Here is a 284993-nt window from a genome sequence, read left to right as displayed (position 1 = left end):
CACAGATCAGAGAGGGCCAGCTGCAGCTGAGAGGCTGCAAAACCAGGCAACCAGAGGCCAGGGCAGATTGATCCCCACTGGTCCCCAAGGTGGAAGGTCTGATTAGGGACCCATTGGGAGGTGTCTGCGGAACCCCTCCCTCCCCAGCTAGAGTCACTGAAATTCCCTCCTCCCCCTTCAGCTCCTGACAATCCTCCCCACCATTGCCATGAGGAGCAAGGCAGGTAAGAGGCTCCACCACAAGGGAAACTGAGTCAGGGGAGCTCTTTGCAGGACTACCTCTCACCTCACCTCTCACACTTAAAAATGTTTTATTTTATTTTGTTTTATTTATTTGAAAGACAGCATGAGCAGGGGGGAGAGGGAGAAGCAGACTCCCCGCTGAGCAGGGAGCCCAGGGATCATGACCTGAGCCAAAGGCAGACACTTAACCTACTGAGCTACCCAGGTGCTCCTAAAAACACTATTATTAGGAACTATTATAGGGGCACCTCACTGGCTCAGTCGGTGTGACTCTTGATCTTGGGGGTTGTGAATTGGAGCCCCACATCAGGTGTAAAGATTACTTAAAAATAAACTGGCTAGGGCAGCCCAGGTGGCTCAGCAGTTTAGCACTGCCTCCAGCCCAGGGCCTGATCCTGGAAACTTGGGATCGAGTCCCATGTTGGGCTCCCTGCATGGAGCCTGCTTCTCCCTCTACCTGTCTCTCTCTCTCTCTCTCTCTCTCTCTGTGTGTGTGTGTGAATAAATAAATAAAATCTTTAAAAATAAATAATCTTTTAAAAAATTAAAAATTAAAAAAATAAATTCTTAAAAGAGAAAGGTTAAAAAAAAAAAAGGAACTGTTTTATATTACAACCAACAGGGACACAGCAGGAGCCTGGCAGCCTCTGCCCAGCCTAGGAAGTCACTGCCACTTTTGAAGGCCTCCCGGGGCCCCTCCTGGTCACATGCCCCAGCCCACCTGACCCCACAATTCCGAATGTTGCATTAATTACTCCCAAGCCATCAGCGTACTGTATTTTCCCCTTATAATAGGCTGCTTGATATTCATGCCTTTGAACGTGATTTAAACTGTATCATGCTTCCTGTGTTCTTTGGCAATATGCTTCTCCCTCGTTACTTCCCTGATACACGGAAGCTGTAGTTGGCTCACTTGCTTGGCTGGGTAGCAAGCTTTCTCACCCACCGCAACGTTGACTTCTTGGACCTTATGTCTTTGTTGTGGGGGCAGAGAAATGCTGTCTTGTGCATCGTAAGACGCTTACCAGCATCCCTGGCCTCTGTCCATTGGATGGAAGTAGCACCCCCACCCCTAGCTGTGAAAGCCAAAAGTATCTCCAGACCTTGCCAAATGGCTCCTGGGGGCAAAATCACCCCCAGTTGAGGATCTCTTCTAATATCCGTTGCATGAATATGTCACTTTTACTTTTCTCTTGAAGCACATTTGTTTCTTTTTTCTTTTTTTTCCTATAATAACCAGCAACCCTGCCGTAGACAATCTGGTACGTGTGTCCTGATACACACGAGCTTGAACTTTGTCTGGGTCTATACCAAAACACAGAATGGCTGGTCCTACAGCACACATGGCTTCTGTTTGACTGGATGATGCCAAACAGCTTACTTTCCTTTTTTTTTTTTTTTTTAAGATTTTATTTATTTATTCATGAGAGACAGAAAGAGAGAGGCAGAGACATAGGCAGAGAGAGGAGCAGGCTCCATGCAGGGAGCCCAATGTGGGACTTGATCCTGGAACTCTAGGATCATCAACCCCTGAACCACCCTGGCATCCCTCCAAATGGCTATCCAAAGAGGCAGTGCTAACTCACCATCCAGCCAGCAGAGCATTGGGGTGGGGGTGGGGGGGAAGGTCCATACTGGGCAATCCTTATAAAATTTCAGAACACAAGGAAGCCTGGGTGGCTCAGTGGTTGAGCACCTGCCTTTGGCTCAGGGATGTGATCCAGGGATCCTGGGATTGAGTCTCACATCAGGCTCCCAGTGGGGAGCCTGCTTCTCCCTCTGCCTATGTCTCTGCTTCTCTCTGTGTGTCTCTCATGAATAAATAAATAAAATATTTTTTTAAAAAATCTCAGAACACAAAGATTGAGGAGATCCTAAAAGCATCCAGAGAGACACAGAGAGAGGAGGCCACATACAAAAGATCAGAAATCATAGCATTGACATTCTCAAGGCAGCTCCAGGAGCTGGAATACCATGGTGCGATCCTTCAAGGTTCTGAAAGAAAATACTTCCATACCTAAGCCATCAAGCGTAAGGGTAGGGTAAGACATTTTCATATTTAAAAAGAAAAGGAAAAAAAAAACCAAAAAAAAAGAAAAGGCCAAATTTCCCAGACAACCTTTCTCTAAAATTAGGAATGAAACCAAGAAATAAGAACATTTGAAGACATGAAATTCAGGAAACGAGGAATCCCAAAGCGATGGTGCAAAAGCTGGAGGGTGAGGGCATGGGAGCCAGGAGCAATCAGTGCAGAGTGGGACAGGGGGAGGACTCCAGGAGGAGGTGGTCAGGTCAAGCAAGGGAGTGGAAATCATGGATCCCCCGCCGGAGGCTTGGTTGTCCTATGAGGAATAATAGAGCTCAGTCAGAGTTTGGTGGTTGTATTAGTGACAAGCACAAAAGAAAACCAAGCAAGTCAAACGAGGAGGCAATTATGAATCCCCAGGGAAACCCAAAAGTCCTGCAAGCAAGGAAACGCAGTCATAGGACATATGGTGGTTCCATTGGCCATAATGTTTATACACGTAGTATATTATATAGTTAATACTGATTTTTTTAAAGATTTTATTTATTTATTTATTTATGATAGACATAGGGAGAGAGAGAAAGAGAGGCAGAGACACAGGAGGAGGGAGAAGTAGGCTCCCTGCCGGGAGCTTTATGTGGGACTCGATCCCGGGATCCCAGGATCACGCCCTGGGCCAAAGGCAGGCGCTAAACCGCTAAGCCACCCAGGGATCCCCCTGGTTAATATTGATTAACCAAAAACTGTGATATAGCCATCCTGGGAAGACAGGGAAGGGGACGGCAAGTGCACACATTGACTAAACCTTCCTGGTCCCTGAAAGAAAGGCCCGATAACACCTCTACTGGAGAGCCATTGAAGAACAGTGTGTGTTGTTAGCAAATATGCAGATAAGTCACAGAAGAACCTAGCTGGCTCTGGAAAGCACAAATCAGGGGTGGAAACATGAGGCAGGGGACTAGGTTATTTGGGGCTTTTTTCCTTTAAAGCCTTATGATTTTATTTTATTTTTGAAACTCTGTGCATATGTTTTTAAATTAATAAAATATTTAAAGAGCCCGGCATTGGACTTCTCATTAGAAACCCTGAAAACTAGAAAGCCCCAGAGCAATCAGTTGCCTTAAAAGTCTGAGGGAAAAGGATTTCCTGCCTGGATTTTATGCCCATGGAGAGAATCAGCCAAGTATGAGACTGGAATATAAACTTTTTCAGAAAAGCAAGGTCGCAAAAAAAAAAAAAAAAAAAAAAATTTAACTGCTGTGCCCTTTCCAGGAAGCTTTTGGAGCACGTGCCCTCCTAGGCCCTGAGAACAGACCCTGGAAACTATCTTAGCTTCTCCAGGAGGGAGGATCCTGCCCAAGGCCGGCCCCCCACTCTCAGAGGTCCCAGAGCAGAGAAAGGAGCACTCTGCCTGGAAGAGCCCCTGGCGAAGTCTAGATAAGATAGCCACATGCCTAAGCGTTTGACACCACTGTCTCTAGGAGCAGGGTGGATCGGCTAGAAAAATTAAGAAGACACATTTAAATATCTTGCAAGTTTGTTTTTTTTTTTAATGCATTAACTCTAGGGCACAAACCAACAAAACCATAAGAAAAGGAACTGTCGGGCGTCTGGGTGGTTCAATCGGTTGAGCGGCTGCCTTTGGCTTGGGTCATGATCCACAGGTCCTGGGATCAAGCCCAGCATCACAACTCTGGGCTCCTTGCTCGGTGGGGAGTCTGCTTCTCCCTCTCTGCCTGCCACTCCCCCTGCTTGTGTTCTTTCCCTCTTTCTTTCTCTTTCTCTCTCACTCTCTCCCAAATACAATCTTAAAAAAGAAAAGAAAAGAAACTGTCATTGACCACTTGGTGACTTTCCCAGAGTAACATTTACATAATCCCAATAAAACCCTTGACCGTGGTTAAGGAAGAAGTGGATAGAGCACTCCAGGGGATGCGAGGGAGGGGAGGAGGATGAGGCTGAAGAGAGCTAAGCCTCATGTGTCCTGACCAGAAGACGTCAGAAGTGTCTAGAATTGAAAAATCAAGAAGCAGCCACGGAAGCATCTTATTGAGAAATGTGGAGGCCAAACCCAGAAGGAACAAGTGCATGTGGAAATTGTTGTTCCCGGGAGAAAGAAAGAAGATGCGGGGGGCACCCGGGTGCCAGTTGAGTGTTGGACTCTTGGTTACAGCTCAGGTCTGATCTCAGGGTTGTGGGATTGAGTCTCCAACCCACACCCCATGCCGGGTCAGGCTCTGTGCTGGGGATGGAGCTTTCTTAGAATTCTCTCTCTCCCTCTCCCTCCACCCCTGTCCCTGCTCACTCTCTCTCTCTCAAATAAATCCCCCCCCCTTTTTTTTAAAGGAAATTTAAAAAAGAGAGAGAGAGAGAGGAAAGGCTAGGGAGACATTTCATTTCCTTCTGAACATTTGGTGTTATTCAATTTATTTTTTAACCTAAGTGCATGTATTATTTTATTTACAGTATAAACATAATTTACCTAAATAATCATAAAAACATACTGTGGGGCAGTGGCATGTGAAACAAGAGAGGGGGAGCAAGCGGCAGGAGTGCTCCCTGATTGAAGCCCCCAGAACTGACCCTCCTCAGCAGCCCCCAGGCCACAGGGCCTCACCTGCCGGAGAGCCCCAGCCCAGCCCCAGGGCCTGCCCAGCTCACAAAGCACTCTCTGGCCCGTTCTCTCCTCCTGTCCTCCTGGCAAGCCTGCTAGGCAGGCAGGAGTCATCATGCCCATCTGATCAACAGAAGCTGAGGTGCAGGCATGTATATGGGGGTCCATGGTGGGTCTCTCCCATGGCAGGGGCACCCTCCTGTGAAGGCAGGTGGAGAACCTACCCAAGAGCCAGGGAGAGGCAGCACACAAGGAATTTCAGAGACGGAGTCGGCCCTCCTGGTCCAGGGCCTCTCAGCCAGGGGGAACGTGCTGGAGACCCTACAGAAACATTCCCACAGCTCGGGGGCACTGGATGTCCTCAAACCAGCCTGTGTGGCCTGGGAGGAGGGTGCAGGTGTAAATTCCTTGGCGGTCATAGGACAGGGAGAGGGGGAGGTGTGGTCCCAGGAAAGGGAGGAGAGTGGGAGACACAGGCTGTGTAAGTGGTGGCGGCAGCTCCCAGAGCCCGGCCCCACTGGGGCCATCACTAACCCTGTCACCACCCCAGGGGCAGGCCGTGGAGCTCAGCACATTTTGCAGATGCAACATCCAAGACTTAACAAGGTGAAAACGAAGGCCTCACTGATAGCGATCTTACCCGGGAGCAGGGGTTGTCACGCCTACCTGGTGTGAGATTCCTTTTCTGGAGATTCTGATCCACCACCTCTGGGTAAATCCTGGAATTAGTCTCTTTAAGGGGTGCCGGGGTAGGGGTGGGGGCTTCAGGAATCACAGGGGGACTGACCCAGGACCTGCAGGCTTCCCACCTCACCCCACCCCCGTCCCCACCCCGTTCGCCCCATCTCCTAACCGTGCGATATTTAACTAGCAGAGGTGCTTGGTGCTCCCCCACTGCTGGACACGGGGGTTATTTCCGGGGCTGTACCATTATAAATAACTCCAGTGCGGGACATGTTTGTGCACAGCGTGGTTTTCCTGTTGGATTGTTTCCTTGGGATAAGTTCCCAGAAGTGGGATTCCTGAGTGGAAGCATGGCTGTTTTCCCACTCCTAATCCCTAAAGCTAACCTAGCCTGGCCCCGGGATGAGGATCCGGCCTTTCATTGGTTTGGAGAAGGGGCAGCCTGCGAGTCCCACCTGGCATTTGCAGATGAAAATGATCCATCTGACCCTTTCCTGTACGAGCTAATAACCGCCCTGAGCGTGCTCACGGGTGTCAGAGCCACGAGGGCCCAGGTGACTCGGTGCCATCTGTGTGGGGCCCGCCCAGGCTGCTCCTCCGGCCGGATGGGTCCTCCCTGTGGAGGTCACAGGGAGGGAGGAAAGGGTGCCTCACTCCCTGGGGAAGTGAGTCTGTCTCAGCAGTTTTGGGAAAGGCCGGAAAGGAGGTCTGGAAACTAGGGTGGGGGGCAGATCATGTTTAGTGCTTTCCAACAACAAAGGGCTTCTGGCCCCTGGCCCCTCTGACCTGCCTGACAGGAATAGCCTGCTGTTCCCAGAGGAGGAGGCGCCCTGTCCCATCCTGGCAGAGGGTTGAAGAGGCCCCTGCAGGGACCTGGCCTCCATCACCTCCCCTTCCAGGCTAGCGCAGCCTCCGTTTGGGGGCAGGGCTCCAGCTCCTTCCCAAGGCAGCCCCTGACTGCTGTTCTGAAACACACCTTCAGATGGTCACCACTGGGGAGAGGGGTCCCCAGAGTCCCCTCTCTCCTGAGAGAGCGCCAAGTGAAGGTGAGGTGAGGTGAGCTGTGGCACAGTCACACTGGGGGGCACGGGCCTTCCAGGTCCCCGCAGGAGGGCGGGGGTTCCGGCACTTGCAGGCTCTGGGCCATTGCCTGAGCACCGACGGTCACCCTTCCCTGCAGAAAACCAGTGAGCCAAGCCTCTGGGCTGGGCCTGGGGTGGGGGTCCCTCCTCCAGGGCCCATCTATGGAAGACTGGCCCTTGTACTGGGAACACCCTCCAACAGGACCAGGGAGTCAGCTCTGTGAGGTCAGGCTGCTGGCGTCCAAGGAGTCCCATGGAGCCTGGCCCCCGTGTGCTTCCCCCTGAGACTGAATGCTCTGAGGACAGGACCAGTGTCTGCTGTGTTTCAGACTCAAGGTGGTGAGCTCTCCGTCCCCGGTGGTAAAACAGCTAAGGCAGTGTGGACATGTCTCAGAGGTATAGACGGAGTCACTTGCTGGCGGGGCTGAGTGCCCCCACCCTATGCCACCGTTTGGGGAATACTTATGCCCACTTTACAGCTGAGCAAACAGGCGCAGAAGCTAAAAGGGCCTGGAGATCTAAAGATAGGAGGCTTCATGAATCATCAACTATTTATTGAGCACCTGCTGTGTGCCAGGCCTCCTTGCTTCCCGCGTCTCTCCTTGAGCAGTCCGCCCAGCCATGGTTCATACTGAATCACAGGCCACAGCGGCTGCCCTCCCTGCCGCCCCACCCGCAAGCTGCTGCTCCCCTGGCCGAGGCCCTGTCGGGTCTCAGGGCAGCTAGATTACCTTCCTGGGGTGGACCGGGGGCTTCTATGTGGGCTGGGCCAGCCCCTGCCATTGTGAAGAGCAGGGGAGCCTCACCGGCACCGTGGCGCTGGGCCCATCCTGGTGCCAGGGTGCTGGCCACCTCCTCTGAAGGACTTGCCCAAGGCCAGGATGCCCACCGGTGCACAGCATGACCTGCCATTGAGTGCAGAATGCTCATAGAGGACCTTCTGTGCCCAGGGCCCGGAAACATCTCAGTCTCAGGAGATGCACTTTTTAAAGACAACGGGGGACAGGAAGAAACTTGGCCAATAACCCGTCAACCTGTGCAATTGACCTTTTGCTCCCAAATGCAGGTTATTCTGGTTTTCCCTATTCACCTCCATTCTGTCGGTCTCAGTCCCTTGTTCCACCTGCAGAGGCTCCTGGAAACGCCATGTTTTCATGAGGTGTGGCCTGGCACATCCACCAAGCAAGCCTCCCACGAGCCCGTCCGGATGCTTGATTGAAGCAGGCAGGGCTGAAGGCAGAGACCTGTGGCCCACCGTTCACGACTGTCTCGCCTCGGCTGGCACTGGTTTCCAAAGTCTCACCCCTGGGCGGTTCTGTCCAGAGAGCTGACCTCCCCCTAGCTGTCCTGATCTCCAGCCCACATTCTCCGCTCTGCCAAAAGGACAGCATGAAGAGCTTAGTCCTCAGACACCCGGTTATGTGTCACACCTCCCTGCCTTCGCCCACAGTGCTCACTTGGTCCTGGACATCCTGTCCCTCTTCTTCACCTGGCTGGCTCCCACACCAGGACAAAGGTTTGTGAAGCTCTTCTCCGTGGCGCCACCCACACCCCCTGCCCCCTCTCTGCAGCCTGGGGTCCCGGGGTCTCCCCAAGATCTTCACCCAGGGCCAGGCTCCTCTAGGGACAGCACTGTGCTCTTCAAAGGACCTGGGATCGGGACCAGCCTGGCTTGGGTAAATGACCCTCAGTTTCTTCACTGGTCACACGAGGATCCTTGCCATGTGAAGGGTCATGGGAAGGACCACAGAGCAGGGGTATGAAGTGCTCAGCACACAACCTTGGTGTTCACTGGTGAATGAACAGCAGGGAGCGGCTGGGATTGGAGGAGGAGGCAGCGAGACGTGTCCTGCCCGAGACCTGTGTCCTCTGGGACCCGCCCAGAGGGCGCGGTGATTCTGACAGGGGGCTGCGAGGGCTTCACTCCTCCCCAGGGAGAGAGAACCGTGGCTAAGCCTGAAAAGGGGCTCCTCTGTTCCATAGGCCACAGCGTTGGGGGAAAAGATCCAAGGAAGAGATCCTTCTTTGGGAGCGTGCTGTTTCCTACACACCCACCAGTGCTGGCTTTTATCATTTTATTTTTTATTTTTTTAAAGATTTTATTTACTTATTCATGAAAGACACAGAGAGGGAGAGAGGCAGAGGCACAGGCAGAGGGAGAAGCAGGCTCCCCGTGCGGGAGCCTGATGCTGAACTCGATCCCAGGACCCAGAACCCCAGGATCATGACCCGAGCCAAAAGATGCTCAACCACTGAGCCACCCAGGTGCCCTGGATTTTATCATTTTAATGATGTGTGTGTGCGTCTGACTTCAGAGGGGTGTCAGGGTGTTGGAACACCTTACTGCGTTTCTTTGAGTGCCTGTTCCCCTGAAGCCTGACTCTGAGAACCACAATTCCTTAACATATGAGTGAAGAGAAATCCTTCTCCATTAGCTCAAAATTGTGAAATGAGCTCAGCACAGGAGAATTGGGGTGATTTGGGGGAAGTGGTGCTTTTGAGAGGAGACGGTCACACTTGATTGGGGGAGGAGGGCAGAGGACCCTGGTGTGGCTCCCTGGGGCTGCCGATCTTGTGACTTTAGGAGCGAGGAGAGCTTTGCCCAGCGCCGGCTAGCCAGACAGACACGCCGCCCCAAATTCCACCAGCACTCATGCCCCTTCTTAAGACAGGCACTTTTATTAAAATGTAAATATTTTGTCTGGGAGAGGGAACAGTTTGCTTTACTGTTGACTTTTGACTATTTACTGTCCATCTTTACTAAAGAGTCAAAAGAGGAATGGGGGGATCCCTGGGTGGCTCAGCGGTTTAGCGCCTGCCTTTGGCCCAGGGCACGATCCTGGAGTCCCGGGATTGAGTCCCACGTCAGGCTCCTGGCATGGAGCCTGCTTCTCCCTCCTCCTGTGTCTCTGCCTCTCTCTCTCTCTCTCTCATAAATAAATAAATCTTTAAAAAAAATCTTTAAAAAAACAAAAGAGGAATGGGGTCCCCTCATCATTGTGGTTGAGTCCACAGGGCAACCTGGTGAAGGCAGGGGAGGGGTTACCCACCCTTGCAGGTGGGAGAACGGGACTCAGAAGGGCCAGGATGCTGCCAAGTGCTTGCCAGAGACGGAGTTGAGGCTCACCACCTCATGACCTCCAGCCACTCCTCCGTCTTCTTGGCATGCAGCTCCCTGCATTCTGAGCCGAGACAGTGCAAGGGCTCTGGGAGCGCCCAGCCCTGGGTCCCTGTGCAGTGCTGCCTCCCACCAGCTGTGTGCCCGGGCAAGCCCTCACCTCCTGGAGTTCCCCCCACCTGTGGATGTCGTAGCCAGAGCACCTACACTGCGCCCCAGGGCTGTTGTTGAGACAGAAGGAGGTGTGCAGAGTTGGCGACACCGTGTCTGGGCCAGGGCCCAGTAAAGGTCAGTCTGCATGTTCTTATCAACTCACATGGGGTTAAGGAATGTAGCGCCCCAGCTCCCGACCCAGGGATACCCCTGCCCCTTCTCTGACTCAGGCAGCAGCAGGAATGGGAGCCAGCTCCTTGTCCCCTGTGTCCCCATCCTGGGATCTGTGGAGAGAAAGCAGGTGGTGATGGGAGCTTGTTCGTGGGATAGGTGGCGCCTGGAAGCTACCTGCCCCTTTATAGCCACCCGTGATCACATGGGCAAGCACTCTCTGTGTCCCATTCTCTTTCTCTGGGAGCCTAAATGGGGAGCTACGTAGAGGAGGCCAAGCTCGGAATCCTTACTTGAACCCTAACCTTTTGCCCCTAAGGCCAGAAGCAAGGCACTGGCCTCCTGCGTGCCTCAGTCACCCTATCTCTAACATGGGCAACCCATCCACTTCCCATCTTCTTGAAGGAGAGGAATCTGGAGAAATCACTAGTCCTGAACTAGTATGAGTTGCACGGGGCCTTGAGGACGAAGTGTGGAAGCCATCAGCACGAGGGCTGTCATCTCAGGGCCTGAAATGGCTCATCAGGTGATGACAGGCAGGCGAGGAGACTGTGGGAACACTGAAGTTGCAGTTTCTGTGGGATGCTGGTGGGCTCAGTCTAAAAGCAAAAGTGGTAGGCGTGCTGGGTGGCTCAGTCGGTGAAGCCTCTGCCTTCGGCTTGATCCCAGGATCGAGTCCCACATCGGGCTCTCTGCTCCACAGGGAGCCTGCTTCTCCCTCTCCCTCTGCCTGCTGCTCCCTCTGTTCCCTCTCTCTCTCTCTCTCTGTCAAATAAATGAAATCTATTAAAAAATTATTTGAATAATAAAAGCAAAGGCGGTGGTGAGGTGGTGAGAGGGCCTTCCTTGCTGTGTCAGCAGCTCAGGCCCTGTCCTCGACAGGCTGGCCAGGACCCCCGGGGAAGCCCGCAGAAACTGACGCCTCTTGGCAACTTCATCCCACTTTTCAGAGGAAGAAACTGAGGCACAGGGAGGTCCAATCACTAGCCTATGATCCTGCAGCCAAAGGTGTGCCAGGTCTGCCTGACACAGAGTCTGGTCTCCCGACCACGACGCCAAACTGCCTCCGTGGTTACTGCCATCATCACAATAGAATGTTAATAGTAGTCATAATTAGTATCATTATCGAGGGCAGTGCCCCAGGCAGGCAAATCTGGGTGACTGCATCACCGGGGCTGAGTAAGTAACCCGTGCCTGGAATTTGGCAGCATCCTGTCCCAGGACGATGCTGAAGATCAGAGGCCCCGGCATGGGGTTCTCTCCACCCTCCATCAGGTAGATCCTGGACCTGGGCAGCCACTCCTACCCATCTGCCCCTGGGTGCATCTGGTGATGGACCCAGGGGAGATTCTGGAGTGGGCCGGCTGAAAATTCAAGCAGAGGCAAACGCTGGTTTTTTTTTGTGTGTGTGTGTGTGTTTTTAAGATTTTATTTATTTATTCTTGAGAGACACAGAGAGAGAGAGAGAGAGAGGCAGAGACACAGGCAGAGGGAGAAGCAGGCTCCATGCGGGGAGCCCGATGTGGGACTCGATCCCAGGACTCCAGGATCACTCCCCGGGCTGAAGGCCACACTAAACCACTGAGCCACCCGGGCTGCCCGGCAAACGCTGTTCTTATAAAGCACAGCCCCTCCCTGCGCCGCAAGGCCGTGCACCCTGCTGGTTGAGAGCACGGACCAGGGCCTGGTCAGCCTGGCTCAGATCCTGGGGCTTCTGCTCACCCCCAGTGTTACCCTGGACAAGTGATGCCCTTTGCTCCCTCTCGCCACCTGCACGACTGTGCACCCCCCAAGGCCACTGGAGGACCGAGTGAGCTAGAACTGTGCCTGCCCCACCTGGGCGGGGCCCAGTAAGTGTCCCCATCTTGGCCCGTCCAGGTGGGTACAGCCGAAGGAGCCACCCGGCCTGCTCCTGGAGGAAAAGGGGACTCCCCGAGACGTGGCCGTAAGTCGACTTCACGGCTGAGCCTGACTCTGGAATGGCTGGCTCCAGGTGTGTTAACTGTGTTTTTGATGTGGCTGGGTCAGTCCTGGGGCCCCAGCAAGTGTTGCTTCTAGGTGAAGCCAGTGGGCTTGCAGGCCCGGGGATCCAGGCCTATGCTTTTGCAATCCCCGGAGGCCATAGGGGAGCCCGAGAAACAGGTTCCTGGCTTCCCGGCTCCAGTCAGGGTTCCAGCTTGATCTTGTTCTGGTCTGTCCAGCTGGGAGTAAGGGAAAGAGATGCAAAGAGCTCACGATCCAATCCTGGCCTCTGGGACCCGGCCTGCCCAGCCACCTCAGCCCTGGGCTTGGAGGCTGAGTCTGCAGCCTAAGAAGGGGGGGCATCTGGTGCCTGTGGCACAGCCTAACAGCCTGGTGCCTGGCCTGCAGGTGCCCCAGAGGGATGGCTCTGCGGACCTGGGGCTGGGAAGGACAGGGGTGCCCCGGACAGAGGCACCAGGCCAAGCACATGCAGGAGAGGTAGACTTACAGGGAGCCTTCGGAAGCAGGCAAATGCACAGAGCCGAGGCGATGAGGTCCCCCAGGGAGTGTTGCCACGGCTGGGGCCTGGCGTCCAGGTGTCGCAGAGGGGATGGGACAGGGCAGGGCAGTGGCTCTGGCTGCGTGTGTAAGACAACCTCTGCCTCTTTGTCTCCTCTGAATGAAAGCAACAACAAAAACGACTGCTTGAAAACTTTTCTCCTTTTCTTTTCAGAAATGAGTGGGGTCACCAGGGACCTCAGCTTGGTGTCCCCATATTCCTGCATGAGGAAGATGGCCAGAGGATAGGGGAGGAGGACAAGGCAATGCTTCTGGAAATTTAAGACGCCAAGTCCCAGCCCCGGTGCCTCCCTCTCCTGTTGTCCTGGTCACCTCTGGAGGCGGGGTGGCCACCGGCGGGACCGGGCAGCTCCGAGGAGCCCCCTGGTGGCCCAAGCAGTTGCTACGGCCACACAGGCCAAGGCGCGCTCTCTCCTGGGCATCCACAGACATAGGACTTTTCTCAGGGCCCCAGACCTTGTGCCAGGCACTTCGCTGGGTGCCACCAGGGAAACATCATCTTCCAACAGCCCTGTGAGGTGGGCGTTACCCCGATTTATAGATGTGAACGCCTGGAGGGGCCTGTCCTGTATCATCAGGCTGCTGCTGAAAATCCACTGTTGGGGAAAGAAGCCAGAGGCAGAGCATGAACAATGACATGAAGGCGTATTTATTTTTCAAATAATGATCGAGCACGCTGGTGCATGCATAAACTCTGGAAGACCATGCAAGTACCTGGCATGGCCAGGGGCTTCTGGAAGGAGAGCTGGGGGGCTGGGGTATAGAGTGGGAACAAACCATTTTCACTGGGTTTAGTTTTGTGCTTTTTGATTTTTGAACTATATAGAAGTATTGCCTATACTTAAAAATTCATGAAAGACGTAAACATTTGTGGATATTGAATGACAGGAAGAAACTTGGAAGTGACTGACTCTTCCCCCAGGTCCAGCAGCATGGACAGGAAGCTGCTCAGCAACTACTTGCATGCCTCCAGTGATGGGCTGCTTACCCCTTACTTGGCCAACTCCCAGTCTGGAAAGACCCTCTCTCTGTGGGCTGAAACTTATCTTCCTGGTCAAAACTCCCTCTTCTGGGATGACTTTTGGGTATCTATAAGATGCCTGGTATTAGCTGAGCACCCTCTGGTTTGTTCCCACTCTATACCCCACCAGGGGCCATGGTTTCAGCCCTTAATAACCTCAGAGCCCAGTTTCTGGAATTTTTAGGAAGAGGCGGGACTCTGGGGCCAGTGGGTGCAGGCCCACCGCCAAAGCAGGACTCGCCCTGCACACACTGGGTGGGCAGCTGTTTGTAACAATGGAGAGGAAGCCTTGTGGCCCAAAGCCTCTGTCCTATCATTTCATGGTGTCACATCTCCTCACCTCACTCCCTGCTGGCTCTACAGAAATGCGGTGGCTATGGGGAGCTCGAGCTCTTGCATTGAGATGTTCTGACCTGATGCACCTGACTGGTCATCCAGGCTCAACAGCCCTGAGCTCAGTTTCCTCATCTGTAAAGCGAGGTTAATAATCACACTCACTCTACAGGGTTGCTGTGAGCATCACAGGAAATGGCTGTGACGTGTGCCATGGGACACGAGAGGGGCCAGGGAGGTGATGGGGTGAAGGGCTGTGCCAGCAGGTGCAGGGAAGGAGTCCCCCCTACCCCCCGTGGCTTGAGACCTGCAGCGTTGGGAGGGAGCCAGATCTGAGTCCAACCAGGGGCTCTCTGAAGCCAGGATGCGGGTGCCAACCGCATTTGGGGAGCTCCATGGGCCACTGGGGAAGGTTTCTGGGCAGAGGAGTGATGATTTTGTGAGACCCTCAGAAGTGTCATAAAATAGGTGTTCCTGCCCTGCTTACTGAATCCAGGGTCATCGGGGGAGGGGTACTGTCTCCACGGACTCAGGGCCCTGCCTTTCTCTTAGGGGCTCCTGTCCTGGTGGGAGACGGAGAAGGCAGAGGAGGAGAACAGGCCACTCTAGCTTTCCTCTTTCTATCCTGCTTGCTTTTTTTTTTTTTTTTTAAGAGTTTTTATTTATTTATTCATGAGAGACAGAGAGAGAGAGAGGCAGAGGGAGAAGCAGGCTCCATGCAGGGAGCCTGACATGGGACTCGATCCTGAGTCTCCAGGATCAGGCCCTGGGCTGAAGGCTGCGTTAAATCACTAAGCCACCTGGGCCGCTCCTCTATCCTGCCTGCTTTTTATTTTTATTTTTTAAGATTTTATTTATTTATTCATGAGAGACACAGAGAGAGAAAGAGGCAGAGACACAGGCAGAGGGAGATGCAGGCTCCATGCAGGAAGCCGGACATGGGACTCGATCCCAGATCTCCAGGATCAGGCCCTGGGCTGAAGGCGGTGCTAAACCGCTGAGCCACCCGGGCTGCCCTCCTGCCTGCTTATTAAAATATTTTATTTCTTTATTTAAGAGAGAGAGAGAGAGAGAGAGAGAGAGGGTGAGCATGGGTGGGGGGAGGGGCAGAGGGAGAAGTAGACTCCCCACTGAGCAGGGAGCCCGACACAGGCCTCGATCCCAGGACCTGGAGCCACCCAGACACCCTGCTTTCCCATCTTTAAAATGATAGCCCAGGGGCGCCTGGGTGGCGCAGTCAGTTAAGCATCCTGCTCTTGGTTTCGGCTCAGGTCATGATCTCATGGTCGTGAGATCGAGCCCCGCGGGCTCTGCGTTCAGTCTGCTTGAAACTGCCTCTGCTCTTCCCCCATGCTCTCTCTCTCTCTCTCTCTCTCCCTCTCTCAAATAAATAAATAAATATTTTATAACAGCAGTTTAAAATGATAGCCTGTTTTCTAGCTCTGACATCCATGGATTTTCCCTGGAACTTTGGTTCTGAAACAAGTGCTCTGATATTTTTTGGTTGGGACTCCCCCTCCCCTGCGTGCCCAGGACAGATTGAGCAGCCCATGCTCAATGGCATGTGAGAAGAGCACTGGGCATGAAGATAGGCCAAGGCTGCAGCTCCCACATAGGGGACCCTGGCAGGACGGGAGCAAAGCTGGTGTTTATTCCTCCCGGGACCTGAGGATAAGGATGGGGAGGCCACACTAGGCTTCCCAGGAGGGAGGAGCTTTCACAGTGGGCTCCAGAAAAATCTCCCAGCCCCAGCCCCATTGGGGTAGCAGGGGCAGGGTGTGCAGTTAGGTCCTGGGGCTTCTGAGGGGGAGGGAAGGTAAGCCTCTGTCTGGGGTGGAGGGTAGGTGCCTCTGCTCTCAAGATGCGGGGGGCAGGGGCACCTGGATGGCTCGGTCGGCTAAGCGGCTAAGCAGCTGCCTTTCGCTCAGATCATGATCTCAGGATCCTGGGGTCAAGCCCCATGTCAGGATCCCTGCTCAGCGGGGAGTCTGCTTCTCCCCCTCCTTCTGTCCTCCCCCCAACTCATGTTCTCTTTCTCTCAAATAAATAATTTTTATTTTATTTATTTTAAGATTTTATTTATTTATTTATTAATATTTTTATTTATTTATTCATGAGAGACACAGAATGAGAGAGAGAGGCAGAGAGGAGGAGGGAGGGAGAAGCAGGCTCCATACAGGGAGCCCGATGTGGGACTCGATCTAGGGACTCCAGGATTACGCCCTGGGCCAAAGGCAGGCATCAAACCACTGAGCCACCCAGGGATCCCCAGATTTTATTTATTTTAGAGACAGAGAGAGAGAGAGAGAAGAGCATGAGCACAGTGGAGGGACAGAGGGAGAAGCAGACTCTCCATTGAGCAGGGAGCCAGATGCAGGGCTCCAGGTGCCCCTCTCTCAAATAAATAAATAAAATCTTTAAAAAAAAGATGCCAGGGGCAGGCAGTGCCACTCAGCCCCCTCTGGGGCCCCTCCCATGGCATCTTCCACCTGCCTCTTCTCGGCCCCTGCCAGGCGAGGGTGCCATTCATTTTTACAGACGAGGAAACAACTATGAGGGTTCTGACTTAGATGTGTATTCAGTCAATGGCTGGGAATGGTGCTAATAGGTGTGCTGGGAAGCAGATGTCTTACTTGAATGAATAAAAGAACCAGACTTAGACTGCAGGACTTTTCAGAGCCATTAGCATGCAGCGGTACAGCTCGAATCTCTAAGAGGGGCTTGGAATGTGGTGTTTCCAAACTCACCTGACTGTGGCACCCTCTGCAGCCCCAGCCCCTGATAAGAACACCCAGAACACATGGTCTGCAGAACAGGGCAGGGGAAGTGTCAAAAGACAACATTTGAAATCCGAATTGCCCAGAACAGCTGGGCCATCTGGTTGTGGCACAAATGTGGAAACTGAGGTTCCCACCCTTGGAGGGTGGGACTCCTCCAAGGTCAAGGTAAAGGCAGTACAGATTTAAGCTCAGGGCTGCCTGGTGTCCAGGCCACTTTCCGGAGGACTGAGGTGTGAGGGCTGAGACATGTGCCGGACAGCGCAGTCCTGCGCACAATCGTGCTGGCACGAGGCTGGCAGGAGGTGGCACCGGCAAACCCCCTGGCTCAAGAGCAGTCTGCAGGAAACACCAGCTCTGTCTTCTGCTTTTATTTTTTCTTTTCTTTTCCCAAGTTTAAAATTAAAAATAGATGTTTTGAGGGGATCCCTGGGTGGCTCAGTGGTTTGGCGCCTGCCTTTGGCCCAGGGCGTGATCCCGGAGTCCTGGGATCCGGTCCCGCATCGGGCTCCCCTGCATGGAGCCTGCTTCTCCCTCTGCCTGTGTCTCTGCCTCTCTCTCTCTCTCTCTCTGTCTATCATAAATAAATAAATAAATAAATAAATCTATCTTAAAAAATAATAAATAAAAAATAAATTAAAAAAATAGATGTTTTGAGAGCCCAGAGGCTTGGCAGGCAGGTCAGTCTTTAGGGACAGTCTGAGCTGCCTTTTGGTGATTTATGACATCTGCAGAAGGTGGCACTGTGCGCGCAGTGGCATTCTAGACGGCAGTTAGAATGCCCTGGTTAGTGTGGACAGATCCCAAACACTGGGTTGACAGGAAAGAAGCAAGTCACAGAAGGAAAAGTATAGCAAGAGATCATTTATACAGAATTTAAGAACGTGGCAGGTGACCTTCTTCGTCCTTAGCGGTACCTGTGGTCCCGACCTTCAGGAGAAAGGGAAAGACCTCGTGGGCGTAGGGACAGGCCATGAGGCTGGTGTGAGGGCACAGGGCACAGGGTCTGTCATCGCTCCCACTTACTGAGCACATACTCCATGCCAGGCTCTCTTCTGAAAGCCTCACCCATCATCCCCCATTTAAGAGATGAGTAAACCGAGGCACAGAGAGGTTAAGTGGCCTATCCGAGGTCGCAGTTAGCAAGTCGCCGAGCCAGGGCTCGAGCCCAGGGCTCTGGGTTACTAATCCACACGGCCTCTCGCCTGTGGCTCACAGTTTCTCTTGCCTTAAAATGATTGAAGGCCTCTGGAGCACACGTGGTCAAATATTCACATGGGCAAAGTCCAGTGTTCTGGGGTGTTCTTTCCTCTCTATAGTTTCCTGTAGGTGTGAAATGTCTGCAAAAGCCCTCGGGCTCTGGTCTGAGGCCTCAGCTGGCCCCAGGCCTTGTCCAGCCATCATCTACATCGCACAGGATAGTCCAGCTGCCAGGGTGGCAATGACAGTCCTCATGAGACCACTCCTAGCACATTCTTCTGCTGCAGCTGACGGCTGCGGGAGGTCTGGGACCTGGGAGAAAGGACTGGCCAACACCTTGGCTTGAGACAGGGAGGACAGCTAGCCCATTGGGGAAACAGGCTGCCCATGGCCTTCCCGTCATTCTGGAGAAGGAACCTATGACCATGTCATTAGTGGATGTCTGGTCTCCAGGAGCCAATGGCCTGGCTGCCCGCACTGACTCAGTCTGGGCAGACGTGGGTGTTCTGCTGGCCTGTATGTCCTGCTCTGGGCAGCAGACAGTGTCCGCTGGGCTCCCGGAAATGTGGGCAATGCTCCTGGGACTCAGAATGACTCACAGTGGCCTGGTCTCACTTCGTCCCCACCCCCACTCAAGAGGTAGGGGAACTAAGGCTGAGGGCAGGGGGGCCAGTCCTCATGGAGGGACGGGGGAGTCCACGGTAGGGCTGAATGTCCCCCTCCTGCAGGCTGGGCCTGGACGGGCAACAAGGAGGCCTGATCACCTGTTGACAGCACAAAGCCTATGTCTGGGGAAGAAAATCCAGAGGTTTTCTCAGCCACAGGGCTGGCTGCTGTGGCTGTTTCCATGGTGGGAGAGGGGGCTTGACATCACACAGGCTCAAGGGACCAGCTTTGTCCCTGCTCCCAGGCAGTGTTCTCTCCCTGTGTCCCCACAAACATCCTGGACTCCAGAAAGCATCTGGTGGAATTGTCCAGCCTCTCTGACCCGAGGCTGTGGCAGGAGCTCAAGCCTCATGGGAGCAGCAAAGTCTGAGCCTTCCTTCCTTCCTTCACTTACTCACTCACTCCTTCACTCTTCCCTCTGTCCATTTAGGTGCTGACCAGTTCTTGCAAACAGTAGAATGCCCAGCATGTGTCAGACGCTGTACCCCGGGGTTCAACAGCCTGGACCCCTGCCCTCAGAGGTGAGTCTATTAGGGACTAGAGAACGAAACTTCTATTATTGATGCTTGCTGTGTGTGAAACTAACATAGCTACTTGGGTTTCTTTGGATTTTTTTTTTTTTAAGATTTTATTTATTCGTTCTTGAGAGACAGAGAGAGAGAGGCAGAGACATAGGCAGAGGGAGAAGCAGGCTCCATGCAGGGGAGCCCGATGTGGAACTCGATCCTGGGACTCTGGGATCATGCCCTGGGCTGAAGGCAGGCATCAAACCACTGAGCCACCCAGGCATCCCCAGGTTTCTTTGGATTAATGATAGTGTGTAGTATCTTTTTCCACCCCTTTATTTACAATCTTTTTTTTTTTAAGATTTTATTTATTTATTCATGAGAGACACACACAGAGGCAGAGACACAGGCAGAGGGAGAAGCAGGCTCCATGCCAGGAGCCCGACGTGGGACTCGATCCAGGGACTCCAGGATCACGCCCTGGGCTGAAGGCAGTCGCTAAACCACTGAGCCATTCAGGCGTCCCCTTTATTTGCAATCTGAGTTTCTGCATTTACATTGGGTTTCTTGTACATAACCTATAGCTGGGCCTTGTTTTTTATCCACTCTGACAAATGATTTTTTTTTGTTTATTTCCATCATTCACATTTAAAGTGGTCACTATCTTAAAACTTGGTATCTACCATTCAGAACTGCTTTCTATTGATTACACCTGTTCTTGGTTTCCCCCCTTTTCTCTGCCTTCTCTGATTTTAATTGAGCAGCTATTAGCATGATTTCATTTTACTTCCTTTCGAAGAATATAAGTCACACTTCTTTTTAAAATGACTTTAGGGGCAGCCTGGGTGGCTCAGCGGTTTGGCGCCTGCCTTCAGCCCAGGGCCTGATCCTGGAGACCCGGGATTGAGTCCCGCGTCGGGCTCCATGCAGGGAGCCTGCTCCTCCCTCTCCCTCTGCCTGTATCTCTGTCTCTGTCTCTCTGTCTCTTAATAATAAATAAATAAAATACTAAAAAAAATAAAAATAAAAAAATAAAATGACTTTAGTGGGACAGCCCCGGTGGCCCAGTAGTTTAGCACCACCTTCGGCCGGGGTCATGATCCTGGGGACCTAGGAGTGAGTCCCACATCAGGCTCCCTGCGTAGAGCCTGCTTCTCCCTCAGCCAGTGTCTCTGCCTCTCTCTCTCTCTCTCTCTGTGTCTCTATGAATAAATAAATAAAATCTTTAAAAAAATGACTTTAGTGGTTGCCCTAATGTATGCAACATATATTTTATTTATGATTTTATTTTAGAACAATTTTAGATTTACAGAAAAATTCGAGCAGATAGTACAGAGGAAATATACATTTTTTAAAAATACTTTCTTTTTTTTTTTATTATAGTCACACAGAAAGAGAGAGAGAGGCAGAGACACAGGCAGAGGGAGAAGCAGGCTCCATGCACTGGGAGCCCGACGTGGGATTCGATCCCGGGTCTCCAGGATCGGGCCCTGGGTCAAAGGCAGGTGCTAAACCGCTGCGCCACCCAGGGATCCCGAAATATACATTTTTTAAAAAAGATTTTACTTACTGATTTGAAAGAATGCAAAAGCCAGAGAGATCACAGAGGGAGAGGAAGAGGGAGAAGCAGACTCACCACTGAGCAGGGACCCCGAGACGGGGTTCCATCCTGGGACCCTGAGACCATGACCCAAGCCGAAGGCAGACACCCACTTGGGCACCCTGGAAAGATACATTTTTAACTAATGTAAATCCACCTTCAATTGATACTACTCTGTTCCCCATGAGGTCCAAGTACCTCGTAACAGAGTACTCCCCCTTCCTCTCGCCTTACGGCGCTGCTGTCATGCGTTCACCCATCCACATGCTATCATCATCTGATACACTGAGTTTCTGACCTTTGTCATCTTCCTTCTCCACGAAGAACTTCTCTTATTTTTTTGTAGGGCAGGTCTGCTGGTGATGAATTTCCTCAGTTTTTGTTTTTTCTAAGAAGGTATTTTTCCTTCACATTGAAGGATGGTCTTGCTGAGTATAGAATTCTAGGTGGATGGTTTTTTCCTGTAGCTTCCGTAAGCCTCCGCTCTACGCTCGTCTTGCTTGCCCGAGCCTTGTGCTGTGGTTCTATGCTCCTCTGTAGGGAAGGTGTTTTTCCCCTCTGGCTTCTTTCAAGCTTTTCTTGTCATTGGTTCTGAACATGATATGTCCAGGTGTAGATTTTTGTTTGCTTTTTCTTTTTTTATTTTATTTATTTTATTTTATTTTATTTTATTTTATTTTATTTTATTTTATTTTATTTTATTTTATTTTATTCTTTTATTGGAGTTCAATTTGCCACCAGGTGTCGATTTGTTCAGTGTTCATCCTGCCTTCTATTTTCTTAGCTCCCCAGATCAGTTGTTTTGGTATTAGGCATGAACTTTAGAAAAATTTCAGCCCTTGTTACTTCAAATTTTTCTTCTGCTGCATTGTCTCTTTCTTCACCTTCTGGTTTTCCAATCACGCATGTGTCGCACCTTTTGAAATTGTCCCACAGATCTTGGCTGTTCTGTTTGTCTTTTTAACATTTTTTCCCCCTCTTTGTATGTGAGTTTGGGAAGTCCCTACTGACATATCTTCAAGCACACTGATTCTTCCCTTGGCAGTGTCCAGCCTCCTGATGAGCTCATCAAAGGCGTTCTTCATTTCTGTTACAGTGTTTTTGATTCCGACCATTTCTTTTAAATTGTTTTCCTAAAGTTTTCATCTCTGTGCTTACATTGCCCATCTGTTCCTACATGCTGTCAACTTTTTCCATTAGAGCCATAATGTATGAATCATACTTATTTTAAATTCTCTGTCCGATGACTCCAAATTCTGTGTCTTACCTGAGTCTGGTCCTAATCCTTTTTTTTCTCTTCAGACTGTCTTTTCTTGTCATTTACCACACTGTATAATTTTCTTTTGAAAGCCAGACACGTTGTACTGGGTAACAGGAACTGAGGCAAACGGGGCTTTTAGTGTGAGGATTTATGTTGATCTGGCTGGGGTGGCACTGGGGGCTCATGTTTGCCGTCGCTGTGGGAGCTCTGGGCTTCAAATTCCTCTGCTGGCCTGATTTATGTCTCCCCTGTTGTCTTTGAGATTCCCTAAGATCCTCAGATCCTAAGATTCCGTCAGATGGAGTGTGTTACCACCATTATTACACCAAAGCCTGTTGCGGTGGGTGTAAGGAGTCAGGGAGGAGAAATGTTCTATAATCTTATGTCCTTGGGCTTGGACTGCGACATTTTTCTTTCTTTCTTTCTTTCTTTCTTTCTTTCTTTCTTTCTTTCTTTCTTTCTTTCTTTCTTTCTTTCATTTTTTAAAAGATTTTATTTATTTATTCATGAGAGACCCACACAGAGAGGCAGACACACAGGCAGAGGGAGAAGCAGGCTCCCTATGGGGAGCTGGATGCAGACTCGATCCCAGGACACCAGAAGGCAGACAGACACTCAACCACTGAGTCACCCAGGCGTCCCTCACCAATGTTCCTTAGTAACCTCAAAGTTTAGAAGGGGTTGGAGTTGGGGAAATGCACCCCCCCCCCCCCAGGAGTGGAGAAAGCTCCAGTGCAGCCTTTTCCCCTGGAGAGCAGGCCTTTGTGATGGAGAGCACTGTGGGTATGTTGCAGAAAGTCAGCTCTTCCTCTGGGGAGATTTCTGAAGGTAAAATCACACACCTGTGGCCTCCTCCTTTTGACTGTGGCTGCCCCACCCCCTCCAGGGGCTTATGGGCCTGGCGCTAGTCCTGGCACTAGTTGACACTCAGCCCCCAGCAGTTCCCTAAAATGACCATTTGAGCCATCTACCAGTTTATGGCTCCAAGGGCTTCTGCTCCAGGTGAGCAGGTCTCAGCGGGAGACTCTGGATTTGCTTGTCTCTCCAGGTTGGGGGACAGCACGTGGCCCTGAGACCTCAGTTCTCTGATGGACCTGAGAGAAGTCATCGATTTTCAGTTCGTTCAACTTTTTTTGTTGTTATTGTTATGGGCAAGCCAGGAGCCACAGCTTTCAGGCTCCTCGGTGCGTCCGAGCAGAGACAAGGGGCCTTGGGTTCTCAGGCACCAGCTTGCAGGGCGAGGCTGGGTGAGCCCTCCCCTCTCTGGGGGGTGTGTCCCCTCCTCTGTGCATCGGGACCCAAGACCCAGGCGGGTGATGGGGGCAGAAGCAGGAGCAGGGACTGCAGGTTGGAAAGCAGGATGCCCACCCTGGAGGAGGCCCAGCAGGCCGGGCTGTAGGGGAATCTGCGTCCCAAGAAAGGGAAGAAGCAGCCCAGGGGCGGGGGGCTGGGTGGCCTCCCGAGGCTGCTGCATCCTCCCTCCTCAGCCCGGGCCCAGGTTTCACTTCTGCTTAGGAGCCCCGGGCAGCCCCGTTGCTAAGGGACTGCATGGGACTTGCCGGTGGTGTCCCTCCCCGGCGCGCCCCCTGGGCTAACGGCTCGGGGCGGGGGGTGGGGCACCGGGGAGCCCAGTGGGCCGCGGGGCCCCCGGAGGCCAGGCCACCCCCCGGGCGTTGAGAAGGCGTCGGGTCCTCCCGGTCCGGGGGGAAGGGCCCAGGGACAGCGGAGCAGCCGGTGCCGAGCGCCGCGCCCCTGCGCGCTCAGCCCCGCCGGGCGTCCCCGACGGGGGGGGGGGGGGGGCTCCCCGCGGCGCAGGGCGGGCCCCAGCCTCGAGGCCGCTCCGGGGCGCTCCGGGGCGGGCATGGCGGGCGGCGGGGCCGGGCCGGGGGCGCTGCTGGCGGTGCTGGCGCTGCGGGCGCTCGGGGCGGCGGCGCACCCGCAGTGCCTGGACTTCAGGCCGCCCTTCCGGCCGCCGCAGCCGCTGCGCCTCTGCGCGCAGTACTCGGCCTTCGGCTGCTGCACCCCGGAGCGGGACGCCGAGCTGGCGCGCCGCTTCGGAGCCCTGGCGGCCCGCGTGGACGCCGCCGAGTGGGCCGCGTGCGCCGGCTACGCGCTCGACCTGCTGTGCCAGGTGAGGGGCGCGCGCCGGGGCGCCGGGGCGCGGGGGCCGGGCGGGGGGACGGGCCTCGCCATTCCGTGGCCTCGGCGCTGGGCCTGCCCCGGGCCTCAGTTTCCCCTCGGGAAGCAAGAGGGGCGCACACACGGGGGTCATCAGCCCCTTGGAGTTTGGGGACCCCCTGTGCCTCGGGGAGCCCCGCCCTTACGGGGGCACCGGGATGCAAAGCCTGTGTGGGCCCAGGGCCTCCCGCGCCGCCCCAGGGGAGCGGGGAGCCGGGAGCAGCCTGGACCTGCAGGGAGCGCGGCGGGTGCGCTGGACCCGGACACCGCGCCCAGGGACGGCCCCTCCCCCGCCCCCTCCCTGGACCTGAGGAGCGACGGGGTGCCCGGCCCCCGGGTGGGGTGGGCCCCGCCTGCGATGGCCCTGGCGCGGCCGCCCCCGCTAGCTTCCTGCGGTGCCCCCTCCCTGGGAGCGCCCCCACCAGGCGGAGGGGCTCTCACCTTCTCAGGCCCCCCGAGGGGCACCCCTTTGGCGGAACCTCTCCACCCTCTGCCAGCGCCGATTGTGCCCTAGCTGTTCTTTGCCTCCTGCATGGGGGTCTGATTCCCGAGGGCCTGACCAGAAAGCCTGGGGAAAGGGAGTCACGGCCAGAAGCCCCTAGGCTGACCCCGGGCCCACCATCCAGGCAGTTGGGTGGTTAGGGTCCTGCAGGGCAGCATAGCTGACACCCTTCAGCCAGCCAGGAGAGGTGCAGGAGGGCTGGCTTGGAGTCAGACTTACTGGGTTGATCGCAGCCCTGCTACTTCCCGGCTATGTGACCCTGGGCAGGTCACCACTGCACTTCATTGCATCATCTTTATTTATTTATTTGTATTTTTTAAAGATTTTTAAAATCCATTTATTCATGAGAGACACACAGAGAGAGGCAGAGACATAGACAGAGGGAGAAGCAGGCTCCATGCAGGGAGCCCGATGCAGGACTCGACCCCAGGACCCTAGGATCACGCCCTGAGCCAAAGGCAGATGCTCAACCACTGAGCCACCCAGGCGCCCCTCATTGCATCATCTTTAAAATGGGAGCAATCTTAGTTGTCCTCGGAGTTGCCACACAGCCTAAAGGGCACATACTTAGGGCTCTGTGGATGATTCTGGTTGGATTTCTCTAGGCAGGGATGGAGGAGGGCCCAGAGGCCGATTCAGGAAAAGCCCAGAGAAGTAGGGACTGGCTCAGTGGTCACACAGCTTAGTTATGTCCTTGGTGGGCACTCGAGCCACATCAGTGCCACTGTGAGTGGGCCATCTGGGGCAGAGATAAGAGGGGCTGGGAGTGGATGAGGAAGGGGGCCCTGGGGCGCCTGGGTGGCTCAGTTGGTTAAGCATCTACTTTTGGTTCAGGTCATGATCCCAGGGTCCTGGGATTGAGCCCCGCATTGGGTTCCCTGCTCAACGGGAAGCCCGTTTCTTCCTCTCCCTCTGCCTGCCATTCTGCCTACTTCTGCTCTCTTCTCTCTCAAATAAGTAAACAAAAATCTTTAAAAAACAGAAAAAAAAAAAAAAAAGGAAGGAGTCCCTAAGGAGTGCCAGAATGCAAAGGAGGAGGGGATCTCTGCTCAGCCCCCATTATGTGCATCAACAGGAGCCAGAATGATCTGGTCAAGCATCTGCCTCCCTCACCAGACTGGAGGCTCCTTGGAACCAGGCCTTTCCCACCCTTGGTCACATAGCTGGGCTCATGTATCCACTCCACATTTCTTTATTGAGCACCTACTATGTGCCAGGCTCAAGAGGGCAAATAAGGTGGGTGGGTCCTAGGAGGAAGAAAGGAAGGGTCAGTCTTGCTACCCCTCCCTGGCAGAAGGCTCCCTTCTTTCCTTGTGAATCTTCCCAGCATGACTTGGTCTTGAGCAACCAGGGGTGGAATGGCCACTAGCTCTTTACCCCAGGCGTCTCTGAGAGTGACCTCATGTCTGGAGTGAACTTGGACAGGCAGTGGAGGTTGGATCACAGTTTCTCTGGCAGGGCCTCAAGGGAGGGCAGGAGAGTGCTGGATGGAGGGCCATGCTGTCTGTGAGCCAAGGCCGTGTCTGGACTCAGCACCTCCGGATTTCCACCCCTGGAGGTGGCCACGGTGCCTTATTTATAAGTTTCACTCAATGACAGCATTCAAGCATTCACATCTGTCTCAGGGAGATGGACTCCAGGCCGGAGGGAGACCATGCAAGCATGCTCGCTCCCACAGTCCCCTCCAGAACCTGTCCCATCTGGCACCCACAACTCCTCCAGATGCTCAGGATGGCTCCTTAGCTGGAGGGTGATGGTCCCTCCTGGCCCCTTTGGACTCTCTTCTCAGGCTTCACCTTCATGCAACTGATGCCTGTGTCATCAAGAGGAGAAAAGGCAGCTAGTGACACATGGCATCCAGGTTCCTACTGTCCACATCACAAACTTCTTGCATAACTGAGGTTTGCCTCTCTGCGTAACCTGAAGTCATCAAAGCCTGGTTTCTGATGGAAATCTACGTTGAGCATGCTCTGCAGATACATGTCCTGGACAGACATTTCCCCAGAGCCTGTTAGGAGCTGGCCCTGTGCTGGCTCCTAGGCCCAGAGGCAGTTGGCAAATCACAGGCCCAGCCTCAAAAGTCCCCTTGTTCAAGTCAGGAGACAGACACACCAGAATACACAAAAGGCTTCCCAGGGGTGACTGTACACTATGGGGCACAGGGACAAAGACCGTACTTTCCCTTCAAAAGTCAGGGAAGGCTTCTTGGAAGAGGAAACTTTGCATCTGGACAGGCCATATTGTTTGAGCATTTACTGAGCAACACGTGCATCATCTCATTTATTCCTCCCAACAACTGGAGGTTGGAATTCCTTTCCCCTTTTACAGACGAAGACACAGACACAGAGAGGTTAAGGGACTTGCCCAAGGTCATACACCGAATGGTAGACTCAGTCTTCAGCGCAATCTGACTCCAAAGCCCTCCTCTTAAGGACTTTGCCATATTGCCTGTTTTCTTAAAGTGCTGGGCCCTGGAGCCCCTGCCCTGGAGGGTCGCACAGTCTGTGGGTAGACAGACAAGTCCTAGCCAGGCAGAGCCAGCTGAGCCATCTCTGGCAATGGGGGGGTGGGGGGAGGGTGACAGCACAAGTGGAGAGCTCACCCCACAAGCTACAGAGTTACATTTTGATGATGTTATGTCTGAGATACTGACAGATACCGTCTGTGGGAGCATCCACAAGGGCCGGAGGGGGCATCAGAGCCCTGGGAGGATGGAGGAGTCAGAGAAGACTTTTCAGCTAGGCCTGGAGTCATGAATAGGAGTTTGCCAGATGTGGAAATGGGAGAGGAGGAAATACCCTCCCAAGAGAACACTGTGTACAAAGACTCAGCCTTCCTAGGGAAGAGGTGGTGGACGTAAGAAACCTTTGGGGCTCAGGACCATGAGTCATGAATGTCAGCAGCTCCACAGTGGCAATTTCAGGGCAGCAGGCGGTTTGCTCCTGTGCTGAATGGCCCAGACAGCTGAGCAGTGTGATACTAGGTTGGTTTTTCTTGGGTTCTCTCCTGCCCCCTCCACTGACCACTGTGAGGCCAGTTCCTGATCATCCCTGCCTGCAGCAATCATTACACTCCCTTGTCATGTCCTGCTTTTGGATTACTCAGGTCTGAGCACCAGGTTTGCAGTGTGTGTAAGTAAGAGTACACAGGCCGTGAGTAAGGGCTTGCCAGGCCCAGTGTTCGCTGCACGGATGCTAAAATTCCAGCGAGACACCATGGAGGCCCTCTTTGCTGCCTCTGTAGCTCTGGACTGGGCTTTGATGAGTGGAGGGCACTCAGATTGGCTTCCAGAAGTCCGTTCTGTCCCCCATTGTGTCTCTGGAGCTGAGGACGGTGCCTGGCACATAGTTAGTGTCTGGTAAACACTTGCTGAATGAAACATTGCTGACTAATCTGGGAAGAGCATCAGTCTGGGCATCATGAGGGCTGGGTCTGAGCCCTGAGGTGACCACTTCTTGACACGTAGCCTTCCTAGAGCCTCAGTTCGTCGTCTATCTAATGGGAGTCACAGTGACCCTGCCTTGCAAAAATTAAGTGAGGCGTGTGTGCACACAGACCCTTCCTGGCCCCCCTACAGCTGCTAGCTGGACTCTTAGGAGGTTCCAGGGGAACCATGGGCACATGGGCATGAGGGCACAGAGCCCTCACTGGCAAAGCGGGACATGTGAAACGGGGTCTCTTCATCTAGGCCTGGGACAGGGACTGACCAGAGACTGACCACACACCACCAAGTGGCCTTCAGCCTCACAGTAGCAATAGAGGTACCAGGAGGACAAGGCCGTGGTGTGACCACAATTGTTTACACGGAGGGAGTTGCCCCTGGCCCAGAGCCTGAACACACATCCAAGAGGGCAGTCTGCCACCTGCTGCCCCTTGAGGCCTCCTGCTGGAACCCAGCCTGGCCCTGCCAGCGAGGAGGGGAGTGTGGGTCTGTCAGTGACTCCCCTGCCGCGGGAGGAGCATCCTCTGAGCCCTCTCGGGATCCAGAGATGAGTCAGTCCAGACCTTGGCCTGCTGAGCTCATGGTGGGGCAGGGGCCAGAGGGTGCCAGGCACAGACGTAAATAATGACCTCCGCTCAGATCAGGGGCTCTAACTGAAGGAGGTTGTTTTTTCTTTTTTTAAAAATACTTTATTTATTTATTTGAGACAGAGACAGAGTATGAGAGGTGGAGGGAGGGGCAGAGGGAGAGGGAGAAGCAGGCTTCCCGCTGAACAGGGAGCCTGATGTGGGACTTGATCCCAGGACCCTGAGATCATGACCTGAGTCCAAGGCAGATGCCCAACTGACTGAGCCATCCAGCCCCCCTTAGGGAGGTTCTTATGGAGCCTGTGGAGCTGAGGCCTCTGCTCTGGGTAGGGGTGGGGTACACCTAAGTAGGCTTTGGGGGTGGTGGTTAGGAGCCAGCCAATGGACCAGGGAAATGCCTGGCTTCTCCCTTTCTCCCACCCTCCAACCCCAGGCTAGTCCAGTCTGGCCTGTGCCTTGGTTAGGGGCTTCCTTCTCAGCCTCTTCTTCCCGTCTGTATGACGGGAATGAGAACATACCTCCTGGCGCCAGTCGGGTGCCTTGAGGGGGAAATGATGTGGGTTCACTGGAGCACCCAGCATGGCCCTGGCCCACAATCTGCCCAGATGCCCAGAGCTGCTATTATTGTTAGCACTATTTCTCCAGTGGCCGTGGTTATTACTCAAGGATGAATAGAATGCTGTGTTGGAGGGAAGGGCGTGCCTACGAGGGGAACAGTGTGTGCTGAGGCTCAGAGGTGAAACTGGCCGGATGTGTCAGGAAACGAGGTGAGCAGGAGGCAGGAGCTGATCGATGGCAGAGCTGTGGGCAGAGCTGGATCAGCGAGTGCTGGTGCCTCTGTGTTGGCTCTCAGGCTGGGGCCGGGGAGACAGTGACACGGGGGCCCCTCTCAGCTCTCAGGGGGTGGGTACGGGAGGCTGGAGGCTGGGGTGAGGTCTGGTCAGGTTTGTCACCTCCGCCTGGGCTCCCAGAAAGTGGAACCAGGGGCAGAGCTCGTCGGTTATTTCCTTCTTGGGGTAAGAGGACCCAGAAGCACGAGCAATGGGGGCAGAGCCGAGCCAGGGATGCGGCTCTGGGCTCGGCTGTGCTCAGAGTGACTTGATCTTGAACTGGCGGGAGTGTGGTTCCAAGAAGCCACCCAAACTATGAATCAGGACTGTCTGCTGGGCTGGGAGGAGGACAGAACACTTTACCCATCAGCTCCCTCCTTCCGGGGCTCAAAGTTTTGCTGCAGGAGGCATTAAGTGCTCTGCATTACAGATCGTGCCCATATGGGTGCTGGGTGGGCTCCCCGGTGTCTCATTAGTGGGGGAGCCCTCCGTGGGAGGTCAGGGAGGCTGAGGGTGGCTGCTCTATCTGACCCAGAGGACAGCCCAGGACCCTGGCTGAGGTGCCTGAGTGGTGGAGGAAGGGGGGTCTGGGGCCAGGGCAATGTGTGGACATGGGTGTTATCAACTTATACAGGTACATGTGCCAGCCCATGGCACATGGGTGCTGGGGAGAGTGGGGTCGCCCCCCCCCCACCAAACCCAGACTCCTCCATGCTGACCGAATGGCACTGAATGACACTGGTATGTGGGAGGAGTTGTGCCTCAGTCTCCCCATCTGTAACTCTCTCCCCTTCATGGGTTCTTGTGAAGATTGATTCCTGGAGGTAGGAGCACCCATTCACCATTAAGGGCGGGGGGGGGTCAGTTGACATCCAGCACATCCCTAAGTGTTCACCACGGGCCTACTGTGTGCTAGACATTGTCCTATGTTCTGGAACACACAGTGGCCAGACAGGCAAAACTCCTGCCCTCGTGGCATTTAAGTTCCAAGGAAGACAGACAGTAAACAAGCAAGCATGTTGGTTTTTTTTTTTTTTTTAATTATAATAACCAGGTAATGGTAAGGTTTTTGGTTTGGCCGTTTTTTGGGGGGTTGTTTTTATAGGCAGAGTCAGAGGCTAGGAAGTAGTGGAGTGGTGGATGCGTGGTCAGGGAAGACCTCTCTGAGGAGGTGTCCCCTGAGTAGGGATCTAAAGAAAGCAAAGGAACGAGTCATGCAGATACGGGGCAGAGGCATCGTATGAAAAGAGGAAGTAAAAAACTGCCGCAGCCTCTCTGGCACACAGTAGGTGCTCAAGGGCAGCTGCTGCTAGGAGTAGCAGTGATAGTTGTGGTTATTTGTGCTAATAATGAAGCATTAAAGCAAGAGAGGGGCACCTGGGTGGCTCAGCGGTTGAGCCTTTGGCCCAGGGCGTGATCTCGGGGTCCTGGAATCGAGTCCCACATCAGCTCCCTGCATGGAGCCTGCTTCTCCCTCTGCCTGTGTCTCTGCCTCTCTCTCTGTGCCTCTCACGAATAAATAAAACAAAATCTTAAAAAAAAAAAAAAAAAAAGCAGCAGCATTAGGCAGGAGGAAGGAGGTGAGGAGATAGGAGGCCGAGGGTTGCTGTCCTCAGTGAGACTTGCCGTGTCTCCAGACAGATGGCGTTGTCCCCATTTTACAGGCCAGCTGCCCGAGGCTCTGGGAGGGGGTGCCCGGCCAGCGGTCACACAGCGGGTCGGCACCTGCCCTGGGCACGCCGGGGCCGCCCTGTCTCTGCAGGAATGCTCGCCGTACGCGGCCCACCTCTACGACGCCGAGGACCCGTCCACGCCCCTGAGGACGGTGCCCGGGCTCTGCGAGGACTACTGCCTGGACATGTGGCAGACGTGTCGCGGCCTGTTCCGCCACCTGTCGCCCGACCGAGAGCTCTGGGCCCTGGAGGGCAACCGTGCCAAGTTCTGCCGCTACCTGTCGCTGGACGACGCCGACTACTGCTTCCCCCGCCTGCTGGTCAACAAGAACCTCAACTCCAACCTGGGCCGCGTGGTGGCCGACGCCAAGGGCTGCCTCCAGCTGTGCCTGGAGGAGGTGGCCAACGGGCTGCGCAACCCGGTGGCCATGGTGCACGCCCGGGACGGCACCCACCGCTTCTTCGTGGCCGAGCAGGTGGGGCTGGTGTGGGCCTACCTGCCCGACCGCTCGCGGCTGGACAAGCCCTTCCTGAACGTCAGCCGGGCGGTGCTCACCTCGCCCTGGGAGGGCGACGAGCGGGGCTTCCTGGGCCTAGCCTTCCACCCCGGCTTCCGGCACAACGGCAAGCTCTACGTCTACTACTCAGTGGGGTCCGGCTTCGACGAGTGGATCCGCATCAGCGAGTTCAGGGTGTCCGCTGACGACATGAACACCGTGGACCACGGCTCTGAGAGGTGGTTTCCCCGGGGAGGGGGGGCCCGGCTCGGGGGGGAGCAGGGCTGAGCTTGGGCTGGCCGGTGCAGGAATGTGACCGCCCAATCCATGCTGTGTGCCTGCACTGGTCACCCCCAGGGAGGGGGCTGGGCTCAGGGAAGGACAGTCACAGAAGAGCCTCCCAGGATCGTGTCCAGGCTCCTGGATCAGCCACTGTGGGTGGTTCATTTCGTTCCATTCTCCTGACACCCAACAGGGGAAGTAGTATTTTCCCCACTTCACAGGTGAGGAAGTGGAGGCTCGGAGAGGTAAAATGAGCTGCTAGGCCACACAGCTGGGAAGCATCACAGCTGGAATCTGGGTGCATCTGTCTCCTGAGCCCCACCTCCCGCTTCTCCTCCCTGGACCCTCTGCCCATCCCTGCCCCCAGCAGGTTTAGCTACTCCTCTCAACACGAGCCTGCTTTCTGTATTATCTGTGCCCCCCCACCCCGATCCCCCACTGCTTTGACCTAGCCTGGCATGAAGGGCATATGGATCAGTCTTGACCCAACAGGAAAATAAACCCCGTACTAGGCAGTTCAACAGGCAGGATTTGATACTGGGAATTAGCTACTCAGGTGATAGGAATGAAAGAACAACCTGAGGTGGAAGTAAGGTAACCCTGAATTTCCCAATGGGAGGAAGCTGCCTCCACGTCCAGGGCTGAAAGGACCAAGTGGGAAGGTGGGGTTACTAGAGCCCTGGAGCTGGGGCCGCTTGGTGGCAGCTGGAACCACAGTGGGCCTGGGCAAGGGAGCTGGGGCCACGGGGGAGGAGCAGCGCCTGCCAAGACACTGCTGGAGGAGAGAGACAGAGAGGGCTGGGGAGAAAGACCCTGGCTTCTCCCTTCCTCCAGTGCCTTCCATCAGCTGACCTTAGCTGGAGGCCAGCCAGCAAAGGAGCATGGGAAATGTAGTTTGCAGGATCTGAGTCTCTGAAATGGAGAGCAGGTAAGGGCAGAACCAGGACCAATCTGAGGCAAATAAGCAAATACTGGCACATCGTACACTTAATAAAACTGTAAAATTGTGACACTGAAAGTGTAAAAAGGAGAAGGAATCAAATATGCTGGCTAACGTGAAGGCTAATGTAGGTCTTGTCATGCAGTATTAATTTTGACCATGAGAATCCTGGCGGCCAGAGCAAAGGGAGAAAGCGTAATTCTCATTATCTGACACAAGTTTGTACAAACCAGCTGTGCAAGAGACACCAAGTTTATCACATGGCTCTCTCAAAGTAGAGACAAAGGGACAGAATGAATGTACTCCATTGGTGACTTTTATTTTTTTATTTTTATTTTTTTTAAAGATTTTATTTATTTATTCATGAGAGACACATGCACACAGAGAGGCAGAGACACAGGCAGAGGGAGAAGCAGGCTCCACACGGGAAGCCCGATGTGGGACTCCATCCCGGGTCTCCAGGATCACTCCCTGGGCCGAAGGCGACACTAAACCGCTGAGCCACCTGGGCTGCCCTCATCGGTGACTTTTAAAAAGCAATTTCTGGGGCAGCTGGGTGGCTCAGTCAGTTAAGCATCTGCCTTGGGCTCAGGTCATGATCCCAGGGTCCTGGGATCAAGTGTCAGTCTGGTTCCCTGCTCAGTGGGGAGCCTGCTACTCCCTCCCCCTCTGTCCCCAGCCCTGCTCATTCTCTCTCTCGCTCTGCTCTGTTCAAGCTCGCTCTCAAATAAATAAATATAATCTTCAAAAAATAAATAAAATAAATCAAAAGTGATTCCTCATAAAAACTGCAGGTGGGACACACAATATCCAGATGAACGTATTTCATAATGAGTGTCGGTGAGGGTCCTATGGTCCCTGCCAAGCACAAGCCTAGAACTCACATAGAAGGAGAAGTGGGCACGGCTGGTTCTGGGCAGGACCGAGTGGTCATTTTTTGCCTGAGTCAACTGTCAGTTCCTGTTCCCAGGGCTGGGATCCCCAGGGGAGGTGGACACCTGCCCATCTGAGCTGTCCTGTCCGGGGAGGACTTGGAATTTGGGGCTCTGTGTCACCCCCCCACATCATGTGTGTTGGCCTCAGTGGAAAGGCTTCCTGTCTTGGCTCTGGAGCCCTGAAGTCCTGGGTTCAAGTTACTTGACCTTTCTGTGCCTTGGTTTTTCTTAACTGTATTCATAAGGGATTAGTAAGTTGGTGACCAGGTCCTGGAAAACCTAAGCAAACAGGGAGTTGGCTACAGAGGCATTGGAAGGATCTGGAGAAGGACAGGAGGAAGGTCAAAGTTATCCGAAGATCAGTAATTGCAAGAAGCCAGGGGAACAGAAGGGAAAAGGTCTTTGAGTTGCTAGTTTGTTGCTCCTGGTACCAAGATGTTTGGGTGGAAACCCAAGAGTCCACCTTCCAGAGCCACTGTTCCCATTTGTGCAACTACCACTTCGGGAGGCAGCTCCAGGAGCCAGGGAAGCGTGGCTTCTCCCTTCCTCTTGCTTTCTACCCTTCACTGGCAAACCCCAACCGGAATCCAGCTGGCCGGCCGTGGAGCAGAAGGCTTTCTGCCCTGGCAGTAAAGGAGATCGCTGAGGGGCTGGGTAGCTGAGCACAACCCACACCGTGCACCCCATCTCCTTAGAAGTCACGGTACCTAACAAATGAAGGGGATGTGTAGACAGTGCTCGGCTTAAGTGGCTGGTATGCAGGTAGCTACGATTACGAAGAAACCAGTTGGGCCGGTGACAAGGTCCACAGTTTTACATGATCATAACTTGGGGAGCTAGTGGTGGGGAGTGGTAGGAAGACCTGAGTTCTAGTCCCAGCTCTGCTACCTATGGGCTGTGTGACCTTGGGCAAGTTGCTCAACCTCTCTGAGACTCCAGTTCCTCATTAGCACCGTGGAGCGAATTATCCCTGCCCTGCCTACTAGAGTCTCATAAAAATCACCTGCTATGAAAGATATGAAAAGTCTTTTCAACTGTGAAATGGCATCCAAAAGAGGAGGTTTTCTTGCTGTGATCTTGTTTTAGGTTTTTGGTTGAGGTTGGTGTTTTGTTTATTTGTTTGTTTGGTGGGGGTGGCTTATCTTCTTTTAGGATAATCCTGGAGATCGAAGAACCAGCCTCAAACCACAACGGGGGCCAGCTGCTGTTCGGGGACGATGGGTATCTCTACATCTTTACTGGTGATGGCGGGATGGCCGGAGACCCCTTTGGAAAGTTTGGAAATGCCCAAAACAAGTATGTTCTGCTTCTGACTGGGCGGTGGGTTGGTTTACATGCTCTTCTGGAGGGGGAGTTACTTCCTCAGCCACACAGTGCAGGGCGGTAGAAAGGGCTTCGGGCCCCAGCCCAGTCTGCAGCTAGCCAGCGGGGGACCCCAGTCAAGCCACTTCCACTCACCAGTTGGAGGGAAGAATAGTAATCTCCAGGGGAGGCTTGTCGTGAGGAGCAAAGGTGATCGTGTTTGTGGAGGGCTGGCACAGAACCCACTCGTCCCGGGTACCTGATAAGCGACAGCAGAGAGCCTCCGGGAAGCTGGGCTTCTATCAGAAGTCAGCCCAGCCCTGCTTGACCCAGAGGAAGAAAAGGGAGCCTTCCCAGACCAAAGGGGGAGCGTGAGCTGTTGGAGCAGGGCCGTACGGGCTGGAGGGTTTTCTGCCCCAAGGGTCACCCACAGTGGCCCAGAAACTGAGGCATAGTCTTGCTGTTGTTATTTACTTCTTGGCTTGAGCAGATGGCCTGCCATTATTCTACTACACACACACACACACACACACACACACACACACACACAGTGTCGATGAAGATATCTAGGGCAGCCTCCTCCATTCTCTTAGCTAAAATGACAAAACCTTCCTTAGCCCAGAAAGTAAAAATAGAAGGATGATGTTGATTACAGTAATTAACGTGTTCACAATTTGTGACTTGTGCTTTCATATATGACAGTGTAAGAATCACTGCAGCTTTCTCATGTTTGGGATGTGTTTAGCGATGGAGTTGGGAAAATAGAAATTAAGGATTTGTGGATAATTGGACAGAACTTAAAACATTATTTTGCTGCTATGAGTTTTGCCCACTTCTGTAGTGAAGCTGGCGGCACAGTGTATGGGCGCAGGGGTGTCATCTGGGGTTTGGTGCTGAGCAGGCTGGAGCGTGTGCGGGGGACTCCTTGGGGTGAGACCATGATAGGGGATTAACTGTGGGGCATCTTTGGGTGGGAGCCTCTTGCACGGTTAAAGAAGACACCTGTGAGATGTCTGATGGTGAGGTGGAGGCTTGGGTGTGGACTCCATGCCAGAATGAGGGTACACGGCTGATCAAATGTGCACACCACACAGTCCCGCCTGGAAAGGCAGCTGGGGGTGAGGGGGTGAGGAGGGGAGTGCTCCAGAATGCTAACAGTGAGAAGAGCGAGGTGGTAGGGAGGTGCATCAGAAAACAGATGCCTAAGGTGTGTTCCCCTCAAAGCGTCTTCAGGCACATTGCAGATTTGTGCCAGCGCGTGTCATTTTTGTCATGGGATGAATAGAACCCATAAGCTACTCACCGTGGAAGTGATGTGGAGATAGGGCCCCACTCCTGTCCTCCGTGGCTCTGGAGCACGAGTCCTGAGGTCTCCTCCATCCAGAAGCCACTGTTGCCTGGTGCCATGGGAGTGGCCTAGGTTCAAGTCCAGAGCTGCTTGGGGGGAGCTGGCAAATTGTCCCCCTCTGCAACCTGGGTGGCCTCATCTTGAGGTAGGCGTGGTAGGTGTGCAGCGTGAGGTGAAGGGCCGCCGAGGCCTGTCTGGCTCTCTGACATATGGTGGTTCTGCCCCAGTGCCCTCGATGGCGAGAGAGAAAGCAAGAACCTCAGCCTCCCAGTTCCCCCTGAGATCTGCCCTGTTTCCTTACCCTCCCCCCCGCCGCTTCCCTGAGCCCCAACCTCTACTCATATATGGTGCACTAGACTTTGCAGCCATTCCCTCACCAAACACTGAATGAGCACCTATTCCACGCCGATCACCGTCTTGGGTGTTGGGAGAAAACTGCAAATATGAGTCATTTTTAGGACTGTTTTCACTCCCTGGGACAACCCGGTAAGGAGGCAGGAAGGAGAGGGAGCACCCTAACAATTACAGCGGGGAGACAGGCGTTGGGAAAGTTGGAAAGAGTGTTGGGGCCAGGAGCTTGGGTTTCTGTGGTCCCACTGCCTGGGCTGGATCCCAGCCCCCTCCCTTTACTAGCAGTGTGACAACTGGGCACGTTAGGTGACCTTCCTGAGCTCCGCTGCCCCAGCTGTAACAGAGCATCACAGTAGCACCCACTAGACCTAAAAGGTTGGTGGCGAGGATGAGGTGGGGCCATAGAAGGTGTGTATGTCCAATGCCTCTGCAGCCTGGTGCATAAGGAGGTGCCTGGTAAATGCTGAATGAATGAATGAATGAATGAATGAATGCATGAATGGGGGTACCCAGCTGGTGAGCAGCTAGGGAGGACTTGAACCAGGGTGTGACCCAGCCGGGCACCTGCTGCGGCGCCGCCAGCCCCCCCTGCCCCCCCTGCCCCCCGCCCGCAGGTCGGCGCTGCTGGGCAAGGTGCTGCGCATCGACGTGGACCACAACGAGCGCGGCCCGCTCTACCGCATCCCGCGCGACAACCCGTTCGTGGGCGACCCCGCCGCGCGGCCCGAGGTCTACGCCCTGGGCGTGCGCAACATGTGGCGCTGCTCCTTCGACCGCGGGGACCCGGCGACGGGCGCGGGCCGCGGGCGCCTCTTCTGCGGAGACGTGGGCCAGAACAAGTTCGAGGAGGTGGACCTGGTGGAGCGCGGCCGCAACTACGGCTGGCGCGCGCGCGAAGGCTACGAGTGCTACGACCGCAAGCTGTGCGCCAACGCCTCCCTCGGTGAGCCCCACCCCGACCCCACCCTCGGATCTGCACACCGCACCCCCCCCCCCCCTGCGCCTCCCTCGTGCCGTCCACGTCCCCCGTCGCCTCGAGACCTCCCCGCGCCCCTGGAGACTCTCCCATCCCGGATCCGTCCTCCACCCCATGCGGTGTGCGCCCCCGGCGCGTCTCCATGGGACCATCCTGGATGCCCCTGCCTCCTGCTTCCCCAGTGCCCGCTGGGCTTGCTCCTGGCTCTCTTCCCCACCCACCCCATCCCTGCAAACCCGTGCTCTCCTCCCTGCTTTACCCAAGCCCTAAGCACCGGCGTGACTCTCTGGGGTCCCCCGCCTCGGCCCTCCCGGGGACCTCACCTCCCTTTGCCCCTCCAGACTCAGACCTACCCAGCTCCTTGGGGAGGAGGGGCTGACCTGCCAGCTCATCCCAGCTTCTCCCCCACTCTGCAGATGACGTGCTGCCCATTTTCGCCTACCCGCACAAGCTGGGCAAGTCGGTCACGGGGGGCTATGTGTACCGGGGCTGTGAGTACCCCAACCTGAACGGCCTCTACATTTTCGGCGACTTTATGAGTGGGTAAGTGGCCCATGGGCTCCTGTGCCAAAGCAGGCTCAGTGGATGCTGCCACTGGCTTCTTGTAAAACAAAACAGTATAGGTGTCCTGCGTATGTGCACAGGTGCACACTGAACCGAGCTGCTTGCTGATGGGGACCTTCTTCCTCTGGGAAGAAGTCTGGAGTCATATCTCAGGAAACACCCTAACCCACCCCCTTTTCTCCTGATACCCTTCTTGAGCCTCACTGGCTGCCTCAAGCACCGCCGTGAAGGCACAGCTCTTGACTAGAGAGACTAGAGACCAGACGCTTGTTTAATTGCGAATCCGTTCATCTTCCCCACCCACCGAGATGCATGGACTCCAGGCCTGCTGGCAGTCCTGAGAGTACAAGGCGGGAGGGCAGAGGTGGAAGGTGGGGGTCAGGGGAACATGAACAACTTCCTTGACAGACTCTGGGCCACCTGGCTTCTGGGGAAACCAGGACCTCTGGCTGGAGTAACTGACTGGGGTTCCAGGGAGCATTGGTCTAGAAGAGGCCAGAGAGGTCCTTCTGGTGGGGAGGGGGGCTGGGGCTCCCACCAGGGTCTGACCATGGGGGCCCCTGGAACCTTGCTGCCCAGTCCCCACACTATATGGCAGTGCCGCCCTACCCACTGAGAATCTAAAGGTGTGTGTGTGTGTGTGTGTGTGTGTGTGTGTGTATTTGCATGGGGTGGGGGTTGGGATGCATCACACCCCCAAACAGGTTCTGGACGGAGAAAAGAGAACATACCTCCTAAGCTGTGGGTTGGACTCTTTCCCCGAGGAGAGCTGTGAAGCCTCATGATCCCCTCATTCTCCCATTGTACAGAGCAGAAAACGGAGGAATATAGAGGCCCTAGGAAGACATATACCTGACACAAGGCTTTAAAAGTGTTGCAGAGGGGCACCTGGCTGGCTCATTTGGTAGAGCATGCAGCTCTTGATCTTGTGGTTGTGAGTTCAAGCCCCATATTGGGTGTAGAAATTGCTTTAAAAAAAGTCAAGATTTAAAAAAAAATGTTTTTCTCTTTTCCTTTCTTCATTTTTTATTTTATTTTATCTCATTTTAAAGTAATTTCTACCCTCAACATGGGGTTTGAACTTACAACCCTGAGAACGAGTCACACACTTCACCTCTGAGCCAGCCAGGCATCCCAAGTAAAGATTAAAAAAAAAAAAAAGTTCAGGGGGTGCCTGGCTGGCTCAGTTGGTGGTGTGTGGGACTCTTGTTCTCAGGGTCGTAAATTCAAACCCCACGTGAGGATAGAAATTACTTAAAAATAAAATCTTTAAAAAAAGTGCAGCTGAGATCGCCAGGGTCTGATTCCCGCCCACTTATTAGCTGTGTGACCTCGAGTTAGTTACATCACCTCTCTGTGCTTCAGTCTCCTTGTCTGTAAAAGGGAGATGATAATAGTACTTGCTTACTAGAGTTTGAGGACTGAGTCAGTTAATACACATACAGCACTCGGGATCTAGTAATCTCTTCATCTCAGGGGTGTGAGTTCAAGCCCCACATTGGGTGTGGAACCTACTTAAAGAAAAAACAAAAACAAACAAACAAAAAATCATTCCCACCCTAGCCTCTCCACATGAGGACAGCTGAACAGGCTTCCCCAGGAGTGGAAATAAGGAAATAAAGTGGCTCGAGGCTGGTCAGAGAATTGTCATGTCTTGCAGGCTGCTGGCGCAGGGTTGGTTTGTGGCTGGCACATCTGCAGCTGGAGCTGAGGGCCAATGCTGAACTAGGCCTCTGGATGTTGGGGCCTCTCCAGTTCCACCCTTCCCCGAGAGTCCGCTTCTGCCACTCAGCTTTCCCTTCTAGAAATGGGTCTAGATGAAGCCTCTGTTTTTTTGTGTTTTGTTGTTTTTTTTTAAGATTTTATTTTCCTAAAGTGATCTCTATACCCAGCGTGGGGCTTGAACTCACAACCCCGAGATCAAGAGTCACGTGCTCCACCGACTGAGCCAACCAGGTGGCCCCAAAGCCTCTGTTTCTGTGTCTGATCCTCCTTTCCCCCTTCGCCTGTCCCTTAGGAGTGCTGAAGTCATCCCACCACAGAGATACAACTAATTTTGCTAGCTTTTCCCAAGCCGTTCTGCTGGGTCAGGCTTTGTGCCAGGGTGAGGGCAGCAGAGCTGAAAGCACTTCACAGCAGAGTCAGGGAGACAGACCCATGCTTGGTCCACTCCGGTCCAGCCTCAGAGAGCCTGTGCACAGTGCTGGAGGAGCCAGCGCCGGGGGCAGTCAGGAGGGCTTCTCAGAGGAGGGTACATCCAAGCAGGGCCCGGCGATTGATGGGAACAGAGGGAGAGATCATATTCTGAAGGTGCCCGAGCTCTACCGCATGCTCCAGAGTGGAGGCTGCTCCAGGGTATATACAAACTTCTGGTCACCAGCCTTGGAGGATTTTGAAGCTCCTGGCTACCTCCTGCCGGTCAGTAGGTGGGGCTGAGCTCAGGGGGCAGGGGACTGGCTTGTCTCTTTCCCCTGCCTTTTTCTGGTGCATAGGAGGTACTCAGGGAAGACTGCACGCTGGGCCAGCTTTATGAGAGCACCAGCTCCTTCCTAACCACTAGACTACCAGGGAGTATTGGGGGCCAGCCTTATGGACGTGCAGCCTGTGCGGATGCACAGACCCCATGCTCAGAAGGGCCCACGCTTGGTTTAATGTTCTGCTATCACTGCCCTGAAATACTTGGCACTTTTTGAACAAGGGCCCTGCTGCTTATTTTACATTGGGTCCTGCAGACAATGTATGATCCTGGTTGCATGAATAATATATGAGTGGATGGATGGATAGATTGTGGGTGGGGTTCCCCTGGGCACCATGCCAGGCATGACCCCACAGCTCATGCTCCTTTGCAGGCGTCTGATGTCCCTCCGCGAGAACCTGGAGACAGGCCAGTGGCGATACAGCGAGATCTGCATGGGTCGAGGCCAGACCTGTGCGTTCCCGGGCCTCATTAACAACTACTACCCTCATATCATCTCCTTTGCTGAGGATGAGGCCGGTGAGCACTCCTGAGGCCCTGGGGCCTTGTGCTTGGGACTGATGCCCCCACCCCATAGGTCCTTTGGCCTGGGATCCCAGGGATGGAGTCTCAGGCCTGAAATCCCCTTAAGGCTGGGGAGCAAGTGTGCAGTGGCCTGAGACCTTGCTTGGGCATCAGTCCTCACCAGCCTGGGCTTCTGTCTCCCCATCTTCTAGATGGGAACAGTTTCCCCCCTACACCTGCAGGGCTGCTTCTAGGCTTCAAATGATGCCATGGAGTGAGCGGACCAGGAAGGGCTTTGTGATGGTGGAAATGCAGGCAGGTGGGGGAAGAGTGTATCCCAGACCTCTACCACCCTGGGTTCCTGATGGTCAAGAAGTCTGGCCTATAAGATTAAGCCACATTGTCTTTAGAAAGTAGGTAGATGCCGCCTTCTCCAACACCCTCTGTTGACCCACGTGTCAGTGGGTTCCCATTCCGACTCTTGTATTTTCAATGCAAGAAACAGGGAAGGGGGGAGGCTGAGGGGCCTTGGAGGCTGGATCCTGCTCCAGCCTCCTGCTTTTGTCCTTGGCCCCAATTGTCCCTGGACAAAAGCTGAGGGGCCCCCAGTGGGGCCTGGGGGGATGCTTGGCAGGGTTGCTAGGCAACGCCCACCCAGGGGCCTTTGGAGGGGTATCTCCTGCAGGGCCCAGTGCCCAGAGCCCCCAGGCCTAAGTCTGGGAAACCTTTGTTGGATGACACCCGTCACAATCTAAATTTTCAAAAAGGCAGCCCCAGCCCCCACTGCCCTCCCAAGCCCACTGGGTCTTGAAAGCCTTTTCTTTTGGTCAGTAGGGGGTTAATGTGTTTTGGAAGGAGGGGTGCTCCCCCCCCACCCCCAGGAGCAGGGCCTGGAAGGTGCAGTTCCCAAGGGGCCCTTGTCCAGCCCTCTGAGTGACATCAAGTAACGGATAAGGAGAGCCAGGAGGAGCCTCCTCTAAGTCACTCTGCCCAGGGACAGCCCACTAGCGAGCCTGGGCAGGCGGCCCCTGGAAGGCACAGAGCCCGGCAACCGGCTCCAGCTCCAGGATCAGGCTCCCACCTCTCTAGTTGTTCCGACACTTGCAAATTGCAAAACAAGGGTCTCTGGTGGCCTGGTGTCCTCCAGGGACAGTCCACACCACAGAGAATCGAAGGCAACTTGGCCCCAGGTAGGGCTTGCAGGGCCCGTGGGGCCTCCTTGCCTGTGCGTGGGGTTGGGGGCCATGACTCCCAGCAGACAAGGCTGACAGGCCACAGTGTGCCCGGTCCATGCCTGTCACTTTACAGAGGTGGGAGCTGGGGGGTACTGCGCCTAATCTGGCCCCTGGAGGCTTCCCAGAGCAGGGCCCTAAGCTCAGGCTTGGTCAGGGAGAAGGGAATTCCAGGCTGAGGGAGCAGCATGTGCAGAGAGACTTGGATCGCTCCAGGGGGCTGGAGAGTAGGTGTGAGGGCTGCAGGCCAAGTCCCTCAGAAAGAGGCCCAGAGAGGGAAGTGATAGCCCGAGACGGCACAGCAAATCCGTGGTTGTGCCTATGGGATCTCAAGTAGGGGCTGACTTGCCAGGGAACGGTTACATCTTCACCTTGGGGACCTATAAACTGTCCCCAAACTCCCCACCAAAGCAGGACTGCTGCTCCTGGAGGGGGTCAGAGGTCATTGAGTACTCGGCACCCTGCCCTCCCCAGTCCCCAGCTTCCCAACCACAGCTTGGTCTACCCCAGTTACCCAAGTTGCCCCCCAACATCTTCCCCTTTGTGAGGATCCCTGGGTTTCCTGGGCCTTGATTCTTAGACCCCACCTCCACACAGCCCTCCTTGACTGCACCTGTCCCCACAAACATGCCTTCCTCAGAGTTCTCTCTGACTTAGTCTCTCCTTGGGGATCATCCCCATCTTGGGGAGAACTCTTCACTGTCCTCCTACAAAGACAGAAGTATTAGCATGGCTGAACCATCACACCGAATCACACATGGCCTGGGTCTGGGGCCTCCAGCCACCATGTGTCCTCCAATGGCGAGGGCTGGGGGGCAACAGACATTGCGGAGATCCAGGCCTGGCTTCACCACTCACCAGCTGTGTGCCTTTGGAAAAGTCATTTGGCCTCTCTGAGCCTCTGTAAGATAGGAATGATGAAGCCTGTTTCCTGGGCATAGGTGCCTCCGGCAGCTAGAGGCAGGGGGTGGGATGAGGGTGAGGAGGGAGAGAGCTCATATTTACTGAGAACATCTATGGTGCCAGGTGCTCAGAACTCGCAGGGGCCCTGAGACATCGAGGAAACTCAACTGAGCCTCTAAGTGGGGCTGTCCCAGAGCTGCTGGTGCTCCCACGGGGTGAAGCACGGGGCCTGGGATTCACACTAGAGACCCGCCAAGCACACGCTTCTGCCCCTGCCCCTGCCTGGCAGGCACCTGCTGGTCAGCAGGGGAGGGTCTCTGGCCTCAAGGGCTCTGCAGGACCCGGATCCTGGAGGAGGACAGTCATTGCAGCAGCAGTAGCTGACACTGAGAGTGTGCTGTGCTCCTCTAGTGCTTGCACTAGCCCTGGGAGGCATCCCACATTAGGGCTAGGGACGCTGAGGCTGGAGGAGCCACACGAGCCCGGGGGCACCCAGTAGCAGTTGGCTGGGGAGCTGGGCCGTGGCCCCTCACTTGAGCCCAGAGGTGTGTGGCGCTGGGAGTGAAGCCAGGCATGGACCAGGCCAGGCTGGGTCCCCAAGACGAGGCCAGAATGTGGTGAGGTCCGGGTGGAGTGGCCGGCGGCCCAGGACACTGCTGCCTCTCTCTGCTCTGCATGCAGCTCTGGAACACCCCCTGCATGGTTCTCTGAGGCTGGGGTCCCTCTCATAGCCTGAGGAGGGTGGGGGGCTGGCCGGGACCACATTCCAGGCGTGGTTCTCACTCTTCACCTGGTTTCTCGCCCAAGGGGAGCTGTACTTCATGTCGACGGGCGTGCCGAGTGCCACAGCGGCCCGTGGGGTTGTCTACAAAGTGATCGACCCCTCCAGGTGAGCCCCCTCCCGACCCCCCACTGCCCGGGCTCCTGCTGTCTGCCAGGACCCCTCACCTCCATTGCCTTGTTTTCCCCTCTGCCACCCTCTACGGGAGGGCATTACTCACAGCACCATTTTTCAGAAGGGAAAACTGAGACCCAGAGAAGGGAAGTGACTGGTCGAGTCCATAGTGCTGGGGAGAGGCAGGCCTGGGTCTTAAAACTGGATTTGCCACCTCAAATCCAGCTCTCCTCATGGCAGAAGGGGGCCAAGGATGCTGCCTGGGACAGAGAAGCACAGGCTTGACCTGGCTTGACCTGACGGGCTTGACCTGAGTCGCTCCTCATTTCCTGGGCCACCCCACCCCTGCACCACCTCCCCCGGCCCCCCACTTGCCTCTGAGACAACCTGATCGCCTGTTCCCACCCCGCATGCCCTACCCCCTGCAGTCCCACCTTCTCCTGGGGAAAGCAGCCTGCTGGCTGCTGTCTGGAACATTCTGGGACTTTCAGAACACCTCCCTGACCCTCCCCATGCCCTTCTCCATCTGCTTTGCTTCTACATGTAGAGCCGCTAATTCGGTTTTGTGTTCTGACTCCTTCCATGTAAAACTCATTGACATCTCAGCCACTTAGTTTACAGAGGTGGAGATCGCATAAAGGTGGGCACCCCCGTCCCAGCCAGAGCCAGATCTGAGCCTTAGGCCTCACTGCCTCCGAGGGGCATTTCCCTCCAGGCCTTGAGCAGCGCTCCCCACAGCTCTCAGACCTGTAATGAGCACTCTCCCCCTGGCCCAGGGGTCTCCACAGGGACTGCCCCCTACCCCCTACCTTTAAAGTCAGGGCCACCCTGGGGCCTGCCCAGAGCGCAGAGCCAAAACTCGGGCATATACGATGAACAAATGGATGATCATGTTTCCCAAGGTCCTTCTCAGCCCTTAGAGTTTTGCTTCTCAGCTGGCCTCCCACCGATCTGTGCCTCCATTCGGCACCTGGGCAGGTTGCCCCGCGTGTGCACAGCTGATGTCAGCCCCCAGCACAAAGCCCCTGGTGCCCTCAGAGAACCTGCTCACGTCTGGCAGCCCCCGACATGGACAGTTACCCTCACTTTAAAACATCCTGGCTTTGGAAAAATCCTGAAATACCATCTTACTTCTCAAAAATCATTTTGAGAAATTAGAGTGGTTTTAGATTTACAGACAAATTGCAAAGATGGTTTAGAATTTCCCGTATACCCCTCAAGGATGTCCTCTATTATTAGCATCTTGTGACGTCATGGTACACTAGTGACAGTTAATGGACCGATGTTGGTACATTACTATTAATTAAAGGATTTCTCCAGTTTTTCCATGCTGTCCTGTTTCTGCTCTAGGATCCTATCCAGAATCCTACATTCCATTCATTTGGTCATCATGTCTCCTTAGCTTCCCCTGGTCTGTGACAGCTTCTCAGACATTTCTTGATGACCACACATTTTGGTTGCTTTTCTGTTTTTTTTTTTTTTTAATTTTAATTTTTAATTTTAATTTTTTTTAAATACACAAATCTATTCGTTATTGACATCAGTATTTATCAAGAAACATATAAGGACTTCCTCCTTTCATCCCTCCCTCCCATTTCCCCGAGGTCCCTCTGGCTTTAATCTGCTAGCTCTGGGATTTATGTCAGTGTGGAGGAGCACATGCAAACTTCGCATTTTTCTTTGTTCGTTTTCCCTATTTTGTATAAACATTTCCACGTTGCAACAGCACTCTCGAAAGGATCGTTTTGAATGGCTGGGTAATTGGCTGTTGAGTCACTGTGCCGCAATCATCTTACCCGTTCCTTGGACATTTAGGTTATTTCTCTCTCTCTCTTTTTTTTAAAAGAGTGCTTCTCTAAGGAAATATCACATTTATGGAGCATGTAATTCATGCCAGAGGCTGCCTTAGATCCGTCCTCTCCTTTTGCCAAGCGGCACCTTTCTTTCGCTATTGGCTCATCCTCCCCATGCAATGGGGGTGGGGACCCCCAAAGGCTTCGGTAGTTCTGTTCAAGGTCCCCTGGAGGGAGGAGCCAGTAATAGGCTGGATTCCTTCCCCTTCCCATCCCGCCCTGCCTCATCTCTTTTTTGTTTCTGTTTTGGAAAGCGTGTCTTCTTTTGCACCCACAACAGCCTGCATAGAGGCTTCATTAGAAAACACCCGGAATGAAGAGCTCAGGAGTAGACGAATGGGGTGGGGACATCCATCACTGCCCAGACAAAACCACTGTGGCAGTTGGGGGTGCATCTCCTACCTTTTGCCTAATAGCGATTTTTTTTTAACATAATTTCCTTAAGGAACAAAACCATGCTGGGTCTGTCTGAAGCATGTGGATGTTATCTGGGGTTCAGAGCAAAACCCACTCTTTCTGCAGCTTTGGGAAGCGTGTGTGCCTGGCTGTGTTTCTTTAACCTCTGCGGGGAGAGACCAGTATCCCTCCTCAGTTTCCCTCTTTTGCCAAGCCTGTCTGGAAGCCACCTCATGTCACATGGCCACTTCACCCCTTGGGCCTTCCCCTTGTGCTGCTGGAGCCTATTGAAATCTGGACCCACGTGGGCCAGTCCCAGAATAGGGTCGGTCCCATTCAAAGACTCACAGATCGACAGCCAAAGGCTAATTAAAATGGAATTCCATGCCTTACTTGTGCCCCTCGGAGATGTCAAAGGAGACCCAATTCAGAGCCTTGGCAACGCTTCTCAGATGCTGTTCTCCTCAGCTCTCTGAAACCCCACCCTCCACGGCCCCAGATCCCTCGGCTCTGCTGCCAGCCCTGCGGCTCTCTGACCCTTTATCTTTGGATCAACCTCACCTTTCCCTTAGATGCTGCATCACTAAAATTCAGGGGCAGAGGGGCAGAGAGAGACTCTCCCCAAAGGCTGTGGGGCGTGGGGGCCGGGCAGGGTGCAGGAATCGGGCTGCAGTCACAGTTACAGGAGGGGGCGGGTGGTGGAAAGAAGAGGGCTGTGACATTTGATCACATTCCCAAGGCAGTTCCTGGTCTGAATCAGAACACCGGCCCTAGCACTCTTGAAGCAGATGCTGAGTGGACACTTGACAGGCTGTTATATAGGACTTCTGTCCTGGAGTTGGGTTCCTCGAGCCCCAGGGGCCTGGAGCATGTAGGGTGCACTCCACCAACGGCCGCCGCTGTTCCCACACGGTGTTCCCACGCACAACTGCCCGGGCCTGAATGCGCACCTGCCTGGCTGCAGGGGGACAGGCTCAGGGCAGGCTCCCAGGCGGGCACTCATGACCTCCTGTATGTCGGCAGACGGGCACCACCCGGCAAGTGTCGGATCCAGCCTGCCCAGGTGAAGGTGAGGAGCCACCTCATCCGTTTTGTGCCCAAAGAAAGTAAGTGCCTACCGACAAGGGTGCAGTGGGGGAGGGAAGCACCTGCAGCCCATACCCAGCGGCTCCCCCACCCGATATGGGTCCTTCCAGCTGGTTCTGGATGTCCCTCCTGGGCCCCGATGCCTAGCATTGGGAATGGCACCCATTAGATGCTCGAAGTAGGTGGAGCTCCTTGACCCCAGGCCATGGGTGAGTGGTCCCAAGGGGCTGCAGGCCTCAGAGGGGGTGAGGGAAAGATAGGGCTAACTGGTGTCTCGCAAGGTGCACTCTGAGCTCTCAGGACAGGCAGAGGCAGCGGGTACATATGGGTGGGGGCAACACCAGAAGGAGTCATGCTGGGAGAAGGTGCCACGGGGGCAGGCGCATCTCCCTAGGGGCTGCCATGAGATGGTTCAGTTCCAACAAGTCTGGTGGGGAGGGAGGTGGGCGCAAGTCCTCGTGACCTCAGAGCCAACCCTCATGCTGGAGGTACACCTTGAGCAAGACAGACACAAACCTGCCTTCTTGGGTTGTTACATACAGTCTCTCCATTTGCAAATTTTGGCAACTTGTGCTCATAATCTTAAAAATCACCCTGTGGGCCAAGGGTACCCAACAGATAGATCACAGCTGGTGGAGGAGGTGTAGGGGAGAAGGAAAGGAGGGGTGCTGGGCACCTGGCGGCTGGGGGTGGGCAGCCTTGAGGCAGCAGTGCCCCCAGCAGAGGAAAGGTGGGGGCAGGAATGAGCTCAGAGTTTGGGGAGGTTAATCCTAGCTGCGGTTGGTTTCAGGCCTTGGCGAGTTTTCCATTCATTCAGCAGTTTCTGGCACTTTCTATTGTTACCCATTTGGTGCTGGATGCTGGAGCCACAGGAAAAGTCAGACCAGGCCCTGTCCCTCCTGGGACAGACAGAAAAGTCATTTATTATCCCAGGGCCATTACAGAAGTGTGTGCCAGCTGCCATGGGGACCCAGGGCAGTGCAGGACCAGGGTGGGGGTGGGGAGTTCCCGGAGGCTGGGGGTTGAGCCTGGAATGAAGTGTGCACTGGGGGTGGGGTGGGGGGGACAGTCTAGGCTGCAGAACTAGCAGGAGCCAAAGCAGAAGGCTCCCTGACAGCCTGGGGAGCCGGGAGCCCTTCCCCGCAGGTGGAGTGGGAGCCAGGGTGCAGGGAGGGGGAGCATCTGGCCCACATCCCATGCTCCTGGCCCTGCCCTGCTCATGGCCTTGAATCAAGGCCCCTTCTTAGCCTTCATCTCAGCTGAGATGGGGGGTGGTGGCTAGAGGGACTGGTGACCCTTGGGTCCCTCCCCATAGTCAGGGAGAAGTCTAGGAGTTGTGCCTGTCCTGGCAGAGTGTCCCAAGCAGAGTGAGGTTTATCTCTGGGGCTGACCAGGGCTGAGCGTCAGGGCCATGTATTGGGGGGGGTGTCAAAGGGAGTCGCCCACCTCAGCTCCCCATGCCTATGTACCGAGGCCCTGTGGTGGGGTAGAGGTTTGGGGTACCCTGTGCCCCACCATGGCTCTGGTCAGCGTGGGCCCCAGCTCCAGCCAGCAGCCTTGGGAGCCTGGAGGGGAGAGCTGCACCCTATCCAGACAACCCTGGGCAGTCCAGTTCCCATCCTGCCTGCGTGCCTTAGATCCTCAGCAGATCTCCCCGTCAGGGGGCCTCAGCTTCCTTACACCTAAACCAGACGGGAGCCAGAAAGGGTCACTTACTCTCCGAAGCCCTCCCAGATACTTCTCCCCTTCCACTGGGCTCATGGCTTAACAGTGTGAGGGGCTGTTCCCCCATCCCTGTTCCCAGACTAGACACTCCCAGGAGGGCAGGACCAGGGGTGGGGGGACACCGCAGAGGCAGACTAGCACAAAGCAGCAGCCGGCCAGCGTTTGCAGAATGACTGAGGAAGCACCTCGCAGCAGCTCCAGGCCGGTATCCCCAAGAGTTACCCCATCCCCGGGGTCGGAGTGGAGGGCAGGATGGGAACATCTTTCCCGAGGGGTCTGCGTTCCGTGGTGGAGAGCTGGGGCGGGTCGCTCTGACCGCAGGCTCTTCCTCTGCGCAGAGTTCATCCGGAGGGCAGAGAGCACCCCGCGGCCCCCAGCGCGAGCACCCACCCAGGCGCCCCGCCGCCGCCGCCCCACCGCTGCCGCGGCCGCGCCCACCCCGCGCCCCGCAAGGCCCACCCCGCGCCCCGCAAGGCCCACCCCGCGGCCGGGGGGTCGGAGGGGTGGCGGGCGGCGGCGGGGTCGACCCGGTACCGCGGATCCCGCGCCCCCCGACGGCGCCGTGCGCCTGGTGCGGCCCGCGGGCCTGAGTCCCGGGCGCGGGCGCGTGGAGGTGTTCGCCGGAGGACGCTGGGGCACCGTGTGCGACGACGCCTGGGACACCAAGGCTGCCGCCGTCGTGTGCCGCCAGCTGGGCTTCGCGCACGCCGCGCGGGCCACCAAGCGCGCGGAGTTCGGGGAGGGCCGCGCGCTGCCCATCCTGCTGGACGACGTGCGCTGCGCGGGCAGCGAGCGCAACCTGCTGGAGTGCACACACGCCGGCGTGGGGACTCACAACTGCGGGCACCAGGAGGACGCGGGCGTCGTGTGCAGCCACCAGGACCCCGACCTGTAGGCGAGCACCGCCTCCACGCGCCGCAGCCTGGCGGGGCCCGGTGCGCGCGACCCTGCGGGCCGAGGGGCTCGCCTGTAACGCTGTCCCGTGGCCGCGTGGGCCGTGGGGGGTGCAGAGCTCGCGTGCTCTGTGTCCCCGCCCCTGTGTCTTCCGCGGGCCAGAAGCCACAGCCTGTTGGGGTCTGTGTGGCCATGGGCGCCAGGTGTTCTTTTCTTACCTCCAAACATCTCAGGCACGCGCAGGCACAGTCTGGCCACCGACCCTGAGCACCGAGGATGACCACCCTTCAAGGGCAGGCATGCCCTTGGGCACATTAACGGAGGCATAGCTGGCAGATTGAGGGATGGGACCAGGCCTGTACTGCCCGGGGCTAGAGTGGAGGGCCCTGGACCATCTGGAGTGTGGCCTGAGGAAGGTGACTCAAAGATCATGTTTGGGTGGCCTGGCAGGTAGAGGTTCGGAAGAGAACAGGTAGGCATCCCGTGGGGCAAAGGGGAGCTGTTAGACGGATGGGTCCGGGGTGAACTGTGGGCTGTGGCTGTCTGGGTGAGGATCAGGCTCCCTGGGGAAGTGAGCATCCGGGGAGGGCCGGCGGGGGGACGGGGTACTAGCTCACCTCTGGGAGAAGCCTCCTGGTCCCCTTGGGCTTCATCAACATGCTGGGGCCATGTGGGTGCTCCGGGGACAGCGCTGGGGCCCCTGGCCCTGAGACCTGACCCCCTAGTGCTCACTGGGACAGAAGCCACCCACCTGGCCACTCCAAGCACCATGCCGCCCGGTGAGTGAGTAGGGCATCAGGTTTCTCCACTTTAAAGGCGGTGTTGGGGCCACCGGAGCCACCTTGGTCATCTCCATCCACACGCTGCACAGTGAAATCCCAGGGGACCCCCCACCATGCCCCTGACCAGGGGTCCAGAAGGTCTCCTAATGTTCTGTCACCCAATGATGTGCCAACAACGTGACTGTTTACAACCCCCTTCCTGCCTCTTCTCTCTGACCCACACTGCCTGGGAGCCGGAGGTGGGGGTGTGGGAGGGAGGCGAGGCCGGGAGCCTCCTTCCTGCTCACGGGTGGAAGTTCCTTTGCCCACTGAGGGCCTCCACCCTGGCCCCATGCCGGGTCTGTGAGGGGGTGTCAAGTACAGTTGGACATACCCTCTGATAGGGGAGCAGAGAGGCTAAGCAGATGGGCACTGGGCGGTGAGGACAGGATATAGCCCATGCCAGGGCCCGTTGGGGCTCTGGGGGGGTCATCCCAGCCCACGCTGTCCATTATTCTGAGAGCTGAGCCGGCGCCAGGGGTGGTGTGCCCAGCAGAGGAAATGGAGCAGGCAAGTCCTGGCGGGGGGGGGGGGGGGGGTGCCTCCTGGCTGCTCATGAGCTGAGTGTGGAGTACAGGACGGCAGAAGAAAGCTCAAGGTCACCTCTCGGACTTCTCGTACCTCTGCCTTCAGTGCGGTTGGCAAGGGCCCTGGGCCTGGCCACCTTGAGCCCACCTGGAGACCACAGCCCTGCCGCTGAGCATGGCCTGTGTACAGGACACCGTGGTAAGGACAGTACAGCATGTGTGAACTCGCTTAAGCCTTTGAAAAGCCCCCTTCTCCTGCTCCTTTTATGGGCAGAGAAACTGAGGGGCACAGCCAGAGAGGGGAGAAGAGCACACACAGCCTAGCTCACACCTGCTGGCATCCTAACTCTTGAACTACCTGGTCCATGTGCTGCTAGGCCAGCAGCAAGATGCGGCTTGGCCCAGGGGTCCCTCCCCCACCACGCCGGGCTCCAGCCCACTGTGGGCTGCCAGCCTGGCCAGGAAGCACCTGCTGGAGGCCCCTGCCTCGTCCCATTGCCCAGCGGTAGCCGAAGGGCATCTCCTCCAGATGCAGGGAAATTCCGAACAGTGCCAGCTGCGAGGGCCCAACTCCCCACCGCGCACATGGAGAAATGAGCCTGGGGAGGCTGAGTGTCCTGGGCCTGTCCCAGATGGGGCTGAGCAGAGACTAGAGCCCAGGGAAGGTGGGTGGCCCTCCAGAGCAGGGCAGCACTCTGGCCCTACCCAGTGGGGCGACCAGAGCTGTTGGTCCTCCTGGGCCCCCAACAGTGGTGTTGGGGGGTTGTACAGCCTCTTCCTGGGGCTCCTCCATGCCCTTCCCTGCCCTTCCTCACCCTGTGATCTTTCTCCCTTCATGTCAGGGCCTGAGAGCCAAGATGCCATCAGGTGTGGCCTGGGAAGTGGGGCATAAGTGATGGGGGGGGTGCATCTCCCACTGCTCCTCAGCAGTGATGGCCTGGAGCCACCAGCTGGGCCTCTAGTACCTTCCCCCACGTGGTGGAGTGGTCCAGCCGTCCGCCAGGCCCTGAGAATAGTTTGGGAGACAACTGGGAGCAGTCTTAGGCCCCTCCACTCCTCTGGGCGGGGTGCTCTTCCCTTCAGTCCTCCTGACCCCTCGGCTCCAAACAACGCTTAGGCTTCAGCCTGACTCCTGACGAGGAGGCCGACACAGACTCACTGCCCCTTCAGCAGTAACAAGGGCGGAGAGCTGACGTTTGCTGAGCACTTACTATGTGCTAGGCACAGTCCTAAAAGTTTTACTTAGTATTCGCTCACTCAATCCTCCTGTTAACCTGTAGGAGGCAGCTATGATGCTCACCCTTCATTGTACAGATGTGCAAACTGAGGCCCGGAGAAGCTTCCTTACTTGCCGAACGTCGCAGCCAATATTTGAAACCAGGCAGTAGGGCTCTAGAGACCCAGCTTTGGGCCATCACACCGCTGCCTAAAGAGCATTGAATTCAGTGTCGGCCCCAATTCCCATAGGCCCTTGTCATTGTGCAGATGGGGACACAAGCCTAGAAAGAGGCAGAACCAGCTTCAGACTTGCCGTCCAGTGCTCCTTTCACTCCACTACCTACAGCTGGCTGCCGAGGGAGCATCCACAAGTGACTCTGTCCCCTGGGACTCTGATCCTGCCTCAGAGCCCTCCAGGGTTTCTGGAGATGGGGGTGACTCTGGCCAAAGCTCCCTCTGCTCCCCGTCAACCTCTGCCATCTTCCGCTCTAATCGGGCTTCCAGTCAGCAGTTAGAGTGGTCTCTCAGAACCTGGCCCAGAGAGGGGCCGCCTCCACCCCGTGTCACACAGCTCAGTTTTTGAATCCTTGGAGCCCAAATGGGGCAGGGATGTCCCAGGTGTGGCGTAGCACCCAGGACTGCATCCATGGTGTCAGCCTCGGGTAATGACACTCCGGGTCACCGATGGGGCCTCGTTTATCCCCTGTTTACCTGAACCCCTCCAACAAGCCGGACCCAGGCCGGGGCCTTGGTCCCACATTCCGATGGGAGGCAGCTTTGCACCACTCAAGCGAGGGCAGCTACTCCAGAGCCTGCCTTCAGAGCAGGAAGCCTTCAGAGCCCGTGATCCCGCTCAGCGATTCCTGCTGGGGGACCACTTCTTGCCCGGTGTTCCCAGACTTGAGCAGAAACACTCGTAGGGCTGGTTCACATACCAGTTGCTGGGGGCCTATCAGAGTTTTTGACTCAGTAGATCTCAGCGGGGCTGAGAATTTGCACTGTGACACCGGGTGATGCTAATGCTGTCAACCTAGGGGCCACACTTTGAGAACCACTCCCAACTAGTGCTGTCCCATCATCAGAGCCATATCAGTCACTTTAAATTCTCTAGTAGCCGTGCTAAAAATGTAACACGAAATCAGGGTGAAATTAATTTTAATAAGATATTTTCTTTAACCCAGCATATTTGAAAATTATCATTTTATCAGTTAATATACAAATATTAATGAGATTTTAAAAACATTTTTTATATCCAATCAGTGTAATCCAGTGTCTGTTCTACACACACAGAACATCTCAGCTTGGACTGGCCATGTTTCAAGTGGCTGGACTGGCACCTGTGGCCAGTGGCTACCACATTGAGGACCCTGGAGTCTAGACCTTTCCTGCGAAGGGCCAGGTGGTTGGCCACGTGCTTCCAGGCAGCTCCCTCTGCCGGCGGCTTGTAGTGCTGCCTGCCCAGGCCAAGGGCGCGGAGACCCACCCCAGCCTTGGGGTACCCTCTCTCTCATCACTCCCCACCTGATCACAGGAGAGCTGGAGAATCAGATGAGGTGGCAGTGGGACAGCAGTAGACTTGGTACATGGGGAGGAGATACTATTGACTCGCCCCAGCCAGCAACAGGGTTGTCCTGTGGGCAGAAATGCCAGTGGGGCCATGGTCACATTGAGCTTGAGGTTACCGGTGTTGAGTGATGCACCAGAGAATGTTAAGGCCCATTCCTCTCCTTCGCTCTAGTTGGACAGGCTCAGGCTCACAGAAGTACCCTGAGGCTTCCCCATGCCCGTCTCGTGTGAGACCCCAGCCTGTGCCCAGAGCAGTTTAGGATCTGGCCCTGTCCTCAAAAAAACAATGGTTGGGGGTCCTCTGTCCAGATTGCCCCCAGCTCCTGGAGCTTTCACAGCCCAGGAGGGGCTCCCTAACCTGCCCACCCCCACCCACCCTCTCTAAGCAGGGCCAGCCAGTGGCTGCTTCTTACCGCCACATGGGGGCAGGCACCACAGCAAGCCAATGCCTCTGAGCCCCAGACTAGTGGTGTCCAGCTCCCTGGGCTGGGTGGGCTGGGTGGGAAGGATGGACGCCAGGTTGTGGGGGTCCAGGGACAGAAATTCTCTGGGTCCAGCTTTTGTTGTTGTTTTAAGATTTTATTTATTTATTCATGAGCGACACAGAGAGAGGCACAGACACAGGCAGAGGGAGAAGCAGGCTCCAAGCGGGGAACCCCATGCGGGACCCCGGATCACGCCCTGAGCCAAAGGCAGACGCTCCACCACTGAGTCACCCAGGCGTCCCTAGGGTCCAGCTGCTAAAGCGTGATGCTCCCCATCACCCTGCAGGGCACACAACCCTCACAGTCATGGCCCTGACTGGAGGACCGTCCCTGGCTGCCCCGGGGAAAGAGGTACACAGACCTCTGTTTCCCAGCCCCCCAGAACCTCTCCGGGACGGGCCCACGAATGGGGCAGGGGCATGTCCCCTTCTCAGGCACCCGGCAGCCTCAGTCTTTGGGCGCCTCCTTCCCAGCCCGTTGGAGCTTTACAGGTACCAGGAGTGTGCACACTCGGCCCTTCCCATCCGCTGCTCCCACTCTGGGTGGCCTCCCCAGTGCAGGGGTGAGAACTGGAAGTGCAGAGCTGGGCTTGCTCTGTCACACCCGGACGGGTGGGGAGAAGCGGGTTACATAAACGGAAGGCTCAGTTAGTACTTCACAGATACCCTATGGTCCCCGCGGGCACATGTGTCGCCTTCCCTCCAGGGCCACCTTGAGCACCCAGATTTGCACGGGCCCCACCTGCGGCTCCTTTGGACCTGGGTCGACGCCTCCGACCCGGCTGTTCCTGGGTCTGGGGGGTTCTGGAGGCGCCCAGACGCCGGGAGCGCAGACCCTGGTCCAGCTGTGCGCTCCTCATTTGCAGACACAACCTCCCTGCGTCCCCGGGGTCCTCGCCACCTGCCCCGTGGGCGCCGCGGGGACCGGCCAGGCAGGGGGCACGAGCTTTGGGGGTTGGGGGCTCCAGAGAGGGGTGTGGGAACAGCCGGAGGCTTGGAGGCTGGGATGGGGTTCCCGGGAAGGGGCCTCGCACCGGAGAGAACCGTTATTTGCAGGCGCCCGAGAGAGCGGAACCAGCCAGCGGGACCCAACACCGCCGCCGGGGCAGGAAGCGCGGAGGAATCGGGGTTGCCAAGGACAACGCGTTCTGGGCGGAGCCGCCGTGGGAACGGAGCTGGAGGGGCCGGGGGCGGGGCCTAGGGAGGCGGGGCCTGGGAAGGCGGGGAGAGGGCGGGGCCCGGGGGGTCTGAGCCAGAAGCGGCGTCGTGATTGGCGGAAATCCCGTGCTCTGGGCGGGGCCTGGGCTGGAGCGGGGCGGGGCCGGGGGCGGGGCCGGGGGCGGGGCGGGGGCGGGGCCCGGGAGCGGGAGGCGGAGGCGGAGACGCGGTTGGCGGGGCCGGAGCGCCCTGGGCGGGGTCGGGCCGGCGGGGGCGGAGCCGAGCGGGAGTGGGCGGTGCTGGGTCGCGCCGGGCCTGGGGCCGAGGCGGCGCGCGGCGCTGACAGCTGAGTCGGCTCGCGGCCTCCCGCCCCCTCGGTGCCCGGCCCCGACCCTGGCCTGGCCTGCCCGGGAGCCATGAGCCCCGGGCTGCTGCTGCTGCTCGGCAGCGCCGTCCTGGTCGCCTTCGGCCTCTGCTGCACCTTCGTGCACCGCGCTCGCAGCCGCTACGAGCACATCCCCGGGCCGCCGCGGCCCAGGTGAGCGGGGGGTGGGGGCGGGGGCCTGGATGGGGCGCTCGAGAGGGGCCGGGGGGCGCGTCCAAGCCGGCGTGGGGCCGGGGGTCCAGCCTCGCGGTTGCGCGTGGCCGCTGGGAGGCGGCGGCCGGGAGAGGGGCGCTAACTATTCTTAGTAACAAATTACTCACAGCCGCAGCAGCTGCTCGGCGCCCACCGCGCTCTGCTGGGCCCCACAAACGTGATGGCAGCGACAACCCTGTTAGGTAGGCGCTATTGTTACCCCATCGTTCAGACGAGGAGACTGAGGCGCGCAGAGGCAAAGTCACCTGCCCAAGGTCACACAGTTGGTAAGCCTAGATTTCAGCCCGGGGGCGCCTTGGCTCTGAAGTGGGCGCTCTTAACTTTGGGACTTGGAACGGGGTCGCTCCACCGGGATCGGAACACACTTTCCTTTGGTCACATTCCCCTTTGTATGTCTGTCCTGGTATATGTACCCTTTTTGTCTTCTCCTTAGCACTTCCATCCATCCTTGTCCCCCACCCCCACCTAGCTTGGCCTCCCCCACCCCCCAACCAGAAGCTTACCTTTCTGAAGCTCAAATCAAATGACCTTTCTGAAGCTTAAATCAAATGTGTCATTTCTCTGCTCCAAAAGCTTTCCATCACTTGAGAAGGAAATCTAAATTCTGGATTAAGTCCGTTCTGTGGCCAGCAAGGCCCCTGCTGAGTTCTCAGAACCCCACTCTGTACTGTTCTCATCACCCCCCTCCCTTGCTTGCTCACTGCAACCCCCCTCCTGCAGCTCCAGGGTCGTGCTCTTCCCCGTCCACCCTGTGTAAAGCCCACCTAGCCCGCAACTCCTTAAGGGGCCATCACCCCTGAAGTTACCTTGTGTTCACTTGTTGACTGTCTGTTCACTTGTTGACTGTGTCTGTCTCCCCCTTTAGAATGTGAGCCCCGGGAGGGCAGGGATGCTGTGTGTTCGCTCGTGTATCCCCAGCACCTGGCACATTGCAGACGCTCAATAAATATTTGTTGAATGAATGAATAAACAATGGTAGTAGACACGCTTTTTAAAACCTCAGGACATGAACCTTCTGGAAGGTGCCCACCTCCAGCACAAGCCAGATGACCTGGCATCGGAAGCCTGAATCCCTGTTTGGTGGTTTTGGGAAAGATCTCTGTGGCTGGTGATACAGGGAGGCGATTGTCCCCCCCTGCTGGCCCTCTGTCTTCCCAGGTGCCCTCGCCCACCTTGGGGTCTTCCTTTCCCCATGCTTAGCAGCTCTGTCTTCCATGCCACCTAGATGGTTCTTCCCCTCACCTTCCAGGCGAGGCTTCCATGCTAACTCCTCAGGGAGGTTCCCACCTGCTTCCGTGCCCGGATATATCATGTTCATTTTGTGAACTCTATGTCATTGTAAGAGTTGGGTAATTATTTGTGCAACCTTTTGTTAAGTGTCTGTCTCTCCCGTAGGCCTGTGTCTGTCTTGTTCACTGCTTTGTCCCTGACATCTGGCACAGCAGCGGCAGCAGCTGGTACAGGCATAGTAGATACTCGATAAACAGTGATTCAAAGTGGATGGTGGAAGTCGCCTACCAGTTCTGTTAGGTACACTGTCACCCTTCCAACTTTGCAAACCAGCCATCGACAGCTTGGGATTGAATGAGCTTTGTGCTTGTTCCGCTAGGTCTCACCGTGACTTGGTCTTCTCGTAAACCCAAGTGCTTCAAGCACTGCAGATCTGGTCTAAGTCTCTTTGTCTCAAGAAGGCAGAACCTTAAATCAAGCCCCTTTCTGCCCCTCGCCTTTATCATTTTTTTTAAATTGCATTTTTAAAATGAAATTATGCCATAAAATTTACCCTCTTAAAGGGTCCCATGAGTACTTTTTGGTATAGTGACAGAGTATATCATTCTTAACCACTGGTTCCAGAACATTTTCATCCCCCAAACAGAAACCCAGCACCCGTTAGTTGTCACGCCTCACCTCCCCCCCCCAGCCCTCACCCCCCAGCCCTAGGCAACCACTAATCTGTTTTCTAGATTTGTCTGGATGTTACACATAAATGGAATCATACAATCTGTGGCCTTTTTGTGGCTGGCTTTTTTCACTCAGCATCATGGTTTCAAGGTTCATCCTTGTAGTAGTATGTGTCTGTATTTCTTCCCTCTTATGCCCGATTTCTCCCCCGAGTCCTACACTGCAGAAGCGACGTGTGACCTACAGGTGCGTGTGGGTGGGTGGGAGAATGGGAGGAGGTTAATTATATAATACTAATTATATAATTAAACATAATTATAGTTGGGCTCTTTATTCTAAGGAGGTGAACTGAACGATGCATATGCAAAAAGATTTGGGATTAACAGTTGTTTGGTGGTCACATATAAACCTGTGCTAAATGAAAGTTCTGGAGCCTCTTCTAGCTCATGCTTTGGTATCTAAAGCCTGGATCCTCAAACCGTGATTGGCAACACCATGGTTGGCAAGAAGTGTACATACCGGGTCTCTAGTAGTAACGTTTGCCCCTTGGTTGCTTCCAGGCTTTGCCAACTTTCAGGCAAGGATCCCTCTGCCTTACAAGGAGCAGCTGCTGTGCTCTCCCCACCCCCACCCATCTTCCTCCTTATCCAGCAGGTGTCACCAGGATGCCCTCTCCTCCAGGATACCCTCCTGGAGTTCCCCACACACAACATCCTACTGCAACCATCCGTGTAGCGGCTGAAAACTCAGACCCCACCTTTGGGTCCCACACACACACTTGTGGTTTCTTCATTTCCCTGTCACTGCTCTCAGCTTCCTCATCAGCCCCCACTCTCCTGGCAGCGTGGGATGAATGTAAACTTGACAACAGAAAAGCGTCTCTCTCTTCCAGTTTTTATTTATTGCAGAATAAGTTTTTCAAGTGCGACTCTTGGGTGGCACTGGTTCCCTACTCCCGTTCCCACTTGCCAAACTGCCCCAGGTGGGGCCTGTTCAACAAATGGCCCTTTGACTCCTGGCAATGGTGGAGACCCCACCCCTTACTGGCACTGTTGGGTGGCGCACCCAACCTTGGGTGCCCAGCTGAGCACTCACCACCCCTCCCACTGGCATGGGGCACAGTCATGGCCACTCACCCTCACTCCTGGAGGTGTCCACCCCCCCAGCCACTGTGTGGGCTCCCTTCATCCTTGGGGCTGGCCTCACAGTGGACCCTCCAGGTGACCTCTGCTTCTTTACGATCCAAAACTTTGCCCTCAGGAAACCTTGGATTGCTGCTGTGCCAACCACAGTGTTATGGGAAACTGCATGTGCCACGGACCCGGCAGGGCGGAGGATTCTCACCCGCCTCTGTCTCCTGGGGGGCAGCCCTGTCATGCTCAGCCTGCCAGCAGGGGCCTGCCTCTGTCGCCCCCAGCCCCATCCCAGGTTCCACCCCCTGGAATTCTGCATCCCTTACCTATTTCCAACACCTGGTCTTCCAGCCCTGCCTTTGGCTCCCCAGCGCCCCCTGCAGGGGCCGGAGGAAAGAGGTTTTAGTTTCCATCGGTGCCCTGCAGTGGGACCCCATACTCCTCTGTCCCCTTGGCCCTCTTGGGGTGTCACTCACCTTCTCCCCCAGGTGGCCATGGGCCCCCGTGCTTACAGCAGAGGCTCCCAGACAGGCCTGGGACAGTGAGGAACGCCTAGATCCTGTTCTCACTCAGGTGGTCCCAAAAGAACATTCTCCCCAAACGGGGCAGCTGTAGGGAGTGACCCTGGATACCAGATTATTCTGGAAATACAGCCAGCCGTGTGGGACGTCCACGGCCCATCTTTCTGCAGGTGGAGCAGCGGAAGTTCAGGGCCGCTCACCCCCGTGGGCTTCAGCTGCCCGGCGGCCGCCCTGCACTTCCTTCCTCGTGCATTTGGCCGCCCACTCTTGAAGTGTTTCTTGCTTCTCTTCAGTTCCTGCCACCTCCCCCTCCATCCCCACTCCCAGCCTTTCTTCTTGCCTCCTACTTCCCTGAGTAAATGGAGCAGCCTGAGAGAACTTCCTTCCAGGGCTGTGCCGCCACCGCCAGCTACCCCCATCCCTGCCCGGGGCCCACGCGCCCTTCCCACGGGGACCTCAGTGCTTCTGGCCACGGGGAGCCGTCCCCTCGGTTCAGCAACCCTGGCCCCAGCCCGGCCCCCCTCCTGTGCCATCAGTTTTCCTTGTCTCCTGCATCATTCTGATTTTTATATAACATGTTGTAAAACAAAAACAACAAAAAAAAACACACACAAAAAAATCCATCTCTTCCCTTCTCGTTCCCTCCAAATGCCACCCCCTGTCTCTGCACCCCCTCAGCACCCACCCCAAGCCTGTCTATCTTTGGGCCCCATCCTTCCTTCCCTCTCTTGGGCCTGCCACCCCCTGGGGCTCTGGCACCCACCTCTCCGCCCACCCTGCTTTGGCCGAGTGACCTCCCGAGAGCTGCGCCCAGGGTAGCGCTTCCGTCCTGCTCTTGCCCGGGCCCAGGGCAGCCTGGGGTAGTGCCAGCCCCTCCCCTGTCCCGCTCTCTCCGCAGGCTCCCCACTCCACACCCCTGGCTCTCCTTGGGCCTCCCCAGCAGCTCCTGCTCAGTCTCCCTGGCCGGTGGTCCCTTTGCTGCCTGACTGCCTGGCTCAGTCCTGGGGTCTCTTCTCTGTCTACACTCGCCCCCCCTTGTGGTCTAATCCAGTTGCTGGGCTGTGAGTGCTGCCTCTCTGCTGAGGACTGTCCCATTCATGTCTCTAGCCTGGCAGGTCAGAAAGCCAGTAGGGCAGATTACCTCTGGGAGCAACAGAAGTGCAAACCCCCCCTCCCTGGGGAGCTCTGGGAGCTGACCCCACCCAGGTGGAGGCCGCAGGGTCATCGGTGGAGGCTGCTGGGGGGGAGGGGGGGTGGTGAGCTGGAACTTCAGGCCCCCCCTTCCTGCAGGCAGAGCCTCAGTGCTCACCCTCAAAACCCCACCTGCCTGCAGGGACAAGGGCATGATGGGGCCTGCTGCCCCCCACCAGCTCCTTCTCAGGCCTCCTCGCCTTAGTAAGTGGCAGCCCCATCCATCCTTGTAACGCTCAGGCCAGGAGACTTGGCTCAGCCTGACAGCGCTCTCACACCCACACCCACAGCAAGTCCGCTTGGCTCCTCCGACAACACGCACTGGAAACCGGGTTCTCGCCTGCACGGGTCTGAGCCCTGTCCCCTCTCACAGCCCCTCACTGGTGTCCCTGTCTCCATTCCTGCCCCCACCCGCCCCATGTACTCTCAGCACAGCAGCCGTGAGATGAGCCCTTAGAAACCCGTCAGACCCTGTCTTTGCTCTGCTCAAAACCCTCCAGTGGCTCCCACTTCAAGGTCAAAGCAAAAGTTTCAACAACAGTGCACAAGGCTGTTGGTGATCTGCCCCCTACCTTGGGGACCCCATCCCGTGCCACATCGCCCTCGAACACTCCTCTCCAGCCTCAAAACCTTCTCCCTGTTCTTCAAACTTACCAAGCACACTCCTACCTCAGGACCTTGGCACCTGCTCTTCCCTTTGCCTGGAATGCTCTTCCCCTAGATACCTGGGCAGCCACGTCCCTCACTTATTGCAGCTCAAATGTTACCTTCTTAGAGGGACATTTCCTGACCCGCCTGCAGAAAGTAACAACCCCCGTCCTATCTCCACCTCTGATTACCTAACCCCCTGATTTTTCTCCCATCGCTCTCCGACTTCATACTTACCTATTTGTTTATTTGCTCTCTATCTCCCTCCAGGAAAGGTGAGGTCTCTGACCCAGAAAACTCGCTCTAGATGGTGTAGTAAGTGAGCTTGTCTGGAATAAGTCACACGGGAGATAGGAAACACCTTAAAAATGTGCCACAAGGTGACACCAGACAGACTTTTTCACATTGTGGTGATCACACCAGACTTACACACCTGCACTGCAGACTGAGCATGACTAAACAATCCCTGGGTGAGAAGGACCTTGGGGTGACCCCGTCCTCGCCGTGCCATGGTGGGCTGATGACCACCTCTCTGGCTGCAGCTCCCCTGCCTATGGGACAGGTTAACAATAGACCTTCCTCAGGTGGTGGCGGGGGCTCAGGTGGAAAGAGGGGTGGAATGGTGCCCAGCATGTAGTGAGTGTTCGTGGATGTGTCAAGGTAATTGCACACAATACCATTGTTCACTTTGGATGCGCCAGCCCCCGGCCTCTGCACCAGGGAGATGGTTTCATCCTTCTCCATCTCCCCTCTATGGAAAGCTCTGGAGCTGGCCAGACCTGGGTTTGCATCCCGCCTGCATTCCAACCGCCAGGTGCCCCTGAGCCAGTGCCACAACTCCTCAGGCCTCAGTCCTCCCATCTGTGAAGTGGGCCTAATGACGCCGACCTCCCAGAGTCCTGTGGGGGGAGGGAGCACTCTTTAATGGTGACTTCTGGTGATCTTAACGTTTCCTGTTTCTTCTAGTTTCCTTCTAGGACACCTCCCCTACTTCTGGAAAAAGGATGAGGTTTGTGGCCGCGTGCTCCAAGATGTGTTTTTGGATTGGTGGGTCCTGATTGTCGTTTGTTGCCCTTACTCCAGCCCAGGGCCCTCATGCTTCACCCCCCCCACCCCCCAGGTCAGCATACACACCTCCCCCCCGGGACAGGTCACTCCCACCCCCAAAGTTCCTCCCCTGAGTGGAGAGGTAGGAGAGGCTGGTTCAGAAAGCAGCTGACTCTGCCTTTCGCAGCCGTGTGACCTGAGACTGGCCATGAGAAACTCTGAGCCTCAGTTTCTTCATCTGTAAGCTGGGCGGGGTATGTGACTCGGTCATAGTCAGTGTAGACAATGGTGCTTTACACTTGCCAAAGCATTTTCAAAGGCACGATATCGCTTGGTTCCCAGCAAAGGAGGAGTGTAGCAACCCTACTTCTATGGATGTCGGAACTGAGACGGGGGGGGGGGGGGGAGGTGTGACCCAGCAGGGAGACCATGTCAAGCCCCTCCTGGGATGGGACATCCTGATCCTCCTGCTGGGTGGTGAGGATGATAGTCACCTCTCCCACAGCTGACAGCTTCCTTTGGGTCATTCTGGTTTCCAGGGCTAAGAAGTATGGCCCCGTTGTGCGGGTCAACGTCTTCCACAAAACCTCGGTCATCGTCACGAGCCCTGAGTCGGTCAAGGTAGGAAGCAGAGTGGATTCCATGGGGAGGGGTCTTCCCTTCCCTGGGTTGTGGGCACGAAATTTGACCCCAGGGACTGTGGGGAAATGTCCTAGAGGCACCAGAGTTTGGGCTGGTTTCCCAAGGATCCAAAAACGTATGGCATCTTTCTCTCTGACCACCCACTGTTTGGGAGTTTTGCCCAGGGGGTGCACACACATTTAGCTAGCTAACCTCCCTCAGCCTTGGTTCTTTTATCTTCAGGGTGGGATCATAACCCCTCTGTCTCTGGGCTATGGTGAGAATTAAATAGTCATTGATTTATTTAATAAATATTCATATACACAAATATTTATTTAATAAAGGGGCATAAGACACTTAAACATGCACTTCTTTGTGTATTTCATGATTATTAACCCATTTAATAGTCACAGGGGTAGAGAAGAGACTCTTATCAGCCCCTGTGTTAGAGACGAGGAAACAGACAGGGGGTACAGGGGGTGTACAGGTGTATAGGATGGTGCCTGCCATGTAGGTGCTAAGAATGGCCATCAGCTCATTTACTTTGGAGTTGGCTAAACTGGGCTCAGGTCTGGTGGCTCTGCCATCACTCTGGATCTCTGTTTCCTCATCTGTAAGAGGGATGATGCCTCTCTGACAGGTGGTTGTAAGCGTGGAGGTGAAATAACTAGGTGTGTGAGCCACCTAGCCTGTGCTTGGCACACAGCAATTGCCCAGTAAGTGACAGTGCTTCATTTCTCACAGTGGGTACGCAGCAGATGTGCAGGGTGATTCTTGGCATGAGAGCGGGAGAATGCAACTTACGGTCCAGATCAGGAGAAAAGCTGAACGACCATGGTGTCTCTAACAGGATGCTAAAAATCATTTTAAAAAGTTTAATTTCAAATATGGACACAGTTTAAGATTTTTCAAGCATGCTACCAAAAACCATATACAAAGAACTTCATGACACTCAATGAGAAAAGTTGAACCATATATGTTAATATGATGAGTTGCATTGGTTAATATTCAAGCGTTGAACCAACCTTGCATTCCCGGTCATGATAAAATTTGCTCATCTTCTGCTAAGAATTTTTGTTTCTATATTTATTATTTTCTTATAATTCCTTTGTCTGGTTTGTGGATCAATAGACCTTGTAAGAGGAGTTGGGAAATGTATCCCTTTCTCTGTTTTCTGAAAGAGTTTGTATGACGTGGTGTCATTTCTTCCTTGAATGTTTGATAGGACTCACTGGTGGAGCCATCTGGGCCTGGCATTTTCTCTGAAGGAAGCACCTTTTGTTTTGTTTTAATTAAGTGATTTATGGCCATTCCAATTTTCTGTTTTTCTTGGGTTTGGTAATTTGTGTCTTTCAAGGCATTTGTCCATTTCATCCAATTGTTAAAATTATTTGTATAAAGTTGTCCATAATATTTATTGATTAACTTTTTCATGTCTACTGGCTCTGTGGTGCTATACCCTCTCTCATTCCTGCAGACAGTAATTTGGGTTTTCTCTTATTTTCTTAATCAGGCTTAAAGGTTTATCAATTTTATTTATCTCTTCAAAGAACCTGTTTTTGGTTTTATTGGATTTCTCCATTGTTTGTCCATTTTCTGTTTTATTGATTTCTGCTCTTTAGTATTTCCTTTCTGCTCTTTATTTCCTTTCCCTCCTTTATGATTTCTTTTCCTCCCTTCTGCTCTTCATTATTTCCACTTTGAGTTTAATTTGTTCTTGTTCAATTTTTTTAAGGTGGGAGTTTAGAAACTTGATTTTAGACCTTGTTTCTTTTCTAATATAAGCACTCACAGCCGAACATCTCCTCATAAGTACTACATTAGCAATATATTTCAATATATTGTACTTTTATTTTCATTTGGTTCAAAACAGTTTCTTTTTCTTTTTTTTAAGAGTTTATTTCAGAGCGAGAGAGCATAGGAGCAGGGGAAAGGGTGGAGGGAGAAGCAGACTCCCACTGAGAAGGGAGCCCAATGTAGGGTTCAGTCCCAGGACTCTGGGATCATGACTTGTGCTGAAGGCAGATGCTTAACCAATTGAGCCACCCAGATGCCCCTCAAAACAGTTTCTAACTTCCCTTGTGATTTCTTCTTTGATTCATGGATTATCTAGATGTGTGTTATTCAATTTCTAAATATTATGGTATTTCCAAATACCTTTTGTTATTGATTTCTAGTTTAATTTTTTTTAAAACCTCATTAGTTTTTAAAAAATATTTTATTAAAAAAAAAAAAAAAGGGATCCCTGGGTGGCGCAGCGGTTTGGCGCCTGCCTTTGGCCCGGGGCGCGATCCTGGAGACCCGGGATCGAATCCCACGTCGGGCTCCCGGTGGATGGAGCCTGCTTCTCCCTCTGCCTGTGTCTCTGCCTCTCTCTCTCTCTCACTGTGTGCCTATCATAAATAAATAAAAAAATTAAAAATATATATATATTAAAAAAATATTTTATTTATTTATTCAGAGAGAGAGAGAGAGAGAGAGAGAGAGAGAGGGGGGGGCAGAGACACAGGCAGAGGGAGAAGCAGGTTCCATGCAGGGAGCCTGACGTGGGCCTCGATCCTGGGTCTCCAGGATCACACCCCAGGCTGCAGGTGACGGTAAACCGCTGCACCACCAGGGCTGCCTGATTTCTAGTTTAATTCTATGAGTTCAGAGAAAATACTCTTCATGATTCAATTCACCCAAATGAATTGAAGCTTGTTTTATGACCTCGTATATGGTCCATCTTTGTGAATGTTTATGAGCACGTAAAGATTTTTAAAATTTATTTATTCATGAGATACACAGAGAGAGAGGCAGAGACACAGGCAGAGGGAGAAGCAGGCTCCCTATGGGGAGCCCGATGTAGGACTGGATCCCAGGGCTCCAGGATAATGCCCTGAGCCAAGACAGATGCTTAACCACTGAGCCACACAGGCATCTCTGTTTATGAGCACTTAAAAAGAATGTATATTCTATGATTGTTGAATATAATATTTTAGAAATATCAGTTACGAGAAGTTGGTTGATAGTATTAACCAAATCTTCTAAATCTTCACTAATTTTCTGTAGTTGTTTTAACAATTACTTGGAGAGGAATGTTGAACTCTCTGACCAGAATCATGAGTTTTTCTATTTCTGTTTTTGGTTCTATCAGTTTTGCTTCATGCATTTTGGAGTTCTGTTATTAGGTGTGCACACATTTAAGACTGATGTGTCTTTGTGATTAATTGACCCTTGTGTCTTTAGAAATGTCCTCCTAATTTATCCTTGGTGATATTCTATTTCTTGAGGACATTTTGTCTAATATTAACAGAGCCATTCCAGTTAGTGTTGCTTGGTGTATCTTTTGCTATCCTTTTATTTTTAACCTATCTCTGGGTTTTTATATTTATTTATTTATTTGTTTGTTTTTTAAAATTTATTTATTTATTTGAGAGAGAGAGAAAGAGAGAGAGAGAGAGAGAATGAACGAGTAGAGTCGAGAGGGAGAAATAGGCTCCTGGCAAAGCTGGGAGCCCAATGTGGGGCTCGATCCCAGGACCCTGGGATCATGTCCTGAGCCAAAGGTAGACACTTAACTGAGCCACCCAGGCCCCCCTGGGTTTTTATATTTAGAGTGGGTTTTGTATAAATAGCATATAGTTGGATTTTGCTGTTTTATAGCCTCAAAATCTCTTCCTTTTAATTGGAGTGCTTAGGTTATTTATATTTATTGTAATTATTGAAATGCTAAGGTTTACAGCTACCATGCTGTTATTTGCTCTCGTCCTATCTCTTGTTTGTCCCCTCTTCTCCTTTCCTGTCTTCTTTTGGATTGAATATGGTTTTTTTTTTAAAGATTTTATTTATTTTGTCATGAGAGATACAGAGAGAGAGAGAGGCAGAGACATAGGCAGAGGGAGAAGCAGGCTCCATATGGGGAGCCTGATGTGGGACTCAATCCTGGGACTCCAGGATCATGTCCTGGGCCGAAGACAGGCTCTAAACTGCTGAGCCCCCCAGGGATCCCCATGATTGAATATGTTTCAGTATTCCATTTTATCTCTACTATTTGCTTATTAGATCTCCTTCTCTCTCTCTTAGTAGTTGTCCTAGGATTTATAGTATAATCTTTAACTTAGTCTATCTTCAAATAAAATACTACTTCATCTCTGTCTACTTATAAGATTTTCTGTTTACCACTGATGTCAGGAATTTGATTATGATCCACTTCGGTGTACTGTTCTTTTTTTTAAAAGGTTTTATTTATTTATTCATGAGAGACAGAGAGAGAGAGAGGCAGACACATAGGCAGAGGGAGAAGCAGGCTCCATGCCGGGGGCCCAATGCGGGACTTGATCCCAGGGCTCCAGGATCATGTGCTGAGCCAAAAGCAGACACTTAACCACTGAGCCACCCAGGTGTCCCATGTTCTTTTTGTTAATGCTACGTAGGAGTCTTTGAACTTCTTGGATATGTGGGCTCCTTGAGCATATTTTCAATATTTGTAACAAATGTGTAAAAGTTCCTTTCTGCAAACTCCATCATCTCTGTTATTTCTGGGCCTGGTTGTAGGTAGATTTTTCCACTCTTTGGCATGTCTAGTGATTTCATATTGGATCCTGAACATTGTCAGTTGTACATTTTGGAGTGCTCAATTTTGTTTTATTCTTTTGAAGGGTGCTGGAATCCATTTTGGCAGATGGTAAAGTTATCTGTGGATCAGTTTGATCCTTTCCAGGTTTGCTTGAAGGCTCTTGTAGGGTTGGTCTAGGGTCAAATTTTACTCTAGCATTAGCTTAGCCCCACTACTAAGGAGTGACTCTTCTGGGGACCACGTAAAGGCCTTATGTCTGAGGTTTAACTCTGGCCAGTGGGAACTTGAACAGTACTTGGCCTGCATAAGCTCTGAGAATCGTTCAGCATATAATTACTCAATAATTCTCCTTTTTCCTGGAAGTTTTTTTTTTTTTTTAGATTTTATTTATTTATTCATGAGAGACACAGAGAGAGAAGCAGAGACATAGGCAGAGGGAGAAGCAGGCTCCCTGCATGGAGCCTGATGTGGGACACGATCCCAGGCCCCTGGGATCATGACCTGAGCCAAAGACAGGTGCTCAACCACTGAGCCACCCAGGCATCCACAGAAGTTGTTTTAAACTTAGTCTTGTTTCACTGTACATGTGCCCAGGTTGGTAGTCATCCAAAAGTGTAGGGATCCCTATGCAGATTTCTGCACAAGAGCCCTTTGTATGCATAGCTCCCTCCCCTTAGTTCCTCTGCTCTACAAATTCTAGTCTCCTCTGATCTGTCTGGACTCTGATTTCTGTCTCATCAATTTGGTAAGCCTGCTGGGCTATACTTGAGTTTTATCTTTTAGAGCCTTTATCCTAAAATCGCAGAAAGCTGGAGTAATTAATCTTTGGTCGTAGGCTTACATCTTTTTTTTCTCTTTTCCTTCTCTTAGGATTCACAATCCTGTACTTCCTGTTGACTAGTATCTGAAAAGAGACATTCATGCATTTTGCCTTTTTTTAAAAAAAGATTTTATTTATTTGAGAGAGAGAGAGAGAGAGAGAAACAGCACAAGCAGGGGGAAGGGCAGAGGGATGCAGGGCTCAATCCCAGGACTCTGGGACCATGACTTGAGCCAAAGGCAGACTGAGCCACCCAGGCACCTACCTATTGTTTTTTATTGCTTATGGCAGCAGGGCAAGTGCCCAGAAGTTGTCCCTTAGTGCACAGAAGATTGCAATCAGTGTGGACAACCAGGGAAGGGAGCAAGGGAGGATGCCCCACGTGCCCCTCATGTCCCAAAACCTAGCTCATTGGGCCTTCAAAGGATCCCCAGGCCCAGGGATAGCAGGCACAGGGACACCTGACTATGGGGACCCCTGATTGGAGTCTGTGCTGAGGCTGCTGTGCTTCAGTGTGGGGACTCCTCAGTTTAGGTTGGGAGGGTTGGCACAGACCTTGGACTATTTAAAAATGTTTGAGAGGTCCTGGGAGTTGAGCCTTTACTCTCATGGGGACAGAACCTGCAGGAGAGGGTAGTGGTTTATAAGTTGGTTTATAAATGACAGCATTTGGGTGAGGGTGGGGTCCCCAGGATATGGCTCATGACCCAAAGTCAGCCATTTTGGACATTTTCTTTCAGCTGAAAAATTGGTATTAGGCCTCTGAGCTAAGCTCCCAGATACCAGAAGCTCCTGGATTAATGTACAGTTGAGATATCACCTTGCTGCTTCCTAGTGCCTCCAGGGTAAAGTTCAGTGATCCATAGGCAGGCCTCTGGGATCCAGCCCCCCTGCTGCACCTCCCCACTTATCACTCTGCCTGAAGGCAGCACATGACCTGGGCTTCCCCTCCTGGCCTTCTCTTCCCTCTCTCCTGTAGCAAATTGCCTGGATTCAAATCCTACGTCCACCATTCACCATGTGCGTGACCTTGGGCATTTAAAATCTCAGTTACTCCATCATATACAAGATGAGCATAAAAATGGCACCTATCTCTTAGGGTTGCCTGCACACTAAGTGAGCTACATGATGCAGATGTGCACCTGCCATTTATGGAACACCTGATGTGTCTCAGTGTTCTCAGACTTTTCCTATAGAGCAGATTTTTCTCCACAGCAACCTTTCCGGGCAGTCACTCTTCTTATCCCCAATATGTGAGACGAGGAAGCAGAGGAGATGAGTAGTTTGCCTGTGGTCATAAAGTTAACAGGTGGTGGAGTGAAGATGCTGAGCCTGGATCCAAATTCAAATCGGCTGACTCCACAGCCTGAGCTGTTAACCCCTTGACTGTACTGGTTCAAGAGCTGTCAGCTAATGTTATTTTTTTTTTTAAGCTAATGTTATTATTGCTACCATCCAGCTTGTGATGAGGCAAGTTGATCTTTCCTCCAGGAAGCCTTCCTAGACTCCTATGGCTGGGTTGGCACTAGTGATACTAAATCTGTGCCCAGGGTCTCTCCTGGATCTCAAAAGCCCTCCCTCTGGGCTTCTCCCTTCCCCTGCTCTGGTTGCAGAGAAGCACCTGCCTTTTCTTGTTTTCATGATTTAGAAGGTGATGTAGTGTGAGGGCCATGCCATGCTTGGGCATTGAAGTGAGGACCCCCCACCGCACCACGCCAGCTGTGTGGCCACAGGAATATCACTTCACTCCTCTATGTCCTGCTTTCCTCATCCCCAAACAAGATGCTATTGCTTGAAGACAGGACTTCTGCAGGGTTAGGGTGAGATTGTGCTTGATGAAGTGTGAGATTGTGCTTGATGAAGTGTGAGATTGTGCTTGATGAAGATTGTGCTTGATGAACTGAAGCGGGCACTCAGTTAAAAGGGATTGTTGGGGTGTGTTTCACAAGAGCCCAGAAAACTATTGAGTCCTTTGCAGCCTCTCACGGGTGCACGAGCTCATGTTGGCTTTTTGGGGATGTTTAGAAGTTCCTGATGTCCACCAAGTACAACAAGGACTCCAAGATGTACCACGCAATCCAGACTGTGTTTGGTGAGAGGTAAGGCACCAGGAGGGGTGGGGTGGGGGGGAGCCTGGAAAGCCTCTGGCTACAAACAGAGGGCCATGGGGCCCAGGGTGTTGGGTGTAGCATGAAGGCCCGAGCCCTGGCTGCAAGGCACACAGCAGGTGCCCCTAAATGGTAGCCACCGCTCTTGTCATTGTCACCTTCTTTCTCCTCTTTTCCCTAGGGATAGCAGGTGGGCAGGATGAGGGGGTTGCAAGGTTGGGGCATGTGATCTCCCAATTTCTTATTGATTGATTGATTGATTGATTGTGGCAAAATTCACAAAAGTCATCATTTTGACCCTGTTGGTTACAACTCAGTGGCATGTGGTCCATTCATGGTGTGGTGTAACCATCACCACTAAGTAGTTCCAGAACATTTCCATCATCCCAAAAGGTGACCCTGTCCCTATCAAGCCATCAATCAGTCCCCTTTCCCCCCTCCCTGTTTCTCATGTCAAGCATTTGTCTCCCGTAGACTGTTTGGCCAAGGCTTGGTATCTGAATGTGACTATGAGCGCTGGCACAAGCAGCGCAGGGTCATGGACCTGGCCTTCAGCCGCAGGTGAGTGGATCCAAGATGGTAGGCCTTGGGAAGGGGGTGGGCTTCACGGGAGGGGGGCTCACCCTGGCTGAAGGGAGAGAGGTGGGGGCATTAGTAGAGAGAGAGAGAGCAGAGCAGGCTGCTGGGGATACAGGCTGAGCATCAAAGGCCAAGTGACACAAGTGACAGTGATGCCTGGGGTGCGAGTTCTGGGGTCCCAGAACTTCCCCACTCAGACCTCATCACTCCTCCCCCGGGCTTTTTTTTTTTTTAAGATTTTATTTATTTATTCATGAGAGACACACACACACACAGAGAGAGAGGCAGAGACACAGGCAGAGGGAGAAGCAGGCTCCATGCAGGGAGCCCGAAGTGGGACTCGATCCCGTGTCTCCAGGATCACTCCCTGGGCTGAAGGTGGTGCTAAACCACTGAGCCACTGGGGCTGCCCCGGCTTTTTATTTTCTTTATTATAGTTCTCACTTTTGGTAGCATTTTACCTTTTAAATAACTTTTATTGAGATACGGTTTCCATACCATACAATTCATCACTTAAAATCGAGTGGGTTTTAATAAATTCACAAAATTGCACAACCATCACCACAGTCCATCTTGGAATACTTTCATCACCCCCCAAAAAGCAGGCACTCCCCATTTCCCCTCAGTGACCTCAGCACCTGGCAACCACTAATCTACTTTCCGTCTCTATGGATTTTCATATTCCAGACATTTCTTATACGTGGAATCGTATAACATCTCTTTTGTGCCTGGCTTCTTTCACTTAGCATAGCTTTTTGAGGGTCATCCATGCCAAAGCATGTCTCAGAACTTCCTTTTTTTATTATCAAATGAAATTCCATTGTACTGGACACAGCACATTTCGCTTATGCATTCACCAGCTGATAGACATTTGAATTGTTTCCAGTTTCTTGGCTATCTCAACGAATGCTGTTTCCCCAGCTCCTTGGTCAGCTTGATGGAAACGTTCAATGAGAAAGCCGAGCAGCTGGTGGAGATTCTGGAGGCCAAGGCAGATGGGCAGACCCCGGTGTCCATGCAGGACATGCTGACCTGCACCACCATGGACATCCTGGCCAAGGTGATGGGAGGCCGCTGGGCATGGGAGCAGGGGTGCCACATGGGGTGGAGGGCTGCTCTTCTCTCCTCCTCCCTTGCCTTGCATTCCTCCTCTCTCCTCCTCCTCCTCCACGCATCAGCCCCTTCTCTGGGTGAGGAGCTTCATATCACCTTGAATATTCAAAACAAACGCATGCGAGACCGCAGCTACTAACTCATTCTCTGCGAATGGACCCTGAGAGTGTGGGGACTGGGCCTGTGTCTGGTCAGTGGCGGAAGCTGGACTGGATCTCAGGTCTGCCTGCCTCCCAGCCCAAAGCCTACCTCTTCCCCTAGTGCCTGCCCTGGATCTGGCTTGGCTCTGCACCCTGGTAGGCCCAGCAGTGGCCCAATAACCCCCCACCCAGGCAAGGGCACCTCAGGCAGCTGGAATGCAGACCTAGTGACTGAAGGGTCCTTGTCACCCAGTAATTCACTGGGAGGCTGGTATAGAAGGGACACCAAGGAAGGCTCCATTTCTAGGGAAATGCATCTTCTCAAGGGAGGAAGCCCAGGTGTGTGGAGTGGCTGCTGTGTGCTGTGTAGTCCTCACCACATCCCACGGGGTCGGAATCACCATGGGTCATTGTAAGGAGTCGATGACACGATGCGCACAAACCCTTAGCCCAGGGCCTGGGTCTCTAGCTGAGCGGTGCCAGGTTCTGCTCCGCGTCTTCGTCTTCCCACCCACGCCCAGGGATGACCTCGCCCTTCTCTCTCCCCCAGGCAGCTTTTGGGATGGAGACAGGCATGCTGCTGGGGGCCCAGAAACCTCTGTCTCGGAAGGTGAAACTGATCCTGGAGGGTATTACCGCATCTCGCAACACGCTGGCGAAGGTACAGCCTCCACCCCCCTCCGGTGACCAGCCACCAGAGCTGGCCTTGTCCTAATTTGCCGGAGCACCTCCTCCGGTGACCTTTTTTCAGAATGCGGTTTGAGTTCCGGTATGATTGAAGTGACTTCTGAATCAGTTAGGATTTGCGAACGTCACCTAAAGTAGAGAATCAAAGTCAGAGTGGTTTAAGTAAATTAGGAGTTCATCTTTTTTTTTTTTTTTTTTAAGATTTTGTTTATTCATGAGAGACACAGAGAAAGAGAAAGAGAGAGAGAGAGGCAGAGACACAGGCAGAGGGAGAAGCAGGCCCTATGCAGGGAGCCCCCGACGTGGGACTCGATCCCAGGACCCTGGGATCACTCCCTGGGCCGAAGGCAGACACTCAACCGCTGAGCCATGCAGGCGCCGCAGAGTTAATCTTTCTCTCATGTAAAATGATCCTGAAGCAGGAAATCTAGGATGGCTGTGATAGCACCACAATGCCAGATGTTTCCAGAACATTTTGTCTTTCGGTTCCGCTGTCTCCAGCACATCACCTCATTGTTATAAGATGGCTGCTGCAGCTCCAGCCATCACCCCGGGCATGAAGGAGGAAGAAAGGAGAAAGGTGGTCCTTGATTCCCAGATAGATGCCCAGGGCCCCCTCCTGGTCCTGGGGACTTCAGCCCCTGAGCTTGGAGTCCCCTGATGCCACCCCGTCTTTTCTGCACTTGATTCTGCCTCACTCCCCTCTGGCTGTGGTTTCCTCCTTCCACACAGTCTAGCCACCTCCATCCTTCAGGGATCCCTTCTTATTTTCTGGGCATCCTTCCCATCCCACCTAGGGATTTGGTACAGGAAGGGGGAGCGGTGTTTGGGCTCAGCCTGCCGTGTCGATCAAGTCTCCTTGGCTGCTTTATCTGTTCTAGAATGTTCTTGCCATCTTCCCACCTCCCAGCTTGCCGGTGCTGCTGTGGGTTCCTAAAGGCGTTTTGGAGCTGGGGGAGAGGGAGAGGTTGACCCACGCGCTCGGTCGGCGCCCTGAGTGGGAGTTCTTGTTCAGTTTATGCCAGGGAAGTGGAAGCAGCTCCGCGAGATCCGAGAGAGCATTCGCTTTCTGCGCCAGGTTGGCAAGGACTGGGTCCAGCGGCGCCGGGAGGCCCTGAAGAGGGGGGAGGACGTCCCTGCCGACATCCTCACACAGATCCTCAAAGGTCCGAGGGCTCCCGCGTGGGCCGCGGGACGGGCTGGGTGGCAGGGGTGCCACCTGTCTGGGTGGCTGACCGCGCTCCACTCCGGGGGTCTCCCCCTGGCTTCGGGGAGAAGGGCTTTGGTTGTTTGCTGAGCGGCGGGCGGAGGGGGCGGGGGGCACGAGGGAGGCAGGCGTCCGCGGCTGGGCCCTGAACCCTCCTTGTCTTTCAGCTGAAGAGGGAGCCCAGGACGATGAGATCCTGCTGGACAACTTCGTCACCTTCTTCATTGCTGGTTGGTAGCTGGGCGGTGAGGCCGAGGGCTTGGGCTTTGCTGAGGTGGTGGCCACCGGGCACCACCCTCAACCTTGACTCCGGGAGGTGTCTCGGGCTGTCTGCACAGAGCTCCGCTGCAGGGCTGAGGGGCGGAGGGGCTGAGCTGGGGGGGGCTCTCTCTGCTCGGGGAGGTCCAGGGGGCCTTCTCGGGGGCCGCTGAGCTGCTCATGGAGCTGGCAACTGTGAGGGGTCATGGAGCTGCCTTGCTGCGCTCAGCAGAGCTTGGCCGCGTGGACTCAGGGCTCCGCCCCACCCAGGATTGTGGGGAGGCCCTGTTAGACCAGCACGAAAAGATGTGCCAGGAAACTTCATTCTTTCGCTCATCAAATATTTTTTTAGAGATTTTGTTTATTTATTTGAGAGAGAGAGAGAGAGAGAGAGAGAACGAGCCTGAGGAGGTAGGGGGGCAGAGGGAGAAGCAGGCTCCTCGCTGAGCAGGGAGCCTGACACGGGGCTCGATCCCAGGACCCTGAGATCATGACCTGAGCTAAAGGCAGATGCTTCACCGACTGAGCCGCCCACGCACCCCCCATCAAATATTTTTGAGCATCTTTCTTTATCCAGAAAACTTCTTATCCTTCAGTGATTCCTCACATACCTCTTCTTTGGGGAAGCCCTCAGTGATTGCCCGATTGCCCCAGGCTCCCAGGTAGAAGCTCTCCACGGCACCCAGAGCTCTTCTCTGCCCACGACTCCCAGGGTTACACCCCATACTCACTGTGGCAATTCTAGGAGGCCCAAGGTCTTCCTCGCCAGATTGCAGGCCTGGTGAGCCAGGGGCCAGTAGATTTTTGGAGGAGGGAGCACGCAAGCCTGCCTCTCCCGCAAGAGGAAGAAAAGGCCTGAGAGAGGAGGAGGGCCACCTCGAGGATGGGGAGGAGGAGGGACGTGCACGCAGACTCCCAGATGCCCTGGAGAGAGAGTTGGGGTCAGAGCTAGACTTCAGGGCCTTGTTCCCTGTTCCCACCTCACAAAGTGTGGGCTGGACAAAGAATGACCGGCCTCATCCTGAGAGCTGGGAACCCAGGTGCTGGATAGGGCTCCTCCAGGGTCGGCGCTGTGGCCCCAGGCCTGGTGCCTCATCTCTAAAGTGGAGGCCTGGAGGGGCTCCCCAGACTTCCATCCAGCCCACCAACTAGGGTTTAGTGACCCCCTTCAGTTCCTACAGCTCCACCCCTGCACCCTGTGTGCAGACACCACACCTACTGGCCACCAAGTATAGGCTCCGGAGGCCAGCACGCCCCAGGCCCCTGGCTGGCAGTGGTTGCCCCCTAATAAGCCACTTACCCCTGCAGAGGGAATGCATGGGACTCAGGTGTTCCCTTCCTGGCCTAGCTGGAGGCTTTGGACTGGACCGGGTGCAGCCAGAACTCAGAACTGGTCCTCCTGCACAAACCCTGCCCTCTCGGGCAGAAGCCCCCCATCGGCCCAGTCATGACGCTGGAGGTGCGTCCTCTCCAGGCCTCAGGGGTGGTGCCTGTGGCCTGGAGACAACACAGGGAAGCCTTGTTTGACTTGAATCCCAGTTCCTGTTGGGTGGCCTGAGAGAGACACTCTACTCTCAGCCTCAGCTTTGTCTTGGGCAAACTGGGGATGAAAATCCCTCCAGGCCAGTCAAGGCTCAAGCATGGTTGGAGGAAGGAGCTTTAAGGGTGTGAAAACTGGATGCATGGGGGCAGAGGCTACTTACTGGCTGGCACAGGGGCTCTATGGGTGGGCAGCTTGTCTCCTTCATATCTGTGCGCCCAGCTCAGCTGCAGGGGGAGGGGGGGGCCTGAACTGCCACCGAGGGCTTGGGGGTCTCAGAGGCAGTGGGGCTGGGCCCATGTGTAAGTCCTGTTCTCCTTTCCCACAGGCCACGAGACCTCTGCCAATCATTTGGCATTCACGGTGATGGAGCTGTCCCGCCAGCCTGAGATCTTGGCGAGGTATGGAATGGGGAGTCTTGGAGGGGGGGGGGTGGATCCCCTGGAAGCTGGTGAAGGGACTGTCTGATGTCTTACTCCTAGAAGACAACCAGCTCCAGCCTCCCACGGCTGAGCCTCCTCCAGCGTGTCCTGTTTCTCTTCACCCCAGGGCCTTTGCACATGCCAGTCCCTCTTGTGGAGCTCCTCTCCCTGCTTTTTTCTTGGAGAACTCCCTGTCCACCCCCACAGAAGCCTTCTCCCACCCCTCAAGTAGTCCTTCTGCATCTTCCCCCCCTAGACTCCTCCCAGCTCATGAATGCATCTTCTCCTGGGACTCTCTGCTTTGAGTCTATTTTAGTCATGAAACTAGAAGTTCCGATAAAGCAGGGACCGTGGCTCTTTCCCTCCCCATGCTGTGCTCAGTGCTTGGTGGGGGGCTGGCCCCGAGAACTGAGCAGAACCCCCACTCAGTGTGGAGGAATGGCTCGTCCTCAGCTGGTGAGACAAAGGAGGGCTCCAGGAGATGGCATTTGAGCTGGCCCATTGGTTTCCTTAAACACAAACAGGTTCCCTCGAGGACCGTCGCACGGACCAGCTGTGCCAACATGAAAGCACTCTGAAAACCCCGACAGGCTCGGGGGTGGGGGCTCCGGGGCCGGGGAAAGCCTTGATCACAGCTGTGAAGCAGCAACATCCAAGGGTGATCGTGTGAACGATCACCTGCGACTATAAAATGGTTGGGGTTTTAAATATCTCTATAATAGTAATATTTTCTCTAAAAATTTGGGAAAAGCAGAAAAGTTAAAATAATAATAGCAATTATTAGTAAATAATAGTAAAATTAATAATTGTAGTTCCACCCGCTGCCCCAGCCCTTAGGAGCAATTCACAATTAACTACGGAATTTCACCGTGTGTTTTAAAACATCGCCCCACGTTGTTGTAAATTCTTCTCCCAAATCCACTCTTTTTTTTTAAAGATTTTATTTATTTATTTATGAGAGACACACAGAGAGAGAGAGAGAGAGAGAGAGAGAGGCAGAGACACAGGCAGAGGTAGAAGCAGGCTCCATGCAGGGAGCCCCATGTGGGACTCGATCCTGGGACTCCAGGATCACGCCCTGGGCCGAAGGCAGGCACCAAACCGCTGAGCCACCCAGGGATCCTCAAAATCCACTGTTTTTGATGTTGCGGATACATATTCACACACACAAACACACAACACACATACATACATACATACACACAATTTCCCATTTTAACCACTTTTAAGGGCCTAGCTCAGTGGCATTAAGCACATCCCCATTGCTGTGCAACCACCACCTCCGTTTCCAGAACTTTCTCATCATTGCAACTGACACTGTCCCCAGTAAGCACTAGCTTCCCATCCCCCTCAGCCCTGGCCCCCCATTACCCCCATTCTACTGTTTCCATGAGTTTTTTAAAAAGATTTTATTTATGTGTTCATGAGAGACACACAGAGGGAGGCACAGACACAGGCAGAGGGAGAAGCAGGCTCCAGGCAAAGGGCCCGATGTGGGACTTGAACCCGGGACTCCAGGATCACACCCTGGGCCGAAAGCAGACGCTAAACCGCTGAGCCGCCCAGGCGCCTCTGTTTCCATGAACCTAACTCCTCCGGACACATCACATAACTGGAATCACACAGTAGTTGACCTATTTGTCTGCCTTATCCCAGCAAAATGTCTTCAAGGTCCACCCGTGGTTTAGCAGGTGTTAGAGCTTCCCTGCTTGTCCGAATAATATTCTCTCGTATGGACAGACCACATTTTGTTGATCCATTCGCCTGGTGATGGACACTCGGGTTGCTTCCGCCCTTCGGCTACTGTGAATAATGGTGTACAAGTATCTACGAGACCCTACGTTCAATCTGGGGGCACATACACCCAGAGTGGAATTTCTGGAGCCTGTGGCAGTTCTACATTTCATTTTTTGAGGACCAGCCATGCCCTTTTTCCATCTACACCTGTACCTGTTACGTTCCCACCGACAGCGCACGAGGGTTCCGATTTCTCCACATCCTTGCTAACACTTGCTCCTTCTGCCCTCTGATCACAGCCTTCCTCACGGGTGTGAAGTGGTCCAAATCCACTTTTAATACCGCATGTTCTCTAACAGCGCACATCTTGGGGCTTACTCAGCTGGCTTGCCTGCCCTGCTCATTCTGCCTCCAGCTGTTGGCTGCTGTGCACCAGGCTGACACAGGCCACGGTGCAAAGAGCTGGTTCCGTGGTGCGTTTTATTTTCTGCAGCGTGTTCCAAGCAGCAAGCACAGAGGGGGACTATTGTAAGGCCCTGGAACTGCTTCCCAACTGCTCAGGCATCTTGGTTTAGATGTGGGGGTGGTCAGGGGGAGCGCCAGGTGGCTCTCTCCACCTTCTTAACCTTAGTAGGGGGGAACCTCTGCTCAGGGATGAGCTTGTCTTTATCTGACCCAACAGGCTGCAGGCCGAGGTGGACGAGGTCATCGGTTCTAAGCGGCACCTTGACTGTGACGATCTGGGGAGGCTGCAATACCTGTCCCAGGTGTGGGGGGCAGGAGAGAAAGTTCTGGGTGCATGTGGGTGCTTGGGAGAGCAGCCCCTGACTGAAGAGGGCGGTGGTGCTGTTTGCAGGTCCCAGGGAGGCCGGGTACTTCCAGGAGCCTCAAGCTCCCTGACAGGGCCTAGACTCAGCTCACCCCTCTCTTCCCCTCCCCTTCCCTCCCCTCCCTTCTGCTCCCCAATGACCAAGCACAGCAGGAGGCCTGACTTGAGCTGGGGAAGGCTCCTCTGGGATGGTGGTGCCCTGATGCAGAGGGAGGCCTGGGTCCTGGTCCAGGCTCTGCCATGGTCGTTCTGCACAACCTCCTTCTTTCGGGCCTCAGTTTCTCCATCCATGACAGGAGGGGTTGGACGAGAGAACGAGGCTAATTTTGCGGGGGCCCGGGACCCAGTCCTGGACAGCTGTGTGAGTGGGAGCAAAGATGGGCCTGGGGCACGCCCCTGGCACAGTCTGGGGGACCTCCTGACTCCCTATCTCCCTACGTGGCTTCCGTAGGTTCTCAAGGAGTCGCTGAGGCTGTACCCACCAGCGTGGGGTACCTTCCGCCTGCTGGAGGAGGAGACCCTGATCGATGGGGTCAGAGTGCCCGGCAACACCCCGCTCCTGGTGTGTGGGGGCCCTCCCTCCCCGCCCGCCCCAGGGTGACCAAGCTCTGAGGTTGGGGATGTCCGCGGTCCTGTGGTCACCACTAGGGTTGCTCATTTGAGTTTCACCATGACCGTGTGAGATCTTTCTTCCCTTCCACACTGTCCAGTGTCAGGTTACAGTGGATGATTCTGGAAGGGAGACACCCTGCTTCCATCTGAGGACACTGAGGCTCAGAGAGGTTAGGTCACTTTCCTGAGGTCACACAGCCGGCAAGGGGCAGATAGAAGATGTGCCCAGTTTCAGAGCTGACCCCAGGCTGTCCAATTCCTTCTCTCTCCTCCCACAGCCCCTTCTTCTCCTACTGAGAGTGACTTTCCCTCCTGTCCTTTCTTTGTTCCTTTCATTTTCTTTTTTCTTTTTCTTTTTTTTTTTCATTTTCTTTGTAGAGTGAGGGAAAGCAGAGAGGCGGGGAGGGGTAGAGGCAGAAAAGAATCTTAAGCAGGCTCCACGCTGAGCCTGATGCGGGGCTCGATCTCCTGTCTCTAAGATCACAACCTGAGCTGAAACCAAGAGTCCGAGGCTCAACCGAGACCAAGCACCCCAGGCCCCCCTACTTGTCGTTTCTTTGTTGGCACACCCATTCATTTATTTCCTCATCATGCACCCCGACCTCCCGGATGTGTCACCGTCCTGCTTCCCTCCAGAAGCAACCACCGTCCCGAATTGTGTGCTTGCCATCACCTCGCCTTTTCGTGTCTGAGTGTGTGGACGTACACGTCCGCGTGGTGCTAGGTCCTAGGATTGCTATGTGCGTGCGGGCCCTCATTGTACTGCTGCGTCATGTTCTGCTCGTCGACCCCATCGTCGATTCTGGGTCAGTGGGCATCCGAGAGGTGCCCAGGTTCCTGCTCTCTCGTGGCCCGAGCAGACGGGGCAGGAGGGCTGGGGTGTGGGACGTCTGAGTGATCAACTTGGTAAACCAGCGCCAGAGCGTTTTCCAGAGCGCCCATGCCAACCCAGACGCCCACCAACGCTGATCCTTATCCTTCCAACACCTAGTGTGGCCCAGCTTCTTATTTTTTTGCCAAATAATTGCGAGGAAGGTATCTCCTTGTGGTCTTGAGCCCCTTCCTGGTGACTGGTGAGGCTTGCAGCCCGTGCCCCCTTTCCTCCTCTGGCCTGCCTCATCGCTATGCTGAGCTCTCTTTAGGAATTCATGGTAATCCTCTGTCAGGTATGTGTGCTGCGAATGTCATCTTTAGATTTGTGGCTTCTCTTTTAAAGCGTTTTCAATGCTTTGAAGTTCTTAATTTTTTAGTGGTCTATTCTCTTGTTTTGCCTGAGGGAGCCCCCCACCCCCTCCCCATCCTGAGGTCAGCATACTCCCTTACATTGTCTTCCAACAGTTTCACATTTTTCTTAAGATTTTATTTATTTATTCACGAGAGACACACAGAGAGAGACAGAGACACAGGCAGAGGGAGGAGAAGAGACTCGATCCCAGGACCCCCGGGTCGCAACCTGAGCCGAAGACAGACGCTCAACCACTGAGCCACCGAGGCGTCCCAATTTCACATTTTTCTTTTGCAAGTTAAGTTCCTATTACCCAGAGTTGATTTTGTGTACAGTATGAGGTAGGGATCTGGTTTTGTTTCCTGGGGGCTCCCAGAACAAAGCACCACAGACAGGGAGGTTTGGGTGAGGATGGTGGTGGTTAGCAGTGGAAATGCACTTTCTCCCGGTTCTGGAGGCTGGGGGTCCGAGATTGAGGTGTCGGCAGGGTTGGCTTCTCCCGAGGCCTCTCTCCTTGGCTTCCAGATGGCCACCTTCCTGCCCGATCCTGCACTGCCTCTTCTTCTTCTTCTTCTTTTTAAAAAAGATTTTATTTATTTATTTATTCATTAGAGACAGAGAAAGAGGCAGAGACAGAGGCAGAGGGAGAAGCAGGCCCCATGCAGGGAGCTTCCACGGCCTCTTCTGTGTGTGTCTGTCCTAATCTCCTCTTATAAGGACACCAGCCAGACTGGAGGAGGGCCCGCCCTAATGACCTCATTGTATCTTGATTATCTCTTTAAGGAGACTATCTCCAAATACGATCACATTCTGAGGTCAGGACTTTAACATAAGAATTTTAGGGGGACACAGTTCAGCCCATCGCAGCACCTGTTCTGTTTTTATTCACAAAGGAAGTGACATGCTTCTGGTCCTATTAGGCACCCCCAGCTGGGCTTCCCCAGGACTCTATCACTCCTCCTCCAGCAGGTATCAAAGCTTCCTGATGTGTGGCTCTTTATTCTGTTTATCTGCTCCTTTTCTTTTTTCTTTTAAATTAACACCCCTGTCCAGGACCACCTGCCTGAGTGACCCAGGTGGTGCTTTAGAATGCCCTTACCTCTGGCTGGGCAGGTGTACGGGTGTGGGTGTGGGTCTTGAGTGGGCACAGCCCGGCTCCAATCCCGGCCCCGCTCTGGCAGGCCGGGTCATCTCTGGGCCTCAGTGCCCTCCTTGTAGGATGGGGATGATGACTCCTGAGTCACAGCTTACTGAGAAGAGTCAAAGAATAGTGTCCGTCACGTGTCTGGCAAAAATCCAGAGCACACAGTAGGTGCTTTTGCTGATCTCAGACCCCTCTCTACTTTTTAGAGGTGAGTTCTGGGCCCTCCCTTCACCCCGGCACAGAGAACCGGGGGCAGAGCGGGCTCAGGGAGCTCTTTAGTGCAGGAGTAAAGAGGCAGAGGTTGGCACCCAGAGCCCTCGTTATGGGGGGCATGTCCAGGGGCATGGAACCCTAAGCCCAGTAGGGAGCGATGTTGCATGCACCAAAAGGCTAGTGGGGGCCTGGGGCTCCTCTGCCTCCCCCTCCACCCCGAAGCAAGCCTTGTGCAGAATAACAGCTCTCAGGGATCCCCAGAAAGATGCTCTGGAAGCAGACCTGAGATTGAATCTCAGTTTGGCTAGTTATTTGCCGGGTGACTTCAGGCAAGTCGTGAACCTCTCTCTGAGCCTCAGTTTTCTCATCTGTAAAATAGGGATAGTTGTGCTCCCTCCACCTCCCCCCAGCCCCCCAGGACGGTGCCAAACACGGGATGATGTAGCACACCCAGCTGGTCCTTGGCACACTGGGCTGTCCCCTTCCTTCCTGTTAGGCACTCTCCAGGACCAGTGCAGTCCCACCCTGGCCCAGACAGGCGGGTGGAGTGGGGGAGGGGGCTGGGCCTACCTGGCTCCTGGTCACTGGGTGGGTCGGGGAGACGTGAGGGTGCTCATCTTTAGAACCAGAGACAAGTGGATCCTGTGCCCCGCAGTTCAGCACCTACGTCATGGGGCGTATGGACACGTACTTTGAGGACCCACTGACTTTCAACCCCGATCGCTTCAGCCCCAAAGCACCCAAGTAAGTCTCTCTTCAGGCTGTGCATGCGGGAGAAGGATGGACCAGTGACCACTGGTCTGAACTGCCTATGCCCTCTGAGCCCACAAAGCTTTCCAGATCACTGAGAGGGAGTTGTGAGCCCTATTCTGCCCCCTTGAGCGGAGAGGCAACGGCAGCTCAGGGAAGTTGGGTAACTTGCCCAAGGGCACGCAGCCAGTAGCCACAGAGCTGGGGCTTGAGGCCGGTTCAGACTGGTTCTAACATCCAGGCTCATAACCAGTCCCTTGTGGTGGGAAGCCCCGTGACTCAGGCAACAGACCGCACCTCCCCTTGCCTTGATGGTCCTATCTGAGAAATGGGAACCCAATGGCTCCCTCTCAAGCTTACTATGGGGGTGAGTGTCTTCAAGTCCAGTGGTGGGGGTGGCCAGGCTCCAGGGACAGACCACCTGCGTCCAGCCCAGGCTCTGCCCAGAACTGGACATGTGACCGGCCAAACACAGAAGTGACATTGGACCGTGAGATCCTGAGTTCCTCCTTCTGTGAACCAGAGATAATAACAGCTCCTTCTGGAAGGCTCCAGAGGAGGATAAAATGAGAAAATGCTGATGCAGAGCTTAAGGGAGCCAGCTGTTGAGGTTTTCCGCGTGTGCAAAACCCAGCCCTGGCCCAAAGCCATTCCCCGGGGAGGGACGGGATTGTCACCGCAGCCTCCTGACACCTCTCTCCCTGCAGGCCGAGATTCACCTACTTCCCCTTCTCTCTGGGACCCCGCTCCTGCATTGGGCAGCAGTTTGCTCAGGTAGGAAGCCAGGGTGGGCTTCTCTGCCCACAGCTGTCCGGGGTGGCGTCTTGTCCTGGGCCAGGAGGCATTTCAGAGCCCTGGGACCCCCGGGGCTGGGGGAGGGGGGTGGCGCCGGGCCAGCTAGCGGCAGTGCTGGCTGCGCAGTCAGGCCCCGTGCCTCCCGCCCTGCCTCATTTCTGCACACAGATGGAGGTGAAGGTGGTCATGGCCAAGCTGCTGCAGAGGCTGGAGTTCCGGCTGGTGCCCGGGCAGCGCTACGGGCTGCAGGAGCAGGCCACGCTCAAGCCGCTGGACCCCGTGCTGTGCACTCTGCAGCCCCGGGGCTGGCAGCCCGCACCCCCGCCGCCCTGCTGAGCGGGCCTGGGGCGGATGGGACTCCTTGGGCAAGGGCTGCACCCACGCTCCTCTGCAATCCCACTGCCACCCACCCCGCTCCCCGCCCCCTTCCCCTGGGGGCACCCTCCACGCTGGCTCCCAGCGGGCCCCCTGCCAACCACCACCTGCTTCGCACCCCTCCTTCCCCCCAGAGCTCCCTGTCCGCTGCTAACTCCACGCCCTTCCTGGACTGGCCCCTGCCTAACTCCTAGCTGCTGCCCAGATGTGCCGTCTCCTACCCCGACCTCTCTGCATAGGCCACTCCCTCTGCCACACACACCCTAACTCTCGCTCACTTCCTAAAACCCTCTTCAGGTGTCACCTCCTCCAGGAAGCCCTCCCTGCCACCCCCGGCCGGGCCAGGGGCCCCTCCTCTGTGCTCCCTTGGTCACCTGTGCTACCTCTAACACCACACTGACCACACTGTATTGTGAGTGTCCTTTGATGTGACCGGCCACCCTGCCAGGCTGTGAGTGCCTCACGGGTGAGGTCTGTGTATGATTCGTCTCTGAGCGCCCCCGCCCCGGGCCTGGCACAGAGTCGATGCTCAATAAATATGTGTTGACTGCATGAATGAATGGCCACACCGGGCCAGAGCGCTCTGGCCTCAGTTTGCTCATCCGTAAAATGAGAGTGATGTTGAAGCCGGTCTAAGGGCTAACGCAGGTCTGGAAGCTGCCCCTGCAGATGCCCAGCAATGCCAGCTTGGGAGAAGACTGCCCGGGTTACCAGGAGGGCTCTGTGTTAGTAGAATCCCATTCCCTGTGTTGTTAAGCAAGACCGTGTTCCCAGGTGTGGTGTGAGGTTGGGGTTATAGGCAGGGTTTTGAGAGCTTGATTTGACGGGGTCTGAAGCCCTGGGGCCTGTGTGGTCTAGCCTATTCCCAACAAGGGTGCTGATGCCCCAGAGGGGCTCACAGAGGCTAGGTCTAGCCCCCAGGACCTCTCTTGGGGACAGCTTGGTGGACCTGAGCACCTGGCCTGGCCTCGCATCTGCTGGCATCCTCTGCCCCTTCTGGCACAATGCTTCCCCTCCTGACCCAGTCAGAGAAGGCCAGTGGGCCCACCCTTGGGAGGTGAGATCGGAACCTTCCCAGTGGGTGCAGTGGGTAGGGGAAGACGTCATTCTTTCCTCCCTGGAGCCTACAGGTGACCAAGGGGCAATAAATACCAGACTAGCCATGTCTTCTGGGCACATCCAAGGAGTTTCTCCTTCAGCTCTTCGGAGCTTGGCTTCCTGCAGAGAAAACAAAATGCCCATGCCCACCGCCTGGAGTACGTGCCCTGGGAAGTCCCCTCTCCTCACCAGGGTGCGGGCTGGCCCTTCCTTTACATCGGCTCCTCCGTCCTGGTGTAGTCTTGAACTGAGGGATCTTCCTATTTAGCAGAAGAGGAAGCTGAGGCTCCTGGAGGACATGACATGCTCAGGACAGGTGGGTGTATCGTGCCAGGGTGGAGCTAGGTCCCCGGCCCAGGTGGGTCACGGGACTGGCACGGGTCCCCTGCCCTGGCCTCTGGGCAGAGGGCCACCTCCAGGAGGATGCCTCTGTAGCTGAGGATGCCCTGCAGGGAGAGCGCTCCTGCTCCCTGAGCCTCCACCCAAGCTGAGCACCGGGTGAGGCTCTCCTCAAGCCACACTCGCACCTGCAATTCCCCGTGTGGGGGCCCCACAGCTTCCTGTGGCTCTGAGAATGGTGTGACTGGGCTTTGCCTCCAGCTGCCCGGCCAGACAGCTCTTGCCTGTCTCTGCTCAGCCCAGAAGTGGTTCCCTTTCCACGGCCCCCAGGTCCCAGTGCTTCCTCTTGTCTTGTTCCCAGGCCCTCAGCCTTGCACTGCTCCTGGGGACCTGTCCCGCTGGGACCCCCAGGCCCCACCCCCTGAAGCCTCTCTCTGAAGTTCACCAGCCCCCCTGTAGCTCTCCAACAGCCCCAGAGCAGCCCCGACCCCGCAAACTCCATGGCCCACACACACCCTAGGTACCCCTGCAAGCCCCCAACACCAGCCACCCCACACCAGCCCCCAGTCTCCACCAGCACCCCGGCTCCATGCCCTGCTTCCTGCCATGGCTAGGCTTGGCCCCCCAGGATAGAACTTCCTTCCCTGTCCATCCCTTCCCAGGTCCACAGGCTGGGGCACTGGGTGGTTCAGTCAGTTGGGCGTCTGCCTTCAGCTCAGGTCATGATCTTGGGGTCCTGCTCAGTGGCGGGTCTGCTTCTCCCTCTGCCCCTACCCCCATTTGTGCTCTCTCTCGCTTGCTCTCTCTCTCTCTCTCTCAAAATAAATAAGTAAAATCTCTCTAAAAATTTTTTAAAAATTAAAAGTCCACAGGCTACCAAGCCTCAGCACGCCAGGGACATGACCTCGCATTGCCTGGAGGGGTCTGGAGGGGTCACCTCTCACTGGAAACTTCAGATTGCCTTTACCATCCTCTGACTTAGCAAATATCTATCCATTGCTGAGCCTGAGTCTTCACATCAGTATTTCTTCAACTCCTCTTATGACCCATTTCACAGATGGGAAAGTCAAAGCCACAGCCCACAGCCGGGCCATAGTCGAGTCAGGACTCAAACCTGTAGCCCTTTGCACTCAGCGGCCGTCCTCCAGCTCAGCAAGCGCTGCCACTGAAGGCCTGCACTTGCCTCTGAGCACTCGAAACCCAGGGCAGGAGGCCGGAGGTGAGTGGGAAGAGCAGAGCCTGGCCCCCCAGTCCTGCTGTCGTCGTCGTCGATGGGTCAGTGCGCCCATCCTGACTTCCTGAGCCACTTTCTCTTCCGTAAAGAGGGCTTTCCATGGGCGAGCAGGTGGTTCCCAGGCCTGCCTGCACAGGTGAGTCACTTGGGCCAGCTGGATTAATCTATGGGGTGGGACCCTGAAACCTTTCTAAGCCCCCCGGGAGACTCCAGCGTGCACAGAGACGGTGTCAACCCTTGGGATGTAGGCAGGATGGATGGGATTAAAACCAAGGCCCTGCAGCCAGGCTTCTAGGGGCACATCCTACATGCACTATCTGTTTTTACAGCTTGGGCCCCAGTTTCCCCATCTGAAAGGGAGGACAGATGATAGGACCCACATCCTGGGGTTGATGGGAGAATCAAGAGCGTTCTGCATAGATTGTACTTAGCACAGACTCTGGCAACAGTGTTGCACACCCACCAGCACTGTCCCTGGCGGGAGCATATTTTTTTTCTCATTTAATTCTTTTTTTTAATGTATATTTTGTTATTGGAGTTCGATTTGCCAACATATAGTATAACACCCAGTGCTCATCCCGTCAAGTGCCCCCCTCAGTACCCGTCACCCAGTCCCCCCGTCCCCCCACCAGCCTCCCCTTCCACTACCCCTTGTTCGTTTCTCAGAGTTAGGAGTCTCCCATGGTTTGTCACCCTCTCTGATTTTTCCCACTCATTTTCTCTCCTTTCCCCTATAATCCCTTTCACTATTTTTTAAATTCTCCGTATGAGTGAAACCATATGATTGCCCTTCTCCAATTGACTTACTTCACTCCGAATTCAGGAGCATCTTCCTCCCACTAGGATTAGGGTTCGGATTAGGTTAGGGTTTGGGTTCCTCCCAACAGGATAGAGGAAAGGTTAGGGTATGGAATAGGGTTAAGGTATGAGTTAGGGTTAGGGTACAGTTTAGGGTATGGATATAGGATAGGGTTAGGGTACCGGTTAAGGTTAGGGATAGGTTTAAGGTAGGATTAAGGAAAGGTTAGGATTAGGGTTAGGGTTAAGGTAAGGAATGTGGTTAGGGTTTATTGAGAGGGTCCAGATAGGGACCAGGATAGTGTACACCTTAAGGTATGGGTTAGGATTAGGGTATGCCTTAGGTATGGTAGGGTTACAGTTAGGTTACGGGTTAGAGTACAGGATAGGTTAAGGGTACAGGCTAGGCTTGAGGAATAGGTATGAGTGAGGGTTCGGTATGGGTTAGAGTTAAGTTATGGTTAGAGTTAGGGTAACGGTTTAGGGCTTAGGGTTCGAGTACCTGTCAGAGTTAGGGCTAGGGTTAGATTAGTGTACGTGTTAGGGTTAAGGGTCAGGGTTAGGGTTAGGGTTTAGGGATAGGGTTAGGGTACTAGGGTTAGGGTTAGGGTTAGGGTTTAGGGATAGGGTTAGGGTACTAGGGTTAGGGTTTGGGTTAGGGTTAGGGTTTAGGGATAGGATTAGGGTACTAGGGTTAGGGCTAGGGTACCAGGGTTAGGGTTTAGGGTTAGGGTACTAGGGTTCGGTTTAGGGATACAGTTAGGGTTAGGGTTTAGGGATAGGGTTAGGGTACTAGGGTTAGGGTACTAGGGTTAGGGTTAGGTTTAGGGATAGGATTAGGGTACTAGGGTTAGGGTTAGGGTACAGGGTTAGGGTTTAGGGTTAGGGTACTAGGGTTAGGGTTAGGGTTAGGGTTTAGGGATAGGGTTAGGGTACTAGGGTTAGGGTTTGGGTTAGGGTTAGGGTTTAGGGATAGGATTAGGGTACTAGGGTTAGGTTTAGGGTACTAGGGTTAGGGCTAGGGTACCAGGGTTAGGGTTTAGGGTTAGGGTACTAGGGTTCGGTTTAGGGATACAGTTAGGGTTAGGGTTTAGGGATAGGGTTAGGGTACTAGGGTTAGGGTACTAGGGTTAGGGTTAGGGTACAGGGTTAGGGTTTAGGGTTAGGGTACTAGGGTTTGATTTAGGGATAGGGTTAGGGTTAGGGTTTAGGGTTTGGGTTAGGGTTAGGGGTTAGGGTTAGGGTTAGGGATAGGATTAGGGTATTAGGGTTAGGGTTAGGGTACTAGGGTTAGGGTTAGGGTACCAGGGCTAGGGGTTAGGGTTAGGGTACTAGGGTTTGGTTTAGGGATACGGTTAGAGTTAGGGTTTAGGGATAGGGTTAGGGTACTAGGGTTAGGGTTAGGGTACTAGGGTTAGGCTTACGGTTTAGGGTTAGGGTTAGGTTTAGGGATAGGATTAGGGTACTAGGGTTAGGGTTAGGGTACTAGGGTTAGGGTTAGGGTACCAGGGTTAGGGTTTAGGGTTAGGGTACTAGGGTTCAGTTTAGGGATAGGGTTAGGGTTAGGGTTTAGGGTTTGGGTCAGGGTTTAGGGTTTAGGGATAGGGTTAGGGTACTAGGTGTAGGGTTAGGGTACTAGGGTTCGCTTTACCCTCGGGAGGCCGGGCTGTGCAGTTCCCCGAAGGCCCACACGGTGGCGCCCCGGCGCAGCGCTCGGGTCGGAGCGTCCGCACACCGGTGGGCGGTGCCTCCCCATCCCGCGGGGCCCGGGGGCCCGGGGGCCGGGAGGGGACGGGGCCCTCGGCGTCAGGCTCCGCCTCCCGGGGGCGTGGCCAGGCCGGGAGGGCGCAGACCCTGGCGGGCGAAGGCCGGGTTGCTCCGAGCGTCCGCGGGCCACTCGGGTGCGGGTGGGCAGGCGGGCGACGCCGTCCCATGTCACAGGTGGGGTCGGGGCGCGGCGGGGGCGGGGGGAGGCGGGCGTGCGGCGATCGCGCCCTCCCCCGGGAGCGGCGGGGGCGGGAAGGGGCAGAGCCCCGGGCGGTGGAGGAGGTGGAGGCGGTGGAGAGCGAAGGGTGCAGAGCGAAGGGTGCAGAGCGCAGGGTGGAGACACAGGGTGCAGAGCGCAGGGTGCAGAGCGCAGGGTGGAGAGCGCGGGGTGGAGAGCGCAGGGTGCAGAGCGCAGGGTGGAGAGCGCGGGGTGGAGAGCGCGGGGTGGAGAGCGCAGGGTGCAGAGCGCGGGGTGGAGAGCGCAGGGTGCAGAGCGCGAGGTGGAGAGCGCAGGGTGCAGAGCGCAGGGTGGAGAGCGCAGGGCGCGGGCTGCTTGCTCCAGCCTGGGAGGGCTGGGAGCCACCTGGCCCCTGGGGCGGAGCTGCTCTGACACTTCAGGTGCTCCGCGGCTCCCGATTGTCTCGGCGGGTCAGGCATGGTGTCCTTTATACTGGTCCAGAGTTGGGTAGGTCCTGCCCAGGTGGACCCCACAAACGGTATGTGTGTGTTTCCTGGATGATCGGTGAGCAAGAGGATGTCCACCTGGAGGGGACCTCGGGGCAGGGGCAAGAGGGGGCGCAAGCCAGTGGCTCTTCCCACATTTCATCCCCTCTGCAAGGATGTTTGCTTTCCTCTGGGGCAAGAATCCTGTGTCCTAAGCAGGCTTCCTGATGCGTGTGTGCCCCGAAGGACGTTCTTACCCCCCTGGGGTGGATGACTCCTAAATCCACATGTCTGCCCAGACCTCGCCCTGGGCTCCAGACAGCCTTGGGCATCTCTGCCTGGACATCTAAAAATAACCCTGGCTGGGGGGGGGGGGGTGCAGACACTGTGGGGGTATTTCTGGCACGGGAGGGAGACTTACTGCCAGGGGGCCGTTTCTCTGACTCAGGGCTGGGGTGAGCACACATGGAGTCAAGGCCCTTCCTTGGCCTGGAGCTTTAGAAACATTTGTTTCTCCCAGAACACGGCGTCCCCTGCACTTCCTCCTCGCTTGAGGAAACCATGGTGGCCCTCCTGGTGTCGTCCATTAGGTAATCCCTCCTCGTGGGCTGGACCCTGGGCAGGCAGGCAGAGTGGTCACCACCAGCAGGAGGCAGCCTGGGGAAAGTGTGCTGGTCCCTGGGGGACCCCATCCCCACCCCGTCCAGAGCATCCTGCCCAGGCCTGGCTCATTGGCAGCACCCATCCACCCAAGCCTGCCCCGGAGGAGGCTCCATGGGCCTCAGACAGTGGGGCCAGACAGGGGTGTCGGGGGCACTGGGACCTTCCAAGCAGGATTCTGGCCTCCCAGGTGCGGTGTGGCATGGAAGGTCCCAGGGTCAGTGCTGGGCAGGCAAAGGCAAAGGACTGGACTCACCTCCCTGATCCCTCTCTTTGGGTCCAGCTCCTCTGCTGGTTTTGGCTTTGGGGGGAAGATGGGGATGATGACAGCAATCCCGGCAGGGCTCCTCTATCCCCAGCCCATGGGGAGAGCCCCTCTCTGAGCCCCTTGGGTGGCCCTGGGACCCTGGGTAAGGAGGGGCCCAAGATGTCATGATGCTGATGATGCATCCAGCTCACCACTGAGCATCCAGCCCTGAGCCCACTGTAGGGTAACCCCAACCCTAAGAGGTGGGGCTTCCCTCCTCCTGGAGGGGTCTCAGAGCCCCAGGGCCTGAGGAGGAGGCTGGAGCATCCCTACCAGCTCTGTGTCCCCTGAGTCCCCCCCCTTACCACCTTGGCTCCTTGGCTCCCACCCAGAGGCAAGTGTGTTGCACGAAGGACCCAAGAGCTGCCCACGGCCTCACACCCCAGGGACACCCAGTGCAGCTGGATGGGCCTCTGAGCTTCTCTCCTGGCTGGGAGCATGGAGGCTGGGAGGCTCACCCAAGGCCACCCAGGTGGCCATCAGCTTCGAGCTGGGCTGGACAGGGGTCCTGGGTGTGGGAAAGCAGCTCCCAGAGCTGCCCTGCACATGTGTGTGTCCACTTGTGTCTCCGTGTAGCTCTGTTTCTGCGGCTTCCCTGTCACTGTGTGTCGGCCTCTGTGTGGGTCTCAGCAGCCGTGCCGGCGTGTCTCAGGCCTCATGTATTGGGGCGTGTCCACCGTGACCTGGGGTGTAAAGAGGCGTCTGTTTGACCTAAGGTAGTGGACGGACCCAGGAAGTGTCCCGAGGCCCAGTGGCACCAGGCCCTGCAGCCCCGTGGGCACCACTTACCCTCCTGCGTCCAGCAGTGGAGGGAGCCTGCCCAGGATCACACACCCAGGAGGACATACCCTTCCTCTTGTGGCCACTGAGGACCCAGGGGAGGTTCCTTGTCCAAAGTTTTCCTGCATCTATTATGGGGGATGCCTAAAGCCCAGGAAGATGGGGTCTCCAGCAGGGAGGAGTTACAGGGGCCCCTGAGACCTAGCTGGTGTTCCTGTGAATCTGGGGTGAACAGGTGCCAGCGGGCAGGAAACAGGCCTCCTTCCTGACCCCAGCATGCTGTAGCACCCCCCCCACCTTTGATCAGGCCAGCCCTGACCCTCCTTTCCTCAGGGACCCTCCTTCCAGCGGCAGAACCAGCTGGCTGCACGGTGTGAGGGCAGATGAGGGTGGGGTGGGTGATGCCCTCCCTTGAGACCTTGATGTGAGGCAGGCCCTGGACGGGGCCCTGCTCAGAGCTGGCCCACTGACGCCCAATAAATGTGTACCCCTCTTGCCCTGTTCCCCTTTGAGCAAACTGCACCCCTGCAGTCTGTGGAGGCCACCCATGGAGTCCCTCTCACTGGATCTCCGGCCACTGTCCCTTCCCACGGCACCCCGAGCGCTTTGCCTGGGCTGCTGGCTCACCCTCCAGGCCTCTGCCCGCTGGACACTGCTCGAGAGCTGCCCCCCGAGCACCACACTCGCCCTGACCGCTCAGCCCTGTCCCCACGAGCCAGTGCCCATCTCTCACAGGCCCCGGCAGCAGCTGGCCACTAGGGTCCCCATCAAGTAGTTGAAAATCATGGCAGACACTTGTCGTGAGCCCCCAGGGGCCAGCCAGCACCATGCCAGGCCTCGGGTGCCCAGGACGGGGACACACAGCTGGCTGGAAGGTCGGAGATCCAGGGTGAGCTCGCAGGAGCCAGAGGGCACACGTGCATGAGTCCACACATGCCTGCAGGTCTGCTCACCCACGAATGTACACACACTCACCCACCCTCCCCTGCACGCACAGACATGCTCCTATGCACACGCACACACGTGTGCACACCCACACATGTGCTGTGCTCTCACATGTTCCAACAGGCACACACTGCCCCCCCACAGGGACCCACCCCCGCACACGCCTGTGTGCACCCACCCGCATTGTCGCACATGTGTTCACCAGCACACGCACGCAGCAGCCCATAGCTGCTGCAGTGACCTCAGGAGTGGAGCGATCACGTTGTTTTTTCCCCAACACATGTTTCCACAATAAAAAAAAAAAAAAAAAAGAAAGAAAACAAAACAGGAAAGTCCTCGAGGCCAGAGACAGGAAGGGGAAGTAGCCTGCACACAGGGAACCGGCTCTAGTGGGTGGACCCTGGGCGGCCTGTTCGGGTGGGACCCAGGGGCGGACACGCTGACAGCCACAGGGTGGGGAGGCGGAGGGCCCCTCCCGGGCATCTGGGCCCTGGGGCTCATCCTACCGCGGCCTCCCACCTTCAGATGAGAAACCGAGGCTGGGGTGGGCTCGTCCTGGTCGCCAAGCAGGGCTGGCAGAGTGGCCATCTGACACCGGCAGGCCACCTGACACTGCTCCTCCCGGCCCCGGCCTGGCAGTGGCTGAGGTGAGGGGCTTGGTGCAGCACCCTGTGGGGCCAGCCCCAGGCACAGCCGTGCCAGCCTGGGCCCGGCTACTGGCAGTCTCAGGGGCTGCCCCGGGGTGTGTTCCACGCGTGCTTCCCTGTGGACCCAGCTCCTGGCAGGGAGCCCAGAGCAGGTGCTGTGGGAGACGACACCGAGCGTGGTCCCCTGGGCCTGGGCACGCCTCCCCGGGGCCAAGGACGAAGGAGGTGCTCCATGTGGAGACAGGCACAGGCATGGGTCATGACCTGCACGAGGCCACACAGTCTGACCCCACCTGTGCCTCTTACTGCAGCTACAGGGGGGAGCTGAGCACTACGTGGAGGGCTTCGCAGGTGGGCCTCAGTGTCCCCTTCTGCTGCTTTATCTCTTAGTCCTCAAAACCCAGCAGGGGAGACCCCTCCCACCGTGCAGGTGAGGAGGTCCTCGGGAGCTCTACCTCTCCCTGCTGACCTGCCTCTGCTTCTCACCTGGAATCTAGGCCTTGGAAGGGGAGGAGGGGAGGCCTGGGTGGAGGTGGGGGGGGGGTTGTGGGGCTCCAGAAACGCTTCCAGTCTTTCTTTGTCTTTTTTTTTCTTTTCTCACTTAAAAATCCCAGGAGGGCCCTAGGATGACCAACGGTCCTGGTTTGCCTATGATTGAAGGTTCCCAGGATGCAGGCAGGACTTTTGGGGCTGAAACAGGGAAAGGCCCAGGGAAACCCGGACAAGTTGGTCACTCTAGAGGGGCCCCAAAGCCACTAAACCAACCCCCCCACCTGATGCTCGAACTCCCTCCACTGGGTCCTCATCCAGTGGCTGTCCAGGCCTGCTTAGATACCTCCAGCGATAGTGAGCTCACTACCATACAGCAGGAGCCACCCACAAAACCAGGGCACCAACCACAGTGAGGTCAGCTCGTGGAGCAGAACGCAGGGGCCCCGGTCCATCTTCAGGGACAGACAAGGCTTCATGGAGGAGGAGGGGCGCAGGGAATTCCTGACCAAAGGAACAGCACGGGCAAAGGCCAGGAGGCCAGGAGGCCAGGAGGCCTGGAACCACCTTATAGGGATTGAACTCCTTTGCTGTTACCCCTGACGGCTGGTCTCTGACGGCTGGTGTGGCTGCAGCTCTCCCCCACCCCGTCTCCAGAAGGCAGTTCCTTTGAAACATGGTAGCCTGGGCCCTCCTGTCTTCACACCCCCAAGGTCTCTGAGCTGGAAAGGCCTCAGTGCCTTTGAAGAGCGGCTGGATGCCTCTGATACTGTTCCACACCCCTCACATTTTCCTGAGGCTTGTGGACCCTCGAGCACCAGCATCTGCCCCCTCTTCCAAGAAGCCTCCCCTGACTTCCACAGCCCTTTCACAAATATCAGCCTCCTCTCCTTGGGTGATCGTGACCTCCTGCCCCTGCCGGGGATGCCTGCCAGTCTCCAATCAAGCTTTCCTGGTTCTTATCTATGCACCTGCTGGTCTCTTTTCCTGGAATGCCCTCTCTCCCCCTGAAAAAACTTTCGGATTCCTCACAGATGTAACTCAAATGCCAGCTCTTCCAGGAAGCCCTCCAGTATTGGGGGATTCGGGTTGATGACCAGCTTCTCTCCTCTTTAAACTACTTCACTCCTTCTGCACCCTGCATGCAGACCCGGGTAGACCTCGAGTCCCTGAGGGGGGGGGGCCCAGTGACACCCATTCCAGAGCTGACGCCCCTGGGAACGGAGCCCAGAGCCCTCTACTTGCCTCATTGCCCTAGTCTCTGGCCCAGGCCCTTGTGGGGACCCAGGAAAAGGACTGGGTTACCTCTTAGGCAAGCACACAGCAAGTGCATACCAAGTGCTTGCTGAGATGTGTCCTCCCAACCAATATTTCCTGAGTGCCCACTCTGTGCCCGACACTGGGTCACACGGCTCCCCCAGGGAGTCCACCTCTGTCCCTGCACAGCACCCCCAACACCCGAGGAGCGGTCGGCACCCAGGAGGTGCCCCGAAGTGGCTGCTCACGGTCTGCCAAACAAAAGCAAGGGCCACGCCTCCCTGTAGCCTTGGAGACAGACAGTCGGGCTCCAGAGTCTGGCTCTGGTCACACCCCTAACTGGCCGGGTGGCCTTGGGTGGGTCGCGGCTGGTCGTGGAGAGCTGAGTGGGTGGACCAGCGTGGCAGCACCAGGCACGGACTCAGTGGGTGGCATCGCTCCGTCTTCTTCTCTAACGCCCAGAAAAGCCCCTCGTTGGCTGAGTGGAAGCATTCCCAGGGAGAGAGGCTTGGGCATTCTGGGGTCTCCAGGGCTGGGGCTGGGGGCCTGGGGACTGACCAAGCACCCTGGGGCGCAGCAGTTACTCAGGCAACATTCCGAGGCTGCCCGGGAGAGGCCCAGGGCAGGGGAGGGCAGTGCCCAGATTTATCCACCAATCCGGCGGGCTCCTGGCTCTGGAGCACGTTCTTATCTGCCCGGCCCAGCATGGGGGGGCGGTGGGGGCCGCCGGCCGGCTGGGGCGGGAGCTGCCTGGGGACTGGACGCGGAGCAGGCCCGCAGCCCAAGCCCCACCAGGTGGGTGACGGCCACTGACGGCTCGGAGCGGCCCTGCGGGCTGGTGGCCGGCTGCCCGCCCATCTCCTGCACCATGTCGGACGGCGAGGGCCCCTCGGCCGGTGAGTGGCAGCGCTATATTTACCCGCCGCGGCTCCGGTTGCAGAACCAAGGCTGCTGGTCGCTGAGGGCACCGGGCTGCAGGCAGCTGTGGGCTGGACCCCCTTCTTCCTAGCCTGATGCCTGGAAGGGGGACCGGCCTCGCCAAGCGAAGCTCAGCCGCACCCCCCGTCTTCCCGACGGGGCTACACAGGAAGCTGTGCCTGCTGCAAACCCCTCCCGCAGCCGACCCGCAGCGCAGGGGGCCAGACTGCGCCTGGGCCCCTCGGCGGGCCTGGGGTGCCACGGGCCTGGGGGAGCCTACGGCTTGCATCTGATTCGCCCAAACGTCTGAGACCTCTGGGAAGTTGAGCCCCGGCTCTGCCCGCACAAGGCCGCCTCTCCGTGAGCCCCCAGGTCCTCTAGGGTGGAAACGGCCAGGGGCGCGAAGGCAGAGGGGCGGCCAGATAACGGGGCCTGCCCACGTACCCTCTGCCCTCCCCGGGGCAAGGGGTTTGCTGGGGACTGGCAGGCCACCCTGGCTCCTACCGGTTGAAGGCGAGCTCTGGGAAGACGTCCCTCTGAGCTGGCGGTGGGTGGGGCAGGGGCTGCAGACAGCCTAATCCAGGCTGCCCGGGTTCGAATCCCAATTCTTTCGTTTCTAGATTGGGTGATCGACCTCGGGCAAGCAGCTTAACTGCTCTGAAGCTCAGTATCCCCAGGTGAAAAAAGGGACACTAGTAACAGTCCCTACCCCTCAGGTGCTTGTGCAGATTGCAGATTGTGATAAAGTGTGACAGCCTGATGTGCCGTGAACGCTCAGTGATGGCCCCGCGAAGCAGCAGGTGGAGGGTCCTGGGCAGGAGCCCAGGGGCACGGGAGCCTCCCTGTCTGGCCCCTCCAGTGGCACCTTCTTTCCTAAGCCTCTGCCCATCTGGGGTCCCCTGGATTTCTTGTCTGTCCAGCAGCCCCGTGGAGAATCCTGGGCATGTCAGGCAGTCCTGGGGGTCCTGGGGTGCTTATGATCGCTGGCAACGTGACACCCCCTGGCGTGGTGTCTGATGGACGGTCCTGGCGCCCGGGCCTGGCCAAGTCGGATTTGGAACAGAGTGTGTGTGCGTGTGTGTGTTGGGGAGGGGGACACCGACAAAACTGGCCTGACCTCACCCTCTTCCGCCAGGCGTCAGCAGTGCAGGCTGCCAAGAATTGTCCGCGGAGGAGCCGGTATGGGGGGGCGGGGGTGCCGCAGACAGGCCCTTTCTGGCTGGCTCTGCGCACACCTGACACGAACCCGGAATAGCTCTCTCCCTCCACCAGGGACATGGTCCTGCTTTTAGCAGCTTGTAAAACCACCCGCACGGAGCTGGGTATTTCAGGAAGGCCAGAACAATATTTAGCCCGCCGAGGCGATGGACTGGGTGCTGAGCGTGTGCATCTGCGTGCGTGTGTGTGTGTGTGTGTGTGTGTGTGTGTGTGTGTGTCCGGGAGGCTGGGAGGAGACACAGCCTTTACTGCCCCTTCGCTGTTTAGGAGAGGGTCAGCTGGGCTGGGGACCGGCAGGCACGGTCGTGGCTCTGCCCACCCTGGCTGGGCAGGTCACCCTGGGCGAGCTCGGGACTTGGCTTCCCGCCTGTCAAATACCGCGGCCTGGTTTTCGTCTCTGCTGCGGATCATGGGAGGCAGAAGTGCAAGGAACACCTGGGTGCAGGTGTATGCGTGTTTGTTGGGGGGGTGGTCTCCTGGAGGGTGTCGTCTGAAGTTCAAGACTTTCTAGGATTCCAACCCCACGGCAGAGATTGGGTCCAGGAGGCTGCTGTGAAATATTTCTACCTATTTTCCGAAAGCTATCTCTGGACCTGGGTCTCCAGCGGGAAAGTTCGCCACCACCCCCAAACCCCACCAGCCACCACCTGTGTGGCTGTGGGCGGGTTCCTGGAGGTCATGGTGCCTCAGTTTCCTTATCTGTTCCGTGGAGACAATAACAGGACACTAGCTCCTCAAGTCCCAATGAGGATTAAGTGATCAAAAGCGTGTAACCTGCTTAAAAGAACACCAGGCTTCCTGTGAGCAAGTGTGACTGTTACTACTGTTCAACCAGTAAATGAGCTGCAGCCAAAGAGGAAAATGAAGGGGACGAATTAGGTGTTGTGTCTTGTCCTGGCCACTTCAGGGACATTGCTTGATCCCTGGAGGGGGATACATGAACTTTGCTGTACAGCTGGGGAAACGGAAGCTCAGAGAGGCAAATAGGCCCAGGTGGCCCAGCTGGTACATGGTAGAGCCAGGATTCAAACCCAGCTCCCCAGGCCCAAACTAAGGGCCCCCGTCTGGGAAATCCCATCCTGCTCACCCCAGGGTGGGGGCTGGGGGTCTCATAGGCCCTTCTGGCTCTCATCTGAACAACAGCCCTTCTCATCTCGGACACAGCTAGCTCAGCATCGTCTCTGATAATTTGGAGCCTGTACAAAAAAAAAAAAAAATGTGGTACATTGTCAGGGCGTCAGGAACATTGTGCAGAGCAGGAGCACGGTGGCAGGCGGTCAGCTCCAGGACTTGTGGCCTTGTGCCTGGACAGGGGAGCCTGGAGGCTAAGGTTACCAGGGAGTCAACACTGTATTTATAGCAGGAACCCGCCTGCACCAGTAACTGCCAGCCCGCGCACCCCGTCCAGCAAAGGGGCTTCCCTTACAGTTGTCTGGATCCGAGGCCTGGCTCGGCCCCTGAGCGAAGCAGAGCCCTGGACAGGCACTTCCCCACTGAGACTCCGTTCCCTCATCTGTGAAATGGGGCCCTCCCATGTCCCCCACTGGGTCTGGAGCCAGCGTCTCTAAGGGCTGGCATCCCCCGGACAGAGGGGCGGCCCGGAAGGGGCTGGCTCCGCACATCCTGGGTCTGTTGATTGTCTCTTCCTGCCTCTGACCTCGCGTCTGGCCCTCCCCGCCCGGCAGCACTCTGCAGGAAGAGAATCCAGCCTCTGTGCTGTCATTCCCCACATGTTTGGGAAAATTTCCAGCAAAGCAGTTTTACAATTCCAGGCACCAAAGAATAGGCCGTTGTACTCTCAGCCGAGCAACGAATGCAAGTCCGCCAGAGCCCAGGGTTCGAATCTCTGCGCTCCCACCCCCGGCTCTGTGGCCTTGAGTGACTCGAGTAGCCTCTCTGAGCCTCAGTGGTGGGTTCCTGTTTGCCGTCTTTGGAGGGTGTGGTGAGGATGGATAGCCCTGACCTGAGGGAGTGCTCAGCCAACAGAGTGACTCTCTTCGTCCTCCTGTGTAGACTCCTATCACCACTACCGCGTCCCCTCTGGACCGCAGCCTCCCTTCGTCTGCACAGTGGGCAGTGGACAGGCGTGCTGGTGGCTGCCCCTGTCTGGAGCACCTCCCTCAGAGCTCTGTGGCTCCTGGAGCTGCTTTGAGTACAGGGGGGCCAGCAGGCGGGAGGGCCAGCCGCTCTGTGGGGTCCCCCAAAGTCCCCCTACATGGCTCCCCAAGTATCTCTCTTTGCCTGGATATAAGGGGGTTTTCCCAAGGCTGGAGGGCCTGACACTGGGGTGGACCATCCCATGTCTCACTCAATCCCTCCTGGCATCCCCAGAGCCCAGAGAGAGCCCCACTTACTTCTCCCTCCTTGGCCTGGCCTGGGTTTCATTCTCCTTCATGTTTACCAGCTGAGCTCAGGGCCAGGGCCGGCCAGGGCCTGTGTCTCTATAAGGAGCTTAAAGCAAACCGTTTTCATGGTTTGGGCCCTACTCTTGGAGAGGAAACTTCTTCCCCCAGGAGAGGCAGGCTTGGTCTCTGGGCCTTGTCATCTCTCTAGGCTGCTCCCGTCCTGTTGATGAGGGCTTCCCCCTTTCTAGACAGGTAAGTGGGTTCAGGTTTCACCTTTTGGGCAATAGGGAGCCAGTGAGAACTCTAGCGGGGGGTGGGGTTAACCTGGATTGCTTCCATGTATAGGGGGCAGGGATTAGAGCGTCTGGAGGCCAAGAGCCCTAGGAGGAGGCTGGCAAGATGGTCCTGAGGAGAGAGGGTGAGGCTGACTTGGGAGGGGAGGGATGGGGAGAGTAGGGGGCTTAGCAACTGCTGACTATGGGGGCAGGGAGGTCCGAGGACAGATGCTCATCTCCAGGGGACTGGGGGTGGCCTGGCAAAGACCCAGAGTCTGTCTGTATAAACACATGGGGGTGGATAGAGGATGGTGTCCAAAGTCAGGCAGGCCCGGCCCCCGCCGTGGATGCTGTGGACGCAGGCAGGCTCTCCTGTCTGACCCTCACTCTTCTCATCTGTTAAGTGCAGGTGACACCAGAACCCCAGAGAGTGTCATGGGGGCTTCCGTGAAATGACGCCTTCACATTCCCTCTGAGCCTTGGGTCTGGGGGGGGCATGGGTGGCAGTCCATGGTGCCCAGGAATGAACCTTAAAACCCTCACCACAGGTGTGCCGGCACCTGATCCTGATGGCAGAAGGGCCCCACCTGAGCCAGCCCATCCTCTGACCTCTATGGGGCTTTGCCTCCTCCAGGGAGCCCCCTTGGTTCTGCAGTTCTTAGGGACCCTGCCCCCTGGAGTTCCCACTTCCAAACCATCTGGTGAAGGGTGCCAGGCTGGACACCCCTGTGTGGCTCACAGGATGTCAGATGTCAGGGGAGATGTTTGGGTGGGGTTCATTGCCGTGTGACCCGCGACAAACCTCCTTTCCTTTTAGGCCACAGGAAGGGCATTTGTTGGCATCCGCCCTCAGGATCCTACGGGCGAGCACATGGCTCTGCACACATGTCCTGTGTTCCAACATCAAGTGGGGCTTGGGTCCCTGCTCTGCGCCGCTCCCGTCACAGCCTGAGCATCGGCTAAGCATCCCACTCTTGGTTTCAGCTCAGGTCATGATCTTGAGGTTGTGGGATGGAGCCCCGTGTTGGGCTCTGTGCTCAGTGTAGAGTCTGCTTCAGATTCTCTCTCCTTCTCTCTCTCACCCGCATGCTCCTTAATTAAATAAATAAAATCTTATAAAAGAAGAAAGAAAGAAAGAAAGAAAGAAAGAACGAAAGAAAGAAAGAAAAAGTGGCAGAGATGAGTCACAGATACCTGTTGTCATCCACCACTACTGATTTCAAATCTTTGCATTCAACCCAACAGATCCTTTGTTTTTCACTGACTTTATCACTCAGGATGGACTCAGTGTGTTCTGGAAAAAGACAAATCTCAATGGCTTAAAGCAACAAAGGTCTATTTCCCGCTCATGCAAAGGCCTTTGCGGATCTGGGTAACTCTCAGGGAGGGTTACCTACGTGGTGGCTCAGCCTGATGCTTCCATATGGACCCACACTTCCCAGGTTATGGGGTTGGCAGAGAGACAGGGACATCACACTGACAATTAAATGCCCCCATGCAGAAGTGGCCCATGCAGCCACTGCTGGCACTGCATTGGCTCGAGCAAGTCACATGGCCACACCTAACGGCCAGAAGGCGGAGTACGGCCCCGTTTGTGAAGCGCAGTCATTTCTGCACCTCCCTCCGCCCCTGTTGACTTTTGTTCCCAATTGACTTAAAAAAAAAAAAAAAGTAATCCATTTTAATTATGAAATGTTGGAAGCATATCGTCTGAGCTGCAGTCCATAAGCATCTGAAATGCAGATTATGAATCATTCCAACATGCAAGTCACAAAGCAAGGGGCAAGATTTCTCAAAATGTGTTCTTCCCCACAGATCTGAATTTGCATTTCAAAGCGCAAACATAAGTTTCTGAAAGATTCGGTCACTACACCAGCGAGGAAAAGCATGACCAGGAGAAACATTAGCTGTTAATGGCTGCAAAGCTCTATTGATTTATTATTCGCTAACGCACTGAAGAGGGTGCTGGGCTGGATAGCTCCTGAGCCGGTTCAATCAACACAGTCCACGGACAAAGAAATAGGGTCTGAGCGTAGAAGGAAATGATTGTAGACATCCACTGGGAGTCTCTGCTCCAGCTCTCTGAGGCCGACACTATTTCCTTGATCCCACGACACCACCACGTAAAGGCTGTGTCCTCGGTTTGATTTGTACCGGGGTCTAACCAAACGAGCTTAACCGGAGGGCCGTGGCCGTGAACCCCATTTTGTATAATGAGATAAGACCTGGTTTAAAAATAATGTTTGCAAAGACTAGAAGTTGTCTCTAAGCCTTTCCGTAAGGGTCGATGACGTCAGCTGAATGGCTAGAAATTAAGCTGGAATTGGGGTTGGGATCCTAGGCCTCCCTGCCTGGGGAGGGAGCCTGGGCCTCACGTCTCAACCTCTAAGCCCCAGACTGTTTAGAGGATTCTCTACCTAGTTTAAACACGTCTTCCAGGGTTCCCGCCTGATTTATTTGGGATGGAAAAACATGTCAAAGCACTGGTGCAGTTGCAGAAAATACTCTTCCTGCCGCTCCTTTCTGGAGGGGCCTGTGGTCTCAGTGAACCCCAGGATTTGGCAACGCGTACAGGGCACGTCCTGTCTTCCCCACGGGGGTGGGGGGAAGAGCTGGGGCCTCGGCCTGGGGAGGCACCTGGAGGCAGCTGGCCAGGAGAGGTGCATACGGGTCCCTTTGAGTCCCCAGTGATGCTCAGGTTCTGGTTTTTGGACGTGGCTGATTGAAATGTAACTCAACGCACCTGCCCCAAGCGTACACTGCGGTGGGTCTTAGTCTGTTCCCAGAGCTGTGCAGCCACCCCCTCAAGGTCCCTTGGAGAACATTTCAATCACCTGGTAGGGAAACCCCCACCCATTTGCAGTCACTCCCAGGTCACGGCAGCCTCGTCTCTCGCTGTCTCTACGGATTCGCCCGCTGTGGACATTTCACATTTTCACATTTTCACGGAATTGTACAGGCCGCGGGCTTCTTTTGCTTCGCAGAACATTTTCGGGCTCCTCCACGTGTGATCTGCCCTACTTCATTCCTGCTGCGGCCAAATACTAACCCATCGTGGGGAGAGGCCACATGTTATTTATCCGGTCACCAGGAGATGGGTGTTCAGGTTGCTTCCACCTTTGGGCTAGTAGGTCTATCCTGCCGCGGACACGAGCGCACAACTTTTTGTGGGAACGGATGCCTTCGTGTCTCTTGGGCGTACGCCTCCATGTGGGACTGCTGGATCGGAGGGTGGCTCCGTGTTGGACTTTCGGAGGACCTCCGTCCTCCGTACCTGTTTCCACAGCGGCAGCCAGCGTTCCCCCCCTCCAGGGGAGCGCGAGGGATCCCCCTTCCCCACGTCCTCACCAACGCGGGCGGTGACCTTTTTGATTCCAGCCATCCTAGTGGGTATGAAGGTATCTCACGATGGTTTTGATTTGCCCTTCCCCAGCGATGGGTGGTGTCGAGTGTGTTTTCTGTGTGCTCATTAGCATTGCCCCCTTGGCTCTGAGAATGTAAGCCTCAATGTCCTCATCTGTAAAGTGGGGACAGGGAAGTGCCCGCCTCACAGGCTGCGGGGACGATTCAGGGAGATAATTCTAGGGTCCTGGCACAGAGCAGCTGCCCAGCGAATGTTTCCTGCTCAAAGCTGCGGTCTGGACTTACGTTCCCTCTCCTGAAGGCGAGGGAGGGACGCGGAGAAAGCTGGAGGTTTCTGCATGTCCCAAATCTATTTAGAAAAGGGACAAACCTCATGAGAGAAGGTGCGGACTGACTGTGGCCTCGCCCTGGGTGATTTCTCCCTAGCTGCTGGGCCGGGCAGGCCAAGCGGGCTGGCGGCATGTGCACCACCCAGGAGAGAGGCAGGTGTCCAGGCCACACGCTCAGTGGAGATAAGCCTGGCCTGCCATTCGGGTTTCCGGTGAGGGACACCTGCAAGTTTCTTATCATCAGTTATTTGGCCTCCTCCCCTTGACTCCTCCCGAGGCTGGTCACATTGCCCTTCCCGGACTTGCAAGCTCCTGTCCATCAATGGAGAGCTCTGGAAATAGGCCAGGAGCATCCTCCCATGAGCTTGGGCAGGAGCCTAGGGCCTGGCAGAGGAGCTGATGGCCAGGCCGATTGTGTCGCGGTAACCTGAGCCGGGAGCTGGGTGGGAGGTGACAAAAAACACAATCACCTCATCACGAGTGGAAAACAAATCCACCTCCAGATAGCAGGCTCATTAGGCTGCCCCAGAGGGAACAATTCATGCTCTTTTCTGGAGCCCAGTGGGAGAAATGCAGAGAGAGTTCACCCTGACGGCCCTGGATGTTCCGTTGGGTCTATAATCTGGGAAAGGTGGGCCATACGCCATGGGGACGCCAGGCTCTGGGGCTGGGTGTGGACGCTGCCGTGGGCAGGAGCGCCAGGCTCTTGACCTGCCACTGGGCCCATAGCCACTGGGGCAGCAGGTGAGAAACAGGGGACGGGAGTGTGGCTGGGGAATCAGTGAGATCGGCATTGGCATTTGAGCTCTGCTGCCCGGTGCTGTGTGACCTTTGCAAGCCACAGAATGTCTCTGGGCCTTTGTTTGCTCGTGTGGAAAGTGAGGCTGATGGTACCTTATAGGATGGCTGCCACGCACGAATGGAGGAGTGCAGGTGGTCAAGGGCAGGTGGGGGGATTCTATAGATAGGAGAGGGGGTTCGGGTCTGTGCACGCGCCTCAGTGGGAGGGGCTCTCCGGGGGGAGAGGGGAAGCAGTGAAGGCAGGAGGGAAGCAGAACACGGCTTCAGGCAGAGTGTAGCTTTGTTTTGTTCATTGTGCACTCGAGCGCCCGCCCAGTGGGGGCAGAGAGCACGCCTTTCTGGTTGCCTCTGCTTCTGCAGGGGTCACCTGGGACCACCGCCTGGCGCCACCCCGAGGGGGCGCAGGGGTGCAGACTGCACGACACAGGGTGAGACAGGAGGACGGCTTGGTGCCCGGCCCCGGTGAGCCTGGTGGCATCCACCCCAGGGGCCTGGCTGTGTCCCCTGAGCCCTCCCACTCCTGCCCAGTCTGGCTGAGGCACCACGTTTGCTTCCTGGAGCCGCTGTAACCAATGGCCTCAAACTTGGTGGCCTGAAACAACAGAAATTAATTTTCTCACAGTTCAGGAGGCCCAAAGTCTGAAATCAGACTCACTGGGCCAAAGTCCAGGTGTCAGCACGGCCTTGCTCTCGCTGGGGGAGGATCCGTCCCCGGCCTCTTCCTGCTTCTGGTGATGCTCCATGACTTGGGCCCGTATCCCTCTGGCCCTGCATCCGTGGCCACATGGTTCTCCTTCTGGGATTAGATCTCTGTCTGCTTCCCTCCAAGAGTTCTCTGGTGGTGACACCCCCCTACCCCCTACCTCGGGATCCTTAATTTAATTACATCTGCAAAGACCCCTTCCCCATACATGGTAACATCCAGAGGACTTAGTGAGGAGAGCTTGGTGTCTTCAGCCAACCGCAGGTACCATCACAGGGTCCCCGAGAACTTTGCGGACTCCCGGGGTGCTGGCTGGGGACCTCGGGAAGCAGCCCGAGGGGCTCAGATCCCCCCAAGGGAAGAGCGTTGCGTCCAAGCGAGAGTCCACATCTTCCTGGCCTCCGAGCCCTGCTCTGCTCTCTCCCTCCTGAACCGTCTTTGGCTGCTGGACCGCAGCTTCCCAAGTGCCAAGGGCAACCGTCTCCCCTTCATTTCCCGTCCCCCTCGTGAAGAAAGTGATGTATGGCCCGGAGGAAACAGGGCCGGTGGGAGAGGAAGCACGGTGGGGCCCGACTGCAGGAAGAGTCAGCTGCTACCTTTCAAAAATACACATGAAAAAAAATACTCTTTTTAAAACAGCAGTTTTTTAAAATTGTGAAGTCTGAATAAGAAAATAAACCCCGAACCATGCAGATGATGGAAGTCCTTCCCTGGGAAGCTGAGAGGGGAGCCTGAGCAAGAGCCAGGCCTCTGTGGGAGGCGGCCCGGCGTGGGCCTCACTCCAGCGCGTGTGGGCATGACCGCGCCTGGCCGAGCCTCGGTTTCCCTGTCTGGGACTCGAGGCTCACCTTGGGATGCCGTGATCGGGAAGCGGGGAAGGTGGCTCAGCAAGTGCAGCGTGTGGAGGGGGCCCTGCCTGCAAAGACGGGGTTGTCACCTCCTCCCCCCGGCAGCGCCCCCATCGCCTGCCTTTCCCACGGGGCACCTGTCCTCTCAGCCCTGCGGCCCAGGGTCCCTGACATTTCAGCTGGTGGGACTTCTCGAAGATTTCTCTCCACTGGAGCTAATTCTACGCACCTCAGCCCAGCACACGCCACCTCTCTGGAGTGGCCCCCAGCCCCGCTACCCCTGGCACCCCAAGTGTAGCCAGGAGCTAGAACCTTGCACTTTCTGGGCCACTTCTTGCCTTTTGGTCCCTCCGCCTGGAACACCCCCTCATTCCTAGCAAAGCCCTGCTTCCCTCCCAGCCTCTCCTTCCGTGCCAGGGACCCCTCATCAGGTGGTGACCGTTGTGAGGGCAGCATCCACATCTGAGCCTATGTCCAGCCCCTGGCACATAGTAGGTGCTCAACGAACAGCTTTGCTACTCCTCTAACGCTGCTAGCTGCTGTCCCTCCTGCAGCCTTTACGAAGGAGACGCTAGGGTCAAGACCCGTCTAAGGCCCTGTGCACCCTGTTCTCTCTCCCCCATGGCCCCACTGCCAGGGGTGACCATCACTCCCACTTTACGGGGCTCAGAGGGTGTGGCTCATCACACGTATCCCTTCCCTCTCTGGGCCTCAGTTTCCTGATGTGGCAAGTGGGGGAGGGGCTACTGTTGGTGATTTCTGAAGCCTCAGCCCTGGAGATGGGGGACACAAGACACCACCATGTCCCTCCTTGTGACATCACCTTAGTCCTCTGGGTGAGGCTTCAAGTCGAGGCCTGGCCTGCCCAGGGTGGGAGGCTCCCTGTGCCAGAGGAGAAGGGGAAGGATGAGGCGCAGGGGCTGAGGCCGACCTCCCGGGCCTCCCTTTGGTGGCCTAGGTCCCTCTTGTTTTCGATTTCTGCTTGTCCCAACTGTAAAGTTACAGGTTCAGGTGTGGGTGGGCAGGGTTTGCACACACGCATTCACGTGTTTCAAGTCTTGTTGTGAGGACGAGAGAGTCCACTTGGATCCTGCACGGGACAGGGAGCACGGGCAAAGCCGTCCAGGAGCTAAGTGGTCTGAGCAAGCCTCAGTTTCCCCACCTCTTAGGCCGGGAAGTGCTGCGCCGAGCCCACGCGGGACCCGATGCCTCCCCCCTACCTCCCCCACCAGGCCCGCAGATGGCAGGCGCCCGCCCCTCACACACATGCAGTGTTACGGGGGGGACAGGTGGTCACGAGGAAAAGCTGTAAATCTAACCTGTCTTTTTAAAAGCATCTAACCGGGCTTAATCCTGCTAATGGCTTATCTGCCTTTCATGAGAAGGAGGGCCGACTTCCGGCCCAGGGCCAGGAACAACAGGCCTTTGTGTTCTTTTGGAAAATCGAGATGGAGCTCAGAAGCGGACGAGTCAGGTGTTGGCGCCTTATCTTTCCTGGCAACGCCGGGGCCTCTGGGCCAGGTCCCTGCTGGCGGCCGAAGGGAGGCGTGAATAATAGAAGGGCTGGCGCTGGGCTCCCTGCCACCGCGCTGTGTCGGGAGGCCGAGGGAGGAACCATGGGGATACGCAGCCTCAAAGGGCACAGGGATCCTGGGCTCCAGAGGGCCTTGAGGCTGGGCTGGCACTGCTCGGAGGGGCGACGTCCCTGCATCAGGGTCTCTGTGAAGGCCCCTGGTTTTAATCTCAGGTTACACAAGCTGTGTGTCCTGGGGCAAGACCCCCAACCTCTCTGAGCCCTCATCCCCTTATCTATGCCATCCCTGCCTACCTCTTGTGATGGTTTCAAGGGCTCCAGCAGAGAGGCTCCCGGGTGCCTGGCGCACAGGGGGTAGCCCACAGCGGCAGTTACAGAAAAAAGCACTCAGGGTGGGGCCACTTCCCTTCCTGGGAAACAGGGGGCTTTTCCTGGTCCCCAAAGCTTGCAGGACTCCAATTCTAATTTGCACTACTGCTGATTGGTGGCTCAATCCCCACCACCCCTTTTCTTGGTCAAGAGGGGCTGCCTGGAGGAGGTGTGCCTGAGGAAGGCAGGGGGCAGGAGCCAAGCGCCAGCCAAGAGTTAGCAGAGGGATGGGCTATTTCATAGACGATGAAACTGAAACTCAGAGAGCTCAAGTGACCCGCCCCCAGTCACCAGCTGGCAAGTAGAGGCCTCTGTCCCCGTCATTGTTGTACTCAGTGATGGGAGAGCATCTTGACCCTGGGACACCTTTCAGTGAAATGGAGCTTGGGAACAGAATTATCCTGGGTGAGGTCACCGGGTGCCAGAGATCCAAGGGTCAGCACCTGCTGGGCCCCCTGGCGTGCAGTGAGGACCCTTGCTCGTGCTGCTGGAGGTGCCCCTCCTGACAGTACGGGGGTGGGGGAGGGCGGATTGCTGATCACCACCAATCACTTCTGATTCAGGGTGGGTCTCAGTGTGGGATGTCAGGCCAGGAACACGAGCAGGGGCGGGGGGCCAAGGAGCAGGATCCATGGGGTGGCCCCCCGCTGATGAATTGGAGAAGTCACAAGAGTAGCTGCCCTGGCCCTGCCCTGCTGCTGCAGAGAGGTGGGGGGGGGGCATCAAGGCCACCCCGGCCTGCTCCAGCATGAGTCACTGCCTGGCTCGGGGCCCAGGCAGCCAAGGGAGGCCTCTGGCCCGGGGTTCCCTGAGGTTAGCAGCCTTGGTACCCATCCATTCCTGGTGTTCCTGGCAGGCTTCTGTTCCTTTAAGAACCTCAACTTGAGATAATAGGGTGGGTGGTGAGATGACTTGAGCTCAGTGATGTTCTAAACCTCTCCTTAAAGAATCTAAAGAATCACAGGCCTCACTTTTCAGTGCCCCAAACCTCCAGCCTGGGGTTCTCAAACTTTGGTGTCATTACAGCCACATGGGGTGGGAGGGTGCTGCCCGGAGCAATGCATTCCTGAGCCCCACCCAGGCCCCTGGAATCTGCATCTCGGGGCTTCCTGTGTGGCTCAAGGGCCTCGGTCTCAGGACCTCCTTGGCACATCCATGAGATTCTCCGCCATCCCCACGTTTACTCTCTCCAGTACCCCCCGTCCCGTCCTCACACGGGCACCTGCCCCGCATCTGTACGACTCACGGCCATGCTCACAGGGACTCGTGGGCTAGATGTGCACACACACACACACACACACACCGACCCAGACGCCCCGCACAATTTGCAGAGCCCCGTGTGAAATAAACACACAGGCCGCTGTTCGAGAATTATCGAGGATCTCAAGGTGGTGACAGCAAAACATTAAACCAAGCCTGGGGCCCTGTGTGACAGCACAGGTCACACAGCAACAAGACTAGCCCTACACACACCCTGGGGTGCTCGTGCAGGAGCTTGCCCATGCCCGTGTGCACGCACGGGCACACATGCACGCTCACGGGCACACACGCTCGTGTGCGGTGAGGCTTTCAAGATGGTTTTTTATTGGGGTAAGGAAGTGTGCTGGTTAATGTTTAATAAAGCAGAATCAAAGTTGAGTCATATGTGAGTTGCTTGTAAGCAAGAAATGCCAGATGGAGTATTAACTGAATCACTGTCTTGGGTTTCATGAGTAACATTTTAATTGGGTTGTGACTAGTTTGGGAAAACTTCTTAAGCTCCCTCTCACTCCCACCCCACATCTAAATTAAACTGGCACTTACTTAACGCTTCAAATGCCACAAAGCCCACCGAATAACATGCGGACTTCAGGAATTTTGTGAACAGATTTCTCTACCAGACACAAATTAGGATGAATGGGCCTGTCCTTGCTTTCCAGGAGTGGAAAGGGAAGACTCATGTTCATTGAGCACCTGCTAGGAGTCAGCCCGTGTGCTCAGTGAGATGCCCTTTATCTCTGCACCTCTGCAAGCACTGGGGGTGGGGTGGAGGGGCTTTGGAAGCCGGAGCTTAGTGCTGTGTAGACCCACCTTGTAGATGTTGCGGGTTCGATTCCAGACCACTGCGATACGGTGACTATCATGATAAACCGGGACAAATGGGTTTTTTGGTCGGCAGTGCATAGATAAGTTATCTCTGAAGTGTGCAATAGCATAATGTCTGAGACAACAATATACGTACCTTAATCAAAAAATACTTTATTTCTAAAAAATGCTAACCACGCTGAGCTTTCAGTGAGTGGCGATCAAGGAGCGCAGGTCCCCATAACAAATATAAGGATAGTGAGAAGAATAGTGAAATATTGGGAGAATTATCAAACTGGGACGTAGAGCACAAAGTGAGCAAATGCGGTTGGAAAAATAGGATCAGGAGACTTGCCTGACACGGGACGGCCACAAATCTTCAATGTGTAAATAGTGGGGTATCCCTGAAGTGCCATGGGACAAAGCAAGTGTGCCTGTGCTCATCAGAGCCTGATCCCGCTGATTCTAAGATGCACGTTCTCTTCTGGACCACGAAGGAGGAGAAAACACCTCCACTCATACCCTGGCACCAGCCAAGGCGTTGATGGGCGAATTAGCTCTGGTCTTAGAGGTACTTACCTGTGAAAAGACCCTCTCAGAGTGGATGCCAGGAGGGACCAGCCTCCCAGTCCACAGATGGGGAAGACTGGGATCCAGAAAGGGTAAGAACCAGCCAGGCGGACTCTGGCTCTTGCTGTTATGTGAACAGAGGCTTAGGAGGGCTTATTTCAGAGTTCTACCCACCATGCACACAGGGTTGTTCTTTCTGGGGAGAGAGGAGACTGGCCTCAATTCCCCTGAAATGCTACCTGGCGTGTCCCTATTTGTGCGGCCTTGGGGTTCAGGGGTTCCAACAGTAGAGGCTTCATTCTTTTTTTTCTTCTTAAAGATTTTATTTATTTATTGGACACAGGAAGAGAGAGCACAAGCAGGGAGCACCACCCAGGTGTCCCTAGGGGCTTCATTCTTTGCATCTCCCCTACATTTGACCCGAGGTAGGCACAGTTGGGAGCATTTTCTTCAAAGCAAGTTTTAGAGATTGTAGTAATTTTGAGGACCGAGGCCTGCCTGGGGCCCAGCCCTGACTTCCCGTGCAATAATTTATTACGGGAGGATTTTTCAGAGACAGCAATTGGCCTTGGAAGGGATGAGCTCATGAATATGCATCGGCCTAGCCTCATAAATTATGCATTTGGTAGGGAGGCTTCCCGGGGAGGCCAAAGAGGGCCAGGAGTGCTTAGTCCTGACAAGGCTTGCTCCCAAGCGCTCCTTGTAAAGCTCATATACTGCCTGCCCCCCCTCCCCGTGACAGTGAAATTGGGGGGCGCCCCTCTGGCTCCATTAAAACATGGCACTCTGGTTTTCTAAGATTCTGGAGTTTACTTGCCTGTTGCTTCTCTGATGGCAATGCTGGCGGCCCGAGGGGTCAGAGCAGGCGTGCACTCACCCGGGCGACTTGCTTCATGCACGTAGCTCTTGTAGCTCTTTTTTTTTTTTTTTTTTATGATAGTCACACACACACAGAGAGAGAGAGAGAGAGAGAGAGAGAGAGAGAGGCAGAGATACAGGCAGAGGGAGAAGCAGGCTCCATGCACCGGGAGCCCGACGTGGGATTCGATCCCGGGTCTCCAGGATCGCGCCCTGGGCCAAAGGCAGGCGCCAAACCGCTGCGCCACCCAGGGATCCCAGCTCTTGTAGCTCTTGAGAGTCTGACCTTGCAGAGGCCCAGCGGCTGAAAAGCTGACTCCCCGGGGTGTGCTTTACATGCTGTTTAGATTTAAAGGGCTCATATTCCTCCAAATGGGAGCGTGCTCAGGTCCATGTGACCCTAGCATCATGCGATAAGCACTGGGCCAAGAGTCAGGGTAGGACCCAGGTAGTAGCAGGTGTCTGGGGCACAGGCACCTGCCCTTCCCAGGCCCACCTGCGGCCTCCCAGATGCACTGCAGTGCACGCAGTGGGCACATTGGCCGTCAGGGTTCAAGGTGAACTCTGCATGGTCTGCTTGGCTGGATGGAGGTCACCTCTCCCCTGTGTCCGTCCCTCCTCTTGCCCAGCTGCTGCCACATGTGCCCACATTCTCTGAGGCTTCCAGGCAGTTCTGCTGTGTCTTGCAGGTCATACTTCAGCCACTCTTGAGGGCAGCCCTATGCGAGGTGGTCTTGTTTCTCTGTCTACATCCTTCTGTGACTGTCAGCTCCTTTTCTTTTTTCTTTTTTTTTTAAGATTTTTATTTATTCATGAGAAACACACACACACACACACAGAGAGAGAGAGAGAGACAGAGACACAGGCAGAGGGAGAAGCAGGCTCCATGCAGGGAGCCTGATGTGGGACTCGATCCCAGGTCCTCAGGATCATGCCCTGGGCTGAAGGTGGCGCTAAACCGCTGAGCCACCCGGGATGCCCTTATCAGCTCCTTTTCTGCTATCCACAGCCTTCACGTGTGGGCACTTGAGATCCTTCCTTGCATCCCATCCTTCCTGGTCATGGTCCAGGCCTCAGTCGGAGCGGGGAAGGCCTGTCCTGGGAGTGGCTGGGAGGTGGCACTGCGGGTTTGGAGCAGGCTCACCTAGCACAGTCTCCCACCCAGCAGCTCTGGGGGAGCCCCCCAAGGGCCCTCCTCATTCTCCCCTATAGCAGGGCCAGAGGAAGCTGCTCCCTGAGCCCTGTGAACACTCATGGATCAAGAGCTATGAGCCTGGGCTTAAACCATTCCATTTTTTAAAAAAGTAAACTTCCAAATATGTATAAGAAACAAAATCTCTATGGAAATTTAGTGACATGGAAGACAAAAAATCACCTGCAGTCCAGTCCCCTCGCTTGGAAACGCAGCGTGACAGTGCGGGGCTTCCTTCCCCCTGCCCGCCTGCTGCTCAGCAGAACTGCCCCTAAAAGCCACCCATAGGAGGGCGTCTCCCATCCTTTGTGCTCACCTTATGTCATAAGTGTCTCTCACGTTGCCGTGTCATCTCCGGAATTACTGCCTTTAATGACCGCAGAATGTAACGCACGGGACAATTCCCTTACATTGGGTGTTACTATGCAGGGTTTTTAAAAGTCACTGTTCAAAGGAAATGACTTTCCACCTTCTATTAATTTAATTCTTCTGTCATGTTGCTGGTGGAGGGCAGCTACCCACCGGCCCCTCCTCCACACAGCTAGCCTCCTATGGCAGGAAACACGCTTTTCTCCCCAGCCTCACTGGAAGAGCCTTGAGGACAGGATCAGAACCCGCTCCTCTCCCAAACGTGTGCTGACAGCTGCCAATGTCAGTCTTGTTCCCACCAAGTGAACACCTATCTTGGGGCCAGATGATCCCCACATTGGCATCACGGATCCCAGTTTAGGCTGAGCACACTGTCTCACTCAGTGCTGGTCTTCAGCCAAGTACAGAGTGGGAGGGCGGGGGGGGGAGGGTGGATTCAGACGCTGCCCAAGGGCCACAGAAGAACCAACACCCCACCTGGGGGAGCCACAGGTAAGCAGGGAGCCATCCAGCCTGAGGCCTTGGCACCAACAGAAACCAGGGGCCCGTGAGAGCAACACGTTGGAGGCTGAACCAACTCAGTGGCTGAACAGATGTGGGGATGGGCCAGGAAATGGACCCCACCACTGGGCCGTGACCTGGACCTTCAGCATCTTCATCCATACCAGTGGGACAGTCACAGCACCTGTGCCCCTGGGATTGTTTCTTTAAGATTTTATTTTTTTATTCATGAGAGACAAAAAATTGAGAGAGAGAGGCAGAGACACAGGCAGAGGGAGAAGCAGGCTCCATGCAGGGAGCCTGATGTGGGACTCAGGACCCCCGGATTATGCCCTGAGCCAGAGGCAGATGCTCAACCACTGATCCACCCAGGTGGCCCCCTGTATTGTTTTTAAGTGTGTTTATTTATTTTTTAAAAAGATTTTATTATTTATTTATTCATGAGAGACACACAGAGAGAGGCAGAGACACAGGCAGAGGAAGAAGCAGGCTCCACACAGGGAGCCCGATGCAGGACTCGATCCCGGGACCCCAGGATCATGCCCTGGGCCAAAGGCTGAGCCACCCAGGCCTCCCAGTGTATTTATTATTTTTTTAATCGACATCGAGTGTTGCATACAGCAAAGTGAGCAAGTTGCAAGTGCACCTCCTGGTGACTTTTCACAAAGTGAACACACACCTGTGTGACCAGTACCCTGATCAAGAGACAGAACGGTTATGGCACCTGAAGTGCCCCTGACACATCCTCTGGGCACAAACGCATAAGCAAATTGCTGCCTGAAACCCCGACAGTAGCTTAGCTTTGCTTGGTTTAGACATTATGTACCTGCAAATACGAAGGCTGGGCGAGAGTTCAGCAACTGGAATTCACACACGTTGCTGGTGGACTGTAAATTGTTGAAAGCATTTTGGAAAACTGTGATTACCTACTAAAGCAGAATTATACTGTTGGCATGTCTGTGTGACATATTTGTATGTGTGTGTGTGTGTAGGACACGTGTGTGTGCACACATGCACGCACACACATCACTCCTAGTGATGTCCCCAGTAGACATAAATACACATATTTGCTAAAAGACAAGAATGTTCACAGCAGCACATTCATGAAACCTTAAACTGGAAACTGCCTACGTGTCTGTCAACACTAAAATCAATAAATTGATCAGCACATTCACACAGTAAAACGGCGCTCAGCAAGAAGAAGGAAAGAGGGACACAGAGCAGGATGGATCTCAGAGAGGAGGGAGGCCGAGACACAGGAGCACACGCGGGCATGTTCCCCAGACCCCGGGAGTAACTGAGCTCAGACACGGGCAGGTGTCTGGCCTCCCCCAAGGGCCCAGTGAACTTGGCTATCGTTGGCGTTAAGAGTTCTCATGACTGGGGTTGTCCTCTGGATGCTCCACTAAGCTGTACAGATGTTTTGATTGATTTGAGCTTTTACAGTTCACATTCCTTAACCTCTCTGAGCTGCAGCACAGAATAACACTGAGCGTGGGAGGGGCGCTGGGGTGGCTCCGTGGGTTGAGCATCTCTTGATTTTGGCTCAGGTCGTGATCTCAGAGTGGTGACATGGAGCCCTGCGTTGGCCTCTGTGCTCAGCGTGGAGTCTGCTTATGTCTCTCCCTCTGCTCCCTCCCCACCTGCTTGCCTTCTCTCTGTCTCTCTCAAATAAGTAAGTAAGTAAGTAAGTAAATAAATAAATAAATAAATAAATAAAATTTATTTAAAAATATTTTATTTATTTATTTGACAGGGAGTGTGTGTGCTTGAGAAAGAGCACGAACAGGGTGGCGGGGCAGAGACAGAGGGAGAAGCAGGGAATCCAACGCAGGACCCCAGGATCATGACCTGATCCAAAGACGGACACTTAACCAACTGAGCCACTCAGGCACCCACTAAATAAAACCTTTATTTTTTTATTTTATTTTTTTAAAGATTTATTCATTCATGAGAGACACAGAGAGAGAGAGGCAGAGACATAGGCAGAGGGAGAAGCAGGCTCCTTGCAGGGAGCCCGATGTGGGACTGGATCCTGGATCCTGGGATCACGCCCTGATCCGAAGGTCGATGCTCAACCCCTGAGCCACCCAGGCATCCCTAAATAAAACCTTTAAAAAAAAAAAAGAGCATGGGGAGTGATGTGGGCCGGCTGCTCAGGCTCAGGGCAGTGGCCCTTCTTGCCCATCACCACACCTGCTCTGCTGGGCCAGGCCAGGGCCAGGGGGAGGCTTTGGCTACTGGAGGTCCCTGACCCGTGGAGGCCCTCCCTGGAAAGCAGGGTTTGGGTCTCAGGGCTGCACTTGGCTTCTTGCTACTACTGCAGGCCAGCCAAGGGCCTTGAATGCTTCCTCAGGAGGAGAGGGCTTGCAGCAGGGTCCGGAGGCCAGGGTGCAAGAGTTGGGGCATCGGAGACAGGCGTGAATCCCAGGTGGGCCAGTGATTTGCAGTGTGAGCTCCAGAGCTGGCCTTCCCCCTCCTCCTCCCATCCTTTTCTTTATCCCTTCCCCTTCCCCTCCCCTTTCTCCCTCTCACTTTTTCTGCAATTTCACAGACAATAAAGAGAGGTCACTGGCCTGGCCCAGGTCACGTGGACAGTAGGAGCTGGGGCCAGAATTCAGCCCTCACTGTCCCTCGTGCTCCCCTGGCCTGGTCTTCCCCACTTGGAGCCGCCCCTCCCCACTGGACCCAAGCTAAGCTCCTGGTGTCAGGCCCTTGTTCAGAAAACCTCACTGGTTCCTGCTGCCTTTTCCCCAGAGAAGCACAAAGCCTGGGTTGTTGCCCCTGTGTGTCCAGGCTAGACGGCGCGACAAGGGAATTGGCAATTGCCCCTCTGTGCTCTGGACCCCGTCTCGTGTGAGACCCTGTGCAGGGGAGCGGTGCTGTCCCTGCTCTACCCACTGGGAAGCCAGGCTCTGAGGAGCGAAGACGAGCCTGAGCCTTGCACTGTGGCATAGCCGGGGCGAGATCCAGCCCAGGCCACACGCTGCCACCAGCCCTCCTGTGGGGTGGGACCTCCCAGGGGATGGGGGGTGCAGCAAAGGAAGCCACAGCTCCTTTGTTGCCCTATCTCTGTGGATGACAACCCTGAGATACACATCGGTGTCGTCCTTTGGCAAAGACACTGCTGTGATCCGTATCTAAATGCACCTGGGTACGGGCTGGTTCTTGCTTTCCAGGAGAAAGGGCTGCAGCAGGTGGCAGCCTGAGAGGCACATTCTGCCTAATGAACGGTCTCCACCACCCAAATGCACACCGATGTGGGGTCAGAGGAGGGCCGGGCTGGCTTTTCATTGTGCCTGGGCAGAGACAGCAGCAGGGCAGAGCAGAAGAGCCCACTGTATACTCAGAGCTCTCCAGAGAAACAGAAGCAGTGGGGTACACACAAGGGGCCTTTAAGAGGTTTGTTATGGGAATTGGTTGCACCTGGTTACGGGGGCTGAGCTGTCCCACCATCAGCCATCTCCAAGCCTGAGACTCAGGAAAGTCTGTGGTATGATTCAATCCCAGTCCAAAGGCCTGAGAATCTGGGAGCCAATACGTCGCAGGAGATGTAAGTTCCAGTCTGTGTCCCAAAGCCGCCAGAATCAAGAGTGTAGGGATCCCCAGGGCAGGAGGTGATGTCCCAGCTCAAAGAGCAAAATCGCCCTTCCCCTACCTGTTCGTTCTATTCGGGACTTCCGTAGTGGACTGGATGGTGCCCACCCGCAGGGGTAAAGGCGAGCTTCTTTTCTTTTTTAAAAGATTTTATTTATTTATTCATGAGAGACATAGAGAGGGAGGCAGAGACACAGGTAGAGGGAGAAGCAGGCTCCATGTGGGGAGCCCGATGTGGGACTCGATGCCAGGACCCCGGGATCACACCCTGGGCCAAAGGCAGATGCTCAACCCCTGAGCCACCCGGGGGTCCCTGAGGGCGAGCTTCTTTATTCAGGCTGCAGATTCAAACGCACTTTCTGAGACACCCTCAGACACACCCAGAAATAACGTTTCACCAGTGGTCTGGGCGTCCCTTAGTCCAGCCAAGTGAACACATGAAATTCCCCACGACACCCACTAAGCCTGGCAGGGTGTCTGTGTGGAGAGTAAGGAGCCACGCTGTCGACAGCCCCACTGGGGCTCCCTTGGTGGAAAGCACTGATGCCTTTGGGGGGGGATAAGAATACGTCTCAAAATGCATTGATCAGGGCAGCCAGGTGGTTCAGCGGTTTAGCACCGCCTTCAGCCCAGGGCGTGATCCTAGAGACCCGGGATCTGGTCCCATGTCAGGCTCCCTGCATGGAGCCTGTTTCTCCCTCAGCCTGTGTCTCTGCCTCTCTCTCTCTCCTCTCTGTGTTTCTCATGAATAAATAAATAAATAAAATCTTGAAAAAAAATGCATTAATCAGTGTTAAGCCATAGAGGTTAACACATACAGTGGCAGACACCTACTATGCGTCCAGTTCCGTGGTATAAGCGTGAACGAGCTGTTGCCCTGCATGTAATGTGGGTGCCCCGGAGCAGAGTGGGGGAGGGAAGTAGGGCAGGGAAGAGGCCAAACAAGGTGGATCAGCATCCCTCAGGGGGTCCTGCATGGGATCGGCGCCTCAGTCGGCCCCAGGCCAAGGGCCAGTGAGGCCCTTGGTGCAAACTCATTGGGCAGCTGTTGGTTAAGAGTTCTGGGGTGAGAGGAGGAGGAGAGAAAGGAAGGGGGGTGCGTTTCACTTCAACTGCAGAATTTGTTAAAGCTCAGATGCCTGAGCCCAGAGATTCTGATTCACTGGGTGGATAATTTGCATTTCTAACAAGCCCCCAGGTGCTGCTGATGCCAAGCATTCATGTTTTCAAAGGCCAGAGCCCCGCAGAGCAAACAGAGGGTAAAGAGGGCCTTGGAGGGTCAGGGCAGGCTCCCTGGAGGGGACCGCAGAGGTGCTGCCCGAAGGAAACAGAGGAAGGAAATGGGAGGTGGCTGACCTAGCAGAGAAGGAGAGAGGCCACCACCAGCGTTCCAGTCCAGGTATAGAGCAGGAGAAGCAGGATGGACCGTGCGTGGCCACAGGAGCAAGCACGCTTGGTGAAATATTCACAGAAGGTTCTTGGTAGACCCCTGGCTTGGCCGGCGGTAGGTCTGTATCAGCGGGCGGGGACACCCAAACCACTGCTTTACCCAGTCCTCAATGGTATTTTTTTATTGGGATAAAACACAGGAAACAGAAAAGTTACCATCTTAACCGTGTTTAAGTGTACAGCTCAGGGGCACCGAGGTGGCTCAGTGGTAGAGCGTCTGCCTTCGGCTGAGGGGGTGATCCTGGGGTCCTGGGATCGAGTCCCACATCAGGCTCCCCGCTTGGAGCCTGCTTCTCCCTCTGCCTATGTCTCTGCCTCCCTCTCTGTGTCTCTCATGAATAAATAAATAAATAAAATCTCTAAAAAAAAGTGCACAGCTCAAGGGCATTAAGCACATTTACACTGTGGTGCGGCCGCCACCACCACCCTTCTCTACTGTTTTCTGCAAAACAGAAACCCTATATTCATTATCCTGTAAGCACTGACTCTGCCTCTCCCTCCCCCAGCTCCTGGGAACCGCCGTTCTACTTTCTCTTTCTTTGAATTTGACTCCTCCAGGGACGTCATACAGGTGGAATCGGACAGGATTTGTCTTCGCGTGACTGCCTTAGGTGACCCCCTTTTGTGATTGTCACTTAGTGTAATGTCCTCAAGGTTCATCCATGTGGTAGGAGGCGTCAGAATTCATTTACATTTCTTTTTCTTTAGAGAGGAAGAGAAGTTTATTCTTCCCCATAAGCACCAGAATTTCTTTACCTTTTTAAAAAAAGCTTTTTAATTCTATTTAGTTAACATACAGTGTAATATTAGTTTCAGGTGTATGATACAGTGATTCAGCTCTTCCATGCATGACCTGGTGCTCATCACGACAGGTATACCCTTTTCTTTAAAAAAAGATTTTATTTATTTATTTATGGGAGAGAGAGAGAGGCAGAGGAAGAAGCAGGCGCCAGGCAGGGAGCCCGACGTGGAACTCGATCCCAGGACCCCAGGATCACGCCCTGAGCCATAGGGAGACACTCAACTCCTGGGCCACTCAGGCGTCCCATGACAGGTGTACCCTTAATCCCCATCCCCTGCTCCCCTGTCCCGCTACCCACCGCCCCTCCAGGAACCACTAGTTTGTTCTCTGTAGTTTTTTTTTTTTTTTAATTTTTTTTTAAATTTTTTTATTTATTTATGATAGTCACAGAGAGATAGAGAGAGAGGCAGAGACACAGGCAGAGGGAGAAGCAGGCTCCATGCACCGGGAGCCCGACGTGGGATTCGATCCCGGGTCTCCAGGATCGCGCCCTGGGCCAAAGGCAGGCGCCAAACCGCTGCGCCACCCAGGGATCCCTGTTCTCTGTAGTTAAGAGTCTGTCTCTCGCTCTTGCTTTCTCCCTTTGCTCATTTGTTTCGTTTCTTAAATGCCACCTATGAGTGAGATCATATGGTATCTTTCTCTGACTGATTTATTCCACTTAGCATAACACACTCTAGCTCCATCTATGTCATTGTAAATGGCAAGATTTCACTCTTTTTGATGGCTGAGTACTATTCCTACACACACACACACACACACACACACACACACATACACGTATATATCCCACATCTTCTTTATCCATTCATTAGTCGATGGACACTTGGGCTGCTTCCATAATTTGGGTATTATACATAATGCTGCTATAAGCATTGAGGTGCATGTGTCCCTTTGAATTAGCGTTTTTTAGAATTTCCTCTTTTATTAAGGCTGAATAATATTCCATTTTATAGGCATACCATCTTTTGTTTATCCGTTCGGCTGTCAGTGGACACTTGGGCTGTTTCCACCTGTTGCTCTCATGAGTGATGCTGCTGTGAACACAGGCATGCAAACATCTGTTCGCGCCCCTGCTCTCAACTGTTTGGGGTATACAGTCCGAAGTGGAATTGTTGGATCATATGACAATTCTATGTGTAACTACTTTGAGGAACTGAATCAGTATTTTTGATCCCCCCACAGACTGGCTGAGAATTTCAGGGAGGCTTAGCAACAGCGGGATGAGTCGGTCATTACTCTCTCACATTATTTAATGCCTGATTAAGAGCTTCATTATCCTAGGCTTAAAAGCCAGGTTTGAACTCTTCACCATTGAAATTGCATTGGACAACATTAACTATCCACCCAAATCAACATCCATAATTTGTTCCAGTTGGCAAGGGAAAATGTTTAAAATTCAATGAAGCCAGCAGATACCCACAACCCTGTGTTGCCAAGCAGCAACCATGCTCACAAACGGCCAAAGCCTTTCTTATAAAGAGAGGAGGAGGCCAGGGTTCGCCAGGAGACAGCGGGTCTGTCGCTAATGGAGTGAGGTTGGCCGTGGAGTTTCTATAGGAGGCAAAGTGCAATCCATCATCTTGGAGTGTTTACTTTGAAAGTGCGGCCTGTCCGCTGGGAGTCACAGTTTTCCAAGGTCCTTTTGCTGGTTCTGCTGATTCATATTCCCACAATTCCTTCACCGCATAATATTTTCCCATTGCCATGGTGACCGTGTGGGGAGAAGGAATAGGGAGAGACTTCAGAGTTTCCTTCTTATTTCACAGGACTGAGATTTGACTTCTGCTGGAGAGTGGGCTACATGCTTCTATTTTAAAGAGAAGAAGAGGTTGGTTCTGCTGAACAGAGTTTACTTGGGCTCAGAGAGAGCAGGAGTCAGGGAAAGAACAGCGGGGCAGCTGGTCCTGGTTCCAGCACTTTCTAGCTGGCGCTTTCCGGTTGTTGACCTTGGGCAAGACTCTTTCCTTCTCTGAGCTTCGGTTCTTTTCTCTATAAACTGAGAAACAGGATGGCAATTAGGGTTCTCTGTGGAATGGATAGAGAAAATACAAGACATTTACAAATTGTAAAACTTTATTTAAAAAAAAATCACAAAAATCCCTTAAATACAAAGCCCCGTCATCCAGGCCAAGGTGCTGCCACAGGTGGTTTTATCTGGCATCACTGTTGGCTGCGTTCTTTCTGACCGCCCCAACCCTCTCATTCACACATGCAGCAGCCTTGACCTCCTCAAGGACGAGAACTTTCCTTTGTCATCCTGATTGCTCCATTTTGCAGAGCACATGACTTTTCCTAGCGCAGGCCTCGAGGAGTATTTGCGCTGAGCTCACACTTGGATCCAGCAAATACTTGCCACGCTCAGTCTGCACCAGGCTGTGGGGCCACGGAGACACCTCGAGGAAGCGGCTGAGTCACCCCAATTCTGACACTTGTCTTTGATTTTACAGCAGCTTTTCCTGGGGGGGGGGGGGGAGGCAGCAGAGAGGAGCATACCTACATTAAAAGGGTGCGCTGAAATGGAAGAGTCAATCTTATTTCAGGAACCTTCAAAAGCAGACAGATGTGTCCTAGTGTTGAGAAATTGGTAATCACAAGGCCATGCATTCCCTGAACTTCTCAGAACTTCTCTGTTGGCAGAGGCACCCTGGAGAAAGGAAGGGTTCATTCCATGTGACGGGGTGGGATCTCAGAGAGTTTCGTGGAACAGCTGTCGTGGCCGAAGGGTGAAGGACCAGAGCTGCCACATTGGCTGAGCTGCCACCGAGGAAGAGGTTTCACGGGCGCCGGGAGAGCTTTGCACAAGGGCGCGTGGCAGCCAGCGATGGTTGAAGGAGCTGTGGGTAACCCCATGTGGCTGAAGCCCAGAGAGGAGGGAGGTGCACAGAATGTGGGCAGGCCAGAATAACATACACCGCAGCCCTCCACTGATGGGCCCAAAGGGAATCTGCTCAGATCTTGTGTCATGCTCGCCAGACAGCTGGCCAAAGGGGAAAACTTTGAAGTGTGCTTGAAAAACCCCCAGGTGATTTTGCGCCCAGTTTGGGGCTCCACAGGGACCTAGGCTGGCATTGGTGGGAGGTTTTGATGTGGAGTCAGGACAGCCGAGAGCTGCACACCCCTCCACCGGGGAGGAGACCCCACCAGAGGATCCTTTTCTGATCCTCCTTTCTCTGCAAGACCCCCCTTTGCCTTCGAGAGGCATAGAAGGGAGCAGCAGTAACCATCTTTTCTGGCAAGTCAGTCCAGCAGGGGTTTGCAGCAGTGCTGGGTACTTAGCTGGGGATGTCAGTGTGCTCTGCAGATGGCATCCTGGTCACCTGCGGGGACACTTGACCCAGGTTAAGGTCCTCCCATGGGAAGAATGCATCCTTGAGAGCCAAGAAAAACACTGTTCCAAAGGCATGGCTCTGGTCTCAGGGACCCTGCCCTGGGTGCCAGCAGGAGGCTCTGGGGGAGCATGTGCAGAAGGCGGTCCCTTGGGAATTGAGAACAGAGAAGCTGGAGTCCCGGCAGTGGGCAGGGAAACAAGTGCCTCTCATTTCAAGAGGTCCCTTTCTCACCCACAGCCATGCATTTAGAGCAAACAACCCAAACTTCCTTGGTTTTTATTTTTATTTTTTTAAATTTATTTATTCATGAGAGACAGAGACAGAGACAGAGACAGAGACAGAGACAGAGAGAGAGGGAGGCAGAGACACAGGCAGAGGGAGAAGCAGGCTCCGTGCAGGGAGCCTGATGCGGGACTCGATCCCAGGTCTCCAGGATCAGGCCCTGGGCCGAAGGCAGCACTAAACCGCTGAGCCACCCTGGCTGCCCCCAAACTTCCTTGGTTTAAGTGCTCAGCCCAATGGCTCCTTGGGGGGCCTGACAACTGATGAAGGCAGAGCTCTCCACACTACCCATCCCTAGTCTTTAAGACATTAGTCTGGACCAAGGACATGGCATATGTGTTTCAGCATCTGGATGGGTGTCGTGATGGCCTCTAGATGCACCTGCTGTTAACACACAGGTTTTCTCGGGACAGGACATTGGAAACACTCAATTTAAGTGTAGAGAAAATTCTTCCCAGACCCATCTCTCAGGGCAGCCAGCCAAGGAGGGGCAGACGAGCAAGACACTCAAGTCCCCTTTATTTCCTTACTATCACCTTTCTCTCTTCTTCCTGGGAATAGAAACAGGGGCTCAGCTGGACTTGATCTAGCCCCTGTCATCCCTCCAGCACATGTCCCACCAGTCCCTCCTGCCTCCTCCAAGATCCAGTCACCTGATGTCCATAAATGTCACACACAGACTTTCCTGCCTCCTCTCCTTGCTCACAACACTTCTTCTCTCACATCCACATGGTTCCCACGACACCTGGACTTCCTTGTAACACTGTCCTCCAAAGAGAAGGGACTGCCCTCTCCGTCTCCCTACGGTCTTTTTGCAGGAGTCAAAGCTGCTTCAAATCCCTTTTGTGACACTAGACAAGTAATTTTACCTCCCTGGGCCTCAGGTCCTCTGTCTGTAAAAGGTGGATCATAATACCACCTGGCCAAGAAATGAGAATTCTGTAACTGTGTGATGTGTTAAGCACAGGGCCTGGCACCTAGTAGGTACTGAATAAACATTAAGTCCTTCCCTTTCCTACTCTTGCCTATAGCAATTTCCACTGGTATTATAATAACCTGTGTCTGCCGGACCCACTAGATGTTGAATTTTAAGGGTCTATGATTTAGTCCTCTGTGTGTGCCCTAGCAGAGTGATTTTCAATCCTTTATTAGAAATGAGTCATAGGAAGAAATATATTTTACATCATAACTCAAATGTATAAATATCAATTAGGTCAAGATGTGTTGGGATCCTCTGTCATTACTAATTTTTTTAATGGTCTAACTGTTCTATAAATGGCTGAGAGAGGGGTGTTGAAATCTCTTCGTATGACTGTGAAGTTGTCTATTTCTCCCGTTATTTTTTTCAAAGATCTTTAAAAAAATTTTTAAAGTCATCTCTACACCAACATGGGACTCGAACTCACAAACTCAAGACCCAGAGTCACACATTCTACCAATCGAGCCAGCCAGGAGTCCCTATTTCTCCCCTTTAGAGTGGCTCATCTTGTTTTATGTATCTTGAGGCTCTGTTATTTGGCACATGCACCTTTATTATGGGTATGTCTTCCTATGAATTGATGCTTTCATTGTTAGGTGGTGTCTCTCTAGTTTGAGTGATATTCCCTGTCCTGAAGCCCATTTTATCTGGTATTGATAAAGGCACTCAAACCTGGTCATACCTACTGCTGGCATTTACACTTGTCCAACCTATTCACCTTCCATCGACATGACTTTATATTTAAAGTAGGTCTCTTGTAGACAGCATCTATGTATAGTTGTGTATCACTTCTTGTCCCATTCTAGTACCCTCTGTCTTCTGATTAGACTGGTTGCCCATTACCATTTAATATAATTGTTTGCTTGGTTGGATATGAGTCTTTTTTAATTTTTTTAATTTTATTTATTTATTCATGATAGACACAGAGAGAGAGAGAGGCAGAGACACAGGTAGAGGGAGAAGCAGGCTCCATGCAGGGAGCCTGACGCAGGGACTTGATCCCTGGTCTCCAGGACCAGGCCCTCGGCTGAAGGTGGCACTAAACCACTGAGCCACCAGGGCTGCCCTGAGTCTTTTTTTTAAAAAGATTTATTTATTTATTTATTCATGATAGACAGAGAGAGAGAGAGAGAGAGAGAGAGAGGGGCAGAGACACAGGAGGAGGGAGAAGCAGGCTCCATGCCGGGAGCCCGATGTGGGACTTGATCCTGGGACTCTAGGATCATGCTCTGGGCCAAAGGCAGGCGCCAAACCACTGAGCCACCCAGGGATCCCCCTGGATATGAGTCTTTAGTTTTATTTTTTGTTTCCCTTTTGTCACCTCTGTTTTTAATTTCTCTATTCAGCTTTCCTGCCCTTTTTTAAAAAAGATTTATTTATTTTAGAGAGTGAGAGCTCAAGCAATTAGGAGACAGGGGCAGAAGGAGAAAGAAAATCCTGAAGCAGACTTTCCACTGAGCACAGAGCCTGACACCAGGCTTTATCCCAGGACCCTGAGACCATGACCTGAGCTGAAACCAAGAGTCCAATGCTTAACTGATGGAGCCACTTAGGTGGCCCTTTCCTGCACTTTTGGGGGAATTATTTTATTATTTAGGGGAATTCCATTTTAATCTACCCATTGACTTTTTAGATATACCTCTTTGCATTACCTTTGAGCTAATTTTTCCAGGAATTATAATATATGTTTGATTTTTCACTTATAATTAAGGCTAAAATTGGATGACTTCACATAAAATGTAGGAACTTTGCACCCATATGGTGCATTTATCCTCATTCCCATCATCCTTACACTACAGTTACAATATGTGTTATATCTGTATCTACTTTAAATTCCACAAGATGGTCTAACCATTTTTGCTTCAAATAGAAATGGGTAATTTCTTTTAAATTTTTGCTTATTTATTTAGAGAGGAGAGGGAGGGGCAGAGATAGAGGGAGAGGAAGAATCTCAAGTAGACTCCACAGTGAGCCCTGGAGCCAGACACAGGACTCGATTTCACAACGCTGAGATCATGACATTGCCAAAATCAGGAGTCAGATGCTTAACTGACTAAGCCACTCAGGCACCCCCAGAAATGGGTAGTTTTTTAAGTGAAGAGGAAAAAGATATTTGTGCTTACTATTTCAGATGCCATTTATTCATTTATGAAGATCTGGGGTTTTTTTTCCTGCATTATTTCCCTTCAGTTAGAAGAACTTCCTTTAGCATATTTTATAGTGTAGGCCTGGTGGAGATGAGTGACCAAAGTTTGCTTAATTTTAAAATGTCTTTATTTCATTTTTATGCTTGAAGAATACTTTTGCTGGACATAGACTTCTGGGTTGATAGGATTTTTTCTTTCAACACTTTAAAGCTGTGATTCCACTGTCCTCTGGCCTCCATGGTTTTTAATAAGATGTCTGCAGTCATTCAAATATTGATTCCATGGTATATAACACATGGTTTTTCTCTGTCTGCTTTCCAGCTGTTGCCTTTATATGGTTTCCAGCAGTGTTATTATGATGTCCCCCAGACATAGCTTTCTTTATACTATTCAGATGTTCTGGGCCTCTTGAAATTACAACCTCTGTTTTTCTTCAAGTATGGGAAGTTTTCAGTGATTAAATTTTCAGATAATGTTTTCCTATCTTATTCTCTTCCTGTCCTCTGGAACTTTTAAAATTTTGATATTGTTTTATGTGTCCTTGAGGCTCTGTTAATTTTATTGTCTTTTTCTTCTCTCTCTCTTTCAGATTGGAAAAATTTTATTCATTCCTTTTCAAGTTCAAGGATTATTTTTCCCTTCTCATTCTTAGTCCAGTGAATTTTTTTCATTTCAGATACTGTGGTTTTTCAGTTCTGAAATTTTCATTTGATTAATCTAAATGTATAATTCATAAGTTTTTTAGGATGTGCACAAAATTATACAATCATCATCACTACGTAATTCCAAAACATTTCATTACTCCCAAAAGAAAACCAATATTCATTGACAATCACTACCCATTCCCCCTTCTCCCCAGCTCCTAGCAATTACTAATTTACTTTCCATCTCTATAGGTTTTCCTGTCATAGGAATTTTTATAAATGGAATCATACAATAAGTGGTCTTTAAGACTGGCTTCTTTCACTTAACAAGGTTTATCCATGTGGTTGCCTGTATCAGTACTTCGTTCTTTTTAAAGGCTGAATAATATTCCATAGCATGAATATACCACATTTCATTAACCTGTTTGTCAGTTGATGGATGTTGGATTTTTTCTACCTTTTATCTTTTATGAATAATGCTGCCAATTGGCTCACATCTATATTTTATATCTCTTGATTGAGATATCCTATATTTTCTTTTCCTCATTGAATATTGTTATAATACCTGCTTTAAATATCTTATCTAATAATTCCAATATCTGGGTCATCTTGAGGTTGATTTCTGTTGATTGGCATTTTTCTTGAGAATAGGTTGCACTTCATGGCTCTTCATATATAGAGTAATTTTGGATTGTATCCCAGATATTGTGGGTTTTCTGTTGTAGAAACTCTGGGTTCTGTGATATTGTTTTGAAGAGGGTTGATGTTCTTGTTTCAGCAGGAATTAAGTTGGCTACATTCAACCTTGAACTCTGTGAAACTTGTGGTGGGTGGAGGCCCAGATCTTGTTTCAAGCTGCTTTTAACATGCCTCATACATGTGTGCTTTAGGGGTCAGCCAGAAACACAGGCAGAGTTCACACACAAAATTTTATGTGCTCCTTCTCTGGCTCTCTCCTTATGGGGTTCCTCCCCACTCTCCAGCCACTCTGATTGTCCAAGTCACCTTCTTCTGGTTCCTCAGTCCAGAGGGACAATAGGCCTCCTACTGGGATTTAGCACCTTGCCCCCCCCAATATGGCTTCCTTCAGAGCAAGGCCCAAAAATGGGAAATTACCCCACATGGTTTGATTCTTCTAGGTTTTAAGGCTACTCTAAAACCTGCCTGCTCATGTTTATTCTCCAGGACCCTCAAGATGTTGGTTTTGGTATTTTGTTCATAGTTTGTAAATCTGTAGATGTTGTCTACAAGAGGGTTGGTTTGTAAGGAATTCACTCCTCCGCCCAGAAGCAGAATATATGTGTGTGTATGTATGAATATATGTATATATTCAAATATATTAACATATATTTGACCATATATTCAAACACATGTACATTTGATGTATATCTGAAACAAAAGGTTTCTGAATCAATACTTACCCTACTCCGTGTTTACACATGTTATATCTGATATTTTCTGCTCTGCTCCACAGTATTTCATTTAAAAAATGCTGGTCTCAGTCCTCTGCTAAATTGATTTCATGACCCAAGACTGGGTCACGACCCACAGTTTGACCCATGGTGTTCTAATGCCTGGCAGGCAAGGGGCAGGTGCTTTTACTAGAAGAGCTCATTGAACAAAATGCAAGGGATTCCCCCCTCCTCTGCCCCAGTTTTCCTGAACATACTGGGAGCAGGGTGGTCATAATGACGTTCTCACAGATGGGTGAACATCTGTGTCCCTTCCTCCCCCTCCCCCGCCTCAGGGCCTGCAGTGACCAAAGCTGGAAGTAAGAGTCCTCCAGGGTCCAAGCCTTGCTGCGACATGTGATTCACAGGCTTTCGCTTGCACGTCCCTGAACCCCCAAGGCAACAACAGAAGGCTGTAAACTTTTTATTTAAAGGACATTTAAAAATAATGACTTGAGCCATCATTTCATTAAAAAAGAAATCACCAAAATGTCAGATGGACCATCTCAGGACAAGGCAAAGATCTGAACTCAAATTCATTTTGTTCATTATGAAAACTCACTGCACATTTTCTTACTCCATGGTTGGGTGTTTGGGAGATTCCGATCCAACCAGGGCCACAGGAGGCCAGGGTAGAAAGACACTAAGAGGTTCCAGAATCTACCTCCTTCCTGTGTCAGGCCCAGAGCGGGGTGGACATTAGCCCAGGGTCCCACAATGGGGAGAGAGAAGATATTTTCCAGTTTTTCCACAGATAATTCACCAAAATTCCAAGTAGCTCTGACTGCAAAGACGGGGCGCTTGTTCCCAGATCCCATCTGTGCTCTGTAGACTCCCCAGATCGCTGAGCTCATTTCACTAACTGCAGCCAGTCCCCTGGGGTGGCTTCCTCTGCCCTACTTGCCACCACCCAGATACGCAGCCGCAGCCTTGTGGCAGAGAACAGAGGCGGGGCTGGGAAGAGGATCCGCCAGGCCAGGTGGGAGTGCTCCCCCCTCCCCAACCCTCCCCACTCCCAGCAGCACTGGAGGCCCAGAGCCCCATTAGTGCCTGCATAATGGATGTCTCTCTTCTTGGAAATCACCAGCCCATCTTGCTTAATGACAACGAGAGAAGTCGGATGCAGGCGCTCCGCTCCTAAGGCTGGTCTATGCGTCCTCTCCCTGTTGGAGGAGGGGCAGCCGGGTGCTCACACCTCAAGGAACTGGCCAGGTGTCTTTCTTCTGCCTAACAAAGACTGGGTGAGCATCTTCCCCCTCCCACTCTCAGGCCGTCCTGCTGAGGGCTGGGGTCCTGGGCCTCTGAACCATGCCCAGGGTGGATGGGGTGGGCAGCAAGAGCTGGGGTCAGGGAAGAGCCCTTCGAGGGGCCCAAGGGGAGGCAGGGTGGGAGGGAGAGAAGGAGGGAAGCAGAGATCCAAGCAAAGAGCAGAGGGCTTGGAGGTGAGGGTGGGATTCTCAGGGTAGAGGACTTTCCCTCGCCCTCAGAATGACTGTGGTCACCAGAGAGCCATGCAGGCGTGGCCTGGTGACCTCCAAACTAACACACAAACATGCTCTTCACCACCATGTTCTTAGGCACCTTTAGGGCCTGGCAGGGCCCCAAGTCAGCTGGCGCACCTGGTTTGGCCATGGTGATGGTTAAGATTCAAATCTTTCTATACTACTCAGTATTTCTGTAAAGCTGCCTCATCCCCAATCCTCCTTTGAATGCATCCTTTTGTCCTGCCACCCAGCCTCCTTCTGGGTTCCCTCCAACCTCCCCATGTCCAACAAGGATAGGGCTCTGCCGAACACATCAGGGGCTCCAGGCCCTTGCTGCAGTCCTGGCCATGCCAGCGATTGCACAGTTTAATAAGTCCTTCGGGGCCTTCTTTATGCTAGGCTATCCGATGCATGACTGCCTGCTGATTTGCAGTCATGGGCTTATGTCCTGCCAGCTTGTGGGGCTATCCAAGGATGTCAGCCTTGTTGATGGGTGACCTGCAAGCTTAGGGGTAAGGAGCTGTCTTGGTGCCTCCACAGGAAGCCCTGGGTCAGGAGAAGCTGCAGGGAGAAAGGGGTGCAAGTGTGTGTATGTGCGTGAGTATGTGTGTGTGTGTGGCGGGGGGGGGGGGGGGGCGGGGGGAATATGTTGCTGGCATCCCCCTGAATGGGAAAGAAAGTTGAGAGTGAAAATTCTAATTGCAAATCCCACTGACAGCTTGAGTTTAAGGGAAAAGATGAGCTAAATTTAACCTAGCCAGTTAAAGAGCCAAAAATGCAATTTACTAATTAGCTTAAAATGGAAAAGAGTCCAGGGATCATAAAGAGCTTTTCTAGTTACAACATACAAAAAAAAAAAAAAAGAAGGCGGTTGTTCCTCTCTTCGTACTGACATGTATTTTACATTCTAATACTGTTATATAATTAGGAGTGTAGCCTGCTGGCACAGTGTTCAAGACAGGCCGAGCATCGCAGCTCTCGAAAATTTCCAGGAAGCTGTGTGTCCGTGGCAAATCCATTTCCTAATTACAGAGCTCTGGTGGGTGGGGAGGGGGTGGGAATCCAGTCTCAGTTCTCAGGGAGTCAGGAGCCCACTGGGTGCCGAGGCAAGGTCTCACACTGGAGGGCCTCAGAGGAGGTAGAGGGGCATCTGGCAGGGAGGGGGAGAGGGTCCCCAGAGAGGGTGGCATCTGAGATGCTATCTTGAGACAGCAACTGGGTAAATGGGAGTATATTCATCTGTTTGGGCTGCCAAACTTCCAGTTTGGTTTACTTTCTTCCAGTTCTGGAGGCTGGGAGTCAAAGATCAAGATGCTGGCAAGCCTGACTTCCGGGGAGACTGTCTCCTAGCTTGCAGACACCCACCTTCCATATGTCCTCACATGGAGGAGAGAGAAAGCTCTGGTGTCTTCCTTTTCTTAGAAGGACACCAGTCCTATCACAGGAGGGCCCTTACCCTGGTGACTTCAGTTAACTTTGATTCCCTCCTCTTCAGATGCAGGTGTCTCAAGGGTTAGGGCTTCCATATAGGAAATGGGGAGACAGGGGGACATGATTCTGTTCATAACAGGGAGCAATAGGAAGGGACAACACAAAGTCTGAGATGGAACAGAGTGGGGGTATCCAGAGAATGAAGTGGTCCACGTCACAGGTGAGCAGACTGAGGTGTAAGCAGGTGCAAAGTCCGGCTTGACCCCATCACAGCACTTCCCAGGCCGGGTTTAGTCTTCAGTCATGGGCAGTGGGGAGCCACTGGGGACTTCTGAGCAGGGCAGCACCTGCATTAGAGGCGCAGCTCAGCAGACCAACCTGGCCACCCTGTGGAAGATAGATCTTCATTACCGTGAGATGTATTTTGTTTAATATGCTTCTTGGACCAATTTGAAAGGCGTGTCCCAAACACGGGTATAACTTCGGAGCCTCTTCTGTTTCCCACATAATGACAGTTTGGGGGTAGCAACAAGGACTTCGAACAAAACGTTTGTAGATTGGTCTAAGACATTATAAATAATCATAGCACAAAAGGTAACATTTGGGCGAAAGCTCTCCCTTAGCAAATTTGCATGATACATTTTACGTTTCTGCTCTTCCAACTAAAACAGATGGTTTTCCCAAACTGTGGCTATCTTTTAAGAATATTTCCTGCTGCTGTAATTTGGTGCAATAAAATGTCCTTTGGGCAAAAATAAAATCTTAGCAGGTAAAACAGCTGTTCATATATTTAATATGTAGAAGCGTCTGTCCTCACTGTCCTCATAGATGGAGCTGAAAGGAGAAAGTTCTATCTTTTATAAACGGAGAAAGTGTAAAAAACCTGTGAAATTAATCAGTGCAGAGTCCCAATGACACACAGATGAGCATTAGACTATCCCATTCATTAGATTTGGTTAGTTTTTAATCAGTAAATGACATCATTAAGAATGCACATAATAATGTAATTAAGGACTGCATCACAGTATATGGAATAGACATGAATTCTAATTTGTTGTCATTAGTAATATTGGTCATAAATTAATCTTCCTCTTCCCAAATGGCTGTATGTTGCCCATAAATTTGTTCCCAAACCACCTTTCCTGCCACCATATCTATTTCTCACTGGAGTGGCCAATATACAAAAATATGAGCTTACACATTGATATAATATGTGGATTTTTTCCCTAACAGATTTGTCATAAGGCTCCTTACATCAGAAGCTCCAGCCATGCTGTCCCAAGCCTTCAGCTGGTTTTCAAATGCACAATTTAGAGTTCTTCAGAAACCCATCTACTATACAAAACAAAGTAAAAAGGCACATAAATCTTTAACCTCCTTGGAGCTTTTCTTATTAAAAGGAAAGGTCCCTTAGGGGCAGGAGCTGAATTGGCACAGCACCTGACTTTCAGAGGAAAGTTCACCAGGAATGTCTGTAGAATAGAATGAATGAACGAATTAAAGAATGAATAAACAAATTGAAGCTCAGGAGATTAGATGAAAATTTCCATATAGTTTGTAAATTAATTTCAGTTCATTAAAGTCACACTGCACTGGGTGCTATACTATGTGTTGGCAAATTGAATTTAAATAATATATATATATACATATTTTTAAAGATTTTATTTATTTATTCATGACAGACACAGAGAAAGAGAGGCAGAGACACAGGCAGAGGGAGAAGCAGGCTCCATGCAGGGAGCCTGACGTGGGACTCGATCCCGGGATCCCAGGATCCTGACCTGAGCCAAAGGCAGACGCTCAACTGCTGAGCCACCCACGGGCCCCAAATAAAATATTTTTAAAAAGAAAAAAAAATAGGGATCCCTGGGTGGCGCAGCGGTTTGGCGCCTGCCTTTGGCCCAGGGCATGATCCTGGAGACCCAGGATTGAATCCCACGTCGGGCTCCCGGTGCATGGGGCCTGCTTCTCCCTCTGCCTATGTCTCTGCCTCTCTCTCTCTCTATCAAAAATAAATAAATAAAAATTAAAAAAAAATAAAATAAAGTCATACTACACATATTTTTAAAAATTGAGTTCTACAAAGCTTAATACAAAAAAAATAGTTAGCATCTCTTGCTTACCAAGCTGTCCCCACATCCTGACCTCTCAGACACAATTGCTGCTTCCAAATATTTTATCTATTTCTTGCGGTATGCATTTATCTTTCTTGAAATAGCATGGGTTGGGCAGCCCAGGTGGCTCAGCGGTTTAGCCCCGCCTTCAGTCCAGGCCGTGATCCTGGAGACCCGGGATCGAGTCCCACATCGGCTCCCTGCATGGGGCCTGCTTCTCCCTCTGCCTGTGTCTCTGCCTCTCTCTCTGTGTCTCTCATGAATAAATAAATAAAATCTTAAAAAAAAAGAAATAGCATGGGTTTACTGATTCTTCCTAATATTCCAGGTTCAGGAACGTGTTACCTGTTAGCGTCCCACCACAACACATGAGGGCCTAGCTCTCTTTCACGTGGCTCACTACACACCCACACATGCACCCATGTTCCTCTCCCTCTTTCCAATATAGTCATGTCATAATTTACTACTACTATTATTCAAGTATAAAAAAACACAGTGTTATATTAGTTTCGGGTGTACAATATAATGATTCAACAACCCTATACATAAGTCAGTGCTCATCTCAATTGTACTCTTAATCTCCTTCACCTATTTCCCCCAACCCCCACCCACCTCCCCCCACCCCTGTGACCATCAGTTTGCTCTCTATAGTTGAGAGTCCGGTTTTTTTTCCTGCCTCTTTTTTCTTTGTTCATTCGTTTTATTTCTTAAATTCCACATATGAGTAAAATTACACAGTATTTTTCTTTCCCTGACTTATTTCACTTAGCATTATTCCCTCTAAACACCCATCCATGTTGTTGCAAAAGGCAAGATTTCCTTCTTTTTTACGACTAATATTACATTATATATATTTATATATATTGGAATACTTTATATGTAATGGAATGTTATATATATATGTACATATATATATAAATATTTTCTTTATCCATTCATGTGCTTGTGGACACGGGCTGTTTCCATATTTTGGCTATTGTAAATAATGGTGCAATAAACATAGGGGCGCGTATATCTTTGCAAATCAGTGTTTTTGTTTTCCTTGGGTAAATAGTAGCAGAATTACTGGATCATATGGTAGTCCTATTTTTAATTATTTTGAGGAACCTCCATATTGTTTTCCACAGTAACCCTACCAGTTTGCACTCCCACCAACAGAGCACAAGGGTTCCCCTTTCTCCACATCCTCACCAACACTTGTTGTTTCTTGTGGTTTTGATTCTAGCCATCCTGACAGGTATGAGGTGGTATATCATTGTGGTTTTGATTTGTATTTCCCTGAAGATGAGTGATGTTGAGCATCTTTTCATGTCTGCTGACCATCTGGATGTCTTCTTTGGGAAAAAAAAAAAGTCCACTCATGTCTTCTTATTTTTTAATTGGGTTTTTTGGCTTTTGGTTTTGAGTTGTATCAGTTCTTCATATATTTTGGATATTAACCCCTTATTGAATATCTCATTTGGCAAATATCTTCTCCCATTCAGTAGATTGTCTTTTTACATTGTTGATGGTTTCCTTTGCTATGTAGAAGCTTTTTATTTTGGTAGAGTCCCAGTAGTTTGATTCTGCTTTTATTTCCCTTGCTAGAGCAGACATATTTAGAAAAATGTTTCTATGGCTGATATCAAAGAGATTACTGCCTATGTGTTCTTCTAGGAATTTTACGGTTTCAAGTCTCACATTTAGGTCTTTAATCTATTTTGAATTTATTTTTGTGTATGGTGTAGGAAAGTGGTCCAGTTGCATTCTTCTGCGTGTTACTGTCCAGTTTCCCAGCACCATTTGTTAAAGAGACTGTCTTTTCCTCGTTGCATGTTCTTGCCTCCTTTGTCATAGATTAATTGACCATAAAGGCATGGCTTTATTTCTGAACTCTCTATTTTGTTCCATTGATCTATGCGGCCACTTTTGTGCCAGGACCAAACTTTTTTTGTTTTTTAGATTTATTTATTTATTTTTGAGAGAGAAAAAGCACGTGGGGGTTAGGAGGGACAGAGGGAGAGAGGGAATCCCAAGCAGACTCCATGCTTAGCCAGGAGGCCTACTTGAGGCTCAATCCCATGACCCTAAGACCTGAGCCAAAATCAAGAGTCAGATGCCCAACCGATTGAGACACCCAAATGCCCCCCAAACTGTTTTGATTATTATAGCTTCATAGTGTATCTTTATATCTGGGATTACAATACCTCTACTTTTGTTCTTTTTCAAGATTGCCAGGGCTATTTGAGGTCTTTTGTGATTCCACATGAATTTTAGGATTATTCATTCTAGTTCCATGAAAAATGTTGTTGGTATTTTAATGGGATTGCCTTAAATCCGTGGATTACCTTGGATAGTATGGACATTTTAACAACATTGGTTTTCCCAGTCCATGAGCGTGGAATATCTTTCCATTTGTTTGTGTTGTCTTCAATTCCTTCCATCAGAGTTTTATGGTTTTCAGAGTACAGGTCTTTTACCTTCTTGGTTAAGTTTATGTCATGTCATTATTTTTATTTGATCGGTATGTGTTTATATTATGATGATGATGAAATGCTCTCCATGGTTAAGCCATGTAGTATAGATTGGATTTCCTTTCTTCTACATTTTTTTTTCCTGGAATGACTGTCTTCTCTTTTGTGTGTATCTATCACTAAGTCATCCCCCAGTACTCTGGCTTATGTGTAAATCTCCTCTCAATAGTTTTTAGTTTCCTCTACTTAGTGGCATCTCTCCGGCATCTCTGCCCTCGGGTTGACATCTGACTGGCTACCTACTAGCACAACTGTTACTGTGCATTGCACAACCGATGTCTTGAGATCTCCCATCCCATTTTCCTGAAGATTCCTTTCACCTCTCTCCTGGATCTGATTCCTTGTTTTTTGGATCCTGTCTTTTTCTTTCTTGGCAACTCCCTCATTTTGGTGGCGCACATCCTGCAGGAGCTTACTGAGAAAGGAGACACAGGGGAGCTAAGTTTTTGAGAGCTTGCAGGACTGAAAAATATCTTTAGTCTACTCACACACTTGATGTGATGGTTTGTCTGGCCTGGATCATAGGTTGAAAACAAGCACCCCTGCAAAACTGACTCTTTGCATTTCCTTATTGTCAAGAAGACAATGAGCTCTACCCATTGCTACTTGGAAATCCAAGGCTGTTCTGATTCTTGATCCTTTGTCTGAGACCTGTTGTTCTCCCTGGAAACTTTCTGAATGATTTTCTTATCTCCCCCACCCCGTCCCTAGTGTTCTAAAGTGTCACAGGATAAAAACTTGGTTCTCTCTCTCTCTCTCTCTCTCTCCTCCCCATTGTATTGAGCACTTAGTAGGTCCTTTCAATCTAGGAATCTGTGTCCCTTTGTTATAGGAATTTTTCCTGAATTATTTCTTTGATGATTCTCTTCCTCTGTTTTTGCTTGCTGAAACTCCTGTTTTTATTTTTTAAAAGATTTTATTTATTTATTCATGAGAGACACACACACACAGAGAGAGAGAGAGAGAGAGAGAGAGGCAGAGACACAGGCAGAGGGAGAAGCAGGCTCCATGCAGAGAGCCCTATGTGGGACTTGATCCCAGGACTCCAGGATCACGCCCTGGGCTGAAGGCAGGTGCTAAACCGCTGAGCCACCTAGGGATCCCCGAAACTCCTGTTTTTATTTTTTTATTTATTTTTATTTATTTTTAAAGATTTTATTTATCTATTCATGAGAGACACAGAGAGAAAGAGGCAGAGGGTGAAACAGACTCCATGCAGGGAGCCCGACGTGGGACTCCATCCTCAGTCCCCAGGATCACAGCTTGGGCCAAAGGTGGTGCTAAACTGCTGAGCCACCCGGGCTGTCCCACTCCTGTTTTTAGACACTGAACCTCCCAATGATTGCTAGATTTTTTTTTCTCTTGTATTCTATATTGCTTTGTCTTCTTGTGCTAATTTTCTGGGAGATTTCCTTAACTCTATTTTATTTCTACTGTCATATTTCAATTTCCCAAAACTCTCTTTAATCGTCTGACTTTAGCATCTTATTCTTATCTTGTGGCTGCAATATCTTAGATCTTTGAGATTGTCGATGATTGTTTTATTTCCTTCTATTGTCTGTAATGTCTGTTTCCTCTTCCCCCTCTCCTTTTATCCTTTTATATTTTCTCAAGTGTTTAGAGACTTTTTGGCTCTCCGTTCACAACATTCAACAACTGCCTGAAGCTTGGAGTCCACAGATGAGGCTCATCAGCAGGAGAACGTCCCTGTGATTTCTGACCTTCCACACCTCCAGATCTTTTCCTGGTCACCTCCTGAGTCTATCATATTCCCCAAAGAAGGGTCTCCCATACTCTGTTCTGGAGAGCAGATCCTTGGCTGCCAGGATTCCCAGAGCTGAGGGTGGGAAGGGGTTGACATAGTGGCTCCTCATTCAGTCTTAGGTGATCACTTCTTTGTCACCTGCGGGATAGTGCCCCCTGATATCCATTGGTTCAGAGAACCCCTTAGATCCCCTGTTGCAGAGATGAAACCTCTAACCTTCTGCATGGAGTGGAGGGGCATTGGGAAAGGGTCTTAACTGCTTCTGTCATAGTTACCTTGGGCTGTTGTAACAAAACAGCTTTATAGGCAGGGGGACTTATACAACAGAAACGTATTTGCTCCCAGTTTTGGGGGCTGGAAGTCCGAGATCAGGGTGCCAGCAGGGTCGGTTCTTGGTGAGGGCTTGCTCCCTGGCTCTGGACAGCAGTCTTCTGGCTATGGTGGAGATGGAGAGGGAGGTGGCGAGAGAGAGATCTTCCTCTTACAAAGCCACCAATCCTATCAGATTAGAGCCCACCATTATGACCTCATTTTACCCTCATTACCTCCTAGAGCCTTCTCTGCACACAGCTACCCTGGAGGTCAGGGCTTCAGGAATTCAAGGACTCACAGTTCAGGCCGTAGCGGTTTCCTAAGCATACTTCTGGCCAATCCTTCTGTTTCCAGCAACTCTTCTGTCCCTCATTGCCACAGGTGCTGGTGTTGTCAGCTCTTGAATCTTTAGGGGGGCTCTGTGGTAGCAAATGGGGTGCTTCTTGGTTGCTTCAGCCTTATTGGCTTCAGTTGCAGCTTTTGGGAGCAGATGAGCCCTGACCTGTCCTGTCCTGTTGCCCAGCTTGCAGTCATGAGGAAGTCCTCTCTCTTTTTCCATCCTCTCTGCCTGTGGATATGAGAAACTTCAGCAGAACATGCTTGGTCCACTGTCTTTCCCTGGAAAGCTGCTATTAGATCTTCTTTATGAGGACTATTATGCTGCCAACAAATATCTGTTGAACAAATGAATGAAACCTTACATTTTTTGGTGGCTTTACACCCGTCTCATCCTTCCGATCCTCCCTCCCAGAAGAGGTGCCCTTACTCCTTCTGTCGAAGGAGACTCCCCCATATACTGTGGCCTCTGGAAGCCAGTCCTTGCAGCCCCCTCTGGCCTCTTGAATCATCATTAACTTGCCTTACACTGACTCTTCCTCCCATCAACCATGCTTGCTCTTCCCATCCTGACAAAGTTCCCACTGGCCCTGATGCCCATGAGATGGGGTTTCCTGATCTGTTCTCCCTTCCTGTGTGACTGCCTGATCCTGGCCACCTCCATCCCTCAGGGCTTGCCACTGCTCAGCTGTCCAGCCTCCACATCCCCCGTGGCATCCTCATTGGCAAAGCCGTGCCTTCTCCCTGCACCGTACTCACTTCCTGACAACCCTCTACCCCCGACTCCTCTTCTCTTAGAAGACATCCCCCCTCGGTGTCCTCTATATCAGCAACTTGGTCTGGCCACCCCGTTCCCCACCCAACCGGCAGCACCCAGGCTCTCACCACCTCCCTCAGAACTATGCCAGGCATCCACTAGTTTGTTTCTGTGTCCCCAGGGTCCCCTGATCCAGTTGACACACCCTTCCCCATCAGCCTTCTTGAAGCACAGCCCACCTTCGTGGTGGTGTTCAAGGGGCTTCTTACTGCCCATGGGTCAGGCCCAATCCCTTCGTAGGTAGGGGCTCCCAGGCCCTCCGTGTGGGACCTCCAGCCTCCTTATCTCATGCTTGACCTCAACCCACTAGATGGCTTATCATTTCCCAGACACATTGGGCATGTATTGCTAGACTCTTCCCTGGATGTCTTTACCTCATCCTCCCACTGTCTGGTCTCCCAAGCTATCAGGGCTGGAGCTCTGGGTCCATCCACCCGTGGTTCCTCTCCATCTGCCCCCTCTGCTGGGGGTGCAGTCATCCTCATGCCTTCATCTGCCCCAAGCCCATGCAGCAAAGACTTTCTGAATGCATACTATGAGTAAGGTGCAGTTGGATCTGGGGTCTGCACCCCACAGGGTGTCTGAGGCCCCACCCTGTTTTGGGATGTCCTTCCTTCCTGTGTCCAACTGGTGTCAGCTTTTATTCTTGGGTAAAGTTTTCCTTTCTCTCCCTCTCAGTTCTTATCCCATCTTCAGCTGCAGAGGGAATAGCTCTGAACAGAACAGTGAGGGTTTGGGTCTGGCAGGAACCAGATTTAAATCTTGTCTCCACCATTCACCAGCCCCATGACCTCAGGCCAGGCACTGAGCTCAGTGCCTCTGAGCTCACAGGGGAGTCTCCCTATGTGTAAAAAATTTTTTTAAGGATTTTATTTATTTATTTATTTATTTATTTATTTATTTATTTGAGAGAGAGATAGAGAAAGCTCAAGATAACGGCGGTGGGTGGTGGTGGGAATAGAGGGAGAGGGACAAGCAGACTCAGCGCTGAGCACAGAGCCCAATGTGGGGCTCAATCACATGACCCTGAGATCATGACCTGAGCTGAAATCAAGAGTCAGATGCTTAACCAACTGAGTCACATGGGCACCCAGCTATGTATAAAACTGAGGCAGTAGTACCTACCCCACAGGCTTGTAGCTTGGGCTGGAGCTGATACAAGGATGGCAACTGGCACATATCCCCAATGGGCTCCTGTATGTTGGGTGTGTTCTTCTGCATTTGCTTCTTCCTGGACCATGAGGCCCCCAGGGGGTGGGCTGGTGCCGTACTCCCCTTTGTGTCCTCTGCTCCCAGCACAGAGTAGTCACTCAGTGTGTGCGAGGGAGTGAACCCCATCTGTGATGAAGAACGCAGTGAGCAGGCCAGGACTGAGTGATAAGCAGCAGTGTCTTACCAGTGATCTCTAATCAGAAGACACTTTAACCCTTTGTCTAACTCAGTGGGATAGCTGGAGTCTAAAGTCCAAAGGCAAATATTTCAGTAAGGCTGTCATGACACTTGGTCAATCACAAATGAATATTGTGTATCTAGGTTACAGAGATATAAAAGCCCGTGATAGGAGTGGTAGGAGGGACCAGGCAAACCTTAGAAACAGGTCTTTTACTTGGCTTTCCAGATAAATATTCATATTTCTGGCAACCTTATTTCTTGCAACTTTGATGCCATGAGGCAGTGTCAGGTAGCACTTTAAATATACCTGTGTGAATCTCAATAATTTTTAAAATATACAATATGGATAGATTCTAAGTCTTTCCGTGCTCCCTGGAATTACAATAATTTATCATCCAAGCCCGAGTACCCCAGGGTCCCAGGGGGCCTCCTGCTGATCCCCCAGGGCACAGGCACAAGTCCAGCTGCTCCAGCACTCTGAGATGAATAGTCGACCTAATATTGGTGCATCTACTCTGTCATTAGTCGGTGGTGTGCCAAGAACTGCTGTAAAATCTCACAGGCAACAAACACAGTGGAGAAAAATGAGCACAAATTCCTGAAAATGACGTTGTTCAGTGGAATGTTGCAATGGAAATTTTGTTTGCAGTCTGCTGCAACACCTGCACGACTGTATGAATCACAGACGATCACAACGTTGAGCTTCCTAAATGAAACAGTATCTTAAAAAGGGAAATCGAATATTATTTTTCAACTTCGGCTTCGTTTCAGACACTTCCACCAAATTATTTTGGCGGATGCAAATCACTAAGAACACTTTTGAGTGAATGACCCAAGAAGAAAAAAAAGCCATGGGCTTCTCAGATTGTGAGTCTTCATAACCGTTTGGACTATGAACAAATTAAGTGTGTGGAAGGCTCAGAAGTTCATGGTCCCACGGTGCCAACAGTTCTGTGATAGGGTAATGAGGCTGGAGAGGCCCCTGATAAGGCCATGTGTGCTGTTTCTCAGCCAGCGCTTCTCACCCATCCCAGCCCATCCAGGACAGGTGGGGCACAGGTAGTCAGGAGCCAGGTTCACCAAGCTGCAGCTGACTCACCTTTGCGAGATGAGCTATCTGCCTCCCAACGTGAAGACAGGGCCCTTGGGGGCAGGCCAGGGAGAGGCTATGAAGACTTCGTGTTGGCTGTGTGTATGTGGGTGGGGGGTGCTGGCAAATGAACACAAAGACCAGAAGCCACACTCCCGTGGTTCCCAGAGGTGTTGGCAGTCCAATTTCTACAGGGTTTCAAAACACAGATTGGTTGGGCACAAATGAGCGGTCATGATTACCTTTAGTTGTGGAGGAGGTGGGGACTCCGGCAGGACTCTGAGGTTATTGTACCCAGTTCTGGGTGTCAGGATTCAGGAGAAAAGAGCCCAGTTGAGCAGAGCTCATGGATTGAGTGGAAGGACACTTCCAGCAGTGGTAATCACACAGGGGGAGCCCCAGGGACAGGCCATTGGGGAGTGTCTGGGAAACGAGAAGTGGTGTGAGCTCGCTAGGGTGGCGATGCATGAGCGAGAGAAACAGGGGCCATGGAGGACTCTGAAAGCCGTCTGCATATTTTGGACTTTGCTTTGTGGGTTAATTTTTCTCTTCTATAAGGAAAGCAGTTGCAAAACTGGAAAGAATAGGAGAAACATCCCTGGAAGAATTGTCAAGAACCCAAAGATAAGTGAGAAATGGCGGGGGCTCCTTAGTTCGCGCGAATACATTCTCTGGGCCTTGACCAACCATCTCGAACCTCACCAGATGGGCGTCGCAGAAAACTGGGAAGGAAAAAATGTCATAATTTTCCCCAAAGCCGAAGAAGTTGGATTCTGGGAAATATGGATGATAAATTTGATCTTAATCTTGGTTCCGAGCAAAAATCATAACAGATCTTTGAGGAGCTAGTGTGCACGGGCTTGGAAGAAATGTGGTCCCTGAGAGCCAAACCGACTTTGTTCTCTCTTTTTCACGGTGTTACCAGACTGGATTTACAAAGCACTGGTAAAGATCCTTCACAAAACACTGTGCGTGATAGAGAAAAATAGGCTGGGTAAGCAAACAGTTGGGGCAATTTCATATTGAGTTGGACAAATATATTTAAGGTATAGATAAATGGATCGATGGAGAAGCAGAGCACAGAGCTCCCCCCCCCCCCAATGCTGCAGGTGTGTTTGTCAATACCAAGGATCAAGCCCCCAGCGAAGGGCTTGTCCGGGCACCTTCCCTGTCTTCAGAATGCTGATGTGTTAGACGCCAGATTTCAGAGCTTAAAGATTTGGGTTGGCTAACAGGATGGGTTGAAACCAACAAAATGACATTTAATGGGCTAAAGATAAATTCTGCCTTTAGGTTTTTTGTTTTGTTTGTTTGTTTGTTTTGTTTTGTTTTGTTTTTGTTTATCGATTGGCTCAGTACAGGATGGAGAAGACCCAACAGCAGTTCATTCGAAAAGACTGATAGGTTTTTAATTGACCGGAAGTTCAACAGGAATCAACAGTATATATCCTGACTGCTCAAAACGAAAAAAGAAAAATCAATATGAACTTCAGTCCCCTTAATGGAATCATACTATCCAAGTGGTTAAAGGGAAAGGCCACACAGGTCTGTCCTCTGAGGCTATTGTATTCAGTTCTGGGAGAAAAGAGCCCAGTTGAGTGAGGTGGGCATCTATTCAGACAAGGGGTGGAGGAACTATGTCATGTGATGGCCGGGGAGCAAATGGAGAGCTTCAGCTTCTTCTAGGCAATTGAAAGCCTATTGTGCGTGATGAGCAATCTATTGATTTTGTCTAGTGGGTTCATTCATTCATTTCACTCATTCACTCAGCCTTTACTCAGTGCCAACTACTGTCAACATTATGTCCAGCATGAGGAGTGTTTGGGGCATCCAGTCTCCTGGGAGAGATGGACACACACACACACACACACACACACACACACACACACACACGGTTCCTAAAAGGCAAAGCCACTTAACATAAGGGACACAGTAAAGTATCAGCAGATGTTGGAAGTGTCACGGACAGGATTGTGCGGCTTCTATGCTGGCAGCCGGGGAAGGCTGGGGCATGGGCAGAGGTCCAGGGCATTCAAGCGCATGGCATGACCGAGAGTCATGCACGGGAGCTGCCGATGGCGTGGTGTGGCGGGAGCGTGTCAGATGCCAAAGACAGCACTGGCCGCCGGAACACAGACACACGTGAAGTCTGCGCCAAGATATTTGCACTTAATGGGGTAGGCGACCGAGAATGAAATGCCATCATTAACCCCTCTCTGGGCAAGTTAACCCTGGAGTCACAAAATAGGGCTGGGGAAACAGGTCACAGGCTGTGATTGTAGTGTCTCAGAACAGACAGCCTTCGCCACGACCCTGGAGATGAAAATGATCGGACGCGAGTGGGACTGCTGAAGGACGCTTTGGGAAAGGTGATTTAGGATAAAACTAACCAGCAATCTTTTCAATAATTCAAGCTCTTCAACCTTGAAGTGGCTGAGGGACCATTTGTCAGGGATGTTGTAGAAAAGTATAGCTTCACTGGCAGGTGGCGGGGAGGCTGTAGAGTTTAATGTTCCTTATTGATGCTAAGAATCTCTGATTTCCTCTCATTTTATGGAGTGACAATCCTATTATTGAAAGTGTATTTTGTATTTTAATAGCAGTAATGAGTGGTGTCCTGGATCTACGGAATAGATCAAGTCAATTCTTGACTTTTGGGATTCTATATTAACTATGCCTGTTTGCCAAGGCCGCGGTAACCAAGTTCTACACACTGCGGGAGGGCTTAAGGGACAGAGATTGCTTGTCTCATTGTTCTGGAGGCTAGAAGTCCAAAATCAAGGTGTTGGTGGGCTCGCCCCCTTTGTGGGGCCACAAGGGAAGGATCTGTCCCAGGCCTCTCTCCTTGGTTGGTAGATGGCCGTCTTCTCGCTGTTTGTTTCATGGTCTTCCCTCTGTGTGTCTGTATCCTAACCCCTTCTTCATACGTGGACATGGGTCCTATTGGATGAGGGGCCACCCTACTGACCTCATTTTAACTGCATCACCGCTGCACAGACCCTGCCTCTAAAGAAGGTCACATTCCGAGATGCTAGAGGTTAGCACTTCAGCATATGAATTTGGGGCTGACACAGCTTTACCCACAACACTAACCTGGGGCACCTTTTCTTTGCTCTCAGAGTATAATCAGGACCCCCATGTGAACGGGCCACTCCTCCTGCCTGGGGAGGAGTTCCTCAGTGTCTCAGACGGTCAGTCCTGGGTCCTGATCTGGTGGAGAGGCCTCCCCAGCTCTGGTTTCCTCTTCTTTTTTTTTTTTTTTTAAAGATTTATTTATTTATTCATTCAGAGAGAGCGAAGAGAGAGGCAGAGACACAGGCAGAGGGAGAAGCAGGCTCCCTGCAGGAAGCCCGATGTGGGACTCGATCCCGGGTCTCCAGGATCGAGTCCCACAACCGCTGTGCCACCGGGGCTGCCCCTGGTTTCCTCTTCTACCCTCAGTCCAGCATTCACGCTCTCTGGAATAATCTGAAGTCCTTCCTCCTGCTTCTGTTGCCTAGCACTTATCACAATTCGTTATTATGTGCCTGAATGTCTTCTCGATTTTGTGACCTATAGGGAGACACACATTTTACACCATGATCCAGCACACATTTCAAGTAAAAACCAACATTTCGAGTAAAAATTCTTGTTCTTAGCATATTCGATGTACTCTGATATTTCCTATTCCATTTCATGTTTTAAAAAATGTTTTATTTCTTTATTTGACACACACACACACACACAGAGAACAAGCTTGGGGGAGGGCAGAGGGAAAGGGAGAAGCAGACTGCCCGCTGAGCAGGGAGCCTGACATGGGGCTCCATCCCAGGTCCCTGAGATCATGATCTGAGCAAAAGGCAGATGCTTAACCAACTAAGCCACCCAAGCGCCCCTCCATTTCGTCTTTAAATGGTTTTAAGATATGCATAAAATTTGCCATTTCAACTTTAAATGGACAGTTCAGGGGCAGTAAGTAAAATAACATTGCGGTGCAACAAGCATCACTGTCCATCTCCAGAACTTTCCCCTCATTCCAAACTGAAACTTTGTCCCCATTAAACACTAACTTCCCCTCCCCCTTTGCCCCTGGCACCCACCATTCTACACTTCTGTCTCCCTGAATTTGACTCCTCTGGGGACCTCATGTAGTGGAATCATGTGATGTTTGTCTTTCTGTGACTGGCTTCTTTCTTATAGCATTAGGTCCTCAAGGTTCATCCACATTGTAGCAGATGTCAGAATGTCCTTTCTTTTAATTTTATGTATTTTTAAATATTTATTTATTTATTTATTTATTTGAGAGAGAGAGAGAGAGAGAGAGCGCCCCAAGCTGACTCTGCACTGAGCTGGATGTAGGGCTTAAGCTCATGACCCTGAACTGTCGGACACTCAACCGACTGAGCCACCCAGGCGCCCTTTTCCTTTCTTTTTTTAAAGACTATTTATTCTTGGGAGAGAGAGAGAGAGAGAGAGAGAGAGAGAGAGAACAAGCAGGGGGAGGGGCTGAGGGAGAAGCAGACTCCCTGCTGAGCAGGGAGCCCAATGCAGGATTCGATCCCACGACCACCTGAGCTGAAGAGAGATACTTAACTGAGTGAGCCACCCAGGTGCCCCTGCCCTTCTTTTTAAAAACTGAATAATATTCCACTGGGTGTATATATCACATCTTGTTTATCCATTCGCCTGTCAAGTGACACTTGGGTTACTTCCACATCTGGCTCCTGTGAATAATGCTGCTATGAACATGGGTATGCAAATATCTCTTCAAGACCCTGCCTTCAGTTCCTTTGGGTATATAACCAGAAGTCGAATTTTCTACTTCATTCTTTAAAGTGCACATACGACTCTTTAAATAGTCTACGCACGGCCACCTGCAGTTTGGAGAGTACTGTGTTCTGTGGCCATATTCCCAGCCCCAAGCACAGTGCCTGGTACTGTATAAACTATTTTTGGAGAAATGTTGAATTAAACAATAGATACGCAAGCTACATTTCTGGGTAATTTAAAAAATTACTTCTCTACGAGTAAAGGCTACAGAGCTCCCATTTTCCTTTCTCTTTTTCACACATTGTACAATATGCTGCTATTAATGCCACTGAATGCTATGGTTATATTGTCCTAGAGAGTGTACATCACTTATTACAGTGACAACGGTTTTTGGTCTTGGGCCATAAATTATCTCAAGATGACATGGAATAACAATCTGTTAAGATGTTTGGGCGCAAAAAATCACACATCGTTAATTAAGTGTTCAGAGATTTTTCTTGGACTTTCCCCACGGATCTTCTTCAATGCTGTGTAGATTATACCTAATTGACTTAACATGTGTATCCTTGTAATTATACTAAATTTTGCTTTTTTTTTTTTTTTTTTTTTTAGAATGAGCTTTTGCCATTCTGGGAAAAGCATAGCCGTTAAGTAGTTAGGTTAAGAGTATAATCACAATCTCGATCATCTTGAAAGCGAGTGGACTGAGTTCTTTTATTTTTTTTTAAGGTTTTTTAAAAATTTATTTTTTAAAAGTTAATATGTGCATAAAAGGAAACTGAAAAACACAAGAAGCAAAGAACAAAGTCATCCATAATAAGCACAAGCAGTTTACGGTTTGACTTCTAGGTCCCGTGTGTGTACCTACCTACACAAATAAGCATTTTTGGATGAGTTCTTAATCGTTATTTGCAATTGTGCTCTAGTGAAAGTAAAATTGTCTATGAAAATCTCCAGCTCAATTTTTCTCCTGCCCCACTTCTGAATTTCCTTTGTTCTTCACTCTTTTCAGTCATGGTCAAATAGCATTCCGCGAACATGCTAAATCAAGAATATTAACGCTCTTGGGTGCCTGGGTGGCTCAGTCAGTTAAGCGTCTGCCTTTGGCTCAGGTCATGATCCTGGGGTCCCGGGATCGAGTCTCGCATACCTGCTTCTGCCTCTGCCTCTCTCTGTCTCTCATGAATAAATAATAAAATCTAAAAAGAATATTAACGCTCTTAAGAAGAGACATCTTTTCATCATTTATTCATAATTATCATCTTCTTTCCAATTTGAAGAATGCCAGTAGTCAGCTTTTTATGCCAATTATCTGCTGCATTCTAATGCGTAAAACTGCCAAGTGGAGGAGAGGTAGCATTAGGATTGGATTTGAAGGGGAGAAGGTGGGAGACGAGAACACAGACGAGGGCAAAGATCCAAGTGCACCTGCCTTCAGTCTTGCCCTTCGAAAGCCCCTTCTCTATAGCACCTGCCTCTTGCTTTAGAGATGCAGAGGGTCCACCTCTACTGGGCAGTGACAGGGGTGGCTTTAAATGACCCTTCGGCCTCTGCTGCCCTCTCTAGTTGGTGCACATTCCCTTTCCCCTCCAAAGTTCTCAAATGTGCATCTGCGTGTGCTCTCCCTTTGATGACCTGGCTTCTGTCCCCACTGCTCACCGAGATGCTCCAGGCCACCCGACAAGCCCTCTGCCACCAGATGGAAGGGCCTCTGCCCAGCCTCATCCTCCTCGACCCGTCCTGCACAGAGAATCCTATGAAAATGCCGACCTCTTTACAACTTTCTGTGCTCCTAGTTCAATGAGACAATATCGTAGGTGGCTTTCTTGCCTCTCTTTCTGGATGCTCCTTTGGAATCTCACTCATCCCATCCCAAAGTGCTGCCCAACTTCGGTTGACTTACTTTTCTCACCTTTCAAAAGTTTGTTAACTACTTCTACCCAAGTCCCCTTCTTTCACTGGCACGCCATGGCCAATCCCCAATCGCTCCGGGCTTTTCTAGCAGGATGCTTGCTGTCCTCTCTTGGCTTTTCCACATGTCCAGCGGCCTGTTCTGTGTCGACGAGGTTCCTCTGGCGTGTCTCCCAGTCTCTTTACCTCCCTCTGATGGTGAAGGTGCTCAGGCCTCACCCCGCCCTGGGCCACTCCAGCTCCAGAGCCAGGCCCCTGCTGTCCAGTCCACACACAGACACGTCTCTCTGACGCAGCTTTAGCTGCCACTTGCTTGTGTGCCAACATCCCACCTCCCTCCTCCGCCCGCCACCAGCTGTGTTCAGACTCTTTTGCAGGCCCTCGGGGCCTCTCCTACCTGGCTCCCCCCACTCAGTGCAATCTATTTCCCACCTGTCTGCGATACAAGCTGTTCATTCCTGCCAGAGCAGCCCTTTGGTGGGTCAGCAGACCTGGGATCACTCATGCTGTCCTTCCCAGCGACCTTCAAGCTCTGGGGCCCCGTCAAAGCAACCCCGATAGCCCTTCACAGTCCCACACACATTTTCCTAGTTGACAATCCCTGTCATCCTGTGTGTCTGGTCCCTCTGGCCAGGTGAAGGGTAAGATCTTCAACCTGTCTTCTGCCCACAACCTCCAGTGTGGGTCATGGCTAACCCCCCTCCCATGCCAAACAGGCCACTTACAGTGATAGAGCCCCCGCTCTGGCAGTGCCTTCCGCTTCTGCCTCTGAACCCACTGAGCCCCACACAACGTCTTGATTGCAGCTTCTCACTATTCTCATTTCACCTCCAGGGTGTTCAACCCATACAAGTGAATACCTACAACTTGAGGCCATTCACACATGTAAGTGGATTAGAACACGGAAGTGCATCGCGGGTAGTCATACGGCCTACGAATTGTGAATTGCAACTGCGGCGTGGCAGGAGCACACGTGCTGGCAGTCTCCTCTGCACCCAGCCAGGGGATCCTCCAGCGCGTGTATTGTCTCCATTGCCCAGCACCAGTACTTGGGGCCGCGCGGGGTGGAACTCCAGTCATTAATGCAGCGTGTGCGCGCGCTTGTGTGCATGTGTGCATGTATGTGTGTGCGCTTGTGTGCATGTGTGTGTGCGTGTGTGTGCGCCTGTGTGCATGTGTGCGTGTATGTGTGCACTTGTGTGCATGTGTGTGCGCATGTGTGTGTATGCATGTGTGCATGTATGTGTGCGCGCTTGTGTGCATGTGTGTGTATGCGTGTGTGCATGTGTGCGTGTATGTGCGCGCTTGCGTGCATGTGTGTGCACGCAGTTGTGTGCATGTGTGCGTGTATGTGTGCACTTGTGTGCATGTGTGTGCGCATGTGTGTGTATGCGTGTGTGCATGTATGTGTGCGCGCTTGTGTGCATGTGTGTGTATGCGTGTGTGCATGTGTGCGTGTATGTGCGCGCTTGCGTGCATGTGTGTGCACGCAGTTGTGTGCATGTGTGCGTGTATGTGTGCGCGTGTGTGCATGTGTGTGTACGCGTGTGTGCATGTGTGCATGTATGTGCGCACTTGCGTGCATGTGTGTGCGCGCGGTTGTGTGCATGTATGTGTGTGCACTTGTGTGCATGTGTGTGCGCGTGTGTGCATGTATGTGTGCGCGTGTGTGTGTGCGCGTGTGTACATGTGTGCGTGTATGTGTGCGTGTGTGTGCGCTTGTGTGCATGTGTGTGTACGCGTGTGTGCATGTGTGCGTGTATGTGCACACTTGCGTGCATGTGTGTGCGCGCGGTTGTGTGCATGTGTGTGCGCGGTTGTGTGCATGTGTGCGTTTGTGTGCATGTGTGTGTACGCGTGTGTGCATGTGTGTGTGCGCGCTGGAAAAGTGAGCGAGTGCTGGGTCTGGGTGTCCCCCGCCCCCGGACCGGCTAACGAGTGTGTAATGCGGCCGATCTGCGAGGCAGGGGCTGACCGGAGGGGACAGGCCGCCCAGACTCCGCGGCCTCGGCTTCAGCGGAGGCCCGGGCGGCGGCCCCTCCGGGGCGAGTCCTCCCGGGACGCGGGGCCCGGCGCCGCGGCCCGGAGCGGAGCGGCTCCGACGGGGGCTCGCGCTCCGTCCGTGTCCGTCCGGGGGCCCCGGGGGCGCGGGGACTGGGCCTCGGCGGCCGCAGGCGGGGGCTCCCCGGGCCGCCGCTCCCTTTGTCCCCGGGCGCCCCCCCCCACGCTCCTTGCGTCCCGGCCTCCCGGGGGGCCCCCGCCGCCCGGCCGCTCCCCCGGCCCCCGGCTCCGCCCCGCCGAGGCCGCCCCCTGGCGGGCAGCGCGAGCAGCGCCGGCGTCGGGCCCGCGCGGCGGCGGCGGCGGCGGCAGCGGCGGCGGCGGCGGGCCCGGGGTTGCCATGGTAACCGGCCGCGGCCGCCGCCACAGCAGGGCCGGCCCCAGCGCCAACGCCGGCCGCGGCTCGGCTCGGCTCAGTGTGGGGGTGAGCGGCGGCGGCGTTGGCGGCGGCGCGGCCGGCCGGGGAGCGGGCGCGGCCCGGCGGGCTCAGCATGGAGGACGGCTTCGCGAGCTACAGCAGCCTGTACGACACGTCCTCGCTGCTCCAGTTCTGCAACGGTGAGCGGCGGGCGGGCGAGGCCGGGCCGGGCGGGCGGGCCGGGAGGCCGCGCAAAGTTGCGGCGGGGGCGCGCGGTTCCCGCCGCCGCGGGCGCATTGTGCAGGCCCGCGGGCCGCGCCCGGCTCGCCCCCGCGCCCCCGCGCCCCCGCGCCCCCGCGCCCCCCGCGCCCCCCGAGCCCGCCGGTGCGCGCGGGCGGCCGGGCCCGGGAGCCGCGGAGCGAGCGCACGGGGCGCGCGGCGCGTGGGGAGGCCGGGCGGGCGGGCGGGCGGGCGGGCGCGGGGACGTGTTGCTCGCCGGGTCGGGGCCGCCGCGAGGCTGCTCTGCGGGAGCATCTCGGCGCGCGGGCCCCCGGGGAGCACGACCCTCCGCGGCGGCGGGACCCGGTGCGGCCACCCCCGTGCACCGCGGGGCGCAGGCGGAGCGAGCCTGGCTGCAGAGGGCTCGCCCTGTTTTGTTTACGGGAGGGGAGATTTTACTGTTTTTTTAAAAAAATTTCTATTATCATCATTTTTTTTTTTTTTTTGTACAGGCAGGAAACTAATAACTAGCAATATGGCATCTTTGGGGCAAAAAAAAAAAAAAAATGTAAAAAAAATCCTTGAAAGATTTGAAAGCTTTCGGTCTCCTTAGCAGGATTGAAAAAGGTTTTCACATCGCACGGCGTTATTTTATGGGAACATGATGTATGATATATTCATGCACGAGAGTTAACCAATTTTTTGTTTGTTTGTTTGTTTTGTTTTTAACGTTGGGTTTATGGCTTTCTCAGAGGGTCCCAAAAGTTTGTTAAAGTGGGAGCCATGTGTGTTTCTACCGAGTTTGCCCATAGTACGATCGGAGTAATTTGGGATGCCAGATGCATTGACAACTGGAGCAGTTTGTTTTGCGGTTGTAGTTGTGGTTTAGGGGGAACTTTACAGCTCCTCCACACCTGTTTGCAAATAAGAGGTATTGGCCGTAGCAATAAAGATGACCGAGTGTGTCGGTTCTTCCTCTGTAGTGATGTTTTAATCTCTGGCAGAATTGATCTTTGGCTTTTCTGTGGAAGAGTTTTTGTGATAGTTCAGCAGAGAATAACTTTCCTGTTAATCACCTGCAGGCCTTCATTAACTTAGCAATGCTCTCTTCAGGGGAAGGGGAGAAAGTTCGAGCTCTCCAGATGTAACAGCAGCTTCCCAGAGCAGAACCCCTGTGTTTTGGGTCCTGAGATGGTGTTGAAGGCAGGCAGAAGGTATTTGGTTCTGGGCCACTGGAACCCCTCCTAGTTCAGAGTCATGGGAGCCTTCTGCTCTCTGGTGAGGTGCATAGAATTCTCAATTAAAATTTGAATGCTTCCCTTAAATGACTTACAATCAATCCTACTAGAATTACTATTTGTGATGTAAAGGTAGTACCGCCTCCTGCGTGTTTATGATAGAATCCCTCCTATATTAGTTGTGAAAGGCCCGTGGCTGAAAAATCATATTAAGTGAATTCCAGGCATGAAGGCTTTTAAAAACTTAATATGTGGGCAAATACGTTGACAGTTTGATTTAGGTTATGGAAATGAGCCTAGATATTTTTATTTGAGCAGTTGTTTGGGGGCCTGGTCATATCGTTCCTAAATAGCAGTTCAGTCGTGAGGTTGACCTACACATCTATTCATGGGGGATTTGGTTTTCGGCCTTTTCTTGTTAATTGCAAGTTTAGAGATGTTGGTTAGGGGTCTTCCTAATAATGATGTCTGGGAGAAAGTAACGGCCAGCTCGTACATGTTGCATGGGTGAGAGTTTAAGAAAAATCACTTTAAAATAGCTAGAATCAGACTGTAGGATCACTTCAAAACACGGTTGAATGAATCATAGCTGTTGAATTTCTTTTCTCAGAAAGTGCTTAGCTCTGTTTTTATTATGTTTTGGTTACCATATGAATAAACTTTAAAGCAAGAATAGTTTATGGGGCAGAATGGGCGTTAACTAATGGTGTCTGAAGCAACAGATGTTTTGATGTGAAATTATTCATTTTAAGAGGCTTCCATTAAGTAAAAGTATAAATGAACACAATTTAGCTAATTACTATGATGATTCCATTAAAGCAGCGGCTCACAGAAACACCGTTTCACCAAGAATGAAATGAAACATGTGGGTATTTCATTAGCTGCACTGAGAAAAAATTTTTTCTTTTTAAATGAGGGATTTACATGACAATGGGCCAGACTACAGCAGCATAATATATGAACTCCTCCATTTTCATATGTTGATGAAGCCTCCTGCTTTTGATAATGACAGGAACTAAAAAGTCATAGTTCTATATTAGCTTCAGCAAATACAACCCATACTTACTGTCACAGTCAGCATCCTCCTGGGGAGATAAAGATGGAAATGAATATCTAAATGAGACAGAAGAGAAAACTTTGTGCGAGTGAATGAACTCTCCGTCTTCCCCTCATCCTTTCTTCCTCTTGCTGGGTCTCCTCCCTAATTTGCAGTGGATCTGAAATGTAAAGTCAGGAGGTGTCTAGCCTCCAGAAAAGACTATTCATTCTCATCTTTCAGATACTGGCATTCTCGTTTCAGGAGAAAACTTGTGCAGCTTTTTTTTTTTTTCCTCCAAAGTATTTAAAACTCTGGTCAAAGAGCGAGAAACCACAAACTTCTTTTATTGCTCCAGGAAAAACCACCATAGTTGAAAAGTGAAGAAAAGTTATCATTTATAAGCCAATTTGTGATTTGGGTAATACATACCATTCTTTACTCCATATTTCCTCAAAGCCTCTCTTTGAGGTAAAACATATTACATTTGAGAAAACTGAAGCTCAAATTGATTTGGGTGCAGAGTGCCTGGATGGTGCAGTTGGTTAAGTGACCCACTCTTGATTTTTGGCTCGGGTCATAATCTCAGGGTCGTGAGATGGAGAGCCAGTCGGCAGGCTCTGCGCTCAGCAAAGTGTCTGCTTCTCTTTCCCCTCTGCCCTCCCCATGCTAAAATCAATCAATCAATCCTTAAAAAAAAAAAGAGGGCAAGCTAGAGGGATTTGGTGACTTTTTAAGGCCACACAACCTTTAAGGCTTGGATCCCAGTCTGAAGCTTTTGTTTGTTTTGATAACAGCCTTATATTGATACTATTGACATCCCGTAAAAATTCACCCCTTTAAAGTGTACAATTAACTGGTTTTTAGTATGTTCACAGAGTTCTGATAGTGTCACCAATATCTAATTTTAGAATATTTTCACATCCCAAAAAGAAACCCCCTAGTAGCAGTTACTGCCTTTCCCTCATTGCTCTAGACCCTAATGACCACGAATCTCCTATTTCTATTGATTCTGGATGTTTTAATGTAAGTGGAATCATCCTAATATTTGACCTTTTGTGTTGGTCTTCTTTCACTTAGCATAATGTTTTAAGGTTTGCCCAGAGTTGTAGCATGTGTCAGTGCTTCATTCCTTTCTTTATCGCCAAATAATATTCCATTTTATGGATATATATATATATTTACATATATATATCGCATTTTATGTATCCATTCTCTAGTTGATGAGCTTTTGGATTGTTTCCACTTTTTGACTATTCTGAATAATGATGCTATGAACATTCATGTACAGGCTTTTTTGCACAGACATGCATTTTCATCTTTCTTGGGTACATACCTAGGAGTAGAATTGCTGGGTCATATGGTAACTCTGGCTTTAATATTTTTGAGAAACCAATCTGAATTTTTTGAAATCTAAATATCAACCTCTTCTTACATTATACCTTGGGATGAAAGAAGAGGGAGTTGAGGTGGATGGAGGAGGAAGAGAAGTAGGAGCAAAGAATACAATGTTGCTGTTTCATTTCTGTGAATCACTTTGGATGCTTTTCATCAATTGCAGCTCACCAAAGTCAGTGCACATCCTTGCTTAGAGGCTGTAGGTTAGAAGAGCTTGAGGGGACCTAACCGCCATTTCATCCCGTGGTTTTCTTTCTTAAGCCTTTGAGTTGTTTCTTCAAAGTACAGCTTACCCAGGAACCCAAAGGTAAAGCAGATGAACATGGAGCTGCTTCAGCTCAAGTAGGAGGATAGCACTTTGGCCCTCCTGGCGGGCTCCTACCCTCACACACTGATCCAGCCCCCCATCTCTCCAGGGCTGGAAATCTCGGGTGTATGGGAGGACGCCCCAAACGTTATTCAGCCCCTGCTTGAGCAGTTCCAAGGGACTGGGAAACTCACTATCTCTCCATGCAAACCATTCCTTCTGTGGACAGTTCAGACTCTCAGTTCCTATGTGCACTCAAACCTTGGCCCAAGTTCTGTCTCTTGGGCCCACAGAGAATAGGTTTAATCTCTTTTCCATACACTATGTTGTCACATGTTTGAAAACAATTACGACAGCTCTTTCTGAAGTCTTCTTCTAGGTAAACATTACCATTGGCGGGAAAAATTCCTATAAGATACAATTTTATGCCCCTAATGATGATTTTTGGATTGCTGGATCTACATGTGTTTCCTTTTGTCTATACGCCTTTTAAAATTCGGCACAACTGCATTCGGTATCCCAGACATGGTTTTTAGACAGAGCAAAATTTAAAAATAAATAAATAAATAAACAGAGCAGAATAGAGCAGGATACTTCACCTCTCTTATTCTAAAATCTATACTTCTTATAACATGGCCTAAGATGATACTGGCCCTTTTGCTCTTCACTTCACATTGTTACCTCTTACTGATTTTCAGCTAAAATTCTTGTCTGTTTTATATGTATGATGGATAAGCCGTTTCTTTTCTTACTTTTACCTTTCCTTTTCGAGGAGGAGTTTCTTCCAGCAGGCAGAGCCCTGTCAAGTTACAGGTTGTGATGTGGTAAACAGACCCGGCGCTCATATAAAATACTTCAGCATTATCATAATATGGGAATTCGTCATCGTCCTAAAGGGTTATGATTCTGGATAGCAGCCTTTCCTCCATCTCCCCTTGGAAGGTGTCACGAGAGACGATCAGATTCCCTCTAAAGCCTATGCATTAGGCTTTAGAAAAAACTACCCATTCCCTGATCGTCTTCTCCTGCAGGTGTTACATTTTAATAACCATGGCAGGTCAAGTCTATGGTACCTGCTACTCCCAATCACCCTTTGAAATCACTATAATCATCTTTGGAGCTATCGCTACTTATTTTTTATAGTTTTGAAATGGAAAAACCTTAATTTCTAGGGCTTTATATTTTGAAAAGTAAAAATACTTTATTTAAAACCTTTGGCATCTGTAGTACTGATGACTTTCCCCTAACTAGGAGTATGATAGAATTTGCAAGTTGGCACATAGTTGGGTGTAAAACGGGATCGAGGAGCTCCTGTGAGGAAATCATACAAAGTATTTTCAGCCCTCCTCTGCATTCTCGTGTGGTGACCGAGCATTGACTTAGGATTTGTATGATAGCAAAATCAAAAGAAAATGCTCTCATGGAAAGTGCAAAGCAAGCACCCGTACTAACTGAGAATTTCTTCTTGGTACATGGTGCCCAGCAAGGAATTTATTTTATAGCCAAACCACAAGCATTTATGACATTATAAACAAACCCAAGCGTTTTGGTGGAAAATTCACAAAACTGTGTTTTAAACGTAACCATTAGTTGGTTGGTGTTAATTTCTGAGATAGCGTAAAGCCTTTTCATATATTCTCTTAAGAAATCAGCACTTTAGTTGAGTGGATGGTAGATAAGGAAAGAGAAATAACATCTTTGTTTCTAGTGTCACAGTCTGTTCAGGCCATAAAACCAGTAGCGTGAAAAAATCATGACCGCGTTGAAAATTCTACTTTAAAGCATTGCTTTTATTAGTAAGGACTTGAAATCAGTGGTATTTTGTGCTACTTATAAAAATCTCTTTCAGAAAAAATATTTTTATTTATCTTTAAAATCCTAGCTTATTAATAGAGGGTTTCTAGTATTCGCAAAATGTTTTAAATGCCAGCAGGAACATTAGTAATCAAAAAAACTATGCTATAAACTCTAAATGCTGTCTCATTATTTATCAATACAGCCCCCCCCCCAAGCTTGGTGATTTTCTCATTAGATATTTGACACATACATTTACTCTTCCACTGGAAGCAGCATATTTGTTTGAATGCAGTCCAGAGCTAGGGGTGTCCTGGGGTTCGAGCAGCAATGAGTGCACATGTATGGTTTACTTTAAGGAAATAGCCATTTAGGGGCACTTGGGTAGCTCAGTCAGTTGGGCATCTGCCTTCAGCTCAGGTCATGATCCCAGGGTCCTGGGATCAAGCCCTGCATTGGGCTCCCTGCTCAGCAGGAAGCCTGCTTCTCCCTCTGCCCTCTGCGTGTGCTATCAAATAAATAAAAAAATCTTAAAAGAAAAGAAATAGCTATTTAAACTAGTTTATCCTTCTTTAAAGTACTAATTTTTATTTTATTTTATTTTTTTATTTTTTAAAATACTAATTCTTAGATGAAGAGTTAGGTAGACATACTTCCATTTTGTTTCCTCTAAAGCTGTATCTTTATTGGAAAATACTCTTGGTGTGGAAAACCGCATTTTTGCAGAATACTTTGTCATGTCTTAAAACGCAGTATTTATTTTGCCAGGTTTCTGGAAAAGATTTGAACTCTCTGGGTTTAAGAAACTGCCCTAGATTGCCCTAATAATCATCGTAGACTTTTCGGTGTGTCCCATCCTCCCATCTCAGTGGACTTCGTGGATTCTGCTCCCCAAGGATCTCATGACCCATCCATTCTGCTCAGTTCAGACACCCATCACTTCTCAGCTGGGTTTTCGTTTGTGTTTTTGAAAATGGCAGCCCCAAACTAGTCTTTCTGCCTCCAGTCTCAGCCCCCTTCAGCATGTTCCTTTTTTATTAAACAAGTAGAATATCCACCATGCTCTTTATTACACTGATGGTGGGGTTTGGGCGGGGGGGGGGGGGATTCCAAGGATGCACGTGGTTGACATGGCCCTTGCCTTCAGGACGCCTGCATTGCTCATTGGGAGCTAGACATTCAGTGCTACCTTCATGATGAGTTACTTGACGGCCCCAGGATGGACGGTACTAAGACGTCTAAGGAGCAGTGTAGAGTGTTGTAGGGCGTTGGACTCAAGGGGTGTGTATTGGGGTTTCCTAAGGAAGGCCTCTGTGCACTTCTCTTTCCAGGGTGAGTGGAAGTCCAACACTGCAAGGGGGTGGGGAGTGGGCGGGGTGGGGGAGAAGAGCAGTCCAGACCAGGGAAAGCCATCAGAAAGTGGGGGTCGAGGAAGGGTCTCATATGGGGAGAGAAGAAGGAGCAGAGTGGCTTGAAATGAAGCTGGGCGGATCTTGTGGGACTTCTCAGCCACAGTAAGGAGTTTGATCTTATTCTGAGGAGCAGAGAAAATGTGGCAGAGAATTTTGAGGCAAGGGAGTGACGTGGTCAGATTCTCAGCGATTTTTGAAAGAGAGCTCCCCCTGCAATGTGGAGGGAAGGCTAGAAGGGGGTGGAGGACGAAGCCAGGGGACAGTGGTGATGGTTTCCACTCGAGGGGTTAGCGTAGGGCTCACCTCACCAGGACTTGTGTCATCACCAGGAGGGAGCCGGGGATGACACCCAGGCTTCTGGCTCATCTAAGGGCCATTGGCAGAGATAGAAGGAGCTAGGATGGAGAGGCAGATGACGGGCCAGGTGTGAGGGACTGGAACATGCAAGCCAAAGAGCCGAGCGGGCTGTGGGGTCTCGTGCTGGGAGATGCCTGGAGAAGGCGTAAAAAATTTGAGAGCCATCAGTAAATAGCTAAATCCGTGGCACGGATGAGCTCACCTAAGGAGAAATGTGACGTTTTTGGAATGCTCTTTCTGGAAGACAGATCTGATCATAACAGGCTCCTGATTGAAAGTCTTTCGTGTACCCCACCCCCCGGGCACCCCAGGCGCCTTAGAGGGGCTGCTGGCTTAGCCAGCTCCCAGCTCCTCCTGGCTCCTGCCTGCCCCAGTAGAGTGAGGTCTTTCCCTGGTGGCCATGTGGTTATCTCGTATAAATCTCTGTTACCACGATTATCCTAGAGGCCTGTCACTGTGGCTTATTTTCACATCTCTCATTAGGCTGTCACCCTCTTCCGGGAAGAGTCTCCTGGTGATTATCTCAGTGTCTGTGCTTCAGCAATGTCTGGTACCTAATGGGTCTCCTGGTGAACACTGGTTGAGTGGGAGCAGGGACCAGCTTCTTTATCCCAGAGCACCCCCTTAAACACACGCACCAGCAAAGTGGCTCATATGTAACAGGTGTAGTAGCCTAAATTGTGACTGGAGAAAGCACTCATGCCACTTCCCTGTATGCTTCAAATAATGTATATATTTATATGTTACATATCACATGTGTATGGCTACACGGTATGCATGTATTTACATGCATCACATGGGTGTGCACACATGCACACATCATGTGACATTTAACTCTTCCCCTCATCAAAGAACCAGTGGACATAAGCATTCAGAGGAGACTTAGGCATTCCAGGCGAGGGGACCTCATCAGGGAAAAGCCAGAAGCAAGTGACCTGGCCTGGTGGAGTCCCACTCATCTGCACAAACGTCACAGAACACCTCGAGCTGGACGCTGGCTCTTGGATCAATGAGGAGAAACCTTTGCAAAAAGCACTCTGCGGTTCAACAGGCTTAAAACACATTATTTTCAGCCAGAGTAATTGACACGATGAAGTAGTTCTTGGCAAAGGCGGCGTTTTTAACATTAAGAGAGATCTGGCTGTTAAATCAGCCCCCCAAAAAGTTGTTTTATGTAACAAGAATTTTACCACCCTTAGAAAAACACGCGGCAGTCGAGAAACGGTTGGGTGGACTTGCTTATGCTAGAGCATCGCTACACATTTTAGCCCCAATCATAGCTGAAAATCCTTAGGAGGAGAACTGAGTGCTGGTACTTCATCCGTCACGGAGTCCCTCGCAATGCTGAACCGTTCCACGGGTGAGCCGCGGAGGCTGCTCCTCGGGGACCGTATGGGAGATCTAATAAAGATAATGATCTGTTAGCATGGCTCCACCTAATTAGTCCTTTAGAAAGTAATTAAGCAGGACTGCCCACACTCCAGTGCTCTCAAAGACTAAAATCTGGCTCCGTGTGTGATATCTTCGCCTTCCGTGAAAATGGCCTTGTACTGAGTTGATATAATTTAATTACATAAAAATATGTGTCCATACTGCATCTTGTCCTGGATTACAGCGCTATCATGACAGGGCTGGCATTCCAGACCGGAGCTTGTGCTTTCCGAGGTAGGGCCAGGGCTCCCACATCTCTGGCTCCCAGTGGTGTGGGGCCCCGTGTACTGGGGAGGCTGTGGCGGGGGCAGTGCTGTCAGCAACCAGGGGCAGGTGGCCCAGGGCATCCCCTTGTTAATCTTGACTGCACCCCTTTGAGGCAATGCCTGTTATCGTCTCTGTTCTGACTGGTGAGGCAACAGAGGCCCAAAAGTTTAGGTGATTTGCTCAAGGTCCCCTGGCCGGTGCTTTGCAGAGCTGGGGTTTGAACCCAGGCACTCGGCTCCGCTGTCCACAGCATGCCGGGTGCTCAGTTATGCTCGTGTGCTCGCCATGGGTCAGAGATGAGGACGATCGTGGACGCGGAGGGGGCTCAAGGGAGGGGGGTTCAGTCGGTGCCTTGCTTCCCTAGGGGGCTGCACACTGGCTCAGATGTGGGTGCCTTTCACAGGCTTGCTGTGGGGGTTCTGGATGTGTTTGCCTGTCTTCACCCCTGTCTCCCTTCCCATCGTTGCGCTTCAGCACTTCCTGAGGCCGAAATACCATTTATCCCTGAGTTGCTCAAAGTCCCACAGAAGCTCCCCCATAGCTCTGAGGATAGGGCCCGGGTCTGGAACGGCCTCCCACCTGCCTCCCTGGCCCAGGGGCTGCTTGTCCCTGCAGGTACCCCTTGGTTTCTGCCACCCTGGCTTCTTCCAGTACATCTGAGGCTGCCACCTGCTTGATATGCATCCTCCCCTGCCAGGGCCCTGACTTCCCTATCCCTCTTCACCTGACCGCTCCTGGTCCTTTAGAACCCAGCTCCATGGCCCAGGAAGCCTCCCTAGCGCAGAGCTGCTCAGGGCCAGCTCTCCCAGTATACCCAGCCTCCTGAGTCTCACGGCAAACCGGCAGCCCCCAGAGGACCACACCGTGGACCCTCGGCACCTACACACTGACCCCAAGAGCGAGCCGTTTCAGGCTGGTAACCTGCCTGCTGAGGATGTTTCACTTCCTCCAGGACTGGCCCTGCGACTGCTGTCACCAGCCTTCATGACGCTGGTCAGTCTTCCTGTGGACAGCTCTGGTGCTTTCGTTCTTCTCCATCACCCTTTTTTTTTTTTTTAAAGATTTTATTTATTTATTCATGAGAGACACACACACACACACACAGAGGCAGAGACACAGGCAGAGGGAGAAGCAGGCTCCGTGCAGGGAGCGCGATGCGGGACTCGATCCCGGGTCTCTAGGATCACACCCTGGGCTGAAGGCAGGTGCCCAACTGCTGAGCCACCAGGCGTACCCCATCACCCTTTTTCTATCATCATTCCCTTGCTTTTCTCAAAACCCTGTAAAAAAGTGTTTAGTTGTGGTGAGACGCACAAACATTAAATGCATCACTTTAAACACGTGAAGCCTGCAGTCGGTGGCACTAAAGCACGTTCCCGTCACTGTGCAGCCGTCACCACCATCCGTTCCACAGAATGCCTTTTTTTTTTTTTTAGAGACTTTATTTATTTATTCATGAGAGACACACAGAAAGAGAGAGAGAGGCAGAGACACAGGCAGAGGGAGAAGCAGCTCCATGCAGGGAACCCGATGTGGGACTCGATCCCGGGTCCCCAGGACCAGGCCCTGGGCTGAAGGTGCCGCCAAACTGCTGAGCAACCCCCCCCCACCCAAACCGGGCTGCCCCTCCCAGAATGCCTTTCGTCCTGCAGAACTGAAACTCCCTGAAACTCAGACTCCCATGCCCCCCGCCCCCAGTGCCCCCCATTCACTTTCTCTCGCTGTGAGTTGGACTGCCCTACAGACCTCATATAAGTGGAATCATGCAGGATTTGACCTTTTGTAACTGGCTTATTTCACTTGCTGAACCCTTTTAAAAACCATTGTTTCCTGAAGTTCTAGAATCCCAAACTGAACAACGTCTAACTAAGGGTTCAAAGCCAGGCATAAAGAGTGGGATAATTACCTCGAAGTTCAAAGCTGTCAGAGCCCCTGCTGTGTGTCACCTGATCACACCCACATGCCATCCAGCAGCTCTGCTCAGCCTATGTGAAGTCTAAGCTGCTTATCTCTGGAATCCCTGTAATAAAAAGTGTGTTCTTTCCCCCAGGCTAGCGTGAGTACAAGGCCGGCCTCCAGAAGGGTGGCACAGAGTTCTAGAAACAGGGCTCAGGCTCGCCACTGTCCTGACACCCATCGGCCAGCAACAGAGGCCCCTCTGACAAGCGGAGAATGGTCACAAGTGTCTAAATCTCTTCGGAATGGAGGAGGTGGGGGGAAAAAATGTCAGAGCAGTTTAGGAAAATGATGAGGGGCTTATGTTTGCTAAAGAAATTCCGTGACATATGCCTTCTGATCACCAGTAGCATGCATTCTCTTGCAACTAGCTAAGGATCTAAGAAAGGAAACAGCAGATGTGAGACCCATGATCTAGGAAGGATCAGGGCGGGAGTCTTGGAATATCTCTTGAGTTTCTTTCTTTTTTAGAGATCACTGTTACACATTTGGCACCATCCACTAACATGACTGTCTGATTGGAGCATCTCCTTTGCAGGACTGTTTAAAACCATAAGCAAGCATAGGCTGCCTATGTGCAGGGTGAGTCATTAGCTCTTGAGAATGAGCACAAAAGATTACGTGCATCCCTTTTAAGACCCTCTGTGGTCTGTCAACAAATCCCTCTTTCTAAGACCTTCTGTGTTCTATCAACAGATCACTCTTTCCAAGGCTCTGAGCACGGACTTTGGAGAAGGATGGGTCTGGGTCGGAATCTTGAGTGTATCAATTATGAAGAAGCTGAGGGAATCCACACCCTGACCCCTCTCCCCCCTCTCCCTTCCATCTGCTGCTCTGTGCCCCTGCTGGGCAGACTCCAAGGGAGCCAGAGAGCAGAGGAGCCCTTATGGCAACCCCACTCCCAGCAGCCTCCCAGAGAAGGCAGGACGGAAGACTGGAGGGAGGATCTCGAGGATGGGCCCCAGAGGTCCAGCAGCGTGGTCTAGAGACGTTCACGTCCAGTAGTGCGTGTTGCCCTCTTGTCACTGTCTTGATGGTTGCAACAACGTTGACCTATCCTGGTTCCTGATGCCAAGTAGGGATCCCACTGATGTTGAATTTGGGGTCTTAGCACATCCCGTTGCCTCCCAGGGGCATTGTTCCTCCAAGTGTGCAGGGATTGCCATGGCTCTGTAGTCATGCTTTACTACTGACCCTTACACCCCCTGTTTCTACACTGAAATGCAGTTCATCCCGGGCCCAGCTGAGACCATCTCCTGGCAAACTCTTTTGCATCTACCCAGAGTTCCTTTATCTTTCCTCTGCGCCTCCAGATTGTGATACATACACCTCTGACTGGCGCTTGGTTCATTCCCTCATGTGTTATGGTTACTGTACAGCCTTCGTTTCCACCACCGGCTAGTGAGTTCCTTTAGACAGGGCCCCTGTATTGTCTTTTTATTTCGCTTCTTTCCATTGCTCTGCAACGTCCCCTGCACATAGTGTGTGTTTGATAAATGCTTGTTGAATGAAAAGTCAATACTAACATTTTAGAAAGGGCCATGCTATCTTTAAATAATTGCAAAAGACAAAGAAAGGGAAGACTTCCTGATCCTGCAAAGCTTTTCATTATTACCAAAAGCACTTCTTCATCGTTTACAGTAGTGAGATAACTCAGTCCTATGTAGCAAAGCCACTTGACAATTGTAGGATGGGGTCAGCGTACAAACTTCCAACATGCCAGGATGACACATATTTGTGTACATTGTTTTTTTTTTTAGATTTATGTATGTATGTATGTATGTATGTATGTATGTATGTATTTATTTATTTATTTATTTATTTATTTATGATAGACAGAGAGAGAGAGAGGCAGAGAGAAGCAGACTCCATGCCGGGAGCCTGATGTGGGACTCGATCCCGGGACTCCAGGATCGCGCCCTGGGCCAAAGGCAGGCGCTAAGCCGCTGAGCCACCCAGGGATCCCCTGTGTACGTTGTTGGTAGAAAACTATATCTGTGGATAAAACCATATATACAATTTTATTTTGTTGATTTACCTGATTTTTATTCACCATGGCCTCTAAACACAGTCCAGCCACTGTAATCTATTCCAACCATTGGAGCGGTTTATGGAGAGTTGGGACAGTTTTACACAAAACCAAGTATGGTGTACATTGTGGACTAGGGGATTTTTCAAGAGTAATTTTGATGCCATTTTCATCGCCTTTATTGACCCGAAAACATAACCCCAACGTAAAACAATCTCCACTCTAGTGTTTTAAAGTTCTGAAAGCTCCTTCAGATCTGTTTCTCACAAGCAAACTCTGAGGTAAGGACCATCCTATTCATGGCACTCATTTTGCAGAGGGTCTAGGAGGGACACTAGGTCAGCTCACCACAGCCGTGCAGGTAAGTGACGGGCCTCCTCAAGGGCAGGTCTCCTTCTGCTTTTTTTTTTTTTTTTAAAGATTTTTATTTATTTATTCAAGACACAGAGAGGGAGAGAGAGGTAGAGAGAGAGGTAGAGACACAGGCAGAGGGAGAAGCAGGCTCCCTTGCAGGAGCCCCACGTGGGACTCGATCCTCGGTCTCCAGGGTCAGGCCCTGGGCTGAAGGCGGCGCTAAACCGCCGAGCCACCCGGGCTGCCCTCCTTCTGCTTTTTGAGCTGTGCCTTCTCTTCCTTGTCTTCACGTTAGTAATTACTTCCATCTGCTGATCTACCTTTAGCAGAGCACTTTATTAAAAAGAAAATAAGATTGGGACACCTGGGTGGCTCGGTGGTTGAGCGTCTGCCTTTGGCTCATGATCCCGGGTCCTGAGATCAAGAGGAGCCTGCTCTCCCTCTGCCTGTGTATCTGCGTCTCTCTGTGTGTCTCTCATGAATAAATAAAATCTTAAAAAAATAATAAAAAGAAAATAAGATCAAGACAATTGCATCTCTTGTTCTGCAAGTGTCGTTGTTGTTTTGCTGGACCTTAGAGAATTATTTATACACTCTGTTTTATTGAGAAGGCTGACATTTAGAAACCCAGATGTATAATGCATAAGCCGTTATAAGATTATTTACAAGATTCCGTAGCGTTTTTCTTAAAAGTGTGAATTGCCTTGTCCTCTTAAACACCACATTTACCAAACGTTGACATTCTTCAGGGCCACATTCTCGGTAAAGTGCCCTGCTTTTTTCTTTTTTCTTTTTTTTTTCCCCTTTTTTAAACTCCTACTCTGCCTGAAATCACCATCTGATGTTTCTTAAATTTAAGAGGGGTGGAGAGACTGCTGATTTCACAGTAGTGCATCCTTACGCATGTGGTTTTCCATTCTGGCTGAAGTGTGGGCTGAGATGCAGCTGGGCCAGAAGTGTGTGTGGCGCTCGGACAGGTGCCCTGGAGCCCAGGCTGCTGCTCTTGCCTGTGTGCTGGGTCCACCCCTCGCACGGGCTTTGTCTCGGGTGCCCTGAGACCCAACAGTCCCGAGGGAGAAGTAGCCGCTAAGTCAGCCCACATCCCTTATCTGTGATTTCAAGATCCAGAAGGCTCTGAGCACCAAATGTTTTTTGGTAACTCGTTTGATAGTTAGTCTTGGCCTGATCTGAGATCATTTGGTGAGGAAAAAACAACTCATCTGAATGAGAGCATGTGGTTTTAACGGTTTATATTTATTTCTTTTTATATGAGAGTTCTGCTTTTCTGTGTTTTTGAGTGTGTTTTTATGGCTGCTGCCCCAGGAACTTCTGGGGATATTGGGTAATATATGTATATGTTCCATGCTTCCGTTCTGAGGTCACAATCTGAATTCAGAAGCATATCAGGCACTGGGGATTTGGGGGAAAGGGCTCGTGCGCCACTGGGACCCGATGGCCAAGCTGGCCCTGTGCCCAGGGCAGTTTTTGCTGAGACTCTGCATGGCTGGTCTCTCCACTGTCCTACATCCAGGGACACCGGCCTGATGCTTGGCCAACATTCAGGGGAAAGCTGGCTTGTAGGTGGAGGGTGCCCCTGGAGGGAACCCTAAAGCTGTGATACAGCAGCCACCTGTCACAGAGCCAGCCAGGTGCCTACAGAGCCAGGCAGCCAGCTGCACCTGATTTTGTGCAGAATTTTATCCCAAGAAAGCAAAGTTCAGGGAGAGTGTAGTGACTTTACTGTATTCTTCCCCCCACCATGGCTCCCTTGCTTCCGTCCACAGGAATTTGTGTGTCTTCCATTAACAAGGCCTGGCACTTGCCCCGTGAAAACTAACAGTGATGCTTCACATCTGCTCCCTGTCTACAGCTCGTACAGTTAGAGTTCCTCGCCTCATGCTCACACCATTCCATGGCAAGCCCCGGGTTGGCCTTTTCCATAGTGGAGGAACTGAGGGGTGTGTGGTTTGGCGACGCACAGCCCTCCACCTGCAGACCCCACACTTCACACTTTCCTAGTCTTCTGCCTTCAAAGGCCTTCACGGTTCTTTTGTTGATTTGGATCAAATTTCTTCTTCTTCCTCCTCCCCCTCCTCCTCCTTCTTTTTAAGATTTTATTTACTCATGAGAGACACACAGAGAGAGGCAGAGATATAGGCAGAGGGAGAAGCAGGCTCCCCATGGGGAGCGCAATGCAGGACTCGATCCTAGGACCCCAGTATCACGACTTGAGCCAAAGGCAGATGCTTAACCACTGAGCCACCCAGGCACCCCAAATTTCTACCTTCTGAGACTCACCTTTTCAAAGTCCAATCCACATGAAGTGGTACCTCTTTTTAGGTTCCCGGGGCGAAGCCTCCAACTTTAGTGTGATGGGTTTTCTGTGCTGTGAAGTGGGCTTCCTGCCCCTGTGCCGATGTGCTTGGGGAACTCCAGCACTCTCCCTGCCCACATGGGGGAGGATGGTTTCCCACCCCCACAGGCAGATATGTCTGTTGAGCATCCCCCCAAGCCTTTTGGGGCTCACCTCCTATACTCCTTTCTGACATCCTCAAGAGTGTCGCCTAGCGTCTTGAGTGAACAATAAATGTGATTTGGAGTTTATACAAATTGGAATAATCTTGGCAGTTCGGACTCACTGGCATTGACATTGTCAGGGGTGCCTTGGCAGGAGTGCCCCAGTGGCCTTAGTCACGTGCCTGAGGGCATTTACAGCCTGAGTCTTTAGGACACCAAACTTCTGGAGATAGACCGAGAGTCAACCAAATGAATGTTGATCAACTACATCTAAAAATGTAGATTTTAGGTACTATCCCTGTGATGATTCCTTTTTTTTTTTTTCTTTTTGATCTGTTGTAACTAGAAATAGTAACCGTGAGGTTGGGGAATTAGCATCTGAACCTCATGGCCTTTTGGAAGAACCAAGTGGCATTCAGGTGTTCCTGCGAGTTCCTCCCCTGCCAGGAGCCTCCTGGTGACCCTCTCTGGTTGATTATGCGCTCCCAGGGTGCATGGCCCTCTTCCCTCCCCACACAATGGGTTCTACCAATTTGTCTGGCTCAGAGGTTTCCTCCAGACTCAAGAGTGTTAAGATTTAGGGCCCTTTTGAAGTGGGTAGGGTGGGAGGAGGAGCACAGGCTTCTCTGCAGGGTTGCTGAAAGTTTCAGGGGTCAAGGAAATAATATAAACCTTTGAATAGAGGCTCCGAATAGTTTGGCGGTCCCAGTGACTAGCATTTCGGTTACCAACTGCTTTGTTAGAATTTGCTTTTCTTTAGCTAAACATTCTCACATGCTTTTTAAAAAGCAAGCGAAGGGATGCCGCTTTCCTAAGTGCAATGATTCTCTTCCCTGATCCATGGCTAGCAGAGGGTGGGCAGAGGGCCCTTCAGCCAAAGGATCTCTAATTCCCTCTGCCAAAAAATCCGTTCCACACTGTCAGCCCCACGTCTTTCTCCTCCTCGAGGCTGAATAAATTAGGTGCCGCCCTTGGAAACGAAGGGCCCTCTTTGGCCCCGGAATCTTCGCGAGCTACCTTTCTTGAGGAAAGATGATTAATCTTGTTATGCCCAGCAAAAGGGTGCCCGGTATGGCTGAACCAGTTTTGTGCACTTTCAAATACCAGCCCTGTCAGTTTCCTGCTTCTCGGTGAGGGAGGCACAAATGACAAATTTGTGCAAGAGAAATACTGGCTTTGATTTAAGGGGGGAAAAAAAATACAACAGTTGCTTAGCTTTAAAAAAAATAAAATCTTCCAGGCAAAATATTCAGATGTGGTAGCATGTACATTTATATGGCTTTTTGGTTGTAGAAGGGATAATCTGGTAGTTTATCAGGACTGACAAATAAATACCTGTTAATAAAATATAGAGATGTGAAAAGACCGTAAACTTTGCATATAATTAGACTAATCCAAATCAGTACGAGTTATTAACTGAAGTTAACGAAACTTTGGACAACTTGAATACTTCTGTTTATGCTCTGGAACATCTGACCCAGAATCCCTTTTGCACAGAGCGTAGAGGTGCCGACAGGCTTGGAGGAGCTGCAGATGCCAGCCTGAGAGCCAGACGGGGCCCTGGGGGACCCAAGGGGGGCACAGTCCTGTGTTTGACACACCTGTAGCCTTCTGCAGTGTGTGTGTGTGTGTGTGTGTGTTTTATTGTCATTCCTAAGAGACCACACTGTTCTCCCCCCAAACAGTAAAGAATGAAAAGGAGAAATGGAGCTTTTGTCATGTTTTTGTTTTTTGTTTTTTTAGCTCTTGTCATTTTTGTGTGAACCTAGAGATGGAGAGGACCTGCAAGGAATCAGGGCAGAAGTTCATCTTTAAATAAGAACCCGATAAGAAGGTCAAGGGAACCGATTTTATTGTAGAGCATTTTTAAAATTGATAGGTCATAAAGCAGAGTGGGGTTTGTTAAAATATAACTTAAGGCTGTTCTGCAGAACACGGAGGCTTGCATCATAGCCCAGTGGAGTCTGTTGAAGCTGTTCCAACTCCCCACCTCTCCTTTCCTTCTCCTGCCTCCCCTCCCCCTCCTTCTCTTTCCTCTCCCCCTCTTCTCCCTCCCCACCCCCTCTTCTCCCTCTCTGACCCCGTCCTCTTCCTTCTCCTCTTCCCCTCTCCCTGAATCCTACAGCACAGCGACCAGTCAGCTCCCAGCCAAGAATACGCCTTTTCCCACACTCCTAGGCCAGGACCGCACCTCTGCAGAGTGTCCATCACGCAGGCGGGTCTCAATGGTCCTTACTGGACCAAAGATAAGCTCCCAGTACGAGACTTTGTGCTAGGCACCCTGCTAGGTCAATATATTCTTTACTCTTCCAGCAGTCCTATGGCGGGTAGGCTGAGTTATCTCAGGTTCATGGATGGAACAGCTGAGGTTCAAGGAGGCAGAGCAATTTGCTCGAGGTCACACAGCTAGGGAGTGGCAAACAAGCATTCAAACTCTGGTTGGCTTCCAGAACTTTCCTGTACAACCTACAGCTAGGGGGTTTTGGGCATTGCCTGGTCAATGGCTTTGTTTTCTAAACAAACTGTACATCGTCCAATATGGTAACAATGCATCCCCTTGTGTCGTGGTTAACGCTGACTTATTTTAGAGAAAATTGTAATGATCTCTTTTTCATCTATAAACACTGGTTTCTTCTTTGTTTGCCTCTGTGAAAATGGAAATGAGTAGATACTTATTTCCAATAGCAAAATTGCAGCAGCATTTTGTAATACTTTCTGCAGTCTTCCAGAAGAGTTTTGATTAGTTGGTAGAATCAGAGTTTCGTAGAATAACTCCTAAGTGATCAATGGAGGAACACTTCTGAGTTGCTTTTTGTTGGGTGTTCATAAACTAAGGGCATTTTTAGGGTGTTTGTGGTTTTTCTTCGGTCTTGTTTGTATGGTCTGAAAGATAAACCATGTTGGTGACACTGGCATTGCTTCTGTCATGGAGATGCTTGTGAGACGAGCAATTTGTGGTTTTTTTTCTCATTCAAGTATAATTAACATACAGTGTTAATTAGTTTCAAGTATGCAATATAGTGATTCGACAATTCTACTGACTCAGTGCTCATCGTGATAAGTGTGCTCTTAATCCTTTTAACCTACTTCCCCCATCTTCCACCTCCTTCTAGAGAACAACCACGTTTGTTCTCTAGAGTTAAGAGTCTATAGTTTGTCTCTATTTTTCTTTGCCCTTTTGTTTCTTAAACTCCGCATATGAGTGAGATCATAGGTATTCATCTTTCTCTGACTGACTTATTTCATTTAGCAGCGTACCCTCTAGATCCATCCATGCTGTTGCAAATGGCAAGATTTCGTTCTTTTTTTTAAGGCTGAGTAATATTCCATTGTATATATGCCACATCTTCTTTATTCTTCTATTGATGGACACTTGCTGTTTCCGTAATTTGACTGTTGGAAATAATGCTGCACTAAACATAGAGGTGCATGTATGTTTTTGAATTAGTGTTTTTGTTTTCTTTGGGTAACTACCCACTAGTGGAATCACTAGATGATATGGTAGTTCTAGTTTTAACCTTTTGAGAAAGGTTAAAGGTTCTCCACCATGAATTTCCACCAGTTTGCATTTCCACCAACAGTACACTGGGGTTTTTTTCCCCCCACATCCTCACCAACACTTTTTGTTTCCTGTGGTTTTGATTTTAGCCATTCTGACAGATGTGAGGTGGTATCTCATTGCAGGATTTTTTTCATGGTAGTTTTTTTTTTTTTTTTTAAGAATCATTATTTATTCATGATAGAGAGAGAGAGAGAGAGAGAGAGAGAGAGGCAGAGACACAGGCAGAGGGAGAAGCAGGCTCCATGCAGGGAGCCCGATGTGGGACTTGATCCCAGAACTCCAGGATCATGCCCTGGGCCGAAGGCAGGCATTAAACCACTGAGCTACCCAGGGATCCCCTTTTCATGGTAGTTTTGATTTGCATCATGATAAGTGATGTTGAGCATCTTTTCATGCATCTGTTGGTCATCTGTATGTCTTCTTTGGAAAAATGTCTATTCATGTCCTCTGCCCATTTTTTAATTAGGTTTCTTGGGGGGAGTGAGTTGTATCATTTCTTTATATATTTTGGACATTAACCCCTTATCAGATATGGCATTTGCAAATTCTCCCATTCTGTGGCTGCCTATCTGTTGACTGTTTCTTTAGCTGTGTAAAACCTTTTTATTTTAATGTAATCTAATAGTCTAATTTTGCTTTTGTTTCCCTTGCCAGAGCAGACACATTTAGGAAGTAGTTGCAGTGGCCGATGTCTGAGAAATTAGTGCCTATGTTTTCTATTAATTTTATGGTTTCAGGTCTCACATTTAGGTCTTTAATCCATTTTGAGTTTATTTTTGTGTATGGTGTAAGAAAGTGGTTCAGTTGCATTCTTTTCATTGTGACTGTCCAGTTTTCCCAGTACCCTTTGTTAAAGGGACTGTCTTTTTCCCATTGGATATTCTTTCCTCATTTGTCATGGATTAAGTGACCCTGTAAGCTTGGGTTTATTTCTGACTCTATTCTGTTCCATTGACCTATGTGTCTATGTTTGTGCCAGTACCGTACTGTCTTGATTACTACAGCTTTGTAGTATATCTTGAAATCTGGAATTGTGGTGATATATCCAGCTTTGCTTTTCTTTTTCAAGATTTCTTTGGCTATCCAGGGTCTTTGGTGGTTCTAAACAAATTTTAGGATTATTTGTTCTACCTCTGTGAAAGATGCTGTTGGTGTTTTGATAGGGACGACATTAAATATGTAGATTACTTTGAGTGTTATGGACATTTTAACAACATTGGTTTTCCCAGTCCATGAGCCTTGGAATATCTTTCTTTCCATTTGTTTGTTGTCATCATCAATTTTTTTCATCAGTGTTTTATAGTTTTTCAGAGTATAGGCCTTTCACCTCTTTGGTTAAATTTATTCCTATGTATTTTATTCTTTTTGGTGCAATTGTAAAAGGTGTTGTTTTTCTTAATTTCTCTTCCTGCTACTTCATTATTAGTATATAGGAATGCAAGAGATCTCTGCATGTTAATTTTGTACCCTATGACTTCAATGAATTCATTTTATGTTTGCTCAGAGGTGAAAAGTAGCTCCTGCAAGATAGAGATCTCAAGAGGGAGAATGTGGGGATTCCTGTGTAGCAAGTACTTCTCATCTGATGTCTGCTAATACTTCAGAGCACAAATTTTTTAAAAATATTTTATTTATTTGACAGAGAGAGAGAAAACAGGGGGAGGGGCAGAGGGAGATGCAGGGAGCCCAACACAGGCTTAATCCCAGGACCCTAAGATCATGACCTGAGCCAAAGGCAGATGCTTAACCCATTGTGAGATCCAGGTGCTCCCAGAGCACAAACATTTGCATGTTGTTCCCTCATTCTGGCCTTTTCCCCTTTATTTCTCAATACTGTGTGTGTGTCCCATCGACTTTTCTTACACCCCCTCCTTTTGGAGGGTTATTACTGATACCAAATGCTGTCCATGAGATGTGAAGTGTGGCCCAGGGACTCCGGTGGTCAGAGATCTGACCAGAAGTATGTTCCTTGTGTTTTACTGGCTTTCCACAGCATGCTCTGTGCAGGCAGGCAGGTACTCATGATGCTACAGATGCAGACACTGGGGTGCTGGATGCTTTGCTCAGCTCACCTGGTGGTGCCTGGTCACATCTGGAGTCCAGGTCCTGTGTACCCCCTCCCCAGGTTTTCTCCATTCACCTCTCAGGTTGGTCCAGCTCTAAAAGGTACACATTTTGTTTGAAATGAGGAAAACTTAGTTTGAAACAGCACAATTGTCAGGCACAAGCACAAAACATCCTAACTGTGAGGGCACCCAGGCAATTCCTAAGGAAAGGAGGGAGTCCATTGTAATGGAGATTTATGTGCCTGCCATTCCTCTCTGGGTCCTTCAGCTTGACACTGGAGGGCAGAGGTCACCCCTTCTGGTCCATCTGGCATTTGAATGGCTCTCCGACCTCTGCGTGGTTCTGTAATGTCATTGTTTTGCTCACTTGAATACCGATGCACTGGATTGTGCAGGTCTTCCAAATGTTGACACATTTCATTATAAAATATCTACAAAATCACACAGGTTAACAGTATCACCAATACCATCAGAAAAGCCTTTAAGTATTACGAGGTGATCAAGCTTGCCAACACTGATACAAGTTTTCCAAAATGCTGTCTTTTTCTCGAAAGCTCACATTTTTATCATTGGCGACAAACACTGTCAATTGTTCTTGAAGGGACAAGCTCACTTCACTCATTCTTGAGAAAATGATTACAAACACTCAAGTCCACATAGCCACAGTTTATCTCTCAGCTGTTCCTTCCAGTGGAAATGCTGGTTTCTGAAGAAAGCTCCCAGCTCCCTTGCATAGAGAGCTTTGCCTCAAGACAACCAGTGTGCTTTGGTCAATGTAGCAAATGTGCTTTATATGTACTTGCCGTTTGTCTCTCAGAATATTAAAGAGATGTGTTCTTTTTTTTTTAAGATTTTATTTATTTTATTCATGAGAGACACACACAGAGAGAGAGGCAGAGACACAGGCAGAGGGAGAAGCAGGCTCCGTGCAGGGAGCCTGATGTGGGACTCGATCCTGGGACTCCAGGATCACGCCCTAGGTCAAAGGCAGGCGCCAAACCATTAAGCCACCCAGGGATCCCCAGCAAAGACATTCTTATATGCATTTGGCATTTTTACTGTAAGTGGCAGCAAAGAGGGGATCCCTGGGTGGCGCAGCGGTTTGGCGCCTGCCTTTGGCCCAGGGCGTGATCCTGGAGTTCTGGGATCGAGTCCCACATGGGGCTCCCTGCAAGGAGCCTGCTTCTCCCTCTGCCTGTGTCTCTGCCTCTGTGTGTGTGTGTGTGTGTGTGTCTGCATCTCTCATGAATAAATAAAATCTTTAAAAAAAAAGTGGCAGCAAAGAGCACAGTGACCACCACCTTGTTGGGGCTCAGGTACCCATGGTCTTACCCACTGCTGCTTTTGCACATGTCAATATAAGTGACAAAGGGAGATAAAATCTTGGTATTAAGATGACCTCATGACTTCCTGAAGGGGCCTCAGACCTTTGTTTTAGAATCACTGCTCTCAGTATTAGAAGCAGCTCTCTTCACACGACACCTCCTTGGAGGGCTGGCTTTGTGCCACATAATGCACTAGGGGCTGAAGATACCAAAAAAGAAATATCACAGTCCCTGATTTCAAGAAGATCACAGTCTGATGGAGAATGGGTCAAGTAAGCATGGTGATAATGGTCAGCCAAGGGGATGCTCTACAAACATGTAGGAGAATCACCCGACCCAGCTCACTAATCTAGTGGTGGTGATGAGGAGTATTTCTTGGAGGAAATAGCAATGATCTGATGAGCATTGGAGAGGAAGTAAGCCAGGCAAAGAACGGGGGAAGGTGGTTTGGGAAAGATCCAGTGGTTTGGGAAAAGGCTTGGAAGCAGGAGAGAGCTTGAAATACTTGGGGAACTAGAAGCAGTCTGGTTTGGGCTGGAGCCCAGGAGCAGGCTGGGGTGGGGGGTCAGGTGGGAAAACAGTGTAGGCAGAAGCCGGACCCTAGGTGCTAAGTATTTCATCCCAAAGACATGGACACTGCTCCAGAATGTGAGGTAGTCAGATCACTCTGATGTCACAAAGACTAGGAAGGAGGCTGGTAAGACTTGTTGTAGGTGAGCCAGTTGGGGCACCCCCTGTTGCCCAGAGACCAGACCCCAGGACCAATCCAGGTGGGGGTAACAGACATGGGATCAGAGACAATGGAACAACTATTTCATAGTCGAAATATTGAGAATTTTAGAGTGGGCAGGATTTGATGATTGATTTGACATTAAGGGCGGGAAGGACGGAAACAGTTAAGGACATGCTGAGATTGTAGATTAATGACTGGCTGTCAGCAGTGCGATCAGAGGTGAGAGAGCACCAAGGTGATTACAGGCAAGACAGCAACTTTAACTTCACAGATTATATTCATCTGCACACACACGTGTATACACATACATGTGTGCCCATGTCTCCAGGTGAGGATGTCAGTGGGCTGATGGAGTCAGGCCTGGAGACGGGGGTGGTTCTGGACCAGAGACTTCAAATGAGGAGTCACCTGTAGAGGATAAAGGACATGAGTGAAGCCCCACCGAGTTGTAGAGACCACCCAGGCGGGGAATTGCTCTAGTGCAGAGAGGAGTCAGGGCAGGTCAGCAGGTTGGAGGAAGGAAACCTGAGACCTGGGTCTTCCTGGTCCTGGCATCTCCAGAAGAGAGTAGAGAAAAATTTAAAAATCAGCCACTCTTCCACTAAATGCTGCATTATGATCTGAGCATGCCTCTAAATGTAACATGCTAAACAGGATCCTTTATGAGCAGCACAGCCTGTAAAACACACATTTTTGTTCCTCAACTAAACACAGACTTCAGGTCTATCTGTGAAGGATGATTACAAATACCAGTTACAGTTTACATCCTACCCCTACTCCCCGAACCCAGCTTTCTTTCTTTTACAAATAGGGTAGTTTTTTTTCCCCATCTATGGTTCCATACTTCTCAGACTTTTTACCCTTCTTTCTTCATACTCATAACATATTCAAACTTAGGATTTTCTTTTCTTTTTTTTAAAACGATTTTATTTATTTATTCATGAAAGATACACAGAAAAGAGACACAGGCAGAGGGAGAAGAAGGCTTCATGCAGGGAGCCCTATGTGGGACCCCATCCCAGGACTCCGGGATCATGGCCTGAGCCAAAGGCAGACACTCAGCCACAGAACCATCCAGGTGTCCTGGTAGTTAGGATTTTCATTCTGTCCAATGGCCAGAGAAGGGGTTGTAGTGTTGGAAGTCTATCTTTCCCATGTGGTTTGGGTGAGGTCTGGTCGTTGGTATTGCAGGTCAGTCAGCAGGGAGAGGTCAGAGGGACGTGTGCTCATCACAGAGTTGAGATAGCCTATCGGGTCAGGAGCATTTCCTTTTTTTCTCTTTTAACTGACATATTGTTGTTTTTTTTTTTTTTTAATATTTTGTCTATCTATTTGACAGAGCATAAGATAGAGCATAAACAGGGGGAGTGGGCGACAGAGAAGCAGGCTCCCCACTGAGCAGGGATCCTGATGCAAGGCTCAATCCCTGGTTCCCGGGGATCATGACCCGAGCTGAAGGCAGATGTCCAACCGACTGAGCCACCTGAGCATCCCCAGGTGCATTTTCTATCAGTTTCCCCCTGAGACGGTAGATGTGAAGCAGACATAGGTGGGAAGAGCGGGGTCACCTGGAACAGGGCAACTCAGCCTCTCCTCGCTCAGCATCCCTGGTAATGCCTAGGCCCACCCTGAACAACAGCTTGGCACCAGGTAGCCAGCCTGATGATTACTACTTTCCATTTCTCTGTACATTTAAAAATGTTTTTCTAAGGTGATTCTGTACTTCTAAAATCAAAGTGGATTAAAGAATGGTCAAAAGGGAGCGCCTGGGTGGCTCAGCCGGTTGGGTGTCCAACTCTTGGTTTTGGCTTGGGTCATAACCTCAGGGCCCTGATCTCAGGATCATGTGATCAAGGTCTGTGCTCCGTGGGGAGTCGGCTTGAGAATCTCTCTCTCTCTCTCTCTCTCTCTCTCTGCCCCTTTCCCTACTCACAAACTCTCTCTAAAATAAATAAATAAATCTTAAAAAAAAAAAAAGAATCAAAAGAATCTCCTAATTCCAAATTTGTGACACATAGACAATTCACTAACAACCCAGCCTATTAAAGGTGCTCCGCCATAAATCAGCACCCAGGAGGGGCTGTGCTGGAAGAACCAGCCATAAATTCAGAGGATGTTGCTGAATGCCACTCAGGCAACTTGGCAGCAAGGGCTTTAGCAACCATCGAGCGGGTGGGCGTGGAAGTTGATCTGTCTTACAATGTATTTTTATTTAGAGCTTTTTAGCTCTACTTATACACTGTGTCTTTTGAAGGCAGGGGATGGTTAACACAGTTATTTTATTTCAATGATATATTATTCTTAGTTTTGTGTTTACTGAAAATGAATCATAGAGTGTCACCCTTGCTGTGATCAATGCAGGTGCATCGCAGAGAGCCCGTCACTCACCACGTTGCACATAGAGGTACCTTCAGTAGGAAACTTGTGCACATCTTGGTTCTTGCTGGCAATGCCCGGGACGTGGCAGCTTGCAGGGAGAGGGTTTTGGGGGATGAAGAGGAAGAATCTTGACATCTCAGCACCTCTCCAGACTTTTTTCTGCATTTTCTGGATTTTATTCTTTGGTTTGAGATGACTTCTTGGCAAACCAGCCGTCCACATGTCCAGACAGGAAGAGCGTCCAGTCAGAGATACACAGTCATCATTTCCCCATTAACCCAGTGCACTTTCCGTGAGCACACTAATTCCTCCCCGCAGCGTACACAGGGTGCCCTGCCATCAGATGGGCATCGTGGGTCGGTTCAGAATCAAAGCTGTGGTTTGCCTGGGCTCAGCTCCGGTAGCAACTGAAGCAGTTGCTGTAAAGCGGCCCAAAGTGCACTAATGACACTGATGACACTGATGCCAAGGAGATGCGGGGAAGCATGAAAGGAGGCAGCAGGGGAAGGCACACAGAGCCCAGGGGCAGGTTTCAGCTGTGATTTTTACAAAGCCACTTCCTAACCATGGAATCACCTGCTTTAAGCAAGTGCCACCCGCCCCCCCAACATTGTTGGTTAGTGGAGTTGAGGCTGGGTGCTAACTAATGTGGTTACTGCATAATGGATCCTTTTTTTTTTTTTTTAAGATTTTATTTATTTATCCATGAGAGACATAGAGAGACAAAGACACAGGCAGAGGGAGAAGCAGGCTCCATGCAGGGAGCCCGACGTGGGACTCGATCCCAGGACCCCGGGGATCACGACCTGAGCCAAAGGCAGACGCTCAACCATGGAGCCACCCAGGTGTCCCTGCAGAATGGATTCCTGCATGAACTTCTGTCTTGCTTTTATATAAAGCTCTTTACATTTGAGTGTCTCGGCACTGTGACCCCGTGAAATAGGGTCATTATCCCTATGGTACAGATGAGGACATTGCATCTAGGGTTAAATAGTCCGTTGGGGGTACCACGCCCCTAGCCTGGGTCTTTTAAGGGCTCTTTCTGTTTGTTGCACCTGCTGCCTTCTGTACCAGGACGAAGGGGACCCTTATCTCTCCCACTCAAGGGATTCCACTCCACGTGACAACAGATGATGAAATGGAATAGGAGCAGATCTAAAAATCACTCAGATTAGGATGAACAATTACATTTCTATTTGCTACTCTGCGTGCTCCGTGGTATAGTTCTGCGGCTAACCACAGACCATTAACAGTAGCATATGTGCGGTCAGAGATCCGCAAGATTCACTCCCTTTCAGGGGGGCCGCGAATCAGAAAGGCAGGATGAAGCGCAGCTTCAAATGATGGCACGTCACCGTGGAACACTGAGTAATAGGAGCAGACAGCCAGCCTGGTGTGCAGAAATGAGACATTGGGTTGCTCTTTTTTGAACAAAGGCATTTTGCAGCCTGTGAGGTAGTTGCAAATGATTGCAAATAGGAGCTCTGGCATCTAACCAGAGGGCAGACAACACACATCTTCAGTACTAGGACTACGTATTATCCTAGGGTTCCTTTCCCCCAAATTTCCATTTTTCTTTTTTAGACCATAGCACCATCATTGAGGATATTTTTGAGTACCAAATGCAGGAGCTGTCTGAGAATATGCGTGTGCGCGTGTGTGTGTGTGGGGGGGGGCGGCAGCCAACAAATACTCATGTAGCAACATTCCGTTGTTTGAAAAGCTCCAGCAATAATGACCTCTTGTATCTAGAAGGTGCGATGACATTTTCCAAGGACTTTCACGGGGGTCATCTGAATGATAGTTTATTTAATGAGGCTATTGTACCCCCTCCAGGGCCCACAGGAAGTCAAGCCCAGCAGGGGCTGAGGTGGGAGAGGAGGTCTGCTCTCCCCACCCCTTCTCTTCTTCTTGCTCTGATTCTTTCTTCATCCATCTGCATCAGTTCTCCTTCTGTAGCCTCCCCTGTACACCTCCTGGTCAGGGACTTCCAGATTCTGTCCTCTTTGTCTGTTTTGCTTTAAAATGTGCAGGATTTTCCTTTTATTACAAGCTGTGTCCCACAGAGGAGGCGTTGGGCTTGAATTTGCCCGCACAGGTTGGTGGCAGAGGAAGCTCGCTTGCCACCGGTGACTTGCTAGCCAGCCGTGCTCTTCTGTTTTCGGTCGCATTTCTGATTTCCGTTCCTCGGCCCCCATTTCAGCCTGCTGAAATCTCCCTCCAGCCTCCTCATATTTTAACACTCCCTCGTCTTGGCCCACTTTGCCCCACCAGACATGCTGGTTGTCACCGGTCCAGTCCATCTGTGTCTTCTGGATTCGCACCGGAGTGTCAAAGCCTTGACAGGCTGGGCTCCCGCCTGCCTGAGCGCCCGGGCCCTCCAGAAGCCACCTCCTCCGGGAAGAAGACCAAGGCCCCCCTCCGCCTTTCCAGCTTGAGCCTCACCATACACCATGCCTGTCAGTTCCAGGGGATGGGGCGGGGGGGAGGCTGCCTTAGGATGCGGAGCTAGCATCTTTATATACTGACTCCATCTCTTTTTATAAAATTGCCACTCAGGGGGACCCTGCTGCCAGCAGAAGAGCTTCTTTTCTCATGCTCGCGCTGGCTCTCGGCTCCTGGCAGCATCTGCCACGTATGTAGGCCTCATTGGCTGCAGTGGGTGTTGGCCTCTCCTGGCCTCACCGGAGCTGTGTCCCAGCATAGGCCTCAGGGCTGGGGCCCTTTGTGATGTGCTGATTGCCCCAGTGGCAGAGTCACAGGCCTGGGCCTCACCAGGCCTGGGTGAGACTTGGGTCTGAGCCTGAATTTCCTATCTTCTCCAAAATTGGATCAAGTGATCCATTAGTACTTCTCAGGATGCCTTGCTTGTTGTACAAACAAATGAAACAACGTGCGTGGCTAGTCTCTGGGCTTTAAAAGTGCTAGAGAAGTGTGAGTTTGCTTGTTCTTCCAGCACATATGTATTGAGTGCTTCCAGCAAGCCCATGTCTAGACTCTCGAGAAAGAGCAGTGGAGAAAACAAAAAAAAAAGGTCCTTATGGCCTAGTAAGGGGAGCGGAGCAAGGGAATTTCCTGGAGTGGTAAGAACCCTGAGGGTGGTGAACTGGTGACTGAAATGATCTGGATTGGGTGGTCTGGGCATCGCTCTGGATCACTCAGTGTTCAGTACCATTTCCTCTGGGAAGCTCTCCCTGATTGCCCCAGGCTGAAACAAGAAAAGCTGTGGTTTGTTAGGAGGAGGACTTTACTAGGCATTATTTCTAATCTTCACTCTTTTCTGTAAACTTATATAGCACTTTTTTTAAAAGAAAGATTTTTATTTATTCACTTGAGAGAGAGAACACATGTGAGGTGATGGGCAGGGGGAGAAGCAGACTCCACGCTGAGCAGGGAGCCTGACTCAGGGCTCCATCCCAGGACCCTGGGATCATGACCTGAGCCGAAGGCAGATGCCCAACCGACTGAGCCACCCAGGCCCCGAAAGCACCTTACAGTCAGGAGACCCAGGCTCAGAGAGATCGAGCAACTGCCAGTAGCTCATAGCTGGAACGTGGCAGAGCTGAGTGCCCCCTTCAGTGTGTGCCCTGCGTCCCACCTCTCTGGTCCTCCCAGTTGCCCCTGGACCTTCTGTCCACCTCGGCTCCGGCACTCACTGCAGCCTGTGGGCAGTTTTCCTGTTTGCTTCGAGCTCCTGAAGGATGGCAACTGTTACCTGTACACCTAGAGCAGGGCTGAGCACGTCCTGGGAGCTTCCCCCAAGTTCACCGAATTCATAACCAGCTCCAGCCAGCCTCTTGCCGTGTGAAGGGTACGATGGATTTTCACTTACAGGTTCCAGACTTCTGCCCTGTAGATGCCGCTGGGAATGATCAAGAGGAAATAGGGGGAATGAAGCCCCTTTCACTTTAAAATAGTTGTTATGGGGGTGCCTGGGTGGCTCAGTCGGTTAAGCATCTGCCTTCAGCTCAGGTCATGATCCCAGGGTTTTGGGATCGAGCCCCGCATCGGGCTCCCTGCTCAGCGGGGAGCCTGCTTCTCCCTCTCCCTCTGCTCCTCCCACCCACTCATGCTGTCTCATGCACTCTTTCTCAAATAAATGGATAAAAAAAAAATCTAAAAAAAAAAAATTGTTTTAGACCTTAGGCATCTCCATTCACAGGGGCTATGACTTTCTGGAGTCTTGCCTCTGTACCTACAATAGCTGAAAGCCCTTGGCACAGTTACATAGTAACAGGTGATTGTGTCAGCTTCCATGAGTGTTCATTCTTATGAGGGATGACAGTCTGCAGCATGTCCAGAGCACTTGCCTGCGTGATTTTGAGCAGGGTTAGGATACAGGTAAGTGGTGTGGGTGCACTGAGCAACAGTCTATCAGGGATGGGGGTTCAGTTGTGACCGCTCCCTCCACCAAATCCACTTGCCCAGAGCATCCTTATATAAGAATCCTGTCACAGCCTCCCATGGTTCCCACCGGTCTGTGAAGATGCTTATGCCCTGCCACGAACAGACACTTGTCTTTGTTCGCAGATGGGGGCAAGGCCACCACCGCATAGCACAGTGATGGTGTCCCATGGTAATACTGCCCTGCTCCTTGGGAAAAAAAAATCTTGAAGCAAAAAAAAAAAAAAAAAGACTATTTAGAGTATTTGAGGATTCTACAGGTGTCACAAATGTGATTGCATTTTGGAGGGAAAAAAGCTGAAGTCCACACTGATGCCAAAGAGTGAAAACGAGTCGGGAACAGAAGGCGTGTGAGAACTTTGTTGTGCCCAGGGATGTTCTGCAACACAAAGCGCTGTGTATTGACCAGGAACAGAATGTGATTGTGGTTCAGAACACTGCAGGAGACGATTCGAGGTGGTACCAGATACTGATTTTAGTGAGTTTTTTATTCATTCAGAGCCAGACATTGTATACCACGAGGTGCAAAATAAATGCAGCAGTGTGGAATGATGCCTGGGTCCTACTCCACAGAGAGCCGTGTAGCGGGCTATACCCTGGCAGAGAAGCTGGAGCCAGTAGGGGCGAGCACTGTGTAAATACCCTCGAACAGTGTCCAGCCCTGGAGGCGTGGGACCATAAATACCCTTTGTAGTAGGCTGAATTGTGTCTTCCTTCCCCCAGTTTGTATGTTGAAGTCCTAACCCCCAGCATCTCAGAAGGTGACGATATTTGGAGATAAGGTCTTTATTTTTTTTAAAGATTATTTATTTATTTATTCATGAGAGACACAGAGAGAGGCAGAGACACAGGCAGAAGGAGAAGCAGGCTCCCTGCAAGGAGCCCGATGCAGAACTCGATCCCAGGACCTTGGGATCATGACCTGAACCCAAGGCAGACGCTCAACCACTGAGCCACCCAGGTGCCCCAAAATAAGGTCTTTAAAGAGGTAATTACAGTTAAACGAGGTCCCTAGGATGGGCCCTGATTGATAGGACTGGCGTCCTCTAAGAGGGGGAGCTTAGGATACATACGTGTACAGAGGGAAGACCATGTGAGGACATAGGGATGAGGTGGCGTCTGCGAGCCAAGGAGAGAGGCCTCAGGGGAAACCAGCCCTGCCAGCACTTTGATCTTGTACTTCCAGCCTCTAGAACACTAAGGAAATCGTTTCTATTGTCTGAGCGCCCCCGTCTGTGACATTTTGCCATGGCAGCCCTGGGAACCCCCCCACCCTCGTAGGGCTGCTGGACCGGTCTGCATGCATACTGCACGTACCCCAGCGGAGAGCCTGGGCCCAGGGGCCCACGGCGCACATGTGGTGTGCAAACATGACTGAGCACTCTCCGTCCACAGGATCCTCGCCCGGAAAGAGGAGGGAAGCAATCAGAAGTTGCTGGTGTGCTCGCAGGCTGGGTACTGATGTCTGGGTTCGTCTCGTAGATGTCTGACAGTTATAGTTCCAAATCATCACATACTCATTATTCACCAGTATTTGCTCCAGTTTTATAATTTAAAAAAAAAAAATAGGGGTACGAGCTGGTCAGCTGTTGTTTTGAACTGTGCATTTCTCTGGATGCCTTTGTTTTCTGTTCAGCAAGCTCCTTTTGGTCCTTTAAAACTCAGCCACCACTGTCTTCAGCACTGGGAAGCCTTCTAGATGCACCGGGCTCGCCCGAGGGCCCCTCTCCATGCTTATTGGGAACATCAGCTTGTATTCTTACTCTTGCACTTCTGTTAATGTTGTTGTCCATGCTCTGGGGCTTTGCACTTTGCATCTCCACCTCCCAGCCCTGCCTCTGGCACAGAGAGCGCATGGATGCATGAAAACATGAATATGGTTGACCCCCAAATGGCACAACATGGGTTTGAAACAGCATGGATCCACTTATATGTGGGGTTTTTTTTTTTCAATAAATACACTCCTGTAAAGGTATTTTCTTTGCCTTATGATTTTTTGAATAGCATTTTCTTTTCTCTAGCTCACTTTATTTTAAGAATATAGTGTGTAACACGTACAACATACAGAGTATGTGTTAATCAACTATTTGTTGTCGACAAGGCTTCTGGTCAATGGTAGGTAATTAGTAGTTAGGTTGTTGGGGAGTCAAAAGTTATATGTGGATTTTTGACTGTGGAGGGAGGGTCGGCATCCCTAACCCCAGGTTGTTCAGGAGTGAACTCTATATTATTTTCAAGATGGTTGACGAAAGATTAGGGGTACCTATTTTTTTTAATATTTTATTTATTCATGAGAGACACAGAGAGAGGCAGAGACACAGGTAGAGGGAGAAGGAGGCTCTCTGCAGGGAGCCTGATGCGGGACTCGACTCCAGGACCCTGGGATCACATCCTGAGCCAAAGGCAGACACTCAACCACTGAGCCAGCTCTGTCCCTGGGGTACCTATTTTTTTTTTTTTTATGATAGTTACAGAGAGAGAGAGAGAGGCAGAGACACAGGCAGAGGGAGAAGCAGGCTCCATGCACCGGGAGCCTGACGTGGGATTCGATCCCGGGTCTCCAGGATCGCGCCCTGGGCCAAAGACAGACGCTAAACCACTGCGCCACCCAGGGATCCCCTGGGGGTACCTATTTAATGTCATAAAATATATAGAACAAAATTGGCCATTTTAACCGTCTTCAAGTGTACAGATCTGATGGCATGAATTACATGCACAAAGTTGTGCAACCAATACCACCCCTATGTCCAGGATTTTTTCATAGCCCCAAACAGAAACTCGGTCACCAGCAGCAACAAGCCCATTCTTCCCCTACACCCCCACCAGCCCCTGGCAACCTCTAATCTGCTGTCTGCCTTTATGAATTTGCCCAGGCTAGATATTTCCTATAAGTGGGATCGTGTAAGAGTTGTCTTTTTATGACTGGCTTGTTTCAGTTGACATACTATTTTCAAGTTCCATCCACACTGTAGCAGGTGTCAGAATTTCATCTCTTTTCATTACTGAATCATATCCATTGTATGGATGCATCCTATCTTCTCTATCCACTCATCAGCTAGTGGACACATGGGTGTTTCCATCGTTCGGTTGTAGTGCATAACACTACTCTGGATGTGAGTGTGCTAATGTCTGATCCAGTCCCTGTTTTTGACTCTTTGGAGTGTATACCCCAGGAATGGAATGGTGATTCTTTGTTTAACTCTTTGAGGAACCACTGCACTGTCTCTAGTGGCAATGTGTGAGGTCCGGTCTCTCCACATCCTTGCAGGGCTCATTACTTTCAATTTTGTTGCTTCTTGCCATCCTGGTGTATGTGAATGGGTGTCTCATTGTGGTTTTGATGTACAATTTCCTAATGACCAAAATAATGTTAAATGTCTTTTCACGTGCTTATTGGCTGTTTGTGCATCTTCTTTGGAGAAATGTCTGTTCAAGTTCCTTGCCCATTTTTTTATCGGGTGGTTTCTTTTTGTTATCGAACAAAATGGTCAAAATCTTTAAAAGTGTCCTCCTAGAAAATGTGTATCCCTCCTAATACTTGGCTTTCTAGGAAGCTTATTGTCTGAGGGTCTAGATTGACAAGGCTATTTTAATCATCTTCGGTTCCTCCCCACTCCCAGACTCTTGACTTTCTCCCACTTTTATCTAGTATTCACATTTCAGGTTGAATTTTAAATAGATCTCAAATAAAGAATCAAACTGCAAAGTTTGACTCTGGAAAATGCTACAGCTCAAATGCACAAGTATCCTTTTTACACGCCTTTAAGAATTGGAGAACTAGATGGTCAATTCATATTATTCATATTCAAAAATGCTCTGTAGAAGTGATAACACTACAGAAATCTTCTCTGAGCCAAATTTCCCAGTGTGTTTGGTTGGGGTTGGAAGCAGGGTTTTGAATGTGGAGAGGCAGATATCTTCCTGGCTAGATCTGAATACTCAGTCCCATGGATTATTAGGGTGTTCAAGGTCAGTATCCCCCCTTTGAATGCTCAGTGAAGACAGCCAGGGATGGTGGGATGCAGCAGTCCCCCTGGATGTGTGCTGCAGAATGCACCTGCATCCTGGCCCCAAAGCGCTGCTCCCATGGGACCATCAGCAGCTGTATGCTGGGGCTTGTATCTTTTGTGGAATTTGGAATGAATAATTCTCGGTGGGATTTTCAACACCAATCTAAGAGGGTAGAATTGGGGTGGGGGGAGTTGGGAGAAATATAATTCCTCTGTGACCATTGGAATATGTAATACTGGCTGATTAAAAAATCTTTTCCTTTCTTTTTTTAAAGAAAAACTCTGCTATGACCTTTAGATTCAGAAATAGTCCAATATATCTTTTTTCCTTTCTTTGTTCAAATTGAATATTTTTTTCGTCTTTTTCTTTCTTTTTTTGCATCCTGCCTCATTCCATTAGGTATTTTTTTTAAGATTTTATTTATTTGAGAATGAGAGAGAACATGAGAGAGAAAGAGCATGAGCAGGGGGAAGGGTAGAGGGAGAAGCAGATGCCCCTCAGAGCAGGAAGCCTGATGCAGGACTCGATCCCAGGACCCCAGGACCCCAGGACCCCAGGACCATGACCTGAGCTGAAGGCAGATGCTTAACCACCTGATCCATCTAGGCACCCACCATAAAGTATTTTTGATATCTTGTAACACGTGAATAGGTTTCCTAGATAGTATATATTTTTTCCTTTTCTTTACTGAAAAAAGGCAGGGTTTTTTGTTTTTGTTGTTGTTGTTTCCTTCCCCTTAAAAATAATAAGTTTCTAGAAGTATCATTGATGTGCAAAAATCTGGACATATATAAATGAGCAATTTGGTAAGTTTTGACATATGCTATATCTGTGAAACCATAACCACAATAAAGAGTATGAACATCATCATCCCCTAAGGTTTTTTGTGCACCTCCACTATCTCCCCTCTGGGTGCCCCCACCTTCCAACCACTGACCTTCTGTCCCTGTAGCTTGGTTTGCATCTTGGGTAATTTTGTATAAATGGAATCATACAGCACATACTCTATTTTCTGGCTTCTTTCACTGAGTGTGATTATTTTGAGAAGCATTCACGCTGTTACTTTTTTTTTTTTAATTTATTTATGATAGACAGAGAGAGAGAGAGGCAGAGACACAGGCAGAGGGATAAGCAGGCTCCATGCCAGGAGCCCGACGTGGGACTCGATCCTGGGACTCCAGGATCATGCCCTGGGCCAAAGGCAGGCGCTAAACTGCTGAGCCACCCAGGGATCCCCCACGCTGTTACTTCTATCAGTGTGAAAGTGTCTTTATTACTCAGCAGTGTACCTATTCTATGGACATACTATAGCTTGTCTGTGCATTTATTGGGCGATGGACATTTGGGCTGTTTGTAGGTTTTGGCTCTTGCAGACCATGCTGCTCTGAACTTTTGTGTCCAAGTCTTCGTATGGACGTATGCTTTCATTTCTCTTGAGTAGACATCTAGGAGTGGAATGGTTGGCCCAACCAATGAGTGTAAGTTGAATGGTTTTCCAAAGTGGCTGCACCATTTTGTATTCCCAAAGCAGGGCATCAGAGATCTAGTTGCTCCACATGTTAACCCACACTTTTTTGGTGGTATATCTATTTTGACATTAGAGTCATGCTGGCATATAGATGAATTTAGAAATAGTCCCTCTCTTCAATTGTCTGCAAAACTTTATATAAACTTGGTATTATTTCTTCCTAAAATGTTTGATAGAATCCACCAGTGATATTATCTGGGTATAGTATTTTCTTTGTGGAAAAGATTTTAACCATAAATTCAGTTTCTTTATTTTTTTTTTAAGATTTTTATTTATTTATTCATGAGAGACACAGAGAGGGAGGCAGAGACATAGGCAGAGGGTTAAGCGGGCTCCATGCAGGAAGCCTGATGTGGGACTTGATCCTGGGACTCCGGAGGCAGACGCTCAACCCCTGAGCCTCCCAGGCGTCCCTCAGTTTCTTTAATAAAGCTATTTAGATTCTCTGTGCATTCTCTCATGAGATTTGGTTGTTTTATCTTTCAAAGAACTTGCGATTTCACCTAAGTTATTGAACTTCTTGGTATAAAGTTGTTCTTACTATTCCCTTCTTATCCGTTAGTGTCTATAGATCTGTAATGATATTACCTCTTATTCCTGACACTAATATTCTGTGCCCTTTCTCTTTTTTTCCCCCGAGTAATTTGACTACAGGTTTGTCAATTTTATTTATTGTCTCCAAGAATGAGTTTTTGGTTTTATTGATTTTTCCCTATTGTTTTTTGTCGTATTTCATTGATTTCTGCTATGAGGTGTATCACTTCCTTTCTTCTGCTTCCTTTGGGTTTCTTCAGTAGAAACTGAGGTCATTTTCCTTCTCCTCTCCTTTTTCTTTTAAAGATTTATTTATTTATTTTAGAGAGAGAGAAAGAGAGAGCATGAGAATGAGAGGGAGAGAGAATCTCAAGCAGACTCTGCACCAAGCACGGAGCCCAACACAGGGCTCGATCTCACGACCCTGAGATCATGACCTGAGCTGAAACCCAGAGTTGGATGCTTAACCCGCTGTGTTACCCAGGCACCCTAGACTGTACATTTTTTTTTTTTTTTTTTACCAATACCAGGATGTTTTGATTACTGTAGCTGTGTAATAAGTCAGAAAGTCAGGTAGTATCAGTTCTATAACGTTGTTGCCGTCTTCAGCATGGTGTTGGCTATTCTGGGTCTTTTGCCTTTCCATATAGATTTTACTCATATGTGAATTTATGAAATAAAACAAAGAAATAAAAAAGAGACCAAAAAAAGTACCCCAGACTCTTAAATACAAGGAACAAACAGGTGGTTGACAGAAGAGAGGTGGGTAGAGGGATGGGTGAATTAGATAAAGGGATTTAAGAATACATTTATCTTGATGAGCCTTGAAATATGTAGGGAAATATTAAATCATTATATTATACACCCGAGAATAATATAACAACACTGTATGTTAATAATACTTCAAAAAAAAAAAAAAGACTAGAAAAAGATTTTTTAAAATTCCATTTAGAATCCATTTGTCAGTATTCACAAAATAGCTTGCTAGGATCGTGCTTGGGATTGTGTTGAATCTGTAAATCAATTTGGGAAAAATTGACATTATAACAAAATTGAGCCTTCTAATCCATGAACATGGAGTATCTCTCTCTTTCTTTAAATCTTTTAAAAAATTTCTTTGTAGTAATTTTACATATAGATCCTGTACATATTTTGCTAGGTTCATACCCAAGTATTTCATTTTGGGGACACTGTTATAAATGGAATCATTTTTAATTTCAAATTCCACTTGTTCGTTGATAGTATATAGGAGAGCAATTGACTTTTGTATATTAACCATGTATCCTGCAGCCTTGTTATAATCACTTACTAGGTCTAGGAGTTTTTGTTGATTCTTTGGAGTTTTCTACATGGACTATCATGTCATCTGCAGACAGTTTCATGTCTTCTTTCCTAATTTGTATACCTTTTACTTCCTTTTCTTGTCCTCTTGCAGTCACTAGGATTTTCAGTGTGATGTCTAATAGGAGTGGTAAGAGGGATGTCCTTGCCTTGTTCCTACTCAGAGGGAGAAAAACATCCAGTTTCTTACCATTAAGTGTGTCTTTATCAAGTATTCCTAGTTTGCTAGATTTTCTCTTTATCACTGGTCTTCAGCAATTTGATTTTGGTTCATGTTTTTGGTGCTTGGGTTTATTGAGTGTATTAATCTGTGGATTTATCATTTTCATTACATTTGGAAAAATTTTAGTTATTATTTCTCTGATTATTTTTTTTGTTCCCTCCTCTCCTCCCTTTCTTTGGGGACTTGAGTTACAGACATATCAGGACATGTGAAGTTGTCTTACAAACTGGTGTTGTATTCCCGTATTCTCTCTCTCCTTCTCTCCCTCCCTCTCTCCGAACCTCATTCCAATCTGTTTTCTCTGTTTTTCATTTTGGATAGTTTCTTTTTTTTTTTTAATTTCTATTTATTTATTTATTTATTTATTTATTTATTTATGAGAGAGAGAGAGAGAGAGAGGCCGAGACCCAGGCAGAGGGAGAAGCAGGCTCCATGCACCGGGACCCCGATGTGGGATTCGATCCCGGGTCTCCAGGATCACGTCCTGGGCCAAAGGCAGGCGCCAAACTGCTGCGCCACCCAGGGATCCCTCATTTTGGATAGTTTCTATTGCTATTTTTTCATACTTACTAATTTTTTCAGTTAATCTCATCTAGTAGATTGTAGTTTTCATCTCTAGAAGTTTGGCTTTTTATCTTCGTTTTTAAAAGATTTATTTATTTATTTATTTGAGAGAGAGAGAGAAAGTGGGAGAAGAGGCAAAGGGAGAGAATATCCAAGTAGACTCCTGCTGAGTGTAGAGCTCGATGCAGGGCTCAATCTCACAACCCATGAGATCAGGACCTAAGCCAAAATCAAGAGTCAGATGCTTAATCAACTGAGCCATCCAGTCGCCCCTAAAAGTTGGACTTTTAAATATATATATTTAAATATATGTAAATATATATATTTATTTTCCATGCCTCTATCTAACCATACTCGATCTTTCTTCTGGCTCTCGTACATATAATACAGTTATAATAACTGTATACTTTTCCTTGTCTACTAATTCTATCATTGCTGTCATTTCTGGGTTAGTTTCCTTGGTTGATTCTTTTCCTTATTATGGGTTATGTTTTCCTGCTTCTTTGAATGCCTGGTCATCATTTTTTCTTGGATACCAGACATTATGAATTTTACCTTTTGGGAGCTAGATATTTTTATATTACTATAAATACTTTTAAGCTTTGTTCTGGGATGGCTTAAGTTACTTGGAAATAGTTTGATCCCTTTGAGTCTTGCTCTTAAGCCTTGTTAGGGGACAACCAGCATTTAAGTTGAGGGCAAAATCCTCTGAGTTCTCCACCCAATGCCCTGTGGATTACATGGTTTCCCACCCTAGCTGATGATGACAGGGACTATTCACAGCCCTGTGTAGGTTCAGGGGGTTGTGCTCTCTATTCTTTTTGGGTGGTTCTTGCCCCAGTGGGGGGTAATTTCCTCACAGGTAAGTGTTGATCAACCCAGCTGAAGACTCAAGGGTCTTGTCCACAGATTTCCAAAGAGTTCTCTCCTTGTCGCTCTTTCCTCTTCAGTGTTCTCCCCTGTGAATTCATGGATTTTCTGGACTTCAGCTCAGTCTCCCCAACTTAGGGAGACTTTCAGGCTTCACCTAGGTTCTGTTCCTGCCTCATTTCTGGGAAACTCCAGGCTGTATGCAGGGTAGTTGTTTGGTCTCCTCTTTTGCTTACTTTTTTTTTTTAAAGATCTTATTTATTTTTTCATGAGAGACACAGAGAGAGTCAGAGACAGGCAGAGGGAGAAGCAGGCTCCCTGCGGGGAGCCTGATGAAGGACTTGATCTGGGATCACAACCTGAGCCAAAGGCAGAAGCTCAACCACTGAGCCACCCAAGTACCCCAAAACCTTGCTTTTCTGCCTTTCATCCTAACAATTGAAGGACGGGCTCCCATACAGGGGAATATTGTCTGAAACAAATGGAAACTCTCCAGTCTAGAAGACTCCTGGTGTTATGGGGAATGGAATTATAGAGTACTTTAAACAGAAAATGTTATACTAATGAAAATTAATAGAAAAATAAGATTTGCTTTTAGTTTTTTCTTTTTACTGAAATGTTTTGAAACCGTCATATCAAAGAAAAATTTATTGCATTGAAGCTATCTTTTAGATATTTTTTGTTAAGTCCGTTTAGGACCTGACCACATTATATCTAGATTGTATCATAGATGTGACAAGTGAGTATTGCAATAGTCTCCTTGTAAAATAACATATAGATGACAGCTTTAGACCTCTTTCAGGTTCTACGCTATGTTCATTATTTTGTCCTCTCTCCCCTTCCCCACCTCCATAGTTTAATCCTTCCTTTTGAGGTTGAGTTTGGCAATCCTGTGTGACTTGCATGGGCTCTTTCCCTCCTCTCCCTGTCCAGCTGTCCTGGGGATTGCCCCTCCTGCCCTCAGCATTCCTCACACTGCCAACCTTTGGAGCAAAGGCCAAGTTTTAAAGCATATCACTTCACATGTTACTGGGACTTTCTTTCCTGTTCAACTCCAGGATCTCTTATTTGCTTTAAAATTGTAAAGTAGAGAAAACAAATTAACCTTAAAGTCTCTAGGTCTTTTAGTTTCTGACAGAAACAAGAAACAAAATTGCTTTTGCAAAGATAGAGGGGTGTATGTGTGTGCATGTGTAAGTGTGCATGTGTATTGGGGGGAACATGTATGTGCATGCATGTGAAGGGAGCACCAGTATGTGAGTGTGTATGTGGGGGGCTCATTGTGGTATATGTGCATATGAATGGATGTGTGCATGTGGAGGGGCACGTGTGTGTGCATGCATGTGGAGGGAGTGCCAGTAGGTGAGTGTGTATGTCCTTGTGGCTCATTGTGTATGTACATATGAGTACATGTATGCGTGTGTGTGGAGGGACGTGTATGTGTGTGTATGCATTTGGGCTCATTGTGATGTATGTGCGTATGAGTTCGTGTGTGTAGAGGGGCGTGTGTGTGTGTGTGTGTGTGTTCTCATTGTGATGTATGTGCACATGAGTGCATGTGTGTGTGTGTAGAGGGGCATATATGTGTGTAGTATTAATCATTTCAGAGATTTCAAGGAATCTCAGGGCTCCATGGAAAGCCTTTGTTGGCTTGATAACTCTGGTTAGGCAAAATGAAATTAGAGTATATTTCAAGATAATTAACCCATTTTCTAAATGCTCACCTAGAGAATTTCGAGGCTGTTCTTTCTGTGATTGTTCTTATTCATCCTCTCTGCTTCATTCATTATTCATTGGTTGAAACCCAGCAGCTCACCTGAAATCCTGCTCTTCCCCCTTCACCTGTGCGTTGATGCAGGTGTGTCAGGTCCTCACGTTACGTCTCTAGCTGGGCTTTTTGCCAAGTTTGGGCCTGGGGCGGAGTGAGGACCGGTTAATTGCTACCTCATCTGTGTTCCTAGATCTCTGTGATGGTTATCTGTGGGCCAGTCTCCTCTGCTAGACTGAGCGGGCTCCGGTTGGGGAGGTCACTGTGTTCATTGGGTTGCCCGGCACTAGGTCTGGCCCAGAACGACACTCAGGAACATTTATTGAACAGGATGGAAAGTCTGTTAGCTTTAAGCTCCGTGTCACTGAAATTCCAACCTTGTTGCATGGTGTTTCTTAGGGTGGCCTTGTGTGTATCCTTCTGGTCTCCAGCACCACTCTTTCACAACCTACAGCTCATGAGACACCTTTATGCCATTGCTTTCCAGATTGCAGGAGCCCTGCTGAAGTTGCTTTGATCAATAGGCAGCGGCTGCATTTTTATATCAAGGACTGCTGTAGAGTTCTTTCAGTCAAGTATACGAATGTTAGCCTCAGCATCCATCGAGACAGGTCTACTGAGCAACCATTGAGACAGGTCTACTGACAGAGAGGGTCAGTTCTTGTAATTTCCTAGGAAGTGATGAATTCAGAGTCAGAGCTTAGGTGGCAGGTCCAGCCCAGAGATGAGCAAGACTTGGAGTGCCTGATGGACCCAGGCGATCACAGGAGAACTGGGAGTCTGAGAACAGAAATAAAGCTGGTGCCCGGGATCCCTGGGTGGCGCAGCGGTTTGGCGCCTGCCTTTGGCCCAGGGCGCGATCCTGGAGACCCGGGATTGAATCCCACGTCGGGCTCCCGGTGCATGGAGCCTGCTTCTCCCTCTGCCTGTGTCTCTGCCTCTCTCTCTCTCTCTGTATGACTATCATAAAAAAAAAAAAAAAAAAAAAAAAGCTGGTGCCCATCAGCCAGGAGTGGAGAACAGAGCTGCCAATCTGACAGCAAAGCTGGAATCCAGACCTGAAAATGATAGAGGGAATGTGGCTTCGTATACTGACCGTGTCTACATTGCTTTTGTGATTGGATGCTCTGGAATGGTTCAGAGTGTGATGATCAGTATAACGTAAAATGGAGAGCCAGCTTTTATAGGAGATGTCTGCCTGCAAATTATTGAGCGAAAGATTGTTATTCCTTACCGCTTACATGATCTAAAGTGCTAAAACCTGGTAGTGAGGTGTTTTTAAAATAGTATTTGTCTAATATTTTAGGAAAGGCAAAACAATACAAAAATTCTCTATATATTTTACTTAGTACCACGCAAGTCCCACTGGAATTAATGCTTGTCATTTGGAGGGACAGCATAATACGGGGCAAAGAGTAGATGTTTCCCAGCTAGCCTTGTCATGCTGCTTTTTTATCTTCAGAAGATTTAGAAACCTAACTTCTCCAACCTTATCTATGGTATGGGGATGACATCTAAGTGGGAGAGTGTTGCAGGGACTGGAGATGAACCACATAAGGTAGAGCATCTGACAGTAGCGGGTGGAGAAGGAAGGGCAGGTGTTATTGCTTTGGTGCTATCCTTACTGTTTTAAATGATTAAAGAAAAGAGAGAACATCTCAAGATAAAGGGGACAGATTCTAAATTAACCTTGAAAAGTATAATAGTCCCCCTTTGACCTCCAAGAGTGTTACTCAAACACCAATAACATTTCAGAGTCAAGAGTCTGTTTCTCTCTCTACATAATGAGATGATCCTATCAACAGGGGACAAAGTGCACTTCCTTTGCCTCTTAAATAGAATAAAACAGACAAATTACTTGATCTTTCTGTGCCACTTTTGACTGTAAAATGGTAATTAAACCCAAAAGTCACTTCCACCCAGATGGCTTCATGAAGATCTAGGGTAAAGGCAGAGCCACTGGGTCATCTTTCTGCCTCTGGGGCTAGGAGTGACATAGGGCCTACCTGGACCTGTGACCTCTCCTGTAACTCAGAAGCTGGCATTAGACTAGTTCTCATGAGAGTCAAGCCAAAGACAGGGCTGTGGATGTAACGCTCGGTCCATCCGCTGGCCGCTAATCGTGTGCTGTCATGGGAGGGCACATACGGGACTGTCCCTCACCTGAAGGTCCAAGCTTGACCGGAGGTGCTCCAGAGGCGGAAATGGCCCCTTTCACTCTAGAGCAGGTCTCTCTCGTGGACCAAGCTCTGCTTAGTACTTGCAAAAATTGCACATATCTATTGTTAATGGTGACTTCACCAATGGTCAGTGTTTGCTTTTTGTTCTTACAAACACTAGGATTAACAACAATGAGCTATAGTAATGCTAAGCCACTATTGTGTTGAGCATCTATTTGCCATCATCCTGTTAAGGGTTCATACACATCAACGTTTATCCTCGTGAGAACTTCCAAAGCCAGGCGGTGTTACAGCCGGAGTGCTCAGGTCCTTTGCCAGGACTACACAGCTAGTAAGTGACGCACCTGGGAATTGAGCCCTGCCCCAGTTTGAACCCCAAAGCAATGCTCTTTCTCAAGTCTTGGGGTCCAGGCAATCCAAAACAGGGTTCACCGATTGTCGGCCTCCCCTGAGGACTAGTTTTCTGAACCGTGTGGCCCTCGACAGAATGGTGACACGAGGCTGGGATCCGTAGCCCCGAGGAGATGTGCTGCTGGCTGAGGATGCAGGGTGTCTTTTAGAGCAGTTATAAGACGTCTGAGGTACAGGCCTCACACCAGCGTGGGTTTGGTTCTGCCTCAGATTAAATCTTGTCTGTCCCTTTGCCCATTCCGACAATTGGTGCAGCCTGAGCGTGGACGGTTTTCTGATACTGAGATAAAGGGACTCTCTACCTGTCATGTGTAAACAGATCCGCATTCCTTCCTAAGGAAACGAACAGGTGCCACAGCCCCGGCCACTAGTTCCAGTTCATACAGAAGTTTAAAACACCCAAGAGGTGAAATCATAAAGAATATGGTCTTTTTCAAACATCCTCCTAACTCCACAAAGTGCAATGATGTTGGACAAGAATGCAAAAACTTTGAAAAAAAGATAAAGCAGTTCTGTTGTTAACACTGTCTTGATGACATCCGTGGGTAGATTTTGGAGCTACAAGAACGAACGTTACTTTAAAATTTATAACTTGGGCAGCCCAGGCTGCTCAGTGGTTTAGTGCCGCCTTCGGCCCAGGGCGTGATCCCGGGGTCCCAGGATCGAGTCCCACGTCGGGCTCCCTGCATGGAGCCTGCTTCTCCCTCGGCCTGTGTCTCTGCCTCTCTCTCTCTGTCTCTCATGAATAAATAAAATCCTTAAAAAAATAAAAATAAAAACAAGATAAAATTTATAACTCGCTAAGGTGTTACCCATGCTGGATTCCCATTCGAATAAAGTTTTCTTTGATGGAATTTGGATGCACTCTCCCATCTTGTGCGGTGGAGTCCTGCGAGCTGTTCAGAAGCTGGAAATGGTCTTTGTCAATTAGACAACGGTTTGGGTCTTGTTTTTCATTATGCCAATCAGGTTTTTTGCCAGCTGAATTTGAATTTGTGAAGTCATTTGAACAACACTGGCCTTTACTGTACACAAGAAGGTTAAGAACTAGAGACCACTGTTGCCAAGTCGCCTTCCAGCTTGTTCTTGAGAGTAACTAACTACCCGAGGAGCAGAAGTAGAAGACTCCATTGCAGGGCAGGGCAGTGGTTCTGGCAGGATTTCCAAAGCACGGGGAATATGTCACAGGGACAACTTCAGCAAGACTTGCAAATAGAGGTTCTCTTAAGCAAACCAGGCTTTTCAGTTTTTAATCATTTGCATTTGAAGGGAGACATTGAGGTTTTCTATCAATGGGTTTTGGGGATTTTTCTTTATAAAATATTAAAATAGGATTTTTTAATATGAATTTGGCAGTATAATTAAAATAGAGTCTGATTTATGCACTTTCATGGAAGGCATCTATAGAACAAACCGAGGCCATAGTGATGCTAGTTTGCATTGTAAATTTTTAGAACACGGAGCAGGCCTGCTTTGCCTTACTTGGTATGCTGTTATATGTATAATATCAGCTTGACCATGCAAGGTGGTGTGACACCAGCCAACTTACGCCTTTTCAGTGCTGGTCCCCACAGCCAGTGCGCTCCATCTCTCACAGCTGCTATCTACTCAGACAACCCCCAAATTCCAGAAATGCATGATTCTATATGCCAGATTATTTTCTGACTTAGAAAAACACATACTATTCACCAAACACTAATTTCTAATTAATTTTCCAGTGCTATTTTGCATAACAACGGTCAGATAGCACATAGGAATTTTTTTAAAAATAAATTTATTTTTTATTGGTGTTCAATTTGTCAACATACAGAATAACACCCAGTGCTCATCCCGTCAAGAGCACATAGGAATTTTGAAGGAAATGTTAAACTCAACTTTGGTGATTTTTATCAGTAATAATAACTAACACTAACAACAACAGCAGCCTGATGGTAGCTTGCATTTATAAAGCATTTACTATATGCAAAAGTATATCCTAAATGCTCTACGTACGTTAACTATTTGAATAGTGTAACTTGCTGAGATAGGTAACTGTTCTTGTCCCTGCCTTACAAATGGGGAAGCTGAGGCACATGGATATGAAATAATTTGCCCTAGGTCACACAGCTCATAAGTAGCAGGGCTGAGATTTGAGCCCAGGTGACCTGACTGTCCAGGGTCCACACTCTTGGTGACTAGGGTATACCCCTCTTCCACAGTACTCTTCAGCACTAACTTAGCTCTAGGATGGCTTCTCTCAATTGATAGATCTTTCTCTGACTTCTTCCTGAGGCTGGAGACCTTCCCAGTTAGGTCTGCCATGGACCAGCCCCTCCCCCCCCCCCCCCCCCCCCATGCAACAGCTGCTACACAGGCTTGCCCTCCTTTCTCTTATTCACATGTTAAAAGATTTTATTTAGCTGTTTCCTTGCTTCTCAGGGGGAGGATACAAAGGTATCCCCTCCATGTGGTTTGACCTGGTGAAGTGGGGCTTTCCTTCTTTCCCATCCAGGTCAAAGGACAAATGGAGGAATCACACACAACTGCTGTCTATTCAGAAGAAGTTATGTAGAAGTTAAGGATGGTCTCTTTCCAGTGAGCAACAAGTATTCAACTTGAAATATCTCTTTGCTGAGATCTCAAGGTATAATAGCAACCAACCTTAACAAGCCAAGTAACAGCAAAGCCAATGGGCAGACCTTATCTCCCTTGGACTCTCAAAAAAGTTATTTTATTTTTTATGTTAAAGTCCAACAAATCTGCTTTTTGGAGACAATTCTATATATTTTGATACAGTGTAGATTTGAGTAATTGCTACCACTGTCAGGATACAGAACGTTTCCATCTTTCCCCAGAACTTCCTAGTGCTGTGCCCTCATCCCAACCCTTGGCCAGCCCTGATCTGTGCTCCTTCACTAGTTTTGTCTTTTGGAGACTGTCACCTAAGTGGAATGAGCCAGTGTGCAACCTTCGGAGTCTGGCTTCCTGCACTCAGGATAGAACCTGAAGATCCACCCAAACCACTATATCAATAGTTCTTTCCTTTTTATTATTCTGTGGATTACCACAGCTTATCCATTCATCAGTCAAAGGACATTTGAGTTGTTTCCAGTTTTTACCAAATATGAATAGAGCTGCTCTCAACTTTGTACAAGCTTTCTATGAATGTAGGTGTCATTTCTCTAGGAAGCATTTGGGGATTGCTAGGTCATAAGCTATGTGTATAAGAAACAGCAAAACTGCCTTGCAGAGTGAGCGTACCATCTTCTGTGCCCACCAGCAATGTAAGAGAGTTTCACATGCCCTCTATTCTGGCTGCATCTTGTTTTGTTGGTATTTTTGTATTTTATCCATTCTAGTAGCTGTGTAGTGGTATCTCATTGTGGTTTGGATTTGCATTTCTCTAATGGCCAGGGACACTGAACATCACTTTCATGTACCTGTTTGCCATTTGGTAAAGTGTCTGTTCAACTCCTTTGTCTATTTTTTTTAATTCATGAGAGATACACAGAGAGAGAGGCAGAGACACAGGCAGAAGGAGAAGCAGGCTCCCTACTGGGAGCCCGATGTGGGACTCGATCCCAGGACCCCAGGATCACGACCTGAGCTGAAGGCAGATGCTCAACCACTGAGCCACCCAGGTGCGCTCTTTTGCTTATTTTTTTTTATTTTATTTATTCATGAGAGACAGATTGAGAGAGGCAGAGATACAGGCTGAGGGAGAAGCAGGCTCCATGCAGGGAGCCCAACATGGGACTCGATCCCGGGACTCCAGAACCACACCCTGGGCCGAAGGCAGGCGCTAAACTGCTGAGCCACCCAGGGATCCCCGTCCCTTTTGCCTATTTTTAACTTGGGTTGTTTGTGTTCTCACTGTTGGGTTTTAAAAGTTGTTTATATGTCTCCATCCATAGGCAGAGACAGAAAGACATAATCACCAGTATTCCCAACCGAAACAGTATGAATCCTCTATTCGGAGCATAGAGGTTGAAGTTTGTAGTTCTTAGAAGGTGAGGAGTGTGTGAAAAGGTCATTTGCAAATTTGTACCTCAAGTTTGATTTCTTTAGAGAGATAGGTCTGTGATATATTTTATAAAAGAGTTATGCAGTTTTTTCTTCATAAGATCTTAACACTTTTACATGTACGTGAATGCTTGATGAGTTCTCTTGGTTGTTGGGTGTTCTCTCAGAAATGCCATAGACACACTCAAACGATATCTGTGTGTATGTTACCTAGTATGTTGATAGAACCTGAATTTATGAGCATGGCAGATTTATATCCAGGAAGCGGAAATTACAAAATGGTAGATTTCAGTGTCGAAGCCTGTGATTATCTGAGTATTCCTTATGTTTCCCTCTTTCCATGTTTTTGTTTCAAGTGTTTCCATTGCCTGAATGCCATTCTTCTTGCTTTCCACATAGATGATTTTATGCTCACTTATCACTTTATATATTCCTTAATTACATAAAATATCAAATTGTCTTAAAATTTTGTGGACATGTGTCTTCTCTACTATAAAGAGAGCTTTTGAAGGGTGATAACTGCATTAATCCAGTCATCTTCGTATCCCCAGCAGCTAATTTGATGCATGCTTCATAAGAGATACACATTTACCCAACTATTCATTCATTTACCAAATATTTATTGAGTTCCTAGTAGGTGTTACATAGTGGGACGGATGGTAGAGCAGTAGACCAGCAGAAAAAATGTCTGCTGTGATGAAGTTTACGTTTTATTGATGTTTCCAGAGAGCCAGCTTCTGATTTCATTCATTCTCTTCATTGTTTGTGTATATTTTAGCCCATTGGTTTCATCTTTTTGTTATTTCCCTTCTTTCTACTTGATTTTGGTTTAATTTGCTCATCTTTTTCTAGTTAATTAATGTGAAAGCTGAGAATCATTGATTTGAGAATTCTTTCCCTTCCTAATAAAGAGATTTTAAAGCTATTAATTTTACTCAAAGACCTCCTTTGCTGCAACCCACACTTTTGATATATCTTCACTGTCATTCAGTTAAAAATATTTTCTAATTTCTTCTGTGATGTGGTCTTTAACTTAATGATTATTTAAGAGTGTTGTTTGGGGCTCCCAGGTAGCTTGGTCACTTGGGCATCTGACTCTTGGTTTCTACTCAGGTCATGATCTCAGGGTCATGCGATAGAGTCCTGTGTCAGGCTCTATACTCCTCACTGAGTCTGCTTGTCCCTCTCCCTCTCCTCCTCCCCCACTGACACTTGCTCTTTCTCAAATAAATGAATGAATAAAACCTTTAAAGAAAAAAGAAGCATGTTATTTAATTTATAAGTACTAGGAGTTTTCATAGTTCTCTTGTTATTTTTGATGTCTAATTTAGTGCCACTGTTCTAAAACAGCATACTCTTTTAGACTTTAACTTTATTCAGGTCTGTTTTTTTGGTCCAGAACATAATGTATCCCGGTAAATGTACCATGTGCACTGCCATTGTTGAGTGTAGCTGTCTATACATATCCAGGAAGTCAAAGTGGCTTGTAATGCTGTTCAAACTTTGTTTCTTTACTGATTTATTAAATTAATTGTCCTATCATTAGCTGAGATAGGAATGATAAAATCTTCAGGAATAATTGTGGAATTGTCTACTTCCCACTTTAATTCTATTTTTGCTTCATATGTTTTAAGCCTCTATTATTATGATTGTCTTGTCTTTCTGATAAATTGATCCTTTTTTTCATTATGAAATGGTCCTCTTTATCTGTGGTAGTACATTTTATTTGATATCTATGTTATCTGATTATTAATATTGGCACTCTAGCCTTCTTATGCTTCCTGTTTGCATGCTGTGTCTTTTTCTGCATTCATTTACTTTCAACCTATGTCTTTGTATTTAAAGTGTGTATTTTGTAGACAGCAGATAGTTGGGCCTTGCTTTTTTTCCCCCTGACATTCTTGGACTTTTAATTGATGTGTTGTTGTTTTTAAAGATTTATTTATTTATTTTAGAGAGAGAATGACTGTGGGGGTCTGGAGGGAAGGGCAGAGGGAGAGGGAGAGAGAGAATCTCAAGCAGACTCCTTACTGAGCATGGAGTCTGACACTGGGCTCAATCCCAGGACCCTGAAAGCACAACCTGAGCTGAAATAAAGAGTTAGACTCAACCAACTGAGCCACCCAGCCACCCCTTAATTGGTGTGTTTAATGCAATTATTGCTTTAATGTAACATTTAATGTAATTATTGCTGTGTTAGGTTTGAGTTTATCATTTAATTTTTTTTCTATTTGTTTGCTTTCTGTTCCTCTCTCCTTCTTTTCCCTCCTTTGGATTATTTGAATATAGAATTTCAATTTAATATTTCTGTTTTTTTTTATAGCTATACTTATTTGCATTATTCTCTAGTAGCTCCTTAGGGATTACAATATACATCTTGAACTTTTCACAGGTCCTTTACAGTTAATAATGTATAATATTAAAATCTTACATAAAATATTAAAACCTCATAGATCCATATCTTCCCCATTTTATGTTATGATAGTTGTATGTATTACCTGTACATGCCTTATGAATCCCATCACACAGTGTTATAATTTTCATCTTCAACAGTTTAAAGGCTTATAAGAATATTAACAGGAAAATGTAAAGAGAAAAAAAGTCTTGAACACATTCAGGTATTTATTACTTCCAGTGCTCTTCCTTCTTTCCTTAGTGTCTGAGTTTCTTTTTTTTTTTAAGATTATTTATTTATTTATTCATGATAGACACAGAGAGAGAGAGAGGCACAGACACAGGCAGAGGGAGAAGCAGTCTCCATGCTGGGAGCCCGATGTGGGACTCGATCCTGGGACTCCAGGATCACGCCCCGGGCCAAAGGCAGGCGCTAAACCGCTGAGCCACCCAGGGGTCCCCTCTGAGTTTCCATCTTATATAATTTCCCTTTATCCTGAAGAACTTCCTTTGGTACTTCTTGTAATGTAGAGCTTCTGGCAATGAATTATTTCAGTTTACATTTATCTTTTTTTCATTTTTATTTTTTTCTTTGCCTTCACTGCCAGAGGGTATATTTGCTGGATATAGAATTCTGGATTGAAATTGTTTTCATTCAGTACTTTACAGATGCTCCACTATCTTCCACTCTGCAGGGTCCTTCCCCAGGACCAGTTTGCTCTTGCTGTCTTCAATATGTATACTTAATCTGATTTTCAACAGTTTAATTGTGAAATACCTTGAGATGGGGTTCTTTGTGTTTATTTTGTTTGGTGTTTATTAAGCATTTATGTTGTTTTACATTTCTACCTTCATCACATTAAGGTATTTGGGGCCTTTATAGTTCAGATATTTTTTGCTGCCTTGTTCTCCTTCTTTTTATATTTCAATGTAATATATGCTGGAGTGTTTGAGAGCCTCTAAGAAATCCCCAAGAGACTTGGTTAATTTTTTTTTCTCAGTTCTTTTCTCTGTGTTTTTCACCCTGGACACTTCCTCTGCTCAATGCTCAGCTTTCCTTGTCTTTTCTCCAACACGGCCATGCAGCTGTATCCAGTCAGTGAACCTGTAACTTCAGAAATTGTATTTTTCAGTTCTAGAACTTCCACTTGGTTCATTTTTTTATTGTTTCTCTCTCTCTGCCAATACTTCCCACTTCTCTGTTGAAATATTCATTCATTGGAAATATCTCATTTTCTTTGTTAGTTCCAATATTTTGTTCATTTTGGAGTTGGACTCAATGTATTTTCTTTTCTCTTGAGACTGTGTTCCATTTCTTGATTCTTAGCATGTTAAGCAATTTTGGATTATATCCTGGGCATTACGAATGTAAGTTGTGGGGATTTTGTATTCTATTACTTTCCTCTGAGAAGTATCCTTTCCTTCATCGTAGTGGCTACTTTCCTTGGCTGGACTTGAACTGCAAACTACTTCTTGGGCCTCTAATCTGAGTTTCGATCTTCTGCTGTTAGCTGAGATACTTGAGCCTGTTCCATGAGTGTGATTGCCAGGTCAGGCAGGGCTGAAATAGGCAGAATTTGGGACTCTCCCTCTGGTGTCATCCCTCCTGTGATTTCCCCACTTTCTAGTGTTCACAGTTTTTGGACTTCACTTCCTGGCTTTCTGAGGATAAAAATGGCAACAGGGTTTCCCGCATGCACCCTCACCCCCACTGTGTACCACTTAGGTCTGGCTAAAAGCCATGCAAAAGGGATTTACTTGTCTGTTTTTCCAAGTGAGTGTATATTCCCCACCAGAGTCTATATACCTGCGTCTCTGCTGCAGTACCTTCAAGTAGTTGTTTTCTGGTATAATTTCCAGGCTTAAAATTGCCTTCTACGGGCAGGACAGGGAGGGTGGTACAGTCCAAAAGGGGTCTGTCATATGTGGAAGCAGAAGCAACTCCATGATGCTCACATTTTAGCTGGGAGATAAGAGAGCATTGGAGCACAGTAATGCCGTGGAAGAAAGAAATAAAGTTGAGGTGATCCTAGTACCAACCCTAGTAAGGTTGTAAGGAAGTTTCTCTGAAGAGCTCAGTTTGAGTTGACACTAAAAGAACAGAAGAATTTGATCATGCAAAAACTTTGTTGAGAAGTATTTCAAGTAGGGGCACCTGGGTGGCTCAGTCAGTTGAGCATCTGACTGCTGAATTCGGCTCAGATCATGATGTCAGGGTCATGGGACTGAGCCCCTGCATTGGGCTCCATGCTGAGTGTAGAACCTGCTTAAGATTCTCTCTCTCTCTCTCCTTCTTCCTATGCTCCTCACCTGCCTCTCTCAAAAAAGAAGAAAAAGAAAAGAGAGAAAGAAAAACAAATGTTTTAAGTAAAGGCAACAGCAGATACCAAAGCTCTCAGGGCAGTTGAAAGAGGTCAGTATGGCTGAAGCACTGAGAGTGAAAGGAGGAATGATGTGAAATGAGTTTCAGAGGCAAGAAGACTGCGTGGGACCCTGGAGGGTTTGATAAGGAATTGGTGACTAGCAACTCTATATGAGAGATTAGGATTGCCGTGGCTGTAAGGGAATAGTCACCAAACAGATTTGACCACTTGTGTTGCTTTGTCAGAGTAGCCAGACCTTAGCAGGCATGACTGTTAGTTAGTGTAAGTCTTGGTCGTTTTTGTTTTTTTTTAATGAAGTAACAAAATTTATTTATATGGTCTTATGGTCCTCATTACAGCTTTTATAACATTGCAATCTATCATATTTTGACTAACAAGGAAGATCGTCCATAATTATCTGAAGAGGCTATTAAAATATTTCCTCCGTTCCCTACTATATGTCAGCATGAGACCAAATTGTCTTCATATATTTCAACAAAAATAACATATCACAGCAGGTTGAATGCATAAACAATTCCAGTTATTTTCTAATATGTCATACATTAAAGAAAAATTTTGAATATTCAGTATTTTCTTTTTTAAAATTTTTTTGTTTTTTAAAAACAAAATGTGTTAACATGTAATGTTTTCGTTATTTTTAAATAAGTCATGATTAAATATTTATAAAATGCCTGTTTTAATTTTCAATATGGAAGGTATTGATGGACATAATTTACACAAACAAAGGCTATTTGTGGTCCTCAGTAATTGTTGCTGATGTAAAGGAGTCCTGAGACCAAAGCATTTGATAACTGCTGTGTTAAAGCTATTTTACCTGAGAAAGATAATACATTAAGCCAGTAGTTTTAACTTTAACTCCACAGTGAAATCATGTAGAAAGCTTTTTATTTCTGAGTTTTTATTTAAATTCCAGGTAGTTAACTTATAGTGTGTAATACTGGTTTCAGGAGATAGTGTAGGCCTGTGATTATCTGACCATCCCATCAGCTAGCATCTGTGGCACAAAAGCTAGAAGGCCACGCAGTGGATTTCTGCTATGCGGGAGAAGTTGAAGTGGGTGCACCCCACCCCACCCCAGTTTTGAGGTCTCTGACATCATGAGGAAGACTATGTTGCCCTGTATCTGGAATAGTATAATGGCAAATAAAACCACAGATAAAAAGAAATGAAAAGCACAAACAGAATGAAAAGACTGTAGCAGAATGAGGCGGAGCAGTTCTAGGTAGTAAAAAGCTGCCCCATGGTTTCTGCATAAGAGCAGTCGCCTTCCGTTTATAAATCTTGTTATGAAAAAAATTTTTTTTAAATAAATCTTGTTATGTTTTAGCAATGTGCTCGCGCATGGGTGTCGGTCTGATTTCTCTGGGGAGCACGGAAGAGTCACTGGTTCCTCTCCTTTGGTTTAGATGACAGCGCTTCGGCTGCCAGTAGCATGGAGGTGACCGACCGCATTGCCTCCCTGGAGCAGCGCGTCCAGATGCAGGAAGATGACATCCAGCTGCTCAAGTCGGCGCTGGCGGACGTGGTTCGGCGGCTGAACATCACTGAGGAGCAGCAGGCTGTGCTGAACAGGAAAGGACCTACCAAAGGTGGGCACCTTAGATGTGCAGGAGCCCGGGCCACCTGCTCGCGTTGCAGGTGTTTGCCCTGACAGAGGCCCCCCGCCCCCCGCACCGACAAAGACCGGAGACTCCGAACATCGGGGAGCTGCTCCCAGCCCTGCCCGAATCATCACACGAGGCAGGCCTGTGGGGCTTGACATTAGTGAATTGTCCAGCACTGGGGGGTGCGTACACCTGTAGGTGATCGGTAAATGCTCGGAACCATCCAGGGTGGACTGTGGGGAACAATTGTTCCCCATCATCAAGTTTAGAATGGAGGTGGCTTGTGAGGGAGAACCTAGGACAAAAGAACCCCACAATCTTTGGATGCCTGGAGGCTGTCCCACCTGGAAACTTTTTGATAGCTCTCCTCTCTTGCACTGTACGCGGCTCACGCTACCGTTCAGTTCAGCCCGGCCAGGAGATAGTTATGCTGAGCCACAGTGAAGCTCTGAGCCAAGGGCCCCAGTGGGGAGAAGGCCCTTCTCCAGGAGTCCAGAACCCCCACGTTCATCACTAACTGCCCCCCTTGTAACTAGTAAGCTCCTCCCTCCTGGGCACAGCCTCCTGTTTCTTTCTTTCTTTTTTTCTTTCTTTCTTTCTTCCTTCCTTCCTTCCTTCCTTTCTTTCTTTCTTTCTTTTTTTAAGATTTTATTTATTTATTCATGAGAGAGCGAGAGAGAGAGGCAGAGACACAGGCAGAGGGAGAAGCAGGCTCCATTCAGGGAGCCCGACGTGGGACTCGATCCCGGGACTCCAGGATCTCGCCCTGGGCTGAAGGCGGCGCTAAACCGCTGAGCCACCCGGGCTTCTTTTGACTCTCCTGCTCTGCCCAGGAAAACGTAGCTTAACTACATAATTCTGTACCTAGTGGGTTTCTGGCGAATTTAAATCATCATTTCATTTCCCCCATGGCGCCCTATGTGTGAAACGTCAAAAAAGCAATATTTGTGTTTTAAATAACTTTGTAGTGACCTTCTTCTTAAAATTTGGAAGTACAACGCCTCGTAAAAGCTTCTATCCTGCTAGGCATAGTCGACGTATACTTTCAACCCATATACATTGCTCATTTTTTTTGCCAGGATTTCTGCTCCTTGTGGCTAACTTTAGAAAATAGAATTCATCTTGGCTGTTAAATTCCTTTGGTTAAAACATTTGAGTTCACACTAGCATGTAAATGTCCCTTTAAAATTAGCTTTTTTTTTTTTTTGGTTGTTTGGAGTTAACAAATTATTTCACAGTTACCATGTTTTTCTTGGAGTCAGGAGAGGGTACTGTCTGATGTTGCATATGTTACTTTTTTCTCAAGTACTTGGCTACATTTTCACATATCTGTGGAAAGAAATCTATTTCTTTGTCCTTCTGGGTAATTATCACCAGCTCCATGTGAGATATACATGCAAGGCAATGTCTGCAGATTCGTCTCATTTTTATGAGTGATTGACACACAGTGTTACACGGTTTCAGGTGTGCAGCATAGTGATTGAACATCTCTATGTGCCCTGCTCACCACAAGTGTAGCTGCCGTCTGTTACCATGTAGCACTACCTCTCGAATAATCGTATTTATTTATTTACAAGACTTTATTTATTTATCTGAGACACAGAGCACAAGCAGGGGGAGAGGCAGAGGGAGAGGGAGAAGCTGACTCCCCGCCGAGCAGGGAGCCTGATGCGGGACTCGATCCCAAGACCCTGAGATCAGGACCCAAGCTGAAGTCAGATGCTTAACCGACTGAACCACCCAGGCGCCCCTTGAATAATCCTTTTGAATCATGTTTTCTTCTTCTCCTTAAGTTACAGTGATTAGGAAATTTTAAATAGAAACCAGGTTATTTTAGGTATTCTTGATCTACTCAGCTCTCCAAAAATAAAACCGATGACTACTCTACCCTAAAGGGTACATTCTGAGCTGTTGCTTCATATAAAATGTCAGACTTCCAAAACTTATGTTTAAAAAAAAAAAATGAAGGAAAAAATAATACAAGAGGCCTGCCAAGGGGTTTTCTTTTCCTGGTTAAGAGTAGAGTTTGGTTTTCAGGAAACTTCCTCTAAGAGAATAATTTGTTTTCATAGTGAATTCGATGTTTCTGTATAATATTCTTTTAATAAGTAAAAGTAAATCAGCATGATAGCCTGGGAGTCACCCCAAGATATAGAATAGAGATTGTAAGAAAGCTGGTGAGCGGGCTGGCATCCCTGGATGGAAAGGGCCATGGTTTTCCCCAAGCAGTTAATTACAGGACAGTGAAGGCAGAGGTGGGGAGGGGGAGGAGGGGGCGGAGGGGGCCTGTCAGAAGCCCTGGTTTCTGCTCCCCTTCAGGAGAGGGTCATGTGGGTGCATATGCATCTCTAGCTGGAGAGCTGGCCCTTGGTCCAGTAGCCGTGGCTCAGTTGGGGGATGTTTCAGACAAGATGGATTGGAGGCAAGCCTCCTTTGGCTGTAAAAGATCACATTATTATTATTATCATTATATAATATATATCATTTCTAATAATTATTATAATTCTAATAATTATTATAATTCTAATAATTATTATTAAAGATTTTATTTATTCATTTGAGAGAAAGAGCATGAGCAGGGGGAGTGGGAGAGAGAGAAGCAGACTCCCTACTGAGCAGGGAGCCCAATGTGGGACTCGATCCCAGGACCCCAAGATCATGACCTGAGCCAAAGGCAGACGCTTCACCGACTAAACCACTTAGGCATCCCAAGGCCACATTATTATCACTTTACGTTATTTTGGCTGCCGTCCTGATACAGACTTGAAGTAGACGGGACACAGGGCATTCTGATTTTTAAACACTAAGTGTTGTCAGAGAAGCTTTGGGTTCAGTGTTTTGAGTTTTGGGCACATATGTTTGTGCTGCTTGCTCAGAGACAGGAATGGTTGTGCCATCATGAACAGGCCACACTGGTAGATGGTGAGCTTTCAAAGTGCTCAGGATGGTTCAGGTCAAGGTAAGGGCATGGTGGGTGCTATGTCTATGCTGCAGTCAACCCTGCCTAGTAGACGGCAGGGTCTACCCAGTGGCCCCAGTGTTGCCTCTGAGGCCTTATATCAGGATTCTAATCCCCTTCCATGACAGTACTTCACTTACTTGAAGAAAGTTATCGTGACCTCTCAGCTTTGACTTACTTTATTATCATCTGTATCACTTCAGTAGCATAACAGTGAGGACTGCAGTCTCGGGAAAGATAATTCACTAACAGATCGAGCTCATGGCTTCCTGAGACAGGGGGAAGATTGTGGCCAACCTATCACCTATCAAATGCTGGGCCCGTGGACATAGAGTTTATCTAGAGGGAGCTATGTCTCAGATTGCTTTTCCTTGGCAACATTCTCCTGTCCCCAGGATTTTTAACCAGTCTCCACCTAAGCTCCCCAAACTTTGTTACTCTTTTTTTTTTTTTAAGATTTTATTTATTTATTTGACAGAGAGAACGGAAGCACAAGTAGGGAGAATGACAGAGGGAGAGGGAGAAGCAGATTCCCCGTGGAGCAGGGAACCCGATGCGGGACTCGATCCCAGGACCCCAGGATCATGACCTGAACTGAAGGCAGATGCATAACCAGTAGAGCCACCCAGGTGCCCCTAAACTTTGTTATTCCTGTTCCCTTTTGCCTTTGGCTTTTTTTTTTTTTAAATATTGAGAGCTGGTTGCCCTGTCATGCATCTTAACTCTAGAGAACCTCAGCCTGCAAAGTTTGCTTTCTTTTTGTTAGATTGACTTTCAGATGAGGAGATTTGGCGTGCTGAGCTTGGGTTGCCAGATCGTGGAGAAAGGAGAATCAGATAGTTTGTGAAGGCACATATTTAAAAATTTCTTGGTAATATTAAAGTATTTTCGGTGATGTGGTTGGAGCGGGCTAGCAGAATGCAGCGAGAAGATCCCCTTATATATCGCTGTTGTGGGTGTAGATACAGGAGAGTGCTTCACAAAGAAGAGTTCGTGGCCACATCATGCAGATTGGAGGATAAATGGATAGAAAGGAATGGAGGGAATGCAAGCTGTAGGGACATGGCCAGAAATCTGCAACACTTCATATGCTTGAATACGGTGTCATCTTTTAAAAATGTTTGTGTTATCAGTAACAGCAGGGAAAGTGCCTGTGCATTGCATTAAGAGTCAAAAGCAAGATATAAAACTGTATATACTGTGTGATTCAAGTAAACAGACAAAATCTGTGCAAAAAGACTAGAAGTATACCAAGAGTTATCATTGATTGGTGGTGGTGGGTTGTTTTTTTTTTTTTCCTGAGTGGTAAAATTGCAATTTTTTCTTTTTTTATACTTTTTAGTTGGTTTCTAAATATTCCCTGGAGTACTAAGCAGAAGAAACTTGGATTTTAAAAATGTGTGTCTCTTACCCTGATCTTCACTGCACTGAGAAAAACAGCAGGGCTCAGAGCAAATGTCCGGAGGCTGGAGTTGGCTTGCATGTGTTCTCAAGAAGACAAGGAATCATGGTTTGGAGTGCAGTTCATAATAAGCCCATTGTATACATGCATGACTAATTTCCATTTCAGTGCTAGGAGAGTGCTATAAGATCTTAATGTAAAATGTAGATTAAAATATAGTCATTGTCCCATGTATCTGGGATTGTCTGCTTTGTTATGCATTAACGAGTGAATAATTCGTATTTATCCTTTTAAATTTTGCCTGTGTGTTCCGACTGTAATCTGGCAGCTTGCGTGTTGCAAACTTGATAACCCTTTGGCGGACTTTTTTTATGGGTTGTAATCAGAACCCTATTAAATAACAGATCAGAGAATTACTAAAAATGACCAAAATCTTCTGGTAGAGATGCTCATATGCAAGTGGGTCCTGCCGTTCCCGGACATCAAAACCTTCTAGTCTCAGGACTTAGCCTCCGAGACTGCTGTTGTAAGCAGGCTAGAGATCGCCCTTCAGTAGTCTCTGCTACATTGACATTTGCTCCTGATATTCAGAATGATTCTTGTAGTTACCATTTATTGATTGGCTGGACATCGCAATAAATCTTTGGGATATGTGAGCCCGTTTCACCTCTCCACAGTTCTTTGAGGTAGCTGATATCATGCCCATTTTACAGATGAGAAAACAACAACCTCTAGGAGATTGGATCATTTACCCTAGGTTACGTAAATCCGGGACTGGCCCCCAGGGCCTGGCTGGACATGCCTTCTTTCCACCATCCATGTTGCTTTGCTTAGCAGTATTATTTAAGTTCAGATTACTCAAATCAAACCAAATACTTAGGAAAGGAATAACCGAAGAACTTGAAATGAGGGCTTCTCAAGGTTTAACTTGATTTGCAAAATGTCACAAATGTTGTAGATCCCATTTGGCACATGATCATGTGAAATATTATGTATGGTCCCTTCACAAATTTTATTAGAGAGGGACAACTAACAAATTGAATTTGAAGGTCTCTGCAAGGAATGAAAATAACAAATAATTAGTTCTTTATCCTGGTTTAACTACAACGAGAGAACAGTTTGTGTCCCTCTCTCCCCTACACTGTGCTTTCTCCTTGTCTTGCTCCTTACAAACAGTCCTATTACAGAAAATAACTTTGGGGGTTTTTTTTAGATGGAACACACTGTAGTTTCTCTCATTTTTCCCATAAATTGCCATTCCCGGTTTAGACAGGCATTATTTAGTGAATTATGGAGACAGTTTACTAGATACATTCAGTTTCCCAGATTGTATGAAGGGTTATATTTAAACTTTATATTATGATGGAGCGCCTGGCTGGCTCAGTCGATTAAGCATCTGACTCTTGATTTCGGCTCAAGTCAGGATCTCAGGGTCGTGAGATCGAGCCCCACAGCAGGCCGTGCCCTCAGCGTGGAATCAGCTTGAGATTCTCTCTCCCTCTCCTTTTGCCCCTCTCCATCCCCCTCTCTGAAATAAATAAATAAAATCTTCAAAAAATAAAAAAACTTTATATTATGAAATGTTCAAATGTATATAAAAGTAGAAAGAAAAATACCTTTTATTTTTTACTTGGCTTCATGATCTATCAACATGTTGCCAGTTTTGTTTTATTTATTATCCCCCCTATGATTTAGTTCCCTCACCCCATTAGGATTATTTTAAGGTAAATCCAAAACATTGTATCATTTTATCTATAAATATGTCAGCATATATTTCTTTTTTTTTTTTAAGATTTTATTTACCTATTCGTGAGAGACACAGAGAGAGAAAGGGGCAGAGACACGGCAGAGAGCGAAGCAGGCTCCATGCAGGGAGCCTGACGTGGGACTCGATCCTGGGTCTCCAGGATCATGCCCTGGGCCGAAGGCGGCACTAAACCACTGGGCCACCAGGGCATCCCATCAGTATATATTACTAAGATATAAGGACTCTCCCTTTAAAAAATCCATAATACCCTTATCACAAATTGATCATTAAAAATTAACTTCTTAATACTGTGTCAGCGTTCAGATTTTTCCAGTTTTCTAATAACTAACTTCTTTATAGCAGCCTATTGAGATACAGTTCACAGAACATAAAATTCACCCTTTCAAACTGTACAAAACATTGGTTTTTAGTATGTTCACAAAGTTGTACAGCCATCCCCACTCTCTAATTTCAGAACATTGTCATCACCCCAAAAGATAGCCCATACCCATTATAGCATTTCATATCCCCCTTGCCCCCCGCCACCCAACCATCAATCTACTGACTCTGCGGATGTGACTGTTGTGGACATTTTGTATAAAAGGAATCATGCAGTCTGGGGCCTTCTGCCGCTGTCTTCTCTCACTTAGCGTGTCTTCAAGGTACATCCGTGCCATAGCAGGTGTCGATACGTCATTCCTTCTGACGGCTGAATAATACTCCGTTGCACAGAGATGCAACATCCTGTTCATCTGTTCATCAGTTGATGGACACTTGGGTTGTTAATAAATGATTTTTCATAATCAGTTCATTAATGTCCTTTCTGCCCATATATATTTCCATTATATTGACTCTTCAGCCTTGTAGGATTCTTATATTACCAGACCCATGCCCCAGAATTCAAATAACCCATGATACCAGGGTTAGCCTCATCTGACCGCCAATGCTATATTAAAACTTGATTCACGTGTAGTCTGATCATTTTAAGACCTTTTTAAAATTATGTAAGAGGAGTTAGAATTTTAATCTGCTGTAAGTCCTTGGGCTTCTGGCACAGCAGATAAAAGTGATGTATCTGCACACTGTTCCGGACCTTGCTCTTCTCACTGCAGCGTAGAGACATCTCCCTTACTCCTCTCCCAGTGCACCCCGGGAGGAGGAGCCCCACAGTCTGCTCACCCAGTCCCTGTGGGTGGTCTTTGGCTTTACAGCTGATGCTGCAGTGCTTGAGCATGTGCATGTGGCATTTTTGCATTGTTGCCAGTGTGTCTTAGACAGATTCCTAGAAACAGGACTGCTCGTCGGAGGATGAGAGCATGTGTGACTTTGCCAGGTGTCAGCAACAGGATCTTCCACGCTACTTAAGTAATTACCCACTTTGTCTTACAGCAAGCAGATGCAGTGTGCCTCCTCCAGTTTCAAACGTGGACATCTTGTACATTTTGAAATGGATAATTAGAGGGTCTTGATCGAGGGTCCTGAGTTCAAGCCCCACGTTGGGCTCCACACTGGGTGTAGACCCTACTAAAATTAAATTAAATTAAATTAAATTAAATTAAATTAAATTAAAATTTAATTTAATTTAATTTAATTTAAAAAATACATGAAACCTGTAAATAGATTCCTTCCAGTTGGGGCACCGGGGTGGCTCAGTCGGTTGAGCAGCCAACTCTTTTTTTTTTTTTTAAAGATTTTATTTATTCATGAAGACATACAGAGAGAGAGAGAGAGAGAGAGAGGGGCAGAGACACAGGCAGAGGGAGAAGCAGGCTCCATGCAGAGAGCCTGATGTGGGACTCGATCCCCGGTTCCCAGGATCACACCCTGGACCCTGGACCCTCAGCGCTAAACTGCTGAGCCACTCGGGCTGCCCCAAGGAGCCAACTCTTGATCTCAGCTCAGGTCATGATCCCGGGGTCATGAGATCAAGCCCCTCAGCAGGCTCTGTGCTGGGCGTGGAGTCTGCTTGGGATTCTCTCTCTTTTTCTCTAAAAAACCAAAATTAAATAAATGGATAATTAGGAATTCTAGAGTCACATGGCCAGATATGCTAAAATTAGACTTTGGATTTCTACACATAACCACATACATGTCACGCTTTGCATAATTAAATTTCTTCTGAAATCTAATAGGAAATTCTAAAATTCTACTTATCAGATATTGCACATTGAGTTGTTACTATGATGTGAGTGAAAAGGGCTGCTTGGTCTTTAGGTTGTAACTCATAATAATAAGCATTGGTAGGTTGGACTTGCTAGACTCAAATTTCTATATTTCAAAACTGTAGTTTTGAAAATATGTCATCATGGATAGTACTTCTTTTTTTTTCTTCAAAGATTTTATTTATTTATTTATTTGAGAGAGCACAAGTGGGAGGAAGGGCAGATGGAGAATCAGACTCCACTCTGAGCAGGGAGCCTGACATGGGACTTGATCCCAGGACTCCAGGATCATGCCCTGGGCTGAAGGCGATGCTAAACCGCTGAGCCACCCGGGCTGCCCCATTGTGAATGTTTTAGACCTAAGATTGCAAATAACTTTTCTTAGAGCCTAAGATTTTTAGTTACTGTGCCTTGGAGTCATTTTGCAGGAAATTTAACTCTTGGCAGTTTCTTGAGGACCTTCTATTAAATAGTAAACCAAGGAACTACTGGCCTTAAATCCTCCCCGTATAGCAAGACCAAGGGCCTGTCCCCTTCAGCCCTGGGGCTCAGCTCCCTGGTGCACGGTTGGGTCTCTCTATGAACTTACTCTGGGTGGCAAAGTCATAGAAACTCAGAACACTCTTCCCACACGAATTAAGATCAGATTTCAGGGTGGGAAGAGACATCCCTAGAGCACATTTGGACTAAAAATGAAGCCTGAGGTCACACTGCCTGTCGGGGTCACACTGGTTCTAGTGCCCTGGCCCTTATGCCCAGACCTGAGGTCCTACCCCTACGTCCCCTGTGTCCCTCACTTTGCCAAGCACAAGTAAGAGGACCCTCTAGGGTCTTCCTCGGCCCCTCCTGTGTCTGCTGGACGTGGCTGAGGGCACTTGCAGGTCTGATCCCCCTGCAGGTGCCTCTAACCATAACTGAAACACTACACCACACTAACTCTTCTCACACCACATTCCAGGGGCTCGATTGCACCCTGATGTCCAAAAGCATCTGGTCATCTGGGTGTAGCGTGGATAATAGCTCCCGCCTCTCGCGGGCCTCTGCATCCCAGACACGCTGCGGACAGCTCCCCACTCCTCATTCCAGATCCTCCCAGCAGCCCTGCAGACTGGGTGCTCTTGGCCTTCCTTTACAAAGAAGCCAGGGCTCGGAAAGGTAGGGACTTCTCTGAGGCCCTGTAGTAAGCCGACCCGAGAGTGAGGCCGCCCTGTCTGATCTGCTCATTCCTCTGCTTCTCAGTCTCCCTTGAGATCTGAGATTCCGACCGTCCTGGTAGCGCTCCAGTGAGTGCGTTCTAAACACATACCATTTATCATTCACTCTCCTTTTATTTGAGAAATTCTTCTTTCGTGCGACGTGTCTCTGTGTTGCCCCTAGGAACAATTAAAATGTCATTTAAAAAAATCCCTTTTATGAACCAGAAGAATGTCTCATATCTTAGTGTCATGTGGAAGTAAAGGAGTCATTTATCTTTGCACCTGATGAGCGGGAAATTGTGTTTGAACCTTTCCCTGTGCTATTCCTTGTCGGTTTTAAAGATCGCTTGTCTGAAAATGACTCATTATAGCTGCTCTTATGTCCTCCCGTGCTCACGATCCAGGCTGGTGCTTGTTCACGCTGGACCTTAGGAGGTATTTTTTTCTTCCAGAATTTTCCCTGTATGGTGGCCGCCTTTCTTCCTTGCGTGGCTAATCATGTCTAGACATGGAAACTGAGGTTACCTTAGAAGTAACCTGCTGAGGTGTGTCATGTGCAAAATAAGCACTTAGTAGGCACATTGCTGGCAGTGGTGGTGCTGCTGCTGACGTCAGTGGTGACAAAACCCCAAGGACGTTATCCAGCTGGGTGCATAGCACTGAGGTCTCTGCGACTTCCTGTCACTCTGAGGGGGGTCACCATGCCCCAGCCCCATCGTCTGTTTTCCTTTCCTGATTTCTCATCAGAATTTTAAGAATTCTGTGTGCTTTTGATGATGCTCTAGTACAGCTTAATAGACAAGATCTGTCACCCCCTGTGGGGAGCCTGCCACGTGCAGTTGGCCTTTTCATGAGCTTCCAGAGCCCTGGGTGCCCTTTATGGAGAAGGACAGAACTAGGTTATTATGAGACTGAATTTTGAAATTATGACGCAAGAAAACATAAAAAGTTCATAGTGACTCAGAAATGCTAACATAATGCCTTCTCTTGGTATCAGGACTTTTGTTTTTTTTTTTTTGTTTGTTTGTTTTTTAAGATTTTATTTATTCATGAAAGACACAGAGAGAGAGAGAGGCAGAGACACAGGCAGAGGGAGAAGCAGGCTCCATGCGGGGAGCCCAATGCGGGACTCGATCCCAGGACCCCGGGATCATGCTAGTGGGCAGGTGCCCCGGTGGTGGGGAAACACAGAGCACGGGAGGTGGCGGGAGGTGTGGTGCTCTGGCTGGGGGTAGTGCCTGTGCCCTTTGCCATCTTCTGTCACATTTGAAAAAAGAGGGAAGCCTGGCTCCCCTGCCTTAGGGACTAGAAAGTTTTGGGGTGTTAAAGACTTGGCATTCAGGGGCAGCCCAGGTGGCTCAGCAGTTTAGTGCCACCTTCGGCCCAGGGCATGATCCTGGAGACCCGGGATGGAGTCACACGTTGGGCTCCCTGCATGGAGCCTGCTTCTCCCTCTGCCTCTCTCTCTCTGTGTCTCTCATGAATAAATAAATAATTAAAATCTTTAAAAAACAAACAAAAAAAACCCTTGGTATTCTGTGCAGTTTTGTCATTGTCTTTAAGAACCTAAATTGAGGCTGGTTTAATTCTGTGATGCACAAAATAAATTCTCCTGGCATTTCAAATAAATTCTGCTAGCATTTCAAATAATTTTTTTGATTTCAAAATCGTGTTAGGTTTACAGAGAAGTTGCGAGGATGGTACAGACAGTCCCCATCTACCCCGCACCCAGTTTCCCCTGTGATTGACATTTTACATTAGTATGCCACAATGATGACATTTTTAAGAAATTTTATCTTTTTAAAAGATTTATTTATTTGAGAGACAGAGAGAGAGAGAACATGATGGGGCAGGGCAGACGGAGAGGGAGAGAATCTCAAGCAAACTCCACGCTTAACATAGAGCCCGAATCAGGGCTCCCTCCCATGACCCTGAGGTCACGACCTGAGCTGAAATCAAGAGTCAGATGCTTAATCATCTGCACCACCCAGGAGTTCTGGTGATACCTTTTTTTTTTTTTTTTTTTACTTGGAGGCTCACTTTATTTGGATTTCCTTTGTTTATCCCTGGCATCCTTTTTCTGTTGTCCCAGGATCTCATCCAGGATTACATTCGGTCATCCTGTTTCCCGAGGCTCCTCTATCCTGACATTTTCTGAGATTTTCCTTGTTTCTGATGACCTTGACAGTATTGAGGAGCCCTGATCAGATAATCCATTGTCCTTCAACTTGGGTGTGCTGAGTAGGTCCCGGGTCCAGGGAGGAAGACTGTAGAGGTACAGTGCATTTCCGTCACATCCTATCCAGGGTACGAACTGTCGACATGACTCATCACTGTGACGCTGGCCTGGATAGAGTTTGCCAGGCTTGTCCACATTAGCGTGACTTCCCCGTCCCACCTCCACACTGGACTGTGCAGAAGGCAGTCGCTGTGCTGCCCACACTCATGGAGTAGAGGACTGTGCTCTACCTTCTTTCTTTTTTAAACGTTTTATTTATTTATTTGATATATATAGAGAGAACACAAGCAGGGGGAGTGGCAGAGGGAAAGGGAGAAGCAGGCTCCCCACTGAGCAGGGAGCCCAATCTGGGGCTCGATCCCAGGACCTGAGCAAAGGCAGATGCTTCACCAGCTGAGCCACCCAGGTGCCTCTGTGCTCCACGTCCTTGAGGATGAAGTACCTACATACATTATCTGGAATTTGCACAGGAGATGTATCTTTTCTTGCCCATTTAATCATTTACTCAGTAATTACATCAGCATAGACTCGTGGATATTTTATACTCTGGGCTCTAATCCAGTGCTACTTTATGTATTTTGTTGCTGAAATTGTCCAGCTCCGCTACCGGGGGAGCTCTTTCAGTTGACTCCTGGGTTCCTTTGCCTTGGCCGCATCAGCATAGGGTTTGGGGTTCTTTTGAGCACTTCCTTAATCTCTGGCAGTAAAGATACTCTAAGCTCAAGTACGTGCCCTGCCCCTACCCCAGGTTAGGGCAATTCCCTCAAGAAGTCCTTGTTCTTTTGTTGTTATGGGATCGTGTTATAAACTAGGATTTGGGTGCTGGGTGTGTCATTGTTTACAGTACCCTCAGAAGGCAGAGCTAAGAAATGTGTTTATACTGGGGCTCCCGGGTGACTCAGTTAAGCATCCGATTCTTGGTTTCAGCTCAGGTCATGATCTCATGGGTCATGATCTCATGACGTGGGATCGAGCCCTACGTCAGTCTCCCCACTCAGTGGAAAATCTGCTTGAGAATTCTTGCCCTCTGCCCCTCCCCCACTCATGCACACTCTCTCTCTTTCTAAAATAAATAAATAAATCTTGAAAAATAAGAAATGTGTTTATATTAACCCATGTTTACATACATAGATATAATTTTCTATCTGTAGCTATATTAGGCTCAACATTGCTTGTACTGAGGTCTCCTACCCCCTGGCTCATTCAGCAACCCGCCCCTCCCGACCCTTGCATGTCTGTAGCCTCCTTGTGCAACAGCGAGAAGCCTGGTCCCCACCATCCTTCATGCTGTTACTTAATTGTTCACTGTTAGGGTTCATGATAGTGGTTTCAGAGGTGTTGACCATGCCCTGTGGGAAACACGTTACACACCCAAGCACAGTGCTTAGATGCGCGCACCTTCCCGCCTGCCCCCTTCCGTGAGGTTATAGCACATACTTGTAGTATAGTTTGATTCTTTTATCCCTCATGGGTTCCCCCATCCCCTGATTTTTGTTTTCATACATTAAAGTTCATTCTTTGTGCTCTAAGAGTCTGTAGGTTTTGACAGATGCACAGCGTCACATAGCCACCATACAGCATCATACAGAATCCTTTTACCACCCTGCTCTGGCGCCTTACCTATTCGGTCCCCTACCCCCACCTGGCCAACCTCTGGCAACCACCGATCTGGTTTTTGTCTCTGTAATTTTGCCTTTTATGGAATGTCATATAAATGGAATCTTACAGAATGTAGCCTTTCAGCCTGGCTGCTTTCGCTGAGCAGCATGGGTTTAAGGCTCATCCTTGTCCTTGCGTGGATTGCTTCCCTGCTTTTTTTTTTTCCCCCTGAATCATATTCCATTGTCTGGTTGTTTATCCACTCACCAATTAAAGGGCATCTTGGTTGGTTCCAATTTTTTATAATTATGAATAAAACTGCTATAAATATTAAATGCAGGTTTTATGTAGACATAAGTTTTCAAATAGTGGATTAAATACCTAACGTCACACAATGACTGGATCATACTGTAAGTCTATATTTAGCAACCGTCAAACTGTCTTCCAAAGTGGCTGCACCATTTTGCATTCCCACCAGCAATGAATGGGAGTCCCTGTTGCTCTGCATCCTGGCCAGCAATTGCTATTTTGTTTGTTTTTTGGATTTTAGCCACCCTAATAGGTGTATAGAGATATCTCATTATTGTTTTAATTTGCATTTCCCTAATGACAAAAGATGTTGAGCATCTTTTCATATGCTTATTTGCCATCTGTAGATCTTCTTTGGTGAAGTGTCTGTTCAGATCTTTTGCCCATTTTTTTAATTGGGCTGCTTGTGTTCTGACTGTGGAGTTTTAAGCATTCTTTTTTTATATTCCGTATACAGGTCCTTTATCAGATACGTGATTTGCAAATATCTTCTCCCAGTTCGTGGCTTGTCTTTTCATCCTTGTAACAATGTCTTTCACGGAGCAAACATTTTTATAATTTTAATGAAGTCCAAGGAATCTTTTTTTTTTCTTTCATAGATTGTGCTTTTGGTGTTGTATCTAAAAAGTCACCAAACCCAAGGTCACGTGGAGTTTTCTCCAATGTTTTCATCATCTAGAAGTTTTATAGTTTCGCACTTTACACTCGGGTCCTTGGTCCATTTTGAGTTAGTTTCTGCGTTAAGGGGTGAGGTTTTTGTCTAGGTTCATTGTTCCAGCACCTTGGTTGAAAATTTCTGCTGAATTCTCTTTGCACCTTTGCCAGTTCTGCCAGTATTTTAAAATTGATATCCTTTTCTATCATACCTGTCTTCAGTTCCATAAAAAGTTACGTTGACTGAGGGGAAAGTTCTGATTGCGTTTCTGCTTGTCTTACAGCAAGACCACTGGTACAGACCCTGCCTTTAAGGACCACTGTCAACAATGGCACCGTGTTACCAAAGAAACCTAGTGGCTCTCTACCATCCCCCTCCGGGGCCAGGAAAGAAACTGCTGTGCCAGCCGCAACCAAAAGGTAGGTACAGAGTGCCGGAACCCAACTTTCAAAGGGGTTCCATCTCAGATTTAAAATAAACTTTGCCTTTTTATATGACACCTCTTAATTTCTTGTCTGAATTAAAACTTGTAAAAGTACATTTGGTGTGTTGCCCTCTCAGGATCTATATGAATTTATTATTCTGCTGTTTTTTAGGCTAAATCTTACTGTCTTTGAAATCTCATTGGCTAACACCATGGTGTGCCATTTTGTATTTTCTCTTAGAGTTCTCTTGAAAATACAAATGAGAGTGTCACCTGTGTAAAAATGAATATGCTCTTAAAAAAAAAAAAGAAAAAAATGCTCTTCCCAACTTCATACTTGGCACAGAGCAAAATTCAGATTGCCATACCAACCTTAACTTTTTATCTATAAAATTCAGATAAGCTCCTACTTTTAAATGGTGCTTAACAGCAAAGTTCTAGATATTAATGTTGTCTGTCAGATAGAGCATAGTTTGCTCTTAACATCTCTCTAATTTCATGATTGGGATATTAAAATTTTGTATCTTATATGCCAGGTCACTTTTCTAACTTTTTAGGCTCTAGAAAATTAAATACCTGATGGTGGTATAGTCTAGAAAACCTTAAAGAAATCCTTCTGCAGTGCTACCCCTGAACTTGTTATGAGCCCAACCATAGAAGCTGTAGAGCTTATTATGGTACTAACTACCTACAGGGGTCAGGCCAGGGAGCAGGAAGGTGCTCTGGGCCATGGTGGGGCCTCCATGGGGCTCGTATGCATTAGATCAGATGCTGGGTTGTGACTTCGATGAAGACATAGAGATCCCATCTTCTCTTTCAAATATGTAGCATTTATACCATCCCTCAACAAGCGAATTTGCATTGTATTTTTATCAGATAGAGCTTCATGTACTTACTGTTTGTGAATTTTAAGAAAATTGGTTTTGCAGGGCATTTTAAAACTTAAATGTTGAAATCCTTAGCCTCATTTCGTATCTGTCTAATACTTGCTTGAATCAATTATTTCTAATCAATGTAAAGTGACCTTCTGGATTCTAATTGGCAGCAGTGGATATGGACTATCTTTTTTTTTTCCCGTCTAGATGTCGAAGACTGCCAAGGCTGACTTTATTTTAGGATTCAGATTGCCATCTGTTATAAAACACGTAACATTAAATTTATCATCTCAACCATTTTTAAGTGTACAATTCAGTAGTGTCAAGTACTGTTACACATTGCACAGCAGATCTCAAGAACTTTTTCATCTTTCTTCTGTTTCCTTTTAAAATTATTTATTTACATTTTAATTCTAGTATGGTTAACCCACAGTGTTATGTTGGTTTTGAGTGTACAGTATAGTGATTCAGCCATTCCATATGACACCCCGTGCCCATCCCAACAAGTGCCCTCCTTCGTCCCCATTACCTACTTCCCCCAGCCCCAACTCACCTCCCCTCTGGTGACCATCAGTTTGAAGAACTTTCTCATCTTGCAAAACCAAATCTGTCTACCCATCAAACAGTAATTCCTACCCCAAGCCCTTGGCAATCCCCTTCCTACATTCTGTTTCTATAATTTTGACTACTTTAGATACTTCATATGAGTGGAATCATAAAGTATTTATGTGTCCCTTTGTGACTACCTTATTTTACTTAGCATGATACACTTGATGTCCATCCATATTGTAGCATATCCCAGGATTTCCTTATTTTTTAAGGCTGCATAATACAGACACATACACATACCCCACATTTTCTTTTTCCATCCAACTGTTAATGAACATTTGGTTTGTTTCCACCTCTTGGCTATTATAAATGATGCTACAATGAATATGGCTGTGCAAATAGCCCTTCAAAATCCTACTTTTAATTTTTTTGGGAATATATCCAGAAGTAGGATTGCTAAGTCATAAGATAATTTTATTTTTAATTTTTTGAGGAACTGCCATGCTGTTTTCCATAATGGCCACACCATTTTACATACCTACCAACAGTGCAAGGTTAGTGGGTTCTAATTTCTTCTCATCCTTGCCAAAAACTTGTTATTTTCTGTTCTTTTGCTAGTGGCCATCCTAATGGATATGAAATGCTATCTCATTGTGGTTTTGATTTGCATTTCTCATGTGATAAGTGATATTGAGCATCCTTTTTTTAAAGTAATCTTTATGCCCCATATAGGACTCGAACTCATGAGTTCGTGATCATGCCCCAAGATCAAGAGTCACATACTCTCTACTGACTGGCCAGCTGGGTACCTGGATATTGAGCATCTTTTTTATTTTTAATGTTTATTGGCCATTTGTGTATCTCCTTTGGAGAAATGTCTATTCAGGTCCTTTGCTCACTTTATTTATTTATTTATTTATTTATTTATTTATTTAAGAACACACAAGCAGAGGGAGGGGCAAAGGGAGAGGGAGAAGTGGACTCCCTGCTGAGCTGGGAGCCCAATGTGGGATCACAACCTGGGCCAAAGACAGACACCCAACTGACTGAGCCATCCAGGTGCCCTTGTTGCCCATTTTTCATCAAATTATTTGTTTTTCTGTTATTGTTCTTAAACTGTAGAATTTCTTTATATATTTTGGATAGTGGCTCCATATTAGATATATGATTTGCAGATATTTCCTCCCATTACATAGATTGCCTTTTCACTCTATTAATTGTTTCCTTGATGCACAGAAACTTTTAAGTGTGATGTAGTCCCAAGTGTCTATTTTTACTTTTGGTGCCATATCCAAGAAATCATTGATAAATGCAATATCCTGAAACTTTCCCTGTGTTTTATTCTGGGAGTTTAATGATTTTAGGTCATGCATTTAGATCTTTAATCCCTTTTGAATTCATTTTTGTGTATTGTCTAAGATAAGGGTTCATTCTTCTATGTGTGGATATTCAGTTTTCCCTTTGCCATTCATTGAAAAAGACTGTCCTTTTGCTGTCCTGTGGTCATGGCTCCTTTGCTGAAAATCATTTGGCCACATACTCAAGGGTTTATTTCTGGGCTGTCTGTTCTGTTTCATTCATCTATATTTGTCTCTGTGCTAATAAAGACACCTTACTAACTTCATTACTGTTACTTTGTAACCTGTTTTGAAATCAGGAAGTTTGAGGCCTCCAGCTTTGCTCTTGTTTTTCAAGGTTGTTTTGACTATTGGCTATATGGGGTCCCTCCAAATTCCTTTTAAATTTTAAGATTTTTTAAATTTCTGCAAAAAAGGGATCCCTGGGTGGCGCAGCGGTTTGGCGCCTGTCTTTGGCCCAGGGCGCGATCCTGGAGACCCGGGATCGAATCCCACATCGGGCTCCCGGTGCATGGAGCCTGCTTCTCCCTCTGCCTGTGTCTCTGCCTCTCTCTCTCTCTCTCTGTGACTATCATAAATAAAATTTAAAAAAAAAAAAAAATTAAAAAAAAAAAATTTCTGCAAAAAAAATCATTTTGATAGGGGATTTGTTGAATCTATAGATCATTTAGGGTAGTATAGACATTTTAACAATATTAGGTCTTCTAGGCCATGAAAATAAGATGTGTTTCCACTTATTTATGTCTTCTTTTGATTTGTTTTAGCAATGTTTCATAGTTTTCTGTGTAAAAGTCTTTCTCTTCCTTGGTTAAATTTATTCCTGACTATTTTATCCTTTTTGATTCTGTACCAAATAGGATTTTTCCTTAATTTCCTTTGTGTGTTAGTCATTGTTGGTGTATAGGAATGCAACTGATTTTTGCCTGCAACTTTGCTGAAATTGTTTATTAGTTTAAAAATATTTGTATGCATGGAATCTTTAGGGTTTTCTACATGTAAGATCATGTCATCTGCAAACACAGATAACTCTACTTCTCTCTTTCTAATGTCATTGCCTTTCATTTCTTTTTCTTATCTAATTGTGCTGGCTAGGATTTCCAGTACTGTGTTGAGCAGGAGTGGTACAAATGGGTCTCCTTGCCTTGTTCCTGTTCTTAAAGGAAAAGCTTTTTGTCTTTCACTGTTGCATATAGTGTTAGCTATGAGCTTTTCCTATATGGCTTTTATTAGGTTAAGCTAATTTCCTTCTATTTCTAATTTGTTAAGAAGTTTTTTAAAAAGACTTTATTCATGAGATACACACAGAAAGAGGCAGAGACATAGGCAGAGGGAGAAGCAGGTTCCCTGCAGGGACTCAGTCCTAGGACCCTGGGATCGTGACCCAAGCCAAAGGCAGACCTTCAACCACTGAGCCACCCAGGTGCCCCTTTGTTGAGAGCTTTTAACATGAAAGAATGTTGAGTTTTGTTAAGTGCTTTTTCTGCATCAGTTAAGATAGTGATGTTATGTTAATGTGGTGTATTACGTTGATTTTCATATGTTGAACCATCCTTGTATTCCAGGTATCGATCTTAGTGGGCTGTGGTACATACAGTGGTGCCTTCTTACCCATGGTTTCACTTTCTACAGTTTCAGTTGCCCATGATCTACCTCAGTCCGGAAGCACATGACCCTCCTTCTGACATATCACCAGAAGGTCAATAGTAGCCTAACACTATGTCACAGTGCCCACCTCATTCATCTCACTTCATCCCATCACATAGGCATTTTATCGTGGCATAGGCATTTTATCGTGGATGAGTAGAGTATAATAAGATACTTTGAGAGACAGGGACCACATTCACATAGCTTTTATTACAGCAGATTGTTACAACTGTTCTATTTTATTATTAATTATGGTTGTTAATCTCTTACTGTGTCTAATTTATAAATTAAGCTTTATCATAGATATGTACATAGAGGAAAAACTGTATAAATAGAGTTTGGTACTATCCACAGTTTCAGGCTTCTACTGGGGGTCTTAGAACGTATACCCTGTGGATAAGGAGGGACTCCTGAAATCCTTTTAATATGTTGTTGAATTCAGTTTGATAGTATTTTTGTTGAGGATTTTTGCTTCAAGCTTTATCAGGGATATTGGTCTAGAGTTTTTCTTGTTTCATTGTCTGGTTTTGGTATCAGAGTAATGCTGGCCTCATAGAATGAGATAGGAAGAATTACCCCTTGCCTCCTTCAATTCTTTGAATGACTTTAAGGAGAATTGGTATTAATTCATCTTTAAATGTTTGGTAGGATTCTCTAGTGATGCCATCTAGCCCTGGGCTTTTCTTTGTTGGGAGATTTTTTTTTATTACTGCTTCAATTTCCTTCTAGTTATTGGTCTGTTAGAGTTTTTATTTCTTCATGATTCAGTCTTAGTAGGTTGTACGATTCTGGGAATTGATCCATTTCCTCTAGGTTATCCAATTTGTTAGCATATAATTGCTCATAGTAGTCTCATAGAAATCTCTTTACTTCTTTCACATTGGTTGTGATATCCCCTCTTTCATTTCTAATTTTAGTTTGTGGGTCTCTTTTTTTTCTTAGTCTAACAGGATTTGTTAATTCTGTTGACCTTTTTAAAAGAAATTTATAGTTTCATTGTTTTTTCCCTAGACTTCTTTTTTTTAAAGATTTTATTTTATTTATTTATTCTTGAGAGACAGAGAGAGAGGGGGAGAGGCAGAGACACAGGCAGAGGTAGAAGCGGGCTCCATGCAGGGAGCCCGATGTGGGCCTTGATCCCAGGTCTCCAGGATCATGCCCTAGGCTGAAGACGGCACTAAACTGCTGAGCCACCCAGGCTGCCCTCTCCCTAGACTTCTATTCTCTGTTTTGTTTATCTTTACTCTAATCTTTATTAGGTCCTTACTTTCACTAACATTTGTTTCAGTTTCTCTTTTTCTAGTTCCTTGAGACAGAAAGTTAGATTGTTGGTAGGTTGTTTCGAGATCTTTTTCCTTCTCAATGTACATCTTTCGTGCTATAAAACTTCCCTCCTAGTATTGTGTTCTATGTATCCCATAAGTTTTAGTATGTTTTGTTTTTATTTTTATGTTTCTAAATATTTTCTAAATTCCCTTGTGATTTCTTCTTTGACCCATTGATCAGGAGCGCGATGTTTCATCTCAAAAATGACTTTTTATTTATTTTTTTGAGGGAGAGAGAGTGTGCGTGCACAAGCTCATGCAGAGGGGGAGGGAGAGAATCTTAAGCAGGCTGCATGCCCAGTGCAGAGCCCAATGTGGGGCTCAGTCATGACTCTGAGATCATGACCAGAGCTGAAGTCAGTGTTTAACCAATTGAGCCACCCAGGCACCCCCAGAGTGACTTTTTTAAATGGCAAATTATTGTGGTGCCTGGCTAGCACCACAGTAGAACATGCAACTCTTGATCTCAAGGTCGTAAGTTTGTGCCCTACATTGCATGTGAAGACTACTTAAATAAATAAATAAATCTTTTAAATAAATTTATTTTTTTTTTATTTTTTTTTAATTTATGATAGTTACAGAGAGAGAGAGAGAGAGGCAGAGACACAGGCAGAGGGAGAAGCAGGCTCCATGCACCGGGAGCCCGATGTGGGATTCGATCCCGGGTCTCCAGGATCGCGCCCTGGGCCAAAGGCAGGCGCCAATCCGCTGCGCCACCCAGGGATCCCTTTTAAATAAATTTAAAAAGGAGAAAATTAGTAATCAAAAAAGGAGATTCTTTCCCTTTATTCTTGGATAAAATAGAATTTTATTGTTTATACCTCTTATATTTGGAATCTAAGTAAAATTTTTAAAATTTCAGAGCAAAAAAATGAAAGTAAAAATTAAAATGCAAATATAATTTTTAGTTTTCAGTTTATTACATGAGAGCTTATGCCCAGCATTCTTGCTCCCTGATTTTGTAGAAGTCTCATGTTTAATCCAAAGTAACTTTGATATAGTGCAGTAATGCCCTTCACTTTATAGACTGTTCACAGTTTTCTTAGACTTCATAGGATTAATTGGCACTATTGCTAGAATTCCCAGCACTTTATATTTTCAGTTCTAGCATTTGTAACATTTATTCAGGGTAGAGTAGAGTAAGGCTGGGGAATGAGTTTTCTGAAACTGACTGCAGAAGTGAGGCTGGGCTATGGAATCAGATGCATACCTCGGGCCCCTTATAAGTCAGCGATGACGGCAAAAGTCATTCTTCAATGACAAGAAGGCTATGAAGTACCAGGTTTTTAATCCTGATATCACTCATCCTCAGAATGACTCACAAGGTACATATTATTATTTCTATTTTATTAGAAGACTGAAGCTTAGAGAAGTGTGGTAACTTCCACAGGCCCCACGGCACAGAGTTCAGAAAGGGCTCAGACCCAGATTTGTGTGCGTCCAGAGCTCACACTCCTAACTCTATGGTGCTAGGCTGCTTCCCACAAGGTGTCCAGGTCAGCACTTACATCAACTCATAAAAAATGCTTGATATAATTACTATTTGGAAATAATCCCTCTTGCATGCTCCACGTTCTCTACATTCTACTATCAGGAGCAATGAGGTTCTGAGATGCCCCTATGAGTGCTGATGGAGCAGCAGTGAGACTCCTGGCATCAAGTCTGAAATAGGACTGCCTGAGACTAAGGGGCAGCAGGGGCTGGACTCCAGGGACAGAGCCGGCCATGTGCTGTGAGCAGAGAGGCCTGGTCCTCTGCCCCCTGTGTCAGCCTTAAATGCAAGGACTCATGGTTAGTGACTGCTCATAGCAGGATTTTCTTAGGAGGAAAGGAAGGAAAGAAGGGAGGGACGGAGGGAGGAGGGCTGGTTATTTGTAGCCATCATATTGTGTGCATGTGTACATGTATGCATATTAACATTTAAACAGTAACCTTCCTTCCAGAATATTCTAAGGCCTCTGTAGACGCTTCTTTAATTTGCAGAATAATCAATTTGGTTCATCTGATAAACTGTTGTCAAGCAGCCAACCAGAAATGCATGGTTTTCTAGATTGAGTGTCCAAGACTCTTGGTTTTCAGGGTAGAACATAAGTGATTCATTTATTTTCTCTGGCTTTTATGGGCTTCCATGGATATGAGTTCCCATCCACTTGGACACTGGAAACCCAAACAGTAGCATCTAATTATTCTTCTGTGGTCAAGTTCCTATAGATCTCTCATTAGGAGAGAATTCTGAAAAGAGCAAGAAGCACGCTGGGCATTCTGAATATTAGGATTAAAATTGCTTCCAGGACGTTTCAAATATGTTTACAATCACGCGGGAATTTTTCTGTAATCAGAGTTCCAAATTAACCAAGTTGGGGCATCTGCAGTGTGCGGATGGGTATATGTTTGTTTTCTTTTCTCTGGGGTTTTTTCAGCCTAGTGCTTAAGAACAAAATCTCCTTTGGAAATTGTCCAGCGCCCAGCGGCGGCGCTTTGTGTTGCCAATTAAGACTTCGATTGGGGGCTTGATTTGGAATCCTTGGGAAAAGCTTTGTTTCCATTAGTCAAAGGAAAAAAGGCAGAAAATCCGGGGAAGACATTGTAGGTCATACCTTGCTCAGTGGGGATGCTGAAGCTGACAATAGAATAACATTTCCACTGGCTCAAAACAAGGACAATCACTCATTCTTTCTCCTCCTAAGTAGAGGTTTACAATAGGGCAGAGCTGTGAGAAGAGAGATCAAAAGAACAAAACTGGTACAAAACAGAGCATTATTTAAAAAAAAAAAAAAAAAAAAGCTCTGTTCCAAGTGTAAGATAGGGTGGAAAACATCTATCACTTCCAAAATAACAGCTGACAGTCCTTTGGAAAAATGGTTATACTTGTTAGAAATACCCATTTGGAAATGCACCGCTCAGTGCTGGACCCACACACAATTTCAAAAGTAGAAAAGTGAAATGATTTTCTGGGGTTTTTATTAGTATTACTTCTGATATATTTCCTTATCGTTCCGATCCATTGAAATGTAGGCGCTAAACTCACATTTCGAGTCTGTTTCTGTAGCAAAATAGAGATGGAAATATTATGCCTTTGAACAGAGGAAGATGGTTTGGGACCTATCCCTTTGTCCAAGTGATGCAGTCACCCCTCTGGGCTCAGGTAGCTGGCTTCACACGGTAGAAGAAAAACTTGTTCTGAAGATGTCAGATTCTCTAAGATCAGCAGCTTCCCTAGAAAATGACTCGGTTTCTGCCACAAAGATACAGCGGAAGAGAGGGAGATAAGAGCATTTTGTAATCACTGAAGTGAGTGATCTCCTGCGAGAGTTGTAACTTAAGGACAAGCACCAGATCGGTCCTGGTCCCATGTGGACTCACGAGTGCTGAGCGCAGCACCCAGTGTACGGTCAATGCCTAATATGTATTTGTTGAGTGGATCATTGTTTTAATCAAGTGTCATCGCCCCGACTGTCACTACAGAAGACATCATCAGAAAATCTCTGGTTGTACATACACAAGAGCTACCTGTCAGATTTGAGTTTTTTCAGTTGTAAAAGTTTAGGCTCTTCTTGCAAAATTTTGGAAAACCGATCCTTGATTCCAAATCACATGATGAAAAAAGACATACTTGTAGCTTATTCTGTTTAGAGTTACTATCTAACTGTAAGAAGAGAGCTTGCCACCAGTCACCCTTGCAGAAATGGTATTATGTCTAAAATTTAGTTTAAATTGGTAAAAACCGTTGGATGGGTATGTAATGTAGTGTAAAGAACCATTGTATTTTCAGAACTGAGAAGGTTCTTGCTTTGGGAGTGGGGGTAGAGACCAGAAGGGAAAAGAAGAGGTGATGGTGTCCATGCATTTCTACGCCAAAAATATTTTCCTTGCTGTAAGTGCTAAAAAATGTACTCTATTACTGTACGGTCTCACAAAAACCAGTTCTTCCACCACTTTCAAAATGAAGAGCAGTATTTTTCCCTTGCTGTCCAGAGGGAACATAACTTCTTTGATATTCCCTGCTGGTTATTGAAGGAGGCTTCTCGCAGTGAGTATACAGTATTACTCCTTCCAGCTGCCCTTGATCCTGTGAATGTCTGGTCTTCAGCTTTATTTTGTGTCCTTCACTTTGAGTCTTGGTAAATCCTCTTTAATTCATAAGAGCTTTTGGCTCTCAAAAGGAAATATCTTGTTTTTTTTTTTTTTCTATGTATACAACAATAGTACTTTAAAAAAAAAAAGCTTAACATTTTAATGCAAATGTGCAAATGACAAATATCTGGGAAGAGCTATATCCAAGTCTGTGGATGCAGACGGAAACATTTTCCATTTCGATGTGTGGTGTGTGTTCTATTGTTTATTGAAGCTTACCAAAATATTTTTCCACCCTTTTGTTGTCGCTCTCGGTTTATTCCACTTTGTCTCTGGGCCTCTTACACGTAGATTACATAGGTCTGTGAGTCTCCTGGCTGCATGCAGACCAAATAGATGGGCACGCAGGTGAGGGGTACTTAGATTTATTTTCCAGCCCAGGAGCATTAGGTTCTGTAAACACCCAGTATAAAGCTCTTCAGTTGGTCGAGCCTCACATCCTGTAACCATATTAAATATTGATGTTTGTTGAATTTTTAGACATTCAGCAGGCCCTCAAACCCGCGTGCGTGGGTGTCTCATGAACTGCACGCGGTCCTGAGTGGGAGGCCCAGCAGAGAGAACAAGAAGCAAAGTAACCCCAGACTAGCTGCTGCATCCCGGATTTGTGTCCTCATCTGTATAAGGGCAATAACAATGCTTTTCAGGGGACTAGATTAAATAACAGATGCCAGCCATGAAGTTCTTAGCATCTGTGGCCCATCACTGCCACCTGCTACTTCCATGTTTCCATCACTGGTGTCCCCTGGTAGCTCTTCCAGCCGCCAAGCTCAGCATTATTAGAAAAGTCGGTTCATGTCGGGTATAACTGATTAGCAGTCAGGGTTTTTCAGCTCTGTACGAGTGTTTAATACAAGTCTCTAAGTTGCTGTGAACTTGCCATGAACTTCCCTAAGGGATACGGTGCGGGTGACGCTCTGGGCTGGCGGCCGCTCCTTTCCCAGGGGGCCACCAGGGGCCAGGCAGCGCGCCTCCGGGCCCCACGCTGGATGCTTGGCAGGGAAAGAGCCCACGAAATTAAACCAGCATGCTGTTGCTCGTCTCTGGAAGAGATTGGACTTTAAGCACAAAGCTTTCTATCATTTTTAGACTTCAGTCCCAAATTTCCGAAATGCAATGCTCTCCTAAGATCTGTAATTTCCTTGTCCCCAAATTGAGCGTTCTAAAAATGCACGTTCTGACCTTAAGGCATGCCCGTCCAGATCCCGGTTGTGAGGTCCTGGTGCTGTAAAGCCAGAGCTTCCTCAGCTACCGAAAAGCCTGTGCAGAAAGCATGTTCCTGTCATCACGATCATGGTCACTTTATCTGTGTTCGCTCACCCAGAGCGCGAGAGGGCTTTTCAAAAGCTGATACACCATTCGGTTTTTAAAAACATGCTAAGAGACTCTTTGCGGAGTGATGGGTGGTTCCAAGGGAGAGGGGCTGAAGCCGGCCCGAGGGATGGGGGCGAGGACGGGGAAGGAGAGTGAGTGGGGGCTACTCTGTGTCATTAGGAGGAAGGGGGGCTCCGACCACCCCACTCCTCCCAGGAGCAGAGCCTTGTTCTCAGGTCCCTCAGCTCCCGTGTCCTCCTGGCTGAAGTGTGGTCTGACCTGCACCCTCCCTGGGGCCGTGCTCCGGGCGGCGGACCACCAGGCACTCCTCTCTCATTCCCATCCTCTCCTGCACCCCCTGCGCTGCCCACACCCCACTTCTTCCCGCCTTTGGCCCCTCTCTCCTGGCTTCCTCCTCCTGCCTCTCCAGCCTTCTCTGCCGCCCCTTCCCACGCCCCCAGGGCAGGCCCTCCACCCACAGCCCCAGCCCGGGACTGGCGCTGCCAGCCTGCCCTCTCCTTCCTTCTTACAGAGCAGGTGCTACGTTAGAGCACCTCGTACCCCTTCCTGTGACAGCTGCACAGTGTGACATTCTCGTTTACTGCTTCATGGAATAAGTATCTTTTTCATTGAATAAGTATCACGCTTCTTTACCAGGCTCTCGAAGTACCTAAGAACGATCAATGAGAGAGGGTCCCAAGGAATGTATGGCCTAGCGAGGAGGATAAAACGTAGCAGCGCTGCCTGTGATACACGTATATAGTCCAGGAGCGGCACAGTGTACCTGCAGCCCCTGCCCTGGCTCACTCACCCCTTAATGCCGCATGGGCCATCCTTCTTCCTAGAACAGTCTCTTCCCTACCGTGTAATCACAACACACTCAAGCCATTCATTTCATCTCTCCCAGACTCTCACAGTCTTCAGGAAGCCTTCCCAGACACCGCCCCCAGGCCCCCAACCAGTCTAGTTCCCCCTGGTAGTTCCCCATGCAAGTATGGGTGCTACCTCCAAACAGAGGCATAGTACCTGGGGTGGAATGTTGCTGTCATCACCAGTGGCGTCCTGTGTGCATTTTGTCCCACGTGTGGGACAGAGTTTAGGCCAGAGTTTAGGCCAGAGTTCCTCAATTTCAGCACTACTGACTCTGGGGGCTGGATTGTTCTCTGTCAGGGTATCCTGGGAGTTGTAGGATATTTAGCAGCATCCCTGGATCCTCTCTACCCACTGGATGCCAGGAGCAGCCCCCTGCCCCCAGCGGTGCCAATCAAAAGTGTCTCCAGATGTCACCAGATGTCACCAGATGTCCTCTGGGGGCATCACCCTGGGTTAAAAACCGCTGTTTGAGACTGGAGCCCGCTCCAGGGCAGGACATTTCCTGTGAAGCCGCTGGAGTCTCTAAGATGGGGTTGTTGGAGATCTTCCCTCTCAGGTTCTGCTGTGACTTTGAACTGTACCAATTGCCGCAGTTCCAAAAGCAACTAGCAGAGGTGTTGGTCCCAAGTGACATTCTGCAGTTAGGAACACATACGGACGTACACACAGAGACGGAGACCGACAGACATTCTATAGTTAGGAACTTAGAGCCAATCTCTTCCATATCCATGTGGAAGTATGATGTCCTCCGTAATGTATTTTTATACTCAGCAGTAAAATAAAATAAAATCACTCTGTTGAGAATTTCACTGTCATTTACATCTCGCTGTAGTACCATCAAGAGGACCAGCTCCTCCGAGCGAGTATCTCCTGGCGGCCGAAGGGAAAGCTACGGGGATTCCAAAGGAAACCGAAACCGCACAGGATCCACCAGCAGTTCCTCCAGTGGCAAAAAGAACAGTGAGAGGTAAGGGGCATCTTCTCTGCTGGTCCTGCTATTCGGATGCTTTGCTACCTCTTTTCCCCGGAGGCGAATCAGAAGACCCCGTCATATGCACATGAGCTACGAGCTTTCCCCAGGGGACAGGCCTTCTCCTGAGAGCATTGTAGGTGGTGGCCACTGGCCATCGTTCCCACCAATCCCGGTCCAAGTGGAAGGTGATAACTTGCAATCCCAGCACCCCGACACAGACAGAAATAGGTCCTGAGAATTCGCTTAGCACCAAATCCATGGAATTTGGGAAGCCACTCTGAATTTCCGTACGGCACTCTTTATACTTCCAGTACATTCTGCTGCCATTTGGAAATTGATTTCATTGGGCTGTTGAACTTTGTCAACAGTACTTCCCAAGGTTGACTGGGTGAAAGGCTGAAGTTTTACAATTTGTCAGAAACCATTCTTAATACTGAGCTGACCCCAGAAATAGGGCCATTTCTTTCTGGTTTCAGGAAATAATGCTTACTTCTAATTTTGAATCTTCCCTTTGAGGTTAATTTATAACGGATTATGGTAAACACCTGCACAACTAATAGTAACCTTTTATTAGCAAAAGCTAATTGTTGGCGTTTCCATGGCCTGTTTTGCGCCAGGGAATGTGGGGGTACAGGAGATCGGTTTGGGCAGATACCTGATGTTGTCCTCTATTCTCTCTTTTTAAACATTGTGCTTTAATTTTACTCTCTCTCTATTGAGCAAGGCTGAGGAAGGAGTTTCAGCTTCACAGGCTAAACATGGCTTTTCTTCCCCCCAAATGTTTATGTAAGGAGAAGGCTTAGTCATAAAGCAATCGACTCCAACCCACAGGCTGTAAAAATTCCAAGTTTGTAAATCCACCCTGATTCAGTCCTGAAAGGAAGCTTAAGTTCTTTTTCAGTTCTATTCCTAAAAGATATCTTTTGTAGAAAAGATGCAGGCTCCTCTTATATCTGTAGCAGGTTAGAGCCACAGTCGATTAACAGCCTCAGAGACCACTGACATGGGCTTCTGTCTTCTAATTTAGACTGTTAGTACTTCTTATCAGAAGATTATGCTAATTGGACCATAATACCTTAGAAATAAAGCCGTGTGGCTACGATGGCAGTAACAGCGTAAGTGGGTCATGCCGCGGGGCCTTGGGGCTTCTCTGAATTTAGGGTAAGCCTGGAAGTTGGCCTGAAATGTCTAGATCTTGGCAGTTCTTAAAAACTTGGCTCCTGTCTGTGCACATCTGATTTTTATTAAGAATTTCCAAAAAGAATCTGTATTGTGCAAACTCCAGATCTGTTTTATCTTTTAAATCCTACGGCGTTGATAAATGTACTGGGTAAACTTTTCCATAAAAGATATTTGCAGAGGATTTGGTTTGGTTTGGTTTGGTTTTTCATGCCACAGGAGGACATTTTGATTTGGAAATGAGGGATGGGGGAAAATCTACTGATCATTCTCTAAAAATAATTCAAGTCACGAAATGTGTCCATTGAAAAATAAATCCTTCGTTTCATAAGGACCCAGGGTAAGTTGAGGCCTGTGTAGCATGAAACAAGTTGAGTTGCACACACCTGAGAAAGAAAGTTCTTGCTTTCTCTCGTAGGTCACTGCTGGTCCTCGCAGATACCTAGAGGGCTCTGTGGGAATGGTAGCAGAGTAACTGAGACGGGGAGAAGCAGTAGCAGTGAAGGTCAAGCTGGATCCAGTCTCTTCCTGACTCTTTGCTTCCTTCTTCTCCGTTCCCCTGTGAGCAGCACCCCTCCAGGGCGGTGTGGACCTGGCACCAAAGCAGAGCTGGAGTCCCAAGGACCAAAGCCCGGTGTCCAGGACTTAAAGTGCAGAGAAAAGGTATAGGGAGGTGGCCCTGCCATAGCCCTGGTTGAAACACCGTGGTCTTCAGTAGTCTAAGACGGTGTGATCTCTCCTGTATCACTCTGATGTCTGCCCATGGTTCCAGGGCGCTGTCCTTCATTTTCAGAGCTTGTCTTGTTTGGCTCCTGGGGGCAGCAAGACCAAATGGAAAGGGTACGGGCTCCGGAGTGAAAGAAAAGTCTGGGTTTGTAAACCAGTTTTGCCACAGAACTTCTCCGAGCCTCCGCTCCCACCTCGATGACTTAGGGATCACATGCCCAGTCGCCTTGAATCTTATCAACGAACTGACTGGTAGGAAAACACCCAGTGCAAGGCTTGGCACCGGATCATGGGCATCATGGTGGTGGCAGCTGCTAGAAAGCGAGACGTGAGCAGAGCCCAGGAAAATAATTTGCGAGGCTTTCCGAAACTCTGAGCTTTATGAGGGAGTTCCACGGTGTCTAAAGCAACTAGTCTTTTTTTTCTGGCCTGATGTTCATTAGCTGATGTTCATGTGAGTGATGCAGTCCTGGGAGTACAAACCTGAGTTTTGGCAAGATCGAGAAGCACTCGGGGAGGAAATAAAGTATTACACATCCTCCCAGTTGTCCACATCACATCAGAATGAGCGGGGGCCGCAGGCCGTGCACGATTCCCAGGCGAGCTCGCCAGGATGCAAGCGAGGGAGACGGAGCACAGGAGTGACTTTGGATCGGTCCCGGTTTGTGCAAGAAGCACGTCATGCACACATGGCGGTGCTGTAACTTGTGTGAAGCGCAGACTCTTGGCTGCAGAGCTCACATTACCGCACACCATATGCAGAGCTGTCTTTAGCGCATGTGGCACTTTTACGAAAATTGGAAAAAGCCTCCTCTTGCTCAAGGAAAACACTCCCACATCAGCATATATCATTCTCAATAATAATTACAGCAGATACAAACTACTCCGTATACCACGTACAAATCTTAATGTCGAACACAAAATAATAGCGGTTTTGAGGTCCTCGACATTCACATTTTCCGACATAGACTAATTTACTTAAAAATAATGGCATGTTTTGCTTTCAGTAGAAACTGTGTTCTTTTATGAGGTTCAGCCTTCCTGCGCCTGCATCTCATTTTCTTTGGAAATGGTCACTGGATTTGACAGTCGTTTTTGTGACATTGGAGGCTCTTATCTTGAGGGCTTAACACCTTAAAATACTTTGCTTGTAACAACAGCACTTAATCTTTGCACTGACAAAACTTCTATAAAAACAAAAGCAATATATGGCAGTGTAATATTTACCCTATGTATTATTGATGGTAAATAATAATAGTTATATAGTGATTTGTGCCATAATCAAGTATTTTTTAAATTTAAATAGGAAGTCAAGAGTAACATTCTGATGAATGACCTATGCTATCTAACGTAGCCACTATATTAACCCAGTAGGGATTTTTTTAATTAAAAAAAAGTGCTTTGTGTCAGACAGAAAGACAGCTACTACCTAGCTTACAGTTTATGCTAGATGTTGCTAGACTGATCTGTTTCAGTTAGGAAACTGGGCCCTTCCTTGTAATTCTGACTAGAGTGACATATATCAACTTTGGGAATAAGATACTTTGTTTCCATCAAAATGTTATTGTAATGGGCTCATTTTGTTAGAGCAGGAAATGCTTCAGCCCTCTGCTGGAAACCTTGTTAGAACACATATTTATTATTTTAAAAAGAAGAAGAACAACACACACTTAAATTCCCCATCTTAAGAGTCAACAAATGTGAAAAAAATCTTCAAAGTCACAAAGATGTGAAAATGCCCCCTTTGGATGCTCTTTTGTGTTGAACACCCTGGACACCTGTACCAGCCATTTTATCCAGACTGTAGGGTCCAGAACCCTAAGCTGGAGACTCTGAGCTCCATCCTTCCTAAAGCTCTAGTGTTGAATGAAATAGTTTTTTCAGCAACACCCCAGGGGTCCTCAGGGCTCAGATTTGTTCTTTAGGGACACCTGGGTGGCTCAGCGGTTAAGCATCTGCCTTCAGCCCAGGGTGTGATCCTGGACACCCAGGATCAAGTCCCATATCCAGCTCCCTGCATGGAGCCTGCTTCTCCCTCTGCCTGTGTCTCTGCCTCTCTCTCTCTCTCTCTCTCTCTCTCTCTCTCTATCATGAATAAATAAAAATCTTAAAAAAAAAAAACGTCTTTAAAAAAAAATTTGTTCTTTAACCTCAGCATCACTGACAGTGTGATCTGAATCTTAGTCCTCAGCCTGGGTGCAAAGGCCCATCGTCTGCTGGCTCCCCATCCTCTCGTGTGCCCTGATATTCACACCTCCCCAACCCCAGCAAGAATTGTTTTCTCTGAGATAATTGATTTATTACACGAGTAACATGGGTCTTGGGAAATCCAGATGCCCAAAAAAGAGGAAATGAAAATCTTGCCACTCAGAGAACATGTTATTAACATGTCCATCCAGACTTTATTTCTAGGTCCTGCGTGTACGTAGTGTATAACTTTAATCTATTTGTGACCTTCTTTTTCACATGTTATACAGCCATGTCTTTATGTCAGTAAATATACTCTTACAATGTTCCTTTAGATGTGGGTCATCGTTTATCTAGACAAATGAACTTTAGTGGCCATCGGGCACCAACGAGGTTCTTCTGATTCAGTCGGATGAGCCCAACATCCACAACAATGTACACAATAGGTACACACTTAGCACCCCAGTGATCAAACCCAGTCTTAATTAAGGAAATGCAAATCTAAGTAAGAAGATACTATATTTACAAAAATCTTTATCGTATAGTGGCACCTGGGTGGCTCAGTCAATTAAGCATCAGCTCTTGGTTTCAGCTCAGGTCATGATCTCAGGGTCCTGAGATTGAGCCCCATGTTGGGCTCCATGCTCAGCATGGAATCTGCTTGAGATTCTCTGTCTCCCCCGTCCCTCCCCCTGCTCTCTTTTTTCCTCTCTCTAAAATAAGTAAATAAATAAAAGTCTTTGAGAAAAAAAAAACGTTATTGCATTATAAAATAAAGCACAGGTACAATATATATAAATTATATATATTGTATTATATATAATACTATATATTATATATATTGTACATATTGTATTATATGTAACATATATATTATATTATTATATATGTATATAAATTGTATATTATATACATATATTGTATATAAATATATATTAAATTTTGTATATAAATATATATTATATATATAATTATATATATATATATATCTCCTGCCCCACCCAAGCAAATGTATAGCTTAATGAGTTACACCTTCTAGCCCTTAGTCAGTGGAGGGTTGTCGCCTTCTCCTGAGTGACATGTGTGCGAGTCTGGAGCAGTTTGGCGGGGATGGATGGTTGGATACATTTGGAGGAACTCCAGCCAATTCTTCGAGACCCAGCTCAGGTGCCCCTTTCTCTGGGAAGCCCTGCCCTGGCCCTTTGGTCTGAGTTGCCTGTCTGATTGCTTTGTACCTGCTCATTCGCTCTACCTGTAACTCCCTCCCCACTCGCCACGTGCCCACCCATGTGCTTGCCCTCCCTGGAGCTTTGGGAAGGCAGAGGCTGTCACTTACTACTCTTTGTATCACTAGCCCTTCGAACAGGGCCTGGCACACAGTAGCTGTTCAATAAATATTTGTGGCACGAATGAAAGAATAGATATTTAATTTAAAAAAAACAACAAAAAAACAAACCCACAGTCACTTAAGAACCATGTAAACAGCACCACCTATTGGTGGATGGGTTTGACACTACACTTTAGATTCTAAAGCCTTCTGCACTGTAAAGGTGACTCAAGTTAGGCATCTTCCCGTTACTGAAAATGGTTCACTCTCCAAGCCATGGGGTCATTCATCTTTTAATAAATGTTAAAATAAAAAAAAGATAAATGTTAAAATACTAAGTGCTGATATGCTGTTATCGTTAGGAGGCTGGTAGGCAGAGAGCCTGGAAGTACGTGTAGGTTCTTGTCGGTGAAATTAGGAAGAAGAAAGAAATGACATCAAGGAATCACCTTGTGCTGGGCGTTCTGTGACACACGTTATCTGGTCTGGCCTGTACCTTGCACTGGTTTTAGTCTCATTCTGTAGATGAAAGAAAGTAAAAGGTAAAGCGACTTGCCCAACCTGAATGCAGATCCAGCTGACTTCAAAATCTGGCTCATTGTGCCGCATTAAGCAGGAAGTATTGGTTGGAAATGTCTGTGAAGCGATCTTTGTCCCTTGTGAGGTCTCCAGTGACTTCTAAGCTCTTCTGGATGTTTCCTGAACGACCCTCTTTCTAGTGGAAAGCCACTTAAGGGCATTTATATAGAGAATCATTACTTCCACGGTGAAGTATTTTGGTTTCCAGTAAAAATGTTATTTCAAGTGAGATCCTTTTCAAAAGGACTCATGGTATGTATGTCAAGAGCCACAATTTAAAAAGAAAAAAAAAAGAGCCACAGTTGTTATAGGTGAATAAATTTCAGGGAAATAGCACATTTGACTCTGGAATGGTGACCTCCTTGGCATTATTAATCATTTTCAAAAGCAAGTATCTCTCCTCAAACAGCATTTGACGTCTGTTGGCTCTGCCCCGTTACACACGTCACACATGTGTCAGACCTGCAGCACGCAGAACCTGGGCCCCTGAGCGCCCCCTTTCAGGCACATGGAGCAAATTAGGTAACAGATATGGAAGTGCTGAGTGCAGACGGTGCTGCAGAGGAGGAGCGCAGTAAATACAGGTTGAGTTGGAATCTGAGCAAGTTGCCCACCAGACTCCCCTCCTGATACACACCGAGCCTGCCTGGGGCAAGGTGAGTGTCAGCAGATGAAAAGACAAACGACCACTAGTACACCTCCATTACTACACCACCCCTGGGCCCAGAGTTCACAGTGAACATTATCGATGAGTTGATAACACACAATTTATTTTTTCAAGATTTTATTTACTTATTCATGAGACAGAGAGAGAGAGGCAGAGACATGGGCAGAGGGAGAAGCAGGCTCCCTGTGGGAAGCCCCATGTGGGACTCGATCCCAGGGCCCCAGGATCATGACCTGAGCCAAAGGCCGAGTCTCAACCACTGAGCCACCCAGGTGCCCCGATAACCAGCGATTTAGACTCAGGTGGTTGTAGCTGAGGTGTGGCCGTGAGCTCACGGCTCAGGACAAGAGCCTTTCCTTGGCTCAACTGTTTGGTTCTCTCCTGCTGCCTCCAGATCCAGCCACTGGCCTGGCGAAGGCTCTCGGCTGCCTCGCATCTTCCCTGAGTCCCCAGGTGCTGCGTATAGCTTGTAAGAGTCCTTGAGATCGTTTCCTGAGCCAACCAGCTCAAGGAGACATACAGCCAAACTCTTCCGGCAAATCTTCTTCCTGCCAAAACAGAGCAGTTTAAACCATACCCGTCTGCAACACTGTTCATTTTGGAGGGGTCGGCCACTGCCCGGTGCCAAGGGGAAATGAGGGTCTGCTCACCAGAGGGGAGATCCTTTCTCTCCACTGGGCTTATGTCTCTTGTGGGCTTCAGGGCACAGTCGGGGACATGTGTCCTGGCCTCGCCCTAGGACAGGGATGAGTGAAGCCTCGCTGTGGTCCTGGTGTTCAGTCAGCCTCCCCCCTGGAGCCACACACTCTCCCACTTAGCTCACACTTAGGAATCAGTTGATCAGCACAAACCACACAACACTGGACAGGTGGCCTCCTCCCACACAGAGTGAACTTGCAGCCCCGCAACAGCGCTGGGTTCCAAGGGCCCACTCTCCATCTGTGGACAGCGAGTTTTGGAGAGCACAGGAGTTCAGCGTGCTGCTCCCATTAATGGATTTTGACCAGAGGCCACAGCGTCTCTAATCCTGGAGCACTGTTATCGCTACACCTCCCATGGGTTTGCCCCTCTGTTACTAGTTGGGAAGATTCACTGTCGCTTCCTAGGTTTGTACTCGTAAGACTTGCACCTGGGAGTGGGACTCCCTCTTCGCTGGCGCTCTGGTGCCGTTTAGGATTGGTGCTGGCGTGTAGGCGGGAATAATGGATTCAAAAGTAAACAGATTATTTTTTTCTATAAAAATGTAGCCTTCTAAAATAATGAAACCCAACAATAGTATCCTTTCTAAATATAATATATCCAAAACGTGATGCGTAGTTCAGAGCAAAATTCAAGAACTCTGAATACTTTAGTGTGACCTGGCGTCTCGCTCCATGACCTTCAGTCATTAACACTCACACTGCCATCTCCAGTGTTCTTTTTTATTTTTTTTTATTTATTTTTTTTAGATTTTATTTATTTATTCATAGAGATGCAGAGAGAGAGAGAGAGGCAGAGACACAGGCAGAGGGAGAAGCAGGCTCCATGCAGGGAGCCTGACGTGGGACTCGATCCAGGGTCTCCAGGATCACGCCCTGGGCTGCAGGCGGCGCTAAACCGCTGCGCCACCGGGGCTGCCCTCCAGTGTTCTTTTTTAATTTTTTATAAAGATTTTATTTATTTATTTATTTGAGGGAGAAAGCATGAGCAGAGGGAAAGGGAGAAGCAGGCTCCTCGCTGAGCAGGGAGCTCAATGTGGGGCTCCATCCCAGGACCCCGGGATCATGACCTGAACCAAATGACAGATGTTTAACCAACTGAAACACCCAGGCGCCCTCATTTCTAGTGTTTTATTAGAGATCTTTGATGGTTCCTCTAATGTTAGAAGCTCAGCATCAAAAGTCCTTCCTGTATTTGGAATTCACACTGCCCTTGGATCTCTTTTTCTGAGAACAGAGTTCATAATTGTTCTTTTCAGTGTCCAGGAAAGGTTCTGGATTGCTTATTCCTGCATTCGTGGCTTTTGTGTCTCTCCACTTCTATGATCAAAGTCCTGATGGATAAATGACTTTCGTGTCTTCTGATTCCCTGCCTGGCTCCCCTGTCATTATGTTCCTCTAACCAGTGGGCTTGCCCTGCAGTCTTCCGTTTCCACTTTTCCTCTCACGTCCTCACCCCGCCTGTGAATCTAATCATATGTGAAAGTCGGAGGTAAGACTTGTGCTTCCACGCAGACAATCACAGGAGTGTCATTCCTGCTCTGACAGTGAGCTATCAGAGCACGGCTATTTTAAACCCACCCTGGAGCTGAGGTTGCAAAGTCGTATGATGAACTAAAACCCACAAAGTGACAAGCCTGTCTTAGGAGAGACAGGCCCCCCCCCCCCCCGCTCCTTTTATCCTGGGCAGGGCTGCAAGAAGAGAGGAGCCTTCCTGGGTGCATGTCAGAAGAAAGCAGCCGAAAGCTCCTGGAATAATTAAGCTGACTGTGGCCTGGGACGGTCACTTGGAAATCTTGGGAGCCCCCGGCACAGGGGACTCTTCATACACATGCATGCACACATGCACACACCCCTACGTTTCTGCAGACTTTCAGTGAGATTGTGACAAATCGGGAGCAGGTGAGGCATGCGGAAGGACACCCTCCTGAGGTGCGGGCGTGCCAGGCTGCTGTTGTCCAGGGACAGAGCGGGGGCACCGAGAGAAATTCTCTACACAGTGCAGCTTGCATGGGTGCCAGGCGGGAGCTGGCCACCCCCCAGGAGGGACAGGGGAGCTGACAGCCCTGGAGGTGTGGTGCATGCTGGGCTCTGAGGACCCCACTGGGAGACCTGAGGGAACCCCACACACACCCCGGGGGCTCCCCAGGTGCCAGGTGGCAGCTGTGTCCCGTCACAGGGATGGAACCCAGCAGTGAGCAGAGCAGAGGTCCCTGCCCTCTCTAGGCAATGACCTGCTGCTGGAGGGACACAGCATGAAAGGATGTGGCTGGTCGGGGCCCTGGAGAGAAATACTGCTGCCGTGGCATGGGATGTGTCGGGGGCAGGTCTGAGGAGGTTGCAGAGTGGAGCAGCAGAGAGGCCTTGCTGGGAAGTGGCTCAAAGCACAGACAACGCACAGGGGCCGTGGGACCTGTGTCCAGGAGGAGGGGAAGCTAGGGCAGACGCCTGACACAGGAGCTCTCAGCCCGTGTGAGGGGGCCCCAGGGCTGGGGCAGCTAGACTCCGGGACTGGGGACAGTAAGGGGACATGCGGACGGAAAAATAAAGTTGTCAGGAGCAGTGGCAGTAGGGCCTCAGAGGCCAGTGTAAGACATGTCACCTTAAAGATTCTGCTGTGTTTTCAGAGTAGTTTTCAGTGACACAAGTCAGAGCCGTGCAACAGATCCAACTACTTAAAACACATTTGAGGCGAGCACAAAGCACTTCTGAAGCATCAGTCCAGATTCCCCACCCCGGTACTACGTAAAGTTACCTAGGAATGAAGGACATTGGTAATATTATATTGTGGGGTTATAGCTAATTCTTTTCTTTTTTTTTTTGAAGTTCTTTATTTGAGAGAGAAAGGGCAAGGGCGAGGGGGAGAGGCAGAGGGAGAGGGAGCATCTCAAGGAGACTCTGTGCTCAGCATGGAGCCCAACGGGGGCTCGATCCCACAACCCCGAGATCATGACCTGAGCCGAAATCAAGTGTCGGCCGCCCAACCAACTGAGCCTCCCAACTGAGCCTCCCAGGCGCCCCAGATGACCACTAACTCTTACTGGTGGTGTTTCTCAATGTATTTTAAGAAAAATGGAGAAGAAAAGTAACATTAGGACTGCATCTGCCCAGGCACTTTTTTTTTTTTAAAGATTTTATTTATTTATTTATGAGAGACACAGAAAGAGAGGCAGAGGGAGCAGCAGGCTCCCTGCAGGGAGCCCGATGCGGGACTCCAATCCCAGGGCTCCAAGAACACACCCTGGGCTCAAGGCAGGTGCTAAACTGCTGAGCCATCCAGGCATCCCTGCCCTGGTACTTTTTAAAAATTATGAGCACGCACGCAAATCTGTGCGCTTCTGGAGGCTCTCCCGGGAGTGGCTTTCATTTACAGTGTCCGTCTTGTTCCGTATCCCAAAGCAGGAGGTTACCCAGGAGGCAGGAGAGTACAGGGGAAGAGAGCGCGGACCCTGGAGTCTTGGGGTCAAGTACTGGCTCTGTGTTTGACGGGACACGCTTGTTGCCCAGCCCGAGAGTCCCCCCAACCTTGTCTGGCAGGCAGATGTAACCTCTCCCTACAGGTGCTTGCTGTGCGACGTAGTAGGCATGCTTTCCCTCCCCCGGGTGGGGGGGCAGGGGGCTCCTCCTGCGAGCTCATCCCAGGGAAGCCTGCCCCTTTGGGATGACCTTAGCCAGTCAGTGGCGTGACCTTGAATGCCTTGGGAGTTTGGTTTCCCAGATGCATCCAGGGGGTGGCCTCAGCCTGGCCAAAATCCTTAGTGGGGTTCCCACAACACTGATGAGACGGCTGCACCCCAATATTCCTTATTTTTGTCCTCTTTTTCTCCTCACAGCAGCCACCCTGCTAGGAGCTGGGCTCTATGGGTTCTTACCCAGAAGACCCCGTGTCAGGAATTTGCTGATTTTACATAAATTCTTTAAATAATCCATCAGAAGAGCTTGGGGAAGAAGAGCAAACCTTTACACATTGAGACGTGGCCATTCTCTTCTTGATGAAGCACGTTTTTGTTCGCTAGGCCCCTACTTGCTCTCCTGAAAGGCCCAGTTGTGGCGATAAAGCTGGGATTAGTCTCTTGCACCTGCGTTTAGACCTTCTCATTTACAGTTGTTCCTTTTTTGCAGTTGCGTGGGTTTGTTTTTTCTTATTAACAAGTATCCCCGGTGCAGCGTCCGTGGGACCAGCCCGTACGTGAAGGGGGTGAAACCACCTGCCACAAGCCTCCCTTTAAACCTGTCTCTGGGGATCCCTGGGTGGCGCAGCGGTTTGGCGCCTGCCTTTGGCCCAGGGCGCGATCCTGGGGACCTGGGATCGAATCCCACGTCGGGCTCCTGGTGCATGGAGCCTGCTTCTCCCTCTGCCTATGTCTCTGCCCCTCTCTCTCTCTGTGTGACTATCATAAATAAATAAAAATTAAAAAAAATAAAAATAAAAAATAAACCTGTCTCTGTTTCATCTCCACAGCAAACCCAAGGAGCCCGTCTTCAGCGCTGGTAAGTCTGATTTCATCTTTGCGTGGGTGCCCCTCACTCACCCCAGGACTCGAGGGACAAATGCATAGCTATTCCGGGGGTCACCTTTCACCTGCGCTGTCCTCGTGGTGGGGCTGACAGGTCGAGTGCCACCAGCCTGTGTCCCCGGGGGGCCGGGGCTCAGATTGCGGAGACCAGCCGCAAAATGGTCATCGAGACTGGACCCTCTACTGTCCCCCTTTAAACACGATTTGAGATGCGCCAATAAGGAGGAAGAGTAAAATGCCACCACATGAGCAGAAGCAGAGCTTCTAGGAGAAAAGACTTCTGTTGCCTTTGTTACTCCTTCCTGACCTGTGGGGCTTCTGGCTCAACATCTGCAGCTCTCCAAAAGGGTAGCTTTCTGGTGCATTAAGTTATAACTTCGTCTAAAAGTAGCTTTTTTCTCTGTTTTCTGCCTTTGGTTTCTTAAACTGCAAACTAATAGTTCATAGGTACCTTTCCATATACCTTTCTTTTTCTAACACATTTTATAATAAGGTAGATGCTATTTTTAGGATATTAACCTGATTTAAAAGCGCATTTAAAATGCAAAATCACTGACAGGTATGGCATCCGTTAAGTAAATCCATTCGGTTTTAACTTTTTCAGTTTTGTCCCTTCGATTCAGATTTGAAACCTCTCTAAAAGTCAGCGTTCCGTAGGTTTCAGCATGTGCTTTAGTATTCATTTCATTTTCGGGAAGCATGAGGTCATGTGCTGAAAATGTGGTTGCCCTAAGCCTGCAGAGCCAGGTGTTGAGCACACTGGTCGGAACCCCGAACCCCTGCACCTCAGGCAGGTTCTCCTGCCGGGGGCGGGGCGGCCTCTCCGACTGAGAGCTAGCTGCTCCCCGGCGAGAGCTGCTCCCCAGCGAGCGGGCAGGCCGGTCCCTCTTGCAGTTCTTGCCATCTCTTTATCTAGCGCTTCTGTCCCTGTCTCCGAAATCACAAGGGAAACGCCGGGTGACACACTGCAAAGGTAGGCGGCATTTCTGAAACCTCATAGCTCTCTGAGCAAAGCTGCTACCCAGGCTGCAGAAACTTTTTTCATACAGGCAAGCACATAATCTCCTCGTATGAAAATGTTTTGGGCACACGAGCCACTCGGACTTAAAGTTAAAAGCATTCCTGCGCATTGACTTGGATGGGTTTTAATAAGTAGCTGCTACATTCAATCTGGCTTGATTATTGGCTGATTGCAGGAACTTTGAAAAATCTGAATAAACCTTAAGAGAGCTATAGGGCAGCCCTGGATGTCCCACTGCTTGACCTGGTGTCCTGCACCGCTACTGGCCTCTCCCTCCGCGCCCTCGGGTTGGCGGCTGCGAGCTGCTGTCCTAACACGCCTGGAAAATACCATTGCTTCCCTTGCTGTGTTTTGATTTTATTTTTAAAATATTTTTAAAGACTTATTTATTTGAGAAAGAGAGAGAGGAAGAGAGAGCACAGGGGGAAGGGCAGAGGGAGAGGGAGAGAGAGAATCTCCGGCAGACACTGCTTAGAGCCCGACGTGGGGCTCGGTCCCACGACCCTGAGGTCACAACCTGAGCCAAAACCATGAGTCAGACGCCTCACCAACTGTGCCACCCAGACGCCCCTGCATTTTGATTTTAAATGTAGAATGTCTGAATTACCAGTGCAAAACCGTGCCACGGCAAAATTCAGCGCCTTTTTTTGCCTAGGTCAGTGATTTAGAATTGTGCTAAGTAAGCCTCCACCGTGAGGACTTAACCAGCACACGGCTACAGTGTACCCCGTGTTTCACGCACACTGATCATTGCAGCCACGGAGGGCTCCGCCGTGCAGTGGAGATGGCATTATATCCTCTTTATTACCCATCCACATTCTGTGCCTCCCCTCCTACAAAGAGAATTGATGGAATCGCTTGTCTAGCTCCGTGCTCACTCCTGCCTGCTTTCTTTTCCCTTCTTTCATCTGTGGGGTGCCCCTAGGTCCTGCATGGGTGGGGTCACACAGTCTGGTGAGCCCAGATTTTGGTGAGGGATTAAGGAAGGGAAGGGGTTTGGGGTAAGAAGAGCAAGGGCAGAGGCCCAGTGGGAGATAGTAGGAGCACATCTGGCCCGGCAGGAGGATGCAGGTGGGGTGCTTGCAGCCACGAGGTTACTTAGGAGGGAGGAGGCAGGTGCTAGATGTTTGGATCTAGCAGGTAAGACAGCGGGAAAAGGATTTTGCGTGGAGGAAGGACGTGGTGAGATCCACTTTGGGCCTTGATGGGTTTGGCAGCCGGTGTACGATGCCGCAGGAGGGCAGTAGGAGAGCCTGGGGTGCCGGGACCTGTGACGGGCTGGTCCCTGCGGATCTGGGGAAGACAGAGCCTGGTGGCAGCATCCTCAGGGAGGGTCCATGGAGCACAGCGTCCGGCGCACTGTCTGCAGGATGAGCATGTGTGGGGTCTTATTAAAAAATCAGACTTGCCATGCAGAGTGGAGAGTGCATCACACGCATGCATGCCAGGCCAGAAGTGCACGCACACAGTAACATAACACCGGGATGGCCTCTTAATTTAGGTGATATCGCATGTGGCATTGTTTGAGGATCGTCAGGAACAAGACTTACAAAACTAATTTGTAAATGTGGTGCTTGTGGCAGTGTAATGACTCCGTGACTTCTCACCAGTTTCCTCTCTGTGGATGATCTTTCTGTTGAGTTATGTGCTGCTCTGGCTGGTTCCAACTGCCCGATTTAACTGCCGCGAAGGCCTGATCCTTTGATCTGCAGTGAGTTCTAACAGAATTAATTCATCAGGAACTCACAAGACATTTTCTCTGGTCTTATTATACCCTGAAAGCCAGCAGAAGACCCCAACTTATTTCTTTTTAAAACCACACTTGTCCCATGTCAACGTATTACTGGGTTTGACTCTTGCCCCGTAATTTCTTGACACATCAGAAGTTACTTTATTATAAAAAAAAGTTTGTTCTAGAAGGTTCTATTTCACAATGCCTCTAATTGTTCTTTTATTTTCTCTCTAGCTTTTCTTTGAGCATTTTCCTTCTTGTGTGCACCCTAGCATGTACTTTGGCCGATTTTGTGTTCTTTGCACTCAAAAAAAATGTGTCCACTGTAAAAAGATACATAAAGATACATTTCTACATTGCAATATAACAAACCAATTTAAATATTGAAAGATATGAAGTTTGATACTGAAATTGTATATACATTGAAGTCAATAAAAAATTTTAGTGGCTTCCTTGTGTTAGTTGTAATTTCTTGAGGTGGCATTTTTTTCCCCCTCCTGATGATAAAGAAAATGTAAGCACCAATTCTCTCGTGGAAAAATAATGGAATCTAGTTCCCCCTTGCCTTTTACAATCTCTTCTAGATTTCACGTACTTAAGTAAGCAGCAGCATGTCAAAAGTAAACAGGGTGAAAACTTTTGTTTTAAACTCTTTAATTTTATGTTTCAGTTCTTTGTCCCTAACATGTTAATTAGAAATCACACGAAGGGTAAAGTTTTCTCCCTTTTACATTAAAAGGCTAACGAGAAGATAACATTTGTTTTCAGATGTACTGGGCACTGAGGTGTCTTACTAATATCTTTGTTCTTTTTGTAGAAGAAGGATATGTAAAAATGTTTCTTCGTGGACGCCCTGTTACCATGTACATGCCCAAAGATCAAGTGGACTCTTACAATTTGGAAGCAAAAGTAGAACTACCAACCAAGAGACTTAAGCTGGAATGGGTGTATCCTTTATTCACTGGCTGGACCTGTCACGAGGTTTAAGTTGGTTCATGCTCCGAGCTTAAAGTTTGTTTTTTTTTTTTAATTTTTATTTATTTATGATAGTCACAGAGAGAGAGAGAGAGAGGCAGAGACACAGACAGAGGGAGAAGCAGGCTCCATGCACCGGGAGCCTGACGTGGGATTCGATCCCGGGTCTCCAGGATTGCGCCCTGGGCCAAAGGCAGGCGCCAAACCGCTGCGCCACCCAGGGATCCCCGAGCTTAAAGTTTAACTGTAGAAATTCATAAAACTTAAGTTCCTTCAGCTTTTATGTATGTATTTATTTATTTATTTATTTATTTGAGAGGGGGTGTGGGGGAGGGGCAGAGGGAGAACCTCTAGCAGATTCTATGCTGAGTATGGAGCCCGATGCAGTACTGGATCCTCACAACCCTAAGATAAAGACCTGAGTGGAAATCAAGAGTCAGGCACTTAATCTACACTGAGCCACCAAGGCACTCCAAGTTCTCTTAAGCTTTTTTTAAAAGAACAAACTATTCTATTCTCACTTTTAAAAAAATTAACAAAACAGGCCATGTGTTAGCATGCAGTACAGTGTCTTGGCAGAGGAGGGGCTCCATGAGGGCAGCTGATTGTGGGGGACACTGACTTATTCCTGAATGATTATAGTTTTTGCTCAAATATATCTACATTACTTTCCTGAAAAGAAAATACAAATATATATATAAAAAAAAGAAAGAAAATACAAATATGCTGGATAGTTTTTGGATTTGTTTTTTAATTTTTTTAAAAAGATTTTATTTATTTATTCATGAGAGACACAGAGAGAGAGGCAGAGTCACAGGCAGAGGGAGAAGCAGGCTCCCTGCAGGGAGCCCAATGTGGGACTGGATCCCAGGACCCCAGGATCACGCCCTGGGCTGAAGGAAGGCGCTCAACCACTGAGCCACCCCGACATCCCAACTGAGCCACAAAAACAGGCGTCCCTGTTTTGTTTTTTTATTTTTTATTTATTTTTTTTCCTGTTTTGTTTTTTTAGAGAGTTGTGGGAAAATGCATCACTCTCTGGCCTGAATTTTAATCTTTCCAACAGAATAAATGTAGTTAAAAACTAATGGAAAAGCAAGCCTATTGAAAACAATCATGAATGGACAGAGTTAAGGATTCTCATGAAATTGAAAGAACTGATTATTTTTACCAGGAGCTGTCATATGCTTAGTCAGCTCTGCAGGGCAGATGGAACAGCCAGGAGCTCTACCTGTTTACCCAGAAACCGTGGAAATGCAACTTACACCAAACTTACAAACTTAGGAAAATGAATATATCAAAAACTGAGTTAAACTGTGCTGGCTGGAGGTTCTTACCCCCAGACAGAGTGATAGACACCCTGGAAGGAAGGACAGGCACCCCCCCCCCAAACCAAGTGGGGACTCAGCTAGACTTGGGAGACTAATTGAAGGAGTAACATCAGGAATACCCCAGTACTAAATGAAGGGAGTATAGTGAAGGCATAAAAAAAATCAACACGTGCCATAGATAGAATGCTACTTTTAAAATAAGTTTTTTTCTAGATAGAATGCTACTTTAAGAAAAAACTCCCTCTTGCCCCAAATCAAAGCCACAGAAATCCTAGTCAGCCCTATGACTAATGATCCTAAGATAAAGCTCCTGGAGCCTTTATACTATGAGATTTGGAAAAGTGAATGAGCTTCAAGGACAAAAACTTGAAATAAACAAGTAGAGCCTATGAAAAAGGGTGTATGAAGTGTTGGGGTTTTTAAAATTTTTACTCTATTTTTCCTGATTTAATTTTACTTTATTTTATTCTGTTTATTTTATTTTAGAGGAAGCCTGCAGTCCATACAGATTTTAAGACAAAGAGCAAGATTCCTTTCTTCACTCTCAATTTTTTTTTTAAGATTTTATTTATTTGTTCATGAGAGAGGCAGAGACATGGGCAGAGGGAGTAGCAGGCTCCCTACAGGGAGCCCAATGCAAGACTCATCCCCTGACCCTAGGATCACACCCTGAGCCAAAGGCAGACGCTCAACCGCTGAGCCACCCAGGTGTCCCACCCTCAAACAAATTTTTTTTTAAATAACAGTTTGCTGCCAAGCCCCAAAAATAAGTTCGAAGAAGCTGTTTTAAATCAATGCTATTGTCATTTGAGTTGGAATAATTACTATTTGAAATGATGGCATCATACTCTTTGGGAATTTTGTAGTATTATCATCTGCGCCTGAATTTCTCTCACAAAATATATTTTTTATATTTTCAGACTCAGGTTTCATAAGCATTTACATGCATCTATTTTGGCACATGTAATTGAAGTGATTCAGTTCTTCTTTAAGTCACTAAGAGTTTAAATTTTAGGTTAAATCATAGCTGGAAATCATTATTCAAAACACATTTTTTTCCAGCCTACTCTCTATTCGTATTTTTGAAGATGTAAAACAGTGGAGCTTACTTCAAATAAATGGGACTTTTGTTAGGTTAGTTTTTCACATCCAAGTTCAAGTGATGTTTTGCTCCCAAAATAGTTTGCAGGATTTGAAAGTATATATGCCAGAGTCTTAACAGAGGTCATTATCTCCAAGGAGCTGGGGATGGTTGTAGCAAGGAGGATCGAAGTTTTTTATCCTTTACATATGTATGTGGGAGTCTTGTTTGCACCTGTTACAAGTACTTTTATAATGCAAGAGAAAAGATCTAAATAAAAGATTTAGCTCCTAGATTACAATAAAAAGGAAGATTCACTCAATAAGTAAGGCCAATACAAGTCAGTTACCAGCATCTTAAAATTTATTTTTAAAAATACTTTAAAATATAAGGAATGTCAATGTTCAGGGGCTTTTTGGTTTTTTGTTTTTCAGTTTTTGGGTTTTTTTTTTTTTTTTTGAATAGTTCTTTTGACCTCACACTGCTTAGTAGTTGAGATAATTCAGTCACTTAACATTTTCAGAACTATTTTGTTTTCCAAAAGAGCTACAAATGCCACAGCCTGTCATACGGATTCGAATAATTTCCCAGCTATGATTCTAGAACCAGAGCCAGTCCTCTTGTGAAGCCACAGAGTAGTGGTGAGACACCAGCCCCCCAAGTGGATGACAGCGGGATGGGATAGGCGGTGGAGAGATGACAGCCAGCTGGCCCTGCTTCTCTCCTGCTCCCAGAGTCAACCCTCTTCCGTGAAAGACCCAACACTCCAGCAGGAAGAAGAGTACACTGCAGACCTTGTGATAATGAAGTAGATCTGAGCGGGTGGTATGATACCTAGAGCTACTCAAGGAAGGCAACAGAAAGGAAAGAGAAAAATTCTGGAGCAAAGTATTCCAACATTCTTGTGAAGTGTCAAAATACAGTGTCCAGGAGATTTTAATTTTAGTGTCAAGCTGGTTAGGATAGCAGGCCTTTCAGAAAACCAGCTTGGCAAAATTTAGTTTTTTAGAAGATTTTATTTTTAAGTCACCTCTACACCCGATGTGAGGCTTGAACTTACAACCCCAACACAGAGTCGCACACTCCACCAACTGAGTCAGCCAGGTTGCCCCTTTGACAAAAAATATAAAGGCAGACTAGTCGTGAAAAAGACAGGCATCCACGTAAAATCCAAACAATTCATAAAGAAATATGGCCCTGACCGTTGCTCCCAAGGTCTATGATTGATTGGCTAAATTCAAAGTAGTTCTCTTCCTGGTGACTTCACAAATGTCCGATCCAGTTACCATTGGTAACTAAAATAAGTCACTTTTTTAAAAAAGATTTTATTTATTCATGAGAGACACAGGCAGAGGGAGAAGCAGGCTCTCTGCAGGGAGCCCAATGCGGGACTTGATCCCAGGACCCCGGGATCCCGCCCTGGGCCAAAGGCAGATGTTCAACCACTGAGCCACCCAGGTGTGGCCCAATAAGTCACATTTTTGATCAAGCTGAAAAATTCAGCTTTCAGAATATAATACATAACTTCTACGAACAAAGCCCTGTCTACACCTCAACTCAATGACCGTTCCCAACTCTGTTGCCTGCCTGTTGAGGGTCGCATGTATTTGGCTCGGAGTATTTATGATTTCATGTTATTTAAATGAGAGAAATTGATGATAATAGTCTTGTGGAATTGTATTGTCTGTTCCCGCTGAACAAAGCCAGCGTTTTGTCCGCTCTTAAGGAAATAAAGTTTATCTTGACACACACCAAGCTATGGGTACCGGGGTCGTGATTGCCGGAACAATCTGTACCTGCTTCCGACGGGGGAGACGGTGTACTTCATCGCTTCCGTGGTGGTGCTGTACAACGTGGAGGAGCAGCTGCAGAGGCACTACACCGGCCACAATGACGACGTGAAGTGGTGAGTCCTCACCCTCGTGGAAGTACGTCTGCGGAAGATGTCAGGGTTGAGCTACAACTAAAGAAAAGGGATCTGAGAGAACAGGATCTTTCGGAAAAGCTCTCCTTACGTTCTGTGTTGTCCGTAGCTGGTGGCCTGCCAGCTGCTGGCTCTCTAAGACACTATAGGCTAGTTTAGCTTTCTACCCTTCGAACACATCATCTTAACCTACCGGATCACCCAGATGAATAGTTCCCATAGACCCCTGTCTGGAGGCCTTCTAAGCATGCTAATAGCTTCTGATCTGGGTCCTTATTTTAAAAAATAAAAAAAATTTAAAATGTTCATGCTTATGACTGGGTTTGGTTTAATTCACTCCTTTTTCATTCATTCATAACTCACGCATAGCTTTTGATGGGGGTTTTATGTATCTTGGAAGGACGGGAGGTGGAACGGGTGTCTTTCCCTATATCTACTTGTCCTAGATCCCTGGTCAATTCTAAAAATCCTGTTGGAAAAAGATACTTTTGCCATTTAACATATGTAATAAAGGCTGCCGTAGTAGGCATGGTATGCTCCAAGCAAAGGATGCTTTCTCCTTGAGTCAGGAAGTTCTCCAGAAAGGATGGAATGAAATAGGCGCTAATGGCCCAGGTTTGTTGGGGTGCTCTGAGAATTCATCGTGAGTCTGAGTCCGTGAGAAGTCAAGTACCGTATAGTTCTTTTATATTAAATTTTTGACTAGATTCTATTTGGCCAAGAGGGAAGTAAAGCTTATCTTTAAAGAATGGCTGTTTTATAAATATCCTCTTTTTAGCCTAGCGGTCCACCCTGACAGGATCACAATAGCAACGGGACAAGTCGCGGGCACATCTAAGGATGGAAAAGTGAGTTGCTTTATCTCTTCCTATTTTCATAAACTCGATATAGTCTTCTGGAAACATTTTGCTGATGAATAAGCCTGCCTAGGTAAAATTAAAGTATCCGAATGCTTCTTAATCCCCCATTAGATTTTTTTAGTGCAAAAAAAATTTTTTTAAAGAACTTTTTATTGCATATTCTTCCAGTGACCTTAAAAACGCCTTGAACTTGCCTTACTTTCAGCCAGTTTTTAAATAGCTTTGTTCTTTCCTGAGAATTCAGCAGTCCCTAAGATCCTTACTCACACACGATTAAGATTAAAATATTAGGTATACATTTCATAAGTAGAAGTCCTAATGAATAAGCATTTGCACAGGGGGCATTTTGGCTCTTCAGTGAACCTCAGACCCTCTGCCTGAGTGCCCTGTATTCCTGACGTCACCCCAGAGCCCCCAAAGGGTGCTCAGAGAGCTTGGACTCAAGTTTTATAAGCACCCTCAGCAAGACTTTCACTTGAATTTTAAGGAATCAGAGAGGGAACCGTGGACTCTTAAGAGAGAGCAACACAAAACTGGCTTCCAGGTACTTCTTGACACCAATCCGTGGTCTTACCCAAAACTCCTTATAGCTTTTTATAATATCTACCTTGTATAGCTTATTCTTGCCCAATACAGGAAGCAAACCTAATTACATACACAGAGCACCTCTATTTTTACCAGTATCTTTTCTTCCTGGAAAACACAAATGCTGCCATTTTCCAGAAAATATTTTAATAACATCAAATTTTAAATATTAACTTTATGGGCAGCCCAGGTGGCTCAGCTGTTTAGCGCTGCCTTGGGCCCAGGGTGTGATCCTGGGGACCTGGGATCGAGTCCCGCGTCAGGCTCCCTGCATGGAACCTGCTTCTCCCTCTGCCTGTTTCTCTGCCTCTCTCTCTCTCTCTCTCTCTCTCCCCCCACCTCTCTCTCTCTGTCTCTCATGAATAGATAAATAAAATCTTAATAAATAAATAAATAAATAAATAAATATTAACTTTATGCCCTTTCATGTTAAAATTCTACACTTAAAAAGAAGTAACAGGTAATTTAAAAAAAAAAGAAGTAACAGGAACGATGGAAATCAGTTTATGATAATGTAAATAACACATAAACAGGATAGGGTCTTCATCCTTTTTTTAATGTGAAGTGGCTTTTTAAAGTTTTTGAAGCAAACCATTTGTTCCTCCCTCTAGTGGATTAAAAATGTATTTCAGTTTCTAGCATTGAAATAGAATCCGAACTTCTTCCGAGCCAGGGAAGATAACGATAGCTCTCTGAGCCGGTCCTTCAGTTCAGGTGCAGAGAGACACCGAGAGGCCATCTGACTGTCTGCAGACACACAGCTACTCAGAGCAAGTCCAGCCCGGAGCCTGGCCCTCCTCAGCCCGCTCTGTGCACCGGGTATAATGCTAGTCCTTTTCCCGATCCACCTGCTGATCGTGCTAGGACGCTTCTATTGAGGGAGAGAAAAATTAGGATCATTCACCTTGGAACACAATTGGGAGGTTTTGAACTGATGGTAACAGCTCTAAATTTCCCCTGTGCATACCGGATTGTCTGCTTCCGTGAGGCCCATTCTTATGTTAAACTCTCGATACTATTTGGTGGTGACCGGCTTGCTGAATTTAGATGTATTTACCCCTTATGGACAAACAGACTTTACTAGAATAGCCCTTGTATGAGATCCCAGTTTCCTTGTCATTTTTCATTTTATTTTTTATTTTTATTTTTTTAAGATTTTATTTATTTGTTCATGAGACACAGAGAGAGAGAGGCAGAGACACAGGCAGAGGGAGAAGCAGGCTCCATGTGGGGAGCCTGATGCAGGACTCCATCCTGGGTCTCCAGGATCAGGCCCTGGGCTGAAGGCAGTGCTAAACCACTGAGCCAATTAATTAATTAATTAAAATAAAATAAAATAAACCACTGAGCCACCCGGGCTGCCCTCATTTTTCATTTTAAAATTCAGACACATCTCGATGCACAGAGGAAGCACGCCAGTCCCTATGGTACAATTATGAAGAATTGGCTATTCAAAATGTAAAGCCTGGTGGACCTCCCCTAGAGGGTCCCCTTCCCACAGGGGCCACCATCTCCTGAAGCTGTTGTGAATGTTTCGTTGATGCCAAAAGGCAGAATCATCAAATGCAGGAAAAGACCTCTCATTTTGACAAAACCGAAGTAGCCTTGTAGCTTCAAGGGAAAGATGAATTTGTCTGCCCAGCATGGTCGGTGACTCTCTCTGCATTTCCTTCTAAACAGCAACTGCCTCCACATGTGCGCATCTGGGACTCCGTGACACTGAACACACTGCACGTCATCGGAGTTGGGTTTTTTGACCGAGCTGTCACCTGTATCGCGTTCTCAAAATCTGTAAGTCCGAGCCCCGTGGATACTGGGGCCCTTGTCCATAGAGAGGAGAGAGGCAGCTCAAGGTTGAAAAGGGAAGAAGTTGATGTGCTTGCTGGCTGCCTGGGACACCGTCCTGCTGCCCAGGTCCCCTCATTCTGAGGTCGTACGTGTCCCCTTGGGGTCACACACATGATGGAGAGAGGCCCTGCAGCACCGTCTTCCTGTTCCTGGAGGCACTGTTGTCTGCTCTGGCATTGAATTTCACCTGCCCCTGGGTAGGCGGCTCCAGTGTGTCTCTGCCATCCCCACAAGGGCTGCCTGTCCGTTAGCAGGGCTCAGACAGGCCTCATGGTCTCCAGATCTTCCTCAGGATGTGCCCATTCAACAGATCCGCCCTATAAACCACTATTTCAGAAACTTACATTCACACACGCATGCACATGTTCACATCAAACACTACATGCCTCGGCCCCAGGGCCTTTGCTCCTACATGGCCTCCCGGTCCCCCAGCCCCTATTAGTCACAGATGTGTGCTGTGTGTGCTGCAGGCACTGGCTTCTCCAGGAGGGGGCTCTGCAGCCCCTTCGGAGGCTGGTCTTAATAGAACGGGTGAGGCAGGGCCACCCCTGACCCCTCTCTTCTCTCCTGTCCCTCCATCGCCCCACGTTCACCTGCTCCCGCTGCATGGCCAGGAAAGCAGGTGTCATAAGCAATGCATACATATTCTTTAGCCAAAATGAACTCTTTATTAAAAGTGAAATTAATGTTCATTGTAAATCACTTTTAACCCATTTTATTCTCAGATGTAGTCTTCCTGTGAATACCTTTTCTTTTCCAGAATGGAGGAAGCAATCTCTGTGCCGTAGATGACTCCAACGACCACGTGCTGTCCGTGTGGGACTGGCAGAAAGAGGAGCGGCTGGCCGACGTGAAGGTCTCTCTCCAGGCCCATTGCTGGGCTCCGTTAGAATGTCCCCCCTCGGAGCGTTCTCCTTCCGCTGGCTCCCAGGCCTGTTTCCCACTTGTCAGGGGGCTGTAGGCTCCCCATTCCCAATGCAGCCCTTGGGCATGACACCAGCACCTCCGAATTCCGAGCTCACCCATCTCCCCCCCTCCCAGGGTGTGGTTCCAAGTCCTGGCAGGGTTTCTTTCTCCCTTCGTGATCCCTGTAAGGTTCTTGCTTCCTCATTTTACAGCCCCTACCCTCCTCATCCAATCCATTGGTCACTGTTCATTGCTGCTTTGTTTCATTCGACACATGTGTCCTCACGTTGTGGAGGGGGCACTGCAGGCGTGGTGGTGGAACATGAGATGTGCCCGCTCTGCCACCAGGGGGGCTCGGGGGTGTGGGGACAGGTCAGGAACAGCAGAGGGTGCAGGGAGAGGTCAGCACAGCCAGCATGGGGCTTGTCCAAAGCTGAGTGGCCTCGGCAAAGGTGAGCGAGTGCCCCTGCCAGGTCCCAGCGCCTCCCAGTGGGACTCTTCCTGTAGGGGAGCGCCTGGACTTCTCTTAACGCCTCCAGTCCATCTTGTGCGATAGGTCGCCAAACTTTCCTTAAGCTTTCTTGTATTTTCCTGCTGTTAAAATCATGAATGGATCCCAGGTTTTACAGAATTGACTTCAGATTTCTCTTCCTGTCATCCATTAACCTTAGATCACCTTACTTCCAGAACATTAGGGTCACCATGGCACTGCCTTGGCTTTCTCCCTTGAGTGTCTGGGAAGCAGGGTCTGTATTCTAATCTGGCACGTTGCCTAACACCTGTTTACATGCTAGAGCCCTGCCTTCTAATATTCTGGTCGAGTATTTAAGTTCTTGCTATGTTGCTAAGTTGGAAGTAATTAGAGGCAAATTAATACCCAGGTTTAAGGACCTATAACTGAATTTCAAGCAGAAGGAACAATCAGGGTCAGATTCATCGGACTCAAGTGCAGGTGCTGGAAATCAAGAGAACAAGGTCGGAGGTGGCGCAGGGACACCCAGAGAGCCAGATCCCTAACCCTGGACCCCCGGCCTGGTCACCAAACCACTGGCAGAGTCCTAGGAATCAAATCAGGAGGGAATCCCAAAGCAAACAGGACTGCCGAAGTCAGCCAGGAGTGAGGGAGCTGTATAAAATCCAGATTCCTGGGCCCTTCCCGAAGATTGCAGTCCCCAGAGGGGATGAGGCCTGACATCCACAGTGTAACACACATCAGGTGATTCTGTTCAGCCACGGCTTGGAGCCCGTGACGGGAAGATGAAAGCAAATTCTTGTAGTTCTTAAGTTTCCTGCCCCTAACCCACCCCTTCGGCAAAAGCATTCTGTGGGGTCTTCCTGGGGACCCCGCAGCGAGAGAGGAGCCATAGGCCCTGTCCTCAGGGCCACGCTCCAGCGGGAGAGACAGACAAGGAGGGGTTATGGCACGTGGCAAACATAAGTTGAGTGTTTATGGAAGGTGAGTTCAGTGGGGAGAAAAAGCACGAGGCTTAATGCTCAACCTGGAGAAGTTATTTGTGGTTCAGAGGTTATTTTCTCAAGGGTCTCAAGAGACTTGAGACATCTGATTCTCCTGTTTTGCTCAAAGTGTTCCAACGAAGCCGTTTTTGCTGCGGATTTCCACCCCACGGACACCAATATAATAGTTACCTGTGGAAAATCACATCTCTACTTTTGGACATTAGAAGGAAACTCCCTTATTAAGAAGCAAGGACTATTCGAGGTAACGTTAAATCACATCTGTTTTACTCTTCACTGAGCGGTGTGCGTGGTCAGCTAGCTGCTACGGGAGTGGAGAGGGTACCGTAGTCTTAGAATTTGTTTTAATTGGTAAATATGGAAGCGTATCTGGGGCGTGTAGTGTTGAAGAGTATTCCTGGGGGCCCCTAACAGAACTAGGAAGCCCCTTAAATCTAGCCTTGGCGATGCTAGGAAGGAAAGTTGGGACAACCCAGGGAGAAACACAGGGACTGTCGCCTCCGGGGCCCGGGCACCCCCTCCCATCTCTTCGTCCTTGCAAAGAACAACCAAGAAGGCCCTCAGGCCTAGTGAGTACCAGGGACAGCACCCCGTTCCCTGTGCGTCCCTAAGCTACTACCCCACCAGGCCCACTTAGAGGACCGCTTTATTTTGCTGCCAACACAGCCCGCCCCCCAGCCCCTCCAGCACCCTCCTCTGCTCCAACTGTCTGCAACTTTATCATGCCCAGAAACCTCTCTGTTTTAGAGCAGGTAATCTCACAGCATAAGTTGTATCACGGTAGATAGAAATGAAAGGCATCCCGCGTGGTAGCGGAAGCTGATCACTGTCCAGCTTGGGAGCGCTGTCACTCTAGGTAGTGTTCATACAAAGAAGAGGCCGTCTTGACTAAATACATATTTATATTTACGACACTCTGCAGAAGCAAGAAAAGCCAAAGTTTGTCCTCTGCGTGACTTTTTCTGAAAACGGTGACACCATCACTGGAGATTCAAGCGGCAACATCTTGGTGTGGGGAAAAGGTAACAGGATTGTGTCCCGAGCAAAAGATGGGGGGGTGGGGGGGGAGCGAATGTTATATGAGGTCAAAGGTGACTTCTCTAAGAATTGTCTGTTAGTATGATTGATAGGATTACAACCAAATCCCAAGTTTCATGGGTATATACATACACGGTGCCTATGTAACTTGAAATCTTAAAACTAGAACAGAACAAAACAGGAATAGCCCCTTTCTATCATTGCAAAAAGCTCCTTAAGCCTAAAATATTTTGACAGAATAGCTTTATTAGGACATCTATTAAGAAAGTATAATGATGAAGTTGTCAGAAGTTGTCAATGACTATATAGCTATGAAATATTTAAATAACTTTTCTGGGGATCCCTGGATGGCGCAGCGGTTTGGCGCCTGCCTTTGGCCCAGGGCGCGATCCTGGAGACCCGGGATCGAATCCCACGTGGGGCTCCCGGTGCATGGAGCCTGCTTCTCCCTCTGCCTATGTCTCTGCCTCTCTCTCTCTCTCTCTCTGTGTGACTATCATAAATAAATAAAAATTTTAAAAAAATAACTTTTCTGGTTCGTATGGCCTTTGACAAACAGTTATTAAGAACTAATTATGGGGCACCTGGGGAGCTCAGATGGTTAAGCATCTGCCTTCAGCTCAGGTCATGGTCCCTGGGTCCTGGGATTGAGTCCCGTGTTGGGCTCCCTGGTTGGCAGGGAATCTGCTTCTCCCTCTGCCTCTGCCTCTCCCCTCTATTCGTGCTCCCTCTCTCTCTCTCTCTCTCTCAAATGAATAAATAAAATTTAAAAAAAAAGAACTAATTATGTACGAGGGAGCATGCTAGGCACTGCGTACACCAATGATCCAAAGCCCCTGCTGCCAGGGAGCCCGCAGCTTGGTGAAGAGGAGTCATTACTCTGAAAACGTTCATTCAATTATGCTCAGTGAGCATTGATGACAGGAGGAAAGTGAAAAGCACACCATCCCTGTCCTCAAAGGGCTCAGAGTTTGGGTTGGGGGTGAAGGTGGAAACAGACCCACAGATGTGATTTCAGAGTAACTCGGTGACGTCACTAGCATCCCAACTACTGTGGAGGCAGGTGCTTCACACATCACTCCATTTCACCCATAGCACGATTCTGCGGGATAAGCAGGAGCCCCATTACACAAAGGGGAAACTGAGGCACGGGGCAGTGAAGTCACTCGTCGAGAGACACAGGGCACATTAGCATGGGAACCCAGGCCCCTGTTCTTTGCTATGTGGAGTCCCTCTGTGGTGTCTCCATCCTGTCCTTCCCTGAGCGTGTTCTCCTGAATCCTAAAGTAACCCAGGGCCATGCTGGTCTGGTGCTTTGTGAGCTTCTAGCTTTGTAGATTCATACTGCAGGGATGCCCTAACCTACAAGATCATGTTTTTTTTTTTTTAATTTTTTAAAAAGATTTTATTTATTTATTCATGAGAGACACAGAAAGAGAGAGAGGCAGAGATACAGGCAGAGGGAGAAGCAGGCTCTACACAGGGAGCCCGACGTGGGACTCAATCCTGGGGCCCCGGGATCACACCCTGGGCCGAAGGCAGGCACCAAACCACTGAGCAACTCAGGGGTCCCACAAGATCACGTTTTAAAACAGAAGTACGATGGGATGGACAGAAACGAGCTTTTTGATAACCTACTGAGAGTGGTTTTCTTGGTGTGTTTAGGTACGAATCGGATAAGCTATGCTGTTCAGGGGGCCCACGAGGGTGGCATTTTTGCACTTTGTATGTTAAGGGACGGCACTCTGGTGTCAGGAGGAGGGAAGGACCGTAAGCTCATTTCCTGGAATGGAAACTACCAGAAACTTCGTAAAACTGAGGTAAGACAACAAGCAGCATTATCGAAGTTCAGGGTTTTTTGTCCTTTTTTTCAAAATTCATTTTGAACCTAAAACTGGTACACTAACCAGTTTCCTTGTTAGTTTGAAATCTTATTAGCTTACAGCTTTTGAAAGTGGTTTAGACACAATGTTATTAAATAGGGTAACATTTTATTAAAATCACCAGGAAGGAAGGAAGCGGATGAAGTGAAACAACCAAAATGGAATTGGGTTGGTAAAACTTTAGGTCGTAACATATTTCACATTTAGAATATCAACGTGACTGCACAGTCTCACTCTTCCAAGGGAATATCTATCGTCCTGTGTTTTGATTTTATTCATTAAAATCTTCCTTTTTCCACTGTAATTTCCAGATGTGACTTTGGAGACATGACCCCCTGGAACTAACATCTTATTGAGTATTTGCTTTGTACGTGGCTGAGTGCCAGCATATTCTCTAAAGCTCTATCTCCTTTTCGTATCGATTTTGCCTCCTTATTCCATGGCTGGCAGCCTTGCACACCAGTGAACTTTCTCCCCCAGGCCCCGGGGAGTCGTGAGCAGACACACACATGGCAGGCATCAATCAGAGGGCTGATGGTCCTCATCCCTAGCGTAGAATGGACAGGCTGTAGAACGTCTCCAACTTCTGAGTGACATGAGTACGACACACGTCGTCCATCCTGCAACGTGTTGTATCAGAGCCGCATGGCACGGTGCTTTGGCAGTCTGAGATATGGTTTCGTTTGCTATTGCTCTCGATAAAGGAGGCCCTCCGGTGAGCTTTCAAAACCACGTCCCCTTTCATGGAGATTTTAATTGTGATACCATGCTTTATCCTAAGATTTGACCGGCATTTGATTGAACGTGTACCCCCGTGTTAAACCATAACTGCCACAAAAGCTCCAAAGCCTCATGCAGCTTCATAGAAGATACTCATCACTTTGTAAAGCATCCCTGCTTCTTCCTTAGCCTGAGTTATCTTTACCTATTCTCAAATCTGTGCCAACAAACCGCACGGGAGGTGGAAAGTTGGTAAGAGAGCAGGCCGCTTCTTTCCTTTCTAGAACCGGAGCGCTCAGCGTTGCCCAGCGGGGGTCTAGCTGCAGCTTGTTCCTTTTATGAAGCGCAAGGACCCCTGTTTATTTTATCACAGCGAATTGTTCTTGGCTGGTGTGTTTTGCAATTCTTTTTCTTAAAATTTAGATAATTCCATATGCTTACGAACACGAACAGTCGATTCCAAAACTAAGTAGAGCGAAGTTGCCAAAGAATTTACCATTTTAAGTTACAGTAAATTTTACGAGCTCTCATTATGGCATCTTATTCTATTCTGTTTTCCAACTTTTACCAGCTCCTGCTGTCCAAAGCCACAAGAAAAGAGTAAACTAACCAGGATTGCTTCTTATTTTTTAATCTTACCAAGAAAAAAATGTTTTGCTTTGTATTGTTTTTTTTTTCTTTTTCTTTTTCTTTTTACTTTACTTGCTCTTCTTGATTCTGTAAAAGTATATATATGTGTGTTTGGAGTTCAAAAGTCAGATGTGGGGCTTTGATCATTCACTCAACAAATCCTGGTCATGGACCTTTCTCTATCCATGCTGTGTGTGTGTGTGGCGGTGGGGGGGGGGGGGGGGGGGGGGAGCTATCATGACATATAAATATGTATTTTGAATGGTGGAGCTAATATTTAAGGACATTTTCGGTGCTTTCTTTTCAATGCAGATTCCAGAACAGTTTGGCCCGATCCGGACAGTGGCCGAGGGGAAGGGCGACGTGATCTTGATAGGCACAACTAGAAACTTTGTTCTGCAGGGTGCTCTGTCAGGGGACTTCACACCCATCACTCAGGTATGCTCCAGCTTACCAGGCCCAGCAAGCCTGTTCATTTTTTACAATATTAGAATATCGGAAAACATCACAAAGAGTAGATTATTCCTTTGTTTTATACCAAGGTAACCTTCCTTGGCATCAGTTTCAGTTGCTGTCATGGCCTAGGTTGGGCGGGAAGGGAAACTGAGGAAGGCAGTCTGAAAGGCTGCGTATGCCATGGGCACCCCATCCCGAGGCTCTGAGTGTTGACTGGTGTGTTTCAGAGAGCTCCATCTGTCTTGGTCCTTTGCAGGGTCACACTGATGAGCTCTGGGGACTGGCCATCCATGCCTCAAAACCTCAGTTCTTGACCTGTGGGCATGACAGGCACGCCACTCTCTGGGACGCTGTTGGTCACCGGCCCGTCTGGGACAAAATAATAGAGGTAGACGTGCACGTTACATTGCGTTTTTCTTATAGAAGTTCACCTGGAACGCCTTCATTTATGTTTTTGCATGAAATCGGTAGTGATATCAAATTGTCCCAAAGTAAATGTCACTCAGTTTACCTCCTTCGATCAGCATTGCTTTAAACCTCGCCTCAAGTGGTCTCATCCATGCCATTCTGAAGCTTGCTGTTGAATTTTTCAACAGCAAGCTAGCCTTGCGGACTTGGTTTTGGGGGTCTCCTGAGTGCAGAGTCCCATCACGGGCTTCCACGCTCAGAAGTCCTTGTCGTGAGCCTGCACACCGCCTACCGTGCACCTCTGGAGTGAGAATTGATGCATACGATATAATTTATCTCTACAATTGGAGTTCGATGACAAGGCTTTAGTTTTACAGTCGGCATCGCTGTGATCCTCACAGAAGGAACTCAGATTGTGTATCGGAGCCCTGAGATGTCCTTGCCCCGCCTGCACAGAGCCAGTAGCGGGTGTAGTTACTGAGCACCGGGCACTGTGCACGGGTTATCTGTAGTCCTGGCAGCAGCCGTGGGCACCATGTTACTGAATTGGAAATTGAGGCTTGCCATGGTCACTAGCCCAGCAAGTGACGGAGCCACCAGCCTTTACACCCAGCTCAGCCGGATTCCCAAACCCGCAGTCTTCCGCCACACGGTACTGCACTGAGTCTAAAGTGTAGCCCATGCCCTGGATGACATGTCCCATCCCGTGACAGGGGCAGCCTCTCTGTAAGTCCTGCCCCTCCTCGCAGCCCCCACAGAGGTCCCAGAGCTTCCCAGCAAGTCGGATCAGCCCCCTTGGAGAAGGTCACCAAAGGTCAAGAGCTGGCCACCACTTGTGTCACTGAAGTGACAGGGCCCGAGCCACTCAGAGGGAAGAGTGCAAGTGGCCCAGGTGGCAGGATGGGCTGAAGGAAGTGGCGTCCCGGGTTGTATCTGCCCCCCACCCCCACCCCCGGGGTGCTTGGAGGAACAGATGAGGAGTACCTGAGGCAGGTACAGCAGGGGCAGTGGCATCTGGGAAGGTGGCCTCCCCCCTGCTCCTCGGTGACCAGACCCTCTGAAAGCAACCCCATGGCTCCATCCTCCTCCCCCTTCCCTGACCAGTCACCCCTCAGCCTGACTGAAGGGAAGGGGCCCCAAACCAGGTTCCTGAAAGATCTGTGGCCGAGTCCTCGCTCCTTAACCCACTGGCCATGTGGTTCTGGACAGGAACCTCCCTGTGCCTCAGTGTCTCCCTCTGGGAAGTGTTAAGAGCCTAAGTGAATTAATTACAGGATAAAGCTTCAAGTGGAGGTGATTTCTCTCTCTGTCTCAGCAGCAGCCCTGAAAAAAGCCTCTGGAAAAAGCCATCACTGAGAACAGAATCAGGACCTTAAAGCCACTGGCATCTTATTTTTTTAGTTTATCCAGTGGCGTCTCAATGCCTTTCTCTATTTCCATTCCCATGGGTACTTTGTTCTTGGTCTCCCTGTCATTTATCTCCTCTCGCCTCGGTCCATACTAAGCAGTTGTACCACGTGATCTGTCTAAAATGCAGATTCGATCACGTCACACTTTTTTTTTTAATTTTATGATTTTTAAGCCCTCTCTATGCCCACCGTGGGGCTCAAACTCACAGTCCTGAGATCAAGAGTCGCATGTTCCACGGCCTGAGCCAGACCGGCACTCCAATCATGTCACACTCTTTATAGAGAGAAAACAATCGGTGTCACCGTGTCCTTGTCTCCCAGGGATCACAGCCCTTACCATGGCGGCACAGCCTATATTATTCACGCCGTCCTCATGCCTTCTTTTCCTCCCTGGGACATTCCACATTGTGACGCCTTCTCCACCTGCCATTCCTCAGATGTGCCCCAAATATACTTCTACCTCTTTGATCATACTGCTTTCTCCTTAACACCTGGGCCGAGAAAATTCTGATTGAAATGTCCCCTCCACCTTCACCACCCTTGATTCCTCCTGTACCGAAAGGCCTGATTCGGAGGATCTTGGCACCAGGAAGCCTCTTCCCAGCCTCCCCGTCCAACTTCATCTAACTCTCCCTCTCCTGCAACCGGACAGCTTGCTTTTCCCTCCATCGCCGATCCTATTCCACCTTGTGTCAGTTCTAGTAACAAAAAAACCCTAGATCCAAACCTGAACTTGCCTGACTCGTCTCGAGATCCTCCTGGGGCTGTGCCCAGAGCTCTCATCCAGTGTCACCATGGGCATTGGTCACAGCAGTCGTATTTCCAGGCAAACCAAGCACACCATTCGACAAGCTTTCCATCCAGCATGGGGTCAACGGAAGGGGCTTCCAAGGCTTGGAGGAAGAGCATGTACTTGGTGTGTCGTTTGATTACTGTCGGCACGAAAAGATAGTGAGACAGAAAGAGAAAAATTCTAAAGGAATAAAAATTTAGTATTACTGACATGTGACCTTTGTCCGAGTAGGGAAACATTTAGCTCTCTTGGAGAGGAGAGACTTTTGGTTTAAATGGGACCACATAGCCCTTTGGAACAGCTGTGCTTGTGTGTGTTTTCTGCGGTAGTGCTGTGTCTGGCCATCAATTTACACTTCCTTTAAAATATTTTAGGATCCAGCTCAGTCTTCTGGTTTTCATCCTTCAGGGTCTGTGGTTGCAGTTGGAACACTGACCGGGAGGTAAGTCCACTCCAGCACGGCTCGTGCTTCCAGAGCTTTGGTGTCTGTGTTTCCCCGGGGACGGGCAGGTGTAGCGCTTACTGCCCCTCGCCGCTTCTAGCCACTCACCCAGAATTAAGTCAGAACTCTAACGTAACCTGTAAGACAGCAGTCCTCTGCATTTGGGACCGTGGGAAAATCTAAGGAAAGCTATGGATCCTTCTAGAAAAGCCCCCCCACCCATCCATGCACAGATGTGCGTGTACACACTCATGCACACACATGCATGCACTCATGCACCGACAGTTTCGGAGGGATTTGTGGAGCTCCTCAAGCCCTGATCTCTGTGGGAGGAGCCCCAGCCTTGGAATCGAGCAAGAAAACATTTCAAAGTGCCAAGGATTTAAAAATGCTTTTCTTGCTGCCTTTTTCAAAATTTTAGAAACTGCCCCATCCTGAGCCTCATGTTCAGATGCAGCTAACACTTACTTGCTACCAGTGCCTCCGCCAGGCCAGGCAGCAAGCCTGCACTTGATTGCCCGCTCCACCGCCTGGCAGCAGTGTGTCTCTGAGCCAGTCAGACAACCTCTCTGAGTTGTTTCCTTTCTTATAAATTGTGACAGTATTAGCTGCCTAGATACATGGCACCAATGACTGGAGGAGACGGTGTAGGTGGTATTTTCTGGAGTTGTCTGGCAGGCAGTGTTGGTGGCTATGGTGATTATTGTTTTGTACATTTTGACTGCACTTTTGTGTTGTCACAGTTACATATATACTTATCATGGTTTAACTCAAATATTTTTGGTGATTTCCTGCCGTTCTTCCTTTCTAAAAAGCAAACCATGTTGACTCTGTTGTGATGACTATGGAGTATGTATGAGGAAAGAGTAGCCCTTTGTAAGTCACAGGTCGCAGTATCTTGAGAGTTGGGCACCTCATATCCAACAGAATTCTTCATGAAAACGTTTTACCACTTGTGTGCGTGTGTACACACACACACACATACACACACACGCACACTCCTTCCTTTTAACTCTCCCGGGGACAGTGGGAGCTTCAGACTCAGCACTCTGAGGAATGGCTGGCAGCCAGTGATCACCAGACCTGCATGCTGACTCTGGGTAGTAGGACAAAGCATGGGGACTGTGCCAGGATGCTCCACATCACAGACAAGTTCTCTGGAGAGGAGACATGGCACATGGAAACCGGTCCTTCCCTCTTCATATGCTTCCCACATCTCTGGTCCTAGTGCCAGCCTTAGCTCTGCATGGGAGTTCACAGGGCTTCAGAGCACAGCCTCATTAGCCCCAGCCTCTCTGCTCCTTATGTTCTGAGCTCTGTTAACGTTCAGTAGCACATTAAAGGTAAATGGCTGTTGAAAACACAAGGGATCAGAGTTGAGAAGCCAAATCCAGATGCTAGGAGCCAGCCAGTCCCATGGAATGGGAGGCAGGGACACCAGAGTGCCGGTTGGTGGACATGCCTATGGAATGCATGCCATCTGGGGTCTGAAGATGCAACAGCAGGGCACCCACGCCCCATTTCACCCCCTGAAAACCCTGGAGTCCCAGTGACTGCCTCCAGCTGAGAACACGCAGGCAGGAGAGTACAGTCGTCCCAGCAATTCATGTTTAGCGAGTACCGTGTCCTTGTGGGAGGATACGAAGCACGTCTGCATCCATCACAGTTTGCTTTAACACTGGTCCTCCACATGGACCTGGGCCCTCATCCCCATTTTACAGTCAAGGACACGGAGCCCAGACTGGTCCCGTAGATGCCTTCCTCTGCCCTCCCTGCCCTGGCTTTCCGCTGGTGCACCCCGACATCCGCGGGAGGCAGACACCCCAAGGCTGTCCCAGCGCACCCCCTGCCCCCCATCCTGCTGCACCAGGGCCACATCTGTGGGTGAGCCCGTGCACAGCCTCCTCGCTGCCTCCTCCGGCCACACACCCGGCCTTCGGGCTTCCTGTCCTTTGACGTGTAAGTGACAAAACTCAGTGCGGACCCCTCCTTGTTAAGCGACACAGAGTGTTTGTTAAGTGCTGAGAAGTACTAGTTTTTAATAGTCACTATTCGCCTAAGAGTTTTCCTGCATTTTCTCACCAAACCACTTACTGCGCTTCTCCTTGTGTTCATGACAGGTGGTTTGTGTTTGACACGGAAACTAAAGATTTGGTCACCGTTCACACGGATGGAAACGAGCAGCTGTCCGTCATGCGTTACTCGCCAGGTAAGAGCGCAGGTCGCCGTACACTTACTACGACTACGAGACTCCGTGTCGGTGTCTTTCAAGGCAGAAATCCCACCAGCCTCCTGAGTGGAGCTAAGCCGCATGCTGCATATCACTGTCAGGGACCAGATGGGCCCACTGCCCTGCTGAATCCCCATGTCTTCATCTCCCCGCTGCAGAGTACGGACCCCGTCCATCTTACAGGCCCAGAGCCCACCCACTGCCCCATCCCAGTTCCCAGAACTTTCCCTCTCATCTGTTACTTTTGCTGTATAGATCTTTAAAAAGAGGAGGACTCTTTTATTTTTTAACAGCCTTATTTAGGTGTAATTTAGGTACCATTCTTTACCCATTACAAATGGACACTCAGTGATGCGGAGATGAACTCATGCAGCTGCACAGCCATAACCACAAAGCAATGCAAGGAGCTTTGCATCACCCTAAGTTCCCTCCCTGCCCCTAGCGATTAACCTCCAGTCCTGCCCCCTCAAACCTAGGCCACCACTGATCTGCTCTCTGTTCTATAAATTGCATTTTCCAGACATTGCACGTCAGTGGAATCGTAGACTACGTAGCCTGTCGCACGTGGCTTCTTTTTACCTGGCATGCTGTTGAGATCAATTCAGGTTATGATGTGTGTCTCAGCAGTTTATTCCTTTTTAATTGCTGGGTAGTATTCCACTTTGTGCATATACCTCATCGTGTCTATCCGTTCATCAGCGGTCACGAAGGTTGTTTTCCGGCTTTGGGCTATTATGAGTGGTGCCACTGGGAACATCCACTAAATGTCTCTCTGTGGTCATTTGTTTTCATTTCTCTTAGGTAAATTCCTAGGAGTAGGACTGGTGGGTTGCATGGTAAATTTGTGTTTAACATTTTATGAAACCGCATTCCAGAGAGGCTGCACTGTTTTACAACGTGCGAGGGTTCTGGTTTCTCTGCATATCCACCGGCACCTGTTACTGCCCGCCTCTTTTATGATGGCCATTGGGGCAGGGGTGGAGTAGTATCTGCTGTGGTTTTAATTTGCACCCTTCCCCCACCCCACAACCATCAAAGATGCTGAGCATGTTTTCCTGTGCCTGTCAATCACTCCCGTATTTCTGGTGAAAGATCTTGCCAGATATTTTCATTAGCTGGATTTTCATTAGCTTGTCTATCTTACTCTTGAGGTTTTTTTTTTTATTATTATTATTATTTTTACTCTTGAGTTTAAGAGTTTGTATAAGTTCTTTACCAGCTATGTTATTTGCAAGTATTTTCTCCCAGGGTGTGGCTTGTCTTTTCATCTTCCAAATGGGGCCTTTTAAAGAAAAAGCTTTCGGTTTTGATGAAGTCCAGTTTCTCATGTTTTCCTTTGATGAATCATGCTCTTAGTGTCCTGCCCACGTCATGAAGCCTTTCCCCTCTGCTTTCTTTTAGAAAGGTGATTGTTGGGGTGCCTGGAAGGCTCAGTCAGTCAAGCATCTGACTCTTGATTTTGGCTCAAGTCATGATCTTAGGGTTCTGGGATGGAGCCCCTCATGGGGCTCTGTGCTCAGCAGGGCCTCTGCTTGATTCTCTCTCTCCCTCTGCCCCTCCCCTGCCTCTTTCTCCCTCTCTAAAAAAAAAAAAAAAATAGAAAGGTGATTGTTTTAGCCATTACATCCCAGTGATGCTTGTATAATGTAAGAGGTAAAAGTTTGATTTGTTCTGCATATAGATATCCACTTATCCCAGCATCATTCCTTCCAAAGACAGTCCTTTCCCTGTCAGATAATCTTGCCACTTCCATAAAAAAACAATTGACCTGTAAAGCATAAAGTTTTATTTTTGGAATCTCAGTTCTGTCCTGTTCACCTAGATGTTCATCCCTGTGCCAGGAACACACAGTCTGGATTCAGAATGAGTTTCGAAGATGAATAGTCTCACTCCTCCAACTTTTCTGTTTCTTTTCAGACTTGTTTTGGCTACTTTAGGTCCTCACCATTTCTTTATGAATTTTATGACATAAATTAGAAGCTCGTCCACTTCTAATTCTAAAAAGCTTGCCAGAACTTTAGTAGGGATTTAATGTTGATTCTGTAGATTAACACGGGGAGAATTGCTGGGTTGGCAGTGCTGGGTCTTTTAATCCTTGAACACAGAATGTCTGTCCATTTATTTAGATCTTCTTACATTTTTCTCGGCAACATTTCATAGTTTCCAGTGCACAAGTCCCACTTCCTTTGTTAAGTTTATTCCTAAGTCAGCTAAGTTTATGCCATTGTCAATGGAATTATTTTCTTAACATTATTTTCAGAATGTTGGTTGCTAGTGTAGAGAATAAAATTGATTTTTTTCACCTGGATCTTATATCCTGTGACTTTTCTAAACTCTTGTATTAGTCTGAGTAGTTTTGTGTGTTATGTGTGTGTGAGTGCGTGTGTGTGTGTGTGTGTAAAATCCTTGGGATTTTCTTCCCATGAGAGGAACATGTCATCTGCAAATAAAGACTGTTATTTCTTCCATTCCAATCTGGATGCCTTTAATTATTTCTTCTTTCTTGCGTTAGGTAGAACCTCCAGGACAATGTCGGGCAGAAATGGCAAGAATGCATCCTTGCCTTGCTCACAATCCTAGAAGGAGAAGCATTCAGTCATTGACCATTAAGTATGATGTTAGATGCCCTTTTTATGATGAGGAAGGTCCTTTCTATTCCTAATTTGTTTAGGGTTTTTATCATGAGTGGCTGTTGGATTTTGTCAAATGCTTTTTTTTTTTTTGTCAAATGTATCTATTAAGGTGGTTAGGTGATTTTTATCCTTCATTTTATTAATATGGTCTATTGTATTAGTTTTCAGATATTAACCCAACTTTGTGTTCCTGGGACAAATCCCACTTGGTCATGGCATATCATCCTTTTTATATATCACTGGATTCCTTTTGTAGAAGTTGTGTTAAGGATTTTTGTGTCCCTGTCCATGATGGATATTGGTCTGTAGTTCTCTTTTCTTCTCATGGTTTTGTGTGGCATAGTTGTGAGAGTACTGTTGTCTTATGAGAGTAATTTGGGAGGTGTTCCTTCCTTAATTTCTGAAGTTTCTTAAGGGTTGATATTATTTCCTTACTAAATATTTGGTAGAATTCATGTGAATTTAGTGAGCCATCTGGGCTTTTCCTTGTGGGAGGGTTTTTAATTACAATTCAGTTTCTTGTAGATCTATTCAGAGTGTTTATTTCTTCTTGAGTCAGTTTTGGTAGATTGTTCATTTCTTCTAAGTTGTCTGCTTGGTTGGCATTAAATAGTTCATATATTTGCTTAAAGTCCTTTTCATTTTTCTGAGGTCGACTGTGAGGTCTCCTCGTTCATTCTTGATTCTGGAAACTCTGTCTCCTCTCTTTTCCTCTTGGTCAGTCAAGCTAAAGGTTTGTTTGTTAATTTTGTTGATCTTTTCAAAGAACCAACTCTTGTTTTTATTCATTTTTTTCTTTTTCTTTTTTTTTTCTGTTCTGATCTTTATTTTTTTTCCCTTCCTCTGCTTGATTAATATTTAGCTTGCTCTTGAAGCTTAGTTACTTATTGGAGACCTTTCTTTTCTGGTAGAGATGTGTAAAACTATAAATTTCCCCTTGAAAGCACCTGGGCGGCTCAGTTGATTAAGCATCTGACTCTTGATTTTGGCTCAGGTTATGATCTCAGAGTCATGAGATCGAGCCCTATGTCAGGCTCCCCTCTGGTATAGAGCCTGCTTGAGATTCTCTCTCTCCTTCTCTGTCTGGCCCTCCCCTTCACTGTCTCTCTCCCCCGTCTAAAAAAAAAAAAATTCCCTTGAGCACTGTTTCAGTCACATCCCATAAATTTTTATGTGTTGTGTTTTTATTTCCGTTCCATTCAAAATATTTCCTAATTTCTCTAAATAATTTCTTCTTTGGCCTGTGGGTTATTTAGACATTTAATTTCTCAATATTTGGGGGATTTTCCATATTTTCTCCTATTGTTCTCTAATTTAACTCCATTGTCACCATAGAATGTATTTTGTATGACTTAATCACTTTTACTTGTTTTTATAGCCTGGCACGTGGTCTATCCCAGACAACGTCCCAGGTGTACTTGAGGAGAATGTGTGTCCCGCACTCCTGCGTGGAGTGTTCTCTATTAGTCAACTAGGACAAGTTGGTGGACAGTGTTCAGAGTCGATGGATGTGTTGTTCGAGTCATCCATGTCCTTGGAACCTGTTAGTTTCTCTTTTCGGCTCTCTCGGTTTGGCTTCATGAATTTTTGATGGAAGATTGGACAGAGATGCGCTCATACACCTCAAGCCAGGAAGGCTGGCACCCTCTGCCCATGGATGTGTGTGCAGGTGGAAAAGCATGTTTAGAGTTCAGGCTGTTTCCAGGTCTGCCCAGCTTCTACTTCTACTGGCCCTTTGGCATCTTCCCTATGCGTGCACACAGCCTCAGTGTGGCCACGAGTGTCTGGCTAGCTGGGGTCCACTCCTGCCTGTCCTGCGCATGCATGCAGCCTCCCATCACCAGGAATGAGCTCACTCCAGCCACAAGCATGACCACAGGCTGCTAGAGCCATCCACCCTCTCCGCTCAGCTGCCCTGGAGATCATCACTGTCGACAGAAGTGGCATTGCCCAGGGCTTTGTTTGGAGGGAGCTGCTTAACCACAGAAACAGAGCCTCTGGTCCTCACAGCTGGCTCTGCTCTCCCAGAACTTCTAAGCCAGCCTAGCCAGTGGGAGGGGTGAGAGCAGCCCCAGGCAAGTGCACCACAGACTCATACTGTCCTGACCCCAAATTCAGCAGCTTTTTAAGTATAAACACTTCTCAGATGGTTTTCTGTCTTTGATCAACTTCCAGAGTGCTGGAATGGTTATTTCTGTCAGTTTGGTACATCTTTATAATTTGCTATAGAGGGAGAGGACTTGCCAGGCTTCTCACTGGGCCACAGCTGGAAGCCCTGCCTGCTTATTTTTAACAGAGCCACAGTATCACTGTCACCTCCTCAGCCCAAATCAGCATTAACTTCTTAACAACACCACGTATTTGAAATCATCAGTATTCAAATTTTCAATTGACTCTTTTTTAACAGTTTAAATTAGGATCCAAAAAAGGCTCATGCATGGTCATTGCTGGGTAGGTCTCCAAAGTCCTTTTTAATCCATAGTTCCCTGTGCTTGGTCTCTCCCTCCCCCTTTTTTCCCCGTAGCATTTTCTACACTCTGGATTTTGCTGAGTGCGTCCCCGTGGCGTTTAACTTGTTCCTCTGTCCCCTGTCCTTCCTCCAATGTGATTTGTCGATCTGGAGGCTGGATCCCATTCTGTGTATATTGCTGTCTTCCTCCTACAGGAAGCATGTCTGCTTATCTCACTTTTGTGATATTAGTAGCCGTTGGTGTCCAATGCCTAGATTGGTTGAAAATGAGTGGTTCCCCCATGTTAGATTTTCTTCTTCATTTATTAGATACCATATTTCTATAAAGAGAAACTGCTCATCATCTATTTTGTTACCTAATATGGTAGCATTCATTAAGGAAAGTCAAGATAAATGCCTGGTTTCTTTTTTTTTTTAAGATTTATTTATTGATTTGAGAGAGAGTGAGAGACAGGGAGTGGCAGGGGGGACAGAGGGGGAGAGAGAGACATTCTTAAGCAGACTCTACACTGAGCGCAGAGCCCAGCATGGTGCTCAGTTTCACGATGCTAAAATCATGACCTGAGCTGAAACCAAGAGTCAGACGCTTAAGTGACTGCACCACCCAGGCGCCCCTGCCTGGTTTCTTTTACTTTCTTTACCAAATTCTGAGATGTTGAATTTGTTCTCTGTACCCCTTAGCAGTGCTCGATCGGTGGTGGTGGTTTGGGTGCCATTGTGAACTAGAGCATATTTGCTTTGTTTCCATTGGTGATAGTTATCATAGGTGAATTGGTTTACTCATCATTGGCCAGTGGAAGCCACTGGGTTGTAGCACCCAAGTGGTGGGTGAACATTGACATTGTGGGTTCCAGAGTGCTCTTTGCTGCTGGGTGGGCCCTTGCTTCTAGGCCTAGTCATTGTATGCTTGTGTTTTAAGAAATGCTATTTTTCTGTGATGTGCAGAATATTCAGCTATCTGAACATTCTTGGAAATAGCAGTTTTGTCCTTGGAAATAGTTGGCTAAGCCTGAGCTGCTGCTGCTCTGTACGAATCTTCTATTTTATAAGCTGATTGACAGTGGTCTCTACTTATGGCGGGGCTATGTTCTTAATCTGTACAGGTAGCATTAAAGAAGGAGCACACCTTCAGATGTGTTTTCCTTGTGCCTGAATAAAGTTCACAACTTTCTACCCTAAATGGACACACACACACACACACACACACACACACCCCAGACCACCAGAACCTTTTCTCAGTGTTAAGGAGGAATTTACTCATCTTGGAATGACTTTTTTTTTTTTTTAGAGATTTATTTATTTATTCATGAAAGACACAGAGAGGCAGAGACACAGGCAGGGGGAGAAGCAGGCTCCCTGTGGATCAAGTCCTAATGCAGGACTTGATCCAGGACCCCAGGATCATGACCTGAGCTGAATACAAATGCTCAACCACAGAGCCACCCAGGTGTCCTTCAGAATGCCTTTCATTCTTGTTGTTTTATTTTTTTTAAAGATTTATTTATTCATGAGAGAGACGGGGGGGGGGGGGGAGAGAAAGAGAGGCAAAGGGAGAAACAGGCTCCATGCAGGAAGCCTGACACAGGACCCAATCCTGGGTCTCCAGGATCACACCCTGGACTGAAGGTTGTGCTAAACCACTGAGCCACCCAGGCTACCCTCATTCTTGTTGTTTTAAATATCATATTTATTGTTAATTCTGGCCAGTACTCTGCATTCTTTTATGTGTTTTATGTGTTTCTCATCATTTTCTTGTTATTTTGAATGTCTGTGAAGTGCAAGAGGCCCTCATCTACACCATCTTTTCCTAGAAAGCCCTCTGACATCTATCTGGTCCTGTTAACATGAGCAAAGTCCTTTGGGAAGTATATTTGCATTTCTTATCAGTTATACTAATGGCCATTCCCTGAAGACCAGAGAGTGCTTTTTACTAACAACTCTGTTGCTCTGGCTTTGGAGTCTTTCTTCATTAACCAGGTGACCCTTGTCTCATAGAGGCATTTGTATACCATGTTCGTAGCATTATTATTCACAGTAGCTAGGCTGTAGAAGCAACCCGAGTGCGTATCAATAGATGGATGGACAAGCATAACGTGGTATAGCCATTCAACAGGAGATTATTTAGCAATGAAATGCTCCAGGCACTGGAGTCAGACTGCCTGGGGTTCAAATCCCAGCTTATATAAACCTGTGTGGCCTTGGGCAAGTTACTTTACCATTCATGCCTTAGTTTCTGCTCCTGAAAAAATGGGCATAATATCTACCTGTCTGCAGGGTTTACGAGGATTAAATACATGAACACAGGAAGAGCCTAGGATGGTACTGGCACATGGTAAACATTTCATAAAAGTGGGCTGTTACAATTCGCTAGTAATTCCTGTTAGCATTTAGTGTTTATCATCATAATTGTCAGGGCCTGGTGAGTTGGAGGAATCAAGGGTAGACGGCTTCCCATGCAGCTCTCCAGCCTTCTTGAGAACCGTCAGCAACAGATGGTCTCCTTCTCCAGACCTCTGCTGTCCTTGGCCTCTTTGCCCCATCCCATCAGGATTCCCATTCCATCAGGATTCCCGCACGGGACAGGCTGACGTGGTCTCGCCAACACCCGTATTTTGACCTGGCCCAGGAGAGGACTTCCTAGAACACCATTTCCTGATGGTGTCAGGCCATGCTGTTTCCTGTAGGACACCCTACATTGGGAGAGGAAAATCTGATGAAAGTGGTTTGGGGAGAACCTTTATTGAAGACTTAGGATGGCCAGTGGCCACCAGGACCTTTACACATGCTGTCCAGGGACTCCTCTGACTTGCTATGAAAGGGCACCATTTGCCATGCTTTGTGGATAGAGGACCTGATGCTCAGTGTGAGCAGAGATGCATCCACAGCCCCGAGCCGGGGTGCAGAGAGCCCGCCACGCGGTGTTCCATTCCTGCCTCTCAGGCTGCCTGCCCTCCACCTTCCTGGCCTCAGGAAAGTCTGACCTTCTCTGGATTACTCTCTCCTGCCTTGTTTCCTTCCCAGTGTATCCTGGATCTCCCCGCTTTGCCTTCACACTTGGCAAGTTCATCTGCCAGCTGCAGGGGCTGGCTCTGCCTTTATGTTACATTGAGCTCCTTCCCTGTGTTTCTACACAAGCACCGACACCCCATTCCCTAGGCTTTCCTGAGGCCAGAAACCCAGCTGAAAATGGTAACTGATGGCCTATTGGAAGTGAGGTGGGAAGGGCCTCTGAGCAAGGCAAGGGGTGGGAGGGAGGACGGTGTGTGCACGGAGACGTGAGAACTGGGTGCGCAGTGAGGAGCGAGGTGGCCCATCCTGGAGGGCCTTGGCCACCAAGGGAATGAGTCACAGTCCTTCCATGGGAGCAGAGGGACGGGGTTCAATGGGGGAGAGAGCTGGCCAGGAGCAGACCTTCAAAAGAGCAGCTTTGAGAGTGGTAGAGGACTCCCTTAAAAGCAAAATGTTCTCTTTGAATTAAGTCACTAATCTGGCCGTTTTTTCCAAATCTGTGATGTCACTAACATTATCCCTTGTCATTGATAAGCGTTTATTTTTAAAACAAATGTCATCTGCATATTTCTGCAGATGGGACCTTCCTAGCAATCGGCTCCCATGACAACTGCATCTACATCTATGGAGTCAGCGACAACGGGAGGAAGTACGCGCGTGTTGGCAAGTGCTCGGTAGGCGCTCTTCCTGTTTCCGCGGGGATGTGTGTGGTCACCACGTGTCAGCGAGTGACACGCCTCCTGCTCTTCTCTCACAGGGTCATTCCAGCTTCATCACTCACCTGGACTGGTCTGTGAACTCACAATTCCTCGTGTCAAATTCTGGAGACTACGAAATCCTTTACTGTGAGTAGCACCCCAGGACTTGTGTGGGTTCGGATCACATAGAATGGTCACTCTGAGACCAAAATGGGGTCTCCTGCAAAACCCCACTTCCCCTACCGCATGGGCATGTGCCATGACCTCCTGGCTTCAGTCTTCTTTTCTATAAAACAGAGGAGTTGGGGGATGCCTGAGTGGCTTAGTGCTTGAGTGTCTGTCTTTGGCTGAAGGTGTGATCCCGGGGTCCCGGGAGAGAGTCCTAGATCAGGCTCCCTGTGAGGAGCCTGCTTCTCCCTCTGCCTGTGTCTCTGCCTCTCTCTCTGTATCTCACGAATAAATAAATAAAATCTTTAAAAAAACAGGGGAGTTGGGCAGGGCCACCTCGAAGATCCTTCACGCCACCAAGATACTGGGGTCTCGGGTTGACATGGGTCCCTATGGGACAGAAGATGCAAGGCTCTAAGGAGGAGAATGCCAAATCCTAGGGAAAGGGACACAAATGTGGCAGAAGAGAATGAGGACCCTTGAGAAGGCGTCATCCCAAGCAGGCCGACACAGTGAAGTCTTCCTGCCTGGGGGGCCAGCAGCCCCTGGGACCCCTCCTCCTCCTTCTTTCCCACCCCTCCTGGTAGGGTCTGTGTCCAGGCAGGACTTGAGGCCACTGAGGATGTAAGGCCACAGCACACCATGCCCTGGCTCCTCAAACGTGTGCCAAGCACCTGTCATGTACCAAAAGTGTACTTACATTTTATCTCATGATCCACAGCTCTTCCAGGCTTCCCCTTTGTAAACAGGGAATCTGGGCTCAGATACGAGGCTGTGGGCATCAAGAGCCAGTGGGTAGGGAGGCAGCCGGCCACTGGCTGAGGAGCCTGGGTAGGTAGAGCTGTTGGCAGTGGAGGAAGGAGAGGAATAGAACGTACCAGGTGGCTCATGTCTTCCCTTCCTGACCTCTCCGAGGCCTTGCCTGACATAGGCCAGAGCAGGGGAGCAGAGTTCAGAAATAGGGCATGGGTCTAGAATCTTCTCAGACACGGTCTCATGCTCAATGAGTGAGAGCTCATTTGGGGAAACAAACAAATCACCTGGGCATGACTGGTTTCCGTAAGCTCCCACTCCTGACTTGGAGCCGAAGGGGGGTGTGTGTTTGGAGGCACAGCTGGGGAGCCTGACAACAGGGGGCACAGCGGGTCAAGGGTTCTGTGGGGGGCAGGGGGAGGGACCCATGGAAGGTCAAAGGAAAGAGAATCCAGACTGCGGGGATACAGACCCAGAGAGGGAGATGGCAGGTGGTGCCCGCAGAGGCCCCGGGCTCTGGCACAGGTATAGCTGTGGGCAGGGCTCCTGTGGGGCTGGGAAGTGGAAAGGGGCCCCACTCCAAAGGGCTCTAGAAGGGCTCTGGATCTGCCAGAGCCAGGCTCCGAGGGCCAGCCTTGTCGGGGAGGGGTGGGGCCTTTGGCTCAGCCGTCACCAGACTCGGATTTGCTTTTCCCAGGGGTTCCCTCAGCTTGTAAGCAAGTCGTAAGTGTGGAAACCACGAGAGACATTGAATGGGCTACAAACACTTGCACTTTGGGGTTCCATGTCTTTGGTAAGTTTTCTGTAGCTTTTGTTCAGTTCAGACATAACATGTATCTACTCTTAGAACATTTCACTAATACTTATGAATTCTCATGGCCACCAGTTTGGTCCAACTGCTCCGCTGCCACTGACCCTACAAGGACATGCACCCTGCAGCCCCCAGGGGAAGGGCCAGGCGAGAACCAGAGACATAGGTTTTCACCGTTTTCTACTGTATGAAATGAGCCCTGAGCTAATTCTCTAGAATCTTCTCATAGGAGGTTGTGCCAGACTTTCTAGAGAGACGGGCCAGATGGCACTCAATCAATCTACTTATCATTTGTTAGAGTCATTATATTTTTTTTGGTTCTTTAAATTCTTCACTTCCTTTGAAGTTGAGATTGGAATATATTTATAAATGGTGTAAAATAAATGACCATAGTTCAGTAGAATAGAAAAGACAGTATTTATAATCTCTTTATGTAAGGCCATGAGTCAATAAGGTGCTCAGAATTTCACAAATCTCTGCAGAGCTGGCATTTTATCATTTTCTGGTATAAATGCTAGGAACCCCTAGATGTACTCTAGATATGCCTGTTGAGAAACTGATGGCTCATATCTGATGTTATTGGACCAAAAAGGTTTCCCAAAACAATGATCAGGAGACACTGCCCCCCGCCCCCCGCCCAAACCAGGCTCCAGGCCCACGGCAGGCAGACAACACACCTGCCAGATGCCATCAGACAAGCAGCAGCCACAAAGAAACCAAGAAACACTTGAAGGGTCCCTGGGTGACTCTTGGCTTTGGCTCAGGTCATGATCTCAGGGCCCTGGGGTCAAGCCCCTACATCTGTGCTGAGCACAGAGTACTTGTCCCTCTCCCTCTGCTATTCGCACCTCCCCACTTTCTCTCTCCCATAAATAAATAAAATCTTTAAAAAATAAAAAACACCTCAAAGGCACACACAGGGTTAAACAGTCCTTTGGAGAGACTCTCATATATAAAGAGTTACCCCCAAAAAAAGAAAAGTTAGGAAACCGTCGGCCGAGGACTAGTCAGCTTTCCCGCAGATGCCTTGGGGATAAAGGAAAGGCATTGTGTCCAATGCCAGGGTTTCTCTGCTGTAGAGTCAAGAAAGAAAGGATCCCCAAAAGATGTGGGAGCCCGGAAAGCCCACCGGACCTCCCCCAGGTGGTAGAACAGGCCGCAGGGTGACCTGGAGGGTCATCCTGGCGTGAGACGGTCACAGGCAGGCTGGATGTTTTTCTGTCCCCAGCTTTGAAAGCCAGGGCCTTGGGGCAATCAGAGCTCTGTGAAAGCTCAGTGACAGTCCCCATGTTTCCAGGGTATTAGTGCTGTCTGTGGTCTGCCTTTCAGGGGTGTGGCCCGAAGGCTCGGACGGAACCGACATCAACGCGGTCTGTCGGGCCCACGAGAGAAAACTCCTTTCCACTGGCGACGACTTTGGCAAAGTGCACCTCTTCTCTTACCCTTGCTCCCAGTTCCGGGTAAGGTTTCCTTCACGAACCCTGCTCTCGGGGGCATGTGCTGTGGCCTGCCCTGGCCATCTGCGGATTGCCTGGAAGGGCGCCGTGTGTGAACCTGCTGGTCACACCTGCAGACGTGACCCTGCGGTCCCGCTGCGCTGGAGCTCCCGGGGGAGAACTCCCACCCACAGAGCCCTTCCAGCTGGCTTCTCTGCCCCCACCAGGCCCCCTCGCTCCAGCCCTGCTGAGCTGAGCCAACACCCGTGCCTGGAACACCCTTCCTCGTCCTTCACCCTCAACTGGTGGCACCCAGTCAGTCCCTCCTTTGGGTGGCCCCATGCCTGGTACAGCCCGGGGCAGTCACCTGCCCGCTTCTGTCCCCCCACCAGGCCAGGTGTACAGGGAGGGCCTCTGTGTTGTCTTCTTACATATCCCTCCTGCACCTGTGCAACAAGGCAGGTGTGCAGGTGAGAGCTGCAGAGTGAAGGGAGAAGAAGGAGCGCAGGGTTCCAGCGCTCTCCGACTCCACACAGCGCGCTCCGCATTAAGCTCTCTCTCTGTCGTTCTTCCCCAGGCTCCTAGCCACGTATACAGCGGGCACAGCAGTCACGTCACCAATGTCAATTTCCTCTGCGGCGACAGCCACCTCATCTCCACGGGCGGCAAGGACACGAGCATCATGCAGTGGCGGGTCATTTAGTCCCAGCAAGAGCCGCGGGGAGCAGAACAGGGGCAGGCGCAGACTCGTGCTACGCTCCACCACTGTGATTTCTGTTCTGTTTGAGAAGTTCTGACAAACCTCAGGAAAACCACTCCCTCTACCAGTTACCTTAGCTTAGCGAATCAGTGAGCGTCACACCGGATCAGCGGTTCACGGTTCTCCCTTGTTGTACAGTATATAAAACAGTGCACATTTAATATAAAAAAAAAATATGCCAGGGTTTACATTGTGGTGACACCAACAGAAGTGGCTGGTATATCCCTCGTAACTTTTCTACGAACCCTTCAAAAATGGTCACAGAATGCCTTTTCATATGTTGTACATAGGCTTTCCTATTTCCCCACCTAGCTCGCCAAGTCAAATATTTATGAGAATAATGAGGTACTGAATTTGGATGGCTATTGATTAATTGGTCCTACAAGGATGACTCGATGGAGAAGAGGATGGATGACTGATTTGCACAGCTGAATCAGGAAATGCAAATGTGACCTCACTTGGTTACACTCTCTAAGGGGTTGTATTCTCGTGTTAAGCAGATTGTACTCCAGATTAACTTAAATATTTCAGCAGGGCATGCAGGCAGTGCAGAGATTCAGTGACACTGTCTGCCTAACCAAATGCAGGCAGCCGCTTCACACCCTCTGTCCCGCGCTCACGTGCCCCGGAGAGTGGCGGAGACATCCAGCCACCTTCTTCTGTATATGAATTGGCATGATCTGGTATCGTACTTGTATAGGATTGTAGAAATTCATCACAAATACGTAAGGCTAGGCTTTACTATTTTATGCTTATGGACATTGTATATTTGTATCTTAAGACCAAGTAGACCAAGTGGACACGGTTATCTCCTAAGTGTACAATAAACCTGCAGCGGGGAGAAGTCTGGAAGGTTCCACCAGGTACTAAGGGCAGCTTCTTTTCCTGTCTTTTGTGCATGGCTGGCTCACCACACTACCAAGTAAGGTTGCGTTCTGATGGGTAAAACAGAGGTAGCGTACATTTGTCAGGAAGGCCTTATCCATTTTGATTGTGTGACAGATTGAAAACCTATTGTTTACATTGGGGAATGTATCTCAGATTTTAAAATAGAAGAGTAATAAACAGACTTAAAAACAAATACTAAGATTTCTACTTGTTCTAGGCAAGTAAATGAATGGAATTATCTGAACTCCACAGCGCTGGTTGTTGAGAGCGGCTGATTAAGCACAACATTTGGAAGCATGGTTATTACATCTCCAGCCTGCTGCGTAAGTGCAGGGCACCAGTAGACAACGTGTATTAAAGATGAATCTGTTTGTATGTATCCTTATCAAATATATTCTATAATGAAATTAAATCTGCAAAGGATTTCTTATTGACCTATAATCATGAAAATATATAAATTAAAATATTTAAAATTAGATATGATTCACACTATATTGTTTCATATACATATTTTTTTTTTTCTCACCTGGGTCACTGGCACATAGAACTCTAGCTTGCATACAGTGTGTAAGCGCTCATCAGATTCGATGACTATAAAGAATTCAGCTTAGGGGCGCCTGGGTGGCACAGTCGGTTGGACTTCCGACTCTTGGTTTTGGCTTGGATTGTGGTCTCAGGGTTGTGGTCTTGGGGGTCGATTGTGGGGGATTGAGCCCCACATTGGGGTCTGCATGTGCTCAGCACAGAGTCTGCTTGGGATTCTCTCTCCCTCTCCCTCTGCCCCTCCCACTTGTGCTCTCTCTCTAAAATAAATAAATAAATCTTAAAAAAAAAAAAAGGAATTCAGTTTAAGGGCGCCTAGCTGGCGCAATTGGAGGAGCATGCAACTCTTGATCTTGGGGCTGTGAGTTCAAGCCCCATGTTGATGGTAAAGATTCTTTAAAAACCAAATTAAAAAACTTTTTAAAACTTCAGCTTACTTATCATACCAAGCTGTTATTTTACTTGGTTATCTAATACTGGCAAAAACAATTATTTTTACACTGATAAGGGAATCACTAGATCAAGGAGGGGGAAAGGGACCCATTAACTGATCTTTAAGTTGTAAGATCTTTTATTTCTATATACTTCTACTCTTTAACAGGCTCATAATGGGAAAAGGATATTTATATAAACTAGTTTATTTTCATATTTGTCTTTATTTATTTATTTGTTTGTTTGAGTAGAGGAGGGGCAGAGGGAAAAGGAGAGAGAGAATCTCATGCAGGCTCCTTGCCCAACACGGAGCCCGTCGTGAGGCTCTATCTCACAACCCTGAGATCATGACCTGAGCCAAAATCAAGAGTCGGACGCTTAGCTGACTGAGCCACCCAGGTGCCCCGTATTCATCTACATTTTAAATGGTATTCTTTTAACAGCCCCATATTCACCTTGCAGGCATCCTTATACTCACTCGCTCACTCATCGACAGAGGTAGCAATGGCCACGTACCACCACTGTCACCTCTTAGGCTAACAAGGCCGAGGCCTTCCAAGATCCAAGACTCTGCTGGGACAAGAGGCCCGGAAGCAGGGGCAGCTGCCAGGCCTCTTCCTCCCAGCAGCCCTTGGCCACATCAGCTCAGCTGGGCTGTGGAGAGTGACAGCTGAGGGGCCATTGCCCATGAGGCTGAGGGGCCGTAATCTCCATGAGGTGCTGACAACATGGACCAGGCTGCGTGCCATGGAAGCAGAAAAGCCAAGGGATGGCCTGAGAGAAGTTTCGGGAGCATGTCAGCAAGTGAAGGATTGCATTTGAGCAATCCTTAGGCATTTGGGTGAGGCTCGGGCCCCTGACTGCTCTCTGGTCAGAGGGCCATGCTGTTGGCTCAGATGCAGAGCGTTGCAAATTTGAAAGCGGAAGATGCCTGGGACAGGATGAAGTGAGGTGAGGGGCCTCCATGACATCCAAGTGCAAGTGCAAAGTAGGCATTTGGCTGGCAGGCTCAGAACAGAAATCCAGCAGCAGGTGCCACTGCAGGCCTCTCCACAGAAGACCTCCATGTCTGACAGTGGGGATGTGCCTGAGGTTGCAGGGAGCTGGTCCAGCCAGGCGAGGAGCGGGCCTCTGACCCAGCCAGGGGCACTCAGAATCCCAGGGCAGGCAGTGGAGCACCAGACACAGGCAAGGTAGGAGGAAAGTCAGGAGAGGGTTCACTCAAGAGCCCACACAGGCATCTTCCCAATCCCCCAACTTT

The 284993-nt window shown here is 49.5% G+C and overlaps 3 protein-coding genes and 1 long non-coding RNA gene across 6 annotated transcripts; 3 read left to right on the top strand and 1 right to left on the bottom strand.

Annotated features, from left to right (window-relative positions):
• The first annotated feature begins 23784 nt into the window (after positions 1–23784).
• HHIPL1 (HHIP like 1) lies at positions 23785–50408 on the top strand. The gene is made up of 9 exons (XM_041760147.1): positions 23785–24127; positions 31298–31944; positions 35015–35158; positions 37478–37806; positions 38256–38382; positions 41253–41398; positions 44326–44407; positions 47686–47768; positions 49812–50408. The coding sequence occupies exons 1-9, from the start codon at positions 23858–23860 to the stop codon at positions 50366–50368; spliced, it is 2385 nt and encodes a 794-aa protein (XP_041616081.1). The 5' UTR covers positions 23785–23857; the 3' UTR covers positions 50369–50408.
• Positions 50409–56447: 6039 nt separating this feature from the next.
• On the top strand, positions 56448–85466 carry LOC121492487 (cholesterol 24-hydroxylase). The gene is made up of 15 exons (XM_041757764.1): positions 56448–56679; positions 63101–63181; positions 63721–63802; positions 71206–71279; positions 71763–71849; positions 72789–72927; positions 73671–73781; positions 74823–74973; positions 75182–75244; positions 77141–77213; positions 79654–79738; positions 80252–80362; positions 83650–83738; positions 84452–84518; positions 84708–85466. Exons 1-15 carry the CDS (start codon positions 56558–56560, stop codon positions 84873–84875), a joined length of 1503 nt encoding a protein of 500 aa, XP_041613698.1. The 5' UTR covers positions 56448–56557; the 3' UTR covers positions 84876–85466.
• On the bottom strand, positions 81957–84443 carry LOC121492488. Its single transcript, XR_005988263.1, has 5 exons — positions 84105–84443; positions 83565–83657; positions 83277–83362; positions 82737–82887; positions 81957–82210 (listed from the first exon to the last, which is right to left on the bottom strand). It is a non-coding gene; the product is annotated as an uncharacterized LOC121492488 (long non-coding RNA).
• A 10856-nt stretch (positions 85467–96322) lies between the features above and the next one.
• EML1 (EMAP like 1) lies at positions 96323–283233 on the top strand. Of its 3 annotated transcripts, none has more exons than XM_041758948.1 (23): positions 96323–96794; positions 205569–205751; positions 220318–220453; positions 233363–233497; positions 245329–245357; positions 246300–246356; positions 248954–249083; positions 253280–253429; positions 254226–254295; positions 256573–256683; positions 257501–257596; positions 259232–259366; positions 260045–260144; positions 261826–261980; positions 263706–263831; positions 264106–264237; positions 266834–266901; positions 269022–269110; positions 277820–277917; positions 278001–278088; positions 279560–279655; positions 281003–281133; positions 281687–283233. In XM_041758948.1, exons 1-23 carry the CDS (start codon positions 96767–96769, stop codon positions 281810–281812), a joined length of 2469 nt encoding a protein of 822 aa, XP_041614882.1. In that variant the 5' UTR covers positions 96323–96766; the 3' UTR covers positions 281813–283233. The 3 variants fall into 3 exon arrangements, with proteins under 3 accessions (XP_041614882.1, XP_041614881.1, XP_041614883.1); XM_041758947.1 differs by lacking the exon at positions 96323–96794 and adding an exon at positions 151183–151368; XM_041758949.1 differs by lacking the exons at positions 96323–96794; positions 246300–246356 and adding an exon at positions 151184–151368.
• Positions 283234–284993: the final 1760 nt, after the last annotated feature.

Source organism: Vulpes lagopus, chromosome 6 (assembly GCF_018345385.1).
Source record: "Vulpes lagopus strain Blue_001 chromosome 6, ASM1834538v1, whole genome shotgun sequence".
Taxonomy (NCBI): Eukaryota; Metazoa; Chordata; class Mammalia; order Carnivora; family Canidae; genus Vulpes; species Vulpes lagopus.
The sequence above is the reverse complement of the archived record's forward strand: the minus strand, read 5'-3'. Positions and strand labels throughout refer to the sequence as shown.

Coding starts and splice junctions, on each gene's coding strand:
- HHIPL1 (XM_041760147.1), top strand. CDS start 23,858: ATGGCGGGCGGCGGGGCCGGGCCGGGGGCGCTGCTGGCGGTGCTGGCG. Junction 31,945..35,014: donor GTGGACCACGGCTCTGAGAG/GTGGTTTCCCCG, acceptor ATCTTCTTTTAG/GATAATCCTGGAGATCGAAG. Junction 38,383..41,252: donor TTCGGCGACTTTATGAGTGG/GTAAGTGGCCCA, acceptor GCTCCTTTGCAG/GCGTCTGATGTCCCTCCGCG.
- LOC121492487 (XM_041757764.1), top strand. CDS start 56,558: ATGAGCCCCGGGCTGCTGCTGCTGCTCGGCAGCGCCGTCCTGGTCGCC. Junction 75,245..77,140: donor CGTCACCTTCTTCATTGCTG/GTTGGTAGCTGG, acceptor CCTTTCCCACAG/GCCACGAGACCTCTGCCAAT. Junction 80,363..83,649: donor CCGGCAACACCCCGCTCCTG/GTGTGTGGGGGC, acceptor TGTGCCCCGCAG/TTCAGCACCTACGTCATGGG.
- EML1 (XM_041758947.1), top strand. CDS start 151,302: ATGGAGGACGGCTTCGCGAGCTACAGCAGCCTGTACGACACGTCCTCG. Junction 220,454..233,362: donor GTGCCAGCCGCAACCAAAAG/GTAGGTACAGAG, acceptor ATCTCGCTGTAG/TACCATCAAGAGGACCAGCT. Junction 263,832..264,105: donor ACTTCACACCCATCACTCAG/GTATGCTCCAGC, acceptor GGTCCTTTGCAG/GGTCACACTGATGAGCTCTG.